Source organism: Dendropsophus ebraccatus, chromosome 2, assembly GCF_027789765.1.
Source record: "Dendropsophus ebraccatus isolate aDenEbr1 chromosome 2, aDenEbr1.pat, whole genome shotgun sequence".
In the NCBI taxonomy this organism is placed as follows: domain Eukaryota; kingdom Metazoa; phylum Chordata; class Amphibia; order Anura; family Hylidae; genus Dendropsophus; species Dendropsophus ebraccatus.
This window is the reverse complement of record NC_091455.1, coordinates 97,747,190-97,984,004: the sequence shown is the minus strand read 5'-3', so window position 1 is coordinate 97,984,004 and position 236,815 is coordinate 97,747,190. Positions and strand designations below refer to the sequence as shown.

Below are 236,815 nucleotides of genomic sequence, written 5' to 3'. Positions count from 1 at the left end.
GGGTTCCTCTTTGCCTCCGTGCAGTAGTTAGGTCCCCCCTGCACATCCATATAGTAGTTAGATCCCTCTGTGCCCTCATATACTACTTTTTCTACCTCTGTGCCAACATAGAGTAGTTATTCCCCTCTGTTCCCACATATGGTAGTTATGTCCCGCTTTGCTCCATATTGTAGTTAGATCTATCTGTGCCCCAATATAGTAGTTAGGTCCCTTTGTGCATCAATATATTAGTTAGGCCTTCTCTGTACCCCCATATAGTATTTAACCTCCATATCATAGTTAGGTTCTTCTGTACCACCACATACTAGGTAGGCCCCTACTGTGCATACAGTAGTCAGCCTTCTCTCTCAAGGCAGGCCTCCAAGGAGATATTATCGGCCCCTACTGTGCATACAGCAGTCAGCCTTCTCTTTCAAGGCAGGCCTCCCAGGAGATATTATCCCCCATGTACCTATTTTCCCTGTAGGTAGTTCCTTCAGTAAATAGTATCCACATGTGAGTATAACCCCTGTAGGTAATCTCCTTGGTAGTTAACCCCCCACCATTCCTCCTCTGTAATATTAAAACTAAATAAATAAATAAATAAACGCCTATGCTCACCTGACTCCCACACAGTCCGCTTGCATCTTCTTATTCTTGCTACAGTACTCTGCAAGCACTCAAATGACATCACTCAATAACCGGAGCACTGGGAAATAGAGTGGCCTATTGTGACCACAGGCATAATGCCTGCAGCCACAAGAGTGATTGGCAGGGTTAGAAGTCAATGACTTTTCACAGTGTCAGTCAAAACACCTCCTAATGAGTACTTAGAGTTAACTAGGATCAGCCCCAGCGGCTGAGTGGGCCTGACGGGAACAGTGGGTTTGTCAAGTGCTGATGCTGGCCCTTGATAGAAGATGAGAAGAACTTAAAGGGGATGCCAAATTTGCCCCCCAAAAGTTCTACAAATCACCAATATACACTTATTACGGGAAATGCACATAAAGTTCTTTTTCCTGCACATACTACTGCATCAAGGCTTCACTTCCTGGATAACATGGTGACGTCATGACCCACTGGAACTCCCAGAGCTGTGCGGGCTCTGTGGTGGCTTGCTGTAGAGGATGATGGCAGGACTGGGCACTGGATCCTGTACCCTAGAGTGTATGACCAGGGCAACCATGTGCCCAGAAGCTGCTGCTGCCCCTGGCACAGTTGTGGTGCTAGTATCCCCATCCCATGGGATAATACTATTGCCCATCTCACAGCGGGGCAGTGCTCTCCCCTGCCCCGGGGGATGCCTTGGTCACATACTCTAGGGTCAGGGGTCCAGTGCCCAGTCCTGCCATCATCCTCTACAGCTGCCACGCACACCTATGGGAGTACCAGCGGGTCGTGACATCCCCATTTTATCCAGGAAGTGAAGCCTTGATGCAGTAGTAAGTGCAGGGAAAAAAGCACTTTAAAAGCATTTGTATAACTTTTGGGGGGCAATACAATACACACCTAGAGAAAAAGGAGTTGCTGCAATACAATACTTTAATAAAAATTTTAGCTGCACTTCTCCTTTAAGAGAATAAATAAAAGTGAATAAGTGAGAGTCTTGAAATGAGCATATGCAATGAACTTTTTGCTGTCTGGGTTTGTTGTGCAGTGTCATGTTTTTTTTTATTGCAGAAATCAGTAGTATAAGCGATTTTAAGAAACTCTGTAATAGGTTTCATCAGCCAAAAAAGCCTCCTTCTGTACTCAAGAAGCAATCTCCCAGCCTCCCCCCCCTTACTTCTTATCTGTGCATTATCAGGCAAACACGTCTTCATTACAGAGAAGCCAGTGAAGACGGGTTCTGCTCTCTCCATTGTAAGCCTATGAAGGGGGGAGGAGATGAGGGAGCAGGAAGAGGTGACATGAAGGTCAGCTGTTTGTAGATTGTTTGGGCAGCTAAAACGCTAAATTCAGGTGTCAGAAAGGTCAGTGCTTATCTATGAACTTACTGAGAGAAGATTGCAGGGTGTTGTGCTTTGCAGAAATCCTCCGTGCTCAGTCACTCCTAACAGCCCCTCCCCTCTCCATAGCCACATAATGGAGACAGAAATCCTACTTCATTTGATGTGAGGGGGGAGGCTGGGAGATTGCTTTTTTAGTACAGAAGGAAACTCTTTTAGTACATAAAACCTATTACAGAGTTTCTTAAAATCGCTTGTACTGTTGATATTTAATGTTTTCAGAAAAATGGCCCTGAAATGACAGTTACGCTTTAAGTATACTATTATAGATATTATAGATATAAATAGAACATTGAAAAGGTGCTGAAACTGAAGCAGTATTTTGTTTGTAAGAAGAACGTTTGTGTGTAAGAACTCCTCAGTATGTGCATGACAGATTCTGCAATATACATTGAAGCAGCCAGACAATAATTTTCATAATTATTGGAAAATATGACATTTCATTATTAGTTTTCATGCTTGTTGGGAAATATTATAATTGTCTCTCTGAAGTGCTGGGACTTCGCTTGTGACAAATGTAAAACTGCAGCACAGTTACACATTATGGCTATGTTCACACTACGTATCTTTCCGGCCGTAGTGCGAACCGCGAATATACGCACGTAGTTTTGAGGTTGATGCATCCGCTTGAAAGTATACGATATACACAATGCACACTACGTATGAGCTTATGGCCGGATCGTATACGGCGCTGTGAAAAATGAACACGACCATTGTTTGAGGACGGAAATGTTCCAACTCGTGGCCGTGGATTTCCATGCGGTCCCGTACGAAGTACTTATTTCAGCTAAATTGAACTTGATTTTTAGATCCAAAAGGTTCTGTGTGGTTTATGGGGCTGGGCGAAAATTTCCAAGTAAATGACCTGTCTCAGATCATTTCGAAACAAGCTAGGGAAGCATAACTCTACTACGGGCATATGTTCGCGGTTCGCCCGCATGTTCGCAATCTGGCCGCATGTCTATTTTTCCCACGGCCGTACTTTCAGCCGCACATGTCCGGCTGTGTATGAACTACGGCCGGACATAGCCTATTACTGTATATCCTCAAAACAAACTCCAAAGACATAGCAAGAAATAAAACATTGCCTAATCCTGCTCTTTCACGATCACTGAAGCATTGCTATATAATACCAACCTGTATCATCATAAATAAGCTTACTATGACATAAGTAATAAAGCTTTTATAGCTGATCAATCACAAATCATAGACTGATAAAACAAATCATAGTGGTCTTTAGCAGCTTTCTCCAGCAATATCTATGAAACTGAACAAACAGTCTGTAAAAAAGATGAGCTTTGTTTGGCTTGTGCCATCCAAGCAATTATTATACTTTTTCCTGTGAATAGACCTCATCCAGGTGAGCAATTTTGGCAATTCAGAACCAAAAGTAAAGAAATATTATGGACAGCAGACTGAAAAACTTTATCTTAAACTGGAGGTGTTTTGCCATGAATGTTGAAGTTTGATAGATGTGAGAACATAGTAAACCATAAACATCACCAGGGTGCTATCTTCCCTATGACTGTCTTAGACCTAAATGCCATGACTAAGGGCCAAGTTGGCTTAAAACGCGTGGGAAAAGCTTTTTAAGAGTTTCTACAATAAATTTGATTTCTATATGAGCTGAAGGATTCCAGTTTCTTTTTTGCTATTATACCCCGGAATCCAGGGGGGCATACCTTCGTGCTCAAAGTGTGCAAGGATATGTGAGAAAACACAAACACATTTTGTTGGGCGCTGACCACACCTGTTACTTATAATGAACACAGCAAACCCATCTAAGCCACGCTGCGCTGTCATTATAGAGCGGCGGATATCTGTATAGTTCCCCCACTCCCAGCATCTTATCACAGATGTTGTCCATGCAGGGGAGAGTCCGTTACAGGCATTCCACATCCGTGTTCCATGAGGAACACGGAACATGTGAATGCAGCCTTAACTTTGCTTCTCTGCAACAGATAAAAAGTGTATTTCTTATAATTGCTTGTACTATTGATTTCTGCAAAGTTGTTTGAAATGACAATTACACTTTAAGCTGTCACAAGCTACTTACTCTAATAGAAAACCATGCAAGCAGCCATTTAACAATTTGAAAGACATTAGAGACATTGTGAGAACATAGTAAACCATAAACAGTCAGTGAATATTTTGGTTGCTTAAATATGAAATTGTCATGGATGTAGTGTAGTGTAGATGTAGGTATGGATGTAGTTCTCATTTTATCTGAATGTATTAATTGATTGGTTGTCATGCTGAATAGTTGGCCTTCAGGTGTGACATGACAATACACAGTAGAATTATATACAAGAAGAGTACATAGCGCGGCACTTCACCTTAAAAGCTTCATCTTTATCGTATCCAAAAACACATAACAGGACATGGAGGAACGCACATTCCATGCCGACTTTTTCACGCTTTCTCAAGACTGTCGGCAGAGAGTGTGAGTTCCTCTATGTCCTGTTATGTGTTTTTGGATAAAATAAAGATGAAGCTTTTAAGGTAAAATGCTGCGGTATGTAACCTTGTTGTATATTCTTATATGGACCTATGTATTAAGCTGAGCACCACCTACAGCACTGATAAGATGCGATTGCACACCTGACTGAGCACAAACACCTGGGACCAGTAGTGCCAGTGAGATAACTAACTGTGGACTGATATACAGTAAAAAAACACAAAGGAAAGTAGCACCAAAGCTCAAAGAAGTCTTGAATGTAGATGACTGCACGCCTCACCGGACTGGGCCCAGGTCCAACACAAATCCAAATAAACGAAGGAGAAACCATGTCTTTACTCCACACCGCAATGCAACGTTTCATCTTTACAGGAAGCCTTTTTCAAGCATGAAGTGCTGTCTTCTTTGTTTATTTATTACAATGCACAGTGAGCTATTTACAATACTCATACTATGCAGCACAATCGCACCTACAATATACAGCACAGACACATAAGACTATTGTGTACTAGACTGTAGTGTAACTGTCATTTCAAACAAACTAGCAGAAATCAATAGTACAAGTGATTTCAAGAAACTATGTAATATGTTTTATTAGGCAAAACAGCTTCCTTCTATACTCACAAGGCTGTTTTCCAGACTCCCCCACCCCTCACTTCTTTTCTGTTCATAATGGAGGCATAGTAGTCTACGTTACAAAGAAGCAAAGTGAAAAGGGTTTGCTGTATCTATTATGGTCTATGGAGGGGGAATGTAGTAAACGGAGACAGCACTTAGGTGAAAGTGAAAAAATCTTGTGGCTTTATTCACACCCCTGCGACGTTTCGGCTATACACACTAGCCTTTCTCAAGCAGAAATACACAGTGTCAAACTCACGCTTAAATAAGTGTTCACAGCAATCAAGGAAATCACATATATACCTTAAGGAAAGAGTACCACAGCCCATGTAGGTCACGGTGGACAGCGTCAGCCCGGATGTTGACACTACCTAGTGTGATGTCCGAGGCTGCTGTGCTCTCTCGGGGGCGTCCTCGCATGAACATGTGGGGTGGCCCTTGAGAGGCATGAGGTTGGTCCTTGGTGTGCTAACAGGGTGGCGCAGTCCACCGAGTCCATACAGCTGTGTGCCATCATTAAAAAACATATATTTCTGTACACTACAGCAGCATACCATAGGGTGGCGCTGTCCACCGTGACCTACATGGGCTGTGGTACTCTTTCCTTAAGGTATATATACCTATAGTTGTTCTCCTTTGTAAGCTTATGAACGCTTGACATTTTTTGTCTATTACAGTGATTACGTTGATGTGATAGTGTTTGGCAATTACATTGTCACGGATCCGCAGCCATGTACCGCTTTGGTAAGGGTTAATCACCCATCTTGGACCCGGGCAATACAGCCCTTTTCCAATATGGCCGCTTGAGTTTCAATCCTGTACTGCGCATGCGCCGACGCTAGAGACTGACGTGATCCGTCTGCTGCACTCTGACCGGACGCCATGCTGCAGCTAATCTCTATCCTACATAGCGGGACGCCATGGATGTTTGTGGATGGGGTAATCATCCTTTAATATTTTATCTATTATACATTTTTGACACATGTGACACAGTTATATTTACACTGAGGTTCTTTGTACACGATGTATATCATATTGATCGACACTATACTGTATATGATACAGCTTCTTATGTCACTGCTGTGCACATTGTTTATACGGATGTATTTTTTTCACATTGTTTATGTATTATTTCATCATGATTCTAATTATGCACATGTGATGTGATTTCCTTGATTGCTGTGAACACTTATTTAAGCGTGAGTTTGACACTGTGTATTTCTGCTTGAGAAAGGCTAGTGTGTATAGCCGAAACGTCGCAGGGGTGTGAATAAAGCCACAAGATTTTTTCACTTTCACCTAAGTGCTGTCTCCGTTTACTACATTGTTTGGAGTCCGGATTTTCTTTGAGTTCCATCTGGTGAGGCGTGCACTACTCTATATATTTTTCCCTTTTTTTGCCATTTGGCTGTTTGTGCTGTTACCTTTTTGCATACTTTGTATGGAGGGGGAATGTCCGAGGGGGATAAGTTAGCACAAAGAGGAGACAATCAGCCCTGCAGTTTGGAGACTGTCTGGCCACAGAAAGTTCTGGATTCACAGGTCAGACTGCTCGGTGCTAATCTAGGAACTTGGTGACTTGGTGAGGTAAGATTGCAGGATGCTGTGCTGTGCTGGCTCCTATACTGCAGACTGCACAGGCTGGTTCTCTCCTCTCCCTGATCACTCATCCCCCTCAGCCCCTCCACTTTCCATAGGGTATAATGAACACAAAGAAGGAACTGGAATCCTTTAGCTCATATAAAATTCAAATTTGTTGTAGAAACCCGTTTCTGACGCGTTTCGAGCCAACTTGGCCCTTATTCATGGCATCTAGGTCTAAGACAATCATAGGGAAGATAGCATCCTGGTGATTACCAAAGAGAGAAGCGGCTCTTATAAGCCAAGTTTGCAGGGGAACAGGAGGATCATGGCGCCAAGTTTGCAAGAACAGGAGGATCATGCAAGAGCGGCGCCATGATCCCCCTGTTCTCCTGCAAACTTGGCTTATAAGAGCCGCTTCTCTCTTTGGTAATCACCAGGATGCTATCTTCCCTATGACTGTCTTAGACCTAGATGCCATGACTAAGGGCCAAGTTGGCTCAAAACGCGTGGGAAACGCTTTTTAAGAGTTTCTACAATAAATTTGAATTTTATATGGGCTGAAGGATTCGAGTTTCTTCTTTGCTATTATACCCCGGAATCCAGGGGCATACCTTCGTGCTCAAAGTGTGCAAGGATATGTGAGAAAACACAAACACATTTTGTTGGGCGCTGACCACACCTTTTACTTATAATGAACACAGCACAGGGCCGTTTCTAGGTAATTTGGACTACAGGGCGAATCTTGCTAAAAGCGCCCCCCCCCCCCCCCAAAAAAAAAGTAATTACGCTACTTACAGGTGACGTCTTCTTGGATCTGAGGCGTCACTTCTCTTTTCCTTTCCTTCTGGCCCAGGCCTCCATGATGATTTCTTGCAGCTACAATTCATCTCTTCTGAACCTGCCAGACAAACATCTTAGGCTCCGCACTTTTACAACAACTTCCACTTTTTTGTGTCATGTGCAGTGAAGTCAGTAGGTATGTGGGTTGCCCCCTGTATGTAGGATCCCCTGCTGTGCCCCCATATAGTAATAATCCCCCTGTGCTTCCCCCCATAGTAATAATCCCTCCCTGTGCTCTGCCCCATAGTAATAATCCCCCCTGTGCTCCCCCCATAGTAATAATCCCCCTGTGCTCTATCCCCATAGTAATAATCCCCCCCGTGCTCCCCCCATAGTAATAATCCGCCGGTGCTCTATCCCCATAGTAATAATCCCACCTGTTCTCCCCCATAGTAATAATCCCCCCTGTGCTCCCCCCATAGTAATAATCCCCCTGTGCTCTATCCCCATAGTAATAATCCCCCCTGTGCTTCCCCCTATAGTTATAATCCCCCCTGTGCCCCCCCATAGAAATAATCCCCTCTTTGCCCCCCAATAGTAATAATCCCCCAGTGCCCCCCATAGTAATAATCCCCCCTGTGCTCCCCCTTATAGTAATAATCCCCCCAGTGTTCCCCCTTATAGTACTAATCCCCCTGTGCAGTACAGATAGTAATAGCCGCATACAGGATAGCCTTCTCCCCGTGTAGCCCCCCATGGTATAGACCCACTGTGTAGCCCCCCATAGTAATGCCCTCCCCTCGAGTAGACCCCCAAAGTATAGCCTAGCCCCCCAAAGTATATCCAAGTAGCCCCATAGTATAGCCCTCCCCCTAAGTAGCCCCCCATAGTATAGTTCTCTCCCCGAGTAGCCCCCCTATCCAAATAGCCCCCCATAGTATAGCCCTCCCCCCATGTAGCCTGTCCCCCCCCCCCCCGTGTAGCCTTCCATACTATTGGCCCCATTGTAGCCCCCACATTCTAGCAGTTATGAGAAGAAGAAAAAATACACTCACCTCTCCTGGATTCTGCGGCAGCGTCTCCCTCTGTCTGGCAGCTGATCTTGTAAGTACAATGAGCTTCCGGCACAGGCAGACTGTCACACATGCCCGGAAGCTCACTGCTGTAGCCCTGCAGCGCCCAGACTTCTCTCCTCAGCGGCGGTCACGTGATCACGTCACATGTCCACTGCCAAACAGAAGAGAGAAGTCCGGGCGCTGCGGGGCTACAGCAGTGAGCTTCCGGGCAGGTGTGTGACAGTCTGCCTGTGCCGGAAGCTCACTAAACTAGATGCGGCTGCCTGGAGGGACCGGCCCGGGGGGCGCACGCCAGATGGGGTGGCGGCGATCTGGGCAGCTGATGGGGCGGGCGGCCGGGCGGCCAGCGCCCCCTAGCTGTCGGCGCCCTGTGCGGTCGCCCGGCCCGCCCGCCACTAGAAACGGCCCTGACACAGCAAACCCGTCTAAGCCACGCTGCGCCATCATTATAGCGCGGCGGATATCTGTACAGTTCCCCCACTCCCAGCATCTTATCACAGATGCTGTCCATGCGGGGGAGAGTCCGTTACAGGCATTCCACGTCTGTGTTCCATGAGGAACACGGAACATGTGAATGCAGCCTTAATTTTGCTTCTCTGCAACAGATAAAAAGTGTATTTCTTATAATTGCTTGTACTATTGATTTCTGCAAAGTTGTTTGAAATGACAATTGCAATTTAAGCTGTCACAAGCTACTCACTCTAATAGAAAAACATGCAAGCAGCCATTTAACAATTTGAAAGACATTAGAGACATTGCACATTTGTTGTCATTTAACATACAAGCCATTAAAACAGAATCTATTACATTATATCCATTTTGTTTATTTACTCTGGATATCAATTTGCAGAGTGTAAGATGTTAAAGAAAATGTTCAGAACAATTAGGGTAGAAGCTGTCTGCCGGAGACCATTATGTTTGACATTTTAGACAGAAACACTAAATTACCCACAATCTACAGTCCAGACTTGTAGAGTCTGTTTTGCTTTTAGCAGACTCAATATGAACATGCAGAAGCTAGTGCAGGAAATAATACCCAGGTCCGCTTCAAGTTATATTTCCTTTGTCAGTATTCTGACACAAGATTCTAAAGAAATAAACTAGACCGTGACAACTTGCCCTCTTACAGTGCTTTTCTAAATATTTTTTTTCCTGCGCACAGCATAATTAAAAATGGAAACAAGGTCATGGGACATCACAGTTCTAGAGAGGTTGAATGGCTTTTACAGTCTTAGGCTATGTTCAGATGCTGTATGACACCGGCCGGTGTCAGAAAAGATCATCCTGGACGGTACTGCAGATATCCAGGAATGCTTTCTGGTCATCATGAGAGCCATTACATCTTTTCTTTCTACATTGCTCATCCCCACTGAACACAGTCTGTACTCTTGGTTATAAGCACTATTCCCACCAAGAACACTTGTGGCCTGTCATGGCAGATAGATTTACCTAATTTACGTAGGACAGTTGCCCCATCCATCCTGAGTCCCATGTCAGTCTTTCTCTTAACACAACAACAATTCAGCCATCCTCTGTTACTTGTATTACAACTAGGGATGGTCCGAACCTGGTTCGGACGAACCCGAACCCTCTGCAATGATTACCGCTGTCTGCCCGCTCCGTGCAGTGGGCGGATCCAGCGGGAGGAACGCCTGGAAAACTGGGATACAGCCATAGCCACAGGCTGTATCTCAGTTTTACAGGCGGTCCTCCCGCTGTATCCGCCCGCTGCACGGAGTGGGCAGACAGCGGGAGTCCGATGCCGAGCGTTCGGGTTCAGCCGAACCCGAACCTCGGCGGGTTTGGACCATCCCTAATTACAACAATTCAACTTGCAACATTGCATTGTTTGGGCTCCAAAATCACAAGATTGCTTAAATAACCAACCTGTTGGGCCTAGGGCACCAAATACGTGATGGTGTCTCCACAGTATTTTAGCATATTTGATTTTTCAGGGGGCAATGTTCATAGATTCACTGACATTGAGAAACACGTGATGGTGTCTCCTCTGTGTTTTGATTTCCCTAAGGTCAACTATCATTCTCTTGAATACACTTACTAGGCTTTGCTTCCACTAGCCAGAATCCTACTCCACACTGATGAGGGGGAAATACCCCAAAACAGCAGTCTGTGGATGGATAGCTTGCTGGGGTATTTTGCAGTCCTGTCATTTTTTGATTGTGGCTTGTTGGAAGTTGGTCTCTTTGACTGGAGACCCCCCTCTGCTTGGTTGTTCCTTCCCAGAGGAAGGTCTGGCTAGCTCTCAGACTATGAGAAACACATGATGGTGTCTCCGCAGTATATTTGCACGTGTCGCACAAAATAGTCATGGTGTCTCTAGTACTACCCCCTGGAATATCAAAATAGCATGAAATCCCCCAAATGTGATGGAAGAAGCCAGGTATTATTTTATAATGTATAATTAGCACAAATGTGATAAATAACACTACTTACACATACAGCACAGACATACAGTATACATGCATATAATAGTAATAATTCCTCTAATAAACCTATGTCTTATACAACTGACAGCAAGATGGGTTCTACCACAATTTGCAGGCATATCCTAGTGATGAGACATCACTTACTCTAGTGGAAAAAAGTCAATCAATAGTAATTAGGCAGTGGGGTATGGCTGGGGCTGAAATTCTGGGTTTTTTTTACTGTGAGCAACACCTGCATTAGAAAAGCTGACTTACATAAAGAAAGGAGTATTTAAAGCTGTGCCAGTGAAGGAAGAAAACCTGGCAAGAAAGACCTCTACCTCAAGGCATTTCATTTGACTAGCACATTCATCCAAGTCCTTTAATACAGTAGAAATAATATTTATATCACAAGTCCTCTCATCAGCTCTCAAATGTCCTCCCAGCTGTAGGAGGAGAACTCAGGAAGCATGGAAGGAAGCACCAGCTTAGTATGAAAATGTACAAATCTACCTTTGTGTTTACTAGGGATTAGGTGTTTCATTTATGAGATATTCCTTTCCTGTTGTTATTTTCTGATGTTAGGTACTGGTGATGAGTGAACAGTATTCAATTGAATAGCTATTCGATCGAATACTAAACAATTCGAGCTATTCGTTTAAATATTCAAACGAAAATGCTGTAAAAATTTGATTCGCCCTCCCACCCCGCTGGTGCTTTTTTTCCAGCCAATAAACATGCAGGGGGGAGGGACAGGCACTAGGAATAGGCAAGACTTTAAAAAAAAAACCTCTAACTGTGATTGGATGGCTAAACTACGTCACCTCCTGAATATAAGAATAGTGATTTCAGATTCGTGTCACTTGCTGGTTGGAGCTAGAGAGGGACAGACTGTATATCAGGGAGAGAAAGCTTTTAGGTGAAGTTAGGTAGGAAGGGACCCCCAAAAGCCCTTGTTAGTACTAAAAGTATAAAAGACATATATTTATAAGTTGTTGGGAGACAGGCAGTGTGTTCAGCCATCTACTGATAGTGTATAGGGCTGTATACTGTGATTGCGGGATAATACCTGTTATCGTTAATTTTCGTTATTAGGTATTTTACACTGCACCTGACCTGATACATACGCAAGTGCTTACTGCTAGACCGAAATGTATGCTTCTACTTTACGTTCATAACTTGTTCATAAATCTTCGGCATACACTTGGGAAAATTGGGATGTTCGTTCATCACTAGTGTTAGATGCATCCAGACATGCTTCCCCTGCTGTCCTATATGCATTCAAGAGGTGTTGGCATCCTTTCCTGAGTTTTCTTAGTGCACTTAGTGACCTCCTAGTGGTCGAATATTGATTTCCAGGTCCCAAGTATTTTTCTCCCATAGACTATATGTTAGGAACCGGACAGCAGGACAATACAAGACAGTGAGCCCTAAGCTTAGCCCCGCCCACTGTCCTCTACCTACTTGCCACAATCCGCCCTAAGATGGCGGCGAGCAACTGGGCGGCAGTCCCTGCATTGGCTAGGTGGAACACAAATACAAAACAGACAGACAAACACAATGAAGAATAGTCCACAATCCGGGTCACAACAGTCGGGCAGCAAAAGTACAAAATCAGGATCCAAAGGCGTAATCAGAAAACAGGCAATATGATCAGGGACAGGCAGCAAGCAAGGGAGGTCAGAGATACAATGCAGTAGTCAGGAGATGCAAAGAAACAGAATCCACAAGCAGGCAGAGACTAAGTCAATAACCAGCAATGATATCCCAGACTGAGGTAGTTAGACACCTGAGAACAAAACAGATCCACTGGCAGGAAGACCTGTCAGTCACAGCAGAACCAAAACACAGGTTAACCCTGACATGGCCAGACAGAACTCAGCAGGTGAATTTGGGTGTGTCTCCCAACAAAAGTGAGCAAATAAACCAGTGTTCACACACTGCAAACAAAAACACAAACAGAATACAAGAATACAAGCATAACGCTCCGCAAAGATACCATCCTGACAGTACCCCCCCTTTTACGAGGGGCCTCAGGACCCTCACAGGACTCAACTTCACTTAGAAGATTGCCATCTGACTCCCATTCATCAGAAGAAGAGTCCATGGCATGGAGAACAGGTTTACTGACGGAACGAGCAGAAGAACATGATAAATTCACATCAGATATGGGCAAATCAGTTACAGTAGGACTTGAAATATTTATTTCACATGAGGGTACCTGTGCGCCCAAGTGACCTTCCTGGAAGTCACCTGGACGCCGATGATCCGGGAGCCGGTTAGCTTGCCGCTTGGGACGCTTGTGGCAGAAATTGATGAAGTGGCTACTGTCACCACAGTAATAACACAGACCGTTGTGTCTACGATGTTCTCGCCTGGTCCTGGCGTCCAATTGTCCCAGCTGCATGGGCTCGTCCTCATGTATATCAGGGATAACAACAGAGAGTTTGACAGAGCAGGGGACAGAGGTCTTAGAAGGGTCAGAGCCTACTTTCTCCCTATCTCTGTCACGGAGCCTACGGTCTATGCGAATAGCCAAATTCATGGCCTGTTTTAGGGTGGAAGGATCTGGATGTCCTGTCCAGGCATCCTTAATGCCATCAGACAACCCCTGCTTAAATTTGCATCTAAGCGCAGGATCGTTCCATCCGGATGGAACGCACCACTGGCGGAACTCGGCACAATACTCCTCCACTGGTCGCTTGCCCTGTCTCAAAACTGTCAACTGCCTCTCAGCTGCTGCTGCCCTGTCAGGGTCATCATACAGTAATTCCAATGCGGAGAAAAACTGATCCACAGAAGACAATTCAGTGGCATCTGGAGGCAAAGAAAAGGCCCACTCCTGCGGAGGTCCTTGTAAGAGTGACATAATAATGCCCACTCTCTGGCTCTCATCCCCAGAAGACCGGGGACAAAGTCTGAAAAACAACTTACATCCCTCTCTGAAGATCCGAAAGGCCCTTCTCTCGCCCTTGAACCTATCAGGAAGCTGCACTGGAGGTTCTGGGGAAACAGCAGCAGATAGCATGGCATTTTGGCCCAGGAAAGACTCTACCTGCTGCACCCGTTGCGTAAGGTCCAGAACAAGCTGGTTGAGACTTTGCATTTGCTCAACCAGAGCTTTCATGGGGTCCATAGCAAGGTGGAGAGAGAGAAGAGAAAAAAAAAAAAAAGTAAGGCTGGTTATTCTGTTAGGAACCGGACAGCAGGACAATACAAGACAGTGAGCCCTAAGCTTAGCCCCGCCCACTGTCCTCTACCTACTTGCCACAATCCGCCCTAAGATGGCGGCGAGCAACTGGGCGGCAGTCCCTGAACTGGCTAGGTGGAACACAAATACAAAACAGACAGACAAACACAATGAAGAATAGTCCACAATCCGGGTCACAACAGTCGGGCAGCAAAAGTACAAAATCAGGATCCAAAGGCATAATAAGAAAACAGGCAATATAATCAGGGGCAGGCAGCAAGCAAGGAAGGTCAGAGATACAATGCAGTAGTCAGGAGATGCAAAGAAACAGAATCCACAAGCAGGCAGAGACTAAGTCAATAACCAGCAATGATATCCCAGACTGAGGTAGTTATATAGGAGGCCAGGGTTCTGATCCAGAACATAATTGGACCATCCCCCTGATCTCCAAGCACAGACACCTGAGAACAAAACAGATCCACTGGCAGGAAGACCTGTCAGTCACAGCAGAACCAAAACACAGGTTAACCCTGACATGGCCAGACAGAACTCAGCAGGTCAATTTGGGTGTGTCTCCCAACAAAAGTGAGCAAATAAACCAGTGTTCACACACTGCAAACAAAAACACAAACAGAATACAAGAATTTCAGCGCCTTTTCGGCAGCACAGCATGAGCCGAGGGGCGCATAACGCTCCGCAAAGATACCATCCTGACACTATAATGGGATTCAATATTCGTTCGAATATACGAATTTCGGGAGCTATTCGAATCGAATTCTGAATTATTGAATATTTCACTATTCGCTCATCTCAATTAGTTAAATGAGTATGGATTCATCCAGAGTCGGACTAAGGTTGGTGGAGGCCCCCTAGTTTTATTTATTCATTTTAGTGGATAAGTCTACAAGACATACAATACTAGACACAAAACTAGAACGTATGCAGAAGAAGGGTTCACATTACATAATTCCATTAACAGCAGAGTAGATGCCAAAATCTCCACACCTGGTCCACAGGACATCACCTGGCAGCTGCAGGGAATGCTCCTCATTCTCGCCTACTTACAAAGATAGATACATGGATAGGGCCACAAAGAAAATAATAAACAGCCTATTCTTACCTACCATGCTCCCTCAGAGGTCCCCCGTGACGTCTTCAAGTCCCCAGCTCAGCTGTTACATGACTAAGTAGCTTAGGCTCTGAAACATGTAGGCTGTTTCCTGAATATCCATGTATTTATAACTCATGTTTATGAAATAAAAATTCTGGAGCTGGTACCATACCATTTTTGCTTCAAGCAAAGCAGAAATTTAAAGTGAAGGCCACGCGGCGGACTCTGCTTGAAGTTCCGACTGTCCCTTAGACTCAATGATATTCTGAAGCTCAATCCGCCGTCCACTCAAAGAAATGACATATGGGAACATACACTTAAATGGTAAAAAAGCTTTAGCCATTAGCTTCTGTGGTTCTGTGGCCCATTTATTTTGGCAGACAGACCATCACAATCAGATTGCAAATTGTAGAAATCTATCAGCACTAACAATGATAGGAAAATTCCAGGACAACTTATTATAAGTACATTTGTATAGCATAGATGGGGGGCCCTCAATCTGTCAGGGGTTACAGCGGCCAGACCTATAGCAAGAAGTTGGTGGGCTACAAGTAGAAAGTGAGTTGAACAACTGTACCACCTTTTTATCTTTGAGAAAATGAAGTATATGGCTATAAACATACTGCAGGGAGCCTGTATAGGCGTCTAGCAGTTCAGCTAGTGTTTTATGCAGCAATAATAAACATTTGGCTGTGCACCTTTCCAAGAAGCCCTAGACAGACTTTATTATTCTATGCCTAACTTACTTCAAATAGCTGGCTGGGCATATCTGGTACTAGTTTCTTTTCAGGCAACATGTGTTTTGTCTCCGAGTTGAGAGCGAGGTTTACTCTGCACACATTTTATGAGGGCAGGTTTATTCAATTGTAAGTAAACTGAGATTTACCACTGTACAATCCTAGCTCGGAGATTTGTAGCATAAGGTATGTGAAACACGCACTACATTTAGATTAATACTAAGATTGTACTCTGCTTGGATATATATATATATATATATATATATATATATATAAATGACAAAAGCAATTCATGTCTTTGCATGCAGAACAAAGGATGCTGTCTATTAAGTGCTTGATTTACAATGATTTCTTAATGGTGTTTTTTTAGTTCTTCCTTTCCAATTCCATGAATGCCATAGTCACAAAAGAAATAAACCCCTGTCTTAGGTATGTCTTAGCTACTTAGTACATATAGCTCTTGAGAGTTAGCTACTTACCAGCTGATGGCGCACCCCACCACATCCATAACCAGTTCCTCTCTAGCATTAGTATATTGGAAGTGGCCATTCATAAGTTCACTATCCGCTTCATGAAATCCAGGCTCTGTTTATAAAAGCAGCATACTGCTCCTTAAATGAAGTGACCTTCTTGACCTGCTTTACATTATTCTGTGCTGCATCTCCCGAGCACCAGCACATTGTGGCCCAGATTTACTAAAACTAACTTAACAGTGTAAATGGACTGGCATGGGTGCTGGATGCTGGCATTGCAACAGCTGGTGGGCTCTGGTGTTTTGGGGTACCTTCGTCGTGGTGGCCTAGGGTGGCAGTATCCATCCCCAGACACACAAACACTGGTCCTTGGTAGAATGGCAGTGAGGTGTGAGGGTGCAGGTGCGGCGCAAGAAAGGAGTCCAGCACTTGAAAAAACTTCAGTGCAATACAAAAGTATACAAAGGGACCACTCACAGGTGTTAGTGCAAATAGGAACAATACTTGAGGAAGACTTTAGGTAGAGGTAAAGAAGTGGAATAAGACTTTTTATAGAGAGTGTAGTGTAGGGGCCATGTAAGGGCCCTTGTCTAATTAGTAAAGTATTTTTCTGAGATTGTGTAGCTTAGATACCCGAAAGAAGAAATCCGCAAACTCAAGTATATATATGGACTCTGCATATATGACCGTCTTTTGCCCAACCAGCTTGTAGAATGACAGGTTGGGTAGCACGAGTCCTAAGTCTCTGTCTCTAGGTAGAGCTAACTCCTTCAGGTTTCCCCAGGTAGTCAAGCGTAGTCAGTAGAATACTTTTGCACGTAGCAACTTTATTCTACTGGGAATCAGCCCCTCTTCCTTTTCTTTAGTGGGTGACTGTCCTGACGTTAGAAGGATCTCAGGCAAAGACAAGGGTTTACCCAGCTCATGGTTACCCCACTTCTAAGGGTCTAGCATTGCATACTGTAGTCTCTCAGAAGAACTGCACTCTTCCCAAGCTAAAACTCCAAAACAGTAACCCCTCTCCTATAGGGCTGAGTGACAGGAAGGAATGAAGATAAAGAGAGAGACAGAGTAGAAGGTCTGCACCTGTAATTGGTCAACACACTGAACAAAGGCGGTATAAACCTTAGTGAACCACCTGTACTGGGACAATACATAAACTTAATACTTACACTTAGACTATTGGCAGCAGAATCAGGAGTCTGTCTAGTGTGTATTAGTGATGATCAAACAGTAAAATGTTCGAGTTCGAGTCGAAACTCGAACAGTAGTAGTGTTCGGTTAGAGGTTCGACTCGAACTTGAACTCCAACCCCTATACAGGTGAGGAGAAGCTGGAATTACAATCCAGAATAATAAACGGGATACATGGAACAACATAGTAAAGGAAATTTGGCTCTAAGAATGACAGAAAAAAAATTAAGAAGGTAAAATACTAACATTCTTTTCAATTGATAACTGAGGTAGCAAAGTTAAGATAGTGACGTAGCAGAATGGCAAGTACCTCCTATTTTTCCCATTCTACCTGCAGGAGCAATGGTGAGTAGTAAGACCATGTTCACACTTTTGTTGCTTGGTGGCCTTTTTCTCCGCCGGCGGTGCTTGCTGGGTTTGCAGAGGTAGTGACGTAGAAAAGTTAAGGTGAAATGACGTAGCAGAGTTGAGGTGGTAGTGACGTTGCAGAGGTTGTGAAATAGCACAGTTGAGGCGGTAGTGGCGTTGCAGAGGTAGTGACGTAGCAGAGTTGCAGAGGTAGTGATGTAGCAGAGTTGAGGCAGTAGTGGCTTGCAGAGGTAGTGACGTAGCAGAGGTAGTGGTGTAGCAGAGTTAAGGCGGTATAATGGTATAATGTATAATGGTCACCCAGCTTTCCTAGCATCTTGTATAGTAGTCAGTATAATGGAGGTCACCCAGCTTTCCTAGCATCTTGTATAGTAGGAAGTATTATGGCAGTCCCCCAGCTTTCCTAGCATCTTGTATACTAGTCAGTATAATCATGGTCACCCAGACTTCCTAGCATCTTGTATAGTAGTCAGTATAATGAGGGTCACTCAGCTTTGATATTGGAAAGATGGAAAGCTATGGGTGGGCTATTTTTTTATGCAAAAAATATTTTTTTGGGGGAAAAACCCAGTGAAAATTACACTTTTTGCCATTGAGAAAGATTTAGCAACAGAGAGAACTCTACTTCCTGGATATATATCTGTATAACAATGACACACAGTATATATATATATATATATATATATATGTATAACTGTATGACATTAATACACGGTATATTTGAATGGTATTTGACTCCCAAAACTGACAGAAATGAACTTTTACCCACTCAGGATAGATGTAGCTAAGCAACTCCTATGTAAGATTGATTGATTCGTAGAGACGTGTTTTTTTTATACTATTATTCAGCAATACAAACTGACAAAAATGGACTTTTGGGCAGTGACTATAAATTAGCCAATAATGGTGGTCACCCAGCTTTACCAAACCCAAGTATTGCTGTCTATGGAGAGGAAAATGCTATCTAACTAAGTCTACGCTCCTCCCTAAGTCCCTAAGCTTGTCCCTTAGTCCCTAAGTCCCTAAGCTTGCTAATCTAACTACTATACCTATCTAACTAACTAAGCTAAATAGCAGCATGAAAACAGACAGAGCAATCTGTACAGCACAGTGAGTGAGCAGAAAATAGTGTCCAGAACACATCACAGTGAGATATATATGAGATGGTCATGTGATTTTAGCAGCCAGTGAGACCCCCTACACCTCAGCAATGATGTTTCTGACACTTGTATGTGCTCTGCACTGATTGGCTGGTAGAAAGGCGCTGGAACTTGAACTCGAACACTAACTCGAACGAACAGTAAAAGTTTGGTTCGGTTCGAGTTTGAGAAAATCTAGATGTTTGACTCGAGCTTAACTTTTCTCGAACAGTTTGATCAACACTAGTGTGTATGGGGCCATCCTAAACAAACAAGGCATAAGCTGTCTCTACCACTTACCCTCCCCCCCCCCCCCCCTACTATAGAGAACACAGGGGCGCTCAGTCGTGCGGAAAGCTCCGATGTATGGGAATCAAAATCTTGACGCATTTTTGACTGATAATGTCACATCTTAAGCCATGCCATTTTTATTTTTAGATCTTGAGGGAAAGTGTCTAAAAAGTTCCTAAATCTCATAAAAATGTGCTACAGTTCATTAAAATTGTGCTACAAAATGTGCCACAAGCCGTGATGTGCTTTCAGCCTCTCACTTCTCACTTCAGAGCCTCTCACCTCTCACTTCACATCTTGTGACCATTTGTCCTTCCTTGGCACACTTTTGGTTGATACTACCCACTACATGTGAGGAACACAAGATCCCTGGGCATTCTGGAAAGGGCCAGTTGTCTAGCCTTTACTATTTGGTCATTGTAATAGACACTCAGATGGTTAAACTTGCTAATCTTTCTGCCATCAATGCACTCCAATTAACTTACTAGAACCCAAGAACATGAGCACAGCATAATTGTTTCAGAAATTTCTCCAACTGTCCCATGAATTCTGAATATGCAGAAATCCAGCACAGACTGAAATGTGTGGAACAGATTTTCTGATTCATAGCAGTTCCATATAAAATAGCAATATGCTGAAAAGCAGCTTCTACAGTATAGTGACTGTCACTCATTTACTGCTGAGCAATGGCCCAAATGATATTCACATGTATGTTACTGGAACAGCATTTTCCTGTAAAGCCGTATCATAAATATTAGAATTTCCTCTGCGGAAAGATGTCATCACTATTTTTGACATCATCAGTAAATCTGACTACAGGAAAAAACACACTAACTTTGCAGTGTTTGTTCAGATATTCTAATGTTAATCAGTATGTCGGTAATTATACCGTCATCTCTCACAATGACAGCTGTCAAGCTGCAGCAGAGATCTGTTTTCCATATAGTCATTTACAATGTATTTACTATGGCTCATCAAAATACATAAATGTGCTTTACATTAACATTCCTGACTTTCTAGTTAATTTCTAGTAAATGAAGTTCAAATAGACAGCAATCATAAATATAAAAACTAACTAATGTTGATGGAAATCCTGCTTTCCCAGCTGGCCGACAGCATGAATTGGACAACTACTTTCAGTCTTCTGTTTGGGCAAAAACATTTTTATTTGCTACAAGTTCTGTCTCTCACATAAAGTCCAAGAGAAAACTTATCAAATGTTAACTTGGTATTATAAGGGCCGTAAACTACTCAGCACATCTTGAGATTTTTGGTTCGAGCAGCATTACTCGTCCAATGATCCAATCGTAAAATGGTCCAATTTTCTCCTTTATTATTGTTTTTAGATAGAATTTGGTCTGTTTTTATCGGTATCTTGCTTGCATATACGCAACTTTTTGGCACTTTGGCCATTAACCACGTGAGATCAGGAGTGTGATACTTTTAAGTTATGAAGATTCTGTATGGGGTGACAGCAAATTTTGGTATAATTTTTTTGTTTTTATTTTTAGTCTAAAAATAGGAAAAGGGGGGTGATTTAAACTTTTATTATGGGATAGATCAATTTATATTTAATCCACAGAATCTGCACTCGAGTGTTAGGGGCTGCTGAAGGCAGTCTCTAACAATCATTGAATACAGGAAGCTCAGGAGGCATTGAAAAGGAGCCAGGCTGCCTGTAAAATAGATCAGCTCCCCAGTTTCTTGCTGATGGGAGCTGATCTGGGCACAGGACCACCAATGAAAGGTTAGGAAAGCCATTTAAATGGTGCTGTCAATTTTCTACTCTCCTACTATTGTCACACAAGTAATCTCTCATCTAAATAATTATGACACCATAACTTCTTAAAGAAATTGTCTAATGAGAATACAATGAATACAATGAGAGAGCTGCTTACTGCAATTCTCTCAAACTGTCTGTCATTTTCACAGCTGATGCACACCCCTATGGTATTAGAGAAAAAGTAGAAAATCATTTTTATTTGAAATACCAATGAACAACACCGCAAACATTGTTAAAAACACTTAAAAGAACAGATCAAACATGGATCAAGTAAACGTATGTAGATCCCCACAATATCTTGGACCAAAACTTACACCAGAAAGCAGTAAACTAGGTAAATGCACAGCATGCTCCAGTAAAGTATCCAGAAGTCAATGCCACAGGAAGCTATGGGCACATAGCAGAACACGTGAGGCTCGCATATACTCGCAGCATTCAAGTGATTTTATATATTTTATATTGTGACATTAACTTGTGCACACTTTACTGGTACATGCTGTGCATTTACCTAGTTTAGTGCTTTCTGGTGTATTTTGTGATCTCAGATAATGTGCCACATGTATGTACTTGGACCATGGTCTTCTAGGTGTTTTTAACAATTTTTGTGATTTTGTACATTCACCCATAGCATTTTAATGGATGTTATTTGGGAAGTTATTATAACATTTTATCAACGCATTAGAGAGAGCGTGCTGGTGTGCAGAATTACTGTTTGCTATGATCTGCTGGAATTTGAAGACGGCAAACAGGTCAATAAAAATCACTGGCATCACAATCTGTTTTGTCCTTTTCCTCCTGGCTGAAGGACTCTGGTCCTGCAGAGTCTGACCCTAGGGCAATGCTTCTCAACCTTTTCCACCTCGGGGCACACCTTAGAATTTTTTTTTAGCTTGAAGCACCCCTACCAAATAATGTTCACAAAATACAAAAAACGCCATTCAGTGACTCACAGGTGACGTCTTCTTTGGCATCACTTTCCTTTTCCTCCCCATGGGCCTAGACCACCAGGACAATTTCTTCCAGCTACATTTCATCTCTTCAGAACCTGCCAAACAAACATCTTAGGTTCGGCAAATTTCTAGCAATTTTCTTCCCTTTCGCCCCCTTCTATGTGCTCCCAAACTGTAGTAACTGCATTGTTTGGTATTATGTGCAGTAAAGCAAGTAGGTATGTGGGTTGCCCCCTGTATGTAAGATCCCCTGCTGTTCTCTTATATACTAATATTGCCCCCTGCTGTGCCCCTCATACAATAATAATACCCCCTGCTGTGCCCTCGATGTAGGAATAATGCCCCTTTGTGTCCCCATATACTAATAATACTCCTTGCTGTGTACCCCACACAGTAATAATGCCCCCTACTGTGCCCTCCATAAAGTAATAATACCCCCTGCTGTGCCCTCAGTATAGTAATAAAGCCCCTGATGTGCCCTCCATATAGTAATAATGCCTCCTGCTGTGCCCTCCATAGTAATAATGCCTCCTGCTATTCTCCCCCATAGTAATAATTCCCCTGCTGTGCCCCCATAGTAATAATGCCCCCCTGATGTGCCCTCGATATAGTAATAATGCCTATATTAAAATGCCTACTGTTGTGCCCTCCATACTAATTATGCCCCTCTTGCTGTGCCCTCCATAGTAATAATGTACCCCCTACTGTGCCCTTCATCATAATAATGCCCCCCTACTGTGACCTCCATAGTAACAATGCTCCCCATACTGTGCCCCACATTCTACTAAGCCCCCCACCCGCCGTGCACCAAAAAAAAAAGAAAAAAAAGAACATTATACTCAATCCGTGCTGTGTGGATGCAGGAAGCAGCTTCTTTTTCTTCCGGCTCCAGCCTGTGTGCCGCAGGGACGGATTCTCCAGAAGGCGCAATTACGTCAAATCATCACTCCTGCTGGAGAGATCACTTCCTGGCATCCCATAAGCTGCAGGCATGAAGTAGCGGCAGTCTATGGGATTGAATGTAGGAGCATGACACTGACATTTCCTGCTCCTACATTCTGTTCACTTCAATGTTAAGCCCCCTCACCCTGCATTACAGTGAGTGGTGGAACATCAATGTGATCACTGCATCCCTAGAAGCTGGGTGGCCGTGACAGTGTCACAATTCCCATTGGGATCCTGCAGCACCCCCTGCGGGTTCTCGTGGCACCTCGGTTGGGAACTGCTGCCCTAGGGAGATGATGTTAGTGCCTGCAGTAAACTTTAAGTCTCCACATGGGGTCCAGGTAGACACAGTGGTGTTCAGAGGCTCCATGCAAGATCTCACCTTGTGGGGTAAGGATGATTCTAAAAAAGGTCAGGATTCTTCCCAGAATTAGAAGACCTGGTCAATGACCTGAACAGAACTGAGACCACAGGCTATAATGACAAGAGAAAAACCAAGGCTAGGTATCCATGCACAGACAGCTGTTTCGGGGTGTTGCCCCTCATCAGTGTGGAGCAGGATTCTGGCTAGGTGGGAGCAATGCCTAGTAGAGCCATAAGAGAAACAGATCGCTGATCTCAGGGAGACCAGCCAAAACGATAACACTGCCGGCTGCTGGTTAAAGCACTCAATGCAGTGAAATCCTAGGTGCATTGCTCCCTGGGAAAAATGAATATGCAAAAGAAGAGACCATGGAGCCTCATTAAGAGTCTCGAAACACAGGACTAGCCAGATATCCCTCCGAAAGTAGCCACCCAAGGGAAAAATAACAGCGTTAAGGCTCTTAGGGGGCGAGGAAAAAAACGAAAACGCAAAAATTAAAATTAATGCGGTCCATAAGGGATTAAGTTCTGTTTTCTATTATATCAAATCCTTGTTTCATGCAATAAAATGCTAGATAATTATTTCAAAATCATACAATGTGGTTTTCTGGAATTATTTCAATAGATTCTGTCACTGACAGGTGAAGTGTATTTACTATCAAAATTACTCAGCTTACTCAATCTAAAATACCCTTTCAAAATGTAGGCATCACTAGAAGCACACAGAACCTTGAAAGAAGAAATTCAGATATCTGTTGTGGTGAGGATTGCGGTACCTGCACCTGTGGTACATGCACTCAGTATCTACTTAAATGTTGTATAGTGTATATATGTTGTCACTTTATTAAGTTTGGCTAACAAGTATAAAGTGATAGGGAACTCCAGGAAAGGTGTGTGCCCTCTAAATACAAATTTCTCTTATTTATTATTTCTGTGTGAAGCTAGTGGGCTGGGTTTGAAATGAGTTGCAACTGGTGACATCAGACTCAGCAAGCAGTCTGTGTAAGTATGATAGAAAAGGCGTCTGATATAGAGTGATGTAGGATAGTGAAAACATGCTTCATTGACTACAGCAGCTGTACTCTAACTGCTTCACCTTCTGCTCCTCACAAGGTATATTCCAGGTATGCAGCAACGTGACACACTGCCTGCTCACTAACACAGGTAAGACACTGGTTTCTTTCTTACATTGTATATTCATTTTCTGGAATTTCTGTGAGAAACCAATCTACAAAAGGTATTTGGTGCCTATTATATTTGCAGATATTGTCTAAATATAATTTTTTTCTTACATAGTGTAATGTATACATTGTACAGCAAAGAGTACTAGCAATTGTAAAGTTGTATGCATTTCCTTAAACATGTAAAAATAATTATACAATCATTAAAGGGGTATTCCCATCTCAACTAATACAGTTAAACACGTACAGTAGTTCTCATTAAGTTAAATATTTTTGCAAATACTTTAGCTGATAGCTTGTTGTCTAGGTTACTGACTACCATTGTGCTCTAAAAGCTGTTACCTGGCTGGTGTGTATATATATATGCTATAACCTAGATATATAGATTGCTGGATTGCAGGATTGCTGTTTTTTTTCCCATAAATTTTAAATGGAAAAAAAAAATGAATAAAAAGTGATCAAAGCATCCAATCGACAAAAAAAATGACACCCCATACAGCCATGTAGGTGAAAGAATTAAACCGTTATAAGAGTCTCAAAAAGGCTATTTTAATCATAATTATTTGCAAAAAAAATTTTACTGTTAAAAAATAGTAAAACCATGAAAAGCTTTTGTATTCAGATGTATAGAATAAAGATAACATGGTAGTTTTACCATAAAGTGTATTGAAACCCCCCCCAAATTAGCAAATTTGCTAAATTGCCCTGATCTTATATATTGTTTTTTTCCAATATTTTCTCCCATATTGCAGGATCTGTTGTCTATGTTTGGTTGGCCTTGAAGGCATTATAAAAAAAATGGGTGCTACAATGGTTGCTCAATGGGTGCATTTAGGTTAGTCACCTGGAATATTAGACGGTTGGCTAACCGGGAAAAAGGAATAGCTATTTTTAACGCCATGCATCATTACTTGTTGCAATCAAATACCTCCAAGAAGACCCACTTGACTTTGGATTCCATTAGAAAACTTCAAAAAAGGTGGGGGGGGGGGGGGGGGAAATTCCAATCATGTTTTTCTAATTATTCCAGGGAAGTGAGCGTGATGATTCATAAATGTTTAAAGTGACTGTACCACCAGGCCCAGGCTGAAGCACTGGAGGCGGGCCGACCCACCCTTAGTGGGAAGAAACCCCGGCCCCTCCATGACGTAACTCCATTAGAATCAATGGAACCCTATCATGAGGGGCTGGAGTTTCCTCTCACTAAGGGTGGGTCGGCCCGCCTCCAGTGCTTCAGCCTGGGCCTGGTGGTACAGTCACTTTAAAAACAAAGGCAATTTTTAAATTTAATTTATAATATGCAAGGACTTTTAATTTATTCTGTGTGCTGCCTTCTGTGTGCTTTCCTCCCCCTTTAAAAAAAAAAAAGTGTTTATTGAGATCAATGAGATTTTGGAGAGAATTGCGAGCTGTCCCAAACTGTGGGTAGGGGACTTTTATGAGGTTTTTGAGAACTATAAGGATAGACTACAGTTGGTAGATCGAGGCCAAGGCTGTGGGGATTCCCAGTTGTCCAAGTTATGTGGTGAACTAGGGTGGAAAGAAAGGAAGGAAAAGGAAAATGTCCTTCGTCAGACAGTATTTAGAGACCGAATATAGAAATGCAACCCTAACCAAGGAAACTGGGGTAAGTTAATTAGTGAACAGGAGAATTTAGGTTGGATGAAGATGGGCGTGGTTGGAAGCTATATTTTTAATGGAGTAACTTTAGAAAGTGCTGAGGGAGATGGGGTACATTAAGGCTCCGGGCTCTTATGGGTTGCCAAGCCAAATATATAAGGTAGCGGGGGATGTTATGTTGGAAGAGCCTCTTGATCAATGATCAAGGGATGAAGGGTCAATCCCTGACTCTATAAAGGAAGCAATTATAATTGTGTTTCCAAAAGAAGGGGAAGACTCGAGGGGCCCGAAGTCGTAAAGACCTTCCTCATCAATGTACTGTAGATGCAAAGTTGGACACTAAGATCTACGACAAACCACTTAGTAAAGGTGATTGGGAAGTTGATACATAGGGAACAGTCAGAGTTTTTTTTACAGGGAGATAATATTAGAAGAGCTCATTATAGGGAAGGGAGAAAATCATCACTTGATCGAGCAGTACTTACTTTGGATGCTATAAAGGCCTTCAAAAGGGTACAATGAAGATATTTATGGAAGGTTCTAAGTAAGCTGGGCGTTGGGGATGACGTTATTGAATTTATTAGGTTATTCCATGATCCCAGGGCAAGAATATCAATAAATGGAAAACTAGCAGAACCTTTTACCCTATCTAGGGGTATGAGACAAGGCTGTCCCCTCTCTCCCCTCCTGTTCGTGATAGCAATTGAACCACTAGCTAAAATCTTTAGGAACACTGAGGAAATTAGTAAAGCAAAAGGGGTAATTGAAAAATTTTGATCGTACCAAGGATTTGCTATCAACTAGAGTAGGTCCTCAATGCTGCTGTTTGATGACAAAGACAGGGGGTATATGGATAGTTGGTAGTAAGTTGATAAACCCATTAAGTATTTAGGGATCATAATGGCATTAGGTATGGATAAATATATTAAAGAGAACACGGCCCCAGTAATTAAGGGGTTAATTAAGGGAAAAAGGAAGGGAAGGGTAATTATGGGAAAATCAGCATTTGGGACAGGTTTCCCCTCAGAATCACTGTGAGGGTAAGCCTCATTAAAATCATAGTTCTCCACTAGGTATTGTATTTGCTATCTAATAGCCCAGGATGGATAGGGATAAAAATATTTAAGACTATTAAAAATCTTTGTAATGGTTTGATTTGGAAAAAAGGGGCTAACTAAAAGATGGAAGAAAGGGCCGTTCAATCGCCCAAACTTTAACCCTTTCCTGCACGAGGACGTAACTGTACGTCCTCGCACGGGTGCGGGCGTTCAGGGCGCGGCGACCCCGCTCTTAACCGCCGCGGTCCCGGGTGCCTCATGTAGCCCAGGGCCGTGGCTATGAGCGCGCACTGTCCGAACACTGTGCCCGCTAATAAGGTAATCAGATGCAGCTGTCAAAGATGACAGCTGCATCCGATTCCCGGATCCAGCGCTTCCCTGGTGTCTAGTGGCGGAGATCGCTCCGGGATCTCCGTGTGTGGTGCCGGACGGGGTCTCCGCCAAGATGGCGCTGATCCCGGATCGGCACCCGTTTGTTTTCAGCTGCAGCAGCCGAAAGCTAACGAGTGCCTATCTCATCGATCTATGCTGTATAACTATATACAGCATGGATCAATAAGTGATCAGTGCACTTATACTAGAAGGGGGGCTTCTAGTATAAGTGTAAAAGTTTAAAAAAAGTGATGTTATTAATAAAAAGCCCCCTCCCCTAATAAAAGTCAGAATCACCCCCCTTTTACCATGTTATAAATAAATTATTTTTTTTTCAATTTCACTGCGCATATAATTTTTTTCTGGTTTCGCAGCATATTTTATGCAAAAGTTCAGCCTGTCATTGCAAAGTACAATTAGTGACGCAAAAAATAAGGGCTCATGTGGGTCTGTAGGTGTAAAAATGCAAGTGCCATGGCCTTTTAAGCACAAGAATGAAAAAATGAAATGCAAAAAACGAAAATTAGCCTGGTCCCGAAGGGGTTAAATTACATTTTTTGGCTGCTCAGCTCTCCTGTGTGGTAAAGTGGAAAGAATTTTGTGGGTCTGTGGCAGGGTCAGGGTAATAGCTGTTGTCCAGACTTATCTTCCCTCTTGCAGTAGCTAATGACAGGTCGACTTGGCCTTGTGTTTTGGATCATTGTCATATTGAAATGTCCAAGTACATCCCATGCGCAGCTTCTGGGCTGATGAGTGTAAATTTTCCTCCAGTGTTTGTTGATAATGTGCTGCATTCATCGTTTCTTTAACTTTAGTCAAGTTTCCTGTGCCTTTGTAGCTTACACATCCCCAAAACATCAGCGATCTATCTCGGTGCTTTACAGTAGGAATGGTGTTCCTTTCATCATATTCATTATAGGCCTTGTTGACATCTCTCCAAATGTAACTTTTAGGGTTGTGGCCAAAAAGTTTATTTTGGCCTCATCACTCTAAATTACTTTGTTCCAGAAGTTTTAAAAGATTGTCTCTGTGCTGTTTGGCATATTGTAGGTAAGATACTTTGTGGCATTTCCGCTTTAATAGCTTTCTTATAGCGACTCAACCATGCAGCCTATTTTTCTTCAAATGCTTCCTTATTGTGTATCTTGAAATAGCCAAACCGCTATTTTTCAGAGAGTTTTTATTTGCATCCCAAACAATTTTCCTGGCAGCTGTGGACAAAATTTTTTTTAATTTGTGTCCGCTTCTGTGCATCTTATCAGGCCAAAATCACCAGGGTATGTGAACTTTTGATCAGGGTCATTTGGATGATTTTGGTTATCATGACTGGCCTGTCATTGGCTACAGCAGAACAAAGTGAAGGTTCTGGAGTGGCCATCTCAAACGTGCAGTTCATGCAAGAAAGTTTAAGAATTTACAGGAACTGGAGGCTTTTTGGCAAGAAGAATGGGCATCTTTACTATTTTTTTTTCCTTTAGCCAAAAAATACCATGCATTAATTCTTGGTTTTGATTGGCTTTTCTTTTTAAATGCCTAGTGTGATGCCACTCCCATGGTGGTTTTCAATTCCTCTGAAATTCTGAAATAGCTAATGGAAAAAAAAATAGGAGAAAATATAACCTTTAACCTCAGCAAATGTTCACTGTATTCCTAAAACAATGGGCAATCTGTTCACATATTGTATGGGACTAAAGGCTGAAATGTTATTTTTAGCATAATTATTTAGTGCATGGTTTGTTTGGGAACCTTAGATGGACAGGCTCTAGCTTGTATACCTATTGAAGTGGCCTAAAATAGTATGCTGTGCAAACCTCTTCCCCTCACCTCCACCATAAATCAATCCATCACCTAGTACAGGCCTTATGTGCTACTACAAATGCCTGCACCAATTGAATACCAAGAACCTGAAGGTTTTCTGTGAACCTTTGAGAATGTTGAAATAATGGTCATAAATCAGATGCTATTACTCTAGGCTATTGTAGAATTTATTTAGCAAGAAAACCATGAATCATACTGCAATTCAAAAAAAAGTCTTTATTAGATAGTAATTTGCTGAGAAGGTAAAATATTCATTGGTCAGGAATACTGAGATTGGCCATGTCTATTTGAAAAGAATAGTCCTATAATTATATTTCTTGATTTTACTTTACATGGAAAACGCTTGTCTGTGCAAGTGAAACTAACTTTTGATTGTGACAATTTAACTTTAGGGTAGCACGTACTGAGTCGGCTAGGTCCTGGCAGATCACTTTCACTACATACACACAGCGGTCTGAACGACCGCTGCGTGTATGTAATTCTGCCGGCCGCTTAACCCCTTCAGCTGCCGCCAAGCTCCCGCTCCGCTCCTGCTCTATATACATTACCTCTCCTCGCTGTACGGGTCCCGGCGTACTGCTCTCCCGCCCGGCCTATCAGTGTGTTGCCCTGCCGCAGCCACTGATTGGCCGGGCGGGAGAGCAGTACTCCGGGACTCGTGCAGCGGGGACAGGTAATGTATACAGAGCGGGAGCTTGGCGGCAGCTGAAGGGGTTGAGCGGCCGGCAGAATTACATACACGCAGCGGTCGTTCAGACCGTTGTGTGTATGTAGTGAAAGTGATCTGCCAGGACCTAGCCGACTCGCAGCGTTATTAACGCTGCGAGTCGGTATGTGTTAAGCTACCCATAGAACAGTTTTGTGCTCAATTATTGTAGTAGCATCTCACAGGATGGTGCAGCTACCGATTCAACCATAAGATACAAAAGGCAGTGGTAAGAAATAAGACCTCTACCTTTATATGGAAAGTTGCACTGTTCTAATTCCATCTGTTATTCTTTTTCAGATCACTGAAAAAAAAAATTTCAGACAACTTTTCAGTATACAATGAAATCTACATGGGCATTAAATGTTCTTACAATAATAATACTTACAGAGTCCATGTGTGGGCAAGTTATAGATGATGATGATGAAGACTCTCAAGCAGGTAGGCACCTTCTCCCCAAGTGATGCACTATATGTGCATAAGTAGTAATGTCACCTACTATCATTTAAATATTATGGAGTACAGTGTTATTTAAGGAACACTCTAGACAATATTGCAACACTGGGTTATATTGACTGCAGGGTCTAAGAGAGTGTTGTATGACACAGGGACTATCTTTTCATAGTGGTTTGAATCCTAGATTCCAAACCTACAACCTATTTCAATATCCACAGATCTTTTTCAACAGCACTTGAGACTGAAAGCCAGACATACTCTAAACCCAGCATGATCTAAGTTGAAATGTCTTCTATTATCTCTATTGTGTTTCCTGCCCAAAACATGGCACCCAATGGAGGAGCATGTGACTATACAATGTCACTCAGCCTCTTCCTCAGTGCAAGGTGACGTTGTGGTCACATGCTCCTCCATATGGTTCTATGTTATGGGTGGGAGAGTCAACCTACTGGATCAAAAGGACAGGGATCATGTCTGCAGAGCTTCTTCATTACGCTTTATGAGCCAGAAGTAAATTATAATTATCCAGTGTGTCTGCATGTGACCTTGGAATGAATTAAATGGTTGGCCAACTTAATTCAATTTAAGCTCAGGTCCAGATAATTTGGATATTTGTGGATCCACCCTGAATTATGTCTTGGGGTGACAGCAAATCTGCAGTGACATATACACCCACCGGCCACTTTATTAGGTACACCATTCTAGTAACGGGTGGTCTTCTGCTGCTGTAGCCCATCTGCCTCAAAGTTTGACGTACTGTGCGTTCAGAGATGCTCTTTTGCCTACCTTGGTTGTAACGGTTGGCTATTTGAGTCACTGCTGCCTTTCTATCAGCTCGAACCAGTCTGCCCATTCTCCTCTGACCTCTGGCATCAACAAGGCATTTCCGCCCACAGAACTGCCGCTCACTGGATGTTTTTTCTTTTTCGGACCATTCTCTGTAAACCCTAGAGATGGTTGTGCGTGAAAATCCCAGTAGATCAGCAGTTTCTGAAATACTCAGACCAGCCCTTCTGGCACCCACAACCATGCCACGTTCAAAGGCACTCAAATCACCTTTCTTCCCCATACTGATGTTTGGTTTGAACTGCAGGAGATTGTCTTGACCATGTCTACATGCCTAAATGCCGCCATGTGATTGGCTGATTAGAAATTAAGTGGTAACGTGCAGTTGGACAGGTGTACCTAATAAAGTGGCCGGTGAGTGTATACAGATGCAGCCATGAATGTCATCATCATCATGGATTACTGTGGATGTACAGCATGCTCTGAGATCCACGTGGACTTTTTCCAGAATATGTGGATGGGACTCTGTAACTTGTTGTGGATTTGTGGTGTAGAATCCATGCCACTAATTCAAACCAGACCCACCCCGTCTGTACCCGAATTATATCATGTAAATGACTGGTGTTAAATCTAGCAGATTTCACTGTTTATTCCCACAAATGTTTTATGAGTGTTCAGTTGTTTTTGGCTAGCTGAAGATAGTTAAGAAGTTGTACAAAAACAAATAAGGCCCTCAAAGTAAGAAAAAAAAATCTGAAAATTCTGGAAAAAACAACGCAATGTTGGAGTGGCAGATCTGTGTAATTAGGAGGGTGTGAGCAGTTCGGAAAAACACTCTTTTATGTCAATAGAAATACTGTGTACCTTACTGGTTCTGGCTATAGCTCTCAAAACAGAATCATCTTGGGGAAAACTGTCATACACAGATGTACAAAGTACAGGTAAATGTTATATTTATATTTAATATACTATGACTCTTGTGCTGTATTTTTTGCTGTGTTATTTTTCTAGTCTAGATTTTCATTCAGTTTTATATGAATCAAATACTGTAAAAATAAGTTCTAGCTTCAGAAATGCAGCCAGTGATCATTAGAGAAACAGCAGCAACAGGGGAGACGTAGAATTACATCCTACAAAAAATACTCGACCCTCTAGTTGTGGCCGGGGGTTACAAATACAATATACTCCCAATCCCTCAGGCTAAATGCCTGTGGACGAACGCCCCCTTTAATGGGACCCAACTAAAAGCCGCGGCAGTCGCGGCAGTGAGCAGGTAATGTACGTAGCAGGAGGGGTGGGGTTAAAAGGGCCAGGTCACATTCAGGCAGCGGAATGAAAATTTTAGCTGCGTATATGTGACCCATTCAGCTTCACACTACCAGGATCCGCAGCGGATTCCCCCACCCCCACCCCAAAAAATGAAAAGAAAAGGAAAAAAAATGACATTAAATGGCCAGAAAAAGACTTTGTGTAGTTGTGGCCTGTTTTTTATGTGTCTGCTTTTTTATGCAGACATAAAAATCATTGTTAGTTTGCAAGTGTGTAAACGGGATGAGCCACAAGCAATAATGGAAAACAATGGCTGCCTAAACAATAGGGCAACCACTCACTGCCAATTGTCGATCTGTACTAAGGGTCCTTTTAATAGATGTTGAAGGACATTTTGTCCTTCATCGTTTAATCTCTGGCACTTTTAGGCTGGGTTCACACTACGTATATTTCAGTCAGTATTGTGGTCCTCATATTCCAACCAAAACCAGGAGTGGATTGAATACACAGAAAGGCTCTGTTCACACAATGTTGAAATTGAGTGGATGGCCGTCATTTAACCCCTAGACGACCCAGGACGTAGAGTTACGTCATGGAAGTCTGTCCCCAGACGACCCTGGACGTAACTCTACGTCCTGGGTGTTTCTCCCCCTATGAACGTGCTCCGGAGCGGAGCGCGCTTCATAGCAGGTGGGGGCCGGCTGCAGTGAGCAGCCGGGACCTCTCCGGTAATGACACGCTGCAGCGATCGCGCTGCCGCGTGTCATTAACCCCTAAACGCCGCGTTTAAGTGTAAGTGACACTGTCACTTACCGATCGGGACCCGATCGTTGAAACGGACCGCCGGAGGTCTCTCACCTGCCTCCGTGCGGTCCGATCGGCGATCTGCTGCACTAAGCCTGCACAGGCAGGCTCAATGAGCAGATCGACGATAACACTGATCAATGCTATGCCTATGGCATAGCAATCATCAGTGTAGAAATCAAAAGGGACTTTAAATGTGTAAAAAAAAAAAGTTCAAAACACTATTACACTACCCTAAAACCCCTCCCCCAATAAAAGTTGAAATCACCCCCCTTATCCTATTATATAAATAAAACATATAAAAATAAATAGATAAACATATAATATACCGTAGCGTGTGTAATTGTCCGATCTATTAAAATGTAACAAGCGTCATTGTGATCGGTGAACGGCGTACACGAAAAGAGGGGAAAAAGTGCACAGATTACAGATTTTATGTTACATTATATATTAAAAAAAATCTATAAAAAGTGATCAAAATGTCCGATCTTCACAAATATGGTATTAATAAAAACTAGAGATCATGGCGGAAAAAATGACACCCCATACAGCCCCGTAGGTGAAAAAATAAAACTGTTATAAGCGTCACAATAGGCCCATTTTATTAATATTTAATTGCCAAAAAAAAGGATTTCATAAAAAAAATATATATATAACATTAGAGAATCTGCGTAACCTGCATATGGTTGTGTTCAGACTGAACTATAGAGTAATAGTATCATGTCGCTTTTACCATATAGTGCATTACGTAGACACAGGAACCCCCCAAACGTTACCATATTGCATTCTTTTTTACGATTTCACCTATTTATATCTTCATAAATAATATATTTGGAATTCCATCATACATGTTATGGTAAAATGAAAGACGCCATTACACAGTACAAATATTCCTGTAACAAATAAGCCATTACATGGCTTGTAGATAGAAAACTGAGAGTGCTAGAGCTCTTAGAAGGGGAGGAGGGAAAAACGAAAACACTAAGATCAAAATTTGCGCGGTCCACTGGGTCATTTTGGGCCTGGTCCTCAAAGGGTTAATGGCAAATATTTGCTGGTATTTTAAAACAACGGCTGTTGTATTGAAATAATGGCAGTTATTTACTGTTATATGGCGGCCATCCACTCAATTTCACCATTGTGTGAACAGATCCTTTTTGTGTTTTTAATCCACTCCTGGTTTTGGTTGCAATATGAGGACCACAATACTGACTGAAATATACGTAGTGTGAACCCAGCCTAATTAGGCTGCGTGTGCAATTTCTTTGCAGTACTGCTGTTTTACTGTCCCGTACTGCATCATTTAAGTAAAAAGCTGTGGTACTGCGACAGCACAGTAATGAAACTGCAATGTGTGCGAACACAGCCGTACACAAGTCAATTATCCAGGACAGTCAGAACAATAGCAGGAAGAACAATAGCAGAACACAGAACAATGTCAGGAAGATATATTTTGTTACATTTCTCTTAAAATGAGCTGACATGCATGTGTATATATGTTGACAGGTTGCCGAACAGCTGTGAATGATTTAGTGTTCATCGTCGATGGGTCCTGGAGCGTAGGATACTCAGATTTTGACACTGCGAAGAACTGGCTAATAAACATCACTAGTAGCTTTGACATTGGACCTGCCTACACCCAGGTGGCTGTAGTTCAATACAGTGATCTACCAAGGTTGGAATTTCACCTTGGACAACATCGGACAAACCAACAACTGATCAGTGCCCTGAAAGGCATGAAATACTTGGGAGGAAATACACAGACAGGAAAAGCTATTCAATTTGCAACTGAGAATGTATTTCCATCTTCTCAAAGGACTAATCTTGCTAAAAACAAAATTGCCATTGTAGTTACGGATGGCAAATCCCAGGACGATGTAGTGGAGATTGCGGCACAAGCCAGGGCACAAGACATTATTATGTTTGCAGTGGGAGTTGGCTCGGAAATCACCAAGTCTGAACTAGTGGCAATTGCTAATTCTCCATCCACTGACTATGTGCTGTATGCAGAAGATTACACCACCATAGAGAGAATTAAGGAAACCATGCAACAGAAGATATGTGAAGGTAATGCCCGACGATATAGATGTCATATATGATGAGGACAGTAGACATAAAACAAAAATAATGAATGCATGTGCTCAGTTTTTGACATTATTGTTTGCAGATATACTAGAGAAGTATACAATGATGCATTATTTGTTTGTATTTCTTGTGGTTTGAGAACTCAAAAGACTTAAAGGAGAAGCCCAGCGAAAATTTTTATGAAAGTATTGTATTGCCCCCCAAAAGTTATACAAACCCCCAATATAAACTTATTAGAGGAAATGCTTATAAAGTGCTTTTTTCCCTGCACTTACTACTGCATCAAGGCTTCACTTCCTGGATAAAATGGTGATGTCACGACCTGACTCCCAGAGCTGTGGGGGCTGTGGCTGCTGGAGAGGATGATGGCAGGGGGACACTGAGGGACACAGGGCACTGGGGGGACACTGAGCATCCCTCTGCCATCATCCTCTCCAGCAGCCACAGCCCGCACAGCTCTGGGAGTCGGGTTGTGATATCACCATTTGGGGGTTTGTATAACTTTTGCGGGGCAATACAATACTTTCATAAAAATTTTCGCCAGACTTATCCTTTAAAGTGAATGTACCATCAGGTACATTTGCTTTAACATGACCCGCGGATAGATCGGCACAGGCGTAGGGAAGCCAGTGCCACGGTCCATTTTTTGAACTGCAGCCCAGTTTCCGTGTACGGCACCGTTTTATCCACAGGTACCAGGCCAGGGCCTTGGGAAAAATCCCCCAAAAATGGACCACAGCAACTGCTTCCCTGCGCCACCGCCGATCTATCCGTGGGTCATGTTAAAGCGAATGTACCTGATGGTACATACGCTTTAATTTAAGACTGAATTTATAAAAATACATATATTTTTATATTATTTTAATGGTACATAAAAATTAAAATTTCTAATATTTAAAGGTATCTATAATGCAAACCTATTGAGTTAGCAAAATGCAAGTCCCTACAAACTCCTTTAAACCTATGTTCATATACATGTAGTAACCCAGGGGTGCTAGGCGTTACTTGCAAGGGCTGATGGTATGATAAGGCAAAAGTTAAAAGGTTGTCCTAGTGTCCCCTGTAGTGTGATAATTCAAGTAAGAAAGGCACAGAGTCCAGAATAACTTAAACAGGTTTACTTAGCAGTTTCTTAAAGGAGCAGTACAGTAGTTTTTCAATGACCAAGTTTACACGCTCAGTTTTGAGCAAGCGAAGTGGTTGCCAGCAAGTTCCCTTTTGAGTGAAAGGAGGGACTTCAGAGATTTAGAAAGTTTTTGACAGTTACTCGAGGAGGTAAAGCTTGTAGTTGCGGCTTGAGGGACTACTGGGGGGGGGGTGCTGACCTGTCCATATACGCACTGCACTCTGCCTACACATTTGTAGTTCCCCAGTCACCGGTCTGCCTTACACTGCTGTGTAACAGCTGAACTCTAGGGAAGAATCCATCCTTACATATGGTGCCAGGTGCGTGGTGGTTTCACCAATTCTAAGCATGTGTGCCTGAGCCCTCTGGCAGAAACTATATGAATATACATACACTACCGTTCAAAAGTTTGGGGTCACATTGAAGTGTCCTTATTTTTTAAGGAAAAGCACTGTACTTTTCAATGAAGATAACTTTAAACAAATACACTCTATACATTGCTAATGTGGTAAATGACTATTCTAGCTGCAAATGTCTGGTTTTTGGTGCAATATCTACATAGGTGTATAGAGGCCCATTTCCAGCAACTATCACTCCAGTGTTCTAATGGTACAATGTGTTTGCTCATTGGCTCAGAAGGCTAATTGATGAATAGAAAACCCTTGTGCAATCATGTTCACACATCTGAAAACAGTCTAGCTCGTTACAGAAGCTACAAAACTGACCTTCCTTTGAGCAGATTGTGTTTCTGGAGCATCACATTTGTGGGGTCATTTAACCCCTTAACGACATAAGGCGTATATTTACGCCCTGATGCCGTTAGGGACGTTCAGAGCGGGGCCGCGCGGCGGCCGCGCTCTGAACCGCGGCGGTCCTGGGTGTCGCTTGTAGCCCGGGACCGCAGGTATTAGCGGGCACGGTCCGATCGCCGTGCCCGCTAATACAGTAATCAGATGCAGCTGTCAAAGTTGACGGCTGCATCCGATTACCGGACGCAGCGTCATCCCTGGTGTCTAGTGGGGAGATCGCTCCTCCGGGATGTTATCCCGGAGGAGCGATTTCCGTAACTGAAGCCGGCCGGGGACCGCTCCAAGATGGCGCCGTCCCTGGCTCGGCACTCGTTCACTTCCGGCTGCGGCAGCCAGAAGTAAACGAGTGCCTATCTCATGGATCTCTGCAGCATATCTATGCTGCAGAGATCTCTATAAGAGATCAAAGTGTATATACTAGAAGTCCCCCAGGGGGGCTTCTAGTATAAGTGTAAAAGAAAAAAAAAAGTGTTGTTAATAGTAAAAAAGCCCCCTCCCCTAATAAAAGTCTGAATCACCCCCCTTTTCCCAGGTTATTAATAAAAGTAAACAAATAAATAAATAAATAAACATGTTTGCTATCGCCGCGTGTGTAATCGCCTGAACTATTAATTTATCACATTCCTAATCTCGTCAGCGCCAAAAAATCCCAAAGTGCAAAATTGCGCATTTTTGGTCGCATCAAATCAAGAAAAATTGTAATAAAAAGTGATCAAAAAGTCGTATATGCGCAATCAAGGTACCGATAGAAAGAACACATCATGGTGCAAAAAACCTGACACCTGACACCTGACACCTGACACCTGACACAGCCCCATAGACCAAAGGATAAAAGCGCTATAAGCCTGGGAATGGAGCGATTTTAAGTGACGTATATTTGTTGACAATGGTTTGAATTTTTTACAGGCCATCAGATACAATATAAGTTATACATGTTACATATCGTTTTAATCGTAACGACTTGAGGAACATGCATAACAAGTCAGTTTTACCCCAGGGCGAATGGCGTAAAAACACATTCCCCCCAAATAAACAAAATGCGTTTTTTTTTCAATTTCACCACACTTTGAATTTTTTTCTGGTTTCGCAGTGTACTTTATGCAAAAATTCAGCCTGTCATTGCAAAGTACAATTAGTGACGCAAAAAATAAGGGCTTATGCGGGTTTCTAGGTGGAAAAATGCAAGTGCTATGGCCTTTTAAGCACAAGGAGGAAAAAACGAAAACGAAAAAATCGAAATTGGCTCTGTCCTTAAAGGGGTAGTCCACCCAAAAATTTTTTCTTTCAAATCAACTGGTGCCATAAAGTGCCAGAGATTTGTAATTCACTTCTATTAAAAAATCTTAAGTCTTCCAGTACTTATTAGCTGCTGTATGTCCAGCAGGAAGTAGTGTTTTCTTTCCTGTCTGACCCAGTGCTCTCTGTTGCCTCCTCTGTCCATGTCAGGAACTGTCCAAAGCAGGAGCAAATCCCCATAGAAAACCCCTCCTGCTCTCCAGACTGGAAATAATACAACTTCCTGTTGGGCATACAGCAGCTGATAAGTACTGGAAGGCTTGAGATTTTTTAATAGAAGTAAATTACAAATCTCTGTCACTTCATGGCAGCAGTTGATTTGAAAGAAAAAAATTTTGGGTGGACTACCCCTTTAAGGGGATAAACGCTCAAAATGGCCAGAAAAAGAGAACTTTCATCTGAAACTCGACAGTCTATTCTTGTTCTTAGAAATGAAGGCTATTCCATGCGAGAAATTGCTAAGAAATTGAAGAATTCCTTCAACGGTGTGTACTACTCCCTTCAGAGGACAGCACAAACAGGCTCTAACTAGAGTAAAAAAAGAAGTGGGAGGCCGCGTTGCACAACTAAGCAAGAAGATAAGCACATTAGAGTCTCTAGTTTGAGAAACAGATGCCTCACAGGTCCCCAACTGGCATCTTCATTAAATAGTACCCGCAAAACACCAGTGTCAACATCTACAGTGAAGAGACGGCTGCAGGATTTTGGCCTTCAGGGCAGAGTGGCAAAGAAAAAGCCATATCTGAGACTGGCCAATAAAAGAAAAAGATTACCATGGGCAAAAGAACACAGACATTGGACAGAGGAAGACTGGAAAAAAGTGTTGTGGACGGATGAATCCAAGTTTGAGGTGTTTGGATCACAAAGAAGAACGTTTGTGAGATGCAGAACAAATGATCCGTGCAAGATTAGGAATGCTGGAAGAATGCCTGACGCCATCTGTTAAGCATGGTGGGGGTAATGTGATGGTCTGGGGTTGCTTTGGTGCTGGTAAGGTGGGAGATTTGTACAGGGTAAAAGGGATTCTGAATAAGGAAGGCTATTACTCAATTTTGCAACGCCATGCCATACCCAGTGGACAGCGCTTGATTGGAGCCAATTTCATCCTACAACAGGACAATCACCCTAAACACACCTCCAAATTGTGCAAGAACTATTTACAGCAGAAGCAGGCAGCTGGTATTCTATCGGTAATGGAGTGGCCAGCGCAGTCACCAGATCTGAACCCCATTGAGCTGTTGTGGGAGCAGCTTGACCGTATGGTACGCCAGAAGTGCCCATTCAACCAATCCAACTTGTGGGAGCTGCTTCTAGAAGCGTGGGGTGCAATTTCTCTAGCTTACCTCAACAGATTATTAGCTAGAATGCCAAAGGTGTGCAATGCTGTAATTGCTGCAAAAGAAGGATTCTTTGACGAAAGCAAAGTTTGATGTAAAAACAATGTTATTTCAAATACAAATCATTATTTCTAACCTTGTCAATGTCTTGAGTCTATTTTCTATTCATTTCACAACGTATGGTGGTGAAGAAGTGTGACTTTTCATGGAAAACACAAAATTGTTTGGGTGACCCCAAACTTTTGAACGGCAGTGTACACCCACCGGCCACTTTATTAGGTACACCATTCTAGTAACGGGTCGTCTTCTGCTGCTGTAGCCCATCTGCCTCAAAGTTTGACGTACTTTGCGTTCAGAGATGCTCTTCTGCCTACCTTGGTTGTAACGGTTGGCTATTTGAGTCACTGTTGCCTTTCTATCAGCTCGAACCAGTCTGCCTATTCTCCTCTGACCTCTGGCATCAACAAGGCATTTCCGCCCACAGAACTGTCGCTCACTGGATGTTTTTTCTTTTTCGGACCATTCTTTGTAAACCCTAGAGATGGTTGTGCGTGAAAATCCCAGTAGATCAGCAGTTTCTGAAATACTCAGACCAGCCCTTCTGGCACCCACAACCATGCCACGTTCAAAGGCACTCAAATCACCTTTCTTCCCCATACTGATGTTTGGTTTGAACTGCAGGAGATTGTCTTGACCATGTCTACATGCCTAAATGCCGCCATGTGATTGGCTGATTAGAAATTAAGTGGTAACGTGCAGTTGGACAGGTGTACCTAATAAAGTGGCCGGTGAGTGTATGTATATAAAGTGTGTGCACTATATTTTCAGATTTTCTTTTCCACACTGAAAACCCGATCTTTACCACTCAACAATTCCCATTTGGCACTTCCAACATTTCTTTGAAAGTTAAAAAGATAATATTTAGAAGAGGAACTCAATAACGTCATCGTCCCCATAGAATAAAGACCACAAATACATGTCTGTGGCTCATGTTTAACACCTGATGTATTACAGGACACCTATGAAATTATGAATTGTAAAGTTAAAATACAGCCCTTGTTTGTTTAACATTCATAAGTCACAGACCTGGTATATGCCCAGCTCCAGACATGTCAAAATATATAGCAAACATAACAGTAGAATTGCTCAATTAAATACAAAACCTTTCACGTTGGATGTGATCATCCTGACTGGTATTGCAGCGAATAAGCTGGGCTTTTTATTTTCACTGGGCATTGGTTGTAATGTAAAGTCTACAATGTATAGCATTGCATGATATGTTGGGCTGTATAGATATATATGAGGTCAGACACTAATATATTTCTTGAATTAGGCCCCATAATGCTACCTATAGAATATATATATATAACTTCTACACACTATTCCACGCAACTGTACTGACTGCCATTGTATTGGTCCCTATTCCTTTTGTGGTCGACGGTCTAATTTCTGTATTTAAGGGTAATCTGTCAGCTGAAATTCACCTTCAAAACTCAGGTCACTGTTAGATACCTGTTAGGTCAAGGAGACATAAGGTAGCTCTCGTATATCCATCTGTGCTTCCAGGATATAGAAAATGCTATTTTTTGGTACAAGGAGTCAAAGAGGCTTTTCCAAGCCCCTGATCTGCTCTAAGCTCTCTCCCCCTCCCTGCATGATTGACACCTGAAAGCTGAATCCCAAGCAGGGTCAGGTATGGAAGGTGGGAGTAAGGAGGTGTTACAGCTTGCTGCACTTCAGGAGCTTGGCAAAGACTCTTTTACTCTTCACTCTATAGAATAAGAGCATTTTTCTACCTTCTGGGAGCACAGATAGATATATGATAGGTATCATGTGCCTCACTGACCTAACAGCTATCTAACTAATTAAATACATATGCAGCAGCCCAGGGAGAGTACAGATTTATCAATGATTGTAGTACTGAGGGTAGAAGTCCCTTAAAGGAGTTGTCCCTTTAAGCAAAATCACCTTTCAGGGTTTCACGGCCGCTGCGGCGTCCCGTGCTCCGGGCCGCCGCCGCGACCTCTCCATGCAGCCGCCGGGGTCCATGTGCAGGGACCCGGCGCCGCTACTAGTTCAGCCCCGGGGGGCGCCTTACCTCGCCCCGCTCCTGTCAACCGCTGTGCCGGCCGGCGCGCGCGTCCCCACCTCCTAGGGTGCGCGCGCCGGCTGTCTCAGATTTAAAGGGGCAGTCCGCCCTAATTGGTTGCTGCACATCACACTCTGCTATAATTCCAGCCCTGCCCCATTACAGGTGTTGGAGCCTCTACATGCTTCCCATAGCGTTTGGCCCAGCTCCCTGTTGTTCCTGACCTTAGTCCTTGTCCCTTGTTCCTGTCCGCAGTCCTTGTCCCTAGTCCTTGCCCGCTGCCTTCCCGTTGTTCCTGAGTCCTGTCCGCCACCTGCGATCACGCCTACAGACCTCTGCCTGCACTATCTCCTGCCTACTGCTCCTGCCACGCCTCGCCTGACGTCACTAGCAATCAAGCCAGGGGTAGCGACCTGGGGGTCGCCTGCCGCAGCAAGACCATCCAGCCTTGTGGCGGGCTCTGGTGAAAACCAGCGGCCCCTTAGACTCCACTCCCTGGTGAGGTTAGTGCCATCGCTAGTGACGGTCCAGTGGATCCACTACTCCAGGCGTTACACAGGCTGATGGTTGTATAATAATAATAAGCACTTTACTCAATAGGGCCAATTCTAGCTGTCTCAGGAAAAACCTGAAGTTGTTCCTCCCATTGAAAGTCATAAGTAAGAAAGGTTTGCATGCAGAAAATCTTCAGCATATAAGTGCATACACACAATCCAGATTATCCATAACTTGTGTTTATGCAGGACCTTCCATCCTTGAGAAGGACAGGACAGGAAACGCTTTCAGGTCCACACATGTAGTATTAAGTTCTTCAATCTTTATTGCTTCCTCAAGTTGAAATGAATGAAAGCATCTCACATATACAAGTCGAAGCAATTTGTTTTGACTGCTTACAGTTATCTCATTAATGGTCATGCTTGTTTTTTCTTAAAAATGGGGGGTGGTTCAAGGTGAACTTTTGCACCAGAGCCCTTTTAGCCTCTAGTTAAATCTCTGGTCAGAGGAGAATGGTTAGACTGATCTAGGCTGGCCTGAAGGCTTTGGTAGCTAATATATTTATGATGTACAATGGTATGTAAAAACCTGAACTCACGTGTGAAAACTTCAAGTGGATAGAGAACAGAAAACCACATCTGATTGCATTTCTCATGCTCAAGACACTAGACAGCTGAAAATTAGAAGAAATGTTGCTTGAGCAATCTTGTATTGTACTTCAGTAAGTGGTAGGGTCAAAATTTGGCATAAATGACACTGGGTCTGGGACAAGGTATTTGGTGTTATAGACAAATTCCCGCCCACCACCATCCAAATTCATTTACTTGAAAACTTAGGACATAGTTAGGAGAAGGCTCTTTAAGTCAGGTAAAGATGAGTGCTTCCTATATACCATCAAAATAAAAAATAATTGCTATACAGTGACTATACAAGAGATTACAGCCATGATAAGACGTATTCATAGGCAGAATGCACAACAATTATCCAATGACTCCCAGGTGACATCTTCTGACTGTAGACATTCTCCAGTATCACTTTTAACTAAAAGAACATTCCAGTAACGAATCTCTAGATATGTTTCCCTTTAACTCTTAAGGGACTCCTGATAAGGCTTTCTATAACGGTCACTAATGGGACTTATTCTGATTCTATTGGCTTTTTATGGCGGGATCAGCATAAAGATATGCAATAGCATCGTGGGAGATCATCTGTCAGTATAATAGCTGATCTTCCACTGTTAAACCTGCTCTTAGAACCTGCAATGAGGCTAAACGTGCCTAAAGCCTGCCCCCAACACCAAATAAATAACGGTATATGGCTGCCCATCTAGTGCAACACTGAGAATCTGAGAACATGGACCCCAATTTATTTCACCTTTCCCCAAACAGTGGTATTTACCATCTTTTAGTCACTGCCATTTTTGTATTTCTTTGGTATTGTCTTTCTGCTGTGTTTTTTTTTTTTGCATTTTATTAGTTCTTTTATGATGGTCTTGGGACATTTGCTGGTTTATGTGATATTTGGTCAATAAAGATTATTACTTTTGTATACACCTTGTCTTTTATACTCCTACTCTCATTGTGCATTACATATACTTTTGGGGATTTATAAGTACAAATAGAATAACTCCTTACAGTTGTGCCTACATGGCATGTTGGGTAAGTGTGTAAGTAACAATAATTGTAAACTAACAATAGTATATGTAAAATCTTTGATAATGCTAAAGCAATTCTATAATGAAGTTTTATGGCATTACTTTACAATGAATTACATAAAAGACTTTTAATAAATATATTTTCCTACAGAATCAGTATGTCCCACTCGAATACCTGTGGCATCCCGTGATGAAAAAGGCTTTGAGCTGCTTTTGGGAATGAAAATTCATGAAAAAGGTCAAAAGATAATTGGATCACTAAAATCAGAAAAAGCCTATCTTCTTACCCCTGATGTCGATGTAACTGAAGATACAAGGTACAAAATCAGGAGAAAATTTGTATTGTTTATTATGTATTAATAAATTAAAATAAAGCCCCGCCCCCACGCAGTCAGATTTATTAAGAGGTGCATGCACCATTCTTGTGTTGGCACAGTATAACCTTTTTCAGGTCTGATTTCTGTATTCTGTGTCTTAAAGGGGTATATCAGCCAGGACACCTTCATGGAGAGGGTAGGTTAAAAAATTACATCCACTTACCTCCCTAGCTCTTACAACTCTGGTCGCCCAGTGTTCAGCCACTTCTTGGTATTGAGATGGAACTTGAGATGTGATTTTGCAGGCCCGTTCAGCCTGCCACATCACGTCTCAATACCAAGAAGCAGCTGAACATCGGGAACCGGAGCAGCGGAATGCAGGTGCCAGTGCGGGAGCCAAGGAGGTAAGTGGATGAATTTTTTTTCACCAACCCCATCCCCAGGCATTACCAAAAAAGAGATCCTGGCCAGAATACTCATTTAGGTCACTTTGTTTCCAGGTTGTTGTCTGCTTCTGCCAATCCCTTGAGTATGCTATGTCTAGTACTTGTTATTCTACAGTCCTATGTCTAGTTACTAGTCTTATGTCCATGCCCACAAGTTCTGTCTTTTCTCTTGCTTTTATCTGCAACTTGCTTCTCTCCAGAGTGTACACCTACAAGTATCCCTGCTTGTGACTCATATTCTACTTATTCTCCACTATTGATGACTCATGTTCCTGTTCTACTGCTAATAAGTTTCTCTCTAGCTGCTGGTGTCTGCATTCTTGCTCCACTCAGCCGTACTATCGTGGGCCCTCCCACTCCACTAGTCGATTGTTCCAAATGTTCCTGATCCTGTACATCTTGTTATCCCTACTGCATTGTGATGCCTATTGATAGCTATGCATGAGGACAGTGGCTAGGTGATTTTCTCTCTTTGACTTGACACTCTAGTTTCTGCAGTACTAAACCAAGAGGATCCACACCTTGTGCACAGAATTTTTTATGTTATAACATTTGCTTCTATTGTACATTCTCTGATGCTTACGATGCTTAAAAAAATATGCAAATATTACAATACCATAATTGAAAAAGAAAAGGACAAAAACTTGAAGGATAGCACCTTGTGTGATAGCATATGGTAACTGGAGAAAAGTGGCAGCGCCACTTCTGGTCTTTATTTTGCTCTATTTTTTTTTTTTTTTTACAATACCATAATGGCAGAGCATGCTATTGTTAGGAAGCACTGACTGGCTGCACAGACTGGTTGCAGCCTTGGTTTATCTGATCCTTTGCTACTGGGTGGCAAAAACATATGGAGGACTCCCCACTCCAGGGCAACTAGATTATTAACAAGAAACAGTCCAGAACTGACCAAAGGGTCAGTCCTTGGTGGAAAAAGAGAGCTATAATGAGAACCATTTTGATCTGTGCTCTGAGGCCCCAGCTATATGCCTATGTATGTATGTATGTATGTATATATGTATGTATGTATGTCACCAAATGTATTTACTTGAACTCTGTATTTGTTGGCAAAATTACTGTCCAACCTGGAACTATAAGTAACTATAGAGGTAACTATACAAGTAAAGGGGTCACTATTCAAACATCACCAATTCTGTATTTATAGATAGATGTGTATGAATAAAGCATATTTCTTTGAGTGCAATTTAGCCCTTACATATGTGTGTTTGTTTTACAGAGATATATTTCCAGAAGGCCTCCCTCCATCCTATGTCTTTGTGGCAACAATACGTTTAAAGGCTCCTGAGACACAGGAAGTTGTTGACCTGTGGAGAATATTGTCCAAAGCCGGTGTGGTCCAGGCAGCTGTGACTCTAGATGGCAGAGACACTTCAGTGATCTTTACGGTCACACAGATAAATGAAAATAATCAAGTAATAAAGTTTAAAGGTTCAAAACTAAAGGTAAAAGCAGATAATGCTATATAATCAGGAAAAGCATTTACATCAATGTTCACACATATACTAACAGAAATGTCAATGTTCAAGCCAGTTATCATAGCGTGAATATTGATGGAGTTGTTAATCTGATTCAACTGATGATTTTGCAGCAAGGAAAATTCCAGGCAGATAGAACCTGACTTGTTTGTTACCTAATGGGCAAGTACCACAAGCTAATTATTTTTTTTTTATTATATTCATGTTTAGGAGTTATTTGATGAACGGTGGCACCAGCTGAAGATACTAGTGCAAAGTAAAAGTGCAGTCTTGTTTCTAGATGATTCTTTCATTGAAAAAAAAGTTCTGGAAGAAATTGGACCAATTTTTATCAATGGCAAAACCCAGGTTGTGAAGAAAGAGAAGTCAGATGAAACAGTTACTGTAAGTAGCAGACAATGCTAAACGCAGTGTAGTAATGGTTTTACTTAACCCTCTCAAGATCAGGTTTACTTTTGCATTTTTCATTTTTATGTGGGCTTGTTTTTTGTGGGGACCAATTGTATTTTCTCTTGGCTCCTTTCATTTTAACATAAAATGTATGGCAAAAATTATTTATGGGGGCGAAATTGAACAGCAATTTAGCAAATTTTGGGGGATTCATTTTTATGCCAACTTACTAAAACTCACATGTTATTTCTACTCTGTGGGTCAGTGCAATTACAATGACAACCAATTTATATAGCCTTTTTTTATATATTACTACTACTTAAAAATTGATTTTTTTTCATTAATATGCCTAAAATCTTAAAGGGGAACTCCAGGTAAAGGGTTAAAAAAATGAAACTTCTGCAGAAGCATAACAGATTACTTACCCGTCTATCCCAGTTTTGAAAGTACCAAAAATCCATTTGTTGGGGGGGGGGGGGGGGTGTTTTGCTCTGTTTTGTGTTTCTGTTCTTCCTGGTTTGGCATTTCCCAGAATGCAATGCTCATGTTTCCTCATGTTATCCTCACAGCCCCCACCCATTACAATCAGTAAAATTAGTGCTGCACCTGCTTCTGGCCGGTTAGAGATGGTGAATCAGTCAGGGGATTGGGTTATCCAGCCGAGCCTCCTGTAAGATCACGCCCTGCCCCTGTCTGCATCATCAGCAAACACACACAATGTGAGACAGAGGCATGTAAGATTTGTATCCTAGGGGGGGATAGCAGAAGGAGCAGGAGACAATGTGAATTGGCACAGGGGCCATTTTTTTCACTTACTGTATTTCTATCAGCTACCAGTGTGGCAGAACTGTACAGATACAGTATTATAATTACATTGTATAGACACATCTATATAACTTTTTATGTACTTTTAATAGAAAACAAGTTTTTCTTATCCGGAGTTTCCCTTTAAAAATGCTAATGTGTAGTAGTGTAACAAAACAGAGAACTAAAAACATGAATTCAAAGCCAAAAGGAAATAAAAGGATTTATAGTCAATATAATTGATACAATAGGAAACTTTATTTTCAGACTGAAATTAATAATGGCTAAATTCTGCTGTACATTTAGATGGAGGTACAGAAATTAAGATTGTACTGTGATCCAGAGCAAAGTGAAAGAGAGACAGCCTGCGAAATTTACTCTGTGGTGAGTGCTAGAACTTCTTTATATTGGAGTTGTAATGTCGGTTCAGGAGAATGTCTAATTTTACTTTTTTAAGGTTTATATATTAACTTTGTTTTCTTTGTTTTTTTTCCAACCAGAATGATCCTAGGGTAAGTATAGCATCACCTTTTTAGAAATGTACACAATTTACATATAAAGCTGAAAACACTATGCCATATTTTAGTATTTTAATGTAAAATTAAATACTGTATATACTATTTCATACACCCACGCATATACTGTATATGGATATGAGTTACTTATTTTTTACTTTGCCATAGTGTCCACTTGAGAGGGTACCTACAGCTGCTTGTCAGTGCCCAGAAGGTCAGCCTGGGACACCAGGAATTCCAGGACCTGAGGTGCATATTTTGTATTGTTGATGTGTTCCTATAAAAATGTATACATTTTTTTTATTTAACTTTTTATTTATTGTACAGTTCTTAAAATGGCTACATGTTATAAATAGAAGAACAGTGTGTTAGCCATGGTGACATATTCAGATATAATACAATAAAATTCTCATTTTCAGTGGCTTTATGGGTGGGTGGGTGGGTGGCTGTTATTTGACACCTTAGGTGAAAGTAAAGTTGCACTATGAGGCTATGTTCACACGGCATGAGAGACCGGCCATTCCGTGACCCCCGGTCTCTGCCTGGATCATCGCGGCCGGTACTTGAGTACCGGCCGGATGATCTGTACTGCCGCAGAGCTCTGATGAGGGCGCAACAGCACGTCCCCACATCAGAGCTTCCCCCTGCACACTATGAAGCAAGCGGCCGGAGAAAACTGACATGTCAGTTATTTGCGGCCCCGTACGGGATCCCGGCCGGAGCGCATGTGATGTATATACGCTCCGGCCGGGATCCCATTGAAAGTAAGGCCATCAGCAACAACGGCCATACTTTTACGTAGTGTGAACATAGCCTAAAGGTCTTCTTTACCTTTCAATCCATAGATTTTGAAGCTGTAAAGCTGGCTTTAATATCAAATTATTTATAAAGATATAGACACCTCAAGGCTATACTGATAGAAATACTGACCAAAATACAATTTGTGAACATAACCTTAAAATGTAATAAAATACTCTGTTCCCCTCTTTTGCTGCATGATCAAAAACGTGCATGCTATTGACCCCTTGCAAAGCGATGGCATGCCGTCCATAGAGACAGCATGTGACTGCAGCAGTCTTTTATTGGTTTCAGCACTCCTGTGGTATTTAATCACTATTGTATAAGGCATTACAGGGTTAACAAGAGGAATGAATACTTTATATTAAAAATGCATTATTGTCGGTAACTACTGTATGTATGAACAAACAGACTACAATATTTAAGATATACAGTGGTGCCTTGGATTACGAGCATAATTTGTTCTGGGACCGTGCTTGTAATCCAAATCCACTTTAATACCAAAGCAAGTTTTCCCATAAGAAATCATTTAATGCAGACAATTGGTTCCACACCCCAAAAATAATTTTTATTTTATTTTGAATTGTATGTAAAACAAATATTTAGAAAGAGCTGAATATGTTATATTATAAGTTACTTTGCAGTATAGAAATCAGCATGTGGAGTATAATGTACAGTAAGTGCATAAACCTGAAAAAAAAATCAGAAGTTTTTAGATATCAGGAAGTGAGAATCACAGAGCTGTGCAGGAGGACAGTGACAGAAACTTTTCTATACAGTAGTGTAAGTGCAGGCACATAATAGCAGGAATGTAGAGGATGGGGAACACAAGGGCTGACAGAGACTGTAGGGAGTATGAAGGAATGAGAAGGACATATGTGGGCACATACATGCAGCACTGTCTGTCCGGGGAAAGAGGGGTTACAGCTATGGAGAGATTACCTCCACAGTCCTGTCCCCTGATGCAAGCCCCAGCCTGAAGTGGATCTGCTATGATTTCGAAGGTGAGGGAGACTTCCTGGGTCAGAGTACAGGGCTGTAGACCCCGCTATGCAGGCTATGCCCCTCTCCCACCCAGTACAGGGAGCTCTTAAACCAAAGCAATGCTCTTAAACCAAGTCACAATTTTGAAAAACTGTGACCAGATTATGCAGATTATGTTGATTTGTTGCAGATTTTTCCAGTTAACTTTAACAGGAAAGTTTAAATCTTTAACAAATCCATGACAAATGCAGAGCCAGTGAAGATACCCTAAAATTTAAAACTCACTTTAAAGGAAATCTTTCAGCTGTAATTCACGTTCCGAACTGCTGAATCTTTTAGATAGCTGTTAGGTCAAGGATACACTGGGTGTCTATCATATATCCAGCTGTGTTTCCAGGATGTAGAAAAATGCTTTTATTCTCTGGTACAAATGTCAGAAGAAGATTTCCCAAGCCCCTGAACAGCTGCAAGCTGGAATACCTCCTCTCTCCCTCCCTCCCTGCCTGGTTGACAACTGGAAGCTGGAAGAGTCCAAAGCAGGGTCAGGTTCAGTATGGGAGGGGGAAGAGGGTATACAGCTTGCTGCACTTCAAGAGCTCATAAATGCTTCTTTGACTCTTTGCACTATAGAATAAAAGCATTTTGCTGTGTTCTGGAAGCACTGACAGAGATATATATGTAGTACCATGTGTCTTCTTGCCCTAACAGCTACCTACCAGTGTCAGCAGTTTGGAATGTGAATTGCAGCTGACAGATTATCTTTTACTGCCCATACGAAATGCTTGTATTTTCCTAGGAGAACATACACTACCTTGAAATTACAAAACATATATTTCTGCTGTAACTAAAATTGTATAAATGATTAAATAATTTTGTCGATAATGTGATTTTATAGGGTGACAAAGGACCTGTAGGACAGAGTGGAGTCCCAGGACCTGAAGGAAAAACTGTAAGTAACATCCAGCACTATTATAGCATACAATTTATGCCACAGAACACTACTTACAAAGATATATAATGGGATATATGGGACGGTTAAAGTAATTATTGCTGCAGGGATATTCAATGCATTTTAAAATAGGAAGTGATGTGCAATTTATTGCTGCAAATACGAATCCTGCAGTTTATAGTAACACATCAGATACAAAATACTGTACTAGTAATTTCCCAAGAAAAAGTACTGATTACTTGTGTTTTCAGGGTTTACCGGGACCTAAAGGAACACCTGGACCTCCGGGAGAAAGGGTACTTATCTCTCTTATATCTGTATATGAATAATTAAGAGACCTTGCTATATATGTTGTTGAAAGGTAGAACTTGAAGCTCCTATAAGAAACAGTACTAGAGCCCCCTGCCACTATGTACCATTTAAAAACTGATGCCCTCTGATATTTTAGAGGGTCCTTACCATTTTTATTGCGCTGAATAAGGCTAACCTCTTTATGCTTTGAACATTTAAAAACTTTTTTTGCAGAACTTAAAATATTTCTCATTACATAATGAAATGTAGGAAATGCATAGTATAGCACCAATTTGAGTGATTTTGTAATTTAAAATGTTTTTGTATTTTCTTTGGTCTTTTCCAAGGGTCCACCTGGGATAAAAGGTGAACCTGGTCCACCTGGAGTTCAGGTAAGGTGTACTGTAGTCATTTTATTATACAGACTGACAGGATTTGCTTGACTGCACCAAACATTGCACTGACCCTTGGTAATGAAATTTTCATGTGCATACCTTAAACAATAGCGGATTCAAAATCTACTGATTCCACTATATATAAAGTCTAGCAGGCCAAATTCTATTTCACTACGTCTTCAAAGTCTAAGGCTATGTTCACAACGTGAACATTCATTAATAGAGATGAGCGAAACGGGTTCGGGTTCGAGTCGATCCGAACCCGAACGTTCGGTATTTGATTAGCTGGGGCTGCTGAACTTGGATAAAGCTCTAAAGTTGTCTGGAAAACATGGATACAGCCAATGACTATATTCATGATTTCCACATAGCCTTAGGGCTTTATCCAAGTTCAGCAGCCATCGCTAATTAAATGCCAAAAGTTCGGGTTCGACTCGAGCATGCTCGAGGTTCACTCATCTCTATTCATTAAACAACGTCTGTAGTTGCAGGTTTGCAACCTTAGCCGTTATTTAATGAATTGGCTGTTCCCATTAATTACTTAGGAATCCCTGACGGAGTGTATACACATAGTATACATGTCAGTTTTGTGTGGCCACTTTACATGGAATTGCAGACAATGTAAAGTGCGCCCGCATTCCAATTCAAAAGAATTGAACTTCATACAGCCGACAATGCTGTGGTTGGACACAGCATTGCCTCCAGCTATATGGCTTCAGTTCCAGTATTTTCAGAGGCTGAAGTTGCATTGGAACTTGCCCGTTTAAAGTTGAATAAGGCAATGTGTCCAGGCAGTGTCCACCCCAGGGTTCTTAAAGAACTCGTATCTGTGATTGCTGCCCCCCTGACAGATCTGTATAACCAATCCCTGCTAACAGGAGATGTCCCTGATGATTGGAGAAAGGCCAATGTTATACCAATCCACAAGAAGGGGAGTAGAGAAGAGCCCAGTAACTACAGGCCAGTGAGCTTAACATCTGTAGTAGTAAAAAGGATGGAAACTCTTCTAAAAAAGAAGATAATGGATCACCTAAGAATCAACAATTTGATGGATCCAAACCATCATGGCTTTAATGAGGGCCGATCATGTAAGACTAATCTTATTGGGTTTTTTTTGATTATGTCACAAAAGTGTTGGATGAAGGTGGTGCTGTGGATATCACCTATCTGGACTTCAGCAAAGCTTTTGATACAGTTCCCAATAAAGAGCTGATAGGGAAGTTGGAGAAAATTGGACTTGATCCTGGATAGTTCATTGGATTTGTGGTTGGCTGAAGGAGAGATATCAGAGGGTTGTTGTTAATGGTGTATATTCCGAGCAGAGACTGGTTACAAGTGGTGTGCCACAAGGTTCTGTTCTGGGTCCTATTCTTTTTAATATGTTTGTAAGTGACATAGGAGAAGGTTTAGTAGGTAAAGTTTGTCTGTTTGCTGACAACACAAAAGTGTTCAATAGGGTTGATATTCCTGGAGGTGTCAGTAATATGGAAAATGATTTAGTTTTATTTAGCTAAATAAGTGGTCCAAACGTTGGAAACTGAAGTTTAATGTTTCCAAATGTAAAATAATGCACTTAGAGAGTAGGAATCCTCTATCCGAGTATCACATTGGCAGTACTCTGTTGGAAAAGACTTCAGAAGAGAAGGATTTAGGGGTAGTGATTTCTGACAGACTTAAAATGAGTCACCAGTGGAACCAGGCAGTGGGGAAAGCAAATCGTATGCTGGGCTGTAAAGCTAGAGGTATAAATAGTAGGAAGAGGGAGATTGTGATCCCGCTGTATAGAGCTCTGGTGAGGCCACATCTGGAATACTGCGTCCAGTTCTGGAGACCTCAGCTAAAAAAGGACATTGATAAAATAGAACGGGTCCAAAGACATTGGAGGGTGTGAGGCATAAATCATATCAGGAAAGACTTAAGGATTTGAATTTGTATAGTCTGGAGGAAAGAAGGGAAAGGGGGGACATGACTGAAACCTTTAAGTATGTTAAATGACTAAATAAAGTTCAGGAGGGAAGTCTTTTTAGTAAAAAACTGAACTCAAGAACAAGAGGACAGAGTGAGAGGTTATCTGGGGAAAGATCAGAAGCAACGTGAGAAAATATTATTTTACTGAAAGAGTAGTAGATACTTGGAACAAACTTCCAGCAGATGTGGTTTGTAAATCTACAATAACAGAATTTAAACATGCCTGGGATAAACATATGTCTATCCTAAGATAATAAGAAAGGAAATTCTATAAGAAACGACTAGATGGACCCAGTGGTTTTCTTCTGCCGACAATCTTTTATGTCTCTATGTTTCTACCGGGCATGATGAACTTCACTGACACCAGCCGTTCTGTGTCACCGCTGGTGTCTTACGTAGTGTGAACCCGGCCTAAATCTGTGTTTTCATATTTGCGTTTTTGATAGTTTATTTGTCGCAATGCCACTATTTGTTGAAAACGCAGTGTGTGAACATGTAATACAAAGTTATTAATAAATAATTATCTTTCATTTTTATAGGGACCACCTGGAATGCATGGTGTGCCAGGCCCAATGGGACCTAAGGTAACAAAAATATTAGAATTATAATTTACAGAGGAACTTTGTTTTTCTGTTTCAAAAATCTTAAGAATGTATTACAAGAATATTCTAGAAAATTATTTTCTACCCGAGTTCAGGGTGCAGTTTAATAGAAAAGAAAATTCATTTAATTTCATATCAGACATTTCATTTCTGTGTCTCAAGCAATTTCCACTTTCCAGAGTTGAGTAAAATTACAATAAAGTCTTCCGAACCTTCAGCCGCTCCTAAACACTGCCTGAAAAGATAAATACAGCCTGTATCCATCTTTTCAAGGCAGAATCCGTCTTCTGGGTTTTACTGATTTTACTGTAAGTTTGCTCATCTCTGATTATTGCCATTGAATATTTTCAAAACAAATGTTTGTTTTAGCTTTTTTGTGATGGTTAACATTAGGGTTGTTGAATTTCAATGTAATGCAATGAATTACAGTTAAAACTTTTTCTTTAACCCACTGCCTCTGCCACCTGATCAGACCACAGGGAGGTAAGTATACGACCTGTCCCAGTCACACAAACCGATCTGCGAGAGTCCCGTTCAGACAGCCTGTCATTGAGGACATTGAGGACCCAGCTGCTGAAAGCCTCCAGTCCTCATGGTCTATAAAGTAATGGCAATGTCATGATGTGGGAACTCTCCACTTTTCATGATGCTCTTGGAGCATCATTTTGCAAAACTGAATAAAATCCTATAGTATTCTAAGACAACTATCCCCCTATACAATACCATATACTGGTAGATATAAGCTCTACACCAGGGGTGGGGAACCTCCGGCCCGCGGGCTGCATCCCGCCCCTGGGATTTCCAGATGAGGCCCGCAGCTCTCCTGTGATGTGCGCTGCTCTGGTGGGGCAGGAGCCGGCATACATAGCATTCTCCTGTGTCTGTGACAGGTGCCAGACACAGGAGGATGCTGTCTGTGACGGCTTCTTCCCCACCAGAGCGGTGCACATCTTCTGTCTCCTGTGGGCCGGGCGCGATGACGTCATTTCGTCGCTCGCCACCTGCAGGAGAAGACGGGCACAGACTAGGAGACAGAGTCTTACTGATTGGCCGGACGTGCAGTCTGGGTGACATCATGCTCCGGCGCCACGCAGGGGAGGAGAGGAGCTGAGCACTGCAGGAGAAAGGGCGGCCAGGGGCGCTCCGGCAGAGAGCTGCACTGCACATCTAACTACAAATAGAAGTTAGATGTTTTCAGGGCCGGAGTGAGACTGAGATTCAGCCCTGGCATTTAAAATTATACAGGCCCACTTGCTGGTTTGCACAAAAGGTTGCAAATGTATGCCCTGCTCATCTGGGGGAAGGAGGGGGGGGGGGTGTCAGTCTGCTCAATTCATTCATTTTACTGTGTTTCTATGCTGTGGTTAGGAAAAAACAATCCATGCTTGGTGCACTTCTCTTCTAACTACTGTTTCCCTAAATATATACTATATATACAAGAATCACACCATCATATGCACAATGAGACACACTGCATATACACATACATGTCAATGTGTATCAGCTCACCAGAAATAGCAGTCCTCATATGCTCGGACCTGCACCTGGATGATGTGCGCCTTTTTGTAATACAGAAGAAACATACAGTATACACACACATCCATATGCACACTGACACACAAACACACACTGCATTTAAACATCTATATGGACACAGTCACACACTACATACACACAGATATACATATATATCCATATGCACACAGACTGCACATACAAATACATACGCACAGTTATGTGTGCACACACACTGCATATAGACAGACATCCATATGCACATCAACATAGCCTCATATTGCGTATACAGACTCACACATCCATATGCACATCAACATAGCCTCATATTGCGTATACAGACACACACACATCCATATGCACACATATACACACATACATACATATGTACACTGCACATACAAATACATATCCATATGTACACAGACACACATACATACATACACATCCAAATGTACACATACACACACTGCATACACACATACATACATACATATCCATATGTACACACACATTGCACATACAAATACATACATACATACACACAGTTATATGCGCACACACACACATACACACCAACATAGCCACACATTGCATATACAGACATACACACACTACATACACAGACATACATACACATCCATATGCAGACTTACACACACACACACACACACACACACACTGCATATACAGATATACATACATATCTATGTGCACACATGATACATACACACACACACACACACACACACTGGATTTACACAGACATACAAGTAAATGTGCACACTTACACACAGACTTCATTTAAACATACATACATACACTTACTGAATCAGCAGTCTTCTGAAGCAGCAGGACAGCAGCTCATGACCTATGATCCAGTAGAGGATGGGGGCACAGTATAGGAGAGGATGGGGCCCAGTATAGGAGAGGATGGGGCACAGTATAGGAGAGGATGGGGCACAGTATAGGAGAGGACTGCAACTCACATCTGCAGCGGCTCCCACTCCCTTCCTTCTCCCGACCAGACTGCAGGACACAGGGAAGCAGCCCAGGGATAATTACTGTACACTCACTGCAGGAGCTGACTGTGGTAAGGTGTGCAGGGAGGAAACAACGGAGAGTGTAGTTTAGAGGCCCCAACAGCGCCCCCTGTATTATGGAGGACCATTACCTGCATCTGTACCACACAGCCCAGTACAGAGAAAAGTGCAGACAGGATGCTAAGCAGATTAGGGAGGCAGAGGAGTCCGGCCCAGGCAGAGAGAAGCCCCTCTGGCATCTGCATCTGCTGCTGGGATGTGCTGTGTTTCTGCCAGAGCCCGGGGGGAAGAGAGTGGGGGGCGCTCTGGCAGAAACACAGCACATCTATTTGTAGTTAAATGTGCAGTGCAGCTCTCTGTCTGCTGAAGCGCCCCCTAGCTGGCCGGGAGTGAGGCGCCCTGTGCAAGCGCACAGGTCGCACACCCCAAAGGCCGGCCCTTGATGGGTGAGCAGATCTAGCACTCACCCGTCCTGATGGCCCCTCCTTCAGCCCTGCACCCGGGGCAGTTGCCCCCCCTGCCCCACCCCTCTCCCTACGCTCCCTGAAGAAGGTATAATTAGATGCCTATAACTAATGATACAGACAGACTGATACAGAGAAAACCCAGATTGCATCTTCTCTGCATGCCTCAATACCCTTCAATAGAGGGAATCCCTAGAATGCAAAAATGATAAAAAATAAAATGTACTACAATATGTACAGATTAAGGCTATGTTCACACAATGTATATTTTCGTAAATTCACGGCAGATGTTATGACAATATACGTTGCATTACTGTCTATGGGACTCCAGCCAGAGCGTATACACAAAGTATTCGCTCCAGCCGGGATCCCTGGCGGCACTGCAAACAACTGACATGTCAGTTTTCTGCGGCTGCTATTCATTGAATAGCGGCTGCAGAAAACCATGTCAGTGCACACTGTGGAGCGAGCAGATCCGAACGCTCGCTCCATAGTGTGCAGTTGAATGTTCTGATGCGGGCGCGCATGGATGCGCACGCATCAGAACCCTGCGGCCCGAAAGATCATCCGGCCGGTACTGCAGTAACGGCCGGGATGATCTTTTCAGAGACCGGTCATTCCGTGACCTGGTCGGGTCACGGAACAGCCAGTCTCTTACGCTATGTAAAAGCGTTGTGTAAATGTGTCATGATCTCACATTGTATCACAAAAAAACTATTTTTAATACACATTAGGGACAAATGGGTCAAAGCGGTCAGCCTGGAAGTCCTGGAATTCTAGGAAAGAAGGTACAAATTGGAGAATATCATTATCATTGTTCTTTTTATTATTGTATTTTTATTATTATTGTATTGATTAAAGATGAGTCTGATCATTCGGCATTTGAATACCGGTGGCTGAAGAATTTGGATGCAGCTCTAGGTGGTCCAGGAAAACATAGATACAGCCTATGGTTGCATCCAGCTTCTTCAGCCACCGGTATTCAGATACCGAACGATCGGACTTGAGCATGCTCAAGCTGCGCTCATCTCATTTCTACAATGCTGTTAATTTTTTTGGCATGCTGTGGAAAATAGGTATCCGCTGTTATCTTCTGGTTCAGTAAATACTTTTTTTTTGCATGTTTAATATCTTATTTAGCTTAGTTGAAAACTATTAGCCACATTATAATTATACCAACTATATGCTTTTTATGTGGTTTATTGTGCATTATGTATAACTCTTACTACAGTATCTATGACTACAATTCCAAGCAAATTTATTTGGTCATATTTTTAAAAAATTTTCTCTCAGGGAAATAAAGGGGAAAGGGGAACACCAGGTCCCGCAGGACAGCAGGGACCACAAGTATGTACTATTTTTTATCCTATTAGAAATCCTATAGAAATACTTCGTCTGCAATATATGGTGATTTAATTAACATTTAACAATAAATTTCCTTCATGAGTGGGTATGTTCAAACAGGACTGAAGTGCTGCAGACGAAAAAAATTGTTCTGCAAAGTTTCAAATCAAAAACTCTAGTTTTTACCCGCTTTAATCAAGAGTTTTTGCAATCAATAATTTTCAGGAAGTAATGGAAAAACATTTAATAGATTTGCATAATAATATGTGTCATAGGTTTGATAACCCTGCCTTGACAAACCGCATCCCCTCAAAGAACTGTGCGGTAATACCAACATTATTATTAGACAAGCAGACAAAGGAAGAGTCTTTAACCTGAACAGGGTTCTCTATCAGTTACCTAACATGGAGATGCTATTTGGATCCAGTTCTTATCATTGGTTAGATAATAACCCTATTGATTATATATAAAAAAAAATCTCTTTCCAATCTTGTTGGCCATGGTGATCAATTAGAAAAATTAAAAAAATATACATGATCCCGCAACATCCAAAAATACCAATTTCCAACTAAACATTCCAACCTCCTATGCATCCAATTGTTTTCGGAGTTGGGTACATTAAAAATCTATGAGCGTGGGTAGACTCATTGTTGCAACCTCTTATTAAAAATATTTTAGGCTATGTCAGAGATTCCTCATCACAATTGAAGGAATTTTTAATCCTGGCAGTTGAATACCTGTTAACACATAATGTTTTCACCATTGACAGTTCTTATTTTACGCAGATTACAGGGGCGAGTATGGGAGAGGAATTATGCCTTCTTAGGCCATTTTTTCTATGGCTTTTTGGGAAAACAGGTATCTGTTTATGGCTCCAAAATTAACTCTTGGTTACAATCTTGTCTGGTATGGCCGCTATATGGACGACCTGTTCATTATCTGGTCAGCCATTTCTGCCTTTTGCAGTTATCTTAAAAAGGTTGTCTACTTTACAGTAAAATTGTTTTGTGTGTAGTGTAATTATTTTTTCACAATGCCAATGTGTATTCACATTACTTACTGACAGCAGCCCCCTGTGTACCTCAGAGCTAAAATCAGACTCCCCTCCTCCAGGCTGTACTGCCCTGCTCTGTGGTGAGGCTGTCCATAAGATGGCTGACATGGAGATGCATATGACCCTGCCCCACCCCCAGTCCTCCATAGGTATATACAGGCTTAGTGGTGGACACTGGGGGCGGGGCATGGTTACATGCTCCTCCATGTCAGCCATCTTATAGACAGAATCACCACACAGCAGGAAGGAGGGGAGTCTGATATTAGCTCTATGTGGTACACAGGGAGCAGCTGTCAGTATATACAGTGAGTACACTTACTAATACTGTACACTGAACAATTTTACTATAACATGGCCAACCCCTTTAAGGATAATCCTTTGAACTTGAGGTTTATGCTTCATTTGGAATAGACTGAAATATCGTACTTATTTTACTACACATTAAATTAAAGCCATGAGAGAATTGACGAGAGACCAGAGGAATTGTTGAAACAATAGACTTTGGCAACACAATAAAAATAAAATGTTTCCTCCAGACTCAAGGAACGTGGTTATAAAAATTGGATGCTTAGTGGAGCTGATAAATATGCAGATTTCTTGGCCACAGGGGCTGCAAACGATCAGCACTCACTTGCTGTGGCTTTACACCGCACAAGAAATTAGGCGCCCGGGCTACACACACTGCTACTGTATTGTTTGTGCAGCTCTGGACAGACAATCATTATGGAGGAAGCAGCAACCTTAAGATACAGCTGGCATCTGGAAGACTGAAGAAGCCAGAGGATGGATCACAAGCATTGAGGTAAGTATACACTGCTTGTGATCTGGAAACTGACAGCATGGATATATACATATCTGTGCTGTTTGTTTCCCTTTATTGTTATCGGCCTCCCAAAACAAAAAATGGCGCACCCACAAACGTGTAATAAATCTAATCGTAAACAATCACATCTTTATTGTCACAAGTATATCAAAAACACAAGGCAAAAATGGACATACATTTAAAAACACTTAAAAACCACATAAGGGTAAACCATCACATGGAAAATGCATGAATATATACATGTCGCTCCCACCGGAGCCCCAACACAATTGTAACTCAAGTCCCTGTGTGTTAAAGTAACCAGCTACATCCGATATACTGTCTCTCAAATATACAGGGAGATGTTTGACCGGTACTGATACATTTTAAAGCAGGTTCTAAACAGACAATAATTAGATGTTTGCCCCGGTCTTCTGCTGATCGCTGTCACTTTTACACAAGCTGATTATTGTATATAGGAGCATTGCTACTGGTGCTCCTGGACGATAAGCGGCCCATGAAAAGGTCCGTCTGAATTTAGTCACTCATGAATATGAACAAAACAATGCTAATTCTTTAGCAATCAAAAATTGGGAATCCACAGCTCCATAAAAATTGTAGACTTTATTTCAGGTACATTAAAAGCTTCACACAGTTAAAAAGGCGCTTTTTTAACTGTGTGAAGCTTTTAATGTACCTGAAATAAAGTCTACAATTTTTATGGAGCTGTGGGTTCCCAATTTTTGATTGCACCTGATACGGAGCACGGTCCGCTCTATTGTTCCACGCGCTCCAAACAGGAAAACTACACAAGGAAAAGTATTGCTTAATAAGGGTGAGCTGAAAACCTTTTCTATACTAATTCTTTAGCAATTGTAATTAGGGATGGTCCGAACCCGAACGCTCAGCATCAGGTTCCTGCTGTCTGCCCGCTCCGTGCAGCGGGTGGATACAGCGGGAGGACCGCTTGGAAAACTGGGATACAGCCTATGGCTATGGTTGTATCCCAGTTTTCCAGGCGGTCCTCCCGCTGGATCCGCCCGCTGCACGGAGCCACCAGGCAGCGGGAATCATTACGGAGAGTTTGGGTTCGTACGAACCCGACCCGAACCAGGTTCGGACCACCCCTAATTGTATTGCCAAAGAAAGTACATCACAACAGGAAGCCATCTAAGACTGTATCACCTAGGCTAGCTTTAGTAATCCCTTATACTATGTAGTTCGTTAACATCAAAAGTTTTTTTTTTATGAGAATTGTTGTCATTCCTAAAACATTTTTTTTTATTTAATTGCAATTTCTTCTACGTTACATATCTGATCACATGCAGATTATGTGCAATAGGTTGGCAGCACTACTGGACCTCTGAAGGTCCGTATCCACAGACCATCAGATATGTGAATACTCATGCGGATAATACATTTATGGCTTCTAAACATTTTTCCAGCTGTCATCATGGCAATCTAGTGGGTTCTTCATGCATGGAAATAGGATATGTTAAAAAAAACTATTAGAATGGAGAATAGAAAAAGACTTATTTTAAGCTATGAAGCTTTTTGGATTTTCACTTTAGGTAAGGCGTATCTAACTGGTTTAAACCATTGATAGGATCTTATGTACCAATATTAGCTGTATACAGTATATGTAGTAAATGTATTGTGCATTGTGAATTTCAGTGTTGTTACGTTGTATGCAATAATGTTTTTATTACGTTTGTATATTTTAACCCTTAGCCGCACCAGGAAGTTATAGTACGTCCTGGCAGGAGGTTACTATCCGCACCAGGACGTACTATAACTTCCCGGCTCCCGGTGCTCACTGTTTACATAAACAGTGACCGGGAGCCGCAACTAAACTGTCAGCTGATAGCTGACAGTTTAGTGTTGCTGCTGCTGGACCCCCTGAAGGGGTCCAGCACAGGCGATCACCGGCATCAGTGGATCGGTAACGATCCACTGATCCCGGTGAAGCAAGCAGTAAACCCCCGGTCCCGGTCTCTTCCGAGTTCCGGGATCCGGGGGAAGCTGCTGCCACACAATCCCTGCCCCCCTGCTGTCCCCCGATCTTCATCCCCGCCTGCTGCCGCCGGCGCTCCTGCTGTACCGGTACTTACCACAGCACAGCGGCGGCGATCCGGCGGCAGCGGCGAACGGGGTGGGGGGGGTGGCGGGGGTCTTTGACTTGCTTCATCCTGGAGGCAGAGAGAGCCCGGCATCAGGGGGGGGAGAGAGAGAGGTCCATGCTGCAGCAGGAGGGGGGTCACGTCAGAGATCGCTCCTTCCCCCTCCTCCTTGCAGCACTGGCTCCCCGGTCCCAGAGCTCAATGAGTTCTGGGACCGGAGAGCCAGTGCTGCAAGGAGGTGGGGGAAGGAGCGATCTCTGACTTGACCCCCCTCCTGCTGCAGCATGGACCTCTCTCTCTCCCCCCCTGATGCCGGGCTCTCTCTGCCTCCAGGATGAAGCAATCCCCCCACCCCCGGATCGCCGCCGCTGTTTCGGTACTCACCGGAGGGTCACAGCAGATGTCTCTCCTTCCCCCTCCTCCTGGCAGCACTGGCTCCCCGTATCCCGGAGCTCAGAGTTCCGGGACCCAGTGCTGCGAGGAGGAGGGGGAAGGAGAGACATCTGCTGTGACCCCCTCCTGCTGCAGCAGCATGTACCAGCGTCTGTGTAATGACGCTGGTACATGCTGCTATATACTGTGAGTGACAGCTCTGTGATCAGAGCTGTCAATCACAGTATCTGATCATGGATGCAGGCTCTGATCCCTCACTTTGTGAGGAGATCAGAGCCTGCATCCATATACTGTAAAACACACACACAAACACACACACATATAATAAAAAATGCCCCCTCCCAGTAATAAGGGAGATCTTAGTGTCTGTCAGTCAGCGTCAGTTAGTAAGCGTCAGTCAGTGTGCATTAGTAAGCGTCAGTCAGCATCTGTTAGTAAGCGTCAGTCAGCGTCCGTTAGTAAGCGTCAGTCAGCGTCCGTTAGTAAGCGTCAGTCAGCATCTGTTAGTAAGCGTCAGTCAGCGTCCGTTAGTAAGCGTCAGTCAGCGTCCGTTAGTAAGCGTCAGTCAGCATCTGTTAGTAAGCGTCAGTCAGCGTCCGTTAGTAAGCGTCAGTCAGCGTCAGTTAGTAAGCGTCAGTGTCCATTAGTAAGCGTCAGTCAGCATCTGTTAGTAAGCGTCAGTCAGCGTCCGTTAGTAAGCGTCAGTCAGCGTCCGTTAGTAAGCGTCAGTCAGCATCTGTTAGTAAGCGTCAGTTAGCGTCCGTTAGTAAGCGTCAGTCAGCGTCCGTTAGTAAGCGTCAGTCAGCATCTATTAGTAAGCGTCAGTCAGCGTCCGTTAGTAAGCGTCAGTCAGCGTCCGTTAGTAAGCATCAGTCAGCGTCCGTTAGTAAGCGTCAGTCAGCATCTGTTAGTAAGCGTCAGTCAGCGTCCGTTAGTAAGCGTCAGTCAGCGTCCGTTAGTAAGCGTCAGTCAGCGTCCGTTAGTAAGAGTGAGTAAGCATCAGTCAGTGTCCATTAGTAAGTGTCAGTAAACGTCTGTGCACACACAGACATAGGTGCTCCTTCTCTTCTGAGCCCTATTGTGCGCCCATACAATACTTTATGTTCACAAATGGGGTATTTCTGTGCTCAGGAGAAATTGCTTTACAAATATCGGGGGGCTTTTACTCCTCCAAGCTTTTGGAAATTTGAAAAATTTGAGATTTTGCCAATGTATAAGTGTGAAAAATGCAATTTTTCATTTTCATGGCCCACTTTTGCAAAAAACTGTGAAAAACCCGTAGGGTCCAAATGCCCACTGTACCCCTTGTTACATTCCTTATGGGGTGTAGTTTTCAAAATGGAGTCACTAGTGGGGGGGTTTCACTGTCTCGGCACTAGGGGGGCTCTGTAACTGTAACATGGTCTCCTACATTTATTCCAACCAAATCCATACTCCAAAATTTAAAGGGTGCTCCTTCTCTTCTGAGCCGTGCTGTGTGCCCACACAACACTTTACATCAACAAATGGGGTATTTATAAAAACTGCAGATTCAGAGGAATAAATATTTTATTGCATTTCACTTTTTTTTAACTGTGCGGTATGAAAGAAATAGAATTGAATTGAAATGTCTACAAAGAAAATGGAAATTTTTACTTTTCACACTTTTTTTGCAGTTATTCCTGTGAAATGCCTAAAGGGTTAAAAACAGTTTTAAATGTCAATTTAAATACTTTAAAGGGTGAAGAGTTCAAAATGGGGTGAATTATGGGGGTTTCTAATATATGGGCCTCTAGAATATGCTCCAAAACTGAACTGGTCCCTAAAGAATTCTGAGTTTAAAATTTTTACAAAAATGTAGAAAATTGCTACTAAACAATCATGGCCTCTAAAATCCTAAAACAGTTCAGGCATGTTCACCAAATGCTGCCAATTTAAAGTAGACAAGTTCTAGATATGAATTAGTCAATAATTTATATGGTATAACTATCTTTCTTATTGGCAGAGACTTTCAAATTTAGAGAAATGCAATTTTTTTCAATTTTTGGAACCACAAGGATCGGTAAAAGCATTCCTGAGTTATTAATATATAAAGTGAAACATGTCATATTTGAAAAATTTGGCCGTGTCATAAACACCAAAACTGGCTGTGTCCCCTAAGGGTTAAATGCTGTCTATTTACAAATAGTGCTGTCCTACACCATAGGGCATGAGGTCAGAGTATTACCTGAAATCTAATGATTGCAGGTAATAGTCTCCTTGGGTGATTTTAAAAAGTGTAAAATAATAAATTATAAAATGTTTTTAATCATATGACATAGCTCCCCACCAATAAATGTTTAAATCACCCCTGTTTCCTTTTTTTATAAATAAAACATATAAAAATAAATAAATACATTATACAGTGGTGCCTTGGATAATGAGCATGATTCGTTCCGGGACCGTGCTTGTAATCCAAATCCACTCTACTAAAAACAAAGCAAATTTTTCCATAAGAAATCATAGAAATGCAGACAATTGGTTCCACACCCCAAAAATAATGATTTATTATTCTGAATAACCTGTAGAACAGATGAAACAAGCATTCAGAAACAGCAGAATATGTGATATTATAAGTTACTGTACAGTAATGGAGAGGATGTGAAACACAAGGGCGGACAGAGACTGCAGGGAGCATGAAGGAATGAGCAGGACAGATGTGGGCACAGTATAGCAGCACTCTCTGTCCGGGGAGAGAGAGAGGTTACAGCTATGGAGAGATTACCTCCACAGTCCTGTTCCCTGATGCAAGCCCCAGCCTGAAGTGGATCTGCTCTGATTTGGAAGGCGAGGGAGACTTCCTGGTCAGAGTACAGGGCTGTAGACCCCGCTATGCAGACCCTGCCCCTCTCCCTCTCCCACCCAGTACAGGGAGCTCTTAAACCAAAGCAATGCTCTTAGACCAAGTCACAATTTTGAAAAACTGAGCTCTTAAACCAAAACGCTCTTAAACCAAATTACTCTTAAACCAAGGTACCACTGTATATCGTAGTTTGGGTAACTGTCCGATCTGTGAAGATATAACATTATTATTCTGGAACAGTGAATAGCGTAAATGAAAAGAGGAAAAAATGGCAGGATTGAAGATTTTTTTGTTACATTATATGGCTATGTTCACACATCGTTTAACTGTGCAACGGACGCCCGTTGCTGCAGCCGATACCTCTGTTTTGGCTGCAGGAACGTTCTTTTTTCACAATTGATTTGAGGGCACCGTCGGGTGTGCCCGCAAAACAATTAGCCATTCACCTCAATGTAATGTACGGCCACTGCTGCACATTACATTGTGTGAACAGCTGATGTTGATAATTGACAGAAACATTATTCTAATGCCCGTTCTAAAGAACGGGCGTTAAAATAATGAAATGTGAACTCAGCGGACGGCATTCCATTGACTTCAATACAATGCCGCCCCTGCAGTAAAGAACGGACGCTGAGGCCATTGCAATCAGCGCCCGTTCTGTACTAATAAAAAATGATGTGTGAACATAGCCTATATCAGAAAAAAAATATATAAAAAGTCCCAGCTACACAAATATGGTACCAATAAAAACTAGAGATCATGGCACAAAAAAAACCAAACAGCCCATAGGTTGAAAAATAGTAAAATGTTAGAAAAGCTACAATATGTAAACATGCATATCATTTTATTAAGATTGACCTATAGAATAAAATTATATAGTCAGTTTTACCATAAAGTGCATGGAATAGGCACAGGACCCCCCCAAAAGTTACAAAATTGCTTTTTTTTTTCAATTGCTCTCCATAAATAATATTTTTGGGGTTACCTTGTGCATTTTATGGTAGATTAAAAGGCACGATCACAAAGTACACATGTTCCTGAAAAAAAAAAGCCCTTACATAGCCCTGTAGATGGAAAAATAAAATCGCTGGATGAAGTAGGACAGCACTATAGTCAGTGATTGGCTGAGTCCGTCTCTGAAGTGGTGACAGGAGTGTTCGGCTGGGGACCTGGAGACGCTATAGGAGGAGCCCAGGGAAGCTTGGTGAGGTACATATAGGCCCTTTATTATTTTCTATAAAAGTGCAATACATGAAAAATTTCAAAGAGTCAGAGTACCCCTTTAAAAAAAAGTGATGCCAACATATAAGCTTAAACACAATACAGAACCATCTAATCAGAGGCCAGGGGCCTTAATCTATAGCCACAATCACACATCCCACAGGCAACAGCCTAGGGAATAAAGCCCACCTATATGGCCTAACTAAAACATAACTTTTATTCGGATATTTAACCCCTAGACGACCCAGGGCGTATAGTTACGCCATGGAAGTCTGTCCCCAGACGACCTAGGGCGTAACTGTACGCCCTGGGTGTTTCTCCCGCTATGAAGCGTGCTCCGGAGCGGAGCGCGCTTCACAGCAGGTGGGGGCCGGCTGCAATCAGCAGCCGGGACCTCACCGGCAATGACACGCTGTAGCGATCGCGCTGCCGCGTGCCATTAACTCCTTAAACGCCGCGGCGTTTAAGTGTAAGTGACAGGGGGAGTCCCCTGTCACTTACCGATCGGGGGTCTCGATCGGTAAAACGGGCCGCCGGAGGTCTCTCACCTGCCTCCGTGCGGTCCGATCGGCGATCTGCTACACTAAGCCTGCACAGGCAGGCTCAATGAGCAGATCGCCGATAACACTGATCAATGCTATGCCTATGGCATAGCATTCATCAGTGTAGAAATCAAACTAATCTATGTACAAGTCCCCCAAAGGGACTTCAAATGTGTAAAAAAAAAAAAGTTATAAACACTATTACACTACCCCAAAACCCCTCCCTCAATAAAAGTTGAAATCACCCCCCTTTCCCATTATATAAATAAAACATATAAAAATAAATAAACAAATAAACATATAATATACTGTAGCGTGCGTAATTGTCCGATCTATGAAAATATAACAAGCGTCATTGCGAACGGTAAACGGCGTACACGAAAAGAGGGGAAAAAGTGCGCGGATTACCGATTTTATGTTACATTATATATAAAAAAAAATTAATAAAAAGTGATCAAAACGTCCGATCTTCACACATATGGTATTAATAAAAACTAGAGATCATGGCGGAAAAAATGACATCCCATACAGCCCCGTAGGTGAAAAAATAAAACCGTTATAAGCATCACAATAGGCCCATTTTATTTATAATTAATTGCCAAAAAAAAGGATTTCATTTAAAAAAAATATATAACATTAGAGAATCTGTGTAACCTGCATATGGTTGTGTTCGGGCTGACCTATAGAATAATAGTATCATGTCGCTGTTACCATATAGTGCATTACGTAGACACAGGAACCCCCCAAACGTTACCATATTGCATTCTTTTTTGCGATTTCACCAATTTATATCTTCATAAATAATATATTTGGAATTCCATCATACATGTTATGGTAAAATGAATGACGCCATTACACAGTACAACTATTCCTGTAACAAATAAGCCATTACATGGCCTTGTAGATAAAAAACTGAAAGTGCTAGAGCTCTTAGAAGGGAAGGAGGGAAAAACGGAAACACTAAGATCAAAATTTGCGCGGTCCACTGGGTCATTTTGGGCCTGGTCCTCAAAGGGTTAAAGCGTAACTGTCATATTTTTTTTTTATTGCAGAAATCAGTAGTATAAGCGATTTTAAGAAACTCTGTAATAGGTTTTATCAGCCAAAAAAGCCTCCTTCTGTACTCAAGAAGCAATCTCCCAGCCTCCCCCCCTGACTTCTTATCTTTGCATTATCAGGCAAACACGTCTTCATTACAGAGAAGCCAGTGAAGACGGGTTCTGCTCTCCCATTCTATCCTTATGGAGGGGGGAGGGGCTGGGGGAGATGAGGGAGCAGGAAGAGGTGACATGAAGGTCAGCTGTTTGTAGACTCTCTGGGCAACTAAAACGCAGGATTCTGGGGTAGGAAAGGTCAGTGCTTATCTAGGAACTTACTGAGAGAAGATTGCAGGGTGTTGTGCTGTGCAGGACTGCTCCGTGCTCAGTCACTCCTAACAGCCCCTCCCCTCTCCATAGCCACATAATGGAGACAGAAATCCTGCTGCTTCTGCAGTGAGGGGGGAGGCTGGGAGATTGCTTTTTCAATCCAGAAGGAAACTCTTTTGGTTTATAAAACCTATTACAGAGTTTCTTAAAATCGCTTGAACTGTTGATATTTAATGTTTAAAACAAAATGGCCCTGAAATGACAGTTTAAAATGATATATGGTAGACTGGTTTAAGTTTAAAAGAACACTCTACTATGCTTGTATATAGTAGCTATGTATATGATTTCAACTTAGCTAATAACTTTTTATCCAGCCTAAAGCAGTCCCGATATTAAAGTCTTATATAATACCTTATGAAAGTAAAAAGCCACAACAAAATAAAACATTTTGTTAAAGTAAACTATATTACATTTCACAAAGGCACAAAATTGTTCTAGGAAATTGTGATAAAAAAATAAATAATCTTTTCTCTGAATTAATGAATTATTTCTGGTTTTAGGGTGAACAAGGATTACCGGGAAAAAATGGTGCACCAGGTCCAGAAGGGTTAAAGGTGAGTTATTTTATGTCATGTGGGATACCACTCCAAACCAGTGATATCCAAATAATAAAATCCGAAATATGAAAGAAACATAAATCTTTAATACATGAAGAATTAACAAGGACATCAGGCAAGTATAAAACACTGAAAGAAAAAAAATCATAATCAAAATTCACACACATGGATCTCTGCATTTTTCACAATCCCTGTGTACACTACATAAGAAAATAGTGCCCACATCATACACAGTAGATTGTATGGGATACTTTAAAGGGGTAGTGCGGCGGTAAAAAATTATTCACAGAATAACACACATTACAAAGTTATACAACTTTGTAATGTATGTTATGTCTGTGAATGGCCCCCTTCCCCGTGTCCCACCACCCCCACCCGTGTACCCGGAAGTGTAGTGCATTATACATACCTGATCCGTGCCAACACGCGTCCACCATCTTGTGCCAAACGTCATCTTCGGCCGGTCGGCCCAAACACCTTCGATCTTCCCGAGTGCCGGCCGTGTCATCAGCTGCTCAGCCGCGATTGGCTGAGCATAACTGTGCTCGGGCAATCGCGGCTCAGCGGCTGATGACGCGGCCGCGTCGAAGATGACGTTTGGCACAAGATGGCGGACGCGTGTCGGCACGGATCAGGTATGTATAATGCACTACACTTCTGGGTACACGGGTGGGGGTGGTGGGACACGGGGAAGGGGGCCATTCACAGACATAACATACATTACAAAGTTGTATAACTTTGTAATGTGTGTTATTCTGTGAATAATATTTTACCGCCGCACTACCCCTTTAATACAATCTTTAATAAAGCCCCGCCCCAATTTTCCTGGTCAGATTTACTAAGAGGCACAAGCAGTGCTTGCTCAAAAATCTACACTTGCTTCGGAGCAGGTGTTCATTTTTGCATGGTCTACACCTGTTTCCATGATAAATTATTCATGAGAGAAGCCTACGCCTCCTACCCGCCTAGCTGTACTGTACTCGACTCCCTCCGCTAGCCCCATAGAAAATGAATAGAACTGGGGGTCATATGCCGATCCTCAACTTTAAAGAATGAAAGTATTTAATGATGGAGTAAATATAACATAACATCGATCATAACTAATCCCAGAAACTTATATTCTATCCATAATTGCAGCGCTTACTTAGAAAAAGTAGTTAAGTATGCAATCAATAGTAATTAAACTTAAACGTAACATCAACCATATAACAGACAAACTCGAAGTATGGTACTATTATCCCTATGTCACATATTGTACCAATACAATATGGATCCTACTGGAAATAATGAATGGTGAAAAAAGAATAGCAAGAAATAATTCAATTATATCTATATACATACTGAAAAGTTCTGCAGAAGCCAGGGAAGTACTTGTAGTTTATTATTTTCAATCACCTCTTCCCTGGGCATATAGTAAAAAGAAAGTCTCATGCCCTGACAACCCATTAAATTCCACATAATGCACCAGTTTAGACCTATTTTTCCTAATGACACAACCCCTCTGAGGGTCCTGTTTTATCAAATCTGACCTGTCTCACTTTATGTAGGAATAACTTTGTTATGCGTTACCTTATCCATGTAATTCTGAAATTCTGAAGGTGTGTGTGTGTGTGTGTGGGGGGGGGGGGTTGTCACAAATTGTATTTTATGTTAGTGGTAAGTGTCAGTAAATAAATCCAAAAGCTTATTAAAATTTGGAAACATTTTAAATTCTCTTCTTCTAAAAGATCAACATCATGACATATAAGTTGATAATTCACATATGTCTATTCATGTTGGCATCATTTGGTAATGGTCCTTTTACTTTATTTGAACGTTAGTGAGCCTAAAAATAACCAACAAATAATAAAACTGGTAATGCCTCCTGTGGTACTAGTACAGTGGAAACCCCCAGAAGTGACCCCATTTACACTTTTCACTTTTGTCTCCAAATGTAAAATTTTCACAAGAAGCATAAGTACCCTTAATAACACTTAATGTTATATTTTTATTATAGGGAGGCAAAGGTCATCAAGGTCAGCCTGGAATAGAGGGCCGTCCAGGAATACCGGTAGGAATACATTTTATTCAATTTGTTATCACAAATACACTTAATTTGCGCCACTTCTTGCGCTACTTGTTTTGTTGGGATAATCTACCTGATGCTTTGAAATAAAAAATGAAGGTAACCTGGAGAAGAATAAGAAATTCATCAGCTAGGTGTGCATCATTCAGCTAATGCTGCTTTTTCATTAGCAAATTTAGATATTGTCAACTTACTTTGAAATAATAAATGAATAAAATGATAAGGTCTTTTGAGCAAAATTTAAATTTAGATGGTCTGTGAACTTCCAACAATCAGTTCTTGTACATTAGGCCCCTTTCACACATCAGTATTGTACAGCATGCAATTACTGATCAGTAATTGCAGAAACTGTAGTACCCATTGATTTGAATTGACCCTTTTACACATCGATATTTGCTATGGATCCGTAAAAGGGCTGTGATTTATGACAAAAAAAAAACTGTAGTATCATTGAACAGTACAGTACAGTATATTTACAATCAATGGTCTGTGCAAATAAAAAAGGGATGGATACACAAATCTACTGTGCTTTACATGTCCTTGGGATGTATCCTTTAGGTGGTTCCATTGGTCTGACCAACTAAAAAACACTGGTCATTAAAAATACCACCTAGTTTAAAGTTGGAAACCCCGCTCATTGACTAAGCTCTAACTTGAAAATAGCTTTTACATCACCAAACTGGACATTTTAATGTGGTTTACACATTTTATTATTCAAAGAGTATTTTGAGCAAATATTTGCTAATATACTTTATAATTACTTTAATTTGCATGCATTATAAATCTGATCATATAATGTACAACCCCATTCCAGTTTTATTAATTCATCAGCTTAAAGAAGGTTTCAACAAATAGTAAGTAAACTGAAAACTGTGCCATTTTTTAGGGTTTTCGTGGTTCTTCTGGTCCTCCTGGTCCAACTGGATTAAAGGTAACTTCAGTATGGTCTGACTTGTCTACTAACTAAAAGGCTCTGCAGATGAGCACGAGGTCACTCGATCAACTTATATGGAAAATGCAGGCTGCATGAGCTCGCAAACTGAAGTAAAAACACCTCTGTTGGTCTGCCAAAAAACTGATTTATATAATGTGGATTTGCCTCTAATCTTCAAGATGGAAAGACCACAATGAGTCTGGTCTAACAGATGACCTTGTATGAGCCTATCCGATGATGCCCATTGGCTGTATGACAATAAATTTGTATGGGTGTAGTGTGATGAGCATTTAGATTATGGATACCCAAATGATAGCAGCTGATCATGGGGAATGGGTTCCTTTTAGCTTTTCTACAGTAAACTTATCAATGGGTCTAGTGATAAATTTATTCCAATTTAAACACACTTATCCTCTACCGACAAGGTAAAAGTTACAGTGCAGAAAATAAGTATTTGACACACTCTCTTTTTTGCAGTTTTTTTCCTCATAAATTCCAGAAAAGCACCTTATTTGAATTTTTTATAGTTTGCTTTTTTTTTTGCATGAAATAAGTATTTAATACAATAGAAAAAAAACATAACTTAAAGGATAAAATCCGACCAAATTTAAAAAAGGGAGGAAGGCTGTCCTTGTGCCTCTGTTGCGCCCTTTACGGGTCCTGACCATCACTGGAAGTCATTGTTGTCTAGAAACCAGGTACATCACAGCATGGCCCGGCTGAGCAACTGCCCACTAAGTCAGTTAGTGACAATCACTCATCCGGGTATATGATGTTGCAGCTGTAAGAACTGCAGGTCAATGGTGGCTGTCAATGGGACCCTGGACAGTGCATGAGGATAGGTAAGGTTAGGATAGGTTGGGATGAGGATAGGTAAGCTTAGTTTGTTTATTATTTTTCAGCGTTACTCTGGCTTTCTGACTTTTTATAATTTAGTGGGACATCTCCTTTAACCCTTAGGTGACCCTGGACGTACCTGTATGTCCAGGGCCGCCTACGTGTGCTCGCTAATAAGGTAATCGAATGCAGCTGTCAAAGAATACATGATGTCATTAGGATGTCCGATCGCCGTGCCCGCTAATAAGGTAATCGAATGCAGCTGTCATTAGAATACAGGATAGATCTCAATGAGAGATCAGAGTGCTTATACTAGAAGTCCCCCAGGGGGGCTTCTAGTGTAAGTGTACAAGTAAAAAAAAAAGTGTTGTTATTAATAAAAAAAAAAACCCTCCCCTAATAAAAGTTTGAATCACCCCCCTTTTCCCATGTTATAAATAATAAATAAATAAACAAACAAACATGTTTGTTATCGCCGCATGCGTAATCGCCAAAACTATTAATTAATCACATTCCCGATCTCGCACGGTAAATGGCGTAAGCGTAAAAAATCCCGAAGGTGCAAAATTGCACATTTTTGGTCGCATCAAATCCAGAAAAATTGTAATAAAAATCGATCAAAAAGTCGCATATGCCCAACCAAGGTACCGATAGAAAGAACACTTCATGGTGCAAAAAATGACACCTCACACAGCCCCATAGACCAAAGGATAAAAGCACTATAAGCCTGGGAATGGAGCGATTTTAAGGAACATATATTTGTTAACAATGGTTTGAATTTTTTACAGGCCATTAAATACAATAAAAGTTATACATGTTACATATCATTGTGATCGTAATGACTTGAGGAACATATATAACAACCCAGGGCGAGCGGGTTAAAACGAAAAACCCCCAAATACAAGTAATGCAGGTTTTTTTTTAATTTCACCACACATTGAATTTTTTCATGGTTTCGCAGTGTCCTTTATGAAAAAATTCAGCCTGTCATTGCAAAGTACAATTAGTGGCGCAAAAAATAAGGGCTCATGTGGGTTTCTAGGTGAAAAAATGCAAGTGCTATGGCCTTTTAAGCACAAGGAGGAAAAAACAAAAATGCAAAAATTTAAATTGTTCCGGTCCTCTAAGGGTTAATATTTGGTACTGAAATCTTTTTTTATAAATTACAGAGGTCAGATGTTTCCTGCAGTTCTTGGCCAAGTTCACACACACTGCAGTAGGGATTTTGTCTTACTCCTCCATACAGCTCTTATCCAGATCTTTCAGGTTTTGGCACTGTCACTGGGCAACACTGAGTTTTAAGCTCCCTCCAAAGATTTCCTATTGAATTAAGGTCTGGAGACCAGACTCCATGATCTTCTATTTTGGTCTCATCTGACCACATGACCTTCTCTCATATGTCCTCTGGATCATCCAGATGGTCATTGGTGAACATCAAGCAAACATGGACATGTGCTGGCGTGAGCAGGGGCGCCTTGAGTACCCTGCAGGATTTTAATCAATGTTGTGTGTTTTTAATGGTAATCTTTGAGGCTGTGGTCCCAGCTTTCTTCAGGTCATTGACCTGGTCTTCCCATGTACTTCTGGGATGAATCCTGACCTTTTTTCAGAATCATTCTTACATTATGAGGAAAGATCTTGCATGAAGCCCCAGATCTATAAAGAATGACAGTAACTGCCATTTCTTCAATTTTTTTTCTAATTGCAGGAACAGTTGTTGCCTTCTCACCAAGCTGTTTGCTTATTGCCCTGTAGCCCATCCCAGCCTTGTGCAGGTCTTTTGTCCCTGGTGTCCTCATACAGCTGTTTGGTCTTGGTCATGGTAGAGAGGTTAGAGTTGACTTTGTTTTATACAGGTCATGATTTCAAATAGGTGCAATTAATACAGTTAGTGAGTGCAGAGTACAAGGAGCTTCCTATAGAAAAACTAACAGGTCTCTGAGAGCCAGAATTTTTCAGGTCTCTGAGAGCCATAATACTTTTCATGCAAGAATATGCTAATTAATTATTTAAAAATCATACAATGTGATTTTCTGGATTTTTAAAATAGATTCAATCTCTCACAGTTGTAGTGTACCTAGAATAAAAATTACAGACCTCTTCATTCTTTGTAGGTGGAAAAACTTGCAAAATCGGCAGTGCATCAAATACTTCTTTTTCCCACTCCAAGGGTACTATTACACGGAACGATAATCGGCCGAATAGCCCTATCCGGCCGATTATCGTTCCACGTATTACGGTGGCTGACGATATGCAAACAGAATACTTAAACTATCCACGCTCCAGGGCTCCTCCTGCACTCTGCCTCTCCTGTGTCCCGCGCGCTCCAGCTTCAGGGTGGCCTGTCTCAGCTGACAGGCCGCTCAGCCAATCACACGTGGGACCCAGGAGAAGCAGACCGCAGGAGGTGCCCTTGAGCGTGGATAGGTAAAGTATACAGTTTAAGCAAGGGCTGCAAGGACATCGTTAACAATGTCCACGCAGCCCTTCTTAAACTATTATCAGGCCGTGCAATAGGCTCAGTAAACAAACATTGATTTAGAAGATCAGTGCTCGTTTACTGTTATTATCGGGCCCCCAATAGCCCGTCTAATAGTACCCTTAGTGTAAGAATGCACTGGGACCCCCAAGATCTCAAAAATAGGGAGCAGCTTAGAGCAACTAGTGATTCATGTATGCTGCCACTCCATTCATTGTTTATAAAGCGTCGCTAAAGATAGCCTTGTGCATGCAGAATTTGTCCCCTTTCTCAAGATCACGTCCCAGCAGTTGAACCCTGCAGAATCTGACACATCCCATTTCACCTGGAGTGTGGATAATTGTTTGAGGTTGGAATACCCCTTTTAACTATTCTGTTTTCATAGATACAATAGCAAATGCAAGCTTTTTTTTATCAGAATGAGATACACTGAGGAACAGGAGATACATATTAGGTAGATGTTTAGAAACATTACTGATTACATCTAATCACATTTTTATAGGGAGAAAGGGGAATGCCAGGACCAAAAGGTGCCATTGGACTTCCAGGCCTTAAGGTAATTATCATCAATTATAAGTCTGATACTTAGCTGGAAAATTTTTAGTCCTGTCTTAAAGAAAAAAAAACTGTGCAAGCTAGACTGCCCATAAACATTACATGTTTACATGTTACAGGGGTTATCCAGCGTTAGAAAAACATGGCCTCTTTCTCCCTGAGACATCACCACTCTTGTCTTCAGTTTGGATTGGGTTTTGCAACTCAGTTCTATTGAAGTGAATGGGGCTTAATTTCAAACCACACCTGGACTGGAGACAACTGGAGTGCTGCTATATTCCTACATAGCAGAAATGGTGGATAAGGAAGTTACACTTTTGTTCCTAGAATTTTTAAGGAAGACTAGTGACAAAACTATTGTTGTGGTTTTTAAAAATGGTAAAGTAAAATAACTAGAGAAGTCATACACTCCTTTCCCATCCTCCACTTCTCCTGTTCTGGCGTCTCCTAGGCACTGCAGGTCTCTGCACAACCCAGGCCATCTCGAAACAGAGATTACAATTTCAACCATTCTGAATTGTTCTGAAAACATTTTGAGTGGCTTGACAATCCCTTTGGGGCTGGAATAACACATGCAATTTTTGTTTCAGTTCATTTTACACAATTTTTTTTAGCTAAAGGCAGAAAAACTATGGAGAAAAGACAGGTACCTCTCTCTTTTGTACCAACGCCTATGTTTGCCTCAAAAACTGCATGAGTGACCTTAGCCTACAAGTGCTGCCCTAACTTCAGTAAAATAGATTAAAATGCTCCAAAAAAACTAAAATAACAAAACCTCTTCTTCATCTAATCTCGTCACCCCTGGTGGCCAGCTGTCACCCAGCTTCCTCGCACTCCTGCACACAGATGTTTACCATGTGTTTCTATGTATATGTTATGTTATATGTTAACTGGATTTGTCATTTAGGATACTGGCAAAGCTATGTGACAGGAGCTAAAAGCCGTCCTGCTCATTAAAGTCAATGTGGCCGTCATGTGGCCGTCGGCCGCACGTCGGGCTGCACAACAGCATCCTTTTTTCACTGATTTCTGCCGTGTAGCCCGACGTGCAGCTAAAAACGAGATATGAACATACCCTAAAACAGATGCTGTCACCTTACTGCACTGTAATGTTTCTCTGTGTTGCAGTATTACAGGTATTTATTGTAGCAGCAAAGTAGAGTCTTTTGTGATCAATACTATATCAGATGGATCAGAGGAGAGGACTATGAGCACAACACACAGAAAGTATTTTTATAACATTAATTATACAGTATTTAATCTATATGTATTTTCTGGAGAAAAAAAAGCCTCCTAAAGGTCCCCATACACTTTGGAATATTTTCGGCCGAACCCACCTTCTGCTTGTATGGGGCCCCCCTGAACAACCAATGACAGATTATATAAGGGGTAAACCCTTTGTTCAAAAAGAGATAAGCCGCAGAGAGAGGGCTCCCACTGCGTTCCTATGTATGGGGAGGACAGGCGGCAGGTAGGAGGTACCAAAGGTGCATGGGGACCTTAACTTTTGAACCAATATCTATCAAGCAAATGCTTTTTTATTTTGAAAATCAAATAAAAATACAGTGGTACCTTGGTTTAAGAGTAACTTGGTTTAAGAGAGTTTTGGTTCAAGAGCTCTCAGTTTTTCAAAATTTTGACTTGGTTTAAGAGCATTGCTTTGGTTTAAGAGCTTCCTGTACTGGGAGGGAGGGGCATGGTCTGCATAGCGGGGTCTACAGCACTGTACTCTGACCCAGGACGTCTCCCTCACCTTCCAAATCATAGCAGATCCACTTAAGGCTGGGGCTTACATCAGGGGACAGAACTGTGGAGGTAATCTCTCAATAGCTGTAAACCCTCTCTCCCCGGACAGAGAGTGCTGCATGTATGTGCCCACATCTGTCCTGCTCATTCCTTCATGCTCCCTGCAGTCTCTGACAGCCCTTGTGTTTCCCATCCTCTCCATTACTGTACAGTAACTTATAATATCACATATTCTGCTGTTTCTGAATGTTTGTTTAACCCCTTCAAGACCAAGCCTATTGGCACCTAAAAGACCAGGCTCATCTTTCAAAATCTGACCTGTCTCACTTTATGCGCTTATAGCTCAGTGATGCTTTAACGTATGCTAGCGATTCTGAGAATGTTTTTTCGTCACATATGGCACTTCATATTAGTGGCAAAATTTGGTCACTACTTTGTGTGTTTTTTGTGAAAAACATCATGAAAAATTAAAAAAATTAGCATTTTATGAACTTTGAAATTCCCTGCTTCTAAAAAAAGAAAGTCGTATCACATAAATTAGTTACTAAGTCACATTACCGATATGTCCTCTTTATTCTGGCTTCATTTCATAAACATATTTTACTTTTTTAGGGTGTTACGGGGCTTAGAAATTTATCAGCAAATTACCACATTTTCGTGAAAGTTTCCAAAACTGATTTTTTTAGGGACCAGTTATTTTTTTAAGTTGATTTAGGAGGTTTGTATACTGGAAAACCCCATAAGTGACCCAATTTTGGAAATTAAACACCTTAAAGAATTAATTTAGGGGTATAATGAGCATTTTAACCCTACAGGGGCTGGAGGAAAGTATTCACCATTAGGCCGTAAAAAAATGAAAAATTTAAATTTTCCAATAATATATACGTTTAGATTAAAGTTTCTCATTTTCAAAAGGAACATGAGAGAAAAAGCACCCCAAAATTTGTAACACAGGTTCTCTTGAGTACTACGGTACCCCATATGTGGGCGTAAACCACTGTATGGGCACACAGCAGGGCTCAAAAGGAAGGGAGCGCCAATTGGCTTTTCCATTGCAGATTTTGCTATAAAAGTTTCCGAGCGCCAGGTGCATTTGCAGAGCCCCTGTAGTGTCAGTAGAGAGAAAACCCCCCATAAGTCACCACATTTTGGAAAGTGCACCCCTCAAAGAATTCAACTTTGGGTAGGATGAGCATTTTGACCCCACAGGTGTTAGAGGAAAGTATTCAAAATTACTCAATTTTTCCAATAATATGTTCGTTTAGTTTGAAATTTCTCAATTTCACGAGGAACAAGAGAAAAAAGTACCCCAAAATTTTTAAAGCAGGTTCTCCTGAGTAGAAAGTTACCTCATATGTGGGTATAAACCACTGCATGGGCACACAGCGCCAATTGGCTTTTTCAATGCAGATTTTGCTGAAGAAGTTTCTGAGCGCCAGGTGCGTTTGCAGTGCCCCTGTAGTGCCAGCGGAGTAAAATCTTGCCATCAGTCACCCCATTTTGGAAAGTGCACCCCTCAAAGAATTAAATTTGGGGTGTGGTGAGCATTTTGACCCCACAGGTATTAGAGGAAAGTATTCAAAAGTAGACAGTAAAAATGAAAAACTCGAATTTTTCCAATAATATGTTCCTTTAGTTTCAAATTTCTTAATTTCATGAGGAACAGGAGAGAAAATTCACCCCAAAATCTGTAACGCAGGTTCTCCTGAGTAGAACGGTACCCCATATGTGAGTATAATCCACTGTATGGGCACACAGCAGGGCTCAGAAGGATTGGAGCGCCAATTAGCATTTTCCGTGCAGATTTTTCTAAAGAAGTTTCTGAGCGCCAGGTGCATTCGCCCCTGTAATGTCTACAGAATAGAACCCCCCCAAAAGTCACCCCATTTTGGAAAGTACACCCCTCAAAGAATTCATCTTGGGGTAGGATGAGCATTTTGGCCCCACAGGTATTAGAGGAAAGTATTCAAAATTGGCCAGTAAAAATGAAAAACTTGAATTTTTCCAATAATATGTAGGTTTAGTTTGAAATTTCTAAATTTTACAAGGAACAGGAGAAAAAATGTACCCCAAAATCTGTAATGCAGGTTCTCCTGAGTACAACGGTACCCCATATGTGGGCATAAACCACTGTATGGGCACACAGCAGGGCTCAGAAGGGAAGGAGCGCCAATTTGCTGGAGCAAAACCGAAGCTAGTAATAGTTATTAGGATAGCGCAGTTACTAAAATACAATAAAAAAATGAGATTACAGGTAATGTGGAGGTGGTTACGGACAGTCTGGGGTGGTTTCGGGTAATCTGGAGGTGGTTACGAGATAACTCCAGTCCCGCCCTCCTGCGCGTTCTCGTGTGAGGCCGTCATTTGATTGATAGCCCACACGAGCATGCTATCATACTTAAGTCTGTGAGCTGTGCACATTCACAGACAGAAAAGAGAAAGGAGACGTTTTATCTGCCCTGGTCCTCACCACTGCTGGCCTGGCTTCCCCACTGCTCCCGGTCTCACAGCTGCACGGGTGGTCCCTGCCACAGCTGATGTAGGAGCGTTCAGCCACTGTGCAGAGAGGGGGCGGCTTTACAACTGGGACACTGAAGATTTATTGAAGAGGACTGTAGAGGCAGCTTTATCAGCGGTCAGCAGCATTGTATTGCTGTCCCCTGCAATGATAAATCATTTGCACACATAGGGGATGGCTATACAGCGTTGCTGACAGCTAATTGGTCGAGGAGCGGTCTAAGGGAATGTAATGGGGCTCGGCTGGCCGTGCGCGCTCCCGAGCAGCAGAGATCTCCTGTTCAGCATCAGCTGAAAGGCAACGTCATCGGAGGGCCGGCATGCTCCCTGCTAAAGAGAAAACAGCAGATCTGTGAGCAGCACAACGGGGTCTATATCTGGGCATAGTAGCAGCGGAATGGTGCAAAATTTAAGCTGTAGACTCTCCAGGGTAGGGGCTAATTGGTGAGAGAGTTTTATTTTTTTCAGTCCAAATGACAGTCACACTTTAAGATATATTAAAGGGGCTATCCAGCGCTACTAAAACATGGCCACTTTCTTCCAGAGACAGCCCCACTCTTGTCTCCAGTTTGGGCGAGGTTTTGCTGCTCAGTTCCATTGAAGTGAATGGAGCTTAAAGGGGTATTGCGGCGGTAAGCAATTATTCACTAAATAACACACATTACAAAGTTATACAACTTTGTAATGTATGTTATGTTAGTGAATGGACCCCTTCCCCGTGTTCCCCCCCACCCAAGCTAGACCCGGAAGTGTAGTGCTCTATAATCACCTGATTCGTGTCGACCCCCGTCTGCCATCTTGTAACAATGATGTCATCTTCGGGCAGCCGGCCGAACCGCTCCAACCGCCCCTTGTGCCGGCCGCCCTCTGCCGCGTCATCAGCTGCTCAGCCGCGATTGGCTGAGCATTACTGTGCTCAGCCAATCGCGGATGAGCATCTGATGATGCGGCAGAGGGCGGCCGGCACTAGGGACGGATGGAGCGGTTCGGTCGGCCGCCCGAAGATGGCGGACGGGGGTTGACACGAATCAGGTGAGTATAGAGGTGAGTATATTGTTTCTGAAAAAAAGTTACCATGTTTTTGTAGCACTGGATAACCCCTTTAAGTAGACAATAAAGGGGGATTAGAATGATCTCTATCATAAATGTCAAAATATACTGCATGTGGAAATATCTACTAATAGATTATCTACTAGAATATATTTGTGAGTGAATTTTAAGCGACAGGGCTGTACTGCCACCATGTGGTAAATTTTCAACTATTCAGCTTCATGCTCTGGAATCCATGGACCCAGCAAAAGAGAATTTTCACATTCAATAAAGAAATGTAAAAAAGTATTAATATTAACACATCCAAATAAAATAAAAATAATAAAATAAAATTCTAAATAGCCGTCAAAACTGTGGTTTCCCTTGGTCTTTTTAACAACCAGAATAGAACCATAGAATAGCATAGAATATACTGTATATGGCTGTTTGCACTTTATAGTTGTTATTACTAAGGCATGTTGTTTTGATAGATACAATGTTATCACTGCCATCAAGACCACATGTACAGTTAATAACCGGTCATCACATCATCATTTTATTAATAACCATTTTTACATTTACTAATAATGTTGTATTATTTAAATGAGGGTGAAAGTGGGACACATGGACTTCCAGGATCAGTAGGACCACAAGGATCAAAGGTAGCATACAGCATGCTTAGTTTTATTTATTCATTAATTTTCTGTGTTTATTTTTTTCCTCTTTTAACATTCACGTTTATGTATGACAGGGTATACAAGGCGAGCATGGGCTACCAGGGCCACAAGGGCTTCCTGGAATAAAAGTAAGTATACAAGTGTAACTGTCTCCACAAGGTCCTTCTAAATAGGGTTGTCTAGTTTAAGAACTGCTTAATATACACCGTGTTATAGAGAGAGATTCCTCAGATCCTCCTATATTTGTTCTTGCACATAGGGGATTTGTATTTGAATGTGCATCCTAATTAGATTAAAATGAATTGATACTCCATTCTTTTACTCTATTTCAGTATCTAAATGAGTGTATGGCTATGTTCACACGTCAAAAAAAGAGAAAAGGAGTCCGCATTTTCTGTCTAAAAAGACGTCCATTATTGCCCTGATTTAACTGGCTGCAATACAATGCATAGAAGTCAATGGAATAACGGATGTCCAATGCACACAGCGTATAAAATGACGGACGTTTTCTGCGCAGACATCAAAATAATGATGATGTCAATTATTTTCGGATGTCTTTTGCAAACAGCGGACATTATTTTTTAGTTGTTCACATGCAATTTCTCTTTTTTTCTTTCTCAATTTTTCCTATTAAATTCAAAGGACTTTTCAATTAAAGACACTCCCAAAGGCTAATTAGTAACCCCAAACAGGCGGCCAATCCTCAAAATAACAGACGTAATTTTGGACAAGAAAAAAACGTAGTGGGAACATAGCCTAAGAGATTAAAAAACAGGTTTAGAGAAAAAGAGGTTTTGCTGCTGCTACTCCAACAATCCTTGCTCAATATGGTAGTTGGAACTATTCGTATCACCGGAATAGGAAGGCAGAGGACCTCACCTGTGGGCAATCAGGCGTTGCAACACGGATAAACAAAAACGTATTCCAGCAGTCCAATAAAATCCGGTATTTATTGTAAATGTTCCATAAAATTGTTACATACAAAAAAGTGCATGCTCCATTAGGATGCTAGATGCGTTTCGGCTCGTTCTGAGCCTTGATCACAAAATATGAGAAAACTGTGCAAAGACTGACTTTTAAATACAAGAAATTATCACATATCACATTCAGGCTTTCATAAATTGCAATAGTAAGGGAGTTGTTTATTGTATAGAATGCACAGCCTGTGAGATCTGTTAGGGTGGGTTCACACTATGGAATTCTCGCGGATAAATTCTGAAGAATTACGTCGCCTGTATGCCGACCCCATAGACACCAATCTATGGGCCAGCTGATTTCGCATTCCACCGAAAGAATTGACACTGTGTCTATGGAGCCGGCGGGAAGGCACGCGGCCGTGCCCGCGTACAGGCGACGGAATTCCGCGGAATTTATCCGCGAGAATTCCTCAGTGTGAACCCACCCTTATGTGGGATGCACAATTCGCAAGCTGAAGGATCGTATTTCAGAACATATACATGACATAAGATACCAAACAGCTGCAGCTAGACACTTCATAAGGGTGCGTTCACACCTACAGGATCTGCAGCAGATCTGCAGCAGATTTGATGCTGTGTTCAGTTATTTAAATGAAATCTGCTGCAGAAAATCAGCTGCAGATCCTGTAGGTGTGAACGCACCATTAATGAGCATTATCGATGAGCGAATACTGTTCGATCGAATAGATATTCGATCGAATAGTAAGGTATTTGATCTATCGAATATTATCGAATAGTTCGCAGAATATTCAATAAATATTCGATAAGCGTTCAAATCCGCCAGCTTCCGGTTTTTAACTCCAAGTGGTCGAATAGATGTTTTTCAATAATCGAATACTTGTTCCCATAGACTTTAATGGCATAGAATATTCGATCGAATATTCGAATATTTGGGAGATATTCGTACGAATATCGAATATTCGAATATTTCACTATTCGCTCATCACTAATGAGCATCATGGACAAGTTCACACAAGTTCGGTTTTTGGAATAGAAAAAAATCGCCAGAACATCAGAGGGGGTAACATACAATGTATTTTACTTAATCAGGAAGCATTCTGGATTTCAAAATTACAAACCAGAATAACAAATGGAATTTTGTTTTCTTTGACTTCTGAACAACACCATTATTATTTAATTACTAATGGTTTGCAGTTCCTTTCTTGATACGACTTTTTTGAGCCCATGACCCAAGTAAAGCACAGACATCTGCTATATTACATCCAAGATATTTTTTATGCTCCTTTAAAGCGACTCTGTACCCACAATCTGACCCCCCAAACCACTTGTACCTTCAGATAGCTGCTTTTAATCCAAGATCTGCCCTGGGGTCCGTTCGGCAGGGGATGCAGTTATTGTCATAAAAACAACTTTTAATCCTGCAGTGCTGTCTAACGGCCGGGGCTTATATTTGTATATGCATTAGGCTGGCACAACCTCTCTGTCCTTCCTTCCCACCCTCCTCATCATTAGGAATGATCCAGGAACATTTACTGCTGTTTGAGCTTTGCAAAGGTGTATTAACGATCCAGCCCATGTTCATTATACTCACAGGTGGGGAATAGGAAGCAATCTGCCTGGAGCATTCCTAATGATGAGGGTGGGGAGGAAGGACAGAGAGGGTGTGCCAGCCTAATGCATATGCAAATGTAATGCTGTGTTTACACGGAACGATTATCGTGCGAATTTGCACGATAACGATCAAATTCGAACCATAATCATACATGTAAACGCAGCGAACGATAGAACAACGAGCAAGAAATTGTTCATTTTTATCTTTGAACATGTTCTTAAATCGTCGTTCGCAAAAAATTTGCTGATCGTTCCGTGTAAACAGTCGTTCACCGATTTTACCTATGTGCGTGATAGGCTTAAGCGATCGCAAAACGAATTTTCCATACGATAAATCGTTCCGTCTAAACGCTGATCGTTATAAAAAAAAAAATCATTACTTCGAAATCGTTAATCGAACGATCAGGCGAATTATCGTTCTGTGAAAACGCAACATAAACCCCGGCCGTTAGACACAGCGCTGCAGGATTAAAAGTTGTTATTATGACAATAACTGCATCCCCTTCTGAACGGACCCCAGGACAGATCTTGGATTAAAAGCAGCTATCCGAAGGTACAAGTGGTTTGGGGGGTCAAATTGCGGGTACAGAGTCGCTTTAACAGGCAGGCTCTTTTATTTTTATATTTTTTCTATTATATATATATATATATATATAGTATATATTCATTCGTGTATATGGCCCTCTCTCCTATGTTGGGAGGTAGAGTCATGTCATGTGATGTAATTGCCTACAGGTGACCCCCTGTGAATTTCTTGTATTTAAAAGTAAGTCATTGTACAATTTTCTCAAATGCTGTGATCAAGGCTCAGAGCGAGCCGAAACGCATCTAGCATCTTTATGGAACTTGCACTTTTTTGTATGTAACGATTTTATGGAACATCTACAATAAATACCGGATTTTGTTGGACTGGTGGAATACGTTTTTGTTTATTCAGAAAACAGGTCTGCTTTTTTTGAAGGTTAAAAAAGCAATACCAAGCAAGAAGGATTCTCATAATCTCATGTGCAAAAGGACCTTAATCCTGGTTTCATACATGGCAGTTTTTTATTTTTAAACTACAACCCTGAGTATGTTTAAAAGTAATTTTCCAGACAACCCCTTAAAGAGCACATGCTTGTTAACCCCTTAAGGACCAAGCCAATTTCTATTTTTTCCTCCTTGTGCTTAAAAGGCCATAGCACTTGCATTTTTTCACCTAGGGACTAGAGATGAGCGAACCAGAAATCCAGCAGGTTTGCTCATCTCTACTAGGGACCCACATAAGCTCTTATTAATTTGCAATGACAGGCTTAATTTTTGCTTAACATAAGCTGCACAACCAGAAAAAAAAATTATGTGTGGTAAAATTGAAAATAAAATGCGTTTTTTTTTTATTTGGGGGGGGGGGGGGGGGTTGTGTTATACATGTTCCGCAGGTCAGTATGATTACAACAATATGTAACTTGCATGACTTTTATTTTATTTAGTGGCCTTTAAAAAATTAAAACTTAAAAAAAAAAAAATCTTCCTTAAAATTGCTTTTTTCCTATCCTTATAACGTTTTTATCCTTTGGTCTATGGGGCTGTGTGGTGTAATTTTTTGCACCATGATCTGTACTTTGTTTGCGTATATGTGACTTTTTGATCACTTGTTATTACAATTTTTCTGGATTTGATGCGACCAAAAATGTGCAATCTTGCATTTTGGAATTTTTTGGCGCTTATGCCGTTTACCGTGCAAGATCGGGAATGTAAAAATTTAATAGTTTGTGCGATTACGCATGCGGCGATACCAGATATGTTTATTTATTTATATTTATAAAATGGGGAAATGGGGTGATTTAAACTTTTATTAGGGGAGGGGATTTTTTTATTTAATTTTTTTTTTACATACATACTATACTTCTAGTATAGCCACATTGATCTCTCATTTAGATCTATGCAGTATAGATATACTGCAAATAGCACCCGGGATCGCAGGGGTTCAGTGCAGGGTCGCCCCGCGGTTCCCCTCTGAACACCCTTAACGACGCCAGGGCGTACATTTACGCCCTTGGTAGTTAAGTGGTTTAAGTACAAAAAAAATACCATAATATTATAGTGATATAACACTTTTCTTTGTTTTCACCAATACCACAAAGCAGCCAGTGATTTGCTGTGTCAGTAAATTGAACAGGGATCTTTTAGAAGGATAATACAAGAACACCACCATCACCTCAAATCATTTTGTCAACAGCACTAAACTGCTTTTCTTTCAATGGTCTCAATTTCTTAAGGAATGTGTTTATAAAGGCCCTGTAAAACATCATTGATTTCTTTTTGTAGGGTCAAAGAGGAGACCCAGGTTTACCAGGATTAGAAGGTTTAATGGGAATCCAAGGGCCAAAAGGACTAAAGGTAAAGTGGAAGATTCATTATCTACATAATTTAGGAATGTGTACTTAGATACTGAAATGCCATATTTTCCGGCATATAAGGCGGCTGGGCATATATGACGACCCCTGACTTTTAAGCAGATTGTCAGGGGTTTGCCTTATACGCCGGAAAATGTTAACCCCTGCCTGACCGCAGCCCTGTGGTAAGGCAGGGGTTAACTGCAGATAATTAAAAAAACAAACAAACATTTAACTCACCTAGGGCCCGTTCCCAGCCTCTGCACGCCTCCCGTACCGTTTCCGGCGCAGGCAGTGTCACATACACTACCTGCGCCAGAGAATGAGATCAGCGAACCTCTCCCGGGCAGCCGAGCGTCTCATCAGAGAGGCTCGGCTGCCGGGAGAGTTTTGGGAGAATGAGAGAGGCTTAGCGAACTTCCGGGCCACTCTCATGCTCTCAAAGCTCTCCCGGCAGCCGAGCGTCTCATCAGAGAGGTTCGGCGATCTCTGTCTCCGGCACAGGTAGTGTACCTCACACTGCCTGTGCCAGGAACGGTACAGGAGGCGTGCGGAGGCCGTTAGTTAAATGTTTGGTTTTTATTATAGTGGTCACCCCATTTGGTGGGGATGGGGCCATTTTTGGGCCCCCCCACTGTATAGGGCCACCATACCCGGTGTATAAGACGACCCCCGACTTTAACCCTGATTTTTCAGGGTTAAAAAGTCGTCTAATGCGCCGGAAAATAAGGTAAATTCTATTTATGTTTTCTGTAATTTTCTCATTATATATTTCTTTTTACTCCATTTCTATTCCTAATTATGGGGGCAGCCATTTTGTCTGAGTTGCTATTAACAGATTTTAACCCAAATAATGTATTTTAACTTTTTTATTTATTTATTTATTTTTATTTATTTATGCTTACCTGGCAACAGTGCAGACACTTTCCCACAATCCCTCTTGCTTGCATATGAAGTGAAAACCAACTGTCAGTACTAATGGGACAGGTCAGGTGACTGCAGATGAACTTGAGTGACCCAACCTAGTGGATGCCTGGCAGACCAGAACTAAGGCAACAAGTTATCAAAACAAAGCATCACATAGGGGATTAGTGATTCTATATATTACAAGAAATGCTTGTACAATGTAAGGCCACGTTCACACTACATATTTTTACATTAAACAACAGCCATTGTTGCAGGTTTCAACAATGGCCATTGTTTAATGACAGTGTACAATTACATTACACTGTATAGAATCACGGCCGTAGTGTATACACTTTGTATACACTAAGGCTGTGGTCCTCTGCGCCCACAGAAAAAAATTGACAGGTCTATTTTGTGAACAGCGACCGCACAAGATCTCACAGTGTAAAGTACGGCTCCTGGACGTTCTCTATAGCTAATTGGAATGGGGGCACACCCAAATGTGCCCGCATTCCAATTAAAATAAAGTGATGTTCACCCGTACTGCAGTATCGGACGATGTTCATACAGAATGTGAACATGGTTAAATATGTTTTATTTAACCCATTCTGGACCAGGCTAATTTTCGTTTTTTGCGTTTTAGTTTTTTCCTCCTTGTGCTTAAAAGGCCATAGCACTTGCATTTTTACACCTACAGACCCAAATGAGCCATTATTTTTTGTGTCACTAATTGTACTTTGCATTGACAGGCTGAATTTTTGCATAAAATATGCAGCGAAACTAGAAAAAAATTATATGCGATGTGAAATAGAAAAAAAAAAATTTTCTTCTTTGGGGGGGATCCTTTGGTCTATGGGGCTGTGTGAGGTGCAATTTTTTGCACCATGATGTGTTCTTTCTATCTATACCTTAATTGCATATATGCAACTTTTTGATCGCTTTTTATTAAAATTTTTCTGGATTTGATGCGACCAAAAATGCGCAATTTTGCACTTTGGGATTTTTTGGCGCTTACGACTGTTTACCGTGCAAGATCAGGAATGTGATAAATTAATAGTTCGGGATTATGCACGCAACGATACCATACATGTTTATTTATTTATTTTTATTTATAACATGGGAAAAGGGGGCGATTCAAACTTTTCAGGGGAGGGGGCTTTTTCTTAATAATAACCCTTTTTTTTTTTTTTTTTAATACATATACTAGATGCCTCCCTGGGGAACTTCTAGTATATGCACACTGATCTCTCATAGAGATGAGCGAACTGGGTTCGGGTCCATCCGAACCCAAACAATCGGCATTTAATTAGTGGCGGCTGCTAAACTTGGATAAAGCTCTAAGGTTGTCTGGAAAACATGGATACAGCCAATGACTATATCCATGTTTTCCACATAGCCTTAGGGCTTTATCCAACTTCAGCAGCCGCCGCTAATCAAATGCCAAAAGTTCAGGTTCGGATGGACTCGAGCATGCTCGAGGTTCGCTCATCTCTAATAGAGATCTATGCTGTATAGGATATACAGCATAGATCGATGAGATCTGTGTTCTATTGCTTTTGGCTGCTGCAGCCAAAAGCAATAGAATGCTGAGCCGGGATCAGCACCATTACGGGGGAGCCAGCGCCAGATGCGGAGATCGCTCCTCCGTCACGGGGGTGCGGGGGAGGCGATCTCCCCACTAGACCACCAGGGAGTAGCTGCAGTAAGTCTTCAGATGCAGCTGTCAACTTTGACAGCTGCATCTTAAGACTTAATTAGTGGGCACGGTGATCGGACGATAGCTGCGGTCCCGGGCTACATGCCGCACCCGGGACCGCGGCGGTTCAGAGCGGGGTCGCCGCGTAGCCCCGCCCTGAACTCCCCCACCCGCACAAGGACGTACAGTTACGTCCTCGTGCGGGAAGGGGTTAACATACTGCATTAGTATAGACAAGTTTTCTCTGTAATACCACCCCTTTATTAAAAATTACTTTTGACATGTCATCATCCACTGACTAATTCCGACAGTTTAGCCTCATTATAATCTATGGCGGTATTTTTTGTTCAGTCAAATTCTATCAGAACGACAAACACCAATAAAATCATAGCAGTCTCTTGGGATCCATTGGTGTCTGTTGTGCAGTGGTCCATTCAGCTCCATTAATCACTGCTGAAGGGAATCTAAGATAGAGGCCTGAATAGAGCATCTGATGCAAATGTGAACCTAGCCTTAATTTTATTTTGGAAAAAGTTAGAAAATAATTGAAATAAGTGTATATTTAAAAAAAACTGTGTTGCAGGGTGACAGTGGAGATGATGGATTAAAAGGGGATCAGGTAAGTTATTTGTTTTATATGCAGGTAATCAATTTTGTTACTCTGTAAAGGCAAAAATATATTTTTTCTTGCCGTGAAAGTGTTTTCTCTGGGCTAGATTAAGATTGGTCGAGGACTCTAACCCTTATTCCACCCCTGGAATTCAGGCTCTACTTGCCCCCTTTTGCTGTTACTTATAGGAAAGAAGGTCGCATATTCAGCTAAAACCAGTAAATCCCTTACATTGCTGCACCTAAAAACTTTTAAAATCTTTTGAATCTGAATGGGACTGTTTTTGTGGCATGCACGAAAAAAATAAAAAAGCACTCTATATTTTTTTTTCTTTTTAATGCACTCTCACCACCACTATTCCTGTAGTGTCATCGGATTTATCCCAGCTCAGCAGTATCCACACATTTTATTACTGCAGCTTGGTCATGTAACTTCTAAACAGCTATTCTTCAGCATTCAAATCGTATGGACAGCTTAAGCCAGACCCACATCTCTCTGTTGGGAAAATGTAAAAATCCTAATCTATATATTCTCCTAAATAAGATGAGAGGCAGGGAGGCTACACTGTCATCACATTATTAAAACTATATAACAGGAACTGTATCATTAGCATTACTAACTGTGAAGGGAGTTTCTATCAACCCCTATGGAGAGCGTGTGTGAAACAGTCCATGCAGCTTCATCATACTGGAGGTCCTGCTACCTGAGTAGGTGACTGCATTGAAAGCACAGAAAGGATTCCAGGAATTTTCAAAAAGAAAAGAACAACTAAATGAGTTAATACTAGATGAATGATTGAGAGGATGGCCATCATTTAATGAGAAATACAGTGGTACCTTGGTTTAAGAGTAACTTAATTTAAGAGTTTTGGAAGAAGAGCTTACAGTTTTTGAAAATTGTGTTGCATAGCGGGGTCTACAGCACTGTACTCTGACCCAGGCAGTCTCCCTCACCTTCCAAATCATAGCAGATCCACTTCAGGCTGGGACCTGCATCAGGGGACAGGACTGTGGAAGTATTCCTATCTCCCCAGACAAAGAGTGCTGCTATACTGTTCCCACATCTTCCCTGCTAATTCCTTCATGCTCCCTGCAGTCTCTGTCAGTCCTGATTGGTCCATGATGAACAAACACCCCTTCTCCATTGCTGTCATGTGACCACACAGACCTCTGACAGCAGCCCTGCTTCTCTATTCTAGCCTGTTGTACTACGCTACTGCATTATGGGGATCTGCAGTCCCATCCTGTATCTACAAACTGCTGCTGTTCTCTCACGTTTACGCACATACTATACATTATACTCCACCTGCTGATTGCTATACTGTACAGTAACAGTAATGATTTCTTATGGGACAATTTCCTTTGGTTTAAGAGTGGATTTGGATTACAAGCATGGTCCCAGAACAAATTATGCTCATAATCCAAGGCACCACTGTAATGGCTGTTATTTTAAAACAACAGCCATTATTTGCCATTAAATGATGGCCATCCACTCAATTTCAACAGTGTGTGAACATAGCCTTTCTGTGTTTTTATTCCACTCCTGGTTTTGGTTGCAAAATACTAAACAAAAATACTGTGTGTGAACATAACCTAAAACTTCAAAACAGAGAGTCATACTGTGTTCTTTTCTGCTGAGCTGGATAGGATTGATAAAAAGCCATGAAGAAATCCCGTTTTCCCTGAGAGATAAAAATAAAAGTATAAATGGTGAAAAGAAAATGCTGGAATGAACAGCATTACATCTTCTCTATTTTAAATGTTAGGGCTCACAGACATTTTGTAAAGCCTTTCTACTCAGTGTTATGGTATAATACTATAAACCCAATGATCCTGAAAAGCAATCATAATGGACTGCTGCACCTAAAAGTATTTACATTAGTATTGTTACAGCTTGTTCTTTTATTTCATTCAGATTTCTAGACTTTTTAATTTCTTGCAGGGGATGAAGGGTGAGGCTGGTCAACCTGGTCCTTCTGGAATAAGGGTAACTATAAAGCTGTTACACTTGTAGGTATAAAATACAATTTAAGATGTTAATCATTTTTTTGTTTTGCATATAAAATTCAGGGTGCAGAAGGAAGCAAAGGAGCCAAAGGAGAGGTACTGTAGAATTTACTATAACACTTTTTAGTTTCATGATGAGAGACTCATATGCGCTCTGATTGTGCCAACAAGTTAAAGTGTAACTACTATTTTAAAATAAAACTGCTCGTATTAGAAGTCTATGGAACTCAGCTCCCTGTAGCAGAGATGAAAGGGCAGAGCGCATGCAGTCCCTTCGTTCTAGCTATTGGCAAGGCTCTTAAAAGCCGAACCCCAACCGATATACACTTCTGACATATGGCTATGACTTGTCAAAAGTTTTTTAAAATGGTAGTTACACTTTAGATGACTACGGCGATCGGGCGTGCGGGCGGTGCAGGAGTTTAAGGGGGCCGGGGCTGTAAGCTGCGGGTGGCCGGTGGCGGCGCAGGGGTTAAAGGGGCCGGGTCCCATGCAGGCAGCGGATTCGCTGCGTGTATGGGACCCATTGAAATTCACAGTACAGGATCCGCAGCTGATTTCACTGCAAACTCGCAGCATGAAAATCAGATGCGGATCCGGTAGGTGTGAACACACCCTAAAGAGGGAACTCCTAGACGGGCTTCACAGGCCCATTTGCCGTGAAGCCCCACCCATGTGAAACTGTCCACTGTCCAAAGAAATGAAGTGATTTTAGAGCAGAAAGAAGACTCAGACAAGTTTTATACAGGTATATATCAAATTTGCAGCATCTAAGCTTGTGGAAGGTGCAGAGAACAGCACAGAAAGTAAGAAAGGGGGGAAGGGTGATGGTGGTCTATTCTTCCAGTTCTGACATGGTGCTCTCTGCTGCTACCTCTGTCTGTGACAGGAACTGATCCTCACAGAATACTTCTACTGCTCTGGACAGTTCCTGAGACAGACAAAGATGGCAAAAGAAAAATTACACTAAGTTTTTATTACCCCAAATCTGCAGTTTTTAATATCATCCCATGTGTAGCCCTGGTGCTCCACTTGCTTTGGACCAAACTGTGGATTTTGGTGCCTTTTTTAAATAAATATATTAGGGTACCCTATTGAGATTGTAAAGTAATTGTGGTAGCAAAACATGACAAACACCCCCCCCCCCCAAAAGAGCCAATCACAGGATTGATCTAGGGGCGTAGTGAGCTTTTGACCCCCAAGGATGTTTCATTTAGTTAATAGCCTATACTGGAGTAGGCTATCAATAAAAAAAGTCCTTTGAAAACCCTTTAGATTCTAACAGGCTAAGTTCACACTAGGGAATTTTTCAGCCATCAAAAATATGTTCGATATTTGTCAACTAGAAAATGTACCCGCTGCTGCCCGGGTATAAAGTGTCAGTGTGTTAATTAAATTTGTTCTAAGGTGCCCAGGAGGCCAAGCTAAATATATTGTTTCATCTGAGTTAATCAGTGGAATTAGTGTATACCTGTAGTGCATAGTTGTAGGGGTTCTGTATACCCACAGTGTATAGTTTTTAGGGGTCTCGCATATCTGTAGTGCATAGTTGGGGGGGCTGTATACCTATAGTGTATAGTTGGGGGGTATTGTATACCTGTAGTGTGTAGTTGGGGGGGCTATATACCTGTAGTGTATAGTATAGGGAGGTCCTGTATACCTGCAGTGTATAGTTGGTGAAGGTCCTGTATACCTGTACTGTATAGTTCGGGGGTCCTGTATACCTGTAGTATATAGTTGGTGCTGTATACCTGTAATGTATAGTTGGTGGAGGTCTTGTGTACCTGTAGTTTATAGTTTAAGGGTCCTGGATACCTGTAGTGTATAATTGGTGGAGGTCTTGTATACCTGTAGTATATAGTTCGGGGGTCCCGTATACCTGTAATGCATAGTTTGAGGGTTCTGTATAACTGTAGTATAGAGTTGGTGGAGGTCCTGTATACCTGTAGTGTATAGTTTTGGAGTCCTGTATACCTGTAGTGTATAGTTTGGGGTCCTATATACCTGTAGTATATAGTTGGTGGAGTTCCTGTATACCTGTAGTGTATAGCTCTGGGGTCCTGTATACCTGTAGTATAGAGTTGGTGGGGGTGCTGTATACCTGTATTATATAGTTGGTGGAGGTCCTGTATACATGTAGTGTATAGTTTTGGGTTCCTGTAAACCTGTAGTGTATAGTTTGGGGACCTGTATACCTGTAGTATATAGTTGGTGGAGGTCCTGTATACCTGTAGTGTAAAGTTTGGGGGTCCTGTATACCTGTAGTATAGAGTTGGTGAAGGTGCTGTATACCTGTAGTGTATAGTTTTGAGGTCCTGTATACCTGTAGTGTATAGTTTGGGGTCCTATATACCTGTAGTATATAGTTTGTAGAGTTCCTGTATACCTGTAGTGTATAGTTTTGGGGTCCTGTATACCTGTAGTGTATAGTTTGGGGTCCTGTATACCTGTAGTATATAGTTGGTGGAGGTCCTGTATACCTGAAGAATATAGTTGGTGGAGGTCCTGTATACCTGTATAGTTTTGGGGTCCTGTATACCTGAAGTATATAGTTGGTAGAGGTCCCGTGCACCTGTAGTGTATAGTTTTGGGGTCCTGTATACTTGTAGTGTCCTGTATACCTGCAGGGTCGTATTTACCATTAGGCACCCATGGTCTGGTGCGTAGGGTAGCACCTTGCAGAGGGGCAGTACCCTCCCAATCAGACTTGACAGAAAATCTGGTGTCTTTTCGAGGGGGGGTATGGCGGTATTGGTCAGTTCTGGTATAGCGGTGTTATCCAGTCACAGTATGGCGGTATTGGTCAGGTTTGGTGTGGCGGTGTTCTCCAGTCACAGTGTGGCGGTATTGGTCGGGTCTGGTATGGCAGTGTTATCCAGTCACAGTATGGCGGTATTGGTCAGGCCTGGTGTGGCCGTGTTATCCAGTCACAGTGTGGCGGTATTGGTCAGGTCTGGTGTGGCGGTGTTATCCAGTCACAGTATGGTGGTATTGGTCAGGTGTGGTATGACAGTGTTATCCAGTCACAGGCAGTATTGGTCAGGCTTGGTGTGGCGGTGTTAAATGTGACGTGTGGAGCTATTACCTACCTATCCTGATGCTAATTGGTGAGTGAGGATGGGGCACCTTCAGGTTTAGTGCTTAGGGCAGCAGCAGCTGGTAATACTGTCCTGTATACATGTACTGTATAGATGGAGTAGGGGTCCTGTATACATGTACTGTATAGATAGAGTAGGGGGCTCTATATACATGTACTTTATAGATAGAGTAGGGGGCCCTGTATACATGTACTGTCCAGATGGAGTAGGGGGTCCTGTATACATGTACTGTATAGATGGAGTAGGGGGTCCTGTATACATGTACTGTATAGATGAAGTAGGAGGTCCTGTATGCCTGTAGTGCCCTGTATATACATGTACTGTATAGATGGAGTAGGGGGTCTACCAGTTATTTCTGTGGATGTTGTGAGGCAGCTGCCCTAGCAACCATTAACATTCCAGCTCCCTGCGAAAATGAAAGCAGTAATCTTATTGGTTGCTTAGGCTTCCAACTGCAGTTTCTGCTGGAGAGATGCAGCTAATTATATCACCCGTGTTTGCAGTGTGGAGATTTTCCCATTCATCTCTATGGAGCGCTCTTTCCCTTCCCCCTCCCCTCCTGTACATCTGGCGGGGACGGGACCTTCGCAATAACCTTCCCAACCTTCCATTGGGTACCCAATGTATCTATGTGCCAAAGTTGGGGTCAAACTGTTCAGGCGTTTGGAAGTCTATACGGGACAGACAGACAGACAGACTTTCATTTTTATTATATAGATTATGGCCGACTATAATGATCAGAATCATTATAGATCGCTGTCATTAGCAATTATACGACAACTTTTTGATTGTGTATGATTCCCTGTCATAATCCATTCACCCATAAAAATGTGATCCTTTACTCCTGTAAGTTTTGATGTGAGCTCTCTACATACCAGACTTACAGATGGATTGAGTTTTGGATATTTCAGAGATCAATACTGTGCACTCTTTCTCTTGTTCCTCAAACCATTGCTCAACAATTTTGCAGTGTTGCAGGGAGCTTTATCCTGCTCTAAGAAGCTGCTGCCATTAGAAAATATCATTGCTATGAAAGGGTTACCTGGTCTGCAACAATATTTAGTTAGGTGGCACATGTCAATATCCACACAACCCAAGATTTGCCATCAGAACTTCGGTCCCATCATACTGCCTTTGTGGACTTGTCACCTTCCTATTATGCATTCTGATGCCATACCTTATCAAATTATCCAAATATATGTTACCAAATGTCTACATTATGTAAAGGCAAATGTTATTCATCAGACCAGACCACTTTCCTCCATTGCTGTATGGTCCAGGTCTGATTTATTTATTCACTCCAACCACTGGGTAAGATCGGGCGCTGGTCCAAGATAGGCCAAAGAATAAATAATGAAGATAAAAAACTATTTATTAAAACACAACGCGTTTCGAAGTCGTGCTGACCTCTTTCTCAAGTGTATAACGAAAGAATGTTTTTCAAGATCTATAAACAGGGTGGTTTGCACATGCCCAGTAGCAGCCAAAATACAGGTGATGTCTAATTACATACATAATACCTCCCAACAGGGAGTAGATCAAGTAAACCTGTTTTAACTTAATACATAAAACACTTCTACAAAAAAGGAATAAAAAGCAAGCAGACCCAAAAATATAAATATAAGAAAAAAAGTTATAAAAATTTTGTTTTTTACATATAAACAAAATTTGAGATAACAATAATAAAAGCCTATCTTGTGTTCTCAATCGTTTCATTTAATCCCTGCGGTGTAAGAGTAGCTAATTTAAAAATCCAAAAGGATTCCCGATTTATCAGTTGTCTATATCTGTTTGGGTGATTTTCTGGGATTTGTTCTAATATAGTAAGGGTTAAGTCAGTAGGATTATTCTGGTGATAGTTTGAAAAGTGTTTGGATATACTACTTGGTATAAATGTACCATTCGGGCAGTATCAAAGGGTAAGAAAAAATTGTAGTACCAAAGATGATTTTGTCCAGCAGGCTAAGATACTAAAAAACAGATTTCTGAGTAAGGGTTATCCGGAAAAAATCCTAAAAAAAGCTTATTATACAAATGTTAAAACTACGCAAAGAGACATTCTAAATAATATGAAAGAAAAGAGCCTAAGTAAAAAAGCTGATATTAATAGATATCCCTCTGGAAACAATCCATTTAGTTGTGCTTTTGTCACAGAGTACAACTGTGGAGTGTCTGTAATTAAAAATTATCTACAAAAAAATTGGTCTATCCTACGGGATGATCCAATATTAAAATCTGTGGTTCCTAAGAGACCCAATATTATTTTTCGCAGAACTAAAACTATGCGGGGTCATGTTGCCCCTAGTAGACTCTGAAGGGTTCAAAATAGGATTCCTGAACAAATACAAAATGTATCAAAAGAGATAGGATCCACAAGATGCGGGCACAATCGATGCCTGTGTTGTGAATGGATGCCCCTGACTCCAGTTACTACATTTAAATCTAATACCACAGGGGAATTATATTTTATTCGTAGTAAACCTAATTGTGCGACACAGTTCGTTATATATCTATTGGAATGTAGTTGTGGACTGCAGTACGTGGGACGCACTGTTCAGACAGTGCGGTCACGGATTAATAAACATAGGTCTAATATAAAAAAAGCTCTTCTTCTTCATAGTATATCCAAACACTTTTCAAACTATCACCAGAATAATCCTACTGACTTAACCCTTACTATATTAGAACAAATCCCAGAAAATCACCCAAACAGATATAGACAACTGATAAATCGGGAATCCTTTTGGATTTTTAAATTAGCTACTCTTACACCGCAGGGATTAAATGAAACGATTGAGAACACAAGATAGGCTTTTATTATTGTTATCTCAAATTTTGTTTATATGTAAAAAAAAAATTTTTTACAACTTTTTTTCTTATATTTATATTTTTGGGTCTGCTTGCTTTTTATTCCTTTTTTGTAGAAGTGTTTTATGTATTAAGTTAAAACAGGTTTACTTGCAACTTGATCTACTCCCTGTTGGGAGGTATTACGTATGTAATTAGACATCACCTGTATTTTGGCTGCTACTGGGCATGTGCAAACCACCCTTTTTATAGATCTTGAAAAACATTCTTTCGTTATACACTTGAGAAAGAGGTCAGCACGACTTCGAAACGCGTTGTGTTTTAATAAATAGTTTTTTATCTTCATTATTTATTTTTTGGCCTATCTTGGACCAGCGCCCGATCTTACCCAGTGGTTGGAGTGGAGGATATATGTTTTATGCAATACCGGTTTGGTTTCTGGGAGTGGCTGCAGTCCACACACATGTGAGCATTGAGAGTTGTGCCTTGCATTTGCACAACCACACCAGGTGAGAGTCTTCCCTTTACTCCCCTGCACTTACCTAAGTCTTGCAGACCCCACACATTGGAGCGCTGTTCACATTTATCTCTGATTTATTTATTGGCTGTCCACATTTTGGAGGTACTGCACACTGAGAACACCGTACAAGATCTTCCATTGTATATATGCTCTGACCTGACCCAGCTGTCACGGTTTCCCTTCTTTCAAGGTCAATCAGATCCTTTTGACACTGGCCCAACTTTCCTGCTCCCAACACCTCAACTCCGTCATCTGTTTATTTGTTGCCTAATTAATCTAACCTCTTGACAGATGTTATTGTCATGTGACAACCATTAGTATTCATGTCACCTATTAAAGGGAACCAATCAGCCCGTTTGAGCTGATATGGTTCCCTTGAGCACTGTATAAAGCACCTGGAGCGGCCCGTCACGTACCAGCCACGGCCGCAGCAGGTGCTTTATAACGGAGAAAATGACTTTTATTCCCCGGCTCGTGACTAGATACGAGCGGGGAAGTAATCATGGTGGGCAGCTCCCCGCTCATATCTAGTCACTGCGCTCAGCCTGTCAGCGAGCTCGGCGGGATGATTGACAGGCAGAGAGGCCAGTAACGGACCTCTCGGCCTGTCAATCATCCCCTCTGAGCGCGCTGACAGGCAGAGCGCAGTGACTAGATATGAGCGGGGAGCCGCCCACCATGACTACTTCCCCGCTCGTATCTAGTCACAAGCCGGGGAATAAAAGTCATTTTCTCTGTTATAAAGCACCTGCTGCGGCCGTGGCTGGTACGTGCCAGGGCCGCTCCAGGTGCTTTATACAATGCTCAAGGGAACCATATCAGCTCAAACGGGCTGATTGGTTCCCTTTAACAGCTTTTATATTAAGGCTGATCAGGGTATACTCCCAGTTCTCCAAACCACTAATTACTTTTAGTGAAACAACTTCTTGTCAGTGAACAGACACATTTTTTACATCCAGAGACTAGAAACTGTACAGACCTAACATGTCTGTCTAAACAGAGCTTAGCCAAAGCAATCATTTTTACAAGGGGAAACATGAGAGAATGCTAATGTAGTTTTTGCCTAGTGATGAAGAAAGACTGAGAAGCCAGGAGGAGGAAGAAGACTTTTGTTTCACCTTAAGATGTCATAGAATATTTTAGGAATAGAATCCCGTACGTCCCATTTTAATTTTACCTCTTCCTTTTTTTTTGTTAATGCAGCCTAATGCAAGGATTCTCAGTCTATTTCTTGCATGGACCTAAATTTTCTGTACAGACCTAAATAGCAGAATAGTGTCAAAAACCTCTAGGGGAACATTTATCAAACTAATTGCGCCTGTTTTTAGTCTAATATATCTAGTTTGCGCTAAAAAAAAATCTAATATGAATTTTTGAAGCTTTTTTAGACTATCCAAATTAGATTTGACTTCTAGAATTTGATTTTTTGTTGTTAATTAGATCGAAAGTGCGGCAAAATTTTTTTTTTTTAGCTAAATTTATTAACTGCTCAATTTGTTATAAAGTCGCATATAGAGGCACATTGCTACGTCTGCTCTGAACCAGGTGAATAATATTCACCTTTTCCCAGTTCAGTCTAGTTTTCTGTGAATGCTCTTTCCTTGCTGTGTGTTGCACAGGTGTGTTGCATAGGTAAAACAGACATGCGGATAAAATTCATTGCATAAACATAATTATTAATCAATAAACATGAGGGTGAAGGTGGTGATACATGCTGTATAGCCGGCGGGGTACGGGAGAGCTGTAGCTTATTCATGATGCAATGGTCATCTGTGAGTCCATCTAAGTGAGCCATTTAAGTGTGAAAAAAATGAATTAATACCAGAATTGAAACCAGAATTAAACCAAAGGTAACACTCCTCCATATTCTCATCTCCTCTCCCTCTCTTTGCTTACAATGTTTATTTTGGCTTTCACCTTCGCTTCCATTATCCTCAAACTCTGTGTTAACCCTCCACTCCCCACACCAAGTAACAATCTCTTTATTTCTCCAGCTCTTTTACCCTCTGATCTCTCCCCTCCTATTATCCTCTTTCCATACACTAAAACCTTTACCTGTAAATGCTCTCAATTTCTGTGCCCTCTTACCTACTCACACCTACTGTCTCTGTCTCTGCTACTTCTCATTGCTGGAGACATTTCACCAAACCCTGGCCCTCCCCACCTGATCTCATCTACTCCACTGCCCTCCTTTCGTCCACATTCTTCTAGATCACGGCGGCACCCCTCTAACACCATACGCATCCGTCCTGACCCCCCTCCCCCTGTCCCTTTCTCTGCTGCACTCTGGAACGCACGCTCTGTCTGCAATAAACCTACATTCATACATGATCTCTTTCTTTACCACAACCTCTTCTTCCTAGGCATAACTGAGACATGGCTGTCCCCTACTGACACTGCTTCCCCTGCTGCACTTTCCTACGGTGGGCTCCAGTTTACTCACACCCCTCGCCCTGGCAATAAGCTGGGTGGCGGGGTTGGCCTGCTGCAAATGGACAACTGCTCCTTTACCCCAAGCCCTCCTCTCCCTGCTCTCACCCTCACCTCCTTTGAAGTACACTCTATCCGTATCTATTCCCCCTCTAACCTCCAAGTGGCCGTCATCTACCGACCACCAGGCTCCGCAACCACCTTCCTTGACCAGTTCAACACTTGGCTGTTGCATTTCCTTTCAACAGATATTCCCACCATCATCATGGGCGACTTCAACATCCCCATCGACACAACCAAATCACCCGCCTCTAAACTCCTATCACTAGCCTCCTCCTTTGGCCTTACACAGTGGTCCTCTATGGCCACTCACACAAAGGGCCACACACTGGACCTCATCTTCTCCCGCCTCTGCCCCAAATTTGACCTCACCAGCACATCTCTCCACATCTCTAACCACAACCTCCTAACTTTCTCGTTTCTCCTCTCTTCATCTGCCCCCCCAGTCCAGAAACTTGCCCACCCTCGCAGGAACCTCAGAAACCTCAACATTCAAACACTCTCTGACTCCCTTCTGCCTCTCTCCACCATACACTCTCTGAACGACTCTGACACAGCCGCAACCTTCTACAATTCCACAATAACCTCAGTCCTTGACTCTGTTGCCCCTCTCACGTAAAAGAGAACACGAAGCACGAACAGACAGCCTTGGCACACCGACCTAACCAAACAACTAAGGTGAGTGTCCAGAGCTGCTGAGCGGCGCTGGAAGAAGACTGACTCTGAGGAACACTTCCAAACATACAGGAGAGCACTCCTTGAGTTCAAATCTCTGCTAAACAGGACTACTTTTCTTCCCTCATATCTTCTTTATCTCACAACCCTAGGCAACTGTTTAACACCTTCAACTCTCTTCTCTGCCCCCCACTGCCACCCCCCACATCTCTCATCTCTTCTGAGGACTTCGCCACATTCTTCAAGCAGAAAATCGATGACATCAGAGTAAGCTTCACCTCACAGTCCCCTCAGCCCCCCCTCATGCCTGTCTACTGCCCGTCCCCACTAACTCACCTCTCTACCATCACAGAAGAACATCTCTCCAAACTACTCTCCACATCGCACCTCACCACCTGCGCACTTGACCCAATTTCATCCCACCTTATCCCCAACCTCTCCTCAGCAGTTGTCCCAGCACTTACCCATGTTTTCAATCTATCACTAACTTCTGGCGTCTTCCCATCTCGATACAAACATGCAACCATAACACCTATCCTCAAAAAGCCATCCCTTGATCCTACCTCCTTATCCAGCTACCACCCCATCTCGCTTCTCCCCTTTGCCTCAAAACTCCTGGAACAACATGTCTACCATGAACTTTCCTCCCATTTTTCATCCAACTCGCTTTTTGACTCCCTGCAATCTGGCTTCCGCCCCCACCACTCCACAGAAACTGCCCTCACCAAAGTGGCTAATGACCTGCTGACTGCCAAAACCTCGCACCACTACTCTGTGCTCCTTCTCCTTGACCTATCTTTTGCCTTCAACACAGTTGACCATTTTCTCCTCTTACAAATCCTCTCATCCCTTGGTGTCACTAGCCCAGCTCTCTCCTGGATCTCCTCTTACCTCTCCAACCACACTTTTAGTGTCTCCCACTCCCACACCACCTCCTCTCCTCGTCCCCCAACTGTTGGTGTTCCCCAAGGCTCTGTACTCGGGCCTCTTCTCTTCTCCATCTACACCTCTGGCCTGGGACATATCATAGAATCCCACGGCTTCAGGTACCATCTTTATGCCGATGACACTCAGATCTACCTCTCTGGTCTGGATGTCACCTCTTTGCTATCCAGGATTCCAGAGTGTCTATCATCCATATCCCCCTTCTTCTCCTCCCGCTTTCTAAAACTCAACATGGACAAAACAGAACTTATCATCTTTCCCCCATCTTGCTCCACCCCGCCTTCTAATCTGTCAATCACTATTAATGGCTGCACTCTTTCCCCTGTCCCCCAAGTCCGCTGCCTTAGGGTCACCTTTGACTCTGCCCTGTCCTTTAAACCACATATTCAGGCCCTGACCACCTCCTGTCGCCTTCACCTCAAAAACATTTTCAGAATCCGCTCTTTCCTCACCCCTGACTCCACCAAACTATTGGTACATGCTCTCATTATCTCCCGCTTGGACTACTGTAACATCCTCCTCTCTGGCCTTCCAGCTAACTCCCTTGATCCCCTCCAGTCTATCCTTAACACTGCTGCCCGACTAATCCACCTTTCCCCTCGCTTTGCCTCAACCTCTCCCCTCTGCCAATCCCTCCACTGGCTCCCCATTGCCCAACGTATTCACTTTAAATTGTTGACCATGACATACAAGGCCTCCCACAACCTGTCCCCTCCGTACATCTCTGATATGATATCCCGCTACTGTCCCTCACACAACCTTCGATCCTCCAATGACCTCCGTCTGTGCTTCCCCCTTGTTCGTACCTCGCACAACCGCCTCCAAGACTTTGCCCGAGCCTCCCCCATACTCTGGAACTCGCTACCCCGACACATCCGGCTCTCATCCACCATCAAGTCCTTCAAAAGTAACCTGAAAACCCACCTCTTCAAACTAGGCTACAACATACAATAATTCTGCATCAAACTTGAATGGCTGCACTTTACCTCCTGTTTCTCTCCCTATACCCTATAGATTGTAAGCCCTCGCGGGCAGGGTCCTCTTCCCCCATGCAGTAGCGGTCTTGGGCACCACGCATACCACGCAATTGCGTGGGGCCCCCGACATCCAGGGGGGCCCCGCTCTGGTGCCCAAGACCGCTGCGGCTAACTATGTGCGCTCGTAACGAGCGCACATAGTTACAGGCAGCAGCGGCACTGACAGGGCAGGAGCCATTGGCTCCCTCCCTGTCAGTTACTCTTGTGGCCGCAGGAAGTGTTTTCCCTGCGGTCACAAGAGGCTGCTCTGTGTCTCTGGTGCCGGCGCTCGAGGCGTCACTGGAGCGCCGGTGCCATGACAACGGGAGAGTGTCCTTATGTGACCGCAGGGGAAACACTTCCCGCGGCCACAAGAGAGAAGAGACGAGAAGAGGAGACGCCGGACCCAGGTGAGTAAAAATGTTTTTTTTTGTTTTTTTTTTTTGTGTGTTATATATAGGGAGCCTATATAAAACGGGAGAAGCGCACAGGGGGGCTATATAAACGGGGGGAGCGCACAGGTGGCTTTATAAACGGGGGGAGTGCACAGGGGGCCTATATAAACAGGGGGAGCGCACAGGGGGCTATATAAACGGGGGGAGCGCACAGGGGGCTATATAAACGGGGGAGCGCACAGGGGGGCTATATAAACGGGGGGAGCTCACAGGGGGGCTATATAAGGGGGAGCACACAGGGGGGCTATATACAAGTGGGGGAGCTCACAGGGGGGCTATATAAGGGGGAGCACACAGGGGGGCTATATACAAGTGGGGGAGCTCACAGGGAGGCTATATACAAGTGGGGGAGCACACAGGGGGTATATAAAACTGGGGGCAGAACGGGGGGTATATACAACTGGGGGGAGCACACGGGGTATATACGACTGGGAGAAGCACACAGGGGGTCTATATAGTATACTGGGGGAGCACACAGGGGGGCTATGTATAACTGGGGGATCACACAGGTCTATATATAACTGCGGGAGCACACAGGGGGGTCTATATACCACTGGGGACAGCACACAAGAGGTATATACTACTGGGGGCAGCACACAAGTGGTATTTACTACTGTCGGCAGCGCACAAGGGGTCTATATAACTGGGGGCAGCACACAGCGGTCTTAATTACATTGGGACTGCACAGAAGTGCCTATATGCCTCACTACTATACTGGGGCACAGAACATACCTAATTATTAAGTGGGGGCACAGGGACACCTTTAATCTGTGGGGGCACAGAGGGGCGTAACTACTATATAGACATAGAGGGGACCTAACTACTGTATGTGTTGGAGCCTAAAATATTTCTCTGACAGATTCTGGAGGGAAGATTACCAGCCGGGAGAAGACTTCAAGGTGGCCCAGGCTGGATGGAGAGAGAAAGAAAAAAAAGTAAAAGACGCTGATCAGAGAAGACGCCTCCTGTAAGTCACTGAATGTAACTGCACTCTGTTATAGGGTCTGTAGTGATAGGGGTCATGGTGTGGCAGTATTATGTTATGGCATCATTGGTAATATCTTCCTGTTTTGTTCAGAGCAGTTTTGAGGTGATATGTAATCTCTGTATGGTGGTAGGAGGGTTATAAGAGGACTACTGGGGGGGGGGGCAGCGCATGTCGAGGAGGGGGGGCATGGGGGGGCCCCAGACATGACTTTGCTTGGGGCCCCAGAAATGCCAAGACCGCCCCTGCCCCCATGTACCAGTCTGTCTTTTGCCTTCATGTAATGTTTTCTGATCTTGTATTGTTCCTGCCTGTTGCCTATCTATTGTATAGCGCTCTGGAATTAAGGGCGCTTTATAAATAAATAATAATAATAATAATAATTTTATCCGCATGTCTGTTTTACCTATGTGCAACACACAGCAAGGAAAAAGCATTCACAGAAAACTAGACTGAACTGTGAAAAGGTGAATATTATTCATCTGGTTCGGAGCAGACGTAGCGATGCGCCAATATATGCGACTTTATAACAAATTGAGCAGTTAATAAATTGAGCTTTTTTGGACTATTTTTAAGATCATTTTTTTAAAGACACATTTACTATGCTATTAGACTTTAACAATAAATTGGACTCAAAAGATTAGATCGATTTTTATGCCAAAACATCTTTAAAAAAATCGTCGTTTTAGATTTGTTAGTAAATGTCCCACCTAGTGTTTATATCACTTTTTTATTGTATGAACATGTCGCCATCTGCTGGCCACAGCTTAAAATGCAACAATTCATTATGTACAGCAGGGATGTACAGCTATTGCAAAACTACAATTCCCAGCATGCCTGGACATGTAATTCAAAGTAAAAAACAATGCAAGTCTGGGATTTTTTTAATGTCAATCAATGCAGTAAAAATAGGACTCCAAAGCCAGTCACTAACAGCTTATGTAAGCTGCTGACGTAAATTCCCCTGTATGGAGTGGGGTCAGTTCTTGAGACTGTTCCATACTTCCCTAGTGCAAAGTGGATGTCGGTTAATCGGTTAATCAGGTAAACCTTTCATCTAATGATGTGTATATGTTTATTGTATTTATATCATTTGTGTAAAGTGTATACTTTAATATCTTGGTGAATTTCAGAAAGGTGAAATTGGTGACTCTGGTAATAAGGGGCCAGAAGGCAAAAAAGGGGAAGCTGGTATGCATGGACTTCAAGGGCCTCGAGGTTTTCCAGGTGAAATAGGCCCACAAGGAAGATCTGGGATACCTGGTATTCCGGGAAAACCGGTTAGTAAAACAAATAATGGGGAAAAATAATTGCTCAGCCAACGTAAGAAATAAAAAAATTAGAAAGAATAGTCAGAGAAAAGGGTTAAAAGAGCCAATTTCTGAGTCATGTACAGTATGTATTACCAGTCTTCAGATAGTTCTGTAATAGTTACTTTGTTTCATGAGAAAAATTTGGGAACTACCTGCATTTCTTTTATTATCACCCACTGACCCCAATGGTTAAAAAAAGGAAGTCTAATGCAACTGTCCCATTGACTATGCTATCATGGTTAATGGTTAATCTGTTATGGTTTGCTTGAATCTACATTTAGAGGTTCCATCATGCCAGTCAAGTTTTATGGTATTTTTGACAGCAAGTGTGGAAGTCTGCAATTTTATACTTATCTTAAAAAAATACTGGATCCAATGTTCTCTCCATGGAAACCAACAAACCCAAACCTGGGAAGGGAGAAGGTTTTTGACAATTATTAGTTCATTAACCTGTACAGCTACATGTAACCAGTTCTGATTGTTTAAAGAAAAACCCTAAGAGTATGTCTCTGTGTCTTTCCTTGCTATAGGGGAAATCACTGACTGATGACCACGTCTTAAAACTTTGCAGCAACTTATTGCGTGGTAGGTTCCAAAATGTCAGCTGTACTCAACAGATGTTATGTCACTCAAGCTAAGGACATTATGTAATATATAATTATCGTAGCTATGAGACAGACCAAGCCTGGCCTATTCCTAAGTGTATTCAAATGCAAGGTGACTCTGTTTACTTTCACCAACTTAAGACCCATGTTGTGCCAGTTTTTCAGCCATGTTAAAGCTATATTTTCATTGTGCAAGAATTTGCTACTCTTTGCTACTGCGATTTTGGTTAAAACATTGTTAAATCTCCCCCAAACTTTTTAATTTGTACCTGTTGGGCAGGGATTGTGATCGCAAACAGTTTTGCAATATACTCACTTTATTTATTTTTATTGTTTTCTATGTTTAAATCAACTTTATACATACAGCCAAACTGTGGTCCATGCTGCTATTTGGTCTTTTCTCTGTTCAAAAAAAAAAAAGAGAGACCAAACACAGGATGTCCCAGTCTATTCCCACTCACACATGGAAAGACATGTACTGTTCATCATGCAGGCTGTATATTAACTGAGGGCAATTAACTTATATTAATTATATTACTAAATTTGCTAATTATATTATCAACTAAGCAGATTACTAGGAGACAATGCTTTTGTTATAAAACAATTCAGTCAGTATAATGTCACTGTGCGGTCACAGAGTTTTTGGTGCTGTGTGACAGGAAAGCTGTCCATACAGGGTGAGCACGCCCAGGATTTTCTGCTACTGAATGTGGACGTGCAGTAGCTGTACACATGCACAGTAAAGGGGGACACCTAGTGGCCATATGTACTGTATGACCTTGTTTTAAACATACAAAACTTGTTTAAAAATTAAGAGAGTATATTGCAAAATTGCTGCTTGCAATCATAACCCCTGTTGATTTCTTGAAAAAAAAATTCAGCACAATGCCTCTTTAAAATTATTTTCAACTTTGTAAGTAGTATACTAACTATATATAATCTATAGACAGGTGTTAAAATATTTCGCTTTTGTGCACACTGCCCTTTTCTTGTTTCTGACCAATACATTTACTTTTTAGAACAGCTACCCTCCCTACTTCATAATCTTAGCCCAAGATGTCAACCCTGTGAGGGAAAACCAGGATTTCCAGGGATGCCAGGTATCCAAGGAAAACCTGGTGATAGAGGTCCACCTGGCTACCCAGGAAGAGGAGGCAGATCTGGCTATCCAGGACTTCAGGGATTACCAGGACCCCAAGGAATGAAAGGTAATATTATTCAACTTACTAAACTTTTCAATGTTGTGTATACTTTTAAAATAATTACATAAATAAAAGTATTTTTTATGAAAATGACCTTGTCTATAAACATGCCCAAAAGAAAACCTGTTAGGCTGTCTTCCTATTACGTCAAAAACCCGCCAAAAATGATGCTAGTGCATACTGTGGCGTACTCATGATGGGCCTATAGACTTTAATGGACCAGCTAATTCAATTAGTCACTATGTTTTGTCCATTTTCTGAATGTATACGTTCATTCTGTAGGACTCAACAGCATAGTCACTAATTGACTCTATTAGAGTCCATGCGCCTACTAGGAGTACATGGTGGTATATACCAGCAATCCGATTTGACAGGTTTCCAAAGTATACTGTGGGTGTAGGCTGAAAAAGTGATGGGAACATGGCCTTATAGTGCATCAATTCATACTTAAACCTCTTAAAGAATTTGGGAATCCATAATAAATGATATAGTAATGTCTGGAAACTGTGTATATCTGCCTATTGCAGGTGATAAAGGGCCAAAAGGAGACAAGGGTTCCAAAGGAGAAAATGGCATTGGAGACCAGGGCCCACCAGGAGCTCCAGGTAAACAATTCTGAATAATGCATAATAAGGCTATGTTACAACATAGTATTTTTGCTTAGTGTTTTGGTCAGTATTTTGCAACCAAAGCCAGAAGTGGATTAAAAACACAGAAAGGCTACGTTCACTCACTGTTGAAATTGAGTGGGTGGCCACCATTTAATGGCAGATAATGGCTATTGTTTTAAAATAACAGCAATTACTTGAATGGTGTCCATCCACTCAATTTCAACAGTGTGTGAACATAGCCTTCCTGTGTTTTCAATCAACTTCTTGCTTTGATTGCAAAATACTGATCAAAATGTTGAGCAAAAATACTGCGTGGGAACATAGCCTAAAGAGGTTATCCAGGATTAGAAAAAGACTGCTGTATTCTTCCTCCACTTATGTCCTTAGTTTGTGTGTGCTACTGCAGCTCAGTTCCATAGAAGTGAATGTTTTTGAGCTGCTATATTACGCACAACCCCTTTAACATGCAATGGGTATAAATCTACAATTATACAATCACTATTCACTGTTCTTCTGTGTAGAGATGGATGAGATTATTATATATCCCCCCCCCCACGCTCATTGAAGGGTCATAATATCATTAAAAACAATAAAAGAGTTTGTCATGGGTAAATCTCTTTAGGAGATTAAAAACTGAATAATTAAAGGGGTTGGCCACTATTAAAGTTGTTCACTGTACAGTATAAGGCTAGGTTCACACTATGTAACTGTGCGGCTGTATTTTTTATGCGGCTGTAAATGTGCGGATGAAACTACGGCCGTGGGAAAAAATAGACATGCGGCTCAAAACATACGGTCATTTACTTGGAAATCTGGTTCAACTAAAAATAACAAATAAAATCTTAAGAAAGTGATGCAAACACCTCTGGATGCATCTGGGAAAGCAGGGAACACAGTTTACATGAATTGCTATTACCGGGGTTTGCGATCCTCTGCACTAATGCTGATGTCTCTCATGGTTAATCTATTAAAATAATAAAACACATTTTCGTTGTAATAAAGTGCCTTTCGTTGTTCAATAATTAAATTTAAACTAATCCATCATTTTGCAATTAAATATACTGTTAAAATAAATATATATATAAATAAATGTATATTTATATATATGTATTTTTTGACAGTATATTTAATTGCAAAATGATGGATTCGTTAGAATTAAATTATTGAACAACGAAACTGAATTTATTTCATCGAAAATGTGTTTTATTAATTAAATATTAATTAGTACAGGAAGCTCCATAAGCCGTTAATTCATATTGCCGGCAAAAGAGCATTCTGTACTAATCATCACTTTACTTTAATGAAAACATCAAATGTTTCTTCTAATTATGTTATCACAATAGCATTATTAGAAGAAACATTTAGAATTATATGTGCGCTCAGCTGATTGGCTGATCGGCTGAGCGCACATATAATGAGCCGGTCCGCAGCACAGTGACTTCATTGTGCTGCGGACCAGCGAAGAGGACACATCGGGGTGAGTATAGAGCTCTCCCCACCCCCTCCCCAGCACTGCACCCCTCCCAGCAAGGAAGGGGGGGGTCAGTTAACCCCTTCCTTGCTGGGATGGGTGCAGTCTGACATCAGTCTGGCCCCCAAGGGGTTAAGGGGGATGCAATACATCCTCCCTTAACCCCTTGGGGGCCAGACTGTAAGCAGCGATCTGTAAAGATGCTGCATACTGTAAGGTGCACAACACCGCTCACAATGATGGGTGTTGTGCTCCTGTTTGTGTGTTTCTCCCTTTTTGTTTTTCAGATATCGATATCCTGGGGATTACGTCGGATTCCGTGGACTACGTCGATGACCAGCGTTTTTTTTTTGTTTTTTTTCTATAAAATGGTCAATGAGGGGTGTGGGGGTGTTTTTATTTGAATAAAAAAATTTTTAACTTGTGTCTTGTCTTTATTTCTTTACTTTATAGACTTAGTAGTGGAAGCTGTCTAATAGACGGAATCCACTACTAAGTTGGGGCCTAGTGTTAGCCGGTATAAAATGGCTAACACTAACCCCCTATTATTACCCCAGTACCCAATGCCACCAGGGGTACTGGGAAGAGCCGGGTGCCAGTGGTCCGGGAGCGTCAAAATTGGCGCTCCTGGACCGGGCAGCAGCAGGCTGGTAAGATTTAGGCTGGGAAGGGCCTAAACCAATGGCTCTTCCCACCCTGGTGTTACCAGGCTGCTGTCGTTTGGTTTTTAACCCGGCTGGTTATAAAAATAGGGGGGACCCTATGCGGTTTTTTTTTTAAATAAATAAATTAATAAAACACATTTTCGATTAAATAAATTCAGTTTCGTTGTTCAATAATTTAATTCTAACGAATCCATCATTGTGCAATTAAATATAGTGTCAAAAAATACATATATATATATAAATATACATTTATTTATATATATATTTATTTTAACAGTATATTTAATAGCAAAATGATGGATTCGTTAGAATTAAATTGTTGACCAACGAAAGGGACTTTATTACAAAGAAAATGTGTTTTATTAATTTAATATATTAACTATTAGAGGCATCGGCATTCGGCATCATTGCCGGCTATTTTTGAAGTACTCCGTACGGACCGCCTGTCAATCCTCGGCCGCATGTCCAGCCGCAAACAATGGTCTTGTTCATTTTTTACGGGTCCGTTTACGATCGGGCCGTAGATTCATACATAGTGTGCACTGTGCAGCCGTATATCCTATACTTTCCAGCGTACGCATGAACCACCAAAAATACCGCCGCACAATTACAACCGCAAACTTACATAGTCTGAACCTGGCCTAAGTAAGTGTGTGCACTGTACTTACTGACAGCAGCTCCATGTGTAGATTAGGCTGGGTTCACACTGCAATTTTGCAGTCCGTTTAACGTTTTAGAAGTTTATAACTTATTATAGCTTATTTTATAAGTTTTATGAAGAAAAAAACAGGATGCAAAAACAAATGCAATTGTGTGCAAATGTGTTCTTTCCTTTTTTTTAGTGTACACCAAAACATGGTTTAACCCCTTAAGGACCGAGCCTAAAATGGCCTTAAGGACCGAGGCAAATTTTATGAATATGACCTGTGTCACTTTATTCATTAATAACTTCGGGATTTACCTATCCGGCTGATTCTGAGATTGTTTTCTTGTGACATATGGTACTTTACATTTCTGGTAAATTGGAGTCGATACTTATAACGAATCTTTATGAAAAAAACCAAAATAACATTAAAAATTGTGAAAAAATGAATTTTTCCAACTTTGAAACTTTTCTGCTTATACACAAAATGGTTATGCCACATAAATTATATATTAAATAGCATTAGCAACATGTCTACTTTATGTTGGCGGCATTTATTAAACTATCTTTCATTTTTTTAGACAATAGAAAGTTTAAAATATTAGCAGCAAATTTCCAAATTTTCAGTAAAATTTCAAAATCAGATATTTTTAGGGACCTGTTCAGGTTTAAAGTGTATTTTAGGGTACTGTATGTTAGAAAGCCCCACAAAGCACCCCATTTCAGAAACTGCAACCCCCAAACTCTACAAAAGCACATCCAGAAAGTTTTTTTAACCCTTTAGGGTAGTCACAGAAATAAAAGCGAAGTGTGTAAGAAATTTGAAAATTAAAATTTTCTGTGCATTGATTTTAATGTAATCCAATATCTTTCATTATAAACCTATTACCAGAGAAATGCACCCCAATATTGATTGCCCCACTTCTGCAGTTTATAGAAATACCCCATATGTGGCCCTATTGCGCTATATGACACAACCACAAGCCTCAGATATAAAGGAGCGCCTAGTGAATTTCAACGCCTCCGTTATATTTGGTCATTTTTGACTGTACCACTTCAGGTTGGCAGAGGCTCTGGGGTGCCAAAACCTAAAAAACACCCCTAAAGGGACACCATTAGCGTAAAAAAGGAAAAATAATTTTTTACACTAAAATGTTGTTCTAGCCTTCAATTTTTCATTTTCACAAAGGGATAAAAGGAATAAAAACCCCAAAACCGTGTAGCGCAGTTTCTCCCGAGTATGGAAATACCCCACATGTGGATATAAAGTGCCAAGCGGGCGCAGGACGAGCCTCCAAAGGGAAGGAGTGCCAATTGGTTTTTGGAAGCTGAATTTCACTGAAAAGGATTTCAAGGGCCATGTCGCATTTACAGAGCCCTCGTGCTGCCAAAACACTGGAAACCCCCCACAAGTGACCCCATTCTGGAAACAACACCCCTCAAGGAATCTAATAAGGGGTGCACTGAGCATATGGACCCCACTGGTGAGGGACACAAATGTGGAACAATCTGACGTGAAAGGGAAAATTTTCATTTTTTCACTTTCACGGCACAAATGTGGCCGTCATCAAGGGGTCCATATCCTCATTGCACGCCTTGTTAGATTCCCTGAGGGGTGTAGTTTCCAGAATGCGGTCACTTGTGGGGGGTTCCAGTGTTTTGGCAGCACAAGGGCTCTGTAAATGCGACATGGCGTTCATCATCCATTCTGGCCAAATCCAGCCTCCAAACTCCAAATGGCACTCCTTCCCTTCGGAGGCTTGCCCTGCACCCACATGGCGCTTTATGTCCACATGTGGGGTATTTACGGACTCGGGAGAAATTGCTCTACACATTTTGTGTGTTTTTTTATCTTTTAACCCCTTGTGAAAATGAAAAAAAATCAAGGCTAGACTAACATTATAGTTTAAAAAATGTAATATTTCATTTTCACGCCATATTGTTTCACATTTGTGCCCGTCACCAGTGGGGTCCATATACTCACTACATCCCTAGTTACATTCCTTGAGGGGTTTAGTTCCCATAATGGGGTCACTTGTGGGGGGTTTCAACTGTCTTGGCAACACAGGGGCCTTTTAAATGAAACATGGCCCTCGAAATCCATTCCAGCCAAATCCAGCCTCCAAAAGCCAAATGGAACTCCTTCCCTTTGGAGTCTTACCCTGCACCCGCATGGCGCTTTATGTCCACATGTGGGGTATTTCTGTAATTGCTCTACACATTTTGTGTTTTTCTTTATCTTTTAACCCCTTTTTAAAATGAAAAAATCAAGACAAGATCAATGATTTAGTATAAAAATTAACATTTTTTTACTCTAAATGTTGGTCTAGCCTTGATTTTTTTACATTTCCACAAGGGGTTAAAAAAGGAAATGAGCGCAAAACGTGTAGGGTAATTTCCCCTGAGTACAAAAATACCCCACATGTGGATATAATGTGCCATATGGGCACAGGGCAAGCCACCAAAGGGACAGAGCGCCATTTAGAGGCTGGAATGGAGGATTGAGGCCATGTCGCAATTACAAAGCTCCTGTGCTGCCAGGACAGTGGGAACCCCCCACAAGTGACCCCATTCTGGAAACTACATCCCATAAGGAATCTAACAAGGGGTGCAGTGAGCATATGGACCCCACTGGTAGCAGGCACATATGTAGAACATGTGGTGTGAAAATAAAAAATTCTATTTTTTTTCATCCCTGCTGCCCCCCTTGTTAGATTCCTTATGGGGTGTAGTTTCCAGAATGGGGTAACTTGTGGGTTGTTTCTACTGTCCTGGCAGCACAGAGGCTTTGTAATTGCATCATGGCAAGTCTCTAATGGGAATGGCGGCCATACCTATTTAGCTGGGGAAAAGGGACAATTTTAATTTATTTTGGGGTTGTTAGGCCAATTATTAGTTTATAAGGTTGAAAATGACAGATGTCCATCAAATTCAACCAGAGGAAGGCAAAAAACCCTCATAAGGCAGACGACAGTAGCCTCATCACTGGGAAAAAATTCCTTCCCGACTCCATAATGGTAATCAGAATAATCCCTGGACCAACGTGACCCCTGAAATAGGAATAAGTGACAGAATTTAGATAATGTAGAACTTCGATGACGTGTGGTACGCCTTGAAGCGATCCAGTATGCAGAGGCCGGGGTGATCAGGACAGGCGTCACACTGGAAAATGGTGTCCTTCCTGATCCCCCTGTTACGTCACACTCTGCACTTCTTCTGGGGTCTCCCGTTTTCCAGTGTGGGGGACGTCACCTGGAAAAAGCTCGGGCAGCGAGGGACCGGAAGAGGGGGTGCTGGTATAAAAGTTATCCCCGTACAGGTGGTAACCTTTATCCAGCAGTGGGAAGATCAGTTCCCGAACGATCTTCCCACTAACTCTGAGGACGGGGGGAGGGGGGTTCATCTGGGGGCTGGATTCGGGTGTCCCTTCCTTCATACACTCTAAGGGTACCTGCCCACTGCGGAATGACGAAGGATAACCCTTTGTGCATTGCACAGCTGGCACCCGCCGGTGGACTGATGCGGGCGCGTGTCTCCGCTTGAGTCACACTCCATTCTATGCACGGGCGGATTCTGCCCTCTGTCCAAAGAATGAACGTGTTCATTCTTTGGACGGACGACGGAATTCGCCTGTGCATAGAATGGAGTCTATTACACGGGTGGAGACACGCGCCCGCATCAGTCCGCCGGCGGGTGCCAGCTGCGTAATGCACAAAGGGTTATCCTTCGCCATTCCGCAGTGTGCACGTACCCTAAATCTGTAAGTGTACCCTGAGGTACTCTCACAGAGTTTGTAGAATTTAACGCCATACCGTCATCTCTTAATGGGACGGTACTGGCTGAAAAGACGTGTCTGGGGGGCAGCGTACGCTACGCTACCCCCAGACACGTCACTGGATGATGAGGAAGAGGATGAATGGGGGGAAAAAAGGATCCCCCCATTCATCCTCACTGGCTGTTTCAGTGTCGGAGGCAATAATAATGTATGCGTCTGACGCCGAAAACACCCTGGGGGCCATGTTTATACGGGGACTAGTATATGGGGTATGTAAATGTGTAGTGGTGTAGTGTAAAACTTTATTCCGTGTAGTGTTATGGTGTTTTTTACATGTTTTTTTAACATTAAGTTTAAAAAAAAACAAACTACGCCAAGAAAGGAGTTGCCGATAAATGCCGCACTTATAAGCAGGCCGTGGCTGTAGGATATAGGAAAAAAACACCCTACGCCAAAAAGGAGGAGTTGCTGATCAGCGGCGCACTTACGCGCGATGCTAATCAGCACTCAGTGGCGATAGGGTGCGGAAAATAAAAAATAAAAAATTGGAAAAAAAAAACCTAGCGGCGATCGTCAGCACGGGAGGGGTTAATCACCCCCCCGTGCCGACAAGCAGGGATAGCCTGCTATACATTATAGCAGGCCATCTTCCCCGATCGCTGCGTGTGTACACGCAGCGGTCCGGGAAACCGCGGGCATAAATGTACGCCCCTTTGCGTTAAGGCACCGGTTTTGGGGGCGTACACTTACGCCCGCGGTCGTTAAGGGGTTAATATGTTTTTGTGTTTGTTAAAAGTAAAAATTTTAAAATTGATAAATTAAACAGACTGCAAAAATGCAGTGTGAACCCAGCCTAAGGACCAGTTCACACGGAGTAAAATCGGCGGAATTCTGCGTCGAATGTCAATTCTTTCAGAGGAAAGCCATGAAAGCGGTGGTGTGCAAGCCGTCCCATTGAAACTGACGGCAGGCGGGAATTCTGCCGATTTTTACTTTGTGTAAACATACCCTTATAGAGCTAAAATCAGGCCCCCTTCCTCCAGGCTGTGCTGTTCTGCTCTGTGGTGATTCTATTCATAAGATGGCCGACATGGAGGAGCCTGTGACCATACCTTCCCCCAAAGTCTACCAGTGAGCCTGTATGTGCCTAAGGAGGACACAGAGGGGCATGGTCAAGGAGATGCATGTCATGGCTGTTAGGAAACATCCTGTATAATCGCGACTCCGTGGGAACATCAGTGCTGTAGGCCCCTATGCTAAGAAGAGGCATTATTACACAGGATTAGAGATGAACGAACCTCGAGCATGCTCGAGTCCATCTGAACCCGAGCGTTTGGCATTTGATTAGCGGTGGCTGCTGAAGTTGGATAAAGCTCTAAGGTTGTCTGGAAAACATGGATACAGCCAATGACTATATCCATGTTTTCCAGATAGCCTTAGGGCTTTATCCAACTTCAGCAGCCACCGCTAATCAAATGCCGAAAGTTCGGGTTCGGATGGACTTGAGCACACTCGAGGTTCGCTCTTTTCCTGACAGCCATGACTCCATAGACGTGATTTACATGAGGTGCAGGAGATTTACAAAGTGCGTTTTCATTCCATATGAGTAACGCTCATAGCAGCTACTTATATGGTTGGAAACAGTGCTGGGGGCTATACTGCATTGTATTTTTATCCACATGCACAATTTTCTGGTTTTTGGTTTCCTGTAAACATCAACAAGATCAGTGCTAGTCATTGTGCAGCCCCTAGCCTGTGCAAAAGTGCCTTTAGTTTAGTAATTATAAATTTCTTTACATTTATACATGCTCTAGTAATTTACATTGGTGTCTGGCAGGATTACCTGGAATTAACGGAAGCAATGGAGAAGGACTGGTTGGGCCTCCTGGAAGTCCTGGAAAAAATGGAGTACCTGGAACTCCAGGCAAACGTGGATTTCCTGGAACTCCTGGAGTCTGTGATCTGTCTTCTTGTCTTTCTGCATATGGAGTTAGGGATAACCCTTTCAGAAAAGGACCAAACTTTTGAACCTGGAAACTGTCTCAACTCAGGAAAAAGGACTTTGGCATGCTACAAGAGGGTTTCTGCTGCATGCATAATACGGTATACATGTTGCACTAATGTCTTCATGTCGTGCATATGGTTTCTAAATGGACTACTGTCATCAAATATCCATTTACTTTCCAGGGTAAGGGAGTTTAGTGTTACTCTTATTAAAGTAGGTTATCATTTTTCATGGGAAGAAAATATCTCACATGCTCTGGAACCACGAGGCCTAAGACGCTAAATTAATGTCTGGTAATTTGGATCAGATAGATAACGTACGATATATGGAGCCATTAAAATGTGATCTGCTATAGTGTTTTTTTTTTTATTTGTATAGCGCACACAGATTCCACAGCGCTTCACCTATCTGTATGTTTTTGGGTGTGGGAGGAAACCCACGCAAACACGGAGAGAACATACAAACTTTTTGCAGATGTTGCCCTTGGTCGTATTTGAACCCAGGACTCCAAGGCTACAGTGCTAACCACTGAGCCACCGTGCTGCCCTAGTGCCTTAAAAGATAACTCAGAAGAAATGTAAAAATCCAGGGGGGGTGGGGGGCAGGGTAATTGCGAAATCTGCAATTCCCCTGCATAATTACGGACAAACTTTGCAGGCGTGTGAATGAGGCCTAACAATTAATTTTTATCGACAAGGTGGTGTGTGTAAAACTTATTATTATCGTTAAGGTGGTACATTCGCTTTATAGGGGCTTTCTGGCCAGAAACTATTGATGGCTTATCGGCAGGATTGGCACAAAAACAGTGGCAGAAATAAAAAATGTACGTTTATAATGGCTAATAGTCCCTATTCCACACATACAGGGATTTTAACGAACACCATCAATATGTATGGAAAACATGTACCTTGTGTGAACTTTCCCCAAACCATATGGTAGCTTATGAACAACACAAAACAACTACAGGCAAAAAAACTCTAAACTGTAAAAACTCTTAAACTGGTGGTTTAAAGAAGTCGTCCACGGCTTCATTCTGATACTATGGCACCGCTCATATCCCGCAGGAGGTGGCGTCACGGCTCTTCTGGCCTCTTTTCTTTCTCTAGGGCTATTGAAGGCTGAAAGTCAGGGTCTCCAATCCATCTCTAGGAGAGCACTCTCATAGAGATATATTGGAGACTCTGACTTCTGACCTTCCTAGCTGCAGGCCAATCAGCGAAGAAGTCATGTGGGCGCCCACAGGATTTAAACGCCGCCGGTGCAGGCTGGTTTATATACTTATTAGTTATGATCAGTGCCGTGCAGCTGCATTCCAGTCCTAGGGCACTGTTGAATGAAGCTGCGCTGTGACACACCGATAATCATTGGTAAGTATATGCACCAGCCTGCAGTGGGGGGAGGGATAAAAAAAATAATGTTGATGACTTCTTTAAGGTGAACCTATACTTCAGAATAATTTACCTATACTTCAAAATAATGAATGAAATATATTCGCTAAAATGTTTACATGAATCTTAAGTTATCAGTATTACAATGTTTCTTTTATATTGTTATCAACGTCATCATCCAAACCATTGTTATGAGCTTACTATGTTTCTTTCATAATAAAATGTTTAACTTGGTTTTTTTTTGTTTTTTTTATATATTATTTAAGATGGGTATGAAAAAGTAATAATATACCAACACAGACACCACATGGGATTATTTCTAGTTGTTAATTTAAAGTGACTCTGTCTCCTCCGGACGACTTACTAAACTAGTGGCACCACTGGATAGATATCAATAAAAGCATTCGCATACCCAGCGTTTTTATTCTAATAAAAAAAAAATTATGCGAAAAGTGTCAAAGAGGTGGAACCTATTGTTCCCTGGGCCCTAGCACTGCTATGCTTCAATGTGCTGCATGCACAGGGTATGTCGCTGATTATGCAAGGGGTAGGCATACAGCACAGTGAAGCAAAGTGGTGCTAGAACACAGGGGACAATAGGCCCAGCCTCTTTGACTCGCAGCTCAAATTAAGATTTTTTTTTTTAATGAAAATTGCACGGACAACAAAGGTATGCTCTGAATGTTCTTAATAATATCTATCCAACAGTGTCCCTAGCTTGGTAGGTGGTCAGGGGGTGACAGATTTCCTTTAAATGTAAACATTAGCATTATGCATTGGTCACAAATAAACAAGAAGTGTCACTCTACCTCATCAAACTGCAAACTGAGAGATCCATATTTCAGTAATGGGGACCACTCACTATTTTCCTAAGGTGCTGTGTATGGAAATGCTGATGATCTGCAAAGAGTTTGTATGATCCCCAGTGTTTGCATGGATTATCTATGGAAACTCTGGTTTTCTCAAACACTCCAAAGACATACTAATGGGTACAGTTTGAATTTAGATTGTGAGTTCCATTTGGAACAGGGACTGATTTGAGTAATGAGAAGCTCTGTAGAACCCTGTGGAGCATGTTGGCGATATATCAATAATAATAATTATTATTATGGATAGAAATACCAGCACTTGTGCTAAATAGTAAGCATGGGAAATATATCATACACTATTTCTAAAACAGCAAAATGGAGTACAAAATAGACAATTCTTACCATTATTTCATTTACCGCTGATCCTTAATGACAGAACCATGACGGAGGATGCTTTGCTTGTCACTCTAGAGACAGGATACAGAGAAAGTTAAACACCCTACCACGTAGCTCTAAACAATAATATTAGAGTGCCAATAGACTAAGAAAATTTCAGATACCTTTCTTGAAGTAACTGACTATGTGCACGGGAATGGCGCAGAGGTTGAAGGTAAGAGACATACCTTCCTCCTCGGCTTCTCCTGCGCAATAGGGGGCTATCAGCAGATTAGATTCATCAAACCTGCTGATAGTTCCCCTTTACTCTCCTGACGTCCAGACAATTTCTATGTTTCTATGTAAAACTGTCCTTTTTATTGCTGGGATTCTGGCAAAACCTGTGATATTAAAGGGGAACTATCAGCAGGTTAGAAGAATCGAACCTGCTGATATATCGCTATAGCGCAGGAGGCACCAAGGATGAGGGTATCCCTCTTACCTTATTCATTCACTCCTTGGTCCGATCTGGCCAGCAGGGGGCAGAACAGTAATATGGGGGCGGGCCAAAGTTCCTAACAGCGCCTCAGTGCTCCTAAAGGTCTTACTGGACTATGGAATGAACAACTAAGTGCACAGAAAAGGCGCTGTAGATGAAGGTACAGAACATGCTTTCCTCCTCAGCGCCTCCTGTGCAAAAGGGACCTATCAAGTTAGATTTGTCTAACCTGCTGATCGTTCTCCTTTAAAGGGGAACTCCAGGTAGAGGTTAAAAAAATGAAACTTCTGCAGAAGCATAAAGCATTACTTGCCTATCTATTCCAGTTTTGAAACTACCAAAAATCCATTTGTTTTTTTTTGTTTTTTTTTTTGGGGGGGGGGGGAGTTGTTCTGTTTTGTGTTTCTGCACTTCCTGGTTGATCAGTTGTACACAGTACTACAGGTTCCAGAATGCAATGCTTTCCCTCAGCTGTTCATCATGGTCCTCCACCCTGCCTGTTCCCCGCCCAAATCTGTTGCAGAACATCTAGACTGTGTTCACACATTGCAGTTTCATTGTTACTGAATTATTTGCAGTATCATTTCATTGCTGTCCCACCCACCCACAGAGCACACTGTATTCTCTACCTGTAACACCACACAGCATGCTGTATTCTCTACCTGTAACACCACACAGCACGCTGTATTCTCTACCTGTAATACCACACAGCACACTGTATTCTCTACCTGTAACACCACACAGCACATTGTATTCTCTACCTGTAACACCACACAGCACACAGTTACTACCTGTAACACCACACAGCACGCCGTATTCTCTACCTGTAACACCACACAGCATGCTGTATTCTCTACCTGTAATACCACACAGCACACTGTATTCTCTACCTGTAACATCACACAGCACGCTGTATTCTCTACCTGTAACACCACGCAGCACACTGTATTCTCTACCTGTAACACCACACAGCACACTGTATTCTCTACCTGTAACACCACACAGCACGCTGTATTCTCTACCTGTAACACCACACAGCACACTGTATTCTCTACCTGTAACACTACACAGCACACTGTATTCTTTCCCTGTAACAGTACATAGCACGCTGTATTCTCTACCTGTAGCACCACACGAGGCGCTGTATTCTCTATCTGTAACACCACACAGCACGCTGTATTCTCTACCTGTAACACCACACAGCACACTGTATTCTCTACCTGTAACACCACACAGCACGCTGTATTCTCTACCTGTAACACCACACAGCACGCTGTATTCTCTACCTCTAACACCACACAGCACGCTGTATTTTCTACCTGTAACACCACACAATTACTATCTGTAACACCACACAGCACGCTGTATTCTCTACCTGTAACACCACACAGCACACAGTTACTACCTGTAACACCACACAGCACGCCGTATTCTCTACCTGTAACACCACACAGCATGCTGTATTCTCTACCTGTAATACCACACAGCACGCTGTATTCTCTACCTGTAACATCACACAGCACGCTGTATTCTCTACCTGTAACACCACGCAGCACGCTGTATTCTCTACCTGTAACACCACACAGCACGCTGTATTCTCTACCTGTAACACCACACAGCACGCTGTATTCTCTACCTCTAACACCACACAGCACGCTGTATTTTTTACCTGTAACACCACACAATTACTATCTGTAACACCACACAGCACGCTGTATTCTCTACCTGTAACACCACACAGCACGCTGTATTCTCTACCTGTAACACCACACAGCACACTGTATTCTCTACCTGTAACACCACACAGCACACTGTATTCTCTACCTGTAACACCACACAGTGCGCTGTATTCCCTACCTGTAACACCACACAGCACGCTGTATTCTCTACCTGTAACACCACACAGCACGCTGTATTCTCTACCTGTAACACCACACAGCACGCTGTATTCTCTACCTGTAACACCACACAGCACTGTATTCTCTACCTGTAACACCACACAGCACAGTGTATTCTCTACCTGTAACGCCACACAGTGCGCTGTATTCCCTACCTGTAACACCACACAGCATGCTGTATTCTCTACCTGTAACACCACACAGCACGCTGTATTCTCTACCTGTAACACCACACAGCACGCTGTATTCTCTACCTGTAACACCACACAGCATGCTGTATTCTCTACCTGTAACACCACACAGCACGCTGTATTCTCTACCTGTAATACCACACAGCACACTGTATTCTCTACCTGTAACACCACACAGCACATTGTATTCTCTACCTGTAACACCACACAGCACACAGTTACTACCTGTAACACCACACAGCACGCCGTATTCTCTACCTGTAACACCACACAGCATGCTGTATTCTCTACCTGTAATACCACACAGCACACTGTATTCTCTACCTGTAACATCACACAGCACGCTGTATTCTCTACCTGTAACACCACGCAGCACACTGTATTCTCTACCTGTAACACCACACAGCACACTGTATTCTCTACCTGTAACACCACACAGCACGCTGTATTCTCTACCTGTAACACCACACAGCACACTGTATTCTCTACCTGTAACACTACACAGCACACTGTATTCTTTCCCTGTAACAGTACATAGCACGCTGTATTCTCTACCTGTAGCACCACACGAGGCGCTGTATTCTCTATCTGTAACACCACACAGCACGCTGTATTCTCTACCTGTAACACCACACAGCACACTGTATTCTCTACCTGTAACACCACACAGCACGCTGTATTCTCTACCTGTAACACCACACAGCACGCTGTATTCTCTACCTCTAACACCACACAGCACGCTGTATTTTCTACCTGTAACACCACACAATTACTATCTGTAACACCACACAGCACGCTGTATTCTCTACCTGTAACACCACACAGCACACAGTTACTACCTGTAACACCACACAGCACGCCGTATTCTCTACCTGTAACACCACACAGCATGCTGTATTCTCTACCTGTAATACCACACAGCACGCTGTATTCTCTACCTGTAACATCACACAGCACGCTGTATTCTCTACCTGTAACACCACGCAGCACGCTGTATTCTCTACCTGTAACACCACACAGCACGCTGTATTCTCTACCTCTAACACCACACAGCACGCTGTATTTTTTACCTGTAACACCACACAATTACTATCTGTAACACCACACAGCACGCTGTATTCTCTACCTGTAACACCACACAGCACGCTGTATTCTCTACCTGTAACACCACACAGCACACTGTATTCTCTACCTGTAACACCACACAGCACACTGTATTCTCTACCTGTAACACCACACAGTGCGCTGTATTCCCTACCTGTAACACCACACAGCACGCTGTATTCTCTACCTGTAACACCACACAGCACGCTGTATTCTCTACCTGTAACACCACACAGCACGCTGTATTCTCTACCTGTAACACCACACAGCACTGTATTCTCTACCTGTAACACCACACAGCACAGTGTATTCTCTACCTGTAACGCCACACAGTGCGCTGTATTCCCTACCTGTAACACCACACAGCATGCTGTATTCTCTACCTGTAACACCACACAGCACGCTGTATTCTCTACCTGTAACACCACACAGCACGCTGTATTCTCTACCTGTAACACCACACAGCATGCTGTATTCTCTACCTGTAATGCTGATATTGGAATAAAGCAAAGAACCTTTTGATTTTTTTTTCATTAATTTCCACACACATATTATGATCAAGCATCTTTTATCTTTGAAGTTGAGCCGCACAATAAGGCTCTGATCCTCTCTGCCGTTTAGCGCCATTAACTTGTGTTACTGCATCATTTTTGTGAATACGCTGCAGTACTGCAATGACACTCCAACATGTGTGAACACAGCCCTAACTTCACTGCACACTTCTGCACAATCAGAGAAATCAGTGCAGCAGCTGCTTCTAGCTGGTCAGAGATGGTGAATCACTCAGCCAGCCAAGCCTCCTGTGACACCACGCCCTGCCCCCGTCTGCATCATCAGCCTGTGTCTAGCAAACACACACAATGTGAGACAAAGGCATGGAAGATTTGTCTCCTAAGGTGGGAGAGGAGAGGGAGCACTAGACAATGTGAATTGGCACAGAGGCCATTTTTCTTCACTTCCTGGATTTCAAATAGCTACCAGTGTGTGGCAGAACCGCACAGATACGGTAATACATTGTATAGACACATCTATATAACTTTTAATGTACTTTTGATAGAAAACAAGTTTTCTTTATCCAGAGTTTCCCTTTAAAGGTAACAGGGGAAAGCATATGTTAACTCCATCTCCCACTGAAAGGCAATTACAATGACAACCACTAGGGATGGTCCGAACCGAGTTCGGTTCGGGTTCGTACGAACCCGAACCCTCGGTAATGATTCCCGCTGTCTGCCCGCTCCATGGAGCGGAGCGGGCGGATCCAGCGGGAGGACCGCCTGGAAAACTGGGATATAGCCATAGGCTGTATCCCAGTTTTCCAGGCGTTACTCCCGCTGGATCCGCCCGCTCCACGGAGCAGGCAGACAGCGGGAATCTGCTGACGAGCGTTCGGGTTCATACGAACCCGAACCTCGGCAGGTTCGGACCATCCCTAATGCTGCGTTTACACGTAACGATTATCGTGCGAATTTGCGCGATAACGGTCGAATTGGAATGATAATCGTACGTGTAAACGCAGCGAACGATCGAACGACGCACGATAAATCGTACATCGTGATCTTTCATCAGGTCAGCAAATCGTCGTTCATCGTACGCAAAAAATTCGCAAATCGTTCCGTGTGAACAGTCGCTCCCCAATTTAACTAATGTGTGAGATAGGCTTAAACGATCGCAGTGCGAATTTTCGTACGATATATCGTACCGTCTAAACGCTGATCGTTATAAAAAAAAAATCGTAACTCAGACATCGCTAATCGTACGATCGGGCCAATAATTGTTACGTGTAAACGCAGCATAACTACCATTGATCTGCAGAGAAGACACATCTGTTTACACCTATCAGTAAACAATTAAAGGGAATGTATCAGCTAGATTTTTTTCCTGATTAGATCCAGATGCTTATTTTTCTGATGGTAATTTTTTTAAGTACATTATAATGGGGGTTGTCATATTGCCTGTGCTCTTTTCAACAGTATTTAGTGACATGCTTTCCATACTTTAAGACATAGACACAAGAAACGTCTTTAGACTCCATTCTTTGTATGGGCACATTTTTAAGAATGCTTTATAACCTTTGTGACCTGTGCAAAGGTTGACCTACAGGGAATGGAAGGCTGAGCTGTGAACATTATCTATTCTTTGATATCTACAGGTGTCACCTTTTGCTGTAATTATCTACAGATCACTTTACAGCAGCCACCTACTTACACAACAAGGAGTCTCAGCTTAGTTTTAAGCCTAGTGGCCAGAATAAAAACAGTAAGAATTTAGGATCCTTTTATAATATGTAGTAAATAGAGATAAGCGAACCTCGAGCATGCTCGAGTCCATCCGAACCCGAACTTTCGGCATGTGATTAGCAGTGGCTGCTGAACTTGGATAAAGCCCTAAGGCTATGTGGAAAACATGGATATAGTCATTGGCTGTATCCATGTTTTCCAGACAACCTTAGAGCTTTATCCAAGTTCAGCAGCCCCCACTAATCAAATGCCAAAAGTTTGGGTTCGCATGGACTCGAACCCGAACCCGGTTCGCTCATCTCTAGTAGTAAACCATCAAAATGAATTAAAATATGTTTAACCCCTTCCTGACTTCCCCATGTAAATTAATGTAATAGGTAGGAGAGTATGGGGTGGGTTCAGTAGCTGAGCCCATTCCATATATACCATATATAGTTGGTGTGCACTACTAATAACCAACATCAGAGATCCTGTTGATGCTGCAGTCAACAATAATCACAGCAATAACTTTTATGTAAAGGTGTATTCTAGGGCCCATTTCTTTAGAAGTGTGCTGAAGCTGGTGCTAAATAGAAAAACGACACAACACAAGTGATTAAATCTCCTATTACACAGGGCGACGGGGCTGTTGTTTGCTCCCCTTCGCCCGCCGGGTGAGTGCAGGGGAGGCCACAGGTGGCGTTGGTTGCCCGGGTGAATGCTAGATCGTAGAAGATAGCGGCGGGCTGCCGCCGCTGCTCTTGTTCCGCAGAGCAACAGCAGCATATCGCTGCTATCATAGTCATTTGTCTTTCAACATGTTGAAAGACAAACAACAGTAACGATCAGCCAACATCGTTCATGTCGCGCCGCCCTGTTCTCCCGTCCAGCTGCAGCTTCCTGGTCTGAGCTGCGGCTTGAGACGTGACGACTCAAGGCAGCTTAGTCATTTAGCGGTCTCTAGTGGAGTCCTGCCTTGGCCGTCACGTCTCAAGCCGCAGCTCAGACCAGGAAGCAGCAGCCGGAGGGGAGATCGAGACTACGTGATCCGGGACCCGACCGTGCACAGAAAATGACCCCAGCCCGGAGTACCTTTTTAAAGCAACTCTGTACCCACAATCTGACCCCCCAAACCGCTTGTACCTTCGGATAGCTGCTTTTAATCCAAGATCTGTCCTGGGGTCCATTCAGCAGGTGATGCAGTTATTGTCATAAAAGACAACTTTTAAACTTGCAGCCCTGTGCCCAACGGGCGTGGCTTAGATTGCGTATGCATTAGGCTGGCACCACCTCTCTGTCCCTCCTCCCCGTCCTCCTCATCATTAGGAATGCTCCAGGCAGATTGTCTCCTATTCAGCTGTGTGACTACTGAACATGGGCTGGATCATTAAGACACCTGTGCAATGTTCAGACAGGAGAAAATGTTCCAGTGGCATTCCAAATGATGAAGAGGGTGGGGAGGAGGGACGGAGGGGTGGTGCAAGGTTAGGGCACAGGGCTGCAAGCTTAAAAGTTGTTTCTTAAGACAATAACTGCATCACCTGCCGATCGGACCACAGCACAGATCTTGGATTAAAAGCAGCTATCTGACGGTACAAGTGGTTTGGGGGGACAGATTGGGGGTACAGAGTCACTTTAAGGCAAATCAACACTGCAGACACTGACAGGCAATAGCAGCTGCCAAGTCTGACCCCAGAACTGCTGCACGGCAAGCATTTTGGGAATAGCAGCAATTTAGGGAGTAAGGTAAGTATGTGAAGGTGACCATGAAGGGTTAATACTTTTGGAAAAACATTGTATTCTTTGAAATGCCTTCAGCTTTGGAACCGCTTCTAGCTGGACAAGACTGGTCTACGAGACATGCTGGAATGTTGGCAGCCCCCCTGAGACGATGCCACCCTGAACACACAAAAGAAGAAGATAATGTCTAATAAATAACCACTAACCAGCTCACTGCGCCGGACAGGATATAGCTAACCATTTATGGAATAACCAATCACAGTATTACATGTATACTCTTTGTGACTTGAAACTCCGCCTATAATGAAGGAACATATAATCAATGTGAAACTAAATAAAGAGTAGTATATACTCAAATGTTGGCTGAGAGAGAGGTTATACCAACTATCTGTGTCTGGTGTTATCTACTCATCGCTAGCACTCAGCTCTATTCAATTTGGACAGGCATAGTCACTTGGGAATAAGGTGGATGAAAGGGTAAAATTCACCTTATCAGTTGGAGGCACTGCTGAGATCAGTACTCGAGGGGACACTGAGCTCTAGAGACCGACCGCCTGCCACTCACCAGAGGAAACAGGACCGTCTGACATAGGAGACTGATCACCTCCATTGAAACATGGTAAGTCTACTGATTCTTTGAATCTGTGGCTTATCCGTGTGTCAGACTGTTCTGATTGAGGCTGGGGGTGTATGTGTTGATCTCTGGAGGATACTGAACGGCCAGTAAGTGTCTTCGCTGTACTGTTCTAAGAACCTTTAGTGTATATATATTGTATATACACAGCCGAAACCTACTGACTATAGCCTGTGACTGCTTGCAGTTTTCTTCCTCTGAAGTTGTGCGACTGTTTTTCCTTTTTCTTTTTGTTGTTGTGTATTGAGCTCGGTTTTTTGGTTGTCGGAAGGTTTTTTTGCTGTGTTCGATATTTGGGCTCTGTATGGGCCCTCTACTGTGAAAAGTTCGCTAGTCGGACTGCACAGGGCATACGCCTCCTGAGTGCGATCGCTAGATTAGCTACGGTCACGTCACGAGGAAAAGATTGACACAGGAGACGACCGGGCGTCCGGTGTTGTGACGCGGAAGTAGGGGGGGGGTTTATTTTTTGCAGTCGCTCAGCTTCTGAGGGGGCTTACTGTACTCCAATCTCTGATGGGACGATTGTGACCAGATTTTAAATACTGTTGATTTTTATTTTTGCCGTATTTTTCCTGGGTGTCAGAAGCTTCCTGTACAGTTTGCGGGACCCACTGGGTTGATAAATCGCACACAGGTTAGCGCACGGGATACGCCGGTATACACCTAGTGAGACAGCCGGAGATTAGCTCTAGTTGAATCACGTAGGAGAAGTCTGACACATGGGCGGCCTAGTTTTCGGATTTCACGAAAGCAGATAGGGAACCGGTCACATTCGCCCCAGACGGGAAGCAGAAACCCGTAGTGTGATGGAAAGCCTACGGTCCTTGTTGAAGCCAAAAGTTGGTCTGAAAAGGAATGGAAGCCCAGTCGAGCTGGTAAGCCTGGAGAGAAGGAAAACACTTGTTGTGAGTTAGAAGAGAATAGAAGTTAGTAGTGTTTGTGGTAGTAATGTTATTGCATTGAGAAGATAACTGCAGGTATATAGGGGTATGCTGAACACTGCACTATACATGGTGTGTTAGATAAAAGATAGTTCAATGGATAAAACCAGGGGTGGATTGTGTACTATCTGTGTGTGGTTTTATCAGTTAAATGATTAGCACAGTGAGTCTCTATGTATAGTGTAGTATATAGTGTTGTATATAGGAACTTGAGACAGTCATCATGGATTAAGTGTTAATTCCTTCAATTCCCCATTGTTCTTGGCCTAATGTTTATGGAGACTCCTTATCTGAGCTGCCTGTCAGCTGGATGTTTTATAACTGTGTTTGTGAGACTCTTCACATTCTCCCCCAATGAAAACATGATGCTGATCTACACTTGCCCAAAGTACAGGGGGGGCTAAGGGCCTTGCTGGAGTGTTGGTCATCCTTAGTGTATAGATGCATGACACTCAGGGGACTATAAAAGCTGATACACGCAAGCAGAGGGGGGAAAGTGTTCATAATAAGTATATTATGTATGTGTATCAGACAATGCTAGCAGGTGGGGGCCACCACCCTAAGATGGCGTCAATTACTGGACTTGTGGTGGGAAAAAAAAAAAAAAAAAAAAAAAAAAAAAAAGGAGGGGAAAAAAGGGATTCTAACTCCCATCATGTCTGTTACAATTGTGGATCACATTCCATCGCCCCTGTTCCCCTGCCTCTAGAGAACAAAAGTGTCTTTAGAAACAGCCCCTAAGATGACACCACCTATTACCACGCCCTAAGCCAATGCCCCCCATATCCGGCTATTGCTTCTGGTCCGGTGGCCATTTTAACTCCTGGCATTTCTGTCATCCGCCCTCCCGAACGTCCCACCTACCAACCCCCATGCCCATACTGCTTAGTGTCACTGAGGGGGCGGGCACAGGACTCTCCCATAGAGATTAACAACTGTTTTGTACTTCAGCTAATGAATGTTATTATGTGATGGTTAGGAAAGTTAGACAAAGGTTTATGGACTGTCTGTAAGAGCGGGGTCTATAAGACCTATTAGTATATAAGATGGTTGTACGGATGTGTTAGTAGGAGTCAGAGAGACATAGCAAGGTTTACTAGGAATGTCAAGAGGAAAGTGATAATTGGTAAAGATCAAGCGCAGAAGTTTTTTCCCAGAGATATCGATCCTGATAAGTTCTAAGCACATTGGTTTGTTTTTCCTACTGAGTTATAAGTATTTTCCCAGTGTCTGCTTTTTCTTGTTCCCTTTTCCAATTCTGCTGTGAAGCCTTCATTCTTATCAGTTAGCTAGGAGGGAGACTGCAGGGGGAGCGACCCTGCAGGGGTTACAGTCTGGTAAGATAAGAGCGCAGCATTTGTTATCTTTTCCAAACCTCCAAGGTTACTTCACTGGGGAAAGGGTTAATATGAGACTAGCCGAGTGTAACATGTTTTATTATTTTTATTTTTAGGGATAACAGGTTTGTGATGATTATGACAAACTATTATAATACACTGAGCCAATGAGGAAAAAGTTATTACTTACTAAAGGAAACTTTTAAGTTTAGAGTCTGAGAGTTTATAGAGTAGTCTACCTAAAACTTCTTTATATTGTGAAGTGATTTTATTACTGTTTTCCAATGTTGTTACTAAAGGTGTATAGTTTTATACTTGGTTATGTTATTATATGCCTATATACAGGTGTATAGTTTTATACTTGGCTATGCTATTATATACCTATAGGCCAAGTATGGAAAAGGGGGGGAAGAGAGGAATTACTTAATTTGAAAAACCGCACAAACTTTATTGTGGACTAAAGATTTTTATTGTGTTTTTGTTATTTAATGTGAAAAAATAAGAATGTAATTGAAAGCCCAAATATTAATGAGAGTTTAGAAGTTTTCATTGTAGATTATCCCAGACTTTACAAAGATGGATGACACAAGACGCAAGGATATACGGTGACCGCCATGCAGCGTGACGTTCCACTGCAGAAACCGCTCCTGCCATAAGCTGGAGGTGAGGACAATCACTGAGACATGTAGGATGGTTAGAGGTAACTGTGCAGAGGTCTATATGAAGCCCACCATTATGGGGTAATTGGCAAATTAGAGATTTGTTTGGTCCCTGGGCTTACCAATAAAAAACCCTGTTCAAAGAAGAAAATCTGCCATGGAGAGGCTGACGCAACGTTCACGCAGACAAACCCTGAAGCCAAAAAGGGTGATGGATGATGGATGAAGCTGGTGATGCTGTGGTTTCCGGTCTCTTCCTGAGGTAACCGTACATAGAGTACAGGTGGAGGAGGAGATGTGGATCTGTTTGTTTTTAAGTCTTTTCCAGAGACAATCAGCAACAAGCTGTGAGACCAGTGGATGGAGAGGAGGTACAGGGTAAAGATGGCTTCCGACAGTAAGTAACTGTGCCGCCTGCCTTGTATCCCACTGTAAGTTATCTGAAAAAACCAGCAGAAGGAAGCCATGTGTAATGTGGTGTAGTATCCTCACATTGGGCGGCCCAGGGGACAACAAATATAGCAGAGAGGGTTGTGTACGGCTGTATTATCTACACCTGTCATAACCTACTGTAAGTAACACCGTAAAGTGCCTGTCTGCATAGTCTGTCATCTTCCTGCCTGTTTCAGGGAATGTAAGTGGACGTCATCCAGCTGCCACAGGTGGCCTATATAGGTATGTCCTTGTCTGTACTGGTGTCTTCTTTACAGGTCAGCCAAAGCTATGGGAGACGACAAAGCCAATGTCTGAGGTGATACTAGTGGCCTTAAAAGAAGCGATATAACTGAGGCCAAGAGTCCAAGTGTCTAAAGAGGCCTGTCAGTCAGAAGATAGGTTTAAGGTTCAAGGATCCGTATCAATGTTATTAACCATTACAAAAGTATAATGAGATATATGATTTTCATTATAAGAGAAGGTTTTTCAAACCTTGAATGATTTTATAGCTTATACTTTGTTTTTATTCCTAAGGTGGTTATTTTATGTGTAATATGTGAGGATCTCAGCGATACAAGAGACAATTCAATAAGATCCAAATATTATATTGGTAGTAAGCGCCCAGTTACTTCATATCAATTCAATCTGTGCCCACATCTGCTCATTACTTCATGCTCCCTGTCCGTCAGCCCTTTGTCCCGTTTTTTCCATTCCTGCTATAATGTGTCTGCACTCACACTCAGCCATTCACACTGCTGTATATAAAGTTTCTCTCACTGTCCTCCTGCACAGCTCTGTGATTCTCACTTACTGGTATCTACACACTGCTGCTGTTTTCAGGTTTATGTATTTACTATACATACTTCACATGCTGATTTCTAAATTGTACAGTAACTTATAATGGGACATATGTAATGGGACTATAAGGGAATCCGATACTAAAGATTACGAAGCTTCACTGATTGGTTATTATAAGTGAATCTAGTGGTTACATAGTAGGTCACATTGTAGAGATTTTATTTATCTGTTGTGCTGTATTTGGTTTATGTATCAATCAACTTTGTATCTTGCTTTTGCCATGAGATAAGATTTGCTCACATCTAAACTTTTCCATTTTCAAAAACTTTTTAAAGTTAGTTATTGTGACTTTCCTATACCCACATGATGCCGAAGTGGTAGAGTCCTTGTGAAAGAGTCAAGATTAGGGACAAGTCTTCGGGACAGGAGATAAGACAATAAGGTTTGGTTAATTTGATAAAATCCGGAGAGCTATTCATTATATATATATATATATATATATATATATATATATATTGGCTTGGGTATTGACAATAGCTTTGATCTGTTTTGGTGTAACTAAGCTGTATATTATTGTATACTGTACACCCAACGTGCACATATCCACTTCTTTTTAGTCTTACACATTCTATTCCTTCTCATAGCTAGAAACATAGAAAACTGTTTCAAGCATCTGCTTCTATTTTAATAAAAAGTATTTCCTTGTGTTGTTCCTGGCCTTTCCCCAACTTATCTCCCTTGTTCGTGTTCAGTTTTTATTAATACGCTTTCCCTTCTTCTACTGGTTATACGTACAATTAGCTTTATCTACCACCTGATTACAGCGATGACCCATTCTAAGACTGTCAGATCCTTTACTTTTCAGACACAGAACTGCCGAGATGACACATTGTTTGAACACTTATCTAGTAAAATTCTCCATGTTACAGACACTTCCAGGCACAACAACCCCCTGATATCTATCCATGAGCCAACCACTAACACCAACCGGATATTAAGTCCAATTCTTATTAACTTCTCCATAAACTCTTTACTATAAGAACTGTATCAAAGGCTGGAGGTAAATCAGGGGATGAAACTAACTTGATGGTTATAGATATTTTTCCAGGAGAAAGAACCACGCGCCTTCAAGGAACATCCGGATGTTAAAGAAGTAACTCCAACTATGTATGCCGAGTTCCAGTCTCAGACGATTCCAAAGAAGCCAATGAACAAAGAAGAGCACTTACCCCCCTTGAAGACTACGGTGCACTACCAAGACTCAAATTAAGGGCATAGGGATAACTAGTAAGAATATCTGAGGGTACTGAGAAGTCCAGGTACAAAGGGGGGTTACTCATTAGGAGGAACTCGTCTCAAACTGGTGAAGTCTCCTATACTCCCTTCCCGCTCAGAGGCCTTGGATATTCATAGGTCCTTAGGGAACCTTTAGGGATAGTTAGATTACAATGTTTTTAGGGGGGCCTGTGAAGGTGACCATGAAGGGTTAATACTTTTGGAAAAACATTGTATTCTTTGAAATGCCTTCAGCTTTGGAACCGCTTCTAGCTGGACAAGACTGGTCTACGAGACATGCTGGAATGTTGGCAGCCCCCCTGAGACGATGCCACCCTGAACACACAAAAGAAGAAGATAATGTCTAATAAATAACCACTAACCAGCTCACTGCGCCGGACAGGATATAGCTAACCATTTATGGAATAACCAATCACAGTATTACATGTATACTCTTTGTGACTTGAAACTCCGCCTATAATGAAGGAACATATAATCAATGTGAAACTAAATAAAGAGTAGTATATACTCAAATGTTGGCTGAGAGAGAGGTTATACCAACTATCTGTGTCTGGTGTTATCTACTCATCGCTAGCACTCAGCTCTATTCAATTTGGACAGGCATAGTCACTTGGGAATAAGGTGGATGAAAGGGTAAAATTCACCTTATCAAGTATATGTTATTTTTCTACCCAGCACATGCTGGAACAACAGTATACTCCTGTAACACATGGTATAGGCCAGAGGAGTTCTGAAGATGTCCTAGCGTGCTCATAACATGGGGTAACAAAATACAGGGCAGACCCATAAATGGTGTAATGTTAGCGGCAGGTAAATGAAGAAAGCCTTGGTAAGTCTGTCACCCGTAAGGTATAAACTGCAGTGTAGTGTTGAGCAGACTTGGCGAATAGTCTTGAGCTTTGGCAACGTTGGATGCCGCCCTATGGCTGTATCCATGATTTCCAGGGCTCCCTAGAACAGCATCCAACTTCTCCAGGTGTCAAATGGCAAGTGTCTGGAGAACAATGCCGAACCCGAACTGTTCCATGAGTCCGCTCAATGCTAAACGGGAGGAAGCCTTATAATGCAGCCTTATAATAGTGCACAGAAAGTATGCTAAAGAACTGCAGAACTTTCCATCCTATAACGCAGAGGATTTATTCCTGGAACCTAAATAACCAGATAATAGATACCAGTTATTCTTTATTACTACAGTAGTTGTCATTTACAGATTCACACATTCAGCGCTTTAGGCCCCCTGGTCTCCACCATACTGCGCATACAATGTCTGGCATGACACCTGCATATGCTATGGCAATGTTATCTCTGCGTCTCAGATCCATATAAAACAGGTGGCAGGTCCATACAACCCAACTAAGAGCAGGATGGTAGGAAATATGTATGGCTTTGCATTGCAGTACTATGGCGATGTGCAAGCACAGAAGGAGGGCGCCCTGCTCCATAGGATAACATGCATGACCTCTACCATAGAGTTACACAGCGCGTTACCCACACACGGTACATGAGGTAAGCGGCACCCGCACACCGAGCACAGGGCACTCAGCTCCGCTCTGAGCTCCAGGGGCCAGGGATGCCTTCAGCTACAGGCGGTCACATGACTACCCCCAGCCAATAGGAAGCGCTCCTGCGCTCGTGTTTTCCATTGAGCTGTTCTTCCTCCATTTCCGGCTCTTAGTCACACAGAGCAGGTAAGATGGTAGACGGGGAAGTTCAGCAATGTGCGGTCTGCAGTCACCTACACAATGCCACATGGGACACAGCTGTCAGCTCCACTCTATAGCACCAGTAACAAGCTGCACAATGTGCTTACATAGGGGTACGTGCTGCAGACACTGGCAGTGATAGCGCCAAGGACAAAGTCTGAAGAACAGTACATACCATATATATATATATATTATATATAATAAATGCCAACCTATGGCCTTCCTGTATCCCCCAGCAGTGTTTGTCATAGTCACACTGTTAGTAGTCTGGCATATGCCCTCATAGTGCCCCCATGTGTCCTGTACAGGTGCTGCCTCCTGCCCAGTGTAGCCAGGTGCTGCATTCAGGAGCCCCAACCCTAGCCTTGTGTGGAGGCAGCCATCCCCACTACTCACCAGCACAGCCCCAGAGTACAGGGATCCACTGGTGTCTTCTAGGAGGATCTCAGGCGCCATCATCCATACCATACACATCCTGCTGTTGTGCTGCATGGACACATTTTATACTAGAAAATGTACCCGGCGCTGCCTGGGTATAAAGTTTCCGTGCGGTGGATTTTTTTCTGCGGATCTGCACCAGACTTGATCTAACTAAATGAACACAGTATCAAAACTTCCCCATCAAATCTGCTGCAGATCCTGTAGGTGTGCCCTATATACTGTACAATATATACCCCAACAGTTCTGCAGTTTCTGTAGATTGTAACTTTTACACATATAATTGGTTTTATACAAATTAGCAGTGTAATATACAGCCTGGTTATATACAACATTGGCAGTGTTATATACAGCCTGGTTATATACAGCATTGGCAGTGTTATATACAGCCTGGTTATATACAACATTGGCAGTGTTATATACTGCCTGGTTATATACAACATTGGCAGTGTTATATACAGCCTAGTAATTTACAACATTGGCAGTGTTATGTACAGAGCCTGGTTATATATAACTTTGGCAGTGTTATACAGAGCTGGGTTATATACAACTTTGGCAGTGTTATACAGAGCCTGGTTATATACAACATTGGCAGTGTTCTACAGAGCCTGGTTATATACAACATTTGCAGTGTTATACAGAGCCTGGTTATATACAACATGTGCAGTGTTATATACAATATTGGCAGTGTTATATGCAGCCTGGTTATATACAACATTGGCAGTGTTATACAGAGCCTGGTTATATACAACATTGGCAGTGTTATACAGAGCCTGGTTATATACAACATTGGCAGCGTTAAACAGAGCCTGGTTATATACAACATTCACAGTGTTATATACAGCCTGGTAATATACAATGTTGGCAGTGTTATATACAGCCTGGTTATATACAACATTTGCAGTGTTATATACAGCCTGGTTATCAGGGCTGTGGAGTCGGTAAGCCGCAGCTCCGACTCCTGAATTTTATCAGGACCGACTCCGACTCCTGAATTTTATCAGGACCGACTCCTGACTCCGACTCCTGCTCCTTCATAAATGGCCAGTCATATACCAGGGGAGTTATTTATCACACTGGCTCAGCAGCTTCTCCCTAATGTATTACATTATCCTGGGGCGACTTCTGAAACATACAAAGGAAGCTTCTCCTGTGTGTGCAGTGGATGCAGCCAGTCTCCAGCCTCTATGTCCTGAACAACTCAGAACTAGACTAGATGGAGTAGGTGGTCTTTTCCTGCTGACAGTCTTCTATGTTTCTAACTAAATATTCACCATACTTAAAGAAACACTGTTAACAATGCCAGATACCTGTAATATAGATGTCAGCCATAGTGATATACAGGGGGGTCAAACATAGTGATATAGATGTCACACATAGTAATATAGAAGGTCACTGTGGGGGCACGTAATAGCACGCGCACACACACACACAGCCTGCTGCAGCCATAGCATACACACACACACACACACACACAGCCTGCTGCAGCCATAGCACACACACACAGCCTGCTTCAGCCATAGCACACACACACAGCCTGCTGCGTCCATAGCACACATACACACAGCCTGCTGCAGCCATAGTGTGAACACACACACACACACCCAGCTTGCTGCAGCCGTAGCACACATACACACAGCCTGCTGCAGCCATAGCACACACATAGCCTGCTGTAGTCATAGCACTCATACACACATCCTACTGCAGCCATAGCACACACACATAGCCTGCTGTAGTCATAGCACACATACACACATCCTACTGCAGCCATAGCATACACACACAGCCTGCTGCAGTCATAGCACACACACAGCCTGCTGCAGCCATAGCACGTGCACACACACATACAGCTGCAGCCATAGACCACTGAAGAAAATCACACAATCTTCTCACAGAGAGAAAACACCACGCTGAGGACAGAGGTTACTGACTTATGTCTTCTCCTTCTCCCGCTCTATATTACACTGCTGCTCATATACAGTCATCAGGCATCCAGGAAGAGAACAGCACAGATCTCCCCCCACACACAATGGACTCTTCCAGCTCAGAAACAAACTGCCAAACAGTGATCGACAACTTTTCCATTACCACCCTTATGTAATAGAGCCAGTGTCCTATTACTGATATATTCCCTGACCCCCCTTATGTAATAGGGCCAGTGTTCTATTAGATTAATGTTGCTCACAATATATATTCATGAGCAAAACTTGTAAAATTCATATCAAAATTAAATTCTACATTTTTTAAAGCTGGAGTCGGAGTCGGTACATTTTTTTCCGACTCCAGCCAAAGCTAGCTCCGACTCCAACTCTGACTCCAGCCAAAACTAGCTCCGACTCCAACTCCACAGCCCTGCTGGTTATATACAATGTTGGCAGTGTTATATACAGCCTGGTTATATACAACTTTGACAGTGTTATATACAGCCTGGTTATATACAATGTTGGCAGTGTGATATACAGCCTGGTTATATACAACATCGGCAGTGTTGTATACAGCCTGGTTATATACAACATTGGCAGTGTTATGTACAGAGCCTGGTTAAATATAACTTTGGCAGTGTTATACAGAGCCTGGTTATATACAACATTGGCAGTGTTATATACAGCCTGGTTATATACAATGTTGGCAGTGTTATATACAGCCTGGTTATATACTCCATTGGCAGTGTTATATACAGCCTGGTTATATATAACATTGGCAGTGTTATGTACAGAGCCTGGTTATATATAACTTTGGCAGTGTTAGACTTTATTCACTCGTCCCTTAATTTACGGATCCGTATTTTCGTATCTGAGTTAGTGCACATTGATGTCTATTGGGCTATTTCATCAGTGGATGAAATGGATGAAAATCAATGCTGAAAAAAAAAAGGACATGTCCTAGTGGGGGCCCAGATTTTCTTCGGATCGTCTCAGTGAAATCAATTGTTTGCGGATTGCAACATGTTTGGCATCCGTATTTCCGTAAAAATATACAGATGACTCATAGGTCACAAGGTTCTGTTTCTAAGCAACCACAGGCTGACAAGCGATCATGTGATTTATTTTAGGGGTTGGGAAAACTGGTGCTATTTCTTTTTTTAGCCTACTCAACTTTATTAACTTGTATCAGGCAGTGAGTAGTAAAAACAGATTTACGGAAATACGGATGCAATACGGATGTACTGCGGATGTCTAATCCGTAATTTTTAGCGGGTTGTTTCAGGACTAGAAAATATTACTAATCGCGTGAATAAGGCCTGTAGTATATAGTTATGGGGTCCTTTATACCTGTAGTGTATAGTTTGAGTGGGTCCTGTATACCTGTAGTATATACTTATGGGGTACCTCATACCTGTAGTGTATAGTTTTTTGGGGGGAGGGGGGGGTCCTGTATACCTGTAGGATATAGTTATGGGGTCCTGTATACATGTAGTGTAGAGTTGGTGGAGTTCCTGTATACCTGTAGTGCAGAGTTGGTGGAGGTTCTGTATACCTGTAGTGTATAGTTTGGAGGGTCCTGTATAGTTGGAGTAGGGGGTCTACCATTTTTCTGTGGATGTGTTGTGAGACAGCTGCAGTAGCAACCAACCAGATTCCAGCTCTAGTAGTAATCCTATTGGTTGCTAAGGCTTCCAACTGCCATTACTGCTGGGGAGCTGCAGAGCTAATTATTTTACCTGTGTGTGCAGTGTGGACATTCTCCTATTTATTTCTATGGGGAGCTCTTCCCCCTCCCCCTCCCCTCCTGTACATCTGGCAAGGATGGGACCTTGGCTCTAACTTTCCCAGGCACCCAATGTATCTGTGTGCCAAATTTGGGGTCAAACTGTTTAGGAGTTTTGAAGTCAATAGAGGACAGACAGACAGACTTTCATTTTTATGATATAGATGTAGCTGGAGCATAAAACATGTTGGTGCTAAGGATGCTATGGATGTTGGTGCTAGCTATAGAAAGCCAGACTGTCTTAGTCTTGTGTCCTCACTACAACCGAATCCCCTGTACATGTCCCTGAGGTCCAGCCTGCCGCCATAACCGAGAGTATACACCAACCTGCGATAACAAAATAGGTGACTTGGGGGGGGGGGGGGGTATTTATTTAGAAGGAAGACATGTTGTTTGTTGCTCATACCAATCTCAGCGCAGCTTTAATTTTACCAGGGCTCATCAATATTTAAAAGCTGAGCTGTGATTGGTTGCTATAGTCATCAACGAATAACGACTGCTTGGCAAATCTCCCCTATAGCTCTTACAAGGCGATGCTGATGAAAAAACAATTAGGAAAATGGTTTTGTCAATAAGGCTTAAATTGTCTTGGTCACTAAGGGGTTAAAGGAGAACTCTGACGGGTTTTTTTCTTCTTTCATATCAGCTGGTGTCAGCAAGTTGTACAGATTTGTAAATGACTTCTATTTATTCTATCTCAAGTCTTCTAGTACTTATTAGCTGCTGTATGTCCTGCAAGAAATGGTGTTTTCTTTCCAGTCTGACGCAGTGCTCTCTGCTGCCACTTCTGTCCTTGACAGGAACTGTCCAAAGCAGCAGCAAACAAGGCTGTGGAGTTGGTAAGCTGCAGCTCCGACTCCTAAATTTTATCAGCGGCCGATATTGACTCCCAACTTTAACTCCTTCATAAATGGCCGGTGAGACACCAGGGGAGTTATTTATGTAAAGTAGATCTGGTTCAGCTGCTTCTTCCTAATGTCCTACATGATCCTCGGGCGACTTCTGAGTGAATAAGGCAAAGATATAAAGCAGCTTCTCCTGTGTGTGCAGTGGATGCAGCCAGTCTCCAGCCTTCATGTTCAGCCAAGAACTCAAAACTAGACCAGATGGAGCAGGTGGTCTTTTTCTGCTGACAATCTTCTATGTTTCTAACTAAATATTCATCATACACAAAGGAAAATTGCTAACAATGCCAGATACCTGTAATATAGAGGTCAGCCATAGTGATATACAGGTCACACATAGGCCCAGATTTGTCATCTCTCTGTTAGCATCTGCACTCCTGAATCATCACAGCCCCACAGGAACTACCTGCTCAGCCAGTCAGTGACTACAGCTGTGCCCCGCCTCACTCACTGATTGGCTGAGTGGGGTCGTGACATCACATGATCGGGACACTATGAGCACACACACACAGCCTGCCGCAGCCATAGCACACACACACAAGCAGCCTGCTGCAGCCATAGCACCCCCCCCCCACTGCAGCCATAGTGCACACACGCACAGCCTGCTGCAACCCTAGCGCACACGCACAGCCCGCTGAAGCCATAGCGCGCACACAGCCCGCTGAAGCCATAGCGCACACACACAGCCCGCTGCAGCCATAGTACATACACACAGCCTTCTGCAGCTATGCCACACACAGGCAGCCTGCTGCAGCCATAGCACACACACATCCTGCTGCAGCCATAGTGCACACACAGCCTGCTGCAGCTATGGAATACACGCAGCCTGCTGCAGCCATACCACACACACGCAGCCTGCTGCAGCCATATCACACACACAGCTTGCTTCAGCCATACCACACACACAGCCTGCTGGGGCCATAGCGCACACACAGCCCGCTGCAGCCATAGTACATACACACAGCCTGCTGCAGCTATACCACACACACGCAGCCTGCTGCAGCCGTAGCGCACACACAGCCTGCTGCAGCTATGGAATACACGCAGCCTGCTGCAGCCTTACCACACATGCAGCCTGCTGCAGCCATATCACACACACAGCTTGCTGCAGCCATACCACACACACAGCCTGCTGGGGCCATAGCGCACACACAGCCTGCTGGAGCCATAGCACACACACACACACACACAAAGTGTTCTTCCAGAGAGAAAACACATTGAGGACAGAGGTTACTGCTACACTACTTATGTCTTCTCCTTCTCTATATTACACAGGATATCTTCATATTACACTGCTGCTCATATACAGTCATCCAGCATCCAGGAAGAGAACGGCACAGATCTCCCCCCACACAATGGACTCTTTCAGTTGAGAGACAAATTGCCAAATAATGACCACCCTAATCTATTAGGGCCAGTGCTTTATTACTGATATAGGGGGGAAACTAAATGTATGGGTGAAAGGGGTTTTCTGGTTTTAATAAATAAAAGACTTAGATTGATAAAACATAAAATATATTAATGAGAAACATTTTTAAAATTAATCTGAAAATTCAATTATGAATCTTTAAAAGATTTTTTTTAAGCTAGAGTCGAAGTCTGTAGATTTTTTCCAACTCCTGCCAAAACTAGCTCCAACCTACTCCACAGCCCTGGTAGCAAATAGCCATAGAAAACCTCTCCTGGACAGTTCCTGTCACGGACAGAGGTGGCAGCAGAGAGCATTGTCAGACTGGAAAAAATACACCATTTCCTGCAGGACATACAGCAGCTGTTAAGTCCTGGAAGACTTAATTTCTAATATATATAAACTCTATATAACTTTCTGACAGCAGCTGATTTGAAAGAAAATCATAGGAGGCTACAAATAAGAGAGCGACAACTTTTTTCATCAACGTATGGCCTGTACAGCAATCACTTTGGATGCTGGAGAGGAACAGTGGTATGTTCACACACAGCAAATCTGTCCATGTCTGCCAATCTAGTTTGTTGTGCAGTATATGGTTAGGTTCACGCATAGTATTTCCATCAGTCTTTTTTCAAACAAAACCAGGAGTGTAACTGACAGGGCAAAATTATAATGGCAAGATTTACCCAAGTTCTGTGTTTTCAACCCACTCGTCGTTTTGGTTGGAAAAAGACTGACGGAAATACTGCATGTAATTATAGCCTTTAAATGGATTTCTGCAAAGCCCCTTTTTATTTATTTAGCAACAGCAACTTTCTGCACGGGATCACTCACAGATGAAGACATTTTCTGTTATTTTAAAGTGCCCAGGATGCTATTGAGATCTGCAACTGGAGTTCTGCTCTGGAGCCATACATCTCCTAGGTTTCTATCTGCAGGATCTGTGCTTCCCTGTAACAAAAGGTTTTTGTCCAAATCTTCCGAGAGGTCACATCAAACAGGTATGTTCTCTCTTTTTATGTTTTCACTTTCACTAGGTTTTAACAACTTTCTCTTTTTCTTTCTCAAACCATCACAACATAGTACCAGTCAGCTCCAAAATCCCTATAAAGCCCTTAAAGGGGTAGTGCGGCGCTAAACATTTATTCACGAAATAACAAACATTACAAAGTTATACAACTTTGTAATGTATGTTATGTATGTGAATGGCCCCCTTCCCCGTGTTTCCCCCCACCCACGCTAGACCCGGAAGTGTGGTGCATTATACTTACCGCATTCGTGTCGACCCCCGTCCGCCATCTTGTGACAATGACGTTGTCTTCGGGAGGCCGGCCGAACCGCTCCATCTGTTCCTCATGCCGGCCCCCCTATGCCGTGTCACCAGCTGCTCAGCCGCGATTGGCTGAGCACAGTTATGCTCAGCATATCGCCGCTGAGAAGCTGATGACGCGACATAGGGGGGCCGGCATGAGGGATGGCTGGAGCGGTTCGGCCGGCCGGCCTCCCGAAGACGACGTCATTGTCACAAGATGGCGGATGGGGGTCGACACGAATGCGGTAAGTATAATGCACCACACTTCCTGGTCTAGCGTGGGTGGGGGGAAACACGGGGAAGGGGCCATTCACATACATAACACACATTACAAAGTTGTATAACTTTGTAATGTGTGTTACTTTGTGAATAAATGTTTAGCGCTGCACTACCCCTTTAAACAGTGCAAATACATCAGTACTTACACTTCCCAAACATATAACTCCCCTCCCCTGCCCACCGTGACCCACAAACATACTTTTTTATTCACACGCGCTGTATGTAAATTCATGCCAGCTAGGCATCTGGGTGGTTTAGGGGATGTACTTATGATATAATTGCACCTCTCTGGGTGTGATTACCAGCGCAATATCTTGCATTCATGACAGAGAGGCGAGCATACCTGCTCCAATGTCAGTATTCAGGTGGACATGCACACTAAAGTTGCCTCCTATCCCCGCTGTACTGCACATGTCTGAAATAGCCTCAAACTCATTTTCCTTTACAGATCGCTTCTGGAAACATTGATTGGATCCTTCTGCCATAGTTTACATATATATCCTTACACATAAAAAACATTCTTCTTCTGGGTCCAAATGATGCTTCCAGTGGCACTCTGTAAAGGAGGATAAGTTCGAGGCTTACATTGAATATTTACATTGGAGCAGGAGCAGCCAGGCCAGCACAAGCACATCTCCTAGACCAGGGGTGTCAATTTCAGGCCCTCCAGCTGTTGCAAACTAAAATTCCCATCATGCCTGGGCAGCCAAAGGACAGAAAAAGGAGGGAAACTGGCCTGCTCCTGTGATGGACATAACAATATGTGACAGAAAACAGTTAACCTAGTGCATTCCTTTAGCTGTGCATCATAATAGGCACACAGAAAATGTAGTAGGGACACCTAGTGGGGAAAACACAGAATACACCGGGCCATATCCCACTGTGGGAACCTAGAACAAGTTACCTTGCCAAGGTGCAGTACACTTGTGCTTGGACACTACATGTGTGGTGAGCTCCTGGATGGTGTTATAGCGGTAGGACAGCAAGTCACTTGCTAGTTGGAAGTCTGACACCACTTCTATGGTGGATGGCCAAGATACAGGCGGACCTTAGGGTTTTGTCACGTGACGCTAGTGCCTGGTGGGCGCACAGGTGTGTTGGCACGCCTGCTTTTAGAGTGAAAGGTCGGTTGTATCCTTTTCCCCTGTGGTCGGTGTCCTGTCGGGTTGCTGCTTGGAGGCCAGAGCGGTGTAATGGCCCTCCCGAATGGTAGTAGGACCCGCCACCCACAGAAAGGGGAGATGTCCCAAGGTTGCGGTGTAAGTGCTGTGCAGGTGGTGATGAATGATCACAGACACAGTTGATAACGTTGACTTGGTTTACTACTTGTTAATATGCAGCAGAGAATACAACGAATCTTGAGATACACTTTATACAGTTCCAATAAATACACAAACATACAGTAGAACCACCAGATCTGTGTGATAAGTGCGGAGTAGGATGTAGAGTAGTTGATGCGGTTGTCCTGAGGTAGCTTAGTAGACACAGATTACACATAGAACCAGTTAGAAACTGGACTAATAAGACTCTAAATTTACACAGAATCTAAAGAAATTATATATAATAAATATACCTTTATTAGTAATGGGTATATATCATAATGCAAATCACTTTGCATTATGATATATACCCATTACTAATAAAGGTATTTTTTATTATATATAATTTATTTAGATTCTGGGTAAATTTAGAGTCTTATTAGTTTAGTTTCTAATTGGTTCTATGTGTAATTTGGATGGATTGACTCTCCCAGTATCTGCCCATCCTTTACTTGGTTTTTAATGGGCGACACAGGCCACAGACCTTGTTACCTGGGATGAGCAGAGTGCTGAGGGTTCCTTGGCTGACACTCGCGCTGCGAGATGGAGTTTATAGACTTTCCAGTAACTTTGCTCCACCCGGATCAGTTTCTAGCTCTGGCTTTTTTCGAATACTGTCCTGCACTGTAGTTACTCCTAGTCCATGGCTAGGGTTGAGATGATCTATTGGCTTGTCCTCTCCTGAATGGTTAAGCACTGCATTATGCAGGGTTTGGGTACTTTAAGAAAGAAGTTTGAAGGTGACTTTCCTGCGTCCTACCCATGCGGGGTACTGACTAAGACTGCAACTAACGACTCTTCCCCTTCCTGTTCAGTGTGTGAGACGCGCTGTGGTTGGGTGGAAGGAGTGCAATAGAAGAGCAGAAAGGGAAGAGATGATAGGATAGACGAAAGTAGAAATCCTACTGGTTCACAGAATCTGGTATATACAAATACAATAACCCTTTGAGACACTTCAACTGTGCAGCTTCCACACTTCAGTTATACAATAAAGCGACATTTAGTGGTCATCTTTAGTAATACAGCTGTAACAGGACCACAAAAAGTACTGGCTTTTACGAAGGGTGTGGATAATAGTAACACCCCTAGTGGGACACTACACATGTGCATCCCCCTGTTTATATTCACCCTGTTTAAGGGCTTTATAGGGATTTTGACATATACCTTTAATGGAAAACTGTGATGCACTGGTCCCTATAGCAAGCTCTTCAATACCCCCCCTTCCCGAAACTTGATGGGGTACTCTGGGGAGTCAGAAGCAGGATGCAACCAGCTTACCCTTGTAGCTTGTGCTTGACCCAATTGTATGAAGAGGTATCCTGGGAAGGAGCAGGTAGTCTGGAACACCTGGTGCCGGCAGGTGATAGCAGGAACCTTGTAGTAATGGAAGATCCACTCCAATGCAGTAAAAGAGTAAACTTTATTTCCACATCTAAAACATGATACAAAATAATAAAAACATGCTCCAACGCGTTTCAGGACCACAGTCCCTTAGTCATGGCATAGCGTAAGTATGAATAATTGAACAAATGAGCAAAATAAACGCACCATGTGAACACAGTATAAATAAAAAGTAAAAAAAAAATAAAATATATATATATATATATATATAAAATATATATATTTTTTCTTTTTTTGTTTGTTTGCAATATGTCTGCAAAGAAAAAAGTTAAATAAATGAGAGAAATGATATATTTGTTTGTTCAGTAAAAATAAGCTAAATCATTACAAAAATTTAAACCTGATGGTGTGCGAGTGTCTAAGCGTAGGATTCAGAAAGCCTCGGGTTGTTGTAATAGGTGAACCCAGTCGCCTCCTCTAGGGGGCTTGGGGACATATTCAATGCCCTGTATACTTAAGTCCCCATCGTGTGTCTCACTGAAATGACTGGACAAGCCTGACATGGATTTTTTGGAGAACAGTCTTGAGGTTGTGTTCACATCTGTTATGTGCTCTGGAATCTTGACTTTAAGTTTCCTCTTTGTATTACCCACGTACTGTAACCTGCATGTATTACAAGTGGCAAGATAGACTATGTGGGAAGTGTTGCAATTGATAAAAGATTTAATGGGAAAAGAAACACCTGTGGCTTCTGATTTATGGTGTGTTCACACCGACAGGATCTGCAGCTGATTTTCTGCAGCAGATTTCATTTAAATAACTGAACACAGCATCAAATCTGCTGCAGATCTGCTGCAGATCCTGTAGGTGTGAACGCACCCTTAAAGCAAGATTTTTTGTAAACATATTTGCATATGCCACACCTAGGCATGGCACATGCATATGAACCAGTTGTGGATAGCCAATGGGAATTACCACTGCAATTTTTTAATTGACTAGGTGAAAAAAAATTCCCCAAGGTTTTACCACGTCTGGCCACACAGCGGCCTCCTGCTGACAGGATTTTTTGACATGTGTCCTCTTGGTACAAAATAGGAATGTATCTTAGTACAATGTCCCTGATGGAGTTAAACTGGGGGCTGAAGGGGGTGGAAAAAGTGAGTGGAGATCCCTTCTCTGAGACAGGTGATTGGGTAGTAGTTCTGTTTTCCCTATCTAGAAGATGGTAAGTTCTAGGCTTATTGTTATTGTTGGCTATACTGAGAGCTCCATGTAAAGTCCTGGATTCGTACCCTCGGGCACAAAGTCTAGTATATAGGCTGTCGCAAGCCCTCGAGTAGGAGGAGTCATCAGAGCATGAACGAAGCGCTCTGATGAACGTGCCCACAGGTAAGTTCTTGGTCATATGAGGTGAGTGGCTACTTTCCGCATGTAGAATACAGTTACCCGCCGAGGGCTTGCGGAATAATTGAGTGTGAATAGTCCCCTCATCATTTAGCCTAAGTAGGATGTCCAGAAGGAAATTTCCTTTTCTTTAAATTGATAGGTGAATGTGAGATTTATATTGTTTTTGTTAATGTGGGATACAAAGTTCTCTGCGTCCTGGCGAGGGCCCGTCCACAGAAGGAGGAGGTCATCGATATATCTGCCATACCATGAAATACATAGCGAAAATGGTTTAGCATAACTGTAAAGGATGACCTCCTCTCAATATGACATATACAGGTTTGCCAGAGACAAGGAGAACTTTGCATCTATAGGACATCCAAGTATCTGCAGAAAGAAATTACCTTCAAACATAAAAAAACTATAAGTGAGCAAAAATTCGGTGGCCAAAATGATATATGACTGTAACTCATTACCTTAATTACTGTATTTGTGAAGGTGATGTTTGAGTGCAGTGATGGCTTTATCATGAGGTATGCTGGAGTAAAGTGCTGACACGTCATATGACAGCCATTTGCTGTCATAACTTGCTGGTAATTTGTGCAGAGATTGTAAGAGACTTTTACTATCTCGAACGTAACCTAAGTTACGAGTGACCAGAGGTTGTAACAAATTGTCAACCCAAGCGCATAAATGCTCCGTAAGGGAGCCTATTCCAGATATAATAGGGCACAGTGGTGGGGGAAGACATTTTTATGGGTCATGGGAAAAGCATGAAATATAGGAATGACTGGGTGTTGTAGAAACAGATGTTCTGAAAGTTTTTGGTCTAAAACCCCCATCTCTACGCCCTGATCTAGAAGATGCTTGAGTTGTAAACTGAACATTGGTATAGGATCTTGGTTAAAAGTTGATAGGTGGTGGCATCATGTAACATGTTGGTAATTTGACCTGTGTATAGAGACTTATCTAAGACCACCACCGATGAACCTTTGTCCGATTGACGTACTACTATATATGGATTTGAATTAAGGTCCTTCAATGCCTGACGTTCTTTATAGGTAAGGTTACTTTTATTATTGTCACAAGACATATTCAGTTGTTTTAGGTCATGTTAAATTTTGTGCTGAAACACGTCCATGCAGGGGGCACGAGAATTAATGGGATAAAATGATGGATTAGGAATCTGATAGCATCCCGATGTGCTAGTAATTCCACCCTGCATGGATGAGTCTGAGCTCTGTAAATCCAACATTGCCTGTACACGTTGTTACTCAGAAAAAGACATATACAATGGAGTAAATCCACTTCCCACGTCATTTAAATCATTAGTTTTAAAGGAGAAGTCTGGTGAAAATTTTTATTAAAATATTGTATTGCCCCCCAAAAGTTATACAAATCACCAATATACACCTATTATAGGAAATGCTTATAAAGTGTTTTTTTTCCTGCACTTACTACTGCATCAAGGCTTCACTTCCTGGATAAAATGGTGATGTCACGACCCGATTCCCAGAGCTGTGCGGGCTGTGGCTGCTGGAGAGTATGATGTCAGAGGGACACTGAGGGACACAGGGCACTGGAGGGACACTGAGCATCCCTCTGCCATCATCCTCTCCAGCAGCCACGGCCCGCACAGCTCTGAGAATCGGGTCGTGACATCACCATTTTATCCAGGAAGTGAAGCCTTGATGCAGTAGTAAGTGCAGGGAAAAAACACTTTATAAGCATTTCCCGTATTAAGTGTATGTTGGTAATTTGTACAACTTTTCGGGGGCAATACAATACTTTAATATAAATTTTCGCCGGACGTCTCCTTTAAGTGAAATGTCCCCCATGGTCTGATTAGTAATGGAGTGACCCTGGAAAAAATGTCTCTTCACTGTTAAGAGTCTTACAAACTTGTTAATTTCCTGTATTGTTTGACAAAGGACAAACCACGTTGTAGTACCTTGTGAGATTCAGTCAGGATGGTAGCCGACATGTTGTATACATCCAGTGAGGAAGGTGATCTCATTTCCCCCTCTTCTTCGGTCATGCGCCTCCCACTGTGTCAGTGTTCTCTCCTGGCTCTTCTTGTCCGTTTTTTGGCACCTGATTGCAAGCCTTGGGCTGGCCTTGATATTGCGCAACTTGGGTGCGAGGGCGATAGGATTTTCTGCTAAGTTGGCGCAACAAATTTGTCGGTGTAGGTGTCTCCACCTCTGACATTTCGGTTTGGGTGTCCGTTGAGTCGTCATCTGTGGTGCTAAAGGTCACTGATATAGGAGTGTGTGCGGATTGAGCATTTCTTGTCACAGAGCGACTAGCCCGCTGTTGACGTCGCTTCTCTTGCTAGGTATATTCAGAGTCCGACACATAATCTTTGACATCTCTATTAAACTTGGCTTTTTTTACTTCCATGATGGAAGCCTCTAGTTCAGACAATGCACAGTTAGTTTTCTCTAAAATGTCAGTATATTCCGGCAGATTGTTATATTGTTCAGATGTAGTTGTTAGAGAACTTACCGTGTCGCTGAGAGCAGAGAGTTTCTTTTCCTGTCTTGCAATTATTATGGACATAAGTGTGAACGAACACGTAGAAAGAGCCTGATTCCACTCCTGTGCATATTCCTCACCTTTAGCAAAGTTGGGAGGCTTGCGTAAACGGAGTCCACGTGGAATCATTTTTTTCTCAATGTACTGTTTCAATGTTGTGGTGTCCCACCAAATCTTTAGTTGCTGACATTTTGTCTTTTCTAAGTCCCATAGGACTTTTTTCATGTCCATGGTTTGGTGATTGCCATCATCTCCAGAAAAGACACTTGCAACCTTTAGTAGGCGGTCCACATCAGAAAGTAGGGTTGTAGTAGACATATTTGTTGCAGTTATTCTGAGGAGTATCAGTCATTAACTGGTTAAGTGGGCAATTCCACGTTGGAACCCTAATCTCAGAAGTGCTGCGCATTGGAATTGGGGCTTTATGAGAATGGCTTGGCAAGAATAGAAGGGCTTTTTTTAAAAAAAAAATCTTTTTAGCACCTACCTGAGCAAAAATATAAATAAAAAAATACCCCTCTAGGTTCATACCTTTCTTCTGTTTTTATGTTGTTTTTAACACCAAATGGCCAGTACAGAATTGTTGATGTATAAATGTTTAAATGAGACACAGATATAATAGTTTCAATGTTGATAGTGTCTGCTACAGTGAGAATGACAGTACCCATAAGGTTTGTTGTCTTATGAACCTCATGTGACACTTTGCACTATGCACTCATGCACTCATCTTTGACAGGCTAAATGAACTCTGCACATTGTACATCCCTGCAGACTGATTTGCGAACGGAAATATACAGTAAGTTACATGGACGTGATAAAGTCAACCGAAATACTTTGTGCATGTGCAGATGTGAGCTAACATGGAACCCAAACATTTACTGTATGAATTGATAAGAGTGCTACATAATATATATGCTATATAATGACACAGGGATGAATGGTGTGAACACTGCATGTCTCAGGAACTACCATGGGAAGATGCTATTTGCAGCTGCAGAGAGGACATAAATATAACTGTACCCATTCTTGCAAAAGATTTTTTTAAAATCTGCATGGTTTTGTTAGATTAATCCTTCAGTGTGCTTTTGGTGCTGTTACTACTGCTGTGGAGCTCCTGATAGTCCCCATCCTTTGTGTACAGATATTTCATACATTTCAGCAGGAGGGCCATAGCTGGACTTTTTCTGCTATCATATAGTGCTGGTGAAAGTTAGACTGCTGATCATTTAGAAAAGAATACTAATGTTTGTATATCCAAGAAAACAAACGTGTAAGGACATAATAATGCAGTTGATCATTAGCTCGGTCTTTGTCCCTTAGTTCCTAAACTTGTGGTTCCCAAACTGCTTTATTCCAGGGAAATCAGCTAGGACCCCATGCCTATGATCAATTACAAAAATATGATGGACCAATCTTTCAAAGATATGTTCCTCTGCCCTTTGTATATGGTACATACCCTAAAATGCCCACCAGCCTAAGCTATGAAAAATAAAGATCATCACTTAATGGGGTATTCCAGTGTTTTATTTAAAAAAATATATGTTACAGAGTCATGGGGGATAAAAAATAGCCCCTGCCAGCGCCCCACAGCTGTTCTCCTTTCAGTTTTTTGATCTTTTCAACAGGGTGTTGGAGTCGTGGAGTTAGAGCTAGTTTTGGCTTGGAAAAAATGTAGCTTTAAAAAAAAAAACTTTTAAAATTTTATAATTGAGTTTTCATATGGATTTTATAAATGTTCCTCATTTATTTATTTTATATTCTATCATTCTAAGACCTTTATTTATAACAACCAGAAAACCCCTTTCTCACATACATTTAGTTTCCTCCATATATCAGTAATAAAGCACTGGCCCTATTAGATAAGGGTGGTCGGGGAAAACTTGGTGGTCACTATATGGCAGCTTATTTCTGAGCTGGAAGAGTCCATTGTGTGGGGGAGCCTGTACTGTTCTTTTCCTAGATGAATGATTGTATATGAGCAGCAGTGTAATATGACGATATCCTATGTAATATGCAGCAGGCTGTTTGTGTTTGTGTGTGCACGCAATGGCTGTAGCAGTGCAGCAGGCTGTGTGTGTGTCCTATGGCTGCAGCAGGCTGTGTTTTTGTGCTATGACTGCAGCAGGCTGTGCGTGTGTGCTATGGCTGCAGCAGGCTGTGTGTGTGCTATAGCTGCAGCAGGCTGTGTGTGTGCTATGGCTGCAGCAGGCTGTGTGTATGTGTGTGTGTATGCTATGGCAGCAGCAGGCTGTGTGTGTGTGTGCGCTATGGCTGCAGCAGGCTATGTGTGTGTGCTATGGCTGCAGTAGGCTGTGTGTGTGCGCTATGGCTGCAGCAGGCTGTGTGTGTGCGCTATGGCTGTGTGTGTGTTAGAGAGAGGCAGAAATTAAAGGGTTATTCTGGGTAACAGTGAAAAATCTATATTACTATGGCTCACCCCTCTATATCATTGTTTTTTTTATCAGATACATTTTTATGTAAAAAAAATTATTTATTTATTTTTTTAAACCGAGGTTTCCCCACTTTTTCTTTATACAACAAAATGTAAAAAATACAAAAGGTACAATGAGAACATTGGCATAAAAAAACAGTATAAACATACAATCAGTAAGCACTCTATCTATCTATCTAACTGATCAGCGATTAAAGGGTTCCAAACATATATGTAATATATGTAATATAAATGTATAAAAGTATGTAATATGAATGTCCACATCCATCCATCATGGAATATACTGTTACCAACAGAATCACAGAAGTGCAAATTTCACAGATCTCTAAGTATACACTCAGATACCACTTCCAATTTGGTGTGTGACAAATCAGTGCCAGGCGGAAGAGGCTTCAGAGGGAGCACAACTGATTTTGACCAGTTAATAAGGAGTCCAGACTTAGAGCTGAAATCCTCAATTAGGGCCATAATAGGAGAGAGGGAATCCACCACATTATGAACATACAGCAGCATGTCATCTGCGTATAGTGATACACGTTCCTCCCAGGTGTCACGTCTAAAGCCTCTGAAACCTGGGGTGGCACGTAGCTTGCACGCCAATGGCTCAATCGCCAATGCAAAGAGAAGGGGGCGACAGGGGGCAACCCTGCCTGGTGCCCCGCCCCAATGCAAGGCAAGGAGACAATCCACCATTGGCCCTAATTCTGGCCATTGTCTCCTTATACAGCAGTTGTACTCAGCTAATGAAAACAGGCCCAAATCCCATTCTACGTAGCACAGCCCACAGAAAGTCCCACTCGTTGCTGTCAAAGGCTTTGACTGCATCGAGTGAGACCACGGCTGTATGAACCTCATCGTCAGTTCCCAATTGTATATTTACAAATAATCGGCGTAAATTCAGTGCCGTAGATCGATCAGGCTAAAGCCCGATTGATCCGGATGAATCAAAGAAGTGATCAGTTAATCGATTGGCCAGAGCCCTGGCAAGTAATTTAACATCATTTGTTAACAAGGATATGGGTCTGTAAGACCCAAGTTGCATGGGGTCCTTACCTGGTTTTGGGAGAACCACTACCGTGGCTTCTCGCATAGACCTAGGCAAAATACCAGCAGTTAGAGACTCCTGATAGACCCCCAATAAACGGGGCAATAGCACATCCTGATGTTTTTCATAAAATTCGTCAGGAAGGCCGTTGCAGCCAGCTACCTTTTCATTAGAAAATGTACTAAGGGCATAATCTAATTCTTCAATAGTTAAAGGTCCATCTAGAGCCTCCACCTGAGTGGTAAAGTAATGGATTGTAAATATTTATCTATGTTTTCAACAGATGATCCTAATGTAGATTTATATGTATCGGAGTAATACTTAAACAAAACATCTAAGATTGCATCATCCGTATTTACCCTATTCCCCTCTGTAGTTTGCTGTTCTGTGATATTAGATTGTCCCTCTTGTGACTTCACTATGACTGCCAGTAAATGTCCCGCACTCTCTCCCTCCTGGAAGCAACTTTGTGTTTGAAAGAACCTTTAAGAGCTGTTCGGAATACTGTGATTGGGCCTCCGTCCATCTCTGCTCATGTACCTCCACAGGGTCTGCCACCATTAGACATTCAGCTTTTTGCACTTGATCGCACATTAGATTAATAAAAGCCTTTGACTGTGATTTGTGTCAGCTAATTTTTTGTATATATATTTCCCTAACATAAGCTTCAAATGCTTCCTAAACACGGGAGGTAGAGGCAGTACCATCATAAAAGCGACTCTGTACCCACAATCTGACCCCCCCCCCCCCCAAACCACTTGTACCTTCGGATAGCTGCTTTTAATCCAACATCTGTCCAGAGTCCGTTCGGCAGGTGATGCAGTTATTGTCCTAAAAAACAACTTTAAAACTGGCAGGCAGTGCCAAACGGGAGTATCTGTGCCCTAACTTTGCACCTTCCTCTCATTATTAGGAATGCTCCAGGCAGATTGCCTCCTATTCATCACCTGTGTCAGCCCGACACATGGGCTGGATCGTTAACCACCTGTGCTATGTTCAGCATGGAGAAAATGTTCCAGTGGCATTCCTAATGAGGAAGAGGGTGGGGAGGAGGGACGGAGGGGTGGTGCAAAGTAAGGGCACAGATACTCCCGTTTGGCACGGGCTGCAAGTTTTAAAGTTGATTTTTTAAACAATAAGTGCATCACCTGCCAAACGGACCCCAGGACAGATCTTGGATTAAAAGCAGCTCTCTGACGGTACAAGCGGTTTGGGGGGGGTCAGATTGTGGGTACAGAGTCGCTTTAAAGCGAAAAAACTCTGCTATGGTTGCGGAGATAGACGAGTTCATGTCTACAAGCTGTAGCCAAAAGGTTCAGCATCCAGGGCAGTGGAATGCTATTGCCTCTACCCCCTAGCTGGAGTTGTACATGTAAAGGGGAGTGGTCAGATACACTTCTAGAAGCATATTGTATATCAGAGATGAGTGATAGCATAGATTGCGTGCCAATTGCTAAGTCTATCCTTAAAAAACGTATGGTGGGACCCTGAATAACATGTGTACATTTTAGTATTACGAACCCTCCAAAGATCACACAGCCCGCATTCCTCTATCAGCCTCGCAAGTGTAGTGGGTTGGGAGTCAGCCGGTGGACCAGCAGGATAGAACCTGTCTAAATGAGGAGATAAAACATTGTTAAAATCACCAAGTATTAATAGGGGAAGTGGGGGAGCATTAGTGATATAAGAGTACTTTTTTCAATACCACATTATTATACGGTGGGGGTATATAGAGAGCTATAAGGATAAGGGGCACTTTATAGATCTTACAATGCATACAAATATAACGCTCCTCTTTATCTATCTGGGAGTCCAAGCATACAAATAGTATGGTTCTATGTACCAATATACTAACCCCACAAGCATGGCTGGAAAATGTGGAGTGGTACGCAGCTTGTACCCAGGCTCTTTGTAATGTTTTAGTATTGTCCTCAATAAGATGAGTTTGGGAGAGGCAAATTATGGTCAGATGCACATTCTGTATATAGGAGAACACTGCACACCTCTTGGTAGCATCATTTAACCCCCAAACATTCCAGGCTAATACTGTTAATTTACCTTTTGATCCTGACATCATTACTTCTATATGGTAAGGAACTGGTACTCATCTTAACATAAGCAAGTGTGATCAGAGCCCCTATAGACAAGCTAGAGAACAGTAACAATTAAAGGGGTTGTCCAGTGTGGGGGCACTTTTTTGGGGGGACCGGGGAGGAGGTGGCTGAAATAAAAGACGTTTACTCACCTCCCCGGTTCCAGCGGCAGCTCACTCATCGCGGCGCTCCGGTCCCCGGTTCCCGACCGCTTCCGGGTGTCTGACGCCGCCCAAGACGCTACGTCTCAGGGCCGCTCAGCCACTCAGTGAAGGAGGCGAGATCTGTGTGGGGCAAACTAGCAAACTTGGCCTCAATCAAACTAAGTTCTGTTAGCAAGAAGAAAAGTATAGAGGCAAAACATAACCCAATAGGGTTATACACCTTTCATAGAGAAACTACTAATGGGACACATTTGCAACTGGTCAATGTCCCAAAAGCAAGGAGGAAAGAGCGTTGTAAAGAGCATTCATTGGAATTGAGCTATTGGAGGGCTTGTTGACGATCCTCAAAGAAGTGCGTGCGTCCTAATGCGACCACCCATAGTCATGCAGGTCAGATGAAGTAGGCAATCTTCAAATTTCGCAGTCGTCTCCGAATATCCGTAAATTGTGCCCTTCTTTTCTGCACCTCAGCGGAAAAGTCTGGATATATGGCAATTTTTATGTTGACAATGGTTAAATCATCACGATCTCTTGCAAGGCTGAGGATATTGTCCCTGTCCCTAAAATGCAGGATACAAAGCAATATTGAACGTGGAGGCGCCCCTGGAGGTGATTGTCGGAATGGCACCCTGTGTGTTTTTCTAGGCCATCTGTTTAATTAATCAGTAAGGACACGTTATGCACTACTCTTTTCATGTCCTTTGTTACAGGGGGCAGAAAGTCCTATATTTCACTGATGCGACCCTCTGCTTCTCCCAGTCTGTCTTTCATCTTGCGCATATCTTGCCTGATCAGATTAATGTCCTCTCTCACACCTCCAATTTGTGCATATAAGAAGACTGTACATTTAGTCAGGGCAGCATAGATGTTTTTAATAGTGGGCTCTTCAGTGTGAGGTACAGTGAAGAAGGCTGTAGCTGCAGTTATGGCGCCTTCTGCCTCAGTGCACATGGGTTCTGTTGTAATGTCGGCCACAGCTACCTCATCGTCAGGGGTTGCAGGCTTACCCATGCCACAGCGGTGCCATCTTGGAGCTGCTGCGCAGCTGAATTACCGGGCTTCTCTCTCTGCGACCCAACATGGTGATATTGCAACCGTTACCAGAGTCCTCCGAGATTGTGCTGCGGTGTCGTGAGCTCAGGATGGCGAGGTATTGCGCTCAAGCAGGATGATTTAGGCTGCCGGGTGCAGCAGCTCACTCACACACATCCAACTACATGAACAGCCAAGCCACGCCCCTCCCCCCCTCTATATCACTATGTGACCTCTATATTAATATGGCTGACCCCTTCATATCACTATGGCTGACCCCTCTATATCACAGGTATCTGGCATTGTTAGCAGGAAAAGACCACCTGCTTCATGACATGGTGGCTGGAGACTGACTGCTACCAATGCACACACACAGGAGAATCTGCTTTATATCTTCCCTTATTCACCCAGAAGTCGCCCCAGGATCAAGTAGGATATTACGCTGAAGCTGCTGAGCCAGATCTGCTTTCCACTGGTTGGACAAATAAGTCCCCTGGTGTCTGACTGGCCAATTCTGAAGTCGGAGTCAGAATTGGAGTGGGAGTCGGTCCTGATAAAATCCAGGAGTTGGAGTGGGAGATGCGGCTTACTGACTCCACAGCCCTGCTTCTCACTCCTTCCTTCTAAGACGAGTGCAAGGTGCTGAATTAGTCCCTCAGCCAATAACTGGCCAAGACAGGCCATTAATTAGCTGAGCCAGTAGGTCCTGCATTGAGCGCTCACCTTGGAAGCAGGACAAAGAGAAAAGATTTGGGGACTGGAAGGAGAAGGATGGGAGCTGCGGGGTACCGGGGCTAGATATACACATGCTATTTTTTCTGTTTACCTTATCTATAAAATGCTGTAATACCCTTTTAATCAGATGTCAAAATTTATTCTGATATCAGAGAGCAATAATATATTCGGACTTTATACTCTAAAAGTGGATCTCTTAAAAGACAACTCTGGTGAAAAGCTTTTTCCCAGTAATTGAAACGCACTACAAAGTTAAATACTTTTGTAATATGCTTTCAATCACCTATCTGCCCCTCTTTCCTATCTTTTCCCCCTCAACCCCCCACCAGGAAGTGAAGTAAACTCATTCTTACCTAATGAGTGTTGACCCCAGGCTTTTCTGTGGCAGCCGTTTTGTGACAATGACATCATCAAGAGGGAGGCGGGTCTAAGCCCTGTTAGGCCAGCCTCCCTTTGTCAGATAACTCAATTAAAAACCGACTACAATAGGGCTCCTACCCAGAATTAATTATTTGAATCTGTTGCTCCACTGCTGAAATAGAAGCTTTATGTTTGATACAAATCAGGGGATATGGTACATTTTTCTGAGCTATAAAAGCCCAGCAGCAGAGTTCAAAATCGGTTTCTCCTAATTCCCCAATGCACATATGTAAACACCCTATACTCACAGACCTATCTATCATTGTTGGGTTTTTGCAGACATGGGGAAGGCCCTGTGGGATTTACATCTCTGCACAAAATAATAAAGGTATTTTCTCCAAGCTTCCCTGGTGTCCTCCTGCCTTGTCTCTGTGTTCCCTGCTGACTGCAAGTTCTGCTAACACTTCCAAACCCGCCTGTGACAGCCTGCTCAGTCAATCACTGGCTGCTCCACTGTCCTGTCTCAGTCAGTGATTGGCTCAGCAGCCTAACTGAGTATACAAAAGGTAACAGCACTAACAGCCAAAAGGGCAGAAAAAATAATAAAAATTAGAGTAGTGCACGCCTCACCAGATTGAACTCAAAAAATCCGGACTCCAAACAATATAGTAAACGGAGACAGCACTTAGGTGAAGGTGAAAAAACTCGTGGCTTTATTCACACCCCTGCGACGTTTCGGCTATACACACTAGCCTTTCTCAAGCAGAAATACATAGTGTCAAACTCACACTTAAATACGTGTTCACAGCAATCAAGTAAATCACATCACATGTGCATAATTAGGATCATAATAAAGTAATACATAAACAATGTGAAAAAATAGACATCCGTATAATCGATGAACACAACAGTGACATAAGAGGCTGTATCATATACAGTATAGTGTTAATCAACATCGTGATGATATTCATCGTGTACAAATAATCACCAAAAACCTCAGTGTATACATAACTGTGTCACATGTGTCAAGAATAAAACATTTAAGGATGATGGCACCCAATTGGATGGACCCGGTGGACTGCGCCACCCTGTTAGCACACCAAGGACCAACCTCATGCCTCCCAGGCGTCACCCCACACATACATGCCGGGGAACCCCTGCGAGAGCACAGCAGCCCTGAACATCACACTGGGTAGTGTCAACATCCAGGCTGACGTGGACCCCGGTGGCCACCTAGGAAGGGACCAACAGTGTGGCCAAAAATAACTAAAACATAACCGCTGCCAATAAATAACTCACTGCAGAGACAGGTTTGAAAGTGTTGGTGATAGCTGCAGTCAACTAGGGAATGCAGCAACGAACCAGGAGGACACTGAGGGAGTGTGGAGAGGTAAACATGATCTTTATCATTTTCTAAATACTGGAGTACCCCTTTCATCAGCTGTCAGCTGTGCATCACCTATTACATGCGCAGCTAGCGACCAATGATCCAGACTTATCTAGATTGAACACTGTCTCTACTACACAGGCCGATATCTGCCAGATGCAGCCTGAGGGTGCATGCACACTACGGAATACGCGCGTAAAGGCCGCATCTCCGCCTGTGCCATAGACTCCATTCTAGGCACAGACGGATTCCGCCGTCCGTCGAAAGAATTGGCATGTTAATTCTTTTGACGGACGGCGGAATCGGCCAGGCCATAAAATGGCACGGGCGGAGATGCTTGCTGCCGCAAGCAGGGGCCAGCGACGGAATCCGCAGCGGCCTTTACACACGTATTCCGTGGTTTGCATGCACCCTGTTTTGGCAAATAATTGATCCGCGTAATAGGGCCCTAAGAAGCCCTATTGTACACTGCCTTTACTTTAATCAGCAAAAAACTGCTGACAGGTCTGACAGATCTGTTAAAAAGTATTCAAACGTAAACGGCAAACAGCCCAATAAGAGAAACCTGCAGTTTCATTTTATACCATATGATAGGTTTTTGGACTGATAGTTGTGCAGTTTAACCTAGCAAACACCAAAGGTATCGTGTTTTATAGCTCATATCCATTTAAATATTAAAGGGAAACTGATAGCACAGCTATGCATGTATCCGTGCTGCTAGTTTCCTGTAGCCTATTACACTAGTATTGCATATATACCTTCTACTGCTCTGTGATCCGGCGTGCAAGTAAAAAATTTACTTTCTTTCAGGCAAACAGTGTCACAGAGACAGGTCTTTGACACTGTCAGCAGCCGCCCCGCTCTCCAGCCATCATTCCCACCTCCTCCAGAATTATTTAGTTTGGCTCACATTGATATACCACACAGCCGAAAGTAACCCACCTCTGTGATACTGTCAGCCCGAAAAAAAGTTACTTTTTACCATCATGTTGGAAGACACAATTGTGGTGAAGCTATATATGTGATGCCTGTGTTATAGGCAACTGGAAACTGGCTTCCCCTTTAATCTTAATTTAAAACTTAAAGGGGCTGTCTGGGATAAATTGATAATTGGGTATCCTGCGGGGCTGCAGAGGTCATGTCACTAATGTATACTTACCTGTCCCTCTCCCCCAAAAATGCCGGGTCTGAAGCCACCCAGTCTCCGGCACTGTCAGTGTTTTGGAAACATTTGGTGATGTGCTGCTCCCTCCGGAAATGGCCGGTCATGGTCAGCATAGATAGTATACGATCTATGCTGAGTGGCTGTTTTCGGAGGGAGCAAAAAGTCACTGAATGTTTCCAATCAGCAGCAGAGAGCAGGTGGCCCAAGATCAGGCACTTGCAGGGGAGCTAGACAGGTCAATATATATGACTGAAATGTTGTTTACAGCCTTGGAAGAATACCCAATTATCAATTTATCTTGGACAACCCCTTTAATTTATTTAAAAACTGTATTTAAAGTTTCACTGTCGTTATAAAAAAAAGTTTTGACATGTCAGTGAAGACATGTCATAAGTTTTTTTTCTCAATTCTGTATTTTATTTTAAAGTAGTTGCAGTTACAAGAGATATTTTGGCTTTTTCATGTATATATCTTAAACAATAGTAACATTGAGTAGATGTTTAACGATCAGTCCAACAGAGGATAAAGAATTACAATAATGCAACTGCTGTCCACATTCTGGAGATGGTCAGTCCCAGTGCAAGAGTCCGACCTAAGAGTCCGCTTCAATATTGCTCATAATTCAGTTAGTAAATCAGAGCGTCTGGTCTAGATAGTTTCATATTGTATATTGAAGCGGGTAAAGGCGCAATCTATGAGCTATATCTATCAGCGCTTGCTGAATTGTCTTTTGTGGTATTTTAGGTGGGTTTGTGTCTTCAAGCAATGTGTAGCAGATTTAGTAGTTAAACACTTTAACATGTAGGAAAAGCAACAATAGAACTTAATGCCTTTACTGTATCAAAAGAATTATTTTCATTCACCCAGTGTGTGACAAAAAGAAAATGGAAGGAAAGAGGAAAAAAAAGGGGGGAGATATGTAGCAGCTGTATGCCATGGAGCCCAGGTTCTCTGAAACTCGGTTCTCGTATAGTTTAGCACACTTGTTACCTGTTTGAGACGGCAAATTTGGTTGACCTTCTCTACCCATTGTTGTTGCGACAGGGCCACCTGACTCAGCAAGTGCAATGGAATCAAAAGTTTTGCTGCTGATAGCAGATGTGCCTGCAGTGAGTTCTTATAAAGAGGGAAGGTCTTACTAGGAAGGCCCAATGTGACCAGTTACATAGTTAATTTAGTCTGGGAGGCACTTACTTTGTTTATCGCTTCCTCAATCATAGTCCAAAAGGGGACAAATTTCTGGGCAAGTCCATTAGATGTGGTATAGAGTGCCTTTATCTGTTTTACATCGCCAGCACATGTCAGAGACGCCCATGCGGTATAAATGTTCTGGTGTTTTATACCACCTAGATAACAGCTTATAGTGGTTTTCTTGGGTCCTTACACATTGGGAAAAACATTTTGAAAAACCTTGGGAATTAGCCAATATTGTAGATCGTTCCTTTTCTGTAAATTTTCTATGTAAGTCCATTTCCAATGACAAGAGGAGCCTTGTGATTGTTCTTTCAACAGGTGGTCAACGTACCTGGTCAGTTTATGTTTGATGGTGACTCTGGAGGCAAAAAAGCGTTCCAACCAATTCAGCTCCCTCAATTTGGTATGAGACTTAAGGAAGGTTTCAGCTATGTGTGTGATGTGATGTATTTGGAGGATGTTTGGCTTGAATGGGGATAGGATTTCTTGTAGTGCACCCGAAGATGGGGGCTTAGTGTCCTTAAGTAAAGATCCAAGTGTAACATGGTTCAATTTTTCCCAGATTGGCTCGTGAGACACAAGTTCTGGATTAACCAGATATGGTAATAGCATACTCGGTGTCAATGAGGGAGGTGATGGCGTATGCATGGGTGAAGAGATGAAGTTTAGCCTCACAGAGAGTGTGCCTTTTTGGAAAGAATTCTTTATGGTTTTCACCTCCGCTCTAGTGGGAAGCCAAAGAAGCTTGTGACCTTTTACACCTAGTTGTACATACTCCAACTCTTTACCCACTAGTAGGCTCCTATTGGATGCCACGTCCACCCACCTCTGTAGGTGAGGGGCTTGGTAAAGGAATTCTATATTTGGGAGTCCTAGACCTCCAGTTTGTCTCTGTTGTGAGAGCATTTTATCTGAAAGCCTAAGCTTTCTCCATAAAAAACTGGAAAACAGTGTCTTCCACCTGAGGAGGTATGATCATGGCAATTCCATCAGGAGCATTTGTAGTGTGTATAAAAGTGAGGGGAGTATATAGGTTTGCAGCAAGTTTCTACCACCCATTCATGAAAGGTATGGTATAGTAAAGGAATGCATCAGCTTCTTAAACTTCTTGTATAGCGGAGGGAAGTTTATGGTGTAGAGTTGTGATAGGTCTCTGGGTAAGTTAATGCCTAAGTACTTGATGGAGGTGTTTGACTAATGGAAGGGTGAGTTGCTTTTTAAAGAGTCTGCTAGGATTCTGGACAGGGTGACATTCTGTATCTCAGATTTGTTGTACACCTTGAGGCTGGGTTCTCACTACGTATATTTCAGTCAGTATTGTGGTCCTCATATTGCAACCAAAACCAGGAGTGGATTAAAAACACAGAAAGGATCTGTTCACACAATGATGAAATTGAGTGGATGGCCGCCATTTAATGGCAAATATTTGCTGTTATTTTAAAACAACGGCTGTTATATTGAAATAATGGCAATTGTTTACTGTTATATGGCGGCCATCCACTCAATTTCAACATTGTGTGAACAGATCCTTTCTGTGTTTTTAATCCACTCCTGGTTTTGGTTGCTATATGAGGACCACAATACTGACTGTAATATACGTAGTGTGAACCCAGCCTGAAATTGGAAAGGCTTCCAAAGTGATTGAATATCAGATTTTATCTCAGAGAGCTCATGCAATATAGGGTCGAGCGTTGTCTGTAGTGAGCGCTGTATAGCCTGGGTGACTGTTTTCCGTAGCAGAGCCTTAGTGATCTGGATCTCTGCTCCCCCGCCTGTAGCTTGTGCGTCTGAGCCACTGTCTTCTGCCTCTGTGTCTTCAGCGTGTTCTTGTTCACTGACTTCCGTCAGCGACATCTTGGATGTGTGCACGGGGCTGCGTCCCGTCTTTTTATTCAGGAATTTGCCCAGGTCTGCCTGTCCCCTGAGAGATCTTGGGGTGCCTGGGGTGTTCCTGATCTTCTCCTTGTTATTTCTGCTCATGTTGGTGCAGTTTGGTTGCCTCGGTCAGTCGATTGCTGAGGAGAGCTGGTCTAACATGCAGCCATCCTGCTCTGCATTTCATAAGTTTTGATCAGTCTGAGTCTACGTGTTCAGACCCTGACCGATCGTGAGAACGACTCTTAGTGAAGTCCTATCCCGGCTCTGTGTCACGTTTTGAATCATAATGAAAGTCTATGAACTCGACTCTTTTCACTGACCCAGAATGGGGAGCAGGCCATGCCGTAGCATAGTCTTCTCCCGGCTCATCCTCACAATTGGTCAGGGTCTGAACACTGGACCGATCAAAACTTTTCACTTGCTAAAACTTTTTTATAACGACAGTGACACTTTAAAGTTTTGTTCAAAGTGTGAGACAGCTACAATATTGTGTTGTATTGTATATGGAGGTCTAAATTGAACAATGGGAAATCAATGTACTAGATTTATATTGCCTTTATCCTGTCTTGTAGCTGATCTAGAAAAGAACCAGACATTTAGTATTTACACAAAAAATTGAGAAAGGGAGAAACCACATAGCTAAGACGTTACATGTAATAGTTGCTTTAAAGGGAACCTGTCACCCCCGTGCCGAGCTGACAGGCTCCCGACCGCCGTTAGAGCACCCTATACTCACGTGATCCCGCCGGGTCCCGCTTCTGGATCCAGTCGGGTCACAGAGATCTCAGCCGCTGCAGCCCGGCACGCGCGCTGAGAGATGAGTCCAACGCTCATAGAGAATGACGGAGCTCTGGACTCTTCTGTCATTCTCTATGAGTGTTGGACTCATCTGAGGAGCGCGCGCGCCGGGCGCCGATATCTCCGTGACCCGACCATCTCCAGAAGCGGGCCCGGCGGGATCACGTGAGTAAAGGGGGCTCTAACGGGGGGTCAGGAGCCTGTCACCCCGTCACCGGGGGTGACAGGTCCTCTTTAAGATATTGGATGTCACCTTTGTAATAAACCACATAACTCTATACCCTGAGTATTAAGTACAAATTGCTGCAGGGTTGGTGATTTTCCATTGTGCACTGCATTATTATGGCAGGTGTTGGAATTGCGTCATTGAGCCCTCCACAATGAGTTGAGTGTGGAATGATGATCTTTAGTTATTTTACATTGTAGTGGCTGATAAAAGTAGCAGGAGTTATTCCAAATACTGCACAGCTCTCTCTGAAACTTTTTTTTTTTTACACAGTTGTCAGCCATCGGACGCTTACAGATTTTACACATAGTGATGCACGTTTGGCAGCAGATGATTTTCGGTGAGGACCATAACACGCGATCAGCCGATGATCACTGGCATCGGCTGATCGTTGTCTCTATTACACTGAGCTGTAATCTGCTGAATCAGCCTGATTCATCTGATTATCGCACTGTGTAATAGGGCCCTTAGGGCTCTTATACACACGTATGTATCTGACAAATTGGGAAGACCTTTTATTTCATACCATAGGTGAAGTATAGATGGGCAATCAGGGTCTAACATCTGATCCAAAACTGTTTGTTTTCATAAGCATACTTGTTGACTTTAGAGTACTGTGGTTAATCTACCTAGACACCCGCATCATTCTATTTATGCTTGTTTGGCTACCAAATGTTTGGCCAAAATAAACAGATCTGTATCCTTGTAGTTTAGCAGTTCAGTATTAAGAAACATTAGAAGGGATATGTTAAAGACTTGCATCCCACTGCTACTTAGACTTTTAGCTGGTTAATAACAGGTAGATAAATTACATTACATTACATTATTTCAGGAATCTTCAATCTGCATAGATATCTTATAAGTATGTTTTCTAAAACAGTCTCTGAAGAAGGTAATCTGGAGTATACAGTAGTGTTACATTGTTTGTATCCTGCAAGCTTTAGTTGTCCAGGATTTATTTAGAGCGCTCATTGTGTTCTCAGGCCTGGTCACATGACCAATCGGCCTGTGGTTTCTTTACTTTTTGTGATGTCATGTTCCCTGTCTGTTTCCTGTTCCTGCCAGTGACGGGACAGTGAGTCAGGACGGTGTAGTTATGCATTCCTCACAGACTCTTTGGAAAATAAAAGGTGGAATCTGATTGGTTGCAAGGGGAAACTGAGACAGTTTCACTTTACACCATGTTTGATAAATCTCCCCCTATGTGTAATTGTGGTTATGTAATGTATACAGTGCTGTCCGAAAGTATTGGCACACCTGAAATTATGTCAGATAATACTCAATTTCTTCCAGAAAATGATTGCAATCTCAAATGATTTGGTATTAATCTCTTCATTTAATTTCTCTTCAATGGAAAACCACAAAAAGAATTGTCAAAAAGCCAAATTGGATATAATTCCACACCAAACATAAAATAGGGGGTGGACAAAAGTATTGGCACCCTTAGAAAAATCATGTAATGCTTCTTTTATTTGTGTAATTACCAGCACCTATTACATACCTGTGCCACATGGTGGTGGCAATAACTAAATAACACTTGCAGCCAGTTGAAATGGATTAAAGCGATACCCACAATTTGACCCCCCCACCCCCCCCAACCGCTTTTAGCTGCTTTTAATCCAAGTTCTGTCCTGCGGTCTGTTCCGCAGTTGTCCTAAAAAAAAACAACTTTTAAAGTGGCAGCCCCATGCCCAACGGGCGTGGCTTAGATTGTTTATGCATTAGGCTGGCACAACCTCTCTGTCCCTCCTCCCCGCCCTCTTCATCATTAGGAATGCTCTCGGCAGATGGCCTCCTATTCCCCACCTGTGTCAGCCCGGCACATGGGCTGGATCGTTGGGCCACCTGTGCAATGTTCAGCATGGAGAAAATGTTCCAGTGGCATTCCTAATGATGAAGAGGGTGGGGAGGAGGGACAAAGGAGTGTTGCAAAGTTAGGGCATAGATACTCCCTTTTGGCATGGGCTGCAAGTTTAAAAGTTGTTTTTTAGGACAATAACTGCATCACCTGCCGAACAGACCCCAGGACAGATATTGGTTTTAAAGCAGCTATCCGAAGGTACAAGTGCTTTGGGGGGGTCAGATTGTGGGTACAGAGTCTCTTTAAAGTTGACTCAACCTCTGTCCTGTGTCCTTATGTGTAGAGATGATCGAACATCGGAAAATCTTAGGTTCTATAGAACTATAGAACCTTCCGCATTTGATTCCTGATGCCTTCCCGCTCCGCGGGGAAGGAAGAGACAGCCCGGGTACCGCCTGAAATTCTAGGATTCAGCCTATTACGTGGGCTAAATCCCGGAAATCCAAGCCGTACCTGGGCTGTATCCTCCTTCCCCACAGATCGGGAAGGCATCGGGAATCAAATGCGGAAGGTTCGACAAGGTTCGAGTTCGATAGAACCTAAGATTTTCTGATGTTCAATCATCTCTACTTGTGTGTACCACATTGAGCATGGAGAAAAGAAAGAAGACCAAAGAACTGTCTGAGGACTTGAGAAGCACAATTGTGAGGAAGCATGAGCAATCTCAAGGCTACAAGTCCATCTCCAAAGACCTGAATGTTCCTGTGTCAACCGTGTGCAGTGTCATCAAGAAGTTTAAAACCCATGGCACTGTGGCTAACCTCCCTAAATGTGGACGGAAAAGAAAAATTGACTAGCGATTTCACTGAAAGATTGTGCGGATGGTGGCTAAAGAACCTTGACTAACATCCAAACAGGTTCTAGCTGCCCTGCAGTCCAAGGGTACAACAGTGTCAACTCGTACTATCCGTCAGCGTCTGAATAAAAAGGGACTTTATGGTAGGAAACCCAGGAAGACCCCACTTCTGACCCAGAGACATAAAAAAGCCAGGCTGGAGTTTGCCAAAACCTACCTGAGAAAGCCAAAAAATTTTTGGAAGAATGTTCTCTGGTCAGATGAGACAAATGTAGAGCTTTTTGGGAAAAGGCATCAACAGGTTTACAGGGGAAAAAAAGAGGCCTTCAAAGAAAAGAACACGATCCCTACAGTCAAATATGGCAGAGGTTCCCAGATGTTTTTGGGTTGCTTTGCTGCCTCTGGCACTGGACTGCTTGACCGTGTGCATGGCATTATGATGTCTGAAGACTAGCAACAAATTTTGCAGTATAATGTAGGGCCCAGTGTGAGAAAGCTGGGTCTCCCTCAGAGGTCAGGGGTCTTCCAGCAGAACAATGACCCAAAACACACTTCAAAAAGCACTAGAAAATGGTTTGAGAGAAATCACTGGAGACTTCTTCAGTGGCCAGCAATGAGTCCAGACCTGAATCCTATAGAACACCAGTGGAGAGATCTCAAAATGGCAGTTTGGAGAAGGCACCCTTCAAATCTCAGGGACCTGGAGCAATTTGCCAAAGAAGAATGGTCTAAAATTCCATCACAACATTATAAGAAACTCTACCAGCCTATAGAAAATGAAATTGTGGCACTCACCCAATCTTTTCTTCAAGCTTTACTGTAGTTCACTGAACAATGGTGCATACAGTGGCGGCCATTTCGTGCTCAGGCGCACCTCATGTTAGCCGTGACGAAGTGCGCCTGCGCACGAAACGGCCGTCGCTGTATGCACCATTGTTCGTCCTCCCTCACCTGTCCCGCGTCCTAGTGACTTTTAGGTTCAGTAAACTACAATAAAGCTTGAAGAAAAGACTGGGTGAGTGCCGCAATTTCATTTTCTATGCGCTGGTACTGTTTATGAACTGTGTGCTTCCCACCAGATCAGAGTCAATATGCCTATGCCGCAGTGAGTGATTATTTGGTGTAGTGCTGGTCCGTGTGCATTTCTTCGTGGATCTATATTGTAAGAAACTCATTGATGGTTACCGGAAGTGGTTGTTCGCAGTTATTTTGTCTAAAGGTTGTGCTACCAAGTATTACGCTGAGGGTGCCAATACTTTTGTCCGGCCCATTTTTGGAATTTTGTGTAAAATGATCAATGATTTGACTTTTTTTCATTCTCTTGTGTTTTTCATTGCGAGCAAAATAAATGAAGATATATGGCCAACACTGTATAGTATGTGTGTTGTGTATATGATGTATGTAACGTGCACAGCATATGTGTTATGTGCACAGATTATCTGCCAAAAATTTGAAGCCAAAGCCAGGAATGGATTTGAAAATCTCAGATTTGAAATCTCAGACTTTCCTTTATGACCTAATCTCTGTTTGTAGTCTGTTTCTGGCTTTGGCTTCAAATCTTTGGTAGATAATCTTTCTGTGTAAATGGACTGTAAGCCAGGGTATTTTGGTAATGGGTAAAGGGAATTATTTTCTAGGGTATTGATGGTATGTATATATATATGTGCGTATATATATATATATATATATATATATAGGTACCTTGATTTAAGAGTAACTTGGTTTAAGAGCGTTTTGGTTTAAGAGCTCACAGTTTTTCAAAACTGTGACTTGGTTTAACAACTCCCAGTACTGGGTGGGAGTGCGAGTGGAGGAGGGGCATGGTCTGCATAGCGGGGTCTACAGCACTGTACTCTGACCCAGGAAGTCTCCCTCACCTTCCAAATCATAGTAGATCCACTTCAGGCTGGGGCTTACATCAGGGGACAGGACTGTGGAGGTAATCTCTTCATAGCTGTAACCCCTCTCTCCCCGGACAGAGATTACTGCATGTATGTGCCCACATCTGCCCTGCTCATTCCTCCCTGCTCCCTGCAGTCTCTGTCAGCCCTTGTGTTTCCCATTCTCTCCATTACTGTACAGTAACTTATAATATCACATATTCTGCTGTTTCTGAATGTTTGTTTCATTTGTTTTACATGTTATTCAGAATAATAAATCATTATTTTTGGGGTGTGGAACCAATTGTTTGCATTTCTATGATTTCTTATGGGAAAATTTGCTTTGGTTTCAGAGTGGATTTGCATTACACGCACGGTCCACGAACGAATTCTACTCGTAATCCAAGGCACCACTGTATATACATACATACATATACATAGGATATATCTTTATTGGCAATACAGGGCCTTTAACCCTTTGAGGACCAGGCCCAAAATGACCCAGTGGACCGCGCAAATTTTGATCTTAGTGCTTTCGTTTTTCCCTCCTCCCCTTCTAAGAGCTCTAGCACTCTCAGTTTTCTATCTACAAGCCATGTAAGTGCTTGTTTTTTACAGGAATAGTTGTACTTTGTAATGGCGTCATTCATTTTACCATAACATGTATGATGGAATTCCAAATATATTATTTATGAAGATATAAATAGGTGAAATCGTAAGAAAGAATGCAATATGGTAACGTTTGGGGGGTTCCTGTGTCTACGTAATGCACTATATGGTAACAGCGACATGATACAATTATTCTATAGGTCAGCCCGAACACAACCATATGCAGGTTTACACAGATTCTCTAATGTTATATATTTTTTTTTTTATGAAATCCTTTTTTTTGGCAATTAAATATTAATAAAATGGGCTTATTGTGACGCTTATAACGGTTTTATTTTTTCACCTATGGGGCTGTATGGGGTGTAATTTTTTCCGCCATGATCTCTAGTTTTTATTAATACCATATTTGTGAAGATCGGACGTTTTGATCACTTTTTATTGATTTTTTTAAATATATAATGTAACATAAAATCGTTAATCTGCGCACTTTTTCCCCTCTTTTCGTGTACGCCGTTTACCGGTCGCAATGACGCTTGTTATATTTTAATAGATCGGACAATTACGCACGCTACGGTATATTATATGTTTATCTATTTATTCATTTTTATATGTTTTATTTATATAATGGGAAAGGGAGGTGATTTAGACTTTTATTGGGGGAGGGGTTTTGGGGTAGTGTGTTAGTGTTTTGAACTTTTTTTTTTTTACACTTTTGAAGTCCCTTTGGGGGACTTGTACATACATTACTTTGATTTATACACTGATGAATGCTATGCCATAGGCACAGCATTGATCAGTGTTATCGGCGATCTGCTCATTGAGCCTGCCTGTGCAGGCTCAGTGTAGCAGATCGCCGATCGGACCGCATGGAGGCAGGTAAGAGACCTCCAGCAGTCCGTTTCAACGATCGGGACCCCCGCAGTCACACTGCGGGGGTCCCGATCGGTAAGTGACAGGGGACTCCCCCTGTCACTTACACTTAAACGCTGCGGTCGCGCCGCGATCGCGGCGTTTAAGGGGTTATTGACACGCGGCAGCGCAATCGCTGCAGCGTGTCATTACCGGTGAGGTCCCGGCTGCTCACTGCAGCCGGCCCCCACCTCCTATGAAGCGCGCTCCGCTCCGGAGCGCGCTTAATAGCGGGAATAACACCCATGACGTAAGGTTACGTCATGGGTCGTCTGGGGACAGACTTCCATGACGTAACCCTACGTCCAGGGTCGTCTAGGGGTTAAAGCATGCACGAGAGAATGGTTTTAAGGGCTTATTCCCACATTACGGACAATGTGCTATGGAATGGAGTTTGTACTGTAGTTCCCGGTATCATGTATCATGATGATGCTGGGAGCTCCGAAACTGTACTGTCCGTGACTAATTAAAGTCTATGGGTCTGGAAATCCGTCCGGATTTCCTGATAGGAAATCCGGGTGGTTTTTCCGTACGTTTAAAGGGGGCCTAACAAAAGATGTGTCGGCCACCAGGCACAGGAGGATGCTGTGTGTGCTGGGTCCTGCCCTACCAGAGCGGCGTACGTCTTCTTTCTCCTGAGCCAGGCACAGTAACGTAATTTCATTGCGCACCGCCTGCTGGAGAAGACTGGAACAGACTACATGAGAGAGAAGAGGACCTGAGCAGCGTGGCAACAGAAGAAACGTGAGTAGAATGTTTATTTCTTTTATTTGGTACAGACTACCAGAGGCATCATCAGGGGTTAATTATGGCTATCAGGGGCACCACTGTGGGTTAACATCAGCTACCAGGGACCTCCGTGGGAGTTAAAGGGGTTATCCAGTGCTACAAAAACATGACCACTTTCTTTCAGAGACAACACGACTCTTGTCTCCAGTTCAGGTGTGGTTTGCAGTTAAGCTCTATTCACTCCAATGGAACTGAGCAGCAAAACCCCGACCAAGCTGGAGACAAGAGTGGGGCTGTTCCTGGAAGAAAGTTACCATGTTTTTGTAGCGTTGGATAAGCCCTTTAACTACATCTACCAGGTCAGGGCGTATGTACCTTCCACGCTGCTCCATGATCTGGCATCTTCCTTAAAAACGTTCTATCTCCCGGGCTGACTGTGTCACAGAGGTGGGTCTATGACAGTGCCAGCACCTGATCTATAGTGTCAGGCCCCTGCCCCACCTCCTCCAGAGTGATTGACAGCCAAAGGAAGCGGGTAACAGCTCGAAGATACTGCATCGGCTGGGGAGTGGGGCGGCATGAGACTGTTTGGAGCTGGGATAAAGCCCGGGGATAAAGAATGTTTTTTTAGGAAGACACCAGATCACAGAAGAGGGTGGAAAGTAACATACACACTGCCCATGTGATCGCAATGGGAAACTGGCAGCGCTGATATATGCATACATGCTTCCCTTTAATGCAGAATGCAAGTCTAGTCCGGTAATTTTTCTTTTGTTCTTTCCCTGTGTTGTGTAGGCAATATGAATGTCATTACAGAAAGACATGGCACTATTTTAACAATTGGCATTAACAGGCCTGAAGCAAGAAATGCTGTAAATCCAGAGACTGCATCCCAGCTGGTCCAAGCATTTGATGAATTTGAGAAGGACCCATTCCTTACAGCAGCTGTTCTCCATGGATTGGGTGAGTGTCATTTTATTGATACTTGAATTTATATTTAAACCCAATATCCCAGTTCTCCCTAAGTCGTATTTTCCAGGTTGTAGGGTAGGATAAGTTTTCTGGTATTGGTCCTTACACTTTACACTTGTTTTAGTTTTCCTTTTGCCTTTATGTGAGTTTTGGAAAGTGCCTAGTGCTTTGTCAGTAGTACATGAGGTTGGGTTGATACTCTTGCTAACTGCACAAAAATAACACCATGAGTCATCAGTGGAACAGACAGATATTTAAATGATAGAACAACTCATACTAATGGTTTTATTGAGACAAAAAATACTCAGAATAACTTCATGATATTGGCTATTGCTTTGTAAGTAGACAGTGGTAGGAAATCCACAGCTCCAAGATATATACAACTCAATCTTTATTGAGAAATCCTCATAAAAGTTATGAAGATTTCTCAATAAAGAGAGAGTTTTATATATGATGGAGCTATGAATTTCCTACCATTGTCTACTTTCATGAACACCAGATGACGGCCCAAGGTTATATGATTCACCTGTTTGTTTCTGGGAACCAGGTACTTATTTGGACGCCATTCATACAGTGAGATGACACTCTCCTTGCTTCTTTCAATTCTTTTTGCTTAGCATTTTGTTGAAAGTTTGTTAAATGGATCTTTGGGTACAGCTCTCCCACAGAGTGTCATCCAAATGCTGTCATGGGCTGTGCACAGTGCAGGGAGCCATACAATACTATACAGTACAATACTGTCTGCAATTGTGGTGCAAAGGACCTTAGTCTTTGGGTTCTACCTATTTTTATACTAAAACTGGCACTTTGCATAGAGAGATGTCCCAGCTAGAACCATACTGGGTGCTGCAAGTAAGAGTTTACTTCATTATTTGTAACACTTCACTATACAAAATGGTGTCAAACGTGAAAGAACTTTTCAAGTTTCCTAAGTCACTGGTGATAACACGCGTAGTATAAATGATATTTTATAATTGTGAAAGGTCCCTCAAAGATCGTGATTGGGTAAAAGTATATACACAGTTTGTAAAGACAGGTGGGGGTCTCATACCAAATCACTGCGAGCTAATAGAAAAACAGCAGCCAACACTCCTGTTGCGTCTGGTGGGAAGAGAAGGCTACCTCAGAGATTTCAGCATAGCTCTTCACAAGGTTGGACAGACTTGGCTGAAAGATGCCTAGGTTGCATTTGCGGAGCACTTGAAAGGAGTATTGGTGCAGGACAGAAACTAAAAAGTATAGCATGGTTGTGACAGTTACCATAGACAGTTAGTGGAGGTCTTGTGTATGCAGAAGCGTTAGCTAAGGGTTTAACAGCAAGGAAGTGTAAGAATCAAACCAGGAGGTCACAAGTATTTTATGCAATAAATACAACCAAATGTAGAAGCCTGTTGAAATAGACTACACTAAACAAACAAACATAAGGCTGGCTTCTCTCTGCCTTAAATTCTTTGAAAAACACAAATAAAAAGACCATGGTGTTTTGGTTTTTTTGCAGTTATCTGTGGCCCTAGGGCGGTTTTTCCAAAACACAGCATGCTGAGGGTGTAGCCTTTTTTGCAAACTGTGGCGTTTTTTTTCTACCATAGACTTAAATGGGATTGTTCTGGTTGTCTCAAAAAAGCAATTGCTGAAAAAAAACCCACTTTGGCGTTATACCTTTTCTTGGGAGTCTGCTAGTACAGAGTGTCATGGCTCAATGTGTCATCAATGCAATTTCTGCCTTCTCTGTGAGGGTGTAGATGACCTGGGAAACATGGGACTTCCTGTATTTAGATTCTTTGAAGAAAAAAACAAGTCTAAACACAGTAATAGCAGTGTTTTCCATGATAACTAAAAATAAATTGTTGTTAATTGTAAACCTGTTTTATTTCACATATTATCAGGAACTTACCTGACCGCACTCTAGCGACGTCCTCCCCGATGAGGCACGGCCACTCAGCTGGGCAGTATTGTACTCAGCTGGGCAGTATTGTGCTCAGCTGAGCGGTGTTGTGCTCAGGCTGAGTGGCAGACGCTGCTGCCCCCCCAGTCTGCAGCTTCACAAGTGTGTTTGATCAGGACTCAGGAGTCCGGACCAATTGCGTTCTGGTCCAGGCTCCTGGTCCTGTATTTAAAGTGCCAGTTGTCATTTCCTGATCGCTGGTTATTAGGGTTTCTTCCCTGATCCCAGCTCCCTATGTCTATTCCTTCGATTCCTGATTCTCTCATAACTGTTCATTACTGAAAATCACTGCTTTGTAGAACCAGATACCAACCAGGGTGTATGTATAGTGATTCATCATGACTAGCCTAACATATAGCTGACTGTGAGTGCTAACCTGCTCACAGACTACATACTAAAGGGAAAGTCTGGGCAAATAGTAATAGCAATCGAGCACTGATTGCAGAGATCAAGAGATGTACAAATTTACTGCATTTATCTCTGTGTGCAATCAGTGCATTGCTCATAGACGTCCCCTATGTAGTAAATAAAAAAAATGTTTATACAGTGGTGCCTTGGATTACGAGCGTAATTCGTTTTGAGACCATGCTTGTAATCCAAATCACTCTTAAACCAAAGCAAATTTTACCATAATAAATCATCGAAATGCAGACAACTGGTTCCACATCCCAAAAATATGTTTTTTATAATTCTGAATAACTTGTAAAACAAATGAAACAAACATTTAGGGTACAAACCCACACACTGTATATGCAGCAGATACGCAACTAATACGCAGCAGATTTGATGCTGTGTTCAGTTATTTAGATGTAATCTGCTGCGTATTTGCTGCGCATCGCAGCAGTAAATACACTGCGTATACGGTGTGGGTTTATACCCTTAGAAACATCTGAATATGTCATATCATAAGTTACTGTACAGTTCAGTACAGCAATCAGTATGTGGGGTGTAATGTATAGTAAGTGCATAAACCTAAAAAAAACAGCAGTTTGTAGATACAGGATGGAGCTGCAGATCCCCATAATGCAGTTGGTTGTACAACAGGCTAGAATAGAGAAGCAGGGCTGCTGTCAGAGGTCTTTGTGGTCACATGACAGCAATAGGGAAGGGTGTGTGTTCACCATGGACCAATCAGGAAGTTCGAATCACAGAGGACAGTGACAGAAACTTTTCTATACAACAGTGTGAATGGCTGAGTGTAAGTGCAAGCACATTATAACAACAGTGTGTATAGCTGAGTGTGAGTGCAGACACATTATAGCAGGAATTGAGAGAATAGGAAACACAAGGGATGAGAGACCCCTTCCCCACTCCTTGTCCCACCCAGTACATGGAGCTCTTATGCCAAAGCAATGCTCTTAAACCAAGTTACAATTTTGAAAAACTGTGAGCTATTCTTGTAAAATATTCTCAGTGCAAGTTACTCTCAAACCAATGTACCACTGTTATAAAAAAACTTGTTTTTTTTATAAAAAATAATCAAAAAGTTACATATATGCAAGCAAGCTACCGACATAAAGTACTTGAGGAACATAGATGTCAGTTTTACCATAGGGCTAACGGCGCTAACACGAAACCCTCAAATGGAAAAAAAATTGCTTTTTTCTTTTCAATTTCACTGCACAAATAATTTTTTCCCGTTTATGTTAAGGACGCAAGGAGGTTGGGGTGTTGTATAGTGGTATGATGGTGGCTAAGAGGTGAAACCATAGGTTAACAGACCCAGTAGGTGGGTTCATGGGCTAAGTGGGAGAAGTTGAAGGTCTCGTCTACTCCTGAGGTGTGTTAGGAAGTGAACTGGTTCCCACAGTAATGGGTCATGAAGGTATGATGACCTTTGGCTGTAGGGGGATACCAGCTTAAGTGGGAATCCTGCATGATAAATGGGGGGTCAACTCCTGGGATGGATGATAAGTGCTGCTTGCAGCCAGGAGAGAATGTGGCTCTCCTTCACCCACAGTGGGGTGGGGGTGGGGGACTCATCATCCTTGGAGCTAGACCAGTGAGATGTCCATGGGATTAAAAGAATTCGGGAGTGGATTGGAGATGAACTGTAGGCCATGATTTTATGTGGCATGATAAGGTTATAAGAACCTTGAATTGAAGTTGGGTGATGGCCCTCTCACATTTAAGAGTTATGGTCTAGCAGGAAGGTGGTGTTAAGAGGGAGGTGGAAGGGGTAGAATGGTGGAAAGGTGGACATAGAAGGTCTAAGTTAAGAAGAGGCTGAACGTTTTGTAAGGTTAGAGGAAGTTGTGTCGACAAGTGTTCAGCTTTAAAAGGTATTACATTGGGAATGGCTGCTTTAGTATTTTCTCAGGTAATAGATGGGTGTATATATGTTAAGTTTATGGGTTTTTTATGACAATATTGGAAAATAATAAAGATTAAAAAAATAAGGAAAGATGACCCCCACGAGAAAAAAAAACACAACCCTCAGCAGCCTGTGTCTGTCAAGGTTGCAAAACTACAACCACCATCATGTCCTGCTGGCAGTTCATGGTGGGAGTTGTACTATTGCAGCCTGTGGCCCTCCAGGTTCCATCACTACAACCCCCATCATGTCCTGCTGGCAGGTCATAATGGGAGTTGTAGTTCTTTAGCTGGAGAGTCAAAGATTGTAAAACAATGGTTAGAGAATGACACAGTACATCAATTATAGGGGACAGTGGCAGAGTACATGAGGGGACATAGTGGCACAGTCCATGAGGTGGCACAATTCAAGAGGTGGAGGCAGTGGCAGTATAAAAGATGGTGCAGTGGCACAGTACATGAGGGGGACAGTGACGGTTCATTAGGATATGGTGGCACATTAGGGGACGTAACCTGAGAGTAATTGGATATAGCGTTTTTTTCGTCTCTGACTGCGCCTGACCGGGTGGGATGGTGAGGGGCCTAAGCTAAAATATTGCACCAGTACCCATCAGCCTTTAGCTACGGCCCTGGTTACAAAGAATAAGCCATTAATAACAGATCAGGTGGGTGCCAAAATCCAGCACCCACACCATTTTGCACCGCTGCGGTGGCCTGGATGTAAACAAGAAAGCAAAAAGCTGTGGCTCTGTATGTTGTATAGTGGTGGTTCTGGGCTTCAGCAGCTCAACTTCCATTGAAAAGAATAGGAGATGCTCTGCAGTAACCTAGCGTCACACTGCACAACATACGTAGCCAAGGCTTCTGACTCTGTAAATTGTTTACTACTGCCTATGAAACAGGGTGCCTAGAAAACTTGTCTCAGATTTCATTGGAAAATATGCACCATTGTTTACATGGGTTTTAAGTATGGAGAAAAAAAAATGTATTACACCTCTACCCTCTACACCTCTACCCTCTATTGACATCAGAAGGTGCAAAAAATGCACGGTGGCTCAGTGGTTAGCACTGCAGCCTTGCAGCGCTGGGGTCCTGGGTTCAAATCCCACCAAGGGCAACATCTGCAAAGAGTCTGTACTGTATGTTGCATGGGTTTCCTCCAGGTACTCCTCCCACACCCAAGGTACTCCAGGTACTCCTCCCACACATACAGATAGGTGAATTTAGATTGTGAGCCCTAATGGGGACAGGGAGCAATTCACTACATTCACAACTTTGTAATGTATGTTATGTTATTGAATGGCCCCCTTTCCCCGTGTTCCCCCCACCCTCACTAAACCCGGAAGTGTAGTGCTCTATACTCACCTGATTTGTGTTGACCCCCATCTGCCATCTTGTGACAATGATGTCATCTTCAGGAGGCCGGCCGAACAGCTCCATCCGCCCCTCGGTCCGGCCCCCCCTCTGCGGCGTCATCAGCTGCTCAGCCGTGATTGGCTGAGCATAACTGTGCTCAGCCAATCGCGGCTGAGCAGCTGGTGACGCAGCAGCTGATGACTCAGCAGAGGGGGGCCAGCCCGAGGGACGGTTGGAGCGGTTCGGCCGGCCTCCCAAGATGACATCATTGTCACAAGATGGCGGACGGAGGTCGACACGAATCAGGTGAGTATAGAGCACTTCACTTCCGGGTCTGGCGTGGGTGGGGGGGAACACGGGGAAGGGGGCCATTCACTAACATAACATACATTCCAAAGTTGTATAACTTTGTAATGTGTGTTATTTAGTGAATAATTGTTTAGCGCCGCACTACCCCTTTAATACAAATGAAATACACTTCAAATACACATGGGAGCATAAAAATGCTTCCAAATAAAAAACAACTCTAAAATCAAAATCAAAAACAGACCTAAGAAGCGTTTCAGCCTTTACACCTTATGAATCCAGTCTTAACAACCCAGTCTCTCTTTGCCAGAAGCCATTTTAGTAAAGACTTCTATAACAGACTGTTCGTATTGTGCCTTCTTTCTCTTTAGTTCATTGCTTTTTACAAGAACAGATTTTTGCTGTACAATGAACGTGGTTGCTTGCAATGAAACGCCCAAAGTAAACAACACCAGAAAGCAAATTCTCCCTGACTGACCCACTTAATAGTAACTGTAGATGTCTTAGTTTAGGTAGTTAGCACTAACTGTACCTTCTCAGCATCCTGTATAAATAGGAGTCAGAGAATGAGCAATGTGCCTTCTATTTTATACCATGTATATCCAGCCTAAAGCAAGGTGGACTATTACTGATGGGTGTGCTTGTCAAATTTCACCACTTGGTGTCACTCTATCCATTACACATTGTGTACATAACTTCAAGCCACTTTTTTAGGTACACATTAGGCATTTATCGTAAGTTCTTAATTTTACCAAGCATGAAAAGTGAAAAAAACTATGTATTTAGTTTAACTGGGCACTGATTATGCAATACCATGTCTACTTTTTACATTACTATAGAGGATCATTTTTAAGAAGAAAATCTTGTGATCAAAGAGGTTTCTAGTTGTGCGAAAACATAATTTTAATATGTTGTCATGAACATTTGGTTCCAGAGCTCTCAAGCATGTTAACTGGAGCCAGTGGTACCGAGTAAGTGGTGGGGGAGCTCCGCACAGAAGAACACACATTTGATAGAAAGATATGAATTCCTTTACTTGGCAATGTGGAATAGCATTCCAATGAGACATACAGTTCAAATGCAGGCACAGTCTTTAAAAGGTTGCAGCCACTGACCTTTTCTTTGCTCAGTTCCATTTATAAATGGGAATCGTGTGCAACAGAACACCCTCCCATTCAGGTGGCCCCCAACTAGCCTAGTAGCATCCTTACCTGGGAGTGGAAGTTGGCAGTCTATTGGGAATGTAGATTGTGTACTAGGGCATGAGCACACATGAACAGTGACAGTCTGTGCACACTGCTATAAAATATGCTGGAAATAGAAACACTAAAGTAACCCTATGGATTAGCATTAATTAAATTGTTTACCCCCTGTAAAATAATTGTATGTATGGAGGGAAATGATAGATACCACAATAAAAATACAGCTCAGATTGGCTATGTTTAGTAGTGCACCTGATCTAGCAGAAAGTACCAGATTCCGTCTCCTCATACAAAGCAGCTCATGGAATACAGGAGTCAGTTACTACTCTGCTAAGCTTCAGTTTTACAAAAATGTGAGCTGAGTTGTTTCAGAACTGATTTGCCATCAGGAGCTGTAACTCTACCCTAAACACACTAATTCCAGTAGTCATTCTGACGTATGCGCAATGGGGCCAAGTGTAAGTTTCCATGTTCTTCGTCACTTAGGTCCAATCTTAGATACAGGCTCCTTTTTTCAGTATTTGCAAAGAAAATATGACTTGCACCTTTTGTTACATGACCAGGAAGTCAGAGAGCTGAGCTGGGAAGCTATTAAGTTTAAACTTTCCTAAGAATCTTGTTTTTATTCTTTCACATCCTACATTTTTCATCTGTGGAAAGAAATCAATGATAATTGGTCGCTGATTTCCTGAAAGACCTGCTTAGAAGGGTTTGTTGTGAATGCAAACAAAGTGACATCACTGGTGAAATCATGTTTAACCCATTCTCTCCATGTGGCTATTTAAAGAATTATTTTTAAGTGGCTGTAGTCGATCATAGTAACTAGCCTTACTTAATAATTTCTTCTTTACAGGAGCAGTTCAAGTGAAGTTTGAGGAACATGTTATGTCTTTGTGGAGACTATAGTATAACTAAACTGCTAGTAGTACAAGAAGGAGACCAGGAAACATGACGTATGATATTGCAGCAGTAGCCAACTGGCTTGGAAACTTAATACTGTACAGTAAAAAGAATAATGGCCTCTATTATAAATGTAATAAGATGTTATACTAGTTCTACAACGAACCCTATCTACTAGATCGGTAAATGTTTTGGCTTTGGCTATGGTGGACTTCTCTACTATGCATGGATGAAAGTGCATAAACAACTATGGCCAGTTCAGGTCATAGGATTTAGCAAACTGTTTTGGTACAGTCCATACTGCAGTTCTCTTGCACAACTTTGAAGAAAAACCATTGATCAATAATGCTCTTCTTCTAAGACATTCCTCTATCTCCACCTATCCTCCTCCCTCTCCTAAAGTCATCACTCATCATTCCCATTCATTACTATGCTCTTTCCGTTGCTCTTTCTGTTGCTCCATCGGAATGAATAGAGCCGTGGGCTCTATTTGTAACAGAGCCAGCGATCTCCTACTTTTTCCCTATCGTCTGGATAGGGGAAAAGTAAAATTCTCCCTGAATATCCCTTTAATTTCCTCTTGAGATAGATCACATTTCTGAGGCTTCAGGTTATGGCTGCCTGCACAGGTCCTTTGAGAAGGGAGGAGGGGGGAGCTGCTTTAAGTAGACATTGAGACGAGACTGAAAACTAATATCTTAGCCTACTGCTAAATTCAAATAATACACTGCTCAGTACTGTTCTATAATGTCCTCCATGCTGCTGCTTCTTATAGTTTGCTATAGAAATATAGGCTTTAGGTTCTACTCCCCTGTGTGTTTAATTGAGGTTAGTCCTGACTTACTAGAATTCCGCTTAGGTAAAATAGATGTAGAATCCCCCGCCTCCTGGTCACTAAAAAATCATTCCATACATGTCATTACCTTTTCTTTCTTCTTCCCCCAGTTTAGCAAACAATGTGGAAATTACAGTTTACCTGATTTTGGTATGGATGGAATTGTTTAGGGCCATGATATCATTTGTATATGGCATTCCTCACCTTTGTTGCCCTCTGCTGGTTCCATCTTGGATCTAAAATGGGTATTCCACTCTGGTAAAATACATTCATTCACAACAATTCATTCCATACATGTCATAACCTTTTCTGTCTCGTTCCTTCAGTTCTGAGCCTGCTGCTTTCTGCTGAAGACCGAGAAAAATGTGTGTGAGCTGTTCTCTTCATCTCCCCCTCCTCCCCTCTTCCTTTCAAGATGGTTCATGTAAACATCATCCCTGGCTGACTATATCTGCACTGTGTAATGTGGGAAAGTTAATCTAAGGTCAAGTTACTTGTTATCTTACTGTTATTAACCCTCCTGGCCTTACAGAGTTCAGAAACAGCCGACCAGGGACACTGTTTACATGAGACATCGCAGAAGGGAGGGGGAGACGGAGTGAACAGCTCACACAGGTTTCTGTGCTCTGAACTGGGGCAAGGAGACAGGAGGGGGGATGATTTAACATGTATTTTACATGAGTGGAATACCCCTTTTATATCCAAGATGGAACCAGGAGACAGAAACAAAAGTGAGGAATGTTATATACAAATGATATCATGGCCCTAAACAATTCCATCCATACCATGTTCAGGTAAGATTTAATGTCCACACTGTTTGCTGGTATGAAAAATACATACCCTAGCTATGTTTAAGTAAGGCACAAAAAAAGTTAAAAAAAAATCTAGTTGGAAAGTCAGCATTTGGTACAATTACATTTCAATAAACAGATCTTTTCTTTGTTTACACACTTCTCTAATTCTTCATTGTAGAGGTGCCAATATCTGAGCATGTTTTCACTTAGAGATGAGCTACAGCTGCTGTAAAATATCTTGAGATCAGCTAGTTTGAGAAATTATCTTCTGTTTGACGTAGTAATATGTTGCAAGGGTTCTAATTCTGTTTCAGCTCATTATTTGTACGCTTGTTTAGTTATATGGGGTTCTAGGGTGTGGTATTATATATAAGGTACATTGTATTATATATAACAAATGCCACAGGAACCTGTTCTGGGACTGTGTAACATCATCATAATTTACTACATGGCCCAATTCATTTCATATTCTTTCTTGTTTGTTTGTTTGTTTTAGAAAATCCTTTTAAACAATTTATCTGTAATAACCAGTACTAATATACATGTTTTCATTCATTAGGGGGCAACTTCTGTGCTGGCTTCGATTTGAAAGCCCTAGCTAACAATGCAACCTCTCTGACATTAGAACCAGATGTCACTAAGGGACCTGGACCCATGGTATGTAAAAAAGTTTAAAGCTCCCTGGGCACATTAACTTGAAAAACACATGGGGGGGAGATTTATTAAACATGGTGTAAAGTGAAACTATCAGATTCCACCTTTCATTCCTCACAGACTCTTTGGAAAATGAAAGGTGGAATCTGATTGGTTGCTAGGGACAACTAAGCCAATTCTACTTTACACCATGTTTGATCAATCTCCCCCATGATGTCTACTGATATTTTACATTTCTACTCAGGGTCCTTCGAGGATGCAGTTTTCTAAGCCAGTCATTGCTGCAGTTAGTGGGTACTGTGTGGCGGGAGGTCTGGAATTGTCTCTACTAGCAGACCTGAGAGTTGCAGAAGAAAGTGCAACATTTGGAGTATTCTGTAGACGTTTTGGTAAGTTTATTAGGTTTTCCAGTTTTTTATTTCATGAGCAATAGTGCCTACTGGGAATTTCCATTTCCACAGATACATTTACCTGGTATACCATACTTTTGCCCCCATAGAAGCAATCTGCAAGAAGCTGCTATTGGTGGGTCATATTTTAAGGAGAATGGAGTAACTTCTTAGCTCTAGCTGATTGGTCTGATTGGTCCCCCCAGCGATCGCATTTCCCCCCCCTTGTACTGAGCCGTATGGGGCTCAGCGTCGGAATGATGCTCATCTCGGCTCAGCAATCAGTGCATCTGGTCTGCAGCAGACCAGTATAAAAGAACACTGATCTGATGGATCATTGCTCTATTATATACACAGCATTGATCTCAATGGGAGATCAGTGCTGTGTATATAGAAGTCCCCCAGGGGGCTTTTAATTAAGGTATGTAAAAAAAAAAAAAGTGTTTTTAATAATAATAAAAAAAATCCCCTCCCCCTCATAAAAGTTTAACCCTTTAACCTCTTAAGGACATATGACGTACCCCTACGTCATATGTCCTCACTTGCACTTCAAAGCGGGGCCGCGCGGCGGCCCCGCTTTGAAGTGCCGCGATCCCGGGTGCCGCGAGTAGCCCGGGACCGCTGCTATTAGCGGGCACGGTCGGATCGCCGTGCCCGCTAATTAGCTAATCGGAGGCAGCTGTCAAAGTTGACAGCGGCCTCCGATTACCGGAGGCAACGTTTCCCTGGTGTCTAGTGGGGGAGATCGCTCCTCCGGGACCTTGTCCCGGAGGAGCGATCTCCGTTACTGATGCCGGCCGGGGACGCGTCCAAGATGGCGCCGTCCTCGGCTCGGCACTCGTTTGCTTTCGGCTGCTGCAGCCGAAAACGAACGAGTGCCGATCTCATGGATCTCTGCAGCATATCTATGCTGCAGAGATCTCAATGAGAGATCCAAGTGTATATACTAGAAGTCCCCTAGGGGGGCTTCTAGTATATGTGTAAAAAAAAAAAAAAAAAGTGTTGTTAATAGTAAAAAGCCCCCTCCCCTAATAAAAGTCTGAATCACCCCCCTTTTCCCAGGTTTTAAATAAAAGTAAACAAATAAATAAATAAATAAACATGTTTGCTATCGCCGCGTGCGTAATCGCCCGAACTATTAATTAATCACATTCCTGATCTCGTACGGTAAACGGCGTCAGCGCAAAAAAATCCCAAAGTGCAAAATTGCGCATTTTTGGTTGCATCAAATCCAGAAAAAATGTAATCTAAAGCGATCAAAAAGTCGTATATGCGCAATCAAGGTACCGATAGAAAGATCACATCATGGCGCAAAAAATGACACCTCGCACAGCCCCATAGACCAAAGGATAAAAGCGCTATAAGCCTGGGAATGGAGCGATTTTAAGGAACGTATATTGGTTAACAACGGTTTGAATTTTTTACAGGCCATCCGATACAATATAAGTTATACATGTTATATATCGTTTTAATCGTAATGACTTGAGGAACATGCATAACAAGTCAGTTTTACCCCAGGGCGAATGGCGTAAAAACACATTTCCCCCAAATAAAAGAAATGCGTTTTTTTTTTTCAATTTCACCACACTTTGAATTTTTTTCTGGTTTCGCAGTGTACTTTATGCAAAAATTCAGCCTGTAATTGCAAAGTACAATTAGTGACGCAAAAAATAAGGGGTCATGTGGGTTTCTAGGTGGAAAAATGCAAGTGCTATGACCTTTTAAACACAAGGAGGAAAAACCGAAAACGTAAAAACGAAAATGGGCCATGTCCTTAAAGGGTTAAGGACATGGCCAATTTTCGTTTTTACGTTTTCGGTTTTTCCTCCTTGTGTTTAAAAGGTCATAGCACTTGCATTTTTCCACCTAGAAACCCACATGACCCCTTATTTTTTGCTTCACTAATTGTACTTTGCAATTACAAGCAGAATTTTTGCATAAAGTACACTGCGAAACCAGAAAAAAATTCAAAGTGTGGTGAAATTGAAAAAAAAACGCATTTCTTTTATTTGGGGGAAATGTGTTTTTACGCCATTCGCCCTGTGGTAAAACTGACTTGTTATGCATGTTCCTCAAGTCGTTACGATTAAAACGATATATAACATGTATAACTTATATTGTATCTGATGGCCTGTAAAAAATTCAAACCGTTGTTAACCAATATACGTGCCTTAAAATCGCTCCATTCCCAGGCTTATAGCACTTTTATCCTTTGGTCTATGGGGCTGTGCGAGGTGTCATTTTTTGCGCCATGATGTGATCTTTCTATCGGTACCTTGATTGCGCATATACGACTTTTTGATCGCTTTATATTACATTTTTTCTGGATTTGATGCGACCAAAAATGCGCAATTTTGCACTTTGGGATTTTTTTGCGCTGACGCCGTTTACCGTACGAGATCAGGAATGTGATTAATTAATAGTTCGGGCGATTACGCACGCGGCGATAGCAAACATGTTTATTTATTTATTTATTTGTTTACTTTTATTTAAAACCTGGGAAAAGGGGGGTGATTCAGACTTTTATTAGGGGAGGGGGCTTTTTACTATTAACAACACTTTTTTTTTTTTTTTTTACACATATACTAGAAGCCCCCCTGGGGGACTTCTAGTATATATACTTTGATCTCTCATTGAGATCTCTGCAGCATAGATATGCTGCAGAGATCCATGAGATCGGCACTCGTTTGCTTTCGGCTGCTGCAGCCGAAAACGAACGAGTGCCGAGCCGAGGACGGCGCCATCTTGGACGCGTCCCCGGCCGGCATCAGTAACGGAGATCGCTCCTCCGGGACAAGGTCCCGGAGGAGCGATCTCCCCCACTAGACACCAGGGAAACGTTGCCTCCGGTAATCGGAGGCAGCTGTCAACTTTGACAGCTGCCTCCGATTAGCTAATTAGCGGGCACGGCGATCAGACCGTGCCCGCTAATAGCGGCGGTCCCGGGCTACACGCGGCACCCGGGATCGCGCCGCCGCTCGGCCCCGCTTTGAAGTGCAAGTGAGGACATAGGACGTACCGGTACGTCCTATGTCCTTAAGAGGTTAAAGCGTAACTGTCATTTTTTTTATTGCAGAAATCAGTAGTATAAGCGATTTTAAGAAACTCTGTAATAGGTTTCATCAGCCAAAAAAGCCTCCTTCTGTACTTAAGAAGCAATCTCCCAGCCTCCCCCCCTGACTTCTTATCTGTGCATTATCAGGCAAACACGTCTTCATTACAGAAGCCAGTGAAGACGGGCTCTGCTCTCTCCATTGTAAGCCTATGAAGGGGGGAGGGGCTGAGGGAGATGAGGGAGCAGGAAGAGGTAACATGAAGGTCAGCTGTTTCTAGACTCTTTGGGCACCTAAAACGCTAAATTCAGGTGTCAGAAAGGTCAGTGCTTATCTATGAACTTACTGAGAGAAGATTGCAGGGTGTTGTGCTTTGCAGGACTGCTCCGTGCTCAGTCACTCCTAACAGCCCCTCCCCTCTCCATAGCCACATAATGGAGACAGAAATCCTGCTTTATCTGATGTGAGGGGGGAGGCTGGGAGATTGCTTTTTCAGTACAGAAGGAAACTCTTTTAGTACATAAAACCTATTACAGAGTTTCTTAAAATCGCTTGTACTGTTGATATTTAATGTTTTCAGAAAAATGACCCAGAAATGACAGTTACGCTTTAAATCACCCCCCTTTTCCTATTTTATAAATAAAAATAAATAAATTAAAAAATAAACATATTTGGTATTGACGCGTGCATAATTGCCCGAACTATTAAATTATCACATTCCTGATCTCACACAGTAAACGGCGTAAGCGCAAAAACCTGCTAAAGTGCAAAATTGAGCATTTTTGTTTACATCAAATCTAGAAAAAATTTAATAAAGTCGCATGATGATCATAAAGTTGCTTATACGCAAACAAGGTCCTGAAAGTAAGAACAGGTCGTGGCGCAAAAAATGACACCTCACACAGCCCCATAGACCAAACAATAAAAGCGTTATAAGGATGGGAATAGAGCAGTTTTATACACATTTTGTTTTTTTTTTAAAAGGTTTACATTTTTTAAAAGCAATCAAATAATATAAAAGTTATACAAGTTACATATCGTTGTAATCTTACTTACTTGAGGAATATAGATAACATGTCAGTTTTACCATAGGGCAAACGGCGTGAACACAAAGCCCCTCAAAATAAAAGGAATTGCACATTTTTTTCCAATTTCACTGCACATATAATTTTTTTCTGGTTTTGCAGGATATTTTGCAGAAAAATTAAGTCTGTATTTGCAAAGTATAATTGGTGTCGCAAAAAATAAGGGCTCATGTGGGTCTGTAGGGGAAAATATGCAAGCGCAGTGGTCTTTTAAACACGAGGAGGAAAAAACGAAAGCGCAAAAATGAAAACTGGCTCCATCCATAAAGGGTTAAAAAAATATCCTAATAGACAACCCCTTAATGCACTAGTAAATGTTTAAAAAAGGACTGTCTAGGCTTTGGAATATGTACATATATGTAGCACACTACATATACACTGTGGGTTCTGAATTATTTTTCATAAAGTAATACATATAATACCCACATTTACTTCATTTGTTTGACAGTTGTATTAATGCAAAGTAGCTGTACATTTGTATATAAGGGTACAAACCCACACACCGTATACGCAGCAAATACGCAACAAATACGCAGCAAATATCGCAGCAGTAAATACGCTGTGTATACGGTGTGTGGGTTTATACCCTAAGGGTATAAACCCACACGCCGTATAAGCAGCGTATTTACTGCTGCGATACGCAGCAAATACGCAGCAAACACGCAGCAAATACGCAGCAGATTATATCTAAATAACTGAACACAGCATCAAATCTGTACCAACAAATCTGCTGCGTATTTGCTGCGTATTTGTTGCGTATCTGCTGTGTATACGGTGTGTGGGTTTGTACCCTAAAACTATTTATTGTTTTACTTCAGCCGGTGTCAGGTAGATTACTGGAACATACAATCCCGCCCTTTTATAGAGTTTCCAGAGGAAGATGCAGTTAGGGACGAAATACCGGCAGTTGATTTGTGAGAGCGGAGGGCAACATGTGTGCAGAATTAGGGCAAAATAGGAAGATAAAGTGGTAAATAGTAAATAGTAAAGATAAATGTGGGAAGATTTATGATGGAATCTGGGAACTGTCCGGTAGGAGTACGGCTACTGCAACATTTAGTATTTCCCATAGACTGATTCTGTTGAAAACTCTGTATATGTTATATTATTCTCCCCATAACATGGTCAGTATCGGTCTTAGGGATTTGTCCGCTTGCCTGAGCTGTGGAGGTATGGACACTGATTTCTTCCATCTTTTATGGTCCTGCTTTAACCCCTTAACGACATCGGGCGTAAACTTACGCCCTCGCGCTCTGGTACTTTACGCCCGATGTTTCCCCGATCGCTGCGTGTTCGCACACAGCGATCGGGGAAGATGGCCTGCTATAAATCATAGCAGGCCATCTTAGCTTCACGGCACGGGGGGTGGTTAACGCCCCCTGTGCTTACGATCGCCGCTATAGGCTGATCAATTCAGATCAGCCAATAGCGGCGATCGGAACCTTTCCGGGTCATCGATGACCCGGAAAAAAATGGCGGTCGGTGCTGTCCGAGGACGGCAGCGACCGCCATTACTGTAAAAAGTAATGGTGGTCACCGTGCCACCGGCCCGATCGCTGTGAACGGCCGGCCGGCCGTTCACGGCGATCGGGCCGGTGGCACGGCGATCAGAGTCCCACAAAATAGTAAATACCTGCCCTGGACCCCTCAGCTAGGTAGCCGAGGGGTCCAGAGCAGGTATTTGTACATTACTCACCTGTCCCCGGCTCCTGATCAGCGTCTTCCGGGTTCGCGGCGTCCTCGTGTTGGTTCGGGTCTTCGGCTTCCTCCGTGACGTCACGTTCGGCTTCTCTCGGCTATTTTCGGCTCCAGCGTCGGCTTTTTCCGTATTTTGCGCTCTGCTGCCCACTAGCGGCTGATATGTGTAATACACTTATCAGCAGCTACAGGGATGTTCAGAATGTAGAAAAAGTTTTTTGTTTTTTTTTTCAAATTTTTTTTTTCTATTTTCCGCACCCTATCGCCGCTGAGTGTTGATCAGCATCGCACGAAAGTGCGCTGCTAATCAGCAACTCCTCCTTTTTGGCGTAGGGTGTTTTTTTTCTATATTCTACTGCCACGGTCTGCTTATAAGTGCTGCACATAAGTGCGGCATTTATCAGCAACTCCTTTGTTGGCGTAGGTTTTTTTTTTTATACTTACTGTAAAAAAACACGTAAAAAACACTACATTACACCACACTACATTGAATAAAGTTTGACACTACACCACTACATACCCCATATACCAATCCCCGTATAAAGATGGCCCTGAGGGTGTTTTCGGTGTCAGAGGAATATGTTATTATTGCCTCCGACACCGAAACAGCCAGTAAGGATGAATGGGGGGATCCTTCTTTCCTCCATTCATCCTCATCATCCTCATCATCCAGTGACGTGTCTGGGGGTAGCGTAGCGTACGCTGCCCCCCAGACACGTCTTTTCCGCCAGTACCGTCCCAATAAGAGATGACGGTATGGAGTGAAATTCTACAAACTGTGTGAGCGTACCTCTGGGTACACTTACAGATCCAGGGTACGTGCACACTGCGGAATGGCAAAGGATAACTCTTCGTGCATTCCGCAGCTGGCACCCGCCGGCGGACTGATGCGGGCGCATGTCTCTACCCGTGTCATAGACTCCATGTTATGCACCGGCGGAATCCGTCGTCCATCCAAAGAATGAACACATTGGACGGAGAGCGGAATCCGCCCGTGCATAGAATGGAGTCTATGACACATGTGGAGACGTGCGCCTCCATCAGTCCGCCGGTGGGTGCCAGCTGTGGAATGCACGAAGGGTTATCTGTCGCGATTCCGCAGTGTGCATGTACCCTTAGAGTGTATGTAGGAAGGGACACCCGAATGCAGCCCCCAGATGCCCCCTCCCCCCCCCATCCTCGGAACAAGTGGGAAGATCGTCCGGGAACTGATCTTCCCACTGCTGGATAAAGGTCACCACCTGTACGGGGATAACTTTTATACCAGCACCCCCTCTTCCGGTCCCTCGCTGCCCGAGCTACTGTAGATTGCGGCACGATCCGAACATATCAGAAGCAGTAATAGAGCCCTAATATTTAGCAGCCATGGAGCGGACCCAGCACTTCTGGATGTGAGGGATCCCGGATCGCACCAGGGCAACATTTTCCAGGTGACGTCCCGCACACAGGAGAACGGGAGACCCCAGAAGAAGTGTAGAGTGTGGGGTAACAGGGGATCAGGAAGGACACCATTTTCCAGTGTGATGCCTGTCCTGATCCCCCCCGGCCTCTGCATACTGGATCGCTTCAAGGCGTACCACACGTCATCTGGGTTCTACATTATCTAAATTCTGTCCCTTATTCCTATTTCAGGGGTCACGTTGATCCGGGGATTATTCTGATCGCCATTATGGAGTCGGGAAGAAATTTTTCCCCTGTGATGAGGCTACTGTCGTCTGCCTTACGAGGGTTTTTTGCCTTCCTCTGGATCAACACAGGTTGAATTTGATGGACACCTGTCATTTTCAACCTTATAAACCAATAATTGGCCTAATACCCCCAAATAAATTAGAATTGTCCCTTTTCCCCAGCTAAGTAGGTATGGCCGCCATTCCCATTAGAGGATGCCATGATGCAATTACAAAGCCTCTGTGCGGCCAGGACAGTAGAAACCCCCCACAAGTGACCCCATTCTGGAAACTACACCCGATAAGGAATCTAACAAGGGGGGCAGCGGGGATATGGCCCCCTGGTAACGGCCACATTTGGGACGTGAAAATGAAAAAAATTTTATTTTTTATTTTCTCGGCACATGTTCTACGTAAGTGCCCGTCACCAGTGGGGTCCATATGCTCACTGCACCCCTTGTTAGATTCCTTATGGGGTGTAGTTTCCAGAATGGGGTCACTTGTCGGGGGTTTCTACTGTCCTGGCAGCACAGGAGCTTTGTAATTGCGACATGGCCTCCATCCTCCATTCCAGCCTCTAAATGGCGCTCTGTCCCTTTGGTGACTTGCCCTGTGCCCATATGGCACATTATGCCCACATGTGGGGTATTTTCGTACTCAGGGGAAACTACCCTACACGTTTTGTGTTCATTTTCTTTTTTAACCCCTTGTGGAAATGGAAAAAAATCAAGACTAGACCAACATTTAGTGTAATTTTTGTAAAATTTTTACTCTAAATCATTAACCTCTTAAGGACCCATGACGTACCGGCACGTCATGGATCACTGTCACTTAAGGACCCATGACGTGCCGGTACGTCATCCCTTTAAACGGGCGCCGCGGCCGGCCGGGTCCCGATCGGGGGAGATAGCCTGCTATAATACATAGCAGGCCATCTCTCCCTGTCGGCATGGAGGGTTGTTAACCCCCCCCATGCCGACGATCGCCGCTATTGGCTGATAAGCCCATAGCGGCGATCGGAACCTTTCCGGGCCATCGGTGGCCCGATGACCCGGAAAAAAATGGCGGTCGGTGCTGTCCGAGGACGGCACCGACCGCCATTACTGTAAAAAGTAATGGTGGTCACGGTACCACCGTCCCGATCGCCGTGAACGGCCGGCCAGCCGGCCGGCCGTTCACGGCGATCAAAGTCCCCACAAGTAATAAATACCTGCTCCGGACCCCTCAGCTAGGTAGCTGAGGGGTCCGGAGCAGGTATTTGTACATTACTCACCTGTCCCGGGGTCCTGATCGGCGTCTTCCGGGTTCCCGGCGTCCACTTCCTCTTGTTGGGACTTCGGCTTCTTCCGTGAGTCCCGATCGTCTCTTTCCGGCTCCAGCGTCGTCTATTTTCGTATTTTTCCGGCTCCAGCGTCGTCTATTTTCGGATCTTGCGCTCTGCTGCCCCCTAGCGGCTGATAAGTGTAATACACGTATCAGCCACTACAGGGATGTTCAGAATGTAGTAAAAAAAAAAATTTTTTTCCCAATTTTTTTTTTTTCTATTTTCCGCACCCTATCGCCGCTGAGTGTTGATCAGCATCGCACGAAAGTGCGCTGCTAATCAGCAACTCCTCCTTTTTGGCGTAGGGTGTTTTTTTTTTATATCCTACTGCCACGGTCTGCTTATAAGTGCCGAACATAAGTGCGGCATTCATCAGCAACACCATTTTTGGCGTAGGTTTTTTTTGTATACTTACTGTAAAAAACACGTAAAAAAACACTACATTACACCACACTACATTGAATAAAGTTTTACACTACACCACTACATACCCCATATACCAATCCCCATATAAAGATGGCCCCCAGGGTGTTTTCGGTGTCGGACGCATACATTATTATTGCCTCCGACACCGAAACAGCCAGTGAGGATGAATTGGGGGGATCCTTCTTTCCTCCATTCATCCTCATCCTCCAGTGACGTGTCTGGGAGTAGCGTAGCGTACGCTGCCCCCCAGACACGTCTTTTCCGCCAGTACCGTCCCAATAAGAGATGACGGTATGGCGTGAAATTCTACAAACTCTGTGAGAGTACCTCAGGGTACACTTACAGATTTAGGGTACGTGCACACTGCGGAATGGCGAAGGATAACCCTTCGTGCATTCCGCAGCTGGCACCCGCCGGCGGACTGATGCAGGGGCGCGTCTCCGCCTGTGTCATAGACTCTATCCTATGCATGGGCGGATTCCATTATCCGTCATTCCATCAACACGTTGGACGCAGAGCGGAATCCGCCCGTGCATAGAATGGAGTCTACGACACGGACGGAGACGTGCGCCTGCATCAGTCCGCCGGCGGGTGCCAACTGCGGAATGCACAAAGGGTTATCCTTCGCGATTCCGCAGTGTGCACGTACCCTTAGAGTGTATGAAGGAAGGGACACTCGAATCCAGCCGCCAGATGCCCCCCCCCCCAACCTCGGAGTTAGTGGGGAGATCGTCCGGGAACTGATCTTCCCACTGCTGGATAAAGGTCACCACCACCCGTACGGGGATAACCTTTATACCAGCACCCCCTCTTCCGGTCCCTCGCTGCCCGAGCTACTGTAGCTTGCGGCACGATCCGAACATATCAGAAGTAGTAATAGAGCCCTAATATTTAGCAGCCATGGAGCGGACCCAGCGCTTCTGGATATGAAGGACCCCGTATCGCACCAGGACAACATTTTCCAGGTGACGTCCCCCACACTGGAGAACAGGAGACCCCAGAAGAAGTGCAGAGTGTGGGGTAACAGGGGGATCAGGAAGGACACCATTTACCAGTGTGACACCTGTCCTGATCCCCCCGGCCTCTGCATACTGGATCGCTCCAAGGCGCACTACACGTCATTGGGGTTCTACATTATCTAAATTCTGTCCCTTATTCCTATTTCAGGGGTCACGTTGATCCAGGGATTATTCTGATCGCCATTATGGAGTCGGGAAGGAATTTTTCCCCTGTGATGAGGCTACTGTCGTCTGCCTCACGAGGGGTTTTTGCCTTCCTCTGGATCAACACAGGTTGAATTTGATGGACACCTGTCATTTTCAACCTTATAAACTAATAATTGGCCTAATACCCCCAAATAAATTAGAATTGTCCCTTTTCCCCAGCTAAATAGGTATGGCTGCCATTCCCATTAGAGGAGGCCATGATGCAATTACAAAGCCTCTGTGCGGCCAGGACAGTAGAAACCCCCCACAAGTGACCCCATTCTGGAAACTACACCCCATAAGGAATCTAACAAGTGGGGCAGCGGGTATATGGCCCCCTGGTGACGGCCACATTTGGGACGTGAAAATGAAAAAAATGGTATTTTTTATTTTCACGGCACATGTCCTACACATGTGCCCATCACTAGTGGGGTCCATATGCTCACTGCACCCCTTGTTAGATTCCTTATGGGGTGTAGTTTCCAGAATGGGGTCACTTGTCGGGGGTTTCTACTGTTCTGGCAGCACAGGAGCTTTGTAATTGCGACATGGCCTCCATCCCCCATTCCAGCCTCTAAATGGCGCTCTGTCCTTTTGGTGACTTGCCCTGTGCCCATATGGCAAATTATGTCCACATGTGGGGTATTTTCGTACTCAGGGGAAACTACCCTACACGTTTTGTGTTCATTTTCTTTTTTAACCCCTTGTGGAAATGGAAAAAAATCAAGGCTAGACCAACATTTAGTGTAATTTTTTTAAAATTTTTACTCTAAATCATTGATCTTGTCTTGATTTTTTCATTTTCACAAGGGGTTAAAAGATAAAAAAAAACACAATGTGTAGAGCAATTTCCCCTGAGTACGGAAATACCCCACATGTGGACATAAAGCGCCATGCGGGTGCAGGGTAAGCCTCCGAAGGGAAGGAGCGCCATTTGGTTTTTGAAGGCTGGATTTGGATGGAATGGATTTCGAGGGGCCATGTTGCATTCAAAAGGCCCCTGTGTTGCCAAGACAGTTAAACCCCCCACAAGTGACCCTATTATGGAAACTACACCCCTCAAGGAATGTAACAAGGGGTGTAGTCAGCATATGGACCCCACTGGTGACGGGCACAAATGTGGAACAATGTGGCGTGAAAATGAAATATTAAATTTTTTTACACTATAATGTTGGTCTAGCCTTGAATTTATCATTTTCACAAGGGGTTAAAAGAGAAAAAAACACACAAAATGTGTAGAGCAATTTCCCCCGAGTCCGTAAATACCCCACATGTGGACATAAAGCGCCATGTGGGTGCAGGGCAAGCCTCCGAAGGGAAGGAGCGCCATTTGGATTTTAGAGGTTGGATTTGGCTAGAATGGATGATGAACGCCATGTCGCATTTACAGAGCCCTTGTGCTGCCAAAACACTGTAAACCCCCCACAAGTGACCCCATTCTGGAAACTACACCCCTCAAGGAATCTAACAAGGGGTGCAGTGAGGATATGGACCCCTGGATGACGGGCACATTTGTGCCATGAAAGTGAAAAAATGAAAATTTTCACTTTCACGTCACATTTTTCCACATTTGTGCCCGTCACCAGTGGGGTCCATATGCTCACTGCACCCCTTGTTAGATTCCTTGAGGGGTGTAGTTTCCAGAATGGGGTCACTTGTGGGGGGTTTCCAGTGTCTTGGCAGCACGAGGGCTCTGTAAATGCGACATGGCCCTTGAAATCCATTCCAGTGAAATCCAGCTTCCAAAAGCCAATTGGCGCTCCTTCCCTTTGGAGGCTCGTCCTGCGCCCGCTTGGCACTTTATGTCCACATGTGGGGTATTTCCGTACTCGGGAGAAACTGTGCTACATGTTTTGTGTTTTTTTTTTCCTTTTATCCCTTTGTGAAAATGAAAAATTGAAGGCTAGAACAACATTTTAGTGTAAAAAATACTTTAGTCTTTTTTCAAGCCATATTGTTTGGAAAATCTGTGAAGCACCTGTGGGGTCCAGATCCTCACCGCACCCCTTGTTACATTCCTTGAGGGGTGTAGTTTTCTAAATGGTGTCCCTTTAGGGGTGTTTTTTAGGTTTTGGCACCCCAGAGCCTCTGCCAACCTGAAGTGGTACAGTCAAAAATGACCAAAAATAACGGAGCCATTGAAATTCACTAGGCGCTCCCTTATATCTGAGGCTTGTGGTTGCGTCAAATAGCGCAATAGGGCCACATATGGGGTATTTCTATAAACTGCAGAAATGGGGCAATCAATATTGGGGTGCATTTCTCTGGTAATAGGTTTATAATTATGAAAAATATTGGATTACAATAAAATCTCTGCACAGAAAATTAAAATTTTCAAATTTCTTACACACTTAGCTTTTATTTCTGTGACTCCCCTAAAGGGTTAAAAAACTTTCTGGATGTGCTTTTGCAGAGTTTGGGGGGTGCAGTTTCTGAAATGGGGTGCTTCGTGGAGCTTTCTAACACACAGTCCCCTCAAATACACTTTAAACCTGAACAGGTCCCTAAAAATATCTGATTTTGAAATTTGACTGAAAATTTGGAAATTTGCTGCTAATGTTTTAAGCTTCCTATTGTCTAAAAATAATGAAATATAGTTTAATAAATGCCGCCAACATAAAGTAGACATGTTGCTAATGCTATTTAATATATAATTTATGTGATATAACCATTTTCTGTATAAGCAGAAAAGTTTTAAAGTTGGAAAAATGCATTTTTTCACAATTTTTCACGCTATTTTGGGTTTTTTCATAAAGATTCGTTATAAGTATCGACTCCAATTTACAAGAAATGTGAAGTACAATATGTCACGAGAAAACAATCTCAGAATCAGCCGGATAGGTAAAAGCATCCCGAAGTAATTAATGAATAAAGTGACACTGGTCAAATTCATAAAATTTGCTCCGGTCCTTAAGGCCATTTCAGGCCCGGTCCTTAAGGGGTTAATCTTGTCATGATTTTTTCATTTTCACAAGGGGTTAAAAGATAAAAAAAAACATTTAAAGGAGAATTCCGGGGTCTGTTAAAAAAAAAACAATCACCAAAAAAACAAGAGATCATGTACACCTTTTGTATAGTAACAGTTTGAGCCCAGAATCGCCACTCTCGGACCCCCACATCGCCCGTTCTGACTATAAGCTGGTGTCTCCTCACTTCCTGTCCAAGCTCTGTTACTCTGTCACGCCCACTGTATACGCCCCTCTCCTCCTTGTCCAGCCCACTCAGTCAAACCTTGCTGTTTGTCCCACCCCCTGAATGTTACCACCCTCCCAGTGCTTAGCCTGTATTCCTGCCACCTGCATCCTCTGTGGCATCACTGCTAGTGTCTGCACACCTAATGTGCAGCTTTGCAAAATGGTAAATTACACTGACAAATCACCACATAGTATACACAGCCCCCCCTCTCCTCCCCTTCTGGTCACTGCTCACACTGTCTTCTCAGTGAACCTGCACAGCCTGTCATGCTTTGTCCCCCCTGCAGCCCCCACCTCATCCCTTCTGATCACAGCACACATGGAGCTCTCAGTGAGCCTGCACTGCCTGTCATGTTCTTTCCCTCCTGCAGCCTCCACCTTATCAGCGTTCTGGTAAGAGCAGACACACTGAGCTCTTAGCCTGCCTGCTCCAGCATCTCATGCCCTCTCCTCCCCACCTTCTCTGTCCGTATCACAGCTCATACAGAGCTCCCAGCCTGCCTGCTCCAGTCTCATGCTCTCTCCTCCACCCCTGCAGCCCCCACCTCCTCCCGTCCTGATCACAGCTCATACAGAGCTCCCAGCCTGCCTGCTCCAGTCTCATGCTCTCTCCTCCACCCCTGCAGCCCCCACCTCCTCCCGTCCTGATCACAGCTCATACAGAGCTCCCAGCCTGCCTGCTCCAGTCTCATGCTCTCTCCTCCACCCCTGCAGCCCCCACCTCCTCCCGTCCTGATCACAGCTCATACAGAGCTCCCAGCCTGCCTGCTCCAGTCTCATGCTCTCTCCTCCACCCCTGCAGCCCCCACCTCCTCCCGTCCTGATCACAGCTCATACAGAGCTCCCAGCCTGCCTGCTCCAGTCTCATGCTCTCTCCTCCACCCCTGCAGCCCCCACCTCCTCCCGTCCTGATCACAGCTCATACGGAGCTCTCAGCCTGCCTGCTCCAGTCTCATGCTCTCTCCCACAGCCCCCACCTCCTCCCGATCTGATTACATCACACACTGAGGTGTTCTCAGTGTGGCTGCTCTAGTCTGCCGTACTTTCTCCCCCTCAGCAGCCCCCACCTCATCCCGTTCTGATTGCTGTACAGAACGGGTTGTAGTCAGTGTCTCTGTACAGGAAGGAGGCATCTCTATGAATATGCATGAGGCTGGGAGGCGTGCCAGGAGCTCAGAGGACGCCTGTACAGTGACGTGGCAAGCCCTACATCACGACCCAAGGTGCAGCAGGGACCCTGCACTCGTCGTGACGTCAGCACAGAATGAGGAAGTAAGCCACTTCCTGCAGCTGGAGACCCAGGGGAAAGTCTGGTAAGGGACCATAATCTGACATGAGTGTACATTAGGAACTTATATAACTTTTTATGTAGGGAAGAAGTGGGGGAAAAAAAATTTCGCCGGACTTCTCCTTTAATGTGTAGCGCAATTTCCCCTGAGTACGGAAATACCCCACATGTGTACATAAAGCGCCATGCGGGTGCAGGGTAAGCCTCCTAAGGGACGGAGCGCCATTTGGTTTTTGAAGGCTGGATTTGGATGGAATGGATTTCGAGGGGCCATGTTGCATTCAAAAGGCCCCTGTGTTGCCAAGACAGTTGAAACCCCCCACAAGTGACCCCATTATGGAAACTGCACCCCTCAAGGAATGTAACAAGGGGTGTAGTGAGCATATGGACCCCACTGGTGACGGGCACAAATGTGGAACAATGTGGCGTGAAAATGAAATATTACATTTTTTACACTATAATGTTGGTTTAGCCTTGAATTTATCATTTTCACAAGGGGTTAAAAGAGGGAAAAAAAACAAAATGTGTAGAGCAATTTCCCCCGAGTCCGTAAATACCCCACATGTGGACATAAAGCGCCATGTGGGCGCAGGGCAAGCCTCCGAAGGGAAGGAGCGCCATTTGGATTTTGGAGGTTGGATTTGGCTAGAATGGATGATGAACGCCATGTCGCATTTACAGAGCCCTCGTGCTGCCAAAACACTGGAAACCCCCCACAAGTGACCCCATTCTGGAAACTGCACCCCTCAGGGAATCTAACAAGGGGTGCAGTGAGGATATGGACCCCTTGATGACGGGCACATTTGTGCCATGAAAGTGAAAAAATGAAATTTTTCCCTTTCACGTCACATTGTTCCACATTTGTGCCCGTCACCAGTGGGGTCCATATGCTCACTGCACCCCTTGTTAGATTCCTTGAGGGGTGTAGTTTCCAGAATGGGGTCACTTGTGGGGGGTTTCCAGTGTCTTGGCAGCACGAGGGCTCTGTAAATGCGACATGGCCCTTGAAATCCTTTTCAGTGAAATTCAGCTTCCAAAAGCCAATTGGCGCTCCTTCCCTTTGGAGGCTCGTCCTGCGCCCCCTTGGCACTTTATCGCCACATGTGGGGTATTTCCGTACTCGGGAGAAACTGCGCTACACATTTTTTGTCTTTTTTTGCCTCTTATCCCTTTAAGAAAATGAAAAATTGAAGGCTAGAACAACGTTTTAGTGTAAAAAAATTTTTTTTCTTTTTTCACGCCATATTGTTCGGAAAATCTGTGAAGCACCTGTGGGGTCCAGATGCTCACCGCACCCCTTGTTACATTCCTTGAGGGGTGTAGTTTTCTAAATGGTGTCCCTTTAGGGGTGTTTTTTAGGTTTTGGCACCCCAGAGCCTCTGCCAACCTGAAGTGGTACAGTCAAAAATGACCAAATATAACGGAGGCGTTGAAATTCACTAGGCGCTCCCTTATATCTGAGGCTTGTGGTTGCGTCAAATAGCGCAATAGGGTCACATATGGGGTATTTCTATAAACTGCAGAAACGGGACAATAATTATTGGGGTGTATTTCTCTGGTAATAGGTTTATAATTATGAAAAATATTGGATTACAATAAAATCTCTGCACAGAAAATTAAAATTTTCAAATTCCTTACACACTTAGCTTTTATTTCTGTGACTCCCCTAAAGGGTTAAAACACTTTCTGGATATGCTTTTGCAGAGTTTGGGGGGTGCAGTTTCTGAAATGGGGTGCTTTGTGGGGCTTTCTAACATACAGGCCCCTCAAATACACTTTAAACCTGAACAGGTCCCTAAAAATATCTGATTTTGAAATTTTACTGAAAATTTGGAAATTTGCTGCTAATGTTTTAAGCTTCTTGTCGTCTAAAAAAAATGAAAGATAGTTTAATAAATGCCGCCAACATAAAGTAGACATGTTGCTAATGCTATTTAATATATAATTTATGTGGTATAACCACTTTCTGTATACGCAAAAAAGTTTCAAAGTTGGAAAAATGCATTTTTTCACATTTTTTCACATTATTTGGTTTTTTTTCATAAAGATTTGTTATGAGTATCGACTCCAATTTACCAGAAATGTAAAGTACAATATGTCACGAGAAAACAATCTCAGAATCAGCCGGATAGGTAAAAGCATCCCGAAGTTATTAATGAATAAAGTGACACTGGTCATATTCATAAAATTTGTCTCTGTCATTAAGGCCATTTCAGGCTCTGTCCTTAAGGGGTTAATATCCAGATATATTGTGGTTCAATCAGAAGATATTTGGACGGATTGGGGTTGGTAGTTGGTGATGTGGATTTTAAAATGATCTTGGGAGGATCCGTAAATGATGGGAGTCTGGGTTCTTTGCTTAATAAGGTTTGTTCTATTGCCAAGATATTGGTCATTCGTAAATGGTTTAGTGTAAATCCCCCAGTTCTGGCTGAATTGACGGCCTTGGTTAATAAGGTTAAAACATATGAACTCAGGTTAGCAAAGAAGAAAAGGGGAAAGGAAGTGGAGAAACACCTGAGATTATGGAAAGGCTGGGAATAGTAATTGAAGGAGAACAAGGGGAAGGGAAAGGAGGATAGATATATTTATTTGTTTTTTGTTTTTTTCTTATTATTTTATTTCACTTATTTTGAGATAATAAGGTTAGTTCTTGTGTACACGGTTCTAACAATGAAGGTGGTTTATATTGTTTCACTAATTGGGTGGGTTGGAATTTGCCTTACCAATGCAGTGTATATTTCTGTGCATGTAATGGATCCTGTATTCTGTTGGTTTTTGTTCTATATGGCAATTTATAAATAAAATTGTTTATTAAATAATAATAATAAAATAAGTGAGGGCTTACCGACCCCTCACTGCTGCCATTCATGGTCAGTGTGTCCCTGTTGATTTTCATTTCCTGGTCCCATTCTAACACACAAAAAGTGGGTGGTCATTTCCGCTCGGCCAGTCATTCAAGATGTGGAAATCAACAGGGACCCAGATAACATTGGAACATCAGCAATGGGAATCAGTAAGGTAAGCACTCCTTATTCCATTAAAGTGACACTGTCACCCCCTTTTTGCATTATGACTTCTCTACACAGGTGTAAAGGGTAAATTTTGCAGTTTTCTTACCTTATTTTATATTATACGTCATGGTGCTTGTTCCAGTAAAAAGGGATCTTCTATCATCTGAGGATTGTGCTACTTTGATGGGGCTGCGGGGCATGACTTAGCCCCACCCACATCACCACTGTAGCCCCGCCCCTTCCGTGACATCATTGCCACATAGGCCCCGCCCCTCAGCGGCCATTGGAAGGGCCAGCCTAAAGGTCTAGGGTTATGTGGTGATGATGTCATGGAGGGCGAGTGGCTAAGTGACGCTGTGGGCAGGGCTAGGTGGCGTTTCACCCGCAAAGCCTGGCGCAGATAGCACAATGGGGAGATGATAAAAGAACACTTTTTACTGGAACAAGCACCATGACGTATGATAAAAGGTATGAAAACTGTAAAATTTACCCTTTACACCTGTGTAAAGAAGTCATAATGCAAAAAGGGGGTGTCAGTGTCACTTTTATAAAGTAATACATATAATACCCGCATTTACTTCATTTACTTGACAGTTTTATGGATGCAAAGTAGCTGTACATATGTATATAAAACTGACTATTTATTGTTTTACTTTAGCCAGTGTTTACTCATCTGTATTACATTTTCTTTTCACAGATTTATCAGTAATAATTGTCTTTATGTGTTCAGCTTAGATATTTCTGTTAAGTACTGTCCTGTTCTTGTTTGGTCTCTTTGTCCGTCTTTACTGTATGTCAAGTATTTGGTGCTGCACGACTGCTACAATTTGGGATACATAGGATGGGGATGGCACAGCTCCACCTCTCTACAATATATCTCTGATTTTTGTACATGAACAGACTAGGCACAACTGCTGTATACATTTACCACCACTCCCTGGTTCATTGCATGGTAACTGTTTGTTGACAACTCTGATGGACTAAAATTAGAGTCTGCATCACCACATGCAAACAGAGAGAACTGCTTACATGACTTCTGCTGCCCTGTGTTTACAGCCATGTGGTCTGGTCTCAAGCCGCACAAGCAAAATGCTGCATTTTAATGTCTTCCCTATTTTGACAACTGTGGTTGACACATTTACATTTTTCAGCCTCAGTGACACATTCTGCCTTCCTGCTGCCCCTCACTTACAGAAACATGTCTCTATCATACTAGTCCTCGTTCATTTACTGATTTATAAATGTCATACATTAAACACCACCATTAAAGGGGTAGTGCGGCGCTAAACAAGTTATACAACTTTGTAATGTATGTTATGCATGTGAATAGCCTCCTTCCCCGTGCTTCCCCCCACCCACGCCAGACCCGGAAGTGTGATGCACTATACTATAGCCGAACCGCTCCATCCATCCCTCATGCCGACCCCCCTCTGCCGCGTCATCATCTGCTCAGCCGCGATTGGCTGAGCATAACTGTGCTCAGCCAATCACGTCTGAGCACAGTTATGAAGCGGCAGAGGGGGGCCGGCATGGAGCGGTTTGGCCGGCAGCCTGAAGATGACATCATTGTCACAAGATGGCGGACGGGGGTCGACACGAATCAGGTGAGTAAAGTGCATCACGCTTTCGAGTCTGGCGTGGGTGGGGGGAAACACGGGGAAGGGGGCTATTCACATACATAACATACATTACAAAGTTATATAACTTTGTAATGTGTGTTATTTTGTGAATAATTGTTTAGCGCCGCACTACACCTTTAATAAGCTGCCAATATCTTTCTAATGGTACTTTTACACGAAGCGACAATTCGCCCGAACGCACGATTAACGATTTTGAATGAACGATGTTTTTTTCATAACGATCAGCGTTTAGACAGAACGATACATCGTACGGAGTAATCGTTTTGCAATCGCTTAAGCCTATCTCATACATAGGTGAAATCGTTGAAAGACTGTTTACATGGAACGATTTGCGAATATTTTGCTAACGATCAATGACGATTTGAGAAGTTGTTGAAAGATCAAAATGAACGATTTCTCGCTCATCGCTTGATCGTTCGCTGCGTATACGCGTACGATTATCGTTCGAATTCGACCGTTATCGTACAAATTCGAACGATAATTCGTTCCGTGTAAAACCACCATTATGAAGAGTAATTGACTGATCTATAATCTAATGGTGGTTTTACACGGAACGATTTATCGTTCGAATTTGCGCGATAACGGTCGCATTCGAACAATAATCGTACGTGTAAACGCTGCGAACGATCAAGCGACGAGCGAGAAATCGTTCATTTTGATCTTTCAACAACTTCTCAAATTGTGGTTGATCGTTCGCAAAAAATTCGCAGATCGTTCCATGTAAACAGTCTTTCAACGATTTCACCTATGTATGAGATAGGCTTAAGCGATCACAAAACGATTTCTCCGTACGATGTATCGTTCCGTCTAAACGCTGATCGTTATTAAAAAAAAATCGTTCATTCAAAATCGTTAATCGTGCGACCGGGCTAATTATCGCTCCGTGTAAAACCACCATTATAGCCACACTGACATCATGGAAACATCCCACTAGGTAATCCCACTGCATTTATAAATGTCATTACAGAGGGGTTGGGGCTTTTTATAATGTTCTAGCTGCCACTTTACGGCAACCAGCCACTTTCTGCTTGGGGAGGCATTGAGCTCCTCTTAGGCTTTTAGGCTTGATACAACAAAGCACCAAGTGCTTCTCCAGACAGCCAGTCATTGACAAAACACAGTCTTCTCTTCAGCTTTACTGTACTGGTTAGGACCTATCTCTAGTATGCCTTATTTTACATCCATTCTACTGCACTGAATTCCATTTATGCTAGACTAATGGGTCTACCTCATCCTGTCCTGTCAGTGACCCGTCTTTTATTACCACATCCTCCTCTGTGCCTATTATATTATTATCCTGGCCCCCACTGCTGACCTCCAGTGGTTTCAGTTCAGTGTTAAGATACTGAAACAATGACATGCATTTAATAGTGACACCAGATCACAGCAGTGATCAAACCATACTCTTCCCTTTTCCGGATGCTCAAAGATACAAAGCAATGGCAACTCAAACTTATACAAAGACAAATATATATATATATATATATATATATATATATATATATAGTGTATACATATAGGTATATTGATATAAGCTTATATTGAATTGCATTGAAAATCATTAGTAAGTTGTAGTGATGGGAAGTAATGTCAAACAAACCATAAAAATAAAGGTACATAGAAGACTGTCTGTAGAAAAGACCACTGGGTCCATCTAGTCTGCCCTTTTAGTATTTCCTTCTTTATTATCTTAGGATAGATATATGTTTGTCCCAGGCAGGTTTACCAACCACATCTGCTGGAAGTTTGTTCCAAGCATCTACTACTCTTTCATTAAAGTAATATTTTCTCACGTTGCTTCAGATTTTTCCCCCAACTAACCTCTCACTGTGTCCCCTTGTTCTTGAGTTCAGTTTTTTTTTTTCTAAAAACACTTACCAACTGAACCTTATTTAGCCCTTTGACATTTTTAAAAGTTTCCATCATGTCCTCCCTGTCTTTTCTTTCCTCCAGAATATACAGATTCAAATCCTTAAAGCGTAACTGTCATTTCAGGGTCATTTTTCTGAAAACATTAAATATCAACAGTACAAGCGATTTTAAGAAACTTTGTAGTTTTATGTACTAAAAGAGTCTCCTTCTGGACTGAAAAAGCAATCTCCCAGCCTCCCACCTCACATCAGATGAAGCAGGATTTCTGCCTCCATTATGTGGCTATGGAGAGGAGAGGGGAGTTAGGAGTGACTGAGCACGGAGCAGTCCTGCACAGCACAACACCCTGCAATCTTCTCTCAGTAAGTTCATAGATAAGAACTGACCTTTCTGACACCTGAATTTAGCGTTTTAGGTGCCCAGAGAGTCTACAAACAGCTGACCTTCATGTCACCTCTTCCTGCTCCCTCATCTCCCTCAGCCCCTCCCCCCTTCATAAGGATAGAATGGAGAGAGCAGAACCCGTCTTCACTGGCTACAGAGAAGACGTGTTTGCCTGATAATGCACAGATAAGAAGTCAGGGGGGGAGGCTGGGAGATTGCTTCTTGAGTACAGAAGGAGGCTTTTTTGGCTGATGAAACCTATTACAGAGTTTCTTAAAATCGCTTATACTACTAATTTCTGCAATAAAAAAAAAACATGACAGTTACGCTTTAAGTCTTTCCTGATAAGGTTTATGCCTCACACCCTCCACCATTTTTGTAGCCCGTCTTTGGACCTGTTCTATTTTATCAATATCCTTTTTTAGGTGAGGTCTCCAGAACTGGACACAGTATTCCATATGTGGTCTCACTAGAGCTCTATACAGCGGGATCACAATCTCCCTTTTCCTAGTGCTTATACCTCTAGCTATACAGCCCAGCATGGGATTTGCCCACCGCCTGGTTGCACTGGTGACTGCTTTTAACCCCTTAAGGACAGAGCCAATTTCGATTTTTGCATTTTCTTTTTTTCCTCCTTGTGCTTAAAAGGCCATAGCACTTACATTTTTCCACCTAGAAACCCACATGAGCCTTATTTTTTGCGTCACTAATTGTACTTTGCAATGACAGGCTGAATTTCTTTATAAAGTACACTGCGAAACCAGAAAAAAAAAATGTGTGGTGAAATTGAAAAAAAAAACGCATTTTGTTTATTTGGGGGGTATTTGTTTTTACGCCATTCGCCCCGGGGTAAAACTGACTTGTTATATATGTTCCTCAAGTCGTTACGATTACAACGATATATAACATGTATAACTTTTCTTTTATCTGATGGCCTGTAAAAAATTCAAACCATTGTTAACAAATATACGCTCCTTTCAATCGCTCCATTCCCAGGCTTATAGCGCTTTTATCCTTTGGTCTATGGGGCTGTGTCATTTTTTGCACCATGATGTGTTCTTTCTATTGGTACCTTGATTGCGCATATACGACTTTTTGATCGCTTTTTATTAAATTTTTTCTGGATTTGTTGCGACCAAAAATTGCGCAATTTAGCACTTTGGGATTTTTTGCTCTTACGCCGTTTACCGTGTGAGATCAGGAATGTGATTAATTAATAGTTCGGGCGATTACGCACGCGGTGATAGCAAACATGTTTGTTTATTTATTTAGTTATTTTTATTTATAACCTGGGAAAAGGGGGGTGATTCAGACTTTTATAGGGGAGAGGGCTTTTTATTGATAACAACACTTTTTTTATTTTTTTTACACATATACTAGAAGCCCCCCTGGGGGACTTCTAGTATATACACTTTGATCTCTCATTGAGATCTTTGCTGTATAGTTATACAGCAAAGATGAATGAGATAGGCACTAGTTTGCTTTCGGCTGCTGCAGCCGGCCGGTACAACACACGGAGGAGCGATCTCCCCCACTAGACACCAGGAAACGGATGCTTCCGGTAATCGGAGGCAGCTGTCAACTTTGACAGCTGCCTCCGATAACCTAATTAGCGGGCACGGCGATCGGACCGTGACCGCTAATAGCCGCGGTCCCGGGCTACTCGCGGCACCCGGGATTACGGCGGTTCAGAGCGGGGTTGCCATGCGGCCCTGTTCTGAACGCCCTTATCGACAACAGGGCGTAAATATACGCCCTTTGTCGTTAAGGGGTTAAGGCTGTCAGAAATCACAAGCCCTAAATCCTTCTGTTCTGAAGTCTTTTGCAACACAGTACTGCCGATGTGATACTGCAGTTTCCATTGAACTGCAGTTTCCAATGTTTGGACCACTTATCTAGCAAAGCTAAATCATTTTCCATATTACTGACACCTCCAGGAATATCAACCCTATTGCACATGTTTGTGTCATCAGCAAACAGACAAACTTTACCTTCCAAACCTTCTCCTATGTCACTTACACACATATTAGAAAGAATACGACCCAGAACAGACCCTTGTGGCACACCACTTGTAACCAGTCTCTGCTCGGAATATACATCATTAACAACAACCCTCTGATATCTATCCTTCAACCATCAACAAATGTCCAATTTTCTCTAACTTGTCTATCAGCTCTTTAGTTACTGGGCTCTTTTCTACTAACCTTCTTGTGGATGGGTATAACATTAGCCGTTCTCTAATCATCAGGGACATCTCCTGTTAGCAGGGATTGGTTATACAGATCCATTAGGGGGGCAGCCATCACAGATCCGAGTTCTTTACGAACCTTGGGGTGGACACCATCTGGACCCATTGCCTTATTCAACTTTAAACTTGGCAAGTTCCTCTACATCTTCCACCTTTGAAAACATTGAGTAGAAGTAGCTATTCAAATAGTGAGCGACCGCTTAACCCCATGAATAAATGTATTCCCCCATTAATTATTTTAATATCTTTTTCTGACACATAGGCATTGTATATATTTGTAATCCTCCTGACATACCTCATTCACAACAATCAGACTTCATGAACAGAGACTTAGTAACTGGTTCCTTGATTCTTTTTAACTATATTAAAGGGGTATTCCAGACTATCATAAAACAAAATAAGGTACTGTTAGCATTTGGGGGAAGCATAAAAACCTATATTTACCCAGCCCTAATCCCTTGTTGTTTCTCCGTAGCTCAGTTTCTTCTCTGTCAGGCTTTAGGGTATATTCACGCGGACGGGCTCGCAGCGAGATTCTCGCTGCGAGCCCGGCAGGTCCTGGCAGTTCCCATACACTACATAAACGACCGCAGCGAGTATGTAATTATACCGCCCTTAACCCCTTCTGCTCCCCCGCTGTGTATATACTTTACCTGTCCTCGCTGCACGGGTCCGGCGTCCTGCTCTCCTGTCCGGCCAATCAGTGTGTTGCCCAGCCGCAGCCACTGATTGGCCGGGCGGGAGAGCAGGACGCCGGACCCGTGCAGCGAGGACAGGTAAAGTATATACACAGCGGGGGAGCAGAAGGGGTTAAGGGCGGTATAGTTACATACTCGCTGCGGTCGTTTAGACCGCAGCAAGTATGTAGTGTATGGGAACTGCCAGGACCTGCCGGGCTCGCAGCGAGAATCTCGCTGCGAGCCCGCCCGTGTGAATATACCCTTAAAGTCTTTTTCTTTTCTTCCAAGACGAGCACCCAGTGCAGGACTTGCCTGCTTAGCCAGTCACTGGCCAAAACAGGACACTATTCCAGCCAACAACTGGCCAAGCAGGAAGGTTGTGCACTGAGAATAAGGAAAGGATCGGGGGACTGGAAGTAGAAGAAACAAAGCTGCGGGAAAGCAGCAGTAGACCAAGGCTAGGTAAGTATAGGTTTTTATTATTTTATTAGGTTATTATCTATTTTCCCCTGGCCAGCAGCACCCTACAGTGTATATATATATATATATATATATATATATATATATATATATATATATATATATACATATATATATATATACACTCACCAGCCACTTTATTAGGTACACCATGCTAGTAACGGGTGGTCTTCTGCTGCTGTAGCCCTTCTGCCTCAAAGTTCGACGTACTGTGCGTTCAGAGATGCTCTTCTGCCTACCTTGGTTGTAACGGTTGGCTATTTGAGTCACTGTTGCCTTTCTATCAGCTCGAACCAGTCTGCCCATTCTCCTCTGACCTCTGGCATCAACAAGGCATTTCCGCCCACAGAACTGCCGCTCACTGGATGTTTTTTCTTTTTCGGACCATTCTCTGTAAACCCTAGAGATGGTTGTGCCAGCCCTTCTGGCACCAACACCCATGCCACGTTCAAAGGCACTCAAATCACCTTTCTTCCCCATACTGATGCTTGGTTTGAACTGCAGGAGATTGTCTTGACCATGTCTACATGCCTAAATGCACTGAGTTGCCGCCATGTGATTGGCTGATTAGAAATTAAGTGGTAACGTGCAGTTGGACAGGTGTACCTAATAAAGTGGCCGGTGAGTATATATATATATATATATATATATATATATATATATATATATATTGTGACAGGACCAGGGGCAAAGTAGTGGATGGAATGTATGTTTCACCCAGGTTCCTGTCATATGTGTGTTAAATAAGCAGCCAGGGAGTTAGGATAGCAAGGAGAATATGTTTCCTTGCTATAGGTTTTGGCAAAGACTAGAAATTAGGGCCTGGCTGCTTTGGAGTAGGGGAGAGATGGGTGGGCTCCTACTCCACTTGGCCACTCCAGGTATTGGGAGTGACTCTGGTTACTCAGGTGCAAGCCTGTGTGTGCTATAACAGGGCAGACAGCTCACAAGATGATGGCTCTCTCTGCTCCTGGGTAAAACTTCATTGTGAGTACACTGTGCTGCATGTTTTGTTTGAGAGCTGTGCAGTAGGCTCAGCTCTGGTTAGTGAGTTGATAACTGTTTAGTTAGTCGCCAGACGGCGTAGGTTTTCTTTTGTATTATTGTTACTTTTATCTGCTGCAAAGAAAAATAAAATTGGTTGCGGCCGTGGACTGTGTTTTGTGCCAAAAAGCGCCCATCTAACCCAGGAGATGGTGATCCCATGAGCTAATCCCCTCACAAATGGTGGAGGCTGCGCTGGCACAAAAATTCAGCAAGTTGCATGTCGTGGGTTAAGTCTGCTGCTGTAGCAAAACCAAAGACTGCAGATATGGATGAAGTGGTGAAGCAGCTGATCCAGACTAACATTCAGCTGCAGAAAGCCAATGCTAACCAGCAAGAAACCAATCGCTTGCTCATAGAGTCTACGCAAACTGCCTTCAGAGAGCAAAAAGCGATTAATGCTAATCTGGTGGAGCAAATAAAACTGCTGGCGGAAAGGCCTCATGTTCAGGCCGACTCTGTATCTGCTGCAAGGAGAGTGCAAGCCTCTCTGCAGAAACTGACTACAGAGGACGATGTGGAGGCGCTCCTGGTCATCTTTGAAAGAGCTGCTGAAAGAGAGAAACTTCCAGTGGACCAATGGGTGGACACAGTTGCTCCTTTTCTGAGTGGAGAGCCTCAGAAAGCTTACTTTGATTTGGGTGAGCCAGATGCAAGACTTTATCATAAACTGAAAGCAGAAATTCTTGCTCGCTTAGGTGTTACACCTGCTGTCAGAGCCCAGCGGGTACATACCTGGACTTTCCAGCTGGATAAACCCGTGAGGTCACAAATGTATGACCTAATCCACCTGGCTAAAAAGTGGCTGCAACCCGAGGTCTCCACGGCAGCCCAGGTGGTTGAAAGAGTGGTCCTGGATCGATTTGTCCGAGCCCTGCCGGTCCGTATACAGCGCTGTGTGGGACAAGCGGAGTCCAGTGATGCGGATCACCTGGTCGTACTTGTGGAGCGGTACCTGAACACAGAGGAACATCTCCAGAGCCCCTCACCTACACGGCCGACCCCAAGGAACCAGAAGACCTCTGAACCTTGTAAGACTGTTCCTAATTATAAGGGGGTGAAGGAGGCCCATAAAGGAGGGGTGGGGACAGACTTTGTGGCCAGACATCTTAAGCCAGTTAGCCCTAAACATCCTCAGACTGTCAAGAACATTGTTTGCTGGCGTTGTCAAGGGCTGGGACATGTAGCTGCCAATTGTCCTCTTGTGGATGAGCCTATGGAGTGTGATAGTGGGCGGAGAAAGTCACTGTTTGCAAGACCGGCCTACTCTGCCTTGCTCTCACAAAATACAGAGCGACAATCTTGTAGCCTGGTCGTGGAAGGACATTCCGTGGAAGCTCTATTGGACTCCGGCAGCCTGGTGACCCTTGTCCACGCCAGTTTGGTTGACACCAGAAAGTGGCAAAGCAGACATATGGGGGTCATCTGCATACATGGGGACACAAAAGACTACCGCACTGCTGTTGTTTCCTTTGAAACTCCATGTGGAAACATCACCCATGAGGTTGGGGTTGTAAAGACTTTAATGCACAAGGTCATTGTGGGATGTGATTTTCCATTTTTTTGGCAGTTGTGGGAAATGCTTGATAAATGTTTATCTGTGTCTGCTGTAGACCCTGTCCCACTAGCTGATGCTAACAATGTGCAAACAGTAGGGGTGACCCTGAGTGAGACCAATAATTTCCCTTTAGAGGTTTTTGCAGGAGATGTCGAAGTAGATGCTCCTGAAATTGATCTCCCTGACTTGCCGGTCTCCAGTGATAATTTCGGGACCGCTCAACTCAGGGACCCTACGTTATCCCATGCATGGGAAAGTGCAAAAGTTATTAATGGGATGCCCCAAGAACCTGGGGCTGAGAAAAGGTTCCCACATTTTGCTGTAGAAAATGATCTCCTCTACAGAGTAAATGAGGTGTCTGGACAAGCTCTGGAACAACTAGTAGTCCCTAAATCGCATCGCCAGAAAGTGATGGATTTAGCCCACACACATGTACTAGGGGGACACTTGGCCTATGATAAAACAAAAGGCAGGGTGTTGCAAAGGTTTTATTGGCCAGGGGTACATAAAGAGGTAAAAGAATACTGTGAGTCGTGCCCAAAGTGCCAGTTACATAACCCTGTACCATCCTTAAGAAGTCCCTTGGTGCCTCTTCCCATTATGGAGACCCCCTTTGAGAGAATTGCAATGGATCTGGTGGGACCTCTTGTTAAGTCCGCTAGAGGTCACCAGCATATCTTGGTTATCCTTGATTACGCCACCCGCTATCCAGAAGCAATCCCTCTAAGGAAACCCACAGCTAAAGCCATCGCAAGGGAGTTATTCCATATGTTTACCAGGGTCGGGACACCAAAGGAGATACTTACTGATCAGGGGACGCCATTCATGTCCAAAGTCACAAAGGAGTTGTGCAAACTGTTGAAAATAACTCACTTGCGTACTTCAGTTTACCATCCACAGACAGATGGCTTAGTGGAGAGGTTCAATAAAACTCTCAAGGGGATGCTTAGAAAAGTGGTGGCACAGGATGGGAAAGACTGGGATTGCCTCTTGCCTTATCTCATGTTTGCGGTACGGGAGGTACCCCAAGCATCCACAGGTTTCTCCCCTTTTGAGTTAGTGTATGGTCGACACCCCCGAGTTCTCCTGGATATAGCGAGAGAAACCTGGGAACAAGAGGCTACACCATACACAAGTGTTATTGAGCACATCACACAAATGAAGGATAGAATTGAGAAAGTTATGCCCATTGTTAAAGATCACTTACAGCAGGCCCAAGAGAGTCAGTCCAGGGTTTACAATAGGTCTGCAAAGCCAAGAAACTTCAACCCAGGTGACAGAGTACTGGTCCTTGTCCCTACCGTGGAAAGTAAGTTCTTGGCTAAATGGCAGGGCCCATATGAAGTGGTGGAAAAGGTTGGAGCGGTCAACTACCGAGTTCATCAGCCAGGTAAACGTAAACCGTTCCAGATTTACCATGTAAATTTAATTAAACCATGGAAAGATCGGGAGGTATTGTTAGTAGACAGTACATGTAAAATAGATTGTGTGGCGGGGATACCAGAGGTAAAGATTGCATAAACGTTGTCAGTATCCCAAATTCAGGAAGTAAAGGAATTTGTACAGGAAAATAGGGATGTGTTCTCTGATCTACCAGGGCGGACCAATGTGATCAAACATGATGTCATTACAGAACCAGGGGTCAGAGTAAACCAAAAGCCATACAGAGTACCTGAGGCCAAGCGTGAGGCAATTGCAAAGGAGGTGCAGATGATGCTAAAGTTGGGGGTCATAGAGGAGTCTCATAGTGACTGGTCTAGTCCTATAGTCCTAATCCCAAAACCTGATGGCACGTTGAGATTTTGTAACAACTTTAGAAAGTTGAATGCCGTGTCAAAGTTTGACGCTTATCCAATGCCTCGAGTGGATGAGCTAATTGATAGACTTGGTAATTCTAGGTACTTCACTACATTAGACCTTACAAAGGGTTACTGGCAGGTGCCACTGACAGAGGAGGCAAAAGAAAAGACAGCCTTTAGTGTTCCTGATGGCCATTATCAGTATGTGGTCCTTCCATTTGGTTTACATGGAGCCCCAGCCACATTCCAAAGGTTGATGGACAGAATTTTAAGATCACATTACAAATATGCAGCAGCCTATCTGGATGATGTGATCATACATAGTCCTGACTGTGAGAGTCATTTAGCCAAGGTTCAAGTGGTTCTGAACTCCATTAGGGAAGCAGGTTTGACAGCAAACCCAAAAAAGTGTGCCATAGGACAGGAAGAGGCCAAATACCTTGGGTACACAATTGGGCGAGGTATTATCAAGCCTCAAATAAATAAGATTGAGGCTATTCAGAACTGGCCCAAGCCTTTAAACAAAAAACAAGTCAGGGCATTCCTTGGTTTAACTGGGTATTACAGGCGTTTTATTGGAAATTTTGCCAGCATTGCAGCCCCTTTAACTGACCTCACGAAGGGTAAGGATTCAGTTATGGTTAAATGGACCCCAGAGGCTGAGCAGGCCTTCCAGAGACTAAAACAGGCCCTATGTGCTCAGCCAGTGTTAATAACCCCTGATTTCAGAGCAGAGTTCGTTGTGCAAACGGACGCCTCTGATGTTGGTGTAGGAGCGGTGCTGTCTCAAATGAGGGGTGGAGAAGAGCATCCTGTGGTTTACCTGAGTAAAAAGTTGAACGACCATGAGAAAAGGTACTCCATTGTCGAAAAAGAGTGTCTGGCAATAAAGTGGGCATTAGAAGCACTCAGGTATTATCTGATTGGGAGAACATTCAAACTTGTTACTGATCACGCCCCTCTGAAATGGATGTGTGTAAACCGGGAGAAAAACAGGCGAGTAACCCGCTGGTTTATGTCATTGCAGGACTACAGCTTTACAGTGGAGCATAGACCCGGGCGCCAGTTGGGTAATGCCGATGCCCTATTTAGGGTGTACTGTTTAAGGGCACAGAGTGTTCCGTCCCCAAGGTCGAAACAGGGGGGGAGGATATGTGACAGGACCAGGGGCAAAGTAGTGGATGGAATGTATGTTTCACCTAGGTTCCTGTCATATGTGTGTTAAATAAGCAGCCAGGGAGTTAGGATAGCAAGGAGAATATGTTTCCTTGCTATAGGTTTTGGCAAAGACTAGAAATTAGGGCCTGGCTGCTTTGGAGTAGGGGAGAGATGGGTGGGCTCCTACTCCACTTGGCCACTCCAGGTATTGGGAGTGACTCTGGATACTCTGGTGCAAGCCTGTGTGTGCTATAACAGGGCAGACAGCTCACAAGATGATGGCTCTCTCTGCTCCTGGGTAAAACTTCATTGTGAGTACACTGTGCTGCATGTTTTGTTTGAGAGCTGTGCAGTAGGCTCAGCTCTGGTTAGTGAGTTGATAACTGTTTAGTTAGTCGCCAGACGACGTAGGTTTTCTTTGTATTATTGTTACTTTTATCTGCTGCAAAGAAAAATAAAACTGGTTGCGGCCAGTTGCACCTTACTTGCTGGTGTGGACTGTGTTTTGTGCCAAAAAGCGCCCATCTAACCCAGGAGATGGTGATCCCATGAGCTAATCCCCTCACAATAAATATATATATATATATATATATATATATATATATAAAATTTTATTTACAATGAGCTTGAATACCCCTTCTTGTTGTTGGGCTCATGGAAAAGCTTCCACTGGGCAGCTGCCCTGGAGATTCCTCTACCAGCCCAGACCGAATTACATGTTCATGTCCCTTGTTGTCAGCTTTGTTTCTATAATTCTACTATATTAGATTTGTTCTCATGTTGATTTTATTGGGTTGCACCACTGTAGCACCATTTACTTTATTTCTATTCTTCCTCTATATTCTTCTAATTGCTAGGTTTAGTAGAACATGGTTAAGCACTTCTTGGAATCTTCTACAATGTATAACTGCATGTAAGTTTAGACACACCCTTACACACCCTGTAAATGCATTTAGCAAACATTTTCTAATATAACAGCCCTGCTTTGCATTACCCAAATATTCCTTTTGCTTTTTCCAATCCTAGCTATAGTTGCATTATTAATTAGAATATTAATAAAAACAATCTGTTTGCTAACATGAATACATTCTTTCAAACTAGTTTTTTCTACTTAATTCATTAATATTCTTTTTCCAGCTGTGTTCATTTGGCTCGCCTTTTATTACAGTGATATAGAGTATGCTGTGGTTACATGTTTTGTGTGTATATATATATATATATATATAATGTTTACTCTATAGACGTTATGATATACATATTTTTTTTTGAATACCTTGTTGTAGAAGTTCTGAACTATCAGGATTGCTATAACAATTGGCTTTGGTTAGACTAAGGAGCCACCTAGTCTTTATCCTTTAACAACTGTACAGGGATCTGGACTTTGCTGTAGGGTACTCAGCCCACAGTTGTCTTCAATAGCAACAGCTGATGTATTCCAGGCATAAAACAGACACAGCAGGCAGTAGGTAAAATCATGAAAGCCGTGGTCAGGGAAGGCAGAGTTTGTCATGGCAAACTAGCAAAAGGTCAGAATAGGCAGTAAACAAAGCACACAGGATTGACCAGGTCACAACCTTGAAAGCATAGACAAAAACACATTTGCGGTCTCTACTGTTGAAATCTATTGCTCCAACACTGAACACAGTGGGAGGGGTCCTTGAATAGGCAAAATGTAACATGATGTGATCCACAGCATAGTGGTGTTGCAGGAGTTCAGTATACTTGCACTGAATGTTTGAAAGTTTTGCAGTCTTACCTATGATTAGTGGTAATCATGATTGATATTAATATATTCCTTCAGTCCTGCATCAGTGAGACCTGACAGGTTCCAGTTTGTTAAAAAAAATCTGCATTATTGCTAATGCATGCAAATATGTGACAATAACTTAGAAAGAACAGAGCTGAGTGGGAGAGAAGAGGCGGATGTGTGCACTGAGCCCAGTAGTCTTACCCCCAGTGCACCAGACTTCTTAATTTACATGTTAATTAACATCGCAATTTAGTGAAAACGACGCTGAGGATGAAGGTAGGAAAAAACTGTCATCTTCATGGTTCTGTGTGCTATAGAGACATTAGTTTCCCTTTAAATTCTTACAATGGAGCCCGAGTTCAGGCTCTGGGGCAATATGCAGTATGAAATTTTTTGCTGTCCAATATGTGTTTTTGCACATAATAGGTAATGTAAAATAAAGAAAGGTCTGCGAGCATTGACCTACTGCGTTCTGCATTTGTGAGTACCTAGCCAAAAAGAATGTGATGCAATTAAATAGAAGCAAGTCTCATTGTTCTGTTTTTGCCTTAGTTATACTCATCTGTGGTTTTCTTTGGCAGGTGTTCCACTTATTGATGGTGGGACAATCAGATTGCCCCAATTAATTGGGCTTTCCAGAGCTTTGGATCTCATTCTTACAGGGAGGCCAGTAAATGCCCAAGAAGCATACTTGTTTGGATTAGCTAATCGTGTGGTTCCTGATGGACAAGGTAAGCACGCATATCTTTAGCAAAAAAAAGAAAGAGACAGCAGTCTCAACATACCTTTCAGACAGAATCTAATATAAATTAAGACCATTTAAATTGTATAAAAAGAGGTTGTAAATAAGTAGCGAAAACTGAAGACATGCCCAGTTCGTTTTCTAATTTCATGCAGTCAGGATCTGAAAGTCTGAGACCACATTGGAAATGTAAAATTTTGTAATAACTACCATAATTTTCAAACTATAAAACACAATTTTTAAAAAGTGCCTGGATCTTATACTCTACAGTCAGGGAATCCTGACAGTGTTAGACTGACCTGAACACTGATCAGATGAAGCACTGTTTTAAAAGAATATGTGTGCGTATCCATGTGAATATATGTAACAGAGCTGTGTGTGTATATTCATATGTATGTAGATATACTAGGGGACATTTACTAACATGTGCCTAAGCCAGGCCCAGGGGTGGTCCGCTGTACTAAGAGGCATACTCCTCTTAGTAAATCCAGCCGGGAAAAAAGGGGGTGAGGCTTTATTTAAAGCGACTCTGACCCCCCCAAACCGTTTGTACCTTCAAATAGCTGCTTTTCATCTAAGATCTGTCTTGGGGTCCGTTCGGCAGGTGATGCAGTTATTGTCCTAAAAAACAACATTTAAACTGGCAGCCTTGTGCCAAACTGGCGTGGCCTAGGGTGTCTGTGCATTAGGCTGGCATAACCTCTCTGTCCCTCGTCCCCGCCCTCCTCATCATTAGGAATGCCCCAGGCAGATTGTCTCCTATTCATCACCTGTGTCAGCACTGCACATGGGCTGGATTGTTAGGGCACCTGTGCAATGTTCAGACAGGAGAAAATTTCCTAGGGGCATTCCTAATGATGAAGAAGGTGGGGAAGAGGGACAGAGGGGCAGTGCAGTCCTAGGGCACAGACACTCAAGGCCACGGCGGTTTGACTCAGGGCTGCAAGTTTAAAAGTTGTTTTTTAGGACAATAACTGCATCACTTGCTGAACAGATCCCAGGACAGATCTTGGATTAAAAGCAGCTATCTGAAGGTACAAGTTGTTTGAGGGGGGGGGGTCAGATTGTGGTTACAGAGTTGCTTTAAGACTGGCGTACAAGTAGGCCAGTCTTGATAAATGTCCCCCACTGTGTATATGCGTGCAACGGTGCTGTGTGAATGTGTTGGCAATGGAGCTGTTTGTATGTGTAGTAGAAATGTATGTGTACATGAGCTGTGCATGTGTAGTATATATAATTTGTTTGTGTGCTGCAGAGCTTTATATGTATTGGTATACCGTAATGTTATGGAGATAGTAAAAAAAAAAAAGTTCTCAAAATCCTGAAAAGACAACACAATAAGAATAGTGCAGGACAGGCATTACGGAGCAATATGGAGGAATCACCTTGGCATGAGAAACATAAGTGTCCTTATCTTTAAAAAAAAACAAAAACACTTTCGACTTGTCATAATGATGTAAGTTTCGTTACTAAAAACAGCACATTTGTATTCTTTTACATATTTTTATGTCGTACACATCAGATTTTTCCAACTTTGCTTCATGGCACAACCCCTTTAACTGACAGCATGATAGGGATGTATTGTAGGGATCTGTGATGCTGTCAGTTTAGGTGAATAGACCCATTATCAGGATGGGACCTTAAGCCAAACTGAAGACTCAAGAATGCCCTAATTATGGTCTTGTAAAGCCATCATAACTTAGATGGCTAAATGTTGTGAGGCACCTTATTGCACCATTGCCATTTGTTTCAGTGGCCAGAATACAGAAAGGTAATGGAATCTTACTATTAACCCCTTCTTTAGCCCTAAGCCACCAAAGTTAGTATCTAATTCAATACATCTTACATCCCAAGTGGGTGATGGGTAACTCTGCGCTGTTATTACGGAAGGTGCTGCAGAGATGCTTCACACATTAGAGAAGAGATATAAGAGAGAGAGAGGGCAAAAAATGTTCCATAGTTTTCTTTGGAATACATCTCACCCCCTCTGTTCTTTGCCATTGACCATTGGATCCTCAGTCTGTCTTTCCTTGGCTGTACTGAATAAAGTGATTGTAACAGGTCAGTTACTACTACAACACAATTAAAGCCATATTTTATCTATAATGTACATGGAAGCAAATAGTGTATTGCATCATTGTACTTTATGCCCTCTATATAAAGCCAAACTTTTCAGCTTTAAGTGAGATTTACTTAACACATGAAAAATATTGCTATTTCAAGTTGTAGCTTGATACAAAGTATAACTTTGTGGGCCTTGAAGAATATTTTTGAAGTGGCCAGATAATGTTCTCTAAGCTCATGCAATAGTGCTATTCAGTAAACAGCTGGCCTAAGTCATGCTAAGCCTCACATAAAAATTTTGTCATTTGGGTTCCATGCCAGTCTGGGTCAATAGTCTGACTCATCACTGCCACTAAAGAATTTAAAGACTTTAGTGCTCGATTATGAGGATTTCTTTTTCCTCGTGTACAGAACAAACTTGGTAACATTTTCCAAAATAGTTTTTTTGTCAGAATAAAACTAGCATTGGAACCACTATTACTTTTTTAATAAACTTAGAGACCATGTGAAAATCCTTTGACTCACAGCCACATAATTTACACTTCCCAGAATCCATTGTTTATAGTGGAGTACTACTATTCTTACACCTGACAAGAGTGTGAACCTCTGGTCACAAGGTGAATTATCGGATGTGACCCAGAAGCGACATTGGCACTCTAGCATGAATGGCAGTTGTGTTTGCTTGGGAGCCCAGACACAAGTATTACTCATAGCTTTTGGGGCTAGGGAAGAATTATTTCTGCGAACTGCATCACACCATTTACTTACTGCTGAAAAATATTAAAGGACAACTCCCGCGGGACCCCCCAAAAAAAAAAAAACACAGACACACACAGACACCATACTCACCATCTCTCCGGTGACGATCGCCACTCGATTCGCCCGCCGCCCGCCTCTCCGTCGCCGCCGTCCGCCATCCAGCGATGTCTCCGACTTCCGGTTCCAGGGGATGGAAAAGGCTGCCAGTGCGCTTGCGCACCGGCAGCCTTTTCATTGGCTGGAGCGCATCACATGGCTTCCAGCAAGCTCAGCCAATCAGGGCTGAGCAAGCTGGAAGCCATGTGATGCGCTCCAGCCAATGAAAAGGCTGCTGGTGCGCATGTGCACCAGCAGCCTTTTCATCCCCATTCACTTTGCATGAAGACGCCGAGGAGGAAGAAGACCCGGACTGCCCCCCGGCTCTGACGTCGTCGTCACCAGATGCCGCCCGGGAGAAGAGGACCGTGACGATCGTAATAGGTAATGTATATATTCTTTAACTTCCGGGCGGGGGGTTGGGGGTCCGAAAGTGGGGGAAGGGGGCCAGGCCGGGTATTTAACCACATTACAAAGTTATATAACTTTGTAATGTGTGTTAAATGAGCAAAAAAAAATTTTTGTGGGAGTTGTCCTTTAAGTTTTCATTATAATATTTTTCCTCTGGAATATTTGATGGCTGCAGACAGAGTACATGAGTTAATATGTAACAAATTAAAATATTTAAAAGTATTCTGTGAACTAGATTCTTTTATATTTTTATAAAAGTCAGATATGTTACCAGTATTTCACCTATGTTTCAAATTCTAAATGTAGTATTGGTCGCAGTTAACTACCTTACTATGTTTATTTGATACATGCACTTTTCTCCATGAAACTTGCCCCAGATGAGACTTGTCTTTGCAGGGTATGGTGCCCCATTATGGTACAACACGATAATAATGTCCTCATTAATAATGCCACCATGTAAAGCCCCCACAGTGCCCCATATGGTAATATGTCCTTTATTTATATAGTATCCCCTGTGGCTTCATATAGTAGTAATCTTTCTTATTCTGTTTACTCATTAATAATGCCCCCACTGTGCCTTATGTAGTAATAGTGTCTGTGCCCCCATTTAGTAATAATGCAACCTGTGACTCCATACAGTAAAAAAACAGCCTCTGCACCTCCATATAGTACTAGTGCCTCCATGTAATAATGATGCCCCCTGTGTCTCCATATAGTTATAATGATTCACGCTGTGCCCCCTCATATAGTAATATTGCCTCTGCTGTGCTTTCCATAAAGTAATGGTACCCGACTGCAGTGCCCCTCCATATACTGGTAACTACCCCTGCTGGGCCCCCACAAAAAGTATTAGTGCCCTCTGCTGTGCCTCAAAATAATAATAATGCTTCCTGCTGCACCCCCATATAATAATACCCTTGAGTCTGTAGTAATAATATCCCCTGCTGTGCCCTGCACCTCCATATAGAAATATTTCCCTCTGTGCCCCTACAGAAAAAAAACATGATACTTAAAGGGGAAATCCGGGCAAAATAATTTTAAGATATGTTATTGCCCAGCAAAAGTTATGAAAATTACTAATAGACACTTATTATGAGAAACGCACCTATAGTGCATTTTGCCTGCACTTACTACAGCAAGGCCTGTTAAGATCTCTGTAAAGTTGGTGATGTCACACAAACTGCCAAGTGCAGTAAGTGCAGGAAAAATGCACTATAGGTGCGTTTCTCATAATAGGTGTCTATTAGTAATTTTCAAACCTTTTGCTGGGCAATAACATATATTAAATTTATTTTGCCTGGACTTCCACTTTAATCCGGTCTCCTACAATCCATGAAGCAGGTCCTCTCATCCCCTGGCAGGCATGATGATGCTATATCGTTGTGCCGGCGAGAGCAGATGATCACATCCTGGCAGCTCTGAGGCTGGGTTCACACTACGTATATTTCAGTCAGTATTGCAACCAAAACCAGGAATGGATTAAAAACACAGAAAGGATCTGTTCACACAATGGTGAAATTGAGTGGATGGCCGCCATATAACGGTAAATAACGGCCATTATTTCAATATAACAGCCGTTGTTTTAAAATAACAGCAAATATTTGCCATTAAATGGCGGCCACCCACTCAATTTCAACATTGTGTGAACAGATCCTTTCTGTGTTTTTAATCCACTCCTGGTTTTGGTTGCAATACTGACTGAAATATACTGACTGAAATATACATATACTGACTGAAATATACGTAGTGTGAACGCAGCCATAGGTTGGAGGCCTAACGTGCCTGAAGTCTATAAGAATTAATGGGGCAGCGGGATACTGACAGCTGTTTCACCATTTGGATTCAATACATAAGAAACATTTATATTAACTGATCATGCCATTGATCCTTGACACTAGGGAACTGTAATGTTAACTGAATAGATGGAATGGGTTGTATTTTAGGAGCCATTTCTACTGAAAGGCCCCCGTGCACACAGATTAAATGAACATGTTCATTCTTCAGCGCGGGGAGAGAAGGTGCTCGAGCCTCACGTAGACTGTCATTATGACACGGAGGCTAGCGGCATTCTGCCACTTGTGTGCACATCTTTTGTGGGTAACCTAAATATTCTATACATACACCAAATCGCAATTGTCACACTTTTCTCTGATTAAAACATTGATAACGTGAAACATGAACAGTATGAAGTGATTTTCCAAGCTGCATAATGCTCAGTTGTTTCTTTTTAAGGGTACAAACCCACTTGACGTATTTGCTGCGTGAATCAGTCTTAAAAATAAGCAGGCAAAACGCAGGTTGGCTTTATACAATTGTTCTGCGTTAAAATACGCAATTGCGTATTTTTGAAGCGTGAAGCTACATGCGTTTTTCGCAAAGGTTGTTAACAACTGATGCTTTGCTAACAACAAGCTTCACGCTTCAAAAATACGCAATTGCGTATTTTAACGCAGAACATTTGTATAAAGCCAACCTGCGTTTTGCCTGCTTATTTTTAAGACTGATACACGCAGCAAATATGTCAAGTGGGTTTGTACCCTTAAGATAATTCTCCACTGAGTTACATTAGTTCTTAGTTTGTTGGATGAATTGTCAGAGTAAGTCATCTCTGTTAGAATAACAAGGGTGTAACTTTGTACAAGGTGAATGTTCCAAAATCTGCTCCGATACTGCCTAAGGATGGATCACCCCTCTGACAGGTAAACAAATGAGTAGTCTGTGATATTGTGTACAAGAATGCAGTGCTTTTCCTTTGGATATCAATCTGATATTTGTATGTTTATTAAAAACTAACAGTACTGTTAATCCCGGAGTAACACCCTATGGGTGCTTCATTTTCACTACTATGGCGTTGAGCCACAAAAACAAATGTCTATGTGAGTATACAGTGTATGTGAAAGAGCTTTCATAAGCTGGAACATGTTCATAGACTTTCTGAAAATTAACATTTGTACTCACTATAAGCTTATAGCATTGAAATTAAAGCATAAAGACTAATGCAGATGCTGTGCATAGGTGTGTGTGTGTGTGTGTGTATATATATATATATATATATATATATACTGTATATAACTACTTGACATGGCAGCAGTCCTGAGTTAATTCTTATTTCTGTTATATATTTATTGCACTATATAGCACTGTACAGAGATTCTAGCCTTTGTCGCAATCTCATTTTCTTATTTTAGCCACACATTTACCCTTTCAGTATACTGTTTGGAGTGTGGAAGGAACCATTTGTACCTAGGAAAAAACCTACACATACACATAGAAAACATAACAAATCCATAAATGATGTCCAGATATACTTACTCCGTTTAGACCACAGCACTGCAATACAACAATACTAACCACTGAGCCACTGTGTTACCACATCTGTTAATCTTTTTAATAGGTTTAATTTATAATTTTACAAACTTATGAGCAATAAACATTGCTTAGTGATAGTACAACAATGTGAGCAAGACAATGGGAAGCTGAATTCAACAAAGTAAGGGCAAATTACAAGTCGACATATAGAGGTGTAAAACAATAACATTTTTTAAGGAGAACAAGTATAACCTGCACGCTTGCTGATGGAAGAGTAAATTCTAATGGAAAATGTCACGGTATGTGTCTGTGATTCTACAATCATCAATAAGCTGATAGCTAGATAGGGCTAATAATAATGATTCCATGCATACCTTTTGAATTTCAATAGTCCTCTCCATCAGTCTGAGGCTCTTGTGCCCATGGGGGGGGGGGGTCTATGGGGCTGCTTAAGGAATCATTTTTTGCGCCATGATCTGTACTTTCAGTAGCTTGCTTGTGTATGTACAAATTTTTTATCACAATTTTTGGGTATTTTATGTGACGAATTTTGATGTGGCACAATTTTGCACTTTGGCATATTTTTGCACTTGCACCGTTTACCATGCGAGATCATAATTTAAGGGGGCACCAGTGTACACTACCTATGTACTGCATTAATCTATGTAGTCAGCACTGGATTACTATCGCCTGCTAAAGTCCATAGTAAAGCAGTGCTGAGCCGGGATCAGCGTCATTGTCCAGCTGACAACCGCTGGTGTCCTGCAGCTCTTCCTTTTGCAATGTCACGGTCCAGCTGAGCGATTGCCTACTTAACCAGTCAGTGACTGGGGCAGTGTCCCGCCTTAGTTGCTGATTGGCTGAGCGGGCAGACACTCAGCCGGGTTAGTGATAAAGAGCTGCAGGACACCGGTGGTTGTTAGCTGGACCCGGGAGTGGCACTACATGGCATGAAGATAGGTAATTTTACTTTGGGTATTATTTTCCCACTCCTGCCACCTTCCTGTCATTTATGGATTTCATGGGACTTCTCCTTTAACAACTCTTCTTCTGATATCTTTATGACACCCTTCCTCAAACGTGTTGTAAAGATCAGACTTAGATAGATGGCAGTCCTTAATAAATAAATAAATGACCAAGTCTAATAGTTTTAAATAATTGATTTGATTTGGGTCTCTCTAGTGTGATTATCTGATGTAGTTTTAGATCAGATATATGCAGAAATATAAAAAATTCTGAAGCATTCTTAACTTTTAAGCACCGCAGTGTTACTTTGTGTTTATCTGTAATTTATTTACTTAAAGCATTGCAATAGGATGCCACTTTTTTCCCCCACAAGTTGCTTGATAAATCCCAGCCAACTTATTGTAAAGTGAAAATGTGTATTCAATTCCAAGTAGGGCCACTGATTGCTAAAGTTTGTGTAACATAAAAGTATCTAAAGATTTTAGAATAGGATGGCCAACAAGTTAATATATGTTTATTGGTCAGAATTCCAGATGGTTTTGAATATATAGTGGATACATATAGGGTGTGCGGATAGACAGACAGGCACATAAAAGCTGGAACCAGGAAAAAGATATGCAGTAGGAAGTGTAAACGCACCATTAGGGTATGTCCACACTTAGCAAATACGGCGGAATTCCGCCGTGCTCAGTGTCCCGCTGTCAGGCAATGAGAGGGTGCACGCTCCTCTACTGCCGCTGCTCGAGGAAGTGACATCTCACTTCTTTGAGCAGAGAGTGGCGGCTGTGAAGGAGCACACGCTCTCCCATTGAGGAAGGCATAATTCCGCGGCGGAAAGTTTTTTACTCAGTGTGAACATACAGTACCCTTACTGAGAGAAAGAAGGAGAAATAAGCAATATCTAAACTTATAAATTATAACATAGAATACTGGTAAAGAGAGGGAAACTGAGAAATTATAGTAAATGTACCATCAGTACATTCGCTTTAAGTTTTGCACATGGAAAGAAAAGCGCTAGTACCACGGCCTGGTTCCCGTGCATAGCGCTGTTCTATTCTCGGGCATTGTCCGCAGAAAAAGACTACTTGGTCATCAAGACAGCCTTTTGCTAGTGAGAAACTCGTAGCCAAAAGATACAGTGTGCACAAGATGTACTAGCATTCTACTCAGTGGCGGATTAAATGTACCCTGGGCCCTGGGCTGTCCACCCAACTGCCCCCCCTCCCCCCGGTCAATCCGCCCAAACCGATCACATTATAATCCGCTACTGCCTTCCCCCATGCTGTCCCTAATAAACACTGCCTGCCTCCCCTCCCTGCTGGCCCCATAATGTTTGGTCCCTTGCTGCTACCCCCAGTAAGCATTGTCCACCCCACCTCCACTGCCCCCAATAAACATATTGCTGCTTGTTGCCCCGCTGTTGCCCTCAATAAACATATTGCCACCTGGTTTCCTGCTGTTGCCACCAATAAACATCTTGCCACCTCACCCGGTCCCCTGCTGTTGCCCCTTCCCCTCTCTCAAGGTCACAGCTGCACAGAGGATGTCAGGAGAGGAGGGGACTGATCTTATAAAGGGGGGTCACATCAGCACAGAGGATGTCAGGAGAGGAGGGTGCTGATCTTATAGGGGAGGTTGCAGGGTCCCAGCAGCACAGAGGATGTCAGGAGAGGAGGGTGCTGATCTTATAGGGGAGGTCCCAGCGTCCAAGAAGCACACTGGATGTCAGAAGAGGAGGGTGCTGATTTATTGGGGAGGTCACAGCAGCACAGAAGATGTCAGGAGAGGAGGGTGCTAATCTATAGAGGAGGTCACAGCAGCACAGAGCATTTCAGGAGAGGAGGGTGCTAATCCTATAGGAGAGGTCCCAGCAGCACAGAGGCTGTCAGGAGAGGAGGGTGCTGATCTATAGGGGAGGTCACAGCAGCACAGAGGATGTCAGCTGCCCCCCTCTTCCCCCCTTATAGCTGCCCCCCTCTTCCCCCTTTATAGCTGTCCCCCTCTTCCCCCCTTATAGCTGTCCCCCTCTCCCCCTTTATAGCTGGCCCCCTCTTCCCCCCTTATAGATGGTCCCCCTCTTCCCCCCTTATAGATGGTCCCCCTCTCCCCCCCCCCGTGTAGATAACACACAAAAAAACAAAACACAACTCACCTGCCATCCGTTCCCCCGTCGAGCCTCTCGCCTCTCGCCTCCTGGTCTGTCCCCGGGGGAGTCCCATCCTATCCCCGGCAGCACGAGCATCAGAGAGCTCCCCATACGCCGGAAGTCACAGCCACAGGCGCACGGGGAGCTCTCTGATGCGCGCGCTGCCGGGGATAGGACGGGACACCCGGCAGCCGCGAATCAGGCGGGGAACAGTTACAAAACAAAACAATGCTTGCGGTCACAAGAGAGTGCAGTGGCGGATTATAATGTGGGCGGCGTGGCATGCCCCCCCCCCCCCCCCGTCCACATTATAATCCGCCACTGATTCTACTGCATTACAATTCTTGATATTTATTTACATAGTATAAAAGTCTATATTGCCTGGGCGGTAACACACAATAACAGAGTCCAGTTGATGTACGGTTTTGGGATATGTTTGCCTCAGCCAGATGTTCTACCATTTGTAGCATTAGTCTTTTAAATCTGGAAACTGTCCATTTTCTATCTTATTTGGATCTGTGTGGCTAATCTGTTATGATCTGCACTAGACAGTAGATTTGAGATGTGTTTCAGAACTCAAGGCCAAGACATTTCCTGCATGATGTCTGTGTTTGTATGTGTACTGTACAACTTGTATACAAGGAAAACCAAGGGAGGTGATCACGTATGAAGTGTACAATATTACAGCAAAGAACATTATTCAGACCTCCCGAAACTACCATCATTTCATCCAAGAGGTGACTAATGTCTCTACAGACTCAGTGCAGCTGCCTTGCACCCTGGGCATGTTGTTGCCCTGATTCAAATTAAAATATGACTGTTTTGCTTGGCAGGTAATGGGCTATCTTTAAAACGAATGCTAATAAAATCAAGTGCCTTTTGCCGAATATACTGTAAGCAAAGTAGAATGACATTTGGCATGTTTTTCCTGGCAGGTCATAGTAACTAAAGGATGTTCGGGTGGAGACTGACATTAAGAAGAGTAAAATGGAGACATAAGTTTCAGGAGCAAAATAACATCATTTTTATCATCCAGAAGTGTTTTGACTAAATGTACCAAAATATATTTTATAGTTTATGTTGGTCTCAAACAACATTAGATTTTATAGTAGAAAACCACCTGCATGTAGATGTATCTTCTAATACCCTACCAACACTTACACCAAACACAAAAACTAGCACTTTGCAGCCTGCTGGGGACCAGTGCCCTTTCCTCCATTGATTTGAAAGAGAAACAACCGTTTGCAGCATAGACAACAGCTAGACAGGCTGGGAGGGAGTCAGTAAGGTATCTGGAGCCATACTAACTGTATTGTACTCCACAGCTTCTAGGGGCTGCATGGGGGGGCATCTATAGAGAAAATACAATTTTTAAGGTGATCACACAGATGCTCAGTTGGGTTCAAGTCTGAGGAATCAGGATGCCAGGCTAGTACTTGAAAGTGTTGGTCATACTCGTGCTGCACCAGTTCTCTGGAACTCTCTACCCAAAGAGCTCAGACTAATTTCCAACACCCCCAGTTTCAAGACTCATCTCTTCAGGTGTGCTTATACCGTTTCCTAATCTCGTCTACCTCTCTGCTATCCCTTCTGCATCCTCTCTCTAACCTCTTTGGTGCTATCCACTTTGTACTTGCTACCTTAGCTCAGAAAATGGCATGTGACTGGCTCGCCCAATCACCTATTGGCAGTTTGAGATTCTATGTACAATGACTGGAACATCGACAAATAAAGCCCTTGTGACCTCTCATGTCACCCCCAGTCATCCTAGTCTGTACGCTCTCGCGAGCAGGTCTCTAATTCTGTATTTTAATTTCATTTTAATTTATTTATTGTATAATTTAATATAAATATACCCTGTATTGTATTTATATATTTAAATAAGCGCTGCAGAATCTGTTGGCGCTATACAAATAAATATTATTATTAATACTCCTCCAACCAATGTTTGACATTTCTAGCCATGTGCAATGTTGCACTCTCATTTGCCTCAGGCAAGTCAGTCAGCATATATGACATATCTACAAGGATCAATTATTACCCAAATGGTATAGAATAAATAGGGCAATAGCACGAGATCGACTGCAACTGGTTTTTGCCGAGGTTAACCCCCTACCCTTATACCAGAGGGAAAAGAAGTATGTAAAGAATTGGAATTGGTGATGGGGTCCTCAGGTGTTTACCAGTGATGAACTATATTGGCCTATTGGTTGGGTCAATGTATATTAGAGTAAGGACACATAAAGTAATCAAATGACGATATATTTAGATCAATAATAAAAACATACACTACATAGTGTTATATATAAATCATGATGGATACAATATAGAAAATAGCGGTATTAAAAAAGGAAAAAAGAGGAAAATGTGAAAAAAATATATAAAAGACGGAAAAATATAATAAAAAATACAATAAAAAATACAATAAAAAAATCTCCTGTGGATAAAAAGAAAGTCTTAGTTCATATATGTAGTTAATCACATCCAAATGATCCCACTTATTAGTAACGGTCCTTAATTGGTTGAAATGATAGACTCATTAGTATAGTGCCAGTTAGTACATGGTTATAGATATAGTAAACAACGTAGAATATTGTCGTGATTGAGCCGTAATTGCTGTATTGCTGGAATGTCTTAACAGTCTTATTCTAAAACTCAGTTTAGGGTGCTGTTTTGCCGGATCGATTCAGTACCGTTCATACACAATTCACAGTGGTTAGTTGAACTGTTTTACTGATTGGACTCATTGGTATACGTTAATTAGATGCATAGTTATAATATATTGCATACTTTAGTTGGTATCCATAGAGTAAGGTTATTGTTAAGATATCTCAATAGGCGCTAACTATATTCAGTAGCGATACCTCCGGTACTTTACAAGCCGCCTGATAGCTGTGACAGCATGAGTTGTGATAAACACGGCAAATGTAATAGTGTTGTGTCGTCTGACACTTCTCACCCGTCCGGCGGTAGTTGGATCTCGGTCGTTGAGAGGGGACCGTTCCGGCAGCAGTGGTTCTTGCGTCCTGGCTGTCAAGCGCTGGACGCGCTGGTGGGTGCTCAATAAATAGGTGAGCTGGCTTGCGCTTGCGCAGATGGGCTTGTTGCCCGCGGGACCTCGTGTGTTATTTTTGGCGCCAAAATTCAAGTGAGGAATGATGCCTATACTGGACACTTGTATTGGATCAGATGGATGCTGATGATATAAAAATGGATTATGTGCAAGAAAAAAAGGAGTTTAAAATAGCTGGACGCGTTTCAAAGCCTTCATTGGCTTTTTCTTCAGCAGCAAAATGCTGCTTCATTTTGCTGCTGAAGAAAAAGCCAATGAAGGCTTTGAAACGCGTCCAGCTATTTTAAACTCCTTTTTTTCTTGCACATAATCCATTTTTATATCATCAGCATCCATCTGATCCAATACAAGTGTCCAGTATAGGCATCATTCCTCACTTGAATTTTGGCGCCAAAAATAACACACGAGGTCCCGCGGGCAACAAGCCCATCTGCGCAAGCGCAAGCCAGCTCACCTATTTATTGAGCACCCACCAGCGCGTCCAGCGCTTGACAGCCAGGACGCAAGAACCACTGCTGCCGGAACGGTCCCCTCTCAACGACCGAGATCCAACTACCGCCGGACGGGTGAGAAGTGTCAGACGACACAACACTATTACATTTGCCGTGTTTATCACAACTCATGCTGTCACAGCTATCAGGCGGCTTGTAAAGTACCGGAGGTATCGCTACTGAATATAGTTAGCGCCTATTGAGATATCTTAACAATAACCTTACTCTATGGATACCAACTAAAGTATGCAATATATTATAACTATGCATCTAATTAACGTATACCAATGAGTCCAATCAGTAAAACAGTTCAACTAACCACTGTGAATTGTGTATGAACGGTACTGAATCGATCCGGCAAAACAGCACCCTAAACTGAGTTTTAGAATAAGACTGTTAAGACATTCCAGCAATACAGCAATTACGGCTCAATCACGACAATATTCTACGTTGTTTACTATATCTATAACCATGTACTAACTGGCACTATACTAATGAGTCTATCATTTCAACCAATTAAGGACCGTTACTAATAAGTGGGATCATTTGGATGTGATTAACTACATATATGAACTAAGACTTTCTTTTTATCCACAGGAGATTTTTTTATTGTATTTTTTATTGTATTTTTTATTATATTTTTCCGTCTTTTATATATTTTTTTCACATTTTCCTCTTTTTTCCTTTTTTAATACCGCTATTTTCTATATTGTATCCATCATGATTTATATATAACACTATGTAGTGTATGTTTTTATTATTGATCTAAATATATCGTCATTTGATTACTTTATGTGTCCTTACTCTAATATACATTGACCCAACCAATAGGCCAATATAGTTCATCACTGGTAAACACCTGAGGACCCCATCACCAATTCCAATTCTTTATTACCCAAATGGGTTGAAAATGCCATCCATGTGAATGATTGGACCTAGAAAATGCCACAAAAACACTTCCCAGACCATATGACTGCTATCACCAGTGTTCATCTGGTAGTGGTTGCGGGGTATTTGCTTTTGATGTTTCTCCCCTGACATGCCAACATCCATCCATTTGCGGAAGCAGAAACCGTGACTCATAGGAGAAGGCAACCCTTTGCCAATCAGCAGAAATCTAATTCCAATAGTAACGTAAAAACAAACGTTTCCTGCCAGTGCAACTTCTTTAAGCATACACAGTAGGGTTCTCCAAACTTGTTTTAGACACTTGTCCAGTAGCCCCATTGTTTATTTTGGTGGCGTGCTGCTCCCCTGTTACTAGTTGGTCTGCCCTTGCACACTTTCATAGCTGGCAATCACCTCTTACATGAGCTGCATGTGGCCTAGATTCGCTGTCTGCCCAGAACTTCCTGGTGACGTCTTGACAGAAGGAAGCGGCTGCTCCGACAATTGCTACGTAGACACTTCTATGTGGGCTGAGACCAGGAAGTGCTGAGCACTTTTAGGCTTTTTTGTTTTGCCCAGCCTGGTTAAATGTAAACATTAAGGCTATGTTCACACTACGTATATTTCAGTCAGTATTGTGGTCCTCATATTGCAACCAAAACCAGGAGTGGATTAAAAACACAGAAAGGATCTGTATTTTAACCCTTTGAGGACCAGGCCCAAAATGACCCAGTGGACCGCGCAAATTTTGATCTTAGTGTTTCCGTTTTTCCCTCCTCCCCTTCTAAGAGCTCTAGCACTTTCAGTTTTTTATCTACAAGGCCATGTAAGGGCTTATTTGTTACAGGAATAGTTGTACTTTGTAATGGCGTCATTCATTTTACCATAACATGTATGATGGAATTCCAAATATATTATTTATGAAGATATAAATTGGTGAAATCGCAAAAAAAGAATGCAATATGGTAACGTTTGGGGGGTACCTGTGTCTACGTAATGCACTATATGGTAAAAGCGACATGATACAATTATTTTATAGGTCAGTCCGAACACAACTATATGCAGGTTACACAGATTCTCTAATGTTATATATTTTTTTTAAATGAAATCCTTTTTTTTGGCAATTAATTATAAATAAAATGGGACTATTGTGACGCTTATAACGGTTTTATTTTTTCACCTACGGGGCTGTATGGGGTGTCATTTTTTCTGCCATGATCTCTAGTTTTTATTAATACCATATTTGTGAAGATCGGACGTTTTGATCACTTTTTATAATTTTTTTTTTATATATAATGTAACATAAAATCGGTAATCCGCGCACTTTTTCCCCTCTTTTCGTGCACGCCGTTCGCAATGACGCTTGTTATATTTTAATAGATCGGACAATTACGCTCGCTACGGTATATTATATGTTTATTTGTTTATTTATTTTTATATGTTTTATTTATATAATGGGAAAGGGGGGTGATTTCAACTTTTATTGGGGGAGGGGTTTTGGGATAGTGTGTTAGTGTTTTTAACTTTTTTTTTTTTTACACATTTGAAGTCCCTTTGGGGGACTTTTACATCCAGTACTTGGATTTTTACACTGATGAATGCTATGCCATAGGCATAGCATTGATCAGTGTTATCGGCGATCTGCTCATTGAGCCTGCCTGTGCAGGCTCAGTGTAGCAGATCGCCGATCGGACCGCACGGAGGCGGGTGAGAGACCTCCGGCGGCCTGTTTTACCGATCGGGACCCCCGCAGTCACACTGCGGGGGTCCCGATCGGTAAGTGACAGGGGACTCCCCCTGTCACTTACACTTAAACGCCGCGGCGTTTAAGGAGTTAATGACACGCGGCAGCGCGATCGCTGCAGCGTGTCATTACCGGTGAGGTCCCGGCTGCTGATTGCAGCCGGCCCCCACCTGCTATGAAGCGCGCTCCGCTCCGGAGCACGCTTCATAGCCGGAGAAACACCTAGGGCGTACAGTTACGCCCTAGGTCGTCTGGGGACAGACTTCCATGGCGTAACTATACGCCCTGGGTCGTCTAGGGGTTAAAACAACGGCTGTTGTATTGAAATAATGGCCGTTATTTACTGTTATATGGCAGCCATCCACTCAATTTCAACATTGTGTGATCAGATCCTTTCTGTTTTTTTAATCCACTCCTGGTTTTGGTTGCAATATGAGGACCACAATACTGACTGAAATATACTTAGTGTGAACCCAGCCTAAAACAGAAAAACCTTCTGACCTCCTCTGCATGTCTTTTTTTCTTATTGACAATTTATGTCTTTGGCTTTTTCTATATAAGTATCATGTAGTGCTTTTGATTTTGGTATAAGTTGTTATTATTATTATTATTATTATTATTATTATTACTACTGCTAATGTCCCATTTTACACCTTTTTAGGCCTCAAGAGTGCTATTGAATTAGCAGAACAGATCTCTGCGTTCCCTCAGAAGTGTATGCGTTGTGACAGAGTGTCGGCTTATTACAGCACATTTGATGCCACCAGCTTCACAGATGCATTGCAGTATGAATTTAATAACGGAGCCGAGGTTCTAGCAGAAGAGTCAGTTGCTGGTGCAAGCAGGTTTGCTGCTGGTGAAGGGAGGAAAGGGAAGTTATAGACACTCTCTATTGTCACGCTTGACTCAAGAGGATGAAGACATTAGTCATCTACTTTTCACATGTGTAAATGAACAGTACTAGTAATATAAATGCTGTGAAAATGTTATCTATATTGACAAGTTAATTGATACTAATACTTTATATAGGACAGATGCTATTGTATACAGTGTTTCTTCTTTTCATGTAATTGCAGTCTTTTTTTTTATAATAATCGACCTATAATACTATAACAAAAAACTAAATATGTGCCTATGACTGACAAGATGGAAAGAAAAATCTTAATACATGGAAATTAGATTTTTTTCTACTGTCTAGTTGTGTTTTCTTTTTTTTTAATGAGTGATGCGCATGAGGAAGGAGGAGTTTGTTTCCTCCGAAATGTTCGCGGTGAGGACGTACCTGGGCGTCCGTGTCTGATGTCTACATCAGCTGTGAGCTTCAGTATGCTACTAAAAAGAAAATAAAGAAACATATGTCATGAATGCATTGTGAGTATTTTTGCTCCGGGTGTCCGTAGCATGAAGGTCCCTGTTGGATCGATTGAATCTGCATTGTGGTGAGAAACCCTTTATTTCCTTCACACGTATCATTGTACTGCATATTTGGAGATACGGGACTAGTGGAGTCTGGTAGCGTGGAGGTAGTTCTAATTGTGCATCAGTGCGGAGTAGTTCTAGTTGTTTAAAGTGCTCTCTGTCGACATCTTTGTCCGTGACCGAAACTGTCCAGAGCAGTAGCAAATTCCCATAGAAAACCTCTCCTGCTCTCCAGACGGAAAAGAATACCACTTCCTGCAGGGCATACAACCTCATGACAAGTACTGGAAGACTTGAGATTTTTTAATAGAAGTAAATTACAAATCTCTGGCACTTTCTGACACCAGTGGATTTAAAGGGGAACTCCAGATAAGAAAAACTTGTAGAAGTACATTAATAATTATATAGATTTGTCTATACAATGTATTACTGTATCTGTACATTTCTGCCACACTGGTAGCTGATAGAAATCCAGGAAGTGAAAAAAATGGCCCCTGTGCCAATTCACATTGTCTCCTTCTCCTGCTGCTACCCCCCCCCCCCCCCCCCCCCCCCAAATCTTACATACCTCTGTCTCACATTGTGTGTGTTTACTGATGATGCAGACAGGGGGCAGGGTGTGATGTCACAGGAGGCTTGGCTGGATAACCCAATCCCCTGACTGGTTCACTACCTCTGACCGAACAGAAGCAGCTGCTGCACTAATTTTACTGATTGTAATGGGTGGGGCTGTGATGATCACATGAGGGAAAGCATTGCATTCTGGGAAATGCCAAACCAGGCAGAACAGAAACACAAAACAGAGCTAAAACTCCCCAAACAAATGGATTTTTGGTAGTTTCAAAACTGGGATAGACAGGTAAGTAATGCGTTATGCTTCTGCAGAAGTTTCATTTTTTTCAACCTCTACCTGGAGTTCCCCTTTAAAGGATGTTTTTTTTTTTTTTTTTTTGCTGAACTACCCCTCTAAATATGACTTGGTGCTCCACCAATGAGACCCCTACTGTTGCTTACAACAGGGGTCACGAGACCCCTATTTCTTGTCACTGCATAACTGTGATAGAACAGGATGGTGGTCAAGCAGGTGATCTACTGCTGCCTATTAAAAGTCTTTGGGCTGACGTAGTAAGGCGGTATATGTCCATAGTATGTATATGATGCATTTGCTTAGCTCACCTTTAATGCTTCCCATGAATTTAGTGTGGGCTTGATCACAAGGTGCATAGATTGTTATGCCTATTGGTGTGTTTACACAGGCAGATTTATCTGACAGATTTTGGAAGCCAAAGCTAGGAATGGATTTGAAAAGGGGAGAAAACTCAGTCTTTCCTTTAGGACCCATTCCCTGTTTATAGTCTGTCCCTGGCTTTGGCTTCAAAAATCTGTCAGATAAATCTGCCTGTGTAAACGCATCATATGTCAGGATTTTAATAGAAACCAAAAGATTATTCATCTGCTCCTTTGTGAGATGCTCTGCAGACTTCAGCAATATAAACAAAGAGCTGAAATCTGCAGCATCTAATCCATAGTGCGAAATCCTCAACAGATCAAGTATGTGTAAATGCACCTTCAGGCACACACACTGTATTTTTAAGTGAAACAACAGCCGTTTTTGGAGGTTGCAACAATGGCCGTTGTTTACTAACAGTGCTTAATTGAATGGCAGCGAATAGGACAACGGCCTCAGTGTATACACTACACTCATTGTTTACAGAGGCAGCACAAAATAACTTGCATGTCTATTTCCTACGGCCGCTGTACACCAAATAGTCTGTGCTTGGTGTGAAGTACGGCTTCCGGACGTACTTTACACTGTGGTCAATGGTCAATTAAATTTTGAGCACACTTAAATTGTGCTTTCCAATTAAAATAAAATGATCTTCATCCGGCTGATGCTACAGTATTGGCTGGGTGAACATGTAAGACAGCGGCCTGGTTTTTACGGAACATAGCCCTACAATGGATTATACAATGTATAATGTATAGGAGTGAAATCACGTATAACATATGTGGATTTTCCTGTGAAATTCATGATGCTGCATTGGAGAAGTCCACCACATGTGTCTTATCCCAGCTGTATATCTGTAACAGAAATCGTCATACTTCACATTAGAAAACCCACACCACTTGTTCGTTACCTTGTGGAAAGTAATGTGTCCTCCTGCCCAGGACTGTCATCCGCTAACATTCCCAGCAGTTCTCTCCTATGAGAACCGGTATAGTGCTCTACAACAAGATGTTGTAAAAAAAAAAAAAAAAAGTCTGTAAAGATAAATGGAAAAACATTTCTATAGCTCCTGTGTACTGAAAAAGCTACAAGCCAGTAATTTATTAGGGCATGTATGATAATATAGATACAATATGGTCCACAAGCCCTGTTTTGTGCAAATAAAAAGCAACTTATTGTGGCACCTTCTACAAAGTGGATGGAGCTTAATGAGAGGGCATAACCACCTGCTGCCCAGCCTAGGTATGGTGTGTTTACACAGACAGTTTATTGAAGCCAAAGCCAGGAATGGTTTGAAGAGAGGAGAAATCTCAGTCT

The 236,815-nt window shown here is 42.7% G+C and overlaps 2 protein-coding genes across 5 annotated transcripts; both read left to right on the top strand.

Annotated features, from left to right (window-relative positions):
* The first annotated feature begins 30,622 nt into the window (after positions 1 to 30,622).
* LOC138784155 (collagen alpha-1(XXI) chain-like) lies at positions 30,623 to 119,376 on the top strand. The gene is made up of 25 exons (XM_069959668.1): positions 30,623 to 30,670; positions 35,051 to 35,611; positions 44,587 to 44,752; positions 46,436 to 46,661; positions 46,905 to 47,078; positions 48,195 to 48,272; positions 48,389 to 48,400; positions 48,572 to 48,652; positions 51,081 to 51,134; positions 51,773 to 51,817; positions 69,637 to 69,690; positions 71,690 to 71,743; positions 72,645 to 72,689; positions 76,511 to 76,564; positions 82,464 to 82,517; positions 82,607 to 82,660; positions 87,389 to 87,460; positions 90,642 to 90,677; positions 92,610 to 92,654; positions 92,738 to 92,770; positions 106,800 to 106,946; positions 107,510 to 107,564; positions 108,604 to 108,792; positions 109,314 to 109,391; positions 117,789 to 119,376. The coding sequence occupies exons 1-25, from the start codon at positions 30,625 to 30,627 to the stop codon at positions 117,977 to 117,979; spliced, it is 2,604 nt and encodes an 867-aa protein (XP_069815769.1). The 5' UTR covers positions 30,623 to 30,624; the 3' UTR covers positions 117,980 to 119,376.
* A 16,537-nt stretch (positions 119,377 to 135,913) lies between these two features.
* LOC138784579 (enoyl-CoA hydratase EchA19-like) lies at positions 135,914 to 234,216 on the top strand. 4 transcript variants are annotated; one of them, XM_069960187.1, is made up of 7 exons: positions 135,914 to 135,967; positions 143,305 to 143,442; positions 172,725 to 172,892; positions 183,112 to 183,209; positions 183,451 to 183,595; positions 216,744 to 216,893; positions 233,513 to 234,216. In XM_069960187.1, exons 2-7 carry the CDS (start codon positions 143,313 to 143,315, stop codon positions 233,731 to 233,733), a joined length of 912 nt encoding a protein of 303 aa, XP_069816288.1. In that variant the 5' UTR covers positions 135,914 to 135,967; positions 143,305 to 143,312; the 3' UTR covers positions 233,734 to 234,216. The 4 variants fall into 4 exon arrangements, with proteins under 4 accessions (XP_069816288.1, XP_069816287.1, XP_069816290.1 ...); XM_069960186.1 differs by lacking the exon at positions 135,914 to 135,967 and adding an exon at positions 142,942 to 142,975; XM_069960189.1 differs by lacking the exons at positions 135,914 to 135,967; positions 143,305 to 143,442 and adding an exon at positions 151,333 to 151,412.
* The last annotated feature ends 2,599 nt before the right edge of the window (positions 234,217 to 236,815 follow it).

Excerpts from the sequence above, each read along its gene's own strand:
- LOC138784155 (XM_069959668.1), top strand. The coding sequence starts at position 30,625 with ATGTGTGGGCAAGTTATAGATGATGATGATGAAGACTCTCAAGCAG. Across the intron at positions 72,690-76,510 it reads CTGGTCCAACTGGATTAAAG|GGAGAAAGGGGAATGCCAGG; the intron begins GTAACTTCAGTA and ends ACATTTTTATAG. Across the intron at positions 108,793-109,313 it reads AGGACCCCAAGGAATGAAAG|GTGATAAAGGGCCAAAAGGA; the intron begins GTAATATTATTC and ends TGCCTATTGCAG.
- LOC138784579 (XM_069960186.1), top strand. Across the intron at positions 172,893-183,111 it reads AGCTGTTCTCCATGGATTGG|GGGGCAACTTCTGTGCTGGC; the intron begins GTGAGTGTCATT and ends TTCATTCATTAG. Across the intron at positions 183,596-216,743 it reads AGTATTCTGTAGACGTTTTG|GTGTTCCACTTATTGATGGT; the intron begins GTAAGTTTATTA and ends TTTCTTTGGCAG.